We start from the raw sequence: 250374 nt of genomic DNA, 5'->3' as shown, positions 1-250374 counted from the left end.
TCCTCAGGCTTAGATGTAGTCTTTGCATCTTCCTTCCCTACCTGTCTGGTGGTGATTATAGTGCTTTCCTACCTTACAGGAGAGTTATATGAATTCATTACTAGGCATGTTCTGCCATTATATGGCAGGGGGTGGAATACTTGCCTGTTCTAATTGCAAGCTTCTCGTAACATTAGATAAAGTGTTTTTCCTTGCATAGATGGGGAGAAAAATTTTAGGCATTTCCTACCATTTTTTAGGCCTGCCTACTACCCTCTTTGTCTTACATGGCATAGAAATTCATTACTCCCATTATTTTCTTCATTCCTTCTCCTCAATTTGTAGAAGCAAGGGAACATAGATCATATTGGACAACTAAGTGAACAACTGTACTATGGTTAGTAAACTGAATACAAGTGCTTCAGAATACTTGAACTTTGGTATCAGCGGTACAAAAGAAGCCTGTAGGTTATTTTTCCCCACATACTGATTTTGAGCAATTAGAACCAACATCCAAAACAAAGAAGTCTATAGAAGTCATGATCTGTTCACAGAAGAGTCACTAACAGAAACAAGGGCAAAATGCGAATGATAAGTTTCCACAATTAATAGTTTGATCAGTACTAATTACATTACAGCATGCCAAACATATAGCAGCAGGTCTTGCCTGAACTAATAATTTGCCTTAATTTCATTATTATTCATTTTGTTCAAGCTGGCTGATATCTGTGTGGAGCAGCTTGGAAGAATTCAGTCATTTGCAGTCCTGTTATTACTGTTTTGTCTCTCCATGGTGCAGTATAATCAACCATGCGCAAGGTTATAGAGTAATCATCACCCGCCTAGTGCAGGATAGGTAATCTTCATACTGTGAGCTAAATTTTGGTGTCACTTGGTCTTCTGCATGTAGTTCTACTTTTTAACTGACTCCCCTTTACAAGTTAAATGTCAGCAAAAATCCTATACTGAACAAGGGTTGGTGGCATCTTAGTACGGTAATTTGGATTACAATGATATATTTTACCTTTGGTTGCCTACACTGGGAGACCGGGAGAAGGTTATTGTTGTGCCATTCTAACTAGCTTATCTGGTTGGTTGCCTTTAAATAAGATGCTTGCTTCGTATTTCAAATAGCAATTGTAAAAGCTATTTGTCTTTGTCTTTCCCTGCACTGGAGGTATCAGGAATGAGGAAGAGAAAATTTAAATCTTACAAAACAGGCTTTTGGTATCCTCTCGACCTTAAGGCTGAAGGTTGGATGGAATAAAAACTAGCAGCTTTTTTTTTTTTTTTTTTCAGTTGCTGTTTGCTGGCATTAGCCTGCTTATTCACTGGGGTGTTTTGCTAAATTATCAGTTTATCCATGTCAGAACATTGGCTTCCAACATCAGCTGGGTTTGAGGAACTGGCTGCTCACTGGAGATGCTTCAGAACTTTTAACAGCCTCATGATCATTACATGATGAAATACCAAAGGACTCGTGAAATAGCTCTGCTTGTAAGATGACACTGTACCTTCCTTTTTTCTGATCCTTAATGTCTTTTTGTATCGCTCTTCCTTCAAGACTGCTTCTTCTAATCTTTCCCATGTTAATCACTCCTCTACTTCCTCTGCACCATTTTACTCTATTTCCCTCCTGTTGTCATCATACTGACTGTAGTTCTTTAATATCTTTCCATTTGTCTTTTTTTTTTCCTATTTTTATTTCCTTTTCCCTGAATGTTCTTCTTCACCTGACTTCAGTTTAGGCCTTTCATTTCTGAACTTTTTTTTTTTTTTCATGATTTCTCCCTTTCATACCTTCCCATTCTGAGCTTTTTCTTCTCTGATGCAAATGAGGGATTCTTCATGTTTCTTCTTGTCAGCCTGCACTGAGGAAGGGATAGCAGCAGGTTCAGCCAGTTAGTCAAGCCAGGAAAGCTACAGGAGGCCCATTGTTGCCTGAAGCAGAGGGATGCATTTCACTTACTTTTCCCTGCAGTTGCATTAGAAGTGAAATTCATAGCTGAAGGGATGGTGCAAGCTGCTGGAAAAGTGGAAGAAGTACAACATGTGGAAGATTTCTCTGTATCTATATGAGGAACCACAGCTGCTTGGACGCTATTACTGGGCAGATTTGCATGCTGTGTTATCTATCTCTGTGCGCTTCTCTGATCAGGTGGGGGATGCACAGAACAACTCCTCTGCTCCACGTGCATTTCCCAAGGAAGGGGGGAAAACATCTGTGTTGAAAAGATTGTTGTTATAACAGACAAATTGTACTGCTTGGAGCAGCATAGGTGTTTGAATGCTTTCTATTACCAGTGGTTTTCTAGGGAAATGTCCCAAAGTACTGCTTTTAGTGGTAGTAACGTACAAACAGTAGAGGTCAAGGTAAGAACGCAAGGCTGGTGGACTGCTGGAAGAATACTATGATGGTCAAGTACAACACTGGAGAACAAAGCATATACACAAGAGGTCTGTTTACAGTCTAAAAAGGCATGTTTAGTTTTTGCCTGCTGAAAATGTTCTCCGTCAGTGGTATGAGAACACCCATGACCAGAAAGCTAAGATTTTATGTTAGTATTAGCTTGTCTGGGGCTTCATTTCCTACAAGGAAATATGATACACTGTTGTCTCCTGACCACAAATTTAACTGTATTATGTGGATCTGAACTTGTAATATACACACAGCCTACATATGGGACAATTCTACTGATACTTGAAAGATGTGATTGTGGAAATACAGATACTCTTTCTGTGTCAGTTGTAAAATGTATCTTGGATGCCTGCACACAAAACTATTACTAGAAAACCATAAATATATATTGGAAATTCTAGAAAAATGAATATTAATATTTTATTTAAAAACATAAAATAATGGTCTGTTTAGTGAAATTATGGATGAATACTTTTGTCTGGAAGAGGAAGAGAAACCAGCCATGAGGAAGTCATGTCAAACAGTGCCATTTGCTAGTCTTTGGCAAACATTTGGAAAGAGCCCTGATGATCACAGACAGAAGCCTCTTTCACAAGGCCTGATGGTCTTGCACTGAGGGTAGGATAGTCTCCCTCAGACTAACTCATCTGTAATCCATGCAAATAAATGATGTGTCTGTTGGACTGCCATCTTTACACAGCATCTGAGTTACATGATCTCCGTTTACAGGCTTCCTGTTAAGCACACTCTGTTTTGTCACTAATTCTGTTCTTCTGAAAAGTCTTTTGTGCCTTTGCGGTTATCAGGAGGTGAATGGATACAATGCTGCTAGAGCTACGAGAGGGACTGAGGCACTCTCATCCTCTGTGACTGCAACATGTGACATGGGGGCAAGTGGTAGTGAAAGTGCTAAAGATGTGCAGAACCTTCATGACTTGTTTTGGTAAATTTACATCTAAGGAGATGACAGACAGAGAGAAACAGCTTTTGAAGTCTCTCCATTGCAATTTTTCTTTTTCCTCATTGCATATTAGAATGGTAAATCCTTTGTCTTCATTAGCAACACTCTGAAGAAGATAATAGTTCAATATTCTAGTATTGAACCAGGGCAACGAGCCCCAGGAGTGTTGTTGGCAGGCAGATTTGTGGCAAAATAGGAGTACTTGTAAAGCTTCATCTTCAGATTGAGGCCAGGAGGGAGGACAGCAATTGACTGAGATTCAGCTAAGAAAAACGAAATAGTTTGTGAAATACTGAGGGAATTATTACTGTACACTTTCTTCCCTTACTAGCTGTTCACTCCAGTTTGTATGGGGACCTTAGTTCCAAAAATTCTACCAACACCTTTTCCAACATTCACTAGTTAGCATCCCATTGTCCTCAGTACTCCCAAGACATGTTTTCTAGGATGGGAACAGAAGAAGTTCTTCATGTAAGGCTCTTTCCATCCACAGTGCCTCCACCTGACTCTTTCACAAAGTCAGGGTCATTTTGGTCTCTCATCAGCACAGAAGACTAGGCAATGGCCTATATGATGGTGATTAACTAATGGCACCTACAGCCAAATATCAGGTCTATGAGCTGCTGAAGATGGGGATGAGGTAAGAGGATTTACTCTAGCAGCAACTGGTAGCATCTCCAGCTGGGTAAGAGAGGACTCTGCAGTAGGCACCAACTAGACATGAGCTGCCCTAGTGAAACACTTTTCATGTGTTTTAAACCAGCTCTGAAACTAAGTACTTAGGAACTCCCAATTATCTTTATGTTGATGAGTTGACATAATTATTTTTTTCATTCTTATCTAAAATCCTTATCATTCTTAGCTTATCTTGGTTGACAAGTGTGCTTTTCCTGTACCCCACTGAACAATATTTGCAGCTACAGAAGTATGACTAAAGTGAGATGTGCCTTGGAAACATAGATACCAAATTACACAGATACTTAGAGTGACAAGAACGAAAACTGGACACTAAAGAAATCCATGTTTACCCACATATGTCATTTTAATTACTTAAAACATTTATTTTTTAACAACCTTTTAAAGCAGCAGCATTTATTTTCTCTTACACATGGAGCAAAGTAGAAAAACTGAAAGAAAAAGCATTCTGTGACCTTTTTTAAACCATGTTATACTAAGTCCCTGTTCTGCTTACACATCTAAGCAAGTGCGGAACTTCAGACGCCATGAGTCATCCCATCCACCCCACTTTCTAGAGGTTATTCATGTGCACGAGCTTTGTCACATGCAGCCAGCTGCTACATTTTTGTGGTGGGACAGAGAGTGAAAAAGATCAATATTACACCAGGCCTGGAAGTACAGCTAATATGCATGTAAATATAAATATACATCATACTTCCTCATCACAGTTTCAACTGAAAATGTAGATGCTTTCCCCACTTTGCTGCAAAGTTTCAAAGTTATTACAGGAGAGGTGAAGATGCCCATTCCTTTCTCTAGTCCCATTCAAAGAGGCAAGCTTCTCTGACAAAGATTTTGAATGAACCTAATTACTGTATTTTGTGTTGGCCTCAGTGCTGTTCTGTGCCTTAAACAGACCATGAGCTCATGTAATGGAGCAGATCATATAATGACCAAAATAAATAATAGTTTCAGTCTAATTTATATGGAGATTATGATGTAATTTAAGTTGTAATTATGTGGCTTTCTTACAGCTGATTTATCTGCCAGTTGCCAAAATTCATGTTTGAACTGAGGTGTCTAAGAGGCCCCAGACCAATTTTAAGAGTTTTTTATAGATACGTAAAGTTTGATTTGTGCTACCCCTGTGCTACCCCCTGTGTCAATTTTCAAGATTCAGTGGCTGAAATGAGAGTCCAAACCTTTCCAGAAAAAGAAAGGCTTTTTTTCTTGACTTGGGACAGTAATTTTTCCCCCCCTCTAATTTATTATTGAGAAATGACTGAACAGGTCTTGCTGACAAGTTTTAGAGGTTTTGAGCCTGAGGCAGGCAGCTGGCATGGATAAAGTTTGCTTAAGTTTCAAGCAGGCTAAAGATTCCCAGCCTTCATTACTGGGAAAGCTAGTAGCTCCCGCTGCAGTACTGTAGTACTGTATCATCTTATCCCCACTGCTCCTCAATTCTACAGGTATTTGGACAATAGTTTATAGGTTTGGCACTGCTTTCAAACCTAAAAAAAAAAAAAAAAAGAAAAAAAAAAAAGAAAACAATGTCCTGTCTGTTTCCATAGTGGCATATTCTATCCATCTAAATGAGTATTGGTATTCTTTCTTTAGAAAGACCTTCAGGCTCCATGCATCTACATTAGCAAAATGTATTTTGCTAATCATATTAGCATTTTTTTTTTTATACTCAGTATTCTTTACAGGAAAGTGTGGAAATAACATATTGGGAATACAAATAGAGTGTGTGACTACTGTGACTGTGTGAGAATGAAGCTGGGTTTAATGCCCAAACACTTTACCTGTAATTGCAGACAAAACAGTCTGCACTTATTCCCTGAGAAAAGATCTTCTTTTCCTACTTTTTATTTTTTTGGGGGGGGCGGTGGTGGGGAGAGTGGTGATGTTGATTTGTATGTGTGTGCAGGTTTAGAGTCTTCTTGAAACCATTTTCTTTCTTGAGTGTGTACTCCATCGTGGTGCTTCAGTTCTTGACCTGCCCCTGGCTGTGCTTTATTTGCCAGATCCTTCCTGAGGAGCAGCACCAGTCAGTCAGGGGAGAGCTGGCAGCCAGGGAACAGGGGACTGAATGCTTTTGCCAGCTGGCTGATCAGCTGAGGGACAAAGACAATAGCTTATCTATGCTTGCTCTGGTCGGCTCCCAAGACATTCTTGTCCTTCAGACTGGCATGACTCTTGGGTCAGTGCCAATTTTCATCAATGTACTGAGTCTGTGTACATTTTGCTCCTTTTTGCTATAGATATTTCCATTTTTCCAGAATTTTACTTTCATTTGTGGTGATCATCTAAAACACCGCTGCCTATTTTCTTCATTGTTAGCAACAGACAGTTAAATATAAGTTACTGTCAGCTTGGTCTACCTAAGCTGCAGCATTATTTCCTTAACCTCTGCTTATTCTATGGACGCCTTATTGCCTACACATCTCTAAACCACCTGAACATAAAAAACAATAAAGCACTCACACTGGGCAGAAGTCCTGGCAACTGAATATCGGTGTTTACTGTTTATGATACAGTCTTTTGAAAGTTAGCTACAGGATTTTTTCAAAATATAATTGCACACTTATTCATACCTAAAACCTAGCCCAGGTTCATTGTTTTTTGCTTGTTTGGTTGTTTGTTTGTTTGGTGGTTTTTTTTTTTTCCAATCAGTTAAGCTCCATAGCTAGTGGGAGAGGTTAGCTAATTAAAATTTTCAATGAGCTCTACCCATATCAGATCAGGACCTTTGGAAATTTTTTGCAAGATGAGTAACAATCAAGGTGAACATTAGATGTAAATGTTGCTGATTCCCTGAGCAGCAATGAGCAAGGAAAAGGGCATCTGCTTTATTGTCTGCTATCAAGTTATACTAGATATTATTAATGAGTGATTACTATTTGCTAGTTTTCAAACTATTGCCAAGAGAGTAGATAAAACTGCCACTGAGTTACATATTTAGGTCTTAGGATTGCTCTTCCAACTGGACAACTTGGAGTGCAATTATAATCTTTACCTTGCTTTCCATCTCACCACGTTAACATAAGTTACGTAGCTAATCTCTCTACTTCCAAATACTTTGTTTCATGAGCACAGTCTGTTTATGTCAGAGATAATATTCTCAGCCTTTATACTTTATGTAATTCACAAACAATTAATTCAGCACAGACCTTACAGTCCCATCATGATGGTTCTCTTGCAGCCTGTGAACAAGCTTTGATTTGCTATAGTATTTCCACAGGCGTTTGTCTCTAAGCTTACTAGAGGTGCCTAATCACTGTTGATTAGAGGAAAGCAATTGCATTCTAGTCTAGGAATCTGGAAGATGGCAAGTATTTTCCTAGGGTTCTTTGGATGAGGGAAGAAGCTTTCATCCCAGAGTACTTCAGCTCAGCATAATCTATTTTCCTAGGGCAACTTAGAGATGCCAGAGAAATTTAAAAAGATAGCAAGTATGGTGAAATCCTAAAATTGGACCAAGCAACGCTGCAAGGAAATCTGGAATAAATGGGGTATATTCAATTACTGCCAATTTTCCAGAAATTAAAGAGAAGCACAGACAAAAGAGGGAGAAAGAAAGAGAAGACAATGTGCACATTTGTGCCTAATTTCAGAACCTTCAGTTTCAGAAAGTCATCATATCACGAAGAAAGCCCCCAAAAGCAAACTAGGCAAAACCACAGAAGAGTCACATTCAATTGTAGCAGGTTCACCATGAAAGTAGGAAGGCAACAAGAATTTCCTGTCAGATGATGGACTTCATCACAGATTTCTCAAAAAAAAAGTTATCACAATGTTTGCCTAGCCTTCAGTCCTAAGTCATCTTTCATTTCTAGGAAGGTACCATGGTGTGAAATGTCAAACCGACATCCCAGAGTATCAATTTGTGTTTTATTTCCAGCTGCTACTAACATGCTGCATAATGCTAGAAAAATCATTTGCTCTTCCTGGTCGAGGTTCCCCAACTACAAAATATGAATAATTATATTAACTTTTGAAAATCTGAGATGAAAACCTATCAATTAAAAATACTTTTGTAATTATTAGTCTGATGTGGCTGATGACTTAGAGTCCTTGGGTTCATATCTAAATTTGACAAAAGACAAGCAAAATGTTGTAGCCTAAAATGAAGTATTTCTACTGATTTTCTGTCAGTACCTATTTATCTTTCTTCAATTCCTCTTTTTATTCTTTTCTCCTATATTATCCCAGTAATTCTACTAAAGAAATTTATCTTCTCTGAATATCTTTTAAAGACAGTATATTAAGTTTACAAATCAGGCACTAGTCTGTCATTTAATTTATAGGAACAAAAAGTTCCTGACTACTTCAGGAAATTCTTAACTACTCCTACTACCACTGCAGTCTGCAGTTTATTCTCTGGTTTGTTTAATCTAACCCTCTAAGTACTGGTACCAATCTCAACAATGTTAAAGGTGTCTAACTGCTTTTGTCATAGCAGTAGTTCTTAAATATTAACCCGGTCTCAAACATCCACACAGCGAAAACCCACTCCTTTCCATGCTGCTGCAGCAATGTGTCTGTGATTTGCCTGTGACGGAGATACTAAGTTCATCACACACAGCTTTCAGATGATGGAGATTTTCTTCCTAACAACAGGCTGGCTCAGGTATCAGCTCTTCTGAGCTACTTTTGCAGTTTCTTGCCATAATAGCTGCAAAACAAACCACCAAAGAATCCAGTCCTTACCACTTAAGTAAGGAAACTCACTTAAAGAACAGAGAGAGTTTTGCAGATACAGAAGTTCCATTTAGAACTGAAGATGTTGATTTAAAATATCCCAAAGCTACAACTGACATTACTTCCTTTTGCTGGACCTAGCAAATGCTTTCTTTCTTACATGTGCTTATATGTCTGCTGCAGATCAGAGAGTTTTTCTTCCAGAATTGATTCTCAGATGTGTATGAAGTTTTAACAACTATAAACAGTCTTTTCAAATAGCAGCTTGTCACATGACACATCAAAGATACCAACCAAGGTTGTTGTTCTTCTTTTTCTTCTAAATGAAGACATTTATTCTGGCAGCCTCTTATAAACTACTTCAAAGAAGTCTTCTCAAGTCCTCATTTTTTCCAGTAGACCTAGTATTCTGCATCTTTCCTTCAGAAAAGTATCCAAGGTGTTTCAAATGTAAGGAGTTTGATCTAATAGTGATTTTGATTTTTGAAAATAATAATGCATTTCAAGACTCCTGATTTTGATTTCAATGATTCTTTAGTTTATATCTCTCAACTATTAAAGATCTATTTATGTATATATATGTATTATACATATATAATATTATGTATCATATGAAGATCTATTTATAGATAGATAGGGTTGAGGGCTGAAGCAAATGGAGTTTTTGAAACTACAAGACTGTCAGAAAGAGCCTCTGTCCAACACAGTACTTGAGATGTGCTTAGTGTCAATGTTTGAGTTGATGTAGGAAAGCTGAGATGATACTTGAGACTCATGCCACAAAGCTAACCTCTTTAAGTGCTTTATTAAATGACTGCTGAGAGAGCAAAGTTACCTGCGCAGGCTGGCCCCATGCAGCAATAGGAGTTTCTCCCATGCCACTTATCTGCTGGAAGGAAGAACCCATCATGCAGTGATCTCTTCACCTCTTTTTTTAATACGCCACCAACTGCTGCCCACTCTGCATAGTATGAATTCTAACCACGTGGTGTCACTTCAGTAGGTGGTTCTTGGTAGACATTTTTTTGCACAGTACAGGTGACTGAAACTACATTTTTACTTAATTAAGAAATAATTAAAAAAAAAGAAATCTACTTGAAAAGCCAAGCATTTGAAGTTATGAATTGCCAGAAATGAGGCTGTCCATCCAATGTCATTTGTTACCATATGTGTGCCTGTGCTTAATAACACAACCATATTCTTCCCCAGTTCCCAGCTTCATTGACTGTTGGTTCATGTAATTTAGTTCAGTTAAACTTGTTAAAGAATAAAGGTAAAATCTCCCAATGATAAACTCTGTATGATAAATGCATGAGGATTGTTCATTTTATGCTGAAATGCCTTACTCGCTGTGTCTACAGTGTGTATTTTTCAAAAGAATTTTGGGAAATGGACCCATTTCCTGGGCTTGTCTAGAATATCTATGTTCATGGCATAAAAGCTGAGACAATAATTAGCCCACCCTTCATCTTTTTGGAAGCAGATCATTGAGTTTGATGTGGTATACACCCCAGAGATTTTTCAGATGAGACTTCAAAACTTGAAACTAGATCATGTGTGCTTTGATTTGCAGGCATTTTGGGTGACTATAATGATCACATACAAGGGAACTGGCCTTTAGCGGAGGTTGGCAACACACTAGAACAAGTCTGTGTGAAAGACATAACAAGCAGTGAAGTCATCTGGACCTCCTCCCAGTTCATCATTGACTAATAGATCCATCTGCTATCTATCTCATACTATGCCCACTGTTCTTCCAAATAGTTCATGATGGTCAAAACTTGCAACTGAATTATTACAGAATTGGGTTCTGAATTTATGTGCTTCTTGTGCCATTACATACTGCTCAAAGTTTGGATGAGAACTCACCATCTCTACTTGCCTTAAGCTGTCACTGCATTACACCTGTGTTTCCCATTTTATATCTTCACTCCATAAGAACTCTGAACAGCTGTGAGAATGATCACCTGGAGGCTTCTGCTATCTGCTGCAGTGTTTTAAACAGCCCCAAAATGAAATAGTTAAATCGTTGGTTTTTAAGATCATGCAGCCCATGTATAAAGGCTGGAACTAGTGACTGTAGCATATGTGTGGCATATAATTAAACCTCTTTAATGACACCCACATTACTCTCAGTGGAGAAGCACCTCACAGCAGTGGAAATATTTGCAGTTACAAGGGGAAATTATTGCCATTGTAACTGCCAAGAACTTGCAGCCTACTTGCATGTAGAGAAGACACCGTGGAAGGCGCTTCTCCTATGCTATGAACTTCACAATCTGAACAAGGCCAGTGGACAAGTTGGACAGAATTATACAAGGCTTCTAACATAAAGCGCATTGCCTATTAATGTGGTTTGCTTTGTTTTGTATTTCACAAAGGAATAAAACCTCACTCCCTTAAGTGAATTGGGCTCATGGATATAACATTAAAGAGGGAGTTCTAAAGAGGAAATGTTCCCAAAGAATTCAAGGAGCATATTACTTGGAGAGAGATTGTACAAAAGGCATGGAAGCATTTAAAAAAATTTCCACACAGCATGACATGCTGCTAGGTTGTTATTCTGTGACGGTTCTCCCTATTTACAGTGAAAAAAAAATCCATTCTACAGCTAATGAACAAGACATGGTTGTCCTTTCTTTTTGCCTCTCCTTTCTGCTAGGAATGACTTGCAGGACTAGGAATGATTTCTGTTGTTGAATTACAAACCTTGCTTGATGTATTCTTGCTTGACAATTAGTTTCTTGAATTGTAGGGTTGCTGTAAAATGTAATGAGCGGACTGTGCAGATATGGAACTCCATGCCAGAGGACATAATTTCTTTCTGTAATCATTCATTTCTACTCTGCAAGCTTTTGCTTGTACACCATGTTTCTCAGCTTTGTCACCCTTAAATTAAAAGCAAGTCTGCAGGGACCTAGTTCTGTGTAATAATGATCTCAGTAAGATGAGTTTCAGAAGGTATAAGAAGTCTATAGAAAGTGTAAATCTTTCTCCAATTCCAGTTCTTCTCTAATCACAACTACTGACAAACTAGTCACACTTCCTTATTTCACTTGTTAGAAGATGTAGTTATTTGAATGAACAAATTACTCTCTCAGTGCTAAAGAGTGATAATACTTGTTCTTAATTTAAAACTGCTTACGCTACGATTTCCACCAAACAGTGTGGAACAGTAAGGATATCATTTCTAATTGCAGAGGCACAAATAGTTCCTCATATGGCTCAAGGTCCTTGTCCTCACAAGATATTTTTTTTTACCCTTTTGAAGTTCACCGCAGGACTGGCTTACGATAATTTTTCATTCACACTATCTCAATGTTTTCCAGTAATCTGACATCTCACTAGGACCAGATTTACAGAAGACTGAAACATCAATGACATATCTAATTATCATGTTATTATACCACATTGCCATTTCATTACCTGTATTCAAAGTTTATGTGCACATGTCCAACTGTTGAGTTGTAGTAAAGAGTGAGCAGAGCCATAACATTGTTAATTATTTTCCATATTAGAACTGCCAGGCAATAATTTTTCAAAAACAGATGAAAGCAAACTTGTGCCTAAGCGTTATGAAATGTGGGAAATTAGAGTGTATTTTCATTCTAGCAACTTATAGACCTCCTGGTTTTGTGATCTACTTTTCCCCCAAGAACAAAATTGTGTTCATGCAAAAAAATTTGTAACGGTAACCACGTATCAGTTTTCTCCCATCTTTCCTCCTGAAAGTATTATGGCAGTTTTTCTCTTTTTTAGATTGTTTTGAGATACCTTCCATTCAGAGTTCAGATTCTTTTTCCTACATATTGACAATGTTCACAAAGGGGTATCCCCACCCACATTAAAAAAAAAAGACACAACATCTCCAGATAGGAGGAAGATCCTGCTTTTATGATCAGCTGTAGCAAAACCAACACATTAACAAAACCATTAATACACAAGCCAAAACACATGTGTAACTTCCTATTGTACATCAGTCAAAAAGTCTTCCTTGTCCTTTGTTTTTTCACCATCACTGTTATGACTTTATTTGCACAGCAGTATTGTTTTTGAAGAAAAGGAGGATGCCACCGTTTCTGTTTGATTAATGAAGATCTTTTCTAAACTCTTTTTCTGCTTCCCTGACCTCCCTACAGTCCTTGCTATTAGCTAAAATGGGACAAGGATCTTCTGCTGGTGCAAGGTCATCCATTGCTGTGCTGAACAGTTCTCAACGTGGAAGTATTTGAACAAAGCATTTGACATCTTAATGGGATAAGTTCTAGTTTCACAGCAGTCAGATCAAATACTTGACAATTATTCTGAGAATGACTAATCAATTCTGGTTGCTGTTTTCACAGGCTGACTTAACTCTTCTTTTGTGAACTACCAAGGTTAAGGATTGATCTGAATCCTGTGGATGTGTCCAGACTAAACACTGCTCCTTTGGAGGCTAGGTCTAGTGTGAGCTGCACAGGGTAGCAGTGTCAGCTGGTGCTGCAAGAGTTATGTTGCCTCACTGGATGACACTTTGCAACCAGCCCCCCCTGGCAGATGTAACTGTACAGCAGGAAGCCAACTTTTGTTAGCTGCCCTTACATTGTCTGCGTAGCTGATGTAACCAGAGCAGCAGAGAAGCTGTTCAAGTATGCTAAGTCTCCATTCAGGGGTTTTGCAGAAAAAGCCTTGTTCACAATTCAAAATTTTTGGTATTGCTTCTCCCATCAAAATCTGGGTGTGTGAAACAATAAGGCCTGTCATGTCTAATCACATATTCACAAAGCATTGTTGGTATACATCAAGCCATCTGTTCTGAAAAGCTTTTTCTGCCTATATGTCAATTCAGAGCAAGACAAGGTTATGATTATCATTATGCATAGTATCATCCCAGTTCTCCCTAGTATGCTGACATCCACTTGTGACACGACTTCTCACAGTGATAATTGGTTACAGCAGCACAAGATCCTTGCCACACCATTCCCAAGTGATAAGGGATGTGCAAGATGAGCTGAACTGCCTCTGCCCTGCATGTCTGGAGGGGAGTTTTGAGGAGCCAAGGCAGCAGCCCCGAGGTAGCCTGTGGGAATGAGACAGGAACTGGACTCAGTGTGGCACTGGAGACAGGGACTCTGAGCCTCTGGAAGGCGTTTCTCAAGTGGGGCTGAGCCACGCAAAGATGAGAATCAGTGATCTAGACCAGGTCATTGCCTTTGTTCTTGGCTCTATTATTACTTAAACTTTGTGAATAAAATTGCATACCGCTTACTGTGGGAATAAATATTTGATTTTTTTCTTTATTTTTAAATTTCTCCTGGACTCAGAGAATGCAACAGAAGTATTTTGTGTAAAGAATAAGGAGGCACTTCAAAGCAAAACAGGAAGTTAAGACATGACAAGAAACAAGTACCAGATAAATGAATCTGAGAATGTCTGAAAGAGGGTAGTGGTTGAAAGGATTCAATGGAGATGCAGAGTATAATCTAAAACCTATGTAGCCAGTCTTTGCACTGAGCACTGACCTAAATAAGGTCTGGATCATGACCAAAGAGATAAACTGTGTATCAAGTCGCCCTCATCAAAAGTTTTTACACAGGCGTTTTGATCCACTTAGTGATTAAGGTCACCCAGCAACATCCTTTCCATTTCTGGAATGTATTTTACAACATACTGTGCATATCTTACTGAGAATTCACAAAACCCATTTTAGTCTACAGATGCTCAGGAAACTGCAGTGGACACCTTGAAGAACTGGATCTCGGATGCAGCCAACGAATGCACCACTTAATCGAGATGTTATTAGTCTTATCCTTTCTCATATTAGTAGAATAGTGTTCAAAAAGATATGGTGAAGTAGCAAATATCTCAGAGAAGGTCCAAAGAACATTTAAGAGCAGAACACAGCCCTGTGTTGTAACCGCAGGATGATCACAACAGTATTCAAGGCCAGGCAGCACTCATGTATCATTAGATGAGTGTCACATGTATATGCCTTCTGGTGCTTTTTAAACATTGCTGCTCTTATTTTTCTTAGAGGTTAACTGCTAAAGCTTGTAGGTGCAAATGACACTAAGAAATAGATTTCTTATCATTGGGAAGAATCTTAAAATTATGAAATAATAAAATCTTGCTCTAAGCACAATGAAGTCAATTTAGCATAGAAATATTCACATGCCATTGTGATTCCTGTATCTCTTAACCTAAGGGAATCACAGTTTAATAAAGTGAAGACTCCATGCAGTTTAATGAAAACCAATATGACAAAATCTAAACTACAGTATGAAAATAAGGTCAGCATAAAGTACTTTTAATCTGGTATGACTGACTCACAAGAGTAAAATGAAAGCTGTACTCAGCTTTAAACATACTGAGAACCTCTCTAAAAATACTTGATCCGAAGATCAAGTTTTAGGTTCTCATCATTCACGTAATTATTGGACAAGAGAAAGGCTGTTTGGTTCCAGTTCTGTGGTACTAGATTTATTGTTATATTAAGTTCAACAGCACTTGGAGGATGGGCATTCCACTGCCAAGTGAAATCCCTGAGCACAGTGACAGGGAGTCTCCACCAAAAAGACAAAGAGATAAAAAGGGTTATTTCATTTGATAGAAGATAAGCTGAACACCAGATGACATTACTTACAGAAAGTCAGCTATCAATAGGACAAACAGTGGGAAACTGGATTTTCAATTCACTTGCAGGTTGGACAAATTGAAAACTGTTTTCCCAAAAAATAATATAAAGATTCAAAACAGCATTTTGAGTATTCTGAACATTTAGAAAATTAAATAGAAGGAAATTTGGGAAAAAGACCTTTACATCAGAAAGTCAAACCATTTAACTATCAGAACGTTAAGAAAAGTACTAAGACTTAAAGAATTAAGAGTTTCTTGAAACAGATTACACAAAATGCTTTGGGTTTGGTATTTTTTAGTAATTATTTCTACTTGATTTTTTTTTTTCTTGGAACAAATAGCAAAATAGGTAAATCTGCATGTGTTTATAACATAGATATGTACCCAAATCAAATATTTCTGAAGAAAAGGCATGTTTATTTGTGAACAGGAGTTAACAGAGCTAGGAGCCGAATGCAGCACCAGTGCCATACTGACCCTGGAGTCCAAGGCTGTCTTACAACCCTGGCCTTTCAGCAGATTCTAAGACTTACATATATATATTACCTGGCACTTGATAATAGTAATTTTTAGATAGCACTGACTGAGAAGATATTCAAGAAAATAGTTTAGTTGTTAAACTAAATAGTTGAAACTGTAAGAAATCAATGAAACATGTCAGTTTTGATGAAACTTTCATGAGAAAATAGTTAAGCCTACCAGAGTTTTTCTGTTCAAAGTCAGGATAATATCACTGATGTATAATTGCCAGGGAGTAAGTATAGGCAATATAACAGAATAGAGATCCTCCTGATTCAGAGGAGAGCCTTAAATGAAGGTTTCCTGTGTTGCTTCTTATTGCAAGGGGAGTCATAGCCAAGGACACATCTGGAAATTGATGCATTATGTATAAAAAAAATGAAATAGCCAGCCACTTACTGATTAGAGAGTGGAAAGACAGCGGTTTCTCTAGCCATTGGTATTGGTCTCATGGTGTTACATTATGCAATGAATTTCAGCATGATATTCCTGTATGCTGAATTTCTCATCCAAATATCTTGTGGGGTCCATTTAGCATGAGAAGCATCTCTGGCAACGCTTTCTATGAGCAGCTCCTGACACTCACTCAAGGTGAGAGCCCAGAACACACTGCAGCATCCACATGTCTTTGGTCTTTACCTCTTGGAAAAGCAAGAGAAGCTAGAGTTATGCTACAGAAAGTAAAATACCACCAGCACTGCTCCTTCTCACTCAAAATTCCCACCTATTTATGCAGAAGGATATACATGTCTCCATGTCTTCTCTCTGGCCTCACCTGTTCATGTGATCAGGACAGGTTGCAGGTGGCTGTGCTTCCCAGGAAGACAAAGCACAGCTCAGGCTGGCCTCCTGTAAATAACACTGCTGTGTACCTACCTCCACCTACAATCACATTTACAGTCTTAAATTCACACTATCACACCTGGCACAGAAGCTGACTGCAATTAGTATTTGGGCTGAAAACTACATCACACTAAGAAGAAACACACTGAGTTAAAGGGCAGGGTAAAAACAGAGAGAGAGGATTCATTTTCTGCAAAATCCCCAGTGAGGGCTGTGCTGAGCATCCAAGCACAAGGGAAAGCAGGAGGATCTGAGAGCTGGTTGATGAAGGCTGGCAGCTGCAGTCACACCAGGCCCATGCATAGCCCATCCACTGCTGCTGGATGTTGCTGCTCTCAGCTGTGCCATCTCCTGTCCCTGCCCCATGTGATGGATAATCTGTCACTTATGCCAGGCTTTTGCTTTCTGCACCTGCCTCCCTCTTATCGACAGTATCTCCTGAGTACAGGAGCTTTGCATCAAGCTGGCCACAATTTTTTTTCAGGACTTCAACTTCTTGGCAAGCTTTGGAATCCTGTAGTGTCAACAAAACTAAATCCAAGTAACAGCTTTCGTAAACTGAAAGATTTACAGACTTTTAGGACAGTAGAGAGTATTTGCTCAACTAGCCTACTCCCCATGTAGCACAGGTTATAGCACCCATTCAGTACCAAGTCCAGTAACCAGTCTTGACTGATTCAGAAAGTTATCTGCTTTGCTCTTGGCATCAATCGATTCAGAAGTGTGGAAGAGCACTGAACCATGTACCTCCACTAAAAAGAGGAGAAAGTTTTAAACCAGAGAGGACTGAAAAATGCAGAGCTTGAGTAAGCATAATCTATAGCACTTCCAGCTGCCTGCCTGTCTTTTTTTTCTCCAGATGTCTGCTACTATCTAGGTCATTCTGGCACCCTTGAGCTTGAAAATGTTGTGAAATTTAAAGACTATTATTTTGAATTAAAATTATGCAAATGAGGTAAGGCATAGATAGTGCCTGAAACTAGGACCAGTGCCTGAAAAGAGCAGGCACTAAGCAAACCACCATCTGCACAGCCTGAAGAATAATAACACTGAAATGCTAATCTATCAACTGGTGTTGCTATCTGCTGTGGTTTCCAGCAAGCTTGCATTTAATTTCTCACTGCAGCTGATACCTATTGTCATGAATCCTCTAAAAAATGGCCAAATGGTTGAACAGAATTAAATTTCGGGTTTGTGCATGGCACTAAAAAGCACAGCAAACTCAAGAGCATCACGTCCCCATCACCATTCAAGTTCAGTCCTGAATTCAGTCTAACAGAAAATTTTGCATTTGTTTAGTTTGTCAATCTCAAACCAACATATTCCAAGAAATAAGGAACTCCATCAGCTGGTCTAGTGAGATTTTTTGTTATGAAAAAGAAATTAAGGAAGATGTAAACTCTACTATATTTCATATGAGAACTTCTAGGGATTTGAAGAAAATAAACTTTTTCAAAGAGAGGACACTGTAAATGAAATATTTTCACCTTGCTTTTCTTCTTTTCCTCTGCAAAGTAGTTTTCAACCAGCTCAAATTTTCTGTCTTGCAGGATCTGGCAAGGCTACAGTCTGTTGAATCTACTGTGAGAGTTTTTGAAAGTAATCTGCAATGTATTTTACTCTGCTCACCTTTAAATACTAGTTGCCCTGGCTTGTTTGGCATTTTTAAAACAGAGAGACAACTTTGTATGTCTGGGAAAAATTTCATCAAAAGCATTGTCCAGCATTGGAACAGGCTGCCCAGGGAAGTGGTTCAGTCACCATCCCTGGAAGTATTTAGAAGACATATAGATGCGGTGCTTAGGGACATGGGTTAGTGGTGGACTTGGCAGTGCTAGGTTAACGGTTGGACGTGATGATGTTAAAGATCTTTTCCAATATAAACAATTCTTATGATTTTGTGAATTGCTTCTTGACATTACTGAGCAGCAGCCGATCCTTCAGTAACATTTTCTTTTCTTTTAGCAGGACATTGATTTCAATAGGATCTGACTGGGGCTGAATTTGTGCACCTTGTTAACCTTCCTTCAGTGCTGCCCATGCTAAGAGTTCTTAGGGAGAGAAACTGGTGAGACCCTCCTGCATAAGGGGAAAGGGAGGATGTGGCCTACAAAGGGAAAAGTCGGGAGCTCCCCAGGTCAGAGCAGGTGAGGAAGCACCAGATTGTGGCATATGAATGAGACTATCTGGGATGCAGAGATCACACTGACCTCATTCACTGCCCAGGCATGGAAGATCCACCCATTATTTGCCCTAGAAATCTAGGCAGAGCTAAAACAGTCTGTACCATTAAACTGTCTGCACAGTCCTCTCTTGGCATGTTTTTTGGTGCATGCCTATGAGGAGTCTCCCAAGCAATTGCTGGGTGTTGGTCAAAGGCCAGCTTGGGCCAGGAGCCATCCACAGAGACAACTCAAGTATGACTACTCTGTGTCAGAGAGCAAGAGATTTTAGCCACAGGGTTTCAAGCTGTGCTGTGCCAGTACGCTTCAGGGACAGAGATTAGGTCTGATTTATTTTGTTTAGCATCCCTGTAGCCTACAGGGGCTGCATTCTACAGTAGCAAACATTGAGCTGGCAGGTGCAGAAGCCTGCCCCCCTTCCTGCTGAGCAGAAAGCGCCCATGTGCTGCATGCTGCGGCCTGACATTTGGACCTAACAACTGCGCTTGTCACATATGCTGCACGTTGTAGACAGTTTGACTGCAGCCACTGTACTCCAACACTGCTTCATGTGATGGTTGTGATGAATATTAAATAAATTTGAAAGGTTATATGGCACCGTGTACACTGAAAGCAAATTCCCTGAAATTGGTCAACCTTGCACACTTGGGAAGAAGGAAGACCCATCCCACATCATCTCAACCTTCCTGCCAGAGAGGCTCATCAGCCAGGAAAGCTCCATAATGCTGAGCTGCCTTCTCACCTGTGACAGGCTTTATGTTCACCCAAACTTTGGTGCGAATCTGAAAATTCAGCTTCCAAACTCAAGAAGAAATTGTCCTTTAGGGAAATATAGGTGGAAGAAATATCACTAAGAACATGATTAGCATGGGCAAACTTAGGCTGTGTGTTCCTCTAATAGGTAGGCTTATAAAAGCAGTTTGTGTGCAAAACTTAATGGTCTTTTTTCTATAAAAAATATTTTTTGTCATTTACCATGCTGTGCTCTTTAAATCATGTTTTAAATTATTTCTCTGCCTATGTTTGGATTCAGCTTTCAAAGAATACTGATACAATAAAAATTGTAGTTCAAAGGTCACTATTAATTGTATAATTTGGTCTGTGACATTTGGGTATTAATATTGCAATCTGCTGAACATTCAAATGTAGAATGGTAATAAATATTTTTTCTACTGAATGAGTTTTTTTGAGTTATTTAATCTAAATGACATCAATATTTTGAAAGTTCATTTTTTAGACTAAAAAGAGAATATATAACGTATTTCTCTCTACTGATTATGCAATCTGTAGACAGGTCATGTGATGTATGCCTCAGTATCTTACCATAAGGATCACGTGGCAATTTGGGAATACAACAAACAGTAGCTGGGGGTTCCAACAGTTCTAAGCTAATCTCCAAAAGCAATAAGATAATCCATCATTTTTATAATAGCCTCATGTTCAGTCTAGACTGGCCATTTATCTTGTTCTCAACAGGTGTTTTAGCTAATACCCTCTCAATAGTGTCATTATAAATCTCAATTTCCAAATATTTACACAAAGACCATAAACATCTTAGAAATCCTTATGTCTTGTAAATTTCACCTGAATTTTACCTTCTGCTAAATCCGTACAGCCTCTGTGACCTCTGCATCAGCAGTGGAATCATGTACATTCCAACCTGGGCTGCTGTAAAAAAAAAAAAAATACTGCTGCTGCAAATGGTGAGAGAGGCGCATCAGATGCCTCCTTTATTCTACAGAAAATGTGGAGAAAGGAAATCCTGGCATAGTGGGAAGATGCAGGTCTAGCTATGAGGCTTTGCCTGCAGAGGATAAAGTAAATTCAATGCATTCAAACTACAGCTTTTATCGGGCAGAGGCAGATGCAGATTAACAGCCAAAACTCTCTGAAAAAGAGAGTCCTATAGTTTCTTCATGGAAAGTGTTGGTAGCTCCTCAGTACTGAGGAATATTCCATGTGGACAATTTTAATTGTGCTGACAATTCATTTTCCTCAAACTGATCAAAATGCACAGTTCTGAGCAGTTTTACCTAGTGATACTCTGCTATGCGCGTTCAAGTTCCGGATATATGTATGAAATTTTACAATTAAACATTTTAATGGAGCAGTCAGCGGTCTATTTTGCCTGGAGGTATGGATCATTCTTTTGCTTCATTTAATTTTTTTAAGTCATGTTGTGTCTTATGGCACAACAAAGTGGTAAATTATCACAGTGATAGTAAGTGTTATCATTTCACAAACTGCTGTCAAACTTCCCTTGAATATGTTTTTCCACCACTCAGGGTTACAAAGTCATCAAAACAGGAAGCCTCATTTTCTATTTGTGTATACTTTAATCACAGACCTCGATCCAGCCTTCACCAGAAGAAACCCTGTGGGCAGTGTTAAGCTCACATTTCATTTTTTGTCTTCAGTCACTTGCCAATCCTGACAGAATTCCTCCAGTAAATCTCCCCATGATGATTTGCATAGAAAATCTACACCACTTAAGTATTTGAAATAATTTTAAGTTCTTGGGAAAAAAAAAAAAACCAACAGCTTAAAATAATCTGTTTCCTTCAGCTGTCATTCCACATGCAGCTGTTGAAATGTCCACTGTCTTCTGATAAAACATGCCTACCAATGCATTGATCTATCCGGGCTGGTTTTATCAGCATCCTCCTTCACAATAGTGACTGGGCTCAGCAGCGGAGGGGAGCTCAGACCTTGAGGCTCAACTCAGAATGCTGAACTGAATATTTGTTGAATAGTCACTGAATATTCAGAATATTGTTGGCTACTAACGATGTTCACCTGCAGGAAGATTATTCCTATATTAATCTTAACTATCACGTGCTAAAATTCAACCCTTTTCCTTATTTCTTCTTGGTCATTCTATGCAAAACATTTATCTAGTTAGCACAGGCTTCCTCCCTGCCTCCTCACAACTTGCAAGTGACTGAAGTGCACGGAGCTTTTAATCAGGAGGAAAAGATACTGTTTTATCAGTTCCAGGTCCCTCCTTCATTAAATCGATGTTCTCTCTCCTAGGTGCAAAAGACAGCCATTTAATGAACAAAAGGCAACGTGAAAGTAATGGCCAGGGCCACCTGGCCACTTGCCAAGCTGTGGGGCAGTTGCTTATTCTGGCCAAAGACTGATTTTGATTAGTTACCACAGTTACAGTTACACTTGTATCTAGCTTCATGCTTACCGAGAGAAGAACCATCTGAACCTTTAGACATTATCCCTTTGCCAAATGTTTACAGTATTCATCCCCTTTTTGGGAAAATAGGATTTGTCAGAGGTGTAGCAGTAAAACGGCACTGGAAACTAGATAGTGTTAAAAGCAACAGTTGCCTTCGGAACAAACTTGGCAAATAAATATTAATTAATAAATAAACTGAGGGCAATTTTCCAGAATTATTAAAATGAATTGCTGAAAAAATAGGCTTACTTGTGTTTGCAGTCCCCCTGTTACTGTGGGAGATGATGTGTTGCAGGGCATGTAGCGCCCAAATTCTGGAAAGCAGCTGTAAGTCTTGCGGGAAGCGATGTCTCCTGCACTGTGGCAGTAAGGCAGAAGATGTGCTTGGAGCTTGGATGTTTTACAAAGACTCACTCTGGCAAAGTTTCTGTGGACCTCAGATGCAAGGGCAAAGCAACAGTCATTGAGGGATTGCCATCTTGTCTGTTGCACACAAACAACACATGGCTGTGCCAGTTTGAATCATTTAATATCATCTGAATAGGTTTTTGGACATATATTGAATGTCTGTGTTCATGTGTGTGTATACAGATATTTTTATCTTACTGGAGACTTAATCCTTTGGCAGTCAACTCTGAAGTGCTCTGGAGTGCAGCCAAGATATTACTTTATGAAATCTTCTTGAAGTTCTTCTTTTTTGAACTATGAAAATACTTCATTTTTTTCACCTTAGATGATTTTTCATTTTTTTATATAAAAAGAATACTGCCAGCTTTTTCAGCCTTGCATTATATATCATATATGTATATAAATATATACATATCATTCAGCCCCAGATGAAAAGAGGTCTGGTGTTCAGTGTGTGTTGGCATCCTGTGGAGAGGCCATACTCAAGGACTCTTTATGGATGACTGGGGTCTCTGTGCATCATGATGGGATAATAAAGGACTTGCTGCTTAGTGATGTTATGAGACTATAGCATCTGATAAATGACCTTTTCATGGGGATTACTGAATGTGAATGATCCACCTGTGTCTCCCACTGACCCTGTAGACCAAATGGTGATTAGATGCACCAGTCAAAATAGATTCATAAAAGACACACTGGTTTTTTTCTTCCAATAATAGAAAGCTCACTTATTTTTGCAGCAATTATGAATTCTGTTTTAATGGAATCCAAAAAAGTGCCAGATGCCCTGTCTATAGGATAAAAGCTTGTATTTCAGGGAGAAAGGAAGCAGCATCTAAGCAAAAGATACAAGCACACATTTTGTTTCTTCCTGATTACCCCCAGTACTGCTTGCTGTACTCTTGCTAATTACATAAAATGATCCACCCTTTTTTCTTTCTGTTTTTTTTTTCTGTATTCTTTTTTCTTAAGTTCAGATGTGTAAAAGAAGGGAGAGTTGGAATATTTCTAAGCTGATGAAAGGTTTAATCAAAATATTTAAGAATCCTGACCTTTTTGTCTGTTATTTCAGTTAGATTGCTAAAGCTATAAGAAAATGTTCTAAGACAACCAGTTTTTACAGCATTTCTTCTTTTTTCTCCCTGTTTTTCTTCACTGAGATGCTTGGCTGTCTTAACAGACACAGGATATCTTCTATCCTATTTTTGAAGCATAAGAATATCTAAATTTTCTTTCTTTTCAGATTACAGATGGGAAGGGTTTTTTTGCTTGTCATGAAGCTCACTGAATTTTATTTTGGATGTGAGAAAAGAACAAGTTGGCAATACCAATTATTTGTCATTTTTAAGTGATTCATTAGGGACAATTATATCGTTACCTCTATCTGCATTAGGTAAGTAGTGGATCCTCACAAATAATGTGAATTATGTGCTAAAATGTTAAAGATTTTTGATATCCCCATAAATTTGTCTTTTATTTCACGCAAACAGAAACACCAGAAACCTGACAGTCCCTCTGTGGTTTCTCACCCCTACCATGCACGGAAGCTTACGCTCCCTTCCACAGAAAGTGGCTCATGAACCACCATGGCCACACTACACACACACGTAGTTAAACCAAAGGAGAAATGGATGTGCCATCAGGTGGAACAGGGCTGGATGTGCATGGCTGCCAGGTGTGTATATGCAAGGAGCTATGGGAAAGGAACTTTCTTAGTCTTTGCTGCATATTTTACATCCTTTGTTCTGTGTCTTGCGTATTATCTCTGAGCATGTGACACTATTCAAAGCTACTGCAGAATCCTCTTTGCTAAATTGATGAAAACTGGCCTTATAATGGGACAGAATATCAAAATTAGCACTGCCTGATAAAAGAAGTTGCCAGATTTCTTGGATGAACTATAGCATAAGCAAAATATGTGATTGGCTCTCATTTGATTAATCGTATTGCCAAGAAAAGCCCAAAATGACACCATTTATATTGTCAGATCATTCCCAGATGAATAACTTTTATTTCTTCTAAATAGCACACAGTCACAACAAATGTCAGGGGGTAATAAATGTACCTGGATTTCAACCAGACAGGCTGCTTGACAGTGGTTTAGAAGTGCAAGAAATATCCTACTGAACAGGAATAAGACCAGTGATTTCCTGTACTTCTGAGTTTGGCTGACGGTCTACCCCAGCGTAGCATGTGTTGCTGAGGACCGCTACCTCGGCATTGCCTTAAAGCTTTACAGCATCTCCTGCTGTAAGACTTCGCTTGCAGCTGCTTGAGATTTTGTTAAATTGTTTGGGCTGTGATTTTCCAACAGTTCAACCAATCTTAAATTTTAAATGGTAAAATTAAAGATTTCCTCATCAGTTAAAAAAAAAAAAAAAATACAACAGCTTCTTTAACAAGCACTGAAATTCACTCTGACTTTACTATGGGGGTCTTGCCTGCACTGTGTCTGCCAAGGGGGTACAAGGTACTGGGCATGGAGACCAGGACACTCTCCCCTGAACATTGTAAGGGGTCATCGGGGAAGCAGACACACCTGGGGCAGAGATCACTTCTTTCGGAGTGATGCAGTGGCCCCAGCACATGCTGCAAATTCACCGGCAAAACATCCCACCTCCCTGTAGCACTGGGCTACTGAGGGAGTGAGAACCCCTCATTGCCACTCAGGCACTGGAAGGACGATGCAATGAATCAACGTAGCCCAAACCACTAGCAGCAGCCACGAGGCTGTCACTGCTCTGCTGCTGAGTGCAATCTCCAGGCTGTGTTTCAGCTTGAAAAAGATGTTAATCTTGCCCACAGGAACAGTATTAACATGCACCATCTGCAAACTTAACCTCCTAACAAGCATAACCTTGTTTTTTTTCCCTTTGTATAGACATGTGAAGACAGCTTTTAAAGACAGGAGCAAACACCATTTTCCCATGGGCTACTTTTCTATTCAATAACAGGATGAACTTGTTTTAGGAATGAATCAGGTTCATGTGGTAAATGAAAATTGTGTGGTAAATGAAAATCATGTAGTAAATGAAGAGGGGGATTGAGAGAAGTCAGAAGACTTTTTTATGAGCTTGAAATATTAGACCTGATTTCCAGCTTTGGGCAGCCATATGTACTAACAAAGCTGTGATTTTATGTATGACTTCTATATAATATTATGATGTTATGTAAATTGAAGTAACTTGCCCAAACTGTGGACCCACAGTTAATGGTTTGACTCTTCTCTCTGTCTCGGTTTTATAAACTGCTTGGTGGGACTAGTAGTGTCCTCATATCACGTTGGAGAGTTATAAAATAAAATTCATTTGATTTATTTGAATGATGTTTAGTAAAGAAAGCTTGCTCACCTTCTCATCAGTGAAGAACAACAAAATATTGAGAAATCACTATCTGAGCACAGTCCATCCCCTGCACTGAAAGAGGGAGAGCTGTAAAAGGCAGATGGTCATGTAGTGACATAATTAAAGGCTTTGTCCTAAGGAATGGCTAAAAAGAAATCAGAACTACAGATGAATAAGCATGTCCTATTTCAGAATGCTAGACTGGGGGCTAGATGGTACCAAGCAACATTAGGGTAGCTTTTAATGTTCAAGATGAGTATCAATAACTAGTCATAGGTAGGAAGAGGAGAATCACTTCTTTTTCTCCTCAGTGCCACAGGCCCCCACTTGTGGTACAGGATCCTTTCCCTGGAGCAAGAGTTTGAAACATTTGTTCAGAAAGGCACCTAAATCCATTAGAAGTGAGATCATCAACCTGAATTTTATATATATGCTTAATAGCTGTAGCTGTCATTAACTTCAGGAGGATGAGAACTGAAACAGGCTTTTTTTCCTTTTTTTTTTTTTTTCTTTGAGTATCAAAATAAGAACTTGGTGCTCAGCTTTAGCAAAATATTTGAAAATGTTGGTGTTAGTATACAATGTGTCAGCCTCCTCACCTGCCAAATGAGGAGGACAGTGCCACATCCCACACAAACATACTACATTACAGACAGACTGGATCCACAACTATTTTATGCTCTGTAAAACTCTAGGAGAGGAGTGCTCATAAGCTTCCAGAAGCCAGCCTTTGAAGAGCCTACATGTCTTGCACCAGGCTGAATAATGATATAAATCTCAGAGACAGAAAGGGTTTGGGACTAAGCTGTTTAAGTGTGAACACAGTATTCTGTAAGATGCCATGGCATCAGTTTAAAAAATCTTGGAGGTACTTGTGAGAGAGAATGCAGTTAGTCAAGAGGTTTTGAATCTGTCCTGAGGAATTTTAGTGTTTCCATAGGCATGAGAAGGTAAATTACTGCCTCGTATGTTTTCCAACAAAAGTTACTGGCAATTAAAAAGTAGACTCATGTCTTAGTTATTGGATTATAGAATCACAGAATGGTCAGGGTTGGAAGGGACCTCTGGAGATCATCTAGTTCAACACCCTGCTAAAGCAGGTTCTCCTACAGGAGGTCACACAGGATCATGTCCAGGCAGGTTTGGAATGTCTCCAGAGGAGGAAACTCCACAAACTCTCTGGGCAGCCTGTGCCAGTGCTCTCTCGCCCTCAAAGTAAAGAAGTTCTTCCTCAGATTCAGATGGAAATTCCTGTGTTGCAGCTCGTGCCCTTTGCCCCTTGACCTGTTGCTGGGCACCACGGAAAAGAGCCTGGCCCATCCTCTTGACATCCACCCTTCAGAGATCTGTACGCATTGATAAGATCCCTCTCAGCCTTCTCTTCTCCAGGCTGAACAGGCCCAGCTCTCTCAGCCTTTCCTCACCAGGGAGATGCTCCAGCCCCCTCACCACCTCTGGACCCTCTGCTGGACCCTCTCCAGTAGCTCCCTGTCTCTCTTGAACTGGGCAGCCCAGCAGGGGACACAGCACTCCAGATGGGGCCTCACCGGGGCAGAGCAGAGGGGGAGGATCACCTCCCTCGGCCTGCTGGCCATGCTCCTCCTCACGCCCCCCAGGATCCCACTGGCCTTGGCCACCAGGGCACAGTGCTGGCTCGTGGGCAACTTGCTGTCCACCAGGGCTCCCAGGTCCTTCTCAGCAGACATTCAGACAGTAACTACTTTTTCTGCATGGCTTGAGGTCATTGTCAATGATGAAGACTGACCCCACAGTCATTAATGACTGGATATTGTCTTATAAATATCAGGCTTTCTGTCTAAGTGCACAGTCTCTCTTTTCCCCCAAGGAACCAGCTTTACACTATTTCCTTCTGTAGGGCAAATATGTTTCAGTCTTTTGTTGAAAAACACTGAATTACATATTTTGAGGAAAAGATACAGGACAAAGTGTAACTTCTTTATGGGTTTATGCAAGGCTTTCCTCTCAAAATAAAGGAAATAAATCAAACCTAGTCTTCCATTAAAGACTATTTTTCTTTGTCTGAACCTGGTTAAATTCATATTAGCCATTCACGGAAGTTATGAGTTGCCCGTAAGAGAGCTACTTTTGGAAAAGTTAGGAAAACTGGCCTGCCTGGATGATTAGTGTCAGGCATTAGCTCACTACATCAGGTGTTCAGCCTTAGTCAGGCAATGTGAAAAGCCTGCACACTGCATCTTTAAATGTAGTGATCTAGCAGAGCAGAAAACATGACTAAGGGCCTTAGGAAAAATGCTTATAATTGGAGAATCCTCTCCCTTTTCTTCTTGAGGTCAAGCAGTACATAACATGCCCATCAGCTGATGTGAGAGCTGTGGTACAATTACTATATATACCTGACAGTCTGCAGGAGGCTTATTTTTTGCAATACGGTAAACTAAATAATAAAATAAATATCTCAGTGCTTGAGTGGATCTTTCCTGGTAGGGAGTGATACAAGTTTCCTTTGAATTATTCTACAGATGCAGTGATACTTTCAAACATGGATTAAAGAAGAAAAAGATTTTTTTTGCCACAATGTCCTATAACTTTTATATTAGAAACTGGACTCTGATTCCTCTGTCCTGGTCACTTGACATTAATCATCTGTAGAGGAGTGAAGGCAGTGGGTTGATTGGCATTGATAACATGCAGCTGTGGCCTTGCCTCAGCGGCAGTGGGTTGATTGACATGGACGATGTGCAGCTGTAGCTTGTTCCATTAAGTGGTTAAATAGCCCTGAGGATTGGGGCAAAGGCAGTTTGATGGAGGAGGGGCAGTGTGATCTGATCTCTGGAGGATGGAGATACAGCACAGACAGTAGAATCTGACCTACGGTAAGAGTCTTGTTGCAGCCTGCTGGTTTGTTTGTGCTGCAATGATTGGTGCCCTGTGTGAGGCTGAGTTGAACTCCAACTACAACAACTAGTGCCCAAAGTAGCTGAGATGAGTGGGAGAACCTGTGACCCATAACAGATGCTGTGAGAGGTGAGCTGTTGCAACTAATCAATATAGGTGTATTGCAATATTTGTTGTCCATCTTAACTCAAATTGCAACTTTTGGTACCCAACATAGATGGGGACTAATTGATATGGGTGCAGAAGAAGAAAATTCTACGTTAACAATGCTTAGAGATACATTTGAAAAAAGTGTAAAGAATAACAAGAAGGCAATAAGAACTTTGCCAGGATGGTGCAAAGTAAATAATGTGCTAGTTATGCTGAAAAATGTCGGCAGTGTTCAGACATGGCAAAATGCTGGAAAACTTCCTTGAGGCTGCCTCAAGGGCTGATGAAATTGCAGCAACGTTGCTAACAACATGGAGATTAGTCTTAGATTTACTAGAACAATTAAATGTGGACAGGGAGATGAATTCTATATCTGCAATGCTTATGGATATAGTTTAAGAAACAGGTGTAAAATATGACAAAATGGCAATAAGAATTCTGCTAGTGTGGTCTAAAAAGTATGATTTGCCAGTTACAGTGAAAAAGGCTTTCAGCATTCAGACATGGCAAAGCATTGGAAAGGTACTTTTTGAGGCTGCCTCAAGGGGAGACAAAATTGCCACAGCTACATACCGTCAATGCCAATCAGCCCACTGCTTTCATTCCTCCACAATCATCCATGTGAAATTTGGGTGTTTGGGCACCACTTAAAATTTTTAAAAGACTTCAGATTTCCTTAAAAGAGCAGAAGATGGAGACATGCTTGGCATAGTGCTATTACACCAACATGACAAGGCCTCTTGTTTTTGATACCCTGGTAAGCATCACTCTTAGCCTTGAGCTGGACTGAGCCTAAAGCATTAGGAGGAGAATCTTGAAATAACTTGTAACTTTTTGGCTATTAAATTCAGTAGCCCACATGTCTCTTAAGTACGCTTTTAAGTATCAGGTCTTCTTGATGAGCTTCTGTTTTGCTTCTGTTGTCTTTTCCAGTGTGATGCACTGTCACAGAAGGTACGAACTCAAAGAAAATCCTCAGCTGCCGGGGATGTCTGGGCTTGGCCCATCGGGAACAAGACATGAAGGTCTAATGGACACAGTGCACTACTTCTCTCCAGCCCAGTCAGAACTCTGGGTTTTCATGATTTAGCCAGGATTTCATAGATCTCGGAGTGAAACAACTCATGGATGCCATTCATGCAGCCTCTCTGTTTCTATAACTGTGCTATATGAACAATACCCACACCATTAGGTATTAGCACTGTTGCGCTCTCTTCCCAGCCGGAACAGTGACAGCAGATGACACACTGGCTCCTGTGCCTTCAGGAGCAAGCATCAGTTCTGATGTCAGTTTGCATTTTGCTTAGAGGCCAAATGAAAATGCACCAGCGGAGACCCCTGGAGCAAGAAAACAAAACCACCAGAGTCCTGCCAACCCCTGCAGGCACCTTTCCCCAAGGAAGGAAAGAAACCACTGGGAAGAGCCAGGGCTGGAGCTCGGGAGGGCCTGGAGACAAAGAGAAGCTGAGGCTGGGTGAGCTGCAGGCTGTCCCCAACACCAGCCAGTCCTATGCTGACATAGACACACTGACCAGAGTCCTCAGAGGGGGATGGCAAGGGGTAACTGCCTGTCTTTGTATTTTTCAAAGCTCTTTGTCCCAAACTGGTCCCACACATCTTGGTTGTGTTGGTGAGCAGCACCTGTGGTCTCAAAGGGCCTGAGAGGATCCCATCTGCCCTGTCTGATCCCCAGGCTGTGTGCCAGCATGGGGTCTTGTCTCCACTGTGCATGGGGACCCTCCTGAGGGATGTGCCTGGCCTCCGCCAAGCAGCCTCCCTGGGCTACCTGCCTTTGGCACCGAGAAGCCTTTGCCCAGAAGAGTGTCTTTCATCCCTGTTTCTTCATTCAAACTGGCTTCTTTGTGTCACAGGTGGAAAGCTGTCTGTGACAGCAAGATGAGGAGCGAAGGTAAGGGAAAGTCTTAGCAACTGAGCTGGGAAATTGAGATCAAAAGGTAAATATGGCTGGCTGCAGTGTTTTCTGCCAGCTGCATGCTATTCATGCTGCTGCAAATAGAGGTGCTGAGGCTCCCAGCAGCCAGCAGAGCTGGAAGAGCTCTGAATGCAGAAGGAAAACACTACACGAATGTCTCAAAGCAGCTTGCTGTGCAAGGAAGCTTATTTATTCCCTGGGTCCTGATCTTGCTTTGGCACTGGGCGCTGTGCAGTCTGTCATGGGCAGGGTGGGCCTCACATTGAAGATGATGCCTATCTTGAAAATCAGCAATAAGAAGAAAAAGGCTTCAGAAGTTTTGTAAGTGGTGGCAGCAAGAAGTGAGGAAAGGTCTGTGCACAGCAGCCCTTGTAGATGATGATACCTCTCCCAAAAATTAAGAAGGAAAAAGGCTCTGAGTGTTTTGCAGGTGGTATTGAAGCTGACTGCTTAGTGTTATGCTGGAGCTGGTACTCAAAGCCTGGATCTTGCTGGGAAAATTAGTTCTTGTTAGACCTGATGGTATTTCTGCCCTCCTGGGTGTTAACTGTGCTATGGATTGTGGCTTTATTCGCTGAATTATACGGCTGCAGCACCTAAGTGAACCCCAGCTGATGTTTCTGAGTCTGGAAAAGAATAAGCAAGAGTGAATTGGCATTGAGATGGAGCTGGGAAAGAGAATAAAAGGACTATGGGATTTCTCATGCCTTTACACAACCCTCTCTTGTGTCCAGACCTGCAATGGAGGAAAGGCCTTTGAAAACTCAGACTGTATCTGAAGGATTTCTATGCTCAGTTTTCACTTGTGTCAATTGTAAGCTGGCACTCAGCTCCCTTATCCAACTTTGAAATACCCCATGGTAGATGAATGTCCCGAAGTTGCTAAATGAATCAATAGCTGAAATGGGGACAGAGCTCAGTGCCAGGCTGTAATGCACTGAGTTTTTCCCCCAACAGTGTGACTCCTGCCAGACTGTCCTATATGAGCACTGGGTCCATGAGTCTGTGCAGATCCTGCTGTTAGGGACAACAGGAGGGCAATGCTTTCTTATTCTGTGTGGTGGTTCACTTAAAAAAAACCACCAAAACCAAACATATTACCCAAGCACAAATGGCAAGGTGGAGGGCAGGACATGCAGAATAGCCACCTCTCAAAAAGGGAAATATTGCTCAGAAGGAAAATCTCTCAGCTCTGCTGGGGAATTGCAGCCTGACAGGGACTTCCACCCTGCAGAGCTGGTGCAAAGGTACAGCACCAAATGATAAGAATAATGAGCAGCAGCCGCAAAACCAGAAATAAGCCAAAGATCCTCACAACTGCAATACAGAGCTTTAGGTGGGAAATTAATCTTTAGGAAACTCAAAAGTTAATAGTACTGGACCAGCTTTGTGAGGAAAATGACATAATTCAGGCCTTAATGCTGATTCATACACATTTGGAATCTCAGCACTTGAAGGCTTCAGTTTCTAAATTAGCATTGCACAGATGCACAAGAAAATCCTTGCACAGTTAATAGTTGCTAGGTATTCCAGGCACTATTTTTAAGCAGAAAAAAACCCCACCCAAGCCAAACCCTGCCCCAAAACAATTGCCAAGGTAGCTGCCAGATTAAAATACAGTTGAACTGTTTTGCTTCAGTGTTCAAGCAACATGTGTATCATACATCGCAGGAAAACAAATTTGTTCTTACCTCCTTCCCCAAATAAAAAGACATCTATTTGTCAGTGCATTTCAAAGTCTAAAAGGCACATAGAAAACTCCTATACTGTAAGTTTCTGAAAACATTGCTGAGATTCAGCTTCATCAAAAGCCATCACTCTCAATGGCGGTATTTAATATTTTGCTTTGATAACTTTGTGGTTTGTCTATTTCAGTGTTAGCTTACAAGAGCAGCTAAAGAACGAAGGGCCAACACTTCAGGTCTGTCAAAATGCAAATCACAGAGGCTGACAGGACTTTGTGAGATCAGAGGCTCTAGCTGAAGTCTTTAGGGGTACACTGCTCCACAGCACTGTCCTACCTGCCTTTCTTGTAACAGAGGTAAAAGCACATTGTTCTCTCTCTCTTTCTCTTTCCCTGTATCATTAAGGACAGCAAAGGCTACAGTGAGCCCTCTGTACTGCACAGACCTCCCAGTGTCAGCAGCCCAGGAAGCAGCAGGTGTTACTCTTCTGCCTGTGCTCAGGGGCTGTACGAACACCACAGATGTTTGGCAGCACATGCTGCTGGGCATTCAGGAAAGCGATGGTTCATCACACCCTGGGATTAAGGCTGTAGGATTGACAGGTCTGCTTAGCCATAGTGGGGGAGACTGGTCTCACCTCAACCTTCATGCAGTCTGTTGGAGGGGAGCTGGGGAAATGGCTTTTGTTAAATTATTGACTTCTTTTGAGTCCCTCCACAGCACTGAAATCCCACATCTCTAGGTGGTGCTTGCAAGGAAAATAAACTCTTTGTGCATTGCAAAGACACTCTGTGTAAGGCAAATGGAGTCAGAGGGAGCTGAGCAGAGACTTTTTTACCCTGAGCCAGTCCCCCAGGCACACCGCCTCCCCAGCAAGGAGGTCTCGCAGATCCTGCTCCTGCTGCAGACTTAGAGCAGCACAGGGATGTAGGAGTCCCATACACCACACTGTGGTGGGTGGGGGGGTGGGGGATGGATCTCATGCCACCTACATATTGCATGGTGTGCAATAAATCAGTGGGTGGATTGAATGTCATAGATACATACCACTCCTAAACTCTTATCTGTCTGCACTGGTATCTGTGCCAGCTGCTTCTCCACCTACCTAGAGGCCTTTTGGTTATGGGAACCCACAACTCACAATGATATTTTACTTCTGTGGAGATGTATTGCTTACGCCCACCTTTGAAATCGAGTAGATACCAGATGCTCTTTCTTGGTACCAAACATGACCTGCTCTCCCAGGTGGAAAGCAGTCCCCTTTTCGGTGATTTACTAAGAACTGGAAGTTGAATTAGCAAGGCAAAGAACACCTTGCTTGTTTTTTGAGTTGGATAGGATTTACCCATAGCACTGGAAATGGAAACCAGTCATTCTGCTCTCATCTGCCATCTCTTGGAGCCTGCAGGATTTGTCAAAATGTGGGTCCAAGTCCAGATATAGGGCCTGCGGTAGGGCCACACACTTGGCTGTGTTACATTTCCTTATCTCCCTTCTTGCTAATATTCTTGTTGGGAATCTTACGTAGATAAAAATAGGCCTTGATATTCGCTACAGCGTCTGCTGCTTCTTCCCAGTGATTTGCAGACAGGTACTTGCCAAGTATCTAGTGAGTCATTTATTTGGGAAAAAAACCCCTACCACAACAATACAATCTGCAAAACCACGCTTTTCCCACTCCCTTGTAAGAAATATTTTTAACAGCCACTCAGACCTTGTGTAGAACAGCTATTAGCAATCTGCTTCTCTGTTTTTCCCTAAAGAGTGATGAATACAGCTCCAGGGGCCCAATTTCCATTGCCTTGTGCTTCTGATAGCCACTTACTCCATGCAAAGTGGATTCGACACACTAGCCTGGGTCTAGAGACCTGGCTTACTGAGCAGAGCTTGGGCAGATAGACATGGACTGGGCTGGTGGAGTTGCCAACCCTGTCCTCGGCAGGAGGTTGGAGACCAGTGCTCAAGTATGTGAAGCTGCTTTGTTGCTCTGTGGTCCTGGATCTGTCACCCATTTACCCAGTGTAAAGCTACTTCAGATGGGCTTTTTCAGCAGCTTGTGCAACACTGCCCAGGGTCCTCTGGAGGGGAGTAATTGCTGTGTTGTCCTGAGGATGCTTTTGTAATTGAGTTCACTTGAACAGCAGAACCTTTATGGAGACATAGATAGACTAGACTTCAACTAAAAAAGAGGGGGAAAAAAAAAGGGGGGGGGGGGGGGGGGGAGGAAAACCTCTACAAGCAAAGATACCAAACTTTTTTTTGGCACTTACCACTGAGTGCGGTGTCATTCTGTGTACTCCAGCAGTGCAGTAGTTGTAGGTGGACTGACCCCCTCAGAGAAGGGCTCTTGCAAGGCTATATCCAAACCAAGGAGCTACTAGAAACAAGCCTATTCACAAGTTTAAAAAGAAAAAAGGCTAGAGTTTCTACATCTAGTGCCACTTGGGTCTGAAAATCTCAGCAGCGCTTCAGTAGAAGCATTTATACTCCCATCTTACGGAACCCCAAGGTGAGGCATGCAGCAGTTCAGGAGTCACCAAAAAGTCAAAGTGTTTGTGAGTTATAGAGCAGGATTCAAGTACTTTGCTCTGTTCAGAGGCAGTCAAAGAAGGAGCACAAGGTGCTTGGGATGGATCATTGTCTACTGGTTATAGCTGTCAAGAAAGCATATTTGAATTTTTTGAGTTTCCCTGATGGGAGAAGGTGACATCTCAGTCAAACACATGGAGTATTTCCAGCAAAGGGTTGGTGTTTCCCCATGTCCTTGGGAAGCAAAATTTCCTGTCATTTGCCATTGAATTCTCTTTTACAATGTCAGCCTGAGTGCATACTTCCAGTGCTCCTGATTTTATTAGGAAGCCAAAAACCTGGGATTTGCTTTCCAAACAAAAATCCCCCAGTTCTCCACCATCTTACCTACATGCCACAATCTAATCAATACCTACCTCCATTTAGGCATCCTATCATTTCTCACACAATGCTGAAAGGCCCTGGAACAATTAATTACTAGGCATGACTATTTTCTGCTTAGGAGGCAAAAATTAACAATCTTGGCATTCTGTTTTTAAATAATAAATAGAAAATTTATTTTACAGCATTTTCAAGATCATTTTGACAAAAAGGCAGTTTTCATCAAGCATTTGACAGTCCAAAAGAAAGAACTTTTACAGGAAGCTTCATAGCTCATACAACTACATACACAAGGTGAGTTCTTGCTCTTTAGATATATTTACGTATGTGTATGTTTCCAGTTTTAACATTTACAAACTAAAAGCTAATATACTGAATTTCAAGAAAACTCCTACTCATAATTACATTGCAGTAATAAAATCAGTGCTTAATATGTTCAAAACAGACACATATGAAAACAATATAGTACCTTGCCACATTGCTGTCCCCCCATCAATATAGATCTGTTACATTTCTCTTTCTTATCTATCGCATTTCTTCAAAGATCAGCTTCCTAGTACTACCTCTGTGCTACTGAAGTGTTTTTGGAAATAGCACAACAAATCTTACACTAAGATTATATGAAGATAGAATTCATTGCCAGTGTAGTGATCAGCAAAGAAAATATGGCATTTTTCTCATTGCTTTAATGAGTAATCAGCATTAAAAAACCAGAAACAACAAAAAATTACCCCTAAAGGCCCCAAGCAGGCAAAAATCAACCAACAGACCCCCAGGTGTCTTTAGTTCATTATAGAGACATCAATCTATTGACAAAGACATAACTGTGTCTTTGGGCAAAGTCGTTTCATGCTTTCCACATTGCAAAGATAACAATTGGCCACTAGTCATACTGAAAGGAGCAAACATCGTGAAAAGAGGATGAGGAAAAAAGGCTCTATCTGGTTTTGAGCACCACCCAAACTTTCCAATACCACTACTACAAGTCAGACCAAAATGATGAGATTTGGATCTTCAGAGACTTGATGACTGGCAGCAGGACTTCTTAAAATTCAAGTGAGAAGAAAGAAAAAGAATAGAAATATGCTGAATTCAGAAAAACTGTGATAGAATATTCACAAGAAGCATGATTAAAATCAGGTTTTGCAACTACATTGATATGAAGAGATTCCTTAAAAATATCTTTGGAAATAAAGTATAGAACTGTGGGACAGATCCTCAGCTAAATTCAACAACACAATCAAAGTTCATAGCAGCTAAAATCCTGTCCCGTATATGTATAATACACACGTTTATAAATAGGGTAATAATAAATACAATTAAGTTCAAGCCACAGCAATTAGACCTGGACTTTGAACATGCCAGCCATTAGGGAGCTTTGGATTAGATGTATTTCTAAGTAACACGTGAAGGACAGAAGAAGAGGAATGAATGACAGAACTACAGCTGCCTAGAAGTGGTGTTTAAGATATAATATTGTATATTAAATAGAAGTAAAAGCATATGGAAAGAGCATGCAACTAAACATCACAAAGAGATTAAAAGAACCATCTATAACAAAACCTGGGAATTTATGCACACATTAAGCACTGATGAAATTTCTTGTCTGGACATGATTTTATTTTAAATTATCTGAAGCAACAAAATAGTTGAATTACTTTTCCTGTCTCACCTTTATACTGGCATGTGCAAGATTTCTAAAACAGACTTTTTTCTTTTTGTTTTTTTTCATTAACACACTTGCTGCAAACATGTAAAATAACAAATCTCAATACACTTGTTATTAATACCATATGTCTACTTCATAAAATATCTGCAAAACAAGGCACCCTATTATAAGGGTAACAATCTCAGCTTGTATATGAAAAAAAAATATGTTAGCACAGCATACAAACCTCCAAAGATCTATTGAGTATTTGTAACAATGTGATATAAAACATGATTTAAACATAAAAATATTCATAGTATAGAAGACAATCTTCCAGTGGTAGCTATAGGACATTACGCTTCACACATACCATACACACGCATACAGAAACACAAACGTACACTCACTCTCTTGCTTCGAGACTGACTATAACCCCCAGTACGGAATTGCCTTTCTTTCCGAGTAATAGTTGTTGCTCTAAGTATACAGCTATTTTCCAATGTATTTGATTCCAAAGTAACACAAAGGAATGATGTAGTCACATGGCAAGTATGTTGTATTATGAAAAGTTAGTCAATAAATATTGTTCTGCTACAGGAAATGTTGTGTAACAGTTCAGTCACATAGTTTGCAATCTTATACAAAAGGGCAGTTTATCTAAGTCCTTATAGTATTACAAGTACTACAGCAAGGGCTTTCTTCAGAAACCTCAAGTCCTAACTTGATAATATTTCTGGCTCTGTTCACCATCAGCGTTAAAACAGCCCAGATCCCCCAAAGAGCAGCCTAGAGTATGAAGAACAAATTGTTCAGACAAAAGTCAGTCAGAGCCATGTGCTTTCACATTATCTCAGCTCCTTTCCCCCAGACACATTATGCAGTTCTACCACCTATAGAAACCAGGAAAAAAATATTTATGCATATATGTCTCATATACAAATAGCTTCATTCCTCCTCACCACACTTCACCCTTCTAGCTCCTGGGTGTGTTGGTTCTGTAGCAGACAGCAGTCATGAGATGTACTAATGACTTCTCCAGGTGATACTTCCCAGAGTCCTTTTCAAGCATTGCCAAGAGAGGGTGTGACTAAGTGTAATTTTTTTTTTCCTGTTGTGTTTTTTTGCTATAGAAGTTGTCTCTTGGGTTTGTGCTTTGTTATGGTTTCCTATCTTTTTATCAAAGTACAATACTTTTGTTTTCAACAGCTAGAGAATTCTGAGCCCTCAGAATGGATTTTTTTTCTTTTTGTTTCCTTTTACTTTTTTAAGTGCAGGATGAAGCTTTTTCCCTGTCACATGTGACTTTGTTCTCTGCTCGCTCTCTCCCCAGCCCTGGGAGACTTGTCTCCCCAAGACCTCCCAGCAGGCAGCTGCCAAAGTCCTTCTTGCTTTGTCTCTTGCAGCATCTACAGAGTGGATGAGCTTTGTTTGTAATCCCTCAGGATGACAGAGGCATAGGTCACATCTGGGGGCGTGCAGAGCACTGACTCTGAGACGGGTGAGCTGGGCACAGAGCTGCCTGAAGCCACTGAATCCCGGAAAGGGGATGGGGGTGTCAGTGCCGGAGAGTCTTCCAGAGTCAGTTTGCTGGTCGATGGCTCCTCATCCTCCTCCTCTTCTGGGTTCTTTTCATAGACGTATCCCTGAATGAGCTTCAGCTTCTCGCTCTCCACTTCGTCAGCTGGGGGAGACAGGGGGTCCTCACTGAAGGCAGCTGCCTGGAAAGGTGGCAGGGGCGGCTGCTGTGGTGGGGGGGATTGGTAGGGGGGCTGCACACCATTCCCCGAGCTGGGTGCTGGGAGGATGGCATTGAAGTCAGGGATGCCAGTGGCAAGGTTGTTGACCACTCCTTGCAGCTGGTCCATGAGAGACCGTGGCTGCAGGGGCAGGGTCTTGGGGGGCTGCTCTGGCAAGAAGAGGGGTGTCTCTTCCACTGTGGTCTGCAGCGGGGGAGTCGTTGCGACCCGCCTGTGCACCACCATGGAGGGGCTGCTGGGCTGGTTGAGGTGAATAGGCTCTCGATCTTCCTCCTCCACCACATTGCACAGAGTCTTACTGCTGATGTCGGTAAAAGTCAGGCTCTTGCTTTGGCCGTGGTAGCTTTTAGTGAGGGGTTTGATCACCGCTGTCTGATTGCACCCTGTCTCCTGGCTCTTCACATGCACTGAGAGTCTGTGCCACATGTGTTCCCCCTTGGGACCTTGTCTTCCACCTGGTTCAGACCATGACACAGACTTTCCATTAGAACTATGAATAAAATAAAGATGAGTTTATTTGCATTTACATTACACAGATACAGGCAGTATAACAAACAAACCTACAGAAATACTGATTGCTTTGCTTCATTAAAAAGCACACCCCCCCCCTCCAGTTCTTCACGTCGTCCCAGAAATACTACAGAAGGAAACAACATTGTGCTTTAGCAGCAGCAACTATGCTAATTTTCATCCAAAGGCAATTACTCCCTGCTGGTTACCCACCCTACAGCCAGCCTGGAAAGCCTGGCCCGTGGGAAGGGCTCTGGGAGGGCTGGATGTTTTGAGGACTTTAGCTACGTCATTTTGTACCCAGGTTTGCTCACCCCACCTTGCAGGGGGGAAGAAAAAAAAGGGGAAAAAAGTCACAGGAAGAACTTTAGTTAAGTCTGATTTGCAGCTTATAGGAAACATTTCCAAACTGTTGGAAGAACAACCCACAGCCTTAGCTTTTGGCACTCTGGGTAGAGAGAGGAATTGTTACTAACCCCTCCTTCCCTTTTTATTCCCTGGCCCCATTTTGTACTAAGGAACAGATTAGCTATTACAGCAATGAAGGACTCCCTGGGCCTCCATCAGGTAGGAGGCAAATGCACATCTTCCTGAGTGACTATTATTTACAAACCAGGGTAAAATGCTGGGATTGAAAACAGTTGGTTTGTGTGGGTGGAGGAACAAGCAGCGACACGATCGTGGTGAGTTGAACCCTTTGACTTCACACACAGGCTGGATCCTATCAAAACGCTGGGCTGTTTGGCTGAGCGAGGACATGAGAGTCAGGCCTGTCCCTGAGGAACTGTAGGTTTTTTGCATTTCCCTGTGCTTTTGCTGGGAACAGCACTCAAAGCAGAGTGATAACTCATTAGCAGCTGGTGGGCCAGGAACCTGAATGGTGCTCAAAAGGACCAAGCAATGTTTACTTGCAGGTCAGGCAGTAGATATCATTTACAAATTATAATATACATCACCTGGGTGGAAACCAGAGATGGGGAAAAATTCGGAGATGATTTATGCGAAGCAGCCTTATCTCAGGTTTTCATCCCTCAGGGGGCAGAGGTAAACAAAGTGATTGCAGTGCAGGTGGGAGGCTGGCACAGCAGCATTGCCTCCTCCTACTGCACACACCAGGGGAGATGGCTTCCCTTACACACAGCCTGCAATATTGTTCTAAGTATTTTGCCTTCCCTTGCTCAGATTCCTGTGCTTCTCTTTTTCTTCAGGGAGTAAATAATTACCAGTTGAATTTTGTAAAAAAATATCGACTGTCATAGCTGGAAGAAACGGGTACAACACAGATAATGTATATCTGGCAAAACAGAGAAGAAATGTACATGACAACATGGCATGTTTCTGCTGAGCAGTAAATATTCCTGGAGAAAAAAAGAATTTGAGATGGATCCAAGCTGGGAAATTCATCTCCAACTCCAGACTCCAAACGCTGGACCTGTGACTCACCAACACTGTGGGAACTGGCTTGCAAGGACAGGCCAATATAAAAAAAATTCGTAATTCCCCACAGCACGTAGTTGGTAGGACCTGGAGCTGTTTGGACTTAGAGCTTTAACCTAGAGGGAAAAAAAGCCAAGTTTCCACCTGAAGAATGAAACCTCTGTGTTACAGTGATCAATGGAAAGATAAGAATGAAGGATTAGAAGCATTCCTGTTCTGATCAAAATGAGCTGTGATATGACATTTTTTTGAAGTGCTATAGAGATAAGCAAATGAATGTAACTGTTGGGTGTGAAAGATTTTTAAAGTAATGTTTTAACATACCAAGATCTACAAACTCTTCACACGGAAACACTTTCTGTCTGCTTTAACTTCAAAACAAGTCTCTTCTTGTAGAAAGGAAAAAAGTCAAGCGATCTCATATTGTATTTTGCTGATGCTATAGCTTACAAATCCTGCAAAGGGCTTTTCTGAAAAACACCCCCATGATGATTATCTGCTGTCTGTTATGCTAAGTCCACTTCTGCATCATTTACTTCTTCCTTCATATCTAGCTCTGGTGCGTCATCTCACTTTTGAATCCCTCCTCACACCATCTGTTTAGTCTCTATCTCATTTTGTTCCCAAGATTTTGTATTTTACATCAAAGGCAAGCACTGCTATTTTAAGGAACTCCCTTCCTCTGTCTTCAGGTCTTCCTCCTATTCAGCTCATTTTCCTCCCCCTCACTCTCAAATTCTGCTCTTCTGACTTCTTTCTTCTGTAGCACTCTCCATAATGTACTGAACTGAGCCCAGGTCAGCGGCCATACTTGCATCACACTGCACTGAGGCTGCACTACCCAAACGTGGACTGCAATATCCAAGTGTGAACTAACCACTTAATCAGGATTTGTCTGTTGCCAACTTGCTTTACAGGGAAAGCCGGTGCTGGTGAAGCACCTTGCCTCGGTTTGCCAGACCTTACTGCTCGTGACTCCGATGGCCTTGTGACAAACAGCTTTAGAGCGGCAGTGGCTCTCCATGTGGCAAATCTGGTGATTTCCACCAGAAATTCTCTCTTTTCTGTTACTGTTCTCCTCAGTCTCTTATTCCATCTCTTTTCCTCAACTGGATCTCCTTGCTGTGTCCACGCATCGTTAGCCTGTTAATGAGTCACATTTGAGACAGTCACAAGACTGTCATAGAAATACCTGGGGTCTGTCTTGCTGGATGACTGGTAGGGAGTCACACTGAGATTGACATACTCAGGCAGAATTAACAATTAACAGGTAAGAAAAACACTTGTTATGCTGGAACAAAGACCAGCCATCTTGGATAACATTAATCAACTCTTAGACAAAAAGTAAAGGTGGGGCTGGAGGAGTTCAGACCTGAACTGGGTCTCAGTGAGATAGGAGCTGACTCACTTGTGCAAAGCGGTGATGGCAATCCTGACTGCATTGGGATGCATGGTCACCATTCACTGATTGTCATCTTCTTTTTTGAAGGAAGCATCCGTGGGAGAAGGTGAAGATCAAAATAATCTGCCTGGTATAATGGGAGAAGCGATGATTTTTCCACGCCAAGGTAGGAAAGGGCACCGAGCCAGGTTACAGTTTGGGGTGTTGAAAAAGTGATGTTCAATTGCCCAGTGATGAGGTGGGACTAATTGCTGTTTTCTTGCTTTTATCAATAGGATGGTTACCCATTTCATGTCCATCATTAATTTATTTGCCTTACTAACTTTCTTTCTCCCTTATACAATTTCCCATAGGATGTAGACTTCACACTTACTGCCTAGAAGTGAATTCCTTGGAGTGCCAAGGGATCTTAAGGTTTGTAGTTGTGTATACCCAGCCAAGTACTGTTTCTTCATATAATACAACACGCCAAGTACTATTTCTTCAAATCCTTGCATCTAGCCTAAATGTTCAGACAAGTTCTTGGATATCCTATCAACACATAAGACGGGCTTGCTTTTACATTATAGGCAAGGACATACATTGAATTTAGCTGTTGTTTCTCAATTTTCAACACGGTTTTGTCTAGGGGTTTTGTATTTTGGGGGAATAGACATATTTTTTGTCTGAATTTTTATTAGTTCCATGAACAGATCTGTTGTTATTTTTGGTAATTCAAAGTGCTATTTTTAATATATGCATCGATCTTCACAATATACTCTCTGCATGACTCTGGGGCAGTCATTTTCAAATACTTTCAGGTGATGATTATGGACACTAAACAAGCTGGAAAACAACGTCAGTCTTTAACAGTTACTCATAGAAAGTCTTTAAAAAAACTAATGCACTCAGATCGGAGACTGTGATCCAAAATACCACTGCCCAGTTGTAGAACATGCCTACAGCGTGTTAGATAGCTCACTGTTCGTTGTTAAGTATCTCCAGCTGTCCAAAATCCTGCTCCTGCTTGTGGCTAGGGGTGCCTTAGACTCAAGTCCAGTCATAGGCCAAGAACAGAGTGCTGCTCCTGCCAGTGCTTGGAGGATCTGCCCTCGTTGGCTTTCTTGGAGCAATGTCGAGTCTCAGCACCCCATAACAGGCGGTTCCTCCCCAGCTGCAGGGTCCTAAAGATGCCTTACTTCAGATATTGGGTAGCAAAGGTTTCTTTACATCTTAGAGGCTGAATGCTCCTGAGGTAGAAGAAGATTGCCCCAGTGGTCTAAAGTAACTTAGTCTGTGCAACTCTTTGATCCTCTCACCAGTGAAGCTATAGCCTGAGACCCAGAGCACAGAAAATTCGATGAACTTTCAATCCTGTGTGCTTGAACCTTTGTCCTTTTTGCCTGGAACATTTCATGTGTAACAATCCCTAACTGATACCACATGAAATGGTTAAGCAGGGTGATGTATGCTCTGATGAGGTTAACTTTAGGAACCAAGGACGTATTGGGAAATGGCTTCTCATCTGTTGTAGTGCTTGTCACTGCTAGAATGAAACAGCTGGAGATGCAGTCAGTCAAAGAGCTTGAAAAAGAGCTCTTCCAGTTAAAAAGGAAGGGACATTCCTTGATTTGTTAGAGTTCATCCCCTGTTTCATCCAGTTAGGAAGCCAGAGTTGTGGTCTGTTATCTTCTTCAAGTGGCCATGAGCTAAGGGAGCATCTTAAGCTTGCTGAGATGAGGGATACAGTCAGTTGGGCCAGGTCTGGTGGTGTTAGAAAAGATTCAGAGCACAGTTTTATGATATAAGGGTAGGGGTTTTTTAAGCAGCAATGGCAATGAACCAGTGGAAGAGGTTATAGGTGAAGTGACATATATATTCTTTTTGTTTCATTGTCAGACTGATGCTTTGGCCAAAACTACCTCCTTGTAGTCACTACATTAACTGAAAAGCCACAGCCAGCAGAATGCATTGGGATAACCTAGCGGTCCCCTTGTACGAAGAGAAGATCTTAGGAATGAACGTTAAATGCAACCTGAGAAGGGCCTATCAAATTAAGTCAGCAAAAATTAGGTCCAAACCAAACCCTGAACTACCTTACCAGCAACCAGACAAGGTCAGTGTCAGGTACTGCCCAGTCAACAAGTGATGCTCCCACTTTCACAGAGTGGGGCAGATACTGGCCGCCTGACAGCTGTGCTCCAGAACACAGCACCCGCAGGGCTGTCCCTGTGCGCTTACGCAGGGCTGGCCAGCATTTGGAGACAGCAGGGAAGCAGAACAAAGGCAAGACCCCATCCAAAAGCTGTGTATTGGACAAAACATCTCTCAGCCCAAACAGCAGTTGCTGATGGATGCCCTCCTAGGGAAGCCAGCAAGGGAACTTCTGCCCTGTGCACAGAAAGGCAGTTAGCCATCCACAAGCTTTCTCTGACCCTGCAGTCATGCAAGAAGCAGTAACAATCCCAAGCTTGTCACTCTGTCCTGCTGCAGCCTCACTGCTCCCAGGTCTCAAGCTAAAAAGCTTAACATTTAAGGGTAGTACCTGCACTGCAGCACATTGCAGGTTCTTTGCTGGTATCCCCAAGGTCTCTTACACTATTTTCTCCATTTAGATAAGGCCACTGGGGCGTGAAATTTGATTAAGGGAGTGAACTGCTTTTAATCCAGGGTAGTGATATCTCCCTGTGCTAAACAGGACCCTCCTCTTGGAGCTGCAGCAGTCAGCCCTGCCACTCATTACAAGAACAAGCCATGCTGGTTAGCATGTTCCTACAAAACTAATTTTTGGAGCATTGCTTCTAGAGACTCATCTTTTTTACTAGGTTGAATTTATCTGTGGCTCACCGAAGGGTGAAGGAGCCATCGTCTACCACAGTCCCTATGGGGTGTATGCTCAGGTTTTTGCCTGATATTATCACCTAAAAGAAAAAAGGAATCACAAACCAATTTTAGCCTTTGTCCATTTACGCTGTAATCTATCTCAGTGATCAGAGGACCCTACAAAAGCTCTCACAGTGTGACTCCCTTGCTTTCTGTGGTGCTGTGTAATTAAAGCAAAATTTAACCTCTTGTGTTTCTGGAAATTTAAATTACTAACTTTTCCTTGTTGCTCCCCTCAGGGTTTTTTGTTGGGTTTTTTTTTAGGAACAAGTTGCCTTGGCCATGGGACACAATGTTCCACATAAATCAGAAAGCTGTTTTAAATGTATGATGGAAACTGCTAGACAAGATACAGGAAAACATATCACGCAGAACTGATGAGCACAAGCCCAAAGCCACCTTTCCAATCTCCTGTCTTGCCACTGGCTTATGTCAAGTAAATCTAGCCCGTTCATTTCCTTCATTAGTTACTGTGCTGCAGAGGTTAAGTATTGCTTTTATCTGAGCTACACACAGGCTTTCTATTTAAAACTGATTTTTTGCTGATTTTTTTTCTTTTTTTTAAATTGGAATATTATTATACAGTCTGTAATGTGGATGCAGTAGCTACGTCTAGCCTGAGTACCCTGTGACATGATCCCGGTTTCTATTCACAGGGTCCTGAGGTTGGGGTCAGACCCTTGGGGCAGTATCAGAGGGTGCCAGTGCCCTCCCTGCCCCTGGCTTTATGGCCTGGTCACCAGACAGGGAAAGCAGGAGGCAGGAGTGGGGTCACACACTTTACGCTTTTACTACCATGGAACCGGGTTGCCGCCAGGCTCATACCTGGTCCCAGGGGCAAGGAAGTACTCCCAAATCCAACAACTCGGATATAGTCAAATACCCCTAAATAAAGAGATTTATTCATTTTGGGACTTAACAATTACATATACGTGCACAGGTACTTTTGTACAACTGTAAATTGGGGGGTTGTGGTGGAGGGCAGCGTGAGAGAGATGCTCACTGCAATGTTTCAACATAGCTGAAGTCCTACAGCTTTAGCACGTATCACAGATCTTACTTACCCAGCTCAACAAAGGTGTGAGAATATTACACTGATAATGTGTATAAAGGGCTGACTACTAATTATAATTACTACACATAAATTTTTTGTCTCGTCTGAGATATAGAAGTAGTGAAAAAACTTTGGTTCACCACTGTGTTCACCAATTATTTTGAAAAAATGTCACATAGCTACAAACGTGTTGCTTGGAGAAAACAACTTATTGTAATAAATAATACAAAGTTCAGGATAAAAAACAGTTTGTCCCAAATAGCAAGTGAATTCTTCCAGTGTTCAAGAAATGAAGATCAGAAACCTGAAAATCAAAATGAAATTAAAAAGTGGTCTTACTAATGAATAGTTTTTGAATCTGTTGGTTGGGGGTTTTTTTGTTATTAATAAGTAAACCCCATCAAATATTCAGAATTAATACATCCTACTGAATCACTTTATAATTATTTTTCAGGATTTTAAAGTTTGTGCATGAAAAAAAGCAGGATGTGAGTCATCATAGATCCTCAGTATCAATGGAGAAGCACATTTGTGTTATCTGTAGATGTGTCTCGTGCTGCACATTCAAATAAATGTATATGACAGTGCAGCCAATGACCATATCTGAACTGAAGCATTTATTCAGGCAGGCTCAAAAGGGAGCACAGCTAAAAGAACCTGAAAACTGAAAATTACAATGTTTTGGGCAAAGGGACCTGGAAAGCTTAGGAACATGGGAAGAAAATGATAGAATGAAATTAATTTAGGAAAAGTGTAGGTGGGTGCAACTAAGACAGAATAGTCTTAGGACTGGAAGGCTGTGAAGATCAAAAGCCTTCAAAAAACATTGCATCAAAAGAAATACTATGGGGAAAGATCTAGAGCTGCTAGAGCTGCCGTTGAATGAAAAACACTAATTAATGAACTCTGAATATAATAAACCTGCAAAAATAGTCCAAGAATTTTGTGTTCCTCACTCAAAAGCACCACACCATGGTACGGAGATTGGGAGGTTTTTCCCATGAATGCAATTTAATAGTAATTAAGATGGTTGGCAGTTTTTCCTTGCTTTCTGTAATCCTCTATGGTTCTAATAGGAAATTATTTGGGGCACCATGTTTTTTACCAGAAGCATATTGACAAGCTGGAAGCTGTATACAGAACAGCAACAAAAAGCCCCCATTGGGGATAGAGAGGTAACTGTGAGAGAAAACTAAAATATCTGAATGTATTCAGTTTGACTTCAAACATCTGAAAGGCATTAGCACTGAAGCTGGAAAGTATTTCACATAGCATACAGATGCACAACTGAGAGCCCTAGATAAAATTACAAAAGAGACAAATTATACTGAAAATCCAGAATATTTCCCAGTCAATAGCTGTATCAGAGAAGGAATAAATTCCTAATGAACTGGTAAAAGCCCATTGATCTGGATACTTGCTGCCAAAAAGTGTACAGCCCTTGCAGGGGTACCAGTCAATGAGGTCTTTCTCCCACTCTAAATTGTCAGATTCTCTGGTATACTGGAGAATAAAATAAACTCCCAACATTTCAAACAGTGCTTGAAGAGCCGTCAGACTTGCCTTAAGATGCCCCCATTTTGAGTGCAAACTTAACCCAGTTGCCACAGGAAGCTTAGTCATGAGGCCCCTTGTTTGTATCAGACAGCTCTCCCTAATATGCTGCAGCAGATAAAGCAGCTAGTAAAGACTGCGGGTTTTCTGGGTGTATCTGAAAGTTTCCATGGTAACAAATGTGCAGCTTCAGAAGAAAAGAGCCCTGAAACCCAAAACTGATGTTTCTGAGTTTTTTAATATGATAATATTTTTTTATGATTCTATATTTTCAGGATTCTGCATTTTGGACCATCTCCAGGATCACACGGATGATGGAGATCAACATTAAGACAGTAACTGATGCTAAGTATTGTGTACATCAAAACACTAGAGAGTTTCAAGTCCCTAAATCTAATTGCTTGTAACTGGAAGGCAAGGAAAACCATAGCGCCCGTGGTGATTGCTGGCACGTTGGGGTAGCGAAGCAGGGCTTCCTCAGGAAAATCCGGACTCACACACTGCTGCAGTTCTGGTGACCGAGGCTCAGGCAGGAGGCCAGGGGGTGGCCATGGGCAGCTGAGGACACCACGGACACAAGCCTACTGCTCAGTCTGGGCTGCGTGGCCTCAGGAAGCGCGGGCAGTCGGCCGCTAGTGGAGGACATGCCCTTCCCCTGGCCACAGTGCAGCACTGCCCAGCCTCTGAAAGCACCAGCCCTGGCTGGAGGGAGAGGGAAGCCTGATGGGCAGGGACGGGCAAAGCCAAAATGGCAAGCTTCGTGCTCAGCAGGTCTGAAAAGCTCCACTGCTTTTTAAAGCCTTTCTTATCTGTATAGCTGCCACAAGTGTTTGAAGTCTCATTGACTGGTTGGAGTCCCACCAGAGGTGTTCCTCAGGAGCTCATGTGGGTAAGGATTTTTTTTTCCAAAATGAAAAAAAAATCCCAAGCTTTGTCATGCAAAAAGCAGGAGGTTCAGCCTTCCCTGTGCTCAGGAGTTTACAGCCTATGTACGTGCTTTTAAAGCATAATCTGTTGTTGCATTCGCCTTTGCTTCCTAATGGTATGCCTGTGTTGGACTCCCATTTCGTCATCAGTCTTTGCAGACATACAACTGGCAATCTGTGCCCTGGGAATCTGCAGCACTTGTTCCAGCTTGGAAAAGAAGGGCATATTGTTGTCGGACTGGAAGCTAATGTACAAAATGTTTGTACTGCTCCTCACACTGCCTTTGTAAAGTTTGTCTTTCAGGGTGGCAAATCTGGTTGCTGCACAGGCCCTGTAAAACCGTCACTGCTGCTCCAAATATATGATGCCTTGTATATATTTCTTCTGATCAGCAAATCAGAGGGGCAGATTCGATTGAATTAACATCATTTCTACCTGTCTACAAATAGCATAGACTGCCGGAGACATATACAGAGCTAGAATGCTTTGTCGCTGATTAGAAGAGCTGAACAGCATCTCTGGCAGTAAAGAGATGGGGCTGCTCAAAACGCTGTGTCAGCGGATCACAGGCAGCTTTCCACCTAGTCACTGCACAACCTTCCCTGGGGCAGGGAGCAGGACTGTTTCACATCTGCAGTTTATCAGATGGAAATGAGCATAAATCTATCCTGGAAGAAATGAGGCGAGGCTTTGCTGTTTCTGCAACAGCTAGCATGTTTTCTCCACTGGGTTTGTGTTTGCTCAGAGGGAGCAGTATTTGCACTTGTTTCTGAAGAGCTGGACTTTGCTATTGTTGGCTGAATGCAGAATATACAGAATCTGAATATCTTTCAAAAACGATAACAGAAAAATTTCTCTGCTGTTGTTTAAAGATACTTTAGGGTGACTGTTCCTAAGCCAGATTCTGCTGATTTTATTTACATGTGCCTGCTCATGATTTCCCTGTTCTGCGAGTCCTACCAAACCAGTGTTTTCTGTGTTCCCCCTGCTGGCTCTGCAGCAGCAGTTCACTAACAAGCACAGTTAGCAAGAGCTGTGCACAGCAAAGGTGTCTTGCCGTGAGACAGCCACTAGATTCTTGTTTAAAGCACGCAGGATAATGTCATCTCCATGCAAAACTGTAAAAAAGAAAAAAAATGTTGGCTAAATGGAAAAAGAAGATAAAATCAGTACAAAAAAAAAAAAGGATGTATTTGCAAAGTTGTAGGCATTTATAAATAAAATTGAAGGCTTAAAAAAAAGTAAAAGCTGCAAAAAAATTTTTCAGTGTCCTCGTCATCACATCTGGTCAATAAGATTAAGGCATTGTGCAAAACAGAGGACATAAGCATATTTCCCATCTTTACTGGCATGCACCACATTTGTCCCATCATTAGACATGATAAACCAATGAGAAAGAGAAAGCAAGGGGTAAAACCACTCTTTGTCATGCAGCTTCTCTTACACATTCACTGCAGTGTGGGATTTTTCAAAGCTGCACATGTGCCGACGGACACTGGCTGGTGGGCGAGAACTCTGGCTGCCTCTTCCTGAAGATTGAAAAGAAAAAGACACCCAGTGAGTGGTTATACACATGTGCACACATGGTGGCTATACCACTCAATAGGGTGCCTGTCCCTGACCTATGCCTAAGGGTCACTGTGGGCTTTCCCATCTTTTCTCTCTTGTCACCTCAACTTCCACATAGATTTCTGCTTGGCTCCAGCATGGTGCTCATTTCTTCTTCCTCTGCTGAGCCCTGATGCACTTCACATGCCAGATGGCAAGGGCTGCTGTGCATCTAGCTGTCAGAGGGACTTCTCCCCTGGTATTCTCTATGCAGGGTGGAATGGCGAAAAGGGGGCATCTGCCTTTTGCATCTTATTTACAACAAAAACATCACCAAAAGTTTTTGCTGGTGGAGTTCGTAATATATACTCAGCTCCTGCTTTTTCCTATGACTCTTATTCCCCTAATCTGCTTTTCTAAATGTTTCCCTTCTTTTATTTTTGAGCTTTAGCCAAATAGTCACTAGCTTTTATTATATATGATCACACTATATGTGCTTCTTTTTTTTCAAGGAAACATTGGCCTTGTTGAGGTAGACACAAAATGAATAATCTCCTAGGTGCTCTATCTGTAATGGTAATTCAAAAAGGAATTGCAGATTGCAGTTTTGGCCATTAATATAAGACAATTTCCACTTCATTTTTCTGCTCTTCCCTTACCCTGTCAAGCGAATGCAAACTCTCATTTGTCTTCCCCAGTATCAATAAAAATATATACACACACGCACGTGCTTTGACAAAAATCTCAGGTATTTTTGCACATGGAATGTATCAATGAATTTCTGCAAAAATAATTTTCATTGTATTGCAAATAAAACGCAAATCAAAATTCAGCATTTCTCCCCATCAAACAATCATAATGCATGCTTGCCAGACTTCTATTTACCTCAAAACAACGGATTCATGGAGGCTATGTGCGTGTACTACATACTCAGTACAGCTGCTCATGAGCCAAACAAGCCGCCATTCTCACCACATACTAAAGCACAGGAGCACAGCGTGATGTACACAGAATACATGCATACCCATTTTGGAGAGGTAGATGCCTTGAGATGACTTCTGAACTATTATGAATAAAACACAAATAAGACATACCGCTGAGCAATTTTGTAAACCTACTTACTTTGAAGTCTCTAGAATAATTAAATTCCTTAGCAGGTATAATGACATCTCTGAGATTTAACATTTTAAAGGTGATCATAATTAGGACCTTAGCTACCATGGTCTCTTCTAGAGCCTATTAAAGTTACAAAGATTATTAAGCTTCTGATTAAACAGAATTTCCAACATTTCTACAGACCCAGTTTTCTTCATCTGTTGACAAAATAAGAGCTTTCTACTTTCTGTGCTTGCTTTGCTAAAAGTCAGAAATTAATGGTTTATTCACTCAGAAGAGCTAATTTTACAAAACAAGTAACAACATGCAGTTGATTATCCGAGAGAAGAATCCAGTTCTAAATGTATTTCACACACACGCAGTGCTGTATGCACAATAGAGGGCACCCAGCCACAGCGAGCCTTGCTCAGGGACCCTGGGAAAGGGGAAACACCTTTGCTTCAGAGCCCTGCTCCAGACCTAGGTCCTCCTGAACCGACAGACTTTGCCAGCTATCGTCCCTCTGCTATGGCAGTTTGCTGTCGCTTCTGGCTTACTTTGTTACATCCCTTGTTTCCCCCCGAATTCCTTCTTATTCAGATATATCCCCGGAGTGAGGTCAGAGCATTTTGGTCTCCAGGCTTTGGGCATGTGTAGATCTTGTTATGAAATCGTCTTATGTGAAAGGAATAAAGAAGCCTGCTTTCTCAGGCAGTCCAAAATGCTTCCTAAGAAGTTCGAAATGCAGTGAACTTTTTCCTTTCTGTGGCTACAGTTGGGCTCCTCAGCCAAAATCAAACACAGATACTACATGTAATAGAGTATGCAACCCCCAAATGCCTCGCCAGGTTTGCATTCTGTGGGAGGCTGTTGTTAAAATGCTGCCAAACTCCATCAAAGAACCAGTCTGCCTTTTGGTCAAGGTCAAGGTCAATCTCCGTATGATGATCTACAGCACATACACTACAGGAATCAGCTCTAAATCTCAAGGTTTGTGCTTCAGCAGAATTTGGATTTGGATTTACAGTGAAATTTGGATTTATAGTGTTATGGGAAATGTAGTGCCTGTGTTGATTATACTTCAGTGAATTATTTTGCAATTATCAAATAATTGTCAACTGCATAAATAATAATGAATGCTTTTGAAGCATTCAGTTTGAAGTATCCTTGTAGACTTGCTTTGTCTTACTAGTAGTGTGTGTTAATACTGCAGAACCCTAATTCAGAATTAGTGCCCAGATATCTGTACCTCTCTTCTTTTTTTCTTCTGTTTTTAATTATGACAATGTACCCCTCCTCTTCCTCCCAGCCTTGCAGGAATTGATGGCATTTCAGATACGTTTCTCTGGTCACCAAAAAATTAGGTAGCCTTCCCATCTTTACAATATGAGGATTAATGGATCATTTTTGGGGCAGTCTTCTCAAAGGTAATTCCTGCTGAGTGGTTATTTGTATCCTGAGCCCAGAGGCAGGATGGATCTTCTGTGCATTTGAACAAGGACTTGGCATACCATCATGAAAGTGTCTGAACTGCTTTCTAATGAACCCCTGGGTGCAGTAACATGGACTCTGGCAGAGGAACCAGGGTGGCTGTTTAGAGGGTTTATGAAAGAAGTGGATTAATTGCTTTACGTCCTTTGAAGCAGAAAAATGCTTTCAGCCAGTCACTCAGAACAGAATAGGTAAAGGGCCTGTTGAAATCTGCAGAGAGGAGTATAAATGATCTGAGGGAAGAGTCACTCTTGCAACTTTATTTTCTGTTCAGTGTAAATGAATCATCCCACAAGGCAAACAGCTGTGTCAGGATTGTAGGAAAGTGTAAATTGCTATCTGTAATGTTTTATATCTGAACAGCTGTGAAACTAGAAACATTCACCTTCTGCTCTGGAATTACTCTCTCTGCTCAACCAGCCTCCCCAAACAGACACAAATTGAATGAATCTGGTGTCCAAGATAACTGAAGTGCAGGACAGTGTTGCCTATCATCTGAAGCCACAGTCAGAGATCCTCCACAATAGACATTGTCCAAGCTGTAAGAAAAGTTTTCACATTCCCCACAGTAAAAAATATACGGAAAAGTACATCCCCGGATTTTATACAATCTAATCTGAAAAAATTGATCAACAATAACATTAGGAAGAAAGCAAGGTGGGGAGGAAATTCAAGAGAAGGGATGATGGCATCATGATGATACTTACAGTGACAGCCTTGAATCATCCTGTAGTTTTTAAGAACTTGTGTATAGCCCCTAGCTTTAATACAGGAAGGGAGAAGCCTTGTGCCATGAGCCCTGTGGCACATTGCCATCACATCCTAGAATATATCCTGCTCCAGCATTCAGACTGACCTCCCTCTGCACTCCCAAAGAACAGCTCAGCAACAGCACAAACTTTCTAGCCTGCTTTTCACCTCCTCAACCCTCCAGCAGTCTGCAAGGTGACTGCGGAGGTAAGCACACTTTGTATGTAGAACCAGATTAGTAAAGTGCTCACCTAAACACACTCATCCTAAATCCTCTTGTCTCTCTAAATCTAGCACCTTCCTAGGCAGAAGCATGTTCATCTTTGTGATGTCTGTGTCCTTGAAAGGTCAGATTTTATGTGTGGTTGTCATGGTTAGATCAAAAGATATCTACATAAAAAGAAGTAAGTCCATGTCCTTTTCCTGTAGGAAGAGAAGCTGAATTTTCAATACCTTTTGTACAAGCCAGGATCTGATAGAAGTTTCCTGCAACAAATTTAATTAAGCCAATAGATGAAGTGGGGAAGATGGACAAGTTTTCAATATAAATTCATTTTTAAAACACAAGTCCTAAATTCCAGGATAAGTGATGGTTGGAAATAATTGCTCTGGGTGTTAACTTAATTATGCTAATCAATGCCACATTGATTTGTGGGCAGTTTTTGGAGAGAAAGAAATCATTAAAAGCTGTGGAGCAAAAAGCTCTGCAAGTAGGAGGGAGGTTATAGGGTCGTTCTCCCTTGCCAGGCAGTGAGACATACAGGTATCTATCACCTGTGAAGGAGTGAGGAGCAGGAGGAATTTCACAGAACACCCTCTCTGTCAAGGTGGGAGCATCTGCCAAAGAGGACATGGCCATGCCAAAGAAGGGTCATGGTCACCAAGGAGAACATAGTCCCAGTAGGATGCCCAGAAAGACCCAGCACTGAGCTGCACAGTGGAGACAGAGCTAAGGCTGCACTTCAGGTCACCCCAGGCCAGCAGGAGCCAGCTGTGTGCCCAGGGGAGCGCTCTAGCCCTCCTCAGCTGCTCCCTCCTGCTGTCCCACCCTCCCTTCTGTGCCAGCTCAACCCTTGGTGCAATTGTTCAACCAACTGGCAGGGAATGACAGGGACAACTAATCTGGGTCACAGTTAAGCCAGAAAAAGAAAGGAAAAAAAATATTATCAGTTCCCCGCTCCAGTTCACAGCATGGCCTTCCAGGCTCTTGTCCCTGCAGAAGTGATGGGACGGCATGGCGTAGAGGAAGGCTTTGGGTGTCATTTCTGGCTTAGGGAAGGTTAAAGCATTTGTGGATTTACGGGCTATGACAGCAGAAAGTAGCTGCAGGCAAATCTCTTGGCTGTCCCAGGATAGTGGCAGGAGAATTTTTTGAGATAATTTCTATAACCCTAAGGATTAAGAAATATGTATAGCCTTACGTTTGAGAGGATATGAGAAAGTAAAGGAGGAAGAACTGCTCACTGACGGGAGCACGGAGAAGTCCCAGGGCCACGCTTTGTACCCCACGGGAGCCTGTACTGCCCAGACACACAAGCTGCCACTGCCCACACACGTGAGCCCCCACTACGCACCCCCCCGAGCTCCCACCGCCCCCGGTGAGCCCAGGCAGCACGCCTGCGAGCTCCCGAGGGCCTTGCGGAGACACCCGGCTGCCCCTGCGTGCTCCCGCCATCAACCTGCCGCCCAGCCTCACAGCCCATGGCACGGCTCGGGGAGGTTAATGCTTCCCATCTGCTTGCTGGGCGTTGTTTGCAGTTGTTTGTGCTGCTGTGGCTGTGTTTTCAAGCGTAGCCCTTTGTCAGTCCTTGTCAAGGTAGATCATCCCTCCGTGGGGCCTTACACAGACTCTGGGATTTGCCTTTTTTCATTTGGTTGGTTGTTTCTTGGGTGTTTTGCTGATGGCTGTCTGGTTAGTTGACTGGAGTAATGTGGGATAAGTCTCAAATTCCAGATAATCCTTGATCTGGGAATGCAAAGCTTGCAAGCCAGCCAAAACAGGTGAACTGAACCATCTGAAATGATCTAGCTTGTGCCATGAAAACAAATGGCCAGAAGAGAATTATAACAAAACATTTCCCATGGAAGTAGAGGGGAAGACTAACAAAAGCTTTAAGAAAGCAACAAGAGCAGACATTCCGAACTTTAACACACTAAGGATGAGGGAAAATGGATAGTGCTGGGTAAAGAGAAGGATGTACTAGCTAAGAGATGGCTTGCAGATGGGCATTTAAACTGAACCTGTGATTCTCTGGGACCGATCAGACTGAAACTGCAAACACCAGCAAAGCATCTACTAGTGAGAAGCTGCTAAAATCAGATTGGGGGCACTTGTTTTGCTAGAGTTTAAGATCAGCTTTGACATCTCCTGCTGTGGTGCTGCAGCACAGCTGAGCTGATCTAATGATCTGCTGCTGAAATTGACAACTCTCACCCCCTGTTCCCTAAACCAGGGGCAGCAGGGACACCTTCTCTGGTGCTGATGTTAATGTTTCTATGACCTTGAGATCTGGCTCGAGAAGAATCCAGCAGATAATAATTCTTTTTTTTTTTCCCCCTCTCTGTAAGGTTAATTATACAGGGTGAAAGATCACATCCTGCATGCCACGGAAGAAGAACCACAGAGCAGAGAAGGGGAAACAGCTTAAGAAGAGATAACTAAAGCAGTAAGTTAGAAATGGTAAATTGTTTATAATGCTGTAATAATAAAACTGGAACTTTTTAGTTTTCAAGTGGGCTTTAAAGTGACAAATTGTGTGATTACTTCTAGCCTGCACAATTGTTTGCTGTTTACAGTGATGCCTTTCAACCTGTGCTTGTCAGGTGTGGGAGGCTGAATGCCAGAGTACATACATGCTCTGAAGAATTAGCTGACTTGTTATTTCAAAATTAAATAGTCTTTAACAACTTTAATATGAAGGCAGATGTTCCATTGCTAAAATATACTTTCCTTTTCAACCCATGCTTAAAGTGGTTTCTTGGAGTCCTTCGGCATAGCAGAGAACATAACTTCTGTAGCTGGCCATGCTTATTAGTGACTCTTTGACAGTGGATGGCTTCTGCATGGACATGAAACCTGTCATAGTCGGTTCTGCAGACTTCCAGACTTGGGCCTGGAAACCCCAAACAAAGATCTGGCAATGCTGATTTTACCCATTCAGAGTCCTGGTGGCACAGAACTAAGAACTGGGAGAACAATGTGATCAGATCTCTGCTCCAGGTGTGAATGCTTGTCAGTGCTTTTAGGAAAGATGGAAAACAGTATCAGAAGACAGGTGAAAAAAATTCAACCCATACTAGCTAAAAAAAAATCGAAGTCAAGCAGGAAGCAAAGATGGAGATTTGGAAATTCCTCACTCTTCCCTTTATAAACCCTTAAATCATCGTAGACCAAAAAAAAAAAAAAAAAAAAAAAAAGAGAGAGAAGAAAGAAAGTTGCTCCAGTGCAAACATCTGTGGGACAGGCATTTAGGAAAGACTACACCCAGATTTTGGACTGAGTAGTACACGAGAAGTTAGCCCCTGCTTTGCTGCACATCGTAACCAGCACCAGTCTCTGCATCTTCTTCTGCATTCTATGAAGTAATGTGAATAATAGAAAAATTAAGATGGCATTAAATGTTGTAGGAGGTAGTACAGGTGTTTGTGAATAAATGTGTCTGAGTTTGTGGGTATTTTAAGAAAAATGGGCTTCTGCAGGTGCCTGGCTAGTGTGCTGTGTCCTGTCCCTGTAATAACTGGAACTCAGGTGCTGCTGATGGTGAGACACAAAAGGTGTGCAGGCTGTGGTCTCACAAAGGCTGCTGCAGTTGGCAGTGGCTCATGCTGTTGAGGCATATGTAAGCTGAAACTGCTTGACTTTTGTTTCCAAAGTTTAGTAGAACTCCCATTGCCAAAAGTACTCCCAGCTCTGGGAGCACAAATAGTGGTGGGGAGCTACTGAGATACTGCTGTTAAGAAATTTTTTCAGATCTTTCCTTAGGATATGAAAGAGGTGTGGAGACAATTCCCAAATTAGTGACAATGTAAGTCAGGATGGTCAGGTCTCTGTGCCTTGGTGACAGCAGGCATCACCCTGACAAATTTGTTTTGAAACACTTTACTAATCAACTGACAGAGCAACGTGCAGGCTTCTTCCCACAGCAAACAAAACTTATATGCTAGTGTCATCCACCAAGGACTTTGAAGATATTTCTCTAATGAAACACAGAGCAATACTGGACTGAGACTAACCCTGTAAAATCAAGATAAACTCCTGCTCAGACAATTTAGTTTCTAGCAGGGTGGAAAACCATACATGTCTTCAGTCCTTTAACAGAGATGGACCATCTTCTCTCTCTGGGGGTGTGATTCACCTATGAATTACAAAGCCCTTCTAAAAATCAGGTGCTCTGTCAGCATATGTTCGCAGCATCTGCAGTTTGTCTTGCAGTGTTTTGTTTTGTGGGTCACCCCTGAGCAAAAGGGAGCACTCATCACAGGCAGGAGTAAGCTCGATGAACAAGCCAGAACATGAGATGCCTTTCTGAAAGAGGTGACATCCAAGGGTGCTGTCCTCTTTTGGGCTCTCATGTGCTTGTGTGTCCCTAAGCATTAAAGAGGATTAAATAAATTAGCAGTAACTTTGCACTGAATTGCTGGGATGAATCAAGAATATTTTTCAGACTACATCTTAATTTGAGGAAAAACCCAAACCCTTATATTAACTGTATATACGTATGTATAGTGCTTGTGCTGTTTTATAGCCTTATCCTTACACAGAGAATATCATATATCCATGTGATATCTTTCAGTACCCAAATTTTTGTTCACCTGTAAATTAGCTCAAAGATGTATGAAATTACATGGTGGCTCAGAGATCCCTGCAGAATAAACACTTGCAGAATACCCTGTGTGTTTATTCTAGCAAGTATTTATACATGAATTATCATGTGTTCATGAAATGTCACAGCTCTGTTTTCTTCTGCTGAGGGGAGGCGAATAACTGAGGCATAGTGCTGAATTATCACACCTTTGAGGATAGGAAGGAGGTAAAATGCATTCTTAAAAAAATCTTAAAGTAGCCTCTAGGAGACTTGTATTGTAGTTCTTTATTCCATTGACATTTTTAAATGCTAGATTAAATAAATAAATGCTATTATGCATTTAAAAATATTTCAGACTACCCCCGCCCCACCCCCCCCCACCCCCCAAACAGGGCTTGGTGTTTTTTTTTTTCTAAGTATGCGCCTAAGAGAGCTGGAGCTTGAGTTCTATATGTAATATAGGAAAATATCCAGGGGTTTAAGTATTTATCTGGATGCCAACTTCAACATTTATTTATTTACCTGATACTCTTAAAAGGAGAAAACTTCTTCTTTATTTTTCTCACAGAGAGAATTCTAACCAAAACAACATAAGATTACGGTGCTAAGCAGATGAACATCACTTGCTTATACCTACATGTGAACACAATTGTTTGTATCACTCACTGTTGAGTTGGTGTATTTTTGTAGCATCCTAACTGGATTGTAATGACTACATTTCAGAATAAAAATGCAATAAATAATATATACAAATACAAAATTACAAGGAAATGTAATAAGTGATCCAGTCAAGCAAGAAATTAAATTACAAGTGGTGTCCTTATTCCGGTGTTTTATGCCAAGAAAGATACTAGTCTTCCCCAGGATTTCTGTAGTACTGCCTTTGCTTCCCCTCAGTCAGGAAGCAGAGATTGTGATACATAACTGTAAAGCTCCCCTCTGATGTGATTGTGTATCTATGCATCGTTTTGTTTAGGTACTGACACTCATTACACAAAGCAACCTGGTGCTACAGCAGTGCCCATAAGCAAAACAACATTTTGTGATTCAGCATCTTGAGAGCAGCAAAACAAGAGAAGGAGCTGTAAAGCAAAGTTCTCCAGGAGTCCTTTGGTAAGAACCAGGCTGCACTCAGAGACCATTCCTTGGGTTTATGTCCTGTCAAAATTCCCTGGGAGAACAGAGTTGCGAACATCCATGAAAAAGAAAGTGGCAAAACTGCCCTGGACCGGGAACTCCTGAGAGGGAGGAAATTGCATAAAACCTTACACAACAGCCCTTTCCCCTAAAGGGACCATCCAAATAAAATGTGGCTCTGACTGGTGATGAAGAAACAGAGGTCTGGATGGGAGCCCAGGGTGCGGGTACTGTGCCCGGTAAACTCATTTGATATAGCCTGGATTTTGTCTGAGGGGGGCTTTATCTTCACTGCTTTTACTGGGAGGGTGCTGCTGAACTTCATTGCTTTTCTGATTTATTTCTCTCAAACATAGTCTTGAGCAGCCTCTGTTTGGTCACAGAAAGGAACCCAGATGGATAAGCCTAAACTGCCAGAACTCTTGGCTTGTACTTGATGACAAGTGTCCCAATCATATTGCATATGTGTCCCCACTCCTTCTCCTCAGCTTACCTCAGGAGTGACATGTGATTGGTTATGCATGTGCTGGGACTCCCTTTAGCCGGGATAATTTGCAAGGAAAACTTGCAGTGCCTAATGCAGCCTTGCCCCTTATTTCTCATTAGAAGGAAAAAGTAAATCCTCTGTCTCCAGACTGGTTATCTTGCACATATATACACAGATAGACAATTTGATATACACATTTGCCATGCCTGGTTTTTAAATAAATATGATTTTTAGCATTCATTTAAACAACTAGAGAGAATGTAAGTGTGATAGTGACATCTCAGAGTTATTTATCACCTATTCTGTGCTTTTTTGTTGCACAGGACAGAACTACATCATATCTATTAAAGCAAAAGCAAATTCAAGGCTACGGGGGACAATATTAGATATAATTACATAGCTCAGATTTAATGGACAACCCTGCAGCAGGGCTAGAAGAGATTGCTATTGGATTATTAAGTTTCAGACTCCTTTATTTGGTGTTCTTTCCAATTCTTTAACATCAACTGTAAGAGTCCCTTTGGAAACGCGTAGCTGTCTTCTGAGAGTTTTAAATACTCACTTAAATCAATATACTGACAAGGACTGAACAGCTTGACTGAGTTTGATAAATTTTCTTATTTGAAATTCACATCACATACATGAGATAACTGGGTAAGAGCTGTTACCTGTCACAGTGCTGTGTCCACAAAATCATTAATGGTTTAATCCCAGTAAATAGCCCAGCGAAGCCAGCAAACATACCAGCTGCTGAGAGAGAGATGTCTGGCATTAAAACCTTCAGCTATCCTTGTGAGCATACACAGTGCTCTCCCAAAAATGCACTGCACCCTCAGAAAAGGGCGAAGAACTACACTGCATACAGAAGCTAGGGAAACCCCAGGGAAGGATGTGATGGGGAGGCGAACCAGGCCAGACCAGGATGCCACCTGCTTTCCCTGTGGCACCAGGGAACCATGCCAGAGATGCCACATCTTCACCCACACTGCAAAGGAAGCAGACTCCTCCATGATATGCTCTGGGTGAGGTGCAAGGTCAGACCGAGCACCCTGTGGTTGTGGAGCCCTGTGCCCTGGCAGGGAGCTGGAAGCTGCACAGCCGCAAACCAGCACTGCGCCTTGCACCCCACGGTGCCACTGCTCTACAGAGTCAGCACCAAAATCAGAGCTGGACATCCACATCTTATTGCCAGGTTAATGGAGAGATCAAATATACAACAACAAAGAAATTATTTAAATAAATAACCTAACCTCACCTGTATCATTTTCCCTATTATCTTTTGGTTTTTTTCCTGTTAATCTTTGTATTTACCAGTTCCAGGAGCTTAAAACCTTTCTGCTGTTTCAAAACTCTCTTCTGTAATATGACTTTTCCCTCTGGGGTAAGCCTCAGCAGGATGGCTGTGCAGGCCCAGCATGCTTAAAGGCCTTCTTGAAAATGCCTTGAAATTTGACATTTTCTAAGTCTGTAACTGTAAAAATAAAGGGATGCCTTATTGTGTATGCAATACTACTGCAGGACACGAGAAATTTACCCACCACATCAATTTTCTAAATTGCAAAACAAGCCAGCCTACCATTTCCTAGTAGATTCAGCAGTTGTCTATACACTGGTTTGGAAATGCTGTAAGAAGATAAAACTACGCTAGACAGTAATCGGTATAACAAGCATTTGAAGATAATTCTTACATGGTGCTGGCTAGGTGACATAATTTACAACCAAAGACTTCTCAGGTTGGGCTTGTGTCCTAAGTGCAGGAGTTTGACAATATATTCTCTTTTATGGGAGAAGGTACAATGGTGACCAGTTATTATTAATCCTCCTTGCACTTTCCACTAAATCTTCTTGTTTCAGATCTTTTGATGCATTTCAGCCAGACAGAGTGAAATATTCTTTGTGCAGCTGTGCCAGGTTGAGATTAGTTTTGTTCAATTTCACACACTATAGCCTGCAGAAGTCAGGACAGAAGTCACTGTTTTACTTACGTGAAAAGTGGTCTCACATCTTATGTTCACACTTCTTTCCCCTCCCCCCTTGTCTCCATAGCCTCCTACTTAAAGGTGTCATATTGATTGCAGGGAGTAGTAACGCGACAGCAAGAAGATGGAATACTCCTGGGCATCTCTTCCTATGATGAGGCACCCAGGTTGGATCAAGTGAGCGGCTGTAAAAGATTTGCATTTGTGTGACTGCAACCGAACATGCTGAACATTTACTCCATTTCTGGAAGCTCCAACTCTTGCCATGTTGCATTGTGCATTTGCCTCCTCCCACCACCATGGAAAAACAGTGAAACAAAATGTCCTGCCTTCTGGACGTACTTGTGATGAGATTCCCCTCACTGTGTGTCTGTGGGAGGCTTTGGAAATGAAGGAGCTGAAGAGTCCAAAAGCCTTTGTGGACTGTGAGTCGCCAAGTGAAACGAGTCCCAGAAAAACAGTATGTCAGAACAGCTTGCTGAAGATGAATGGCAACTCAGCAAGTCAGCTTAAAATGAAAGAGTAACTTAAGAATACCTGGAGATAATTTTATAATTGGCAAGACAAAAAAAAGCAGATGGTTCCCTAAGCCTCGGTAAGGGAACAGACACATGTTACTAGAGGTAACTGAGAAACCTGATTCCCAGTTAAAAATCTGTATGTAGGGACCCAGCACAGAGGGAGAGAGGACAAAGAACAGGGAAGGATGAAGGAAGCAGGGAGAAGGTACTAGGAGATGTTGGGTTGCCTGACACTTTTTATTGGAATAAAAGAATTTTGAAAACTCCTTGGCTATAGGAAAGTAACAGCATAGACCTGCAGGTTGCAGGCCTGGCTTCAGCCTTCTTCGCATTGAGTAGGGTCCATTTGAAACAGTGGCTGGAGAAGGTGTTTCCTGAACCTTCCTCAAGATCAGCATCTTCAGTGTCACTGGTTATTTTTTCTGCGCATAGTACACAAGGGAGCACTGCTTCCTCAGGGAAGCGATCATACATGCACTGTACAGGAGTGCTGCTCTTCAAGCTGATTGACCCTTGTAGACCAAAGTAACATTTGTGGTCAAGAACAAGGCTAATGATCATGGCAAGATCTGCATCCGAAAGATACAATCTCACAGCTAAGGGAGAAAAAATAAGATTAAAAATTTTCTCCTAAAAATGCTGCTATGTCATCATCCTGTAACAGCCAGGATCTCGTAAAGTCATAAAGCATGAAACTAACAATAAATGTCCCCACAAAGCTTCAATAAAAACAGCAGATATCACTCTCTTTCCATATCTCCTGATGGAGCTGTTCCATTTTTTATACATAGTTAAATATTCATTTGACAAGAGGGAGAGACTGGCAGCAGTTTGGTACTGAAGGGATCACAAGGGATCTCTCAGACCCAGATTCAAGCTCTCTCACAGAAGAATACAAAGTATTTCTCTAGGGTTTGCATCAGGATTTTTTTTCTCTGTTCCAGGACACATTGCTGGTCAAGAACAGAAAGAAAGGAGGAGAATTGCCGTGGGACAATGCATAGTCCAGTTATAGAGCATTCATCTGGGAAGTGACAGAGATGCTCTTAACCTAAATGAGTGCCTTAACTAATTTAAGTGAAGACAAGTGTTACTAAACAATTTATTTTCATTGAAACTCTTTTGGTGATGCAGCTGGGACAGACATTTTTCAAGAGGACTTTCTGACCTCTATATTAGCACCAGACATAGCTGAAGGTTTTGAATTGACTAATAGATCCTATGTTAATAGATTTCCCTAGTTAATTCCTTTGTTCTACTTTAGGAAGGAGAAAGGAAGAGTGGCTTGGCTTGCTCTAGTCCCCAGGTTATGCTAGTTAAACTAACAGCACAACATTGCATATGAGTGCTTTATCCAGGCTTACATAAGTTTGACTTGCCCTTGTAAATGTAAACTAGTTTCCATACTTTAACTCTGTATGTGCACACAAATTTAATTTAGATGGATGCCACTTTTCTGTTTAGGAATTGGAATTCATTGGGTTAGCAGAGGAGAGGTTTGATACAGACAGAAAAAGAGATGAAAACTGAAAAGTAGAAAAAGAAAAACAATATAAAGAGAAGAGATAACAAGAAAATGGATGAAAAGTTGTAAGACAGCTGGAAAAGAAATCTTGAATGAAGCACTGCTAGCCACTTACACACAGAAAAATGTGGCCATAGGGAGGGACAATAACAGAATGAAGAAGCAGAGCAACATAATCAGGGATCTTAATTACTGAAAAAATAGCAAATAAAGCCCAGAATTTGAGGGGAAATGGAGAAAAAAAAAAAAAAAAAAAAGAAGACAACAATCTGCCTGCAGGCCGTTCCTGTGGGCATTGAGCACATTCAGTAGTTTCAAGTCCTGTTTCAGGCAGGACCTGACCACACACACTGGAGCTGTCTAGGAGCTTCAAAGGCTCTAGCAAATTCTGCTTTTTCCTTCTTAGCTTCCTTAGTGACACTTCTTTATTAATGTCAGCGCAATGTCCTCACAAGCCTTGCAATGGACTGTGCTTGAAGCTACAATATCCTCCAAAGCCCTGAAATTGTTTTTTGTGCTGTCGTGTGACTTTATTTCCAAAGCTGTGTGTTTGTATGCTACTCTGTTTTCAGTTCTTCATGTCCATGTACAGAGAGGAATGCTGTCCTTCTCCATCAGCAAGCCCAGCATGCCTCCACATCTGTGCTGGTTTAGGTGAAGAACTTAGCAGTTATTGCACAGAAGGTTTAGGTCAGAGGTTGGGATTTTGCTGTGTAAGAAGATCTGGAGGCTTGGCCTGAGATAAAAAAGCATATTAACTAGGTGTTGAACTTTTAGCTTAGAAGAGCATCTTAAAACTCTGTAGAACTTTTTTGCTTTATACCACTCACAGAGACTCAACAGAAAGGTCAAGAAAATCTTACTAAAATGATGCAATAAACAAATTCCTAAAAAGCTCATGTAAGCCCTGTTGTTGTTTTAGGGTGACAATGCTGAGGGGGAAGCTCAGTTTTTGAACAGGATGAAATATTTTCTCACGTTATGAACTGTATTCTAGGTATATTGCTTTTGGATCTTTAAGGTAATTTTTTTTTGGTGAAAGTAGAACAGTAAGCACAACAAAGAATTAGTTATTAAGTTTCTCATGATCTGAAATACTCAAGAGTCTTTGTTTCTGTCTGATATCATCTTAAAGATACCAACAGCATTAGCCAGAGACTACACTGCAGAGATACCACACTAGTTTCTTACAAACATGTAAGACCCCATCCAACTTCCAGAGAGTCAGAGGAAGGCGTATCAGGCTCCAGCTTCCTATTTGCATGGAATTCAATGTTTTGACCTACAGACATTTTTGGCCATCTCCCTGCATGGGGGCCTCCCAAGGGCTGCCTGCCATTCCCAGCTCCCTCTCTGCCTAGCTTAGGAGCTGGCAGTCTTATCATGGCCTCTGTGGCACACTGCGCTGTGTATTTGGGTTACTTACATCTCCGTTCCCTTCTCTTCTGACTCCCTGTCTGGCAACAAAATAAAAAGTATGGAAGTAGCATAAAGGCAAAATTGACCAGAGCATGGGTTTTCTGCAGTATTGCCTCCATCCTTAGCCCTTCCATCTCCACAACATATGAAAACAGTTCTTACACAAACCAACTGGAGTGACTCAGAGAAACTTACAGATCCCAAATAGTGGAAATTAACTGAATTTTAATTCTATCAGGAAGCTCAGAAATGTAGACTTCACTGGTTCATTATTATTCTGTAATTTTTTTTTAATTGGGACAAAAATAATCTAAGCTCATGTCTAGCCCTATGGTGCTTCTTTAAAGATTAAAAAGCAATAAGATAATGAAGAATGCAAATGTTCAGACAGCTGCTCACAGGAAAATGCTGTTTGAAGTAACAGTTCTCTCTCTCCCTCTGCTGCAGCTGGGTTGCTTATAATTATTAGCAAGGAAAATAACAGGTTCAATAGATGTAGATGCAAGTTCATTTTCGCCATCAGTTGACTTCTGCAGCTTTCACACCAACACTGGGTTTGAGAACATGGACAAGTTTACACTAACGATGATTAAGAGTATTGCTCATATTTCTGAATATTAAATAGAGCACAGGAATAGTATGAAGGGTGCTTTCGGATCACAATTATGAGGACTGTCACAAAACATTACCTTAAAAACTGATGTTCAATCCCCAACTTTCACGCACACATCCCAGCAGCCTTAGACAAGTACATGTGATTTACAACCACTCAGACATAGATTTCTGGTCCCCTTTCCCCAAAGGCTACAGTATCACCTCAGTTTGAACATAACGCAGAGTAAATGCACGTAGGTGCGTGAGATCCCCATCACATACACGGAGAGATGGGAGAAGCTGCAAATGGAGCTTGGTTACTCTGCCACTGCCTGACCTGCCCCAGAGGTAGAGGGAGTTGTGTACACGGCTGCCTTTAGAGCAGGAGAGAAAATGAGCAGCGACATGTCCATATCCATCTAAGGCTTAGATCTAAAAGATCGTTTCCATCTTTTCTGCTACACATGAGTTGAAAAACTGTTACATACCTTACTATCGAGCAGACTATGGTCAACCAAGAGAGGATGACAAAGAGAGGGACATATACAGATAGATGTGTACCTGCATTTAACCACTTACTTTGGATTTCCAGCCCCTGGCTTCTTTCTCCGGAATATGTTGAGGAAAGTGTTGGACTTGCAAGGTGCCTTGCCATCCCCGACATGCATACGCACCACGTCTGAGGTGGTGAAGGCACTGCGGACATTCCTCTCAGGCTTGGCTATGATGATGTACATCTTAGGAGTGAACATGCACCCCAGCGCCACTGTCACGCTCAGGCTCACTGCAAAACAGGTGGTGATGATCTTGTAGTTGCTGCCAAAATAGATAGGCACAAAGGCCAGCCAGATGATACAAGTGGTGTACATGGTGAATGCAATGTACTTGGCCTCATTGAAATTGGCAGGCACATTGCGAGTCTTGAAGGCATAGTACGTGCAGCTCATGATGAGGAGTCCATTGTAGCCCACAGGAGCCACGACGCCTAGGTTGCTGGTGTTGCAGATAAGGTAAACTTCCTTAATGCTGGGGTAGGAGAGGATGGGCATTGGGGGCTCCAGGATGATCAGCGTGATCACCAGTGTCAGCTGCACACTGATCAAAACGGAGGCGATGACTACTTGGGCCCATGCGCTCATGAAGCGTGGCTTGCGGGTACAGATCTTCTTTTTGCTGCCTGCCAAGATGCGTGCAATGCGGTTGGTTTTGGTCACAAGGGCAGAATAGCACATGGCAGAGGAGAGACCCACCAGAAGGCGCTGGAGGTAGCAGGATGTCGTGGTGGGTTTAGCTATAAGGGTGAAAGGGCAGACATAACCCAGAAAGATGCCAGCAAGGATAATGTAGCAGAGCTCCCGGCTGGAGGATTTGACAACAGGGGTGTCCCTGTAGAGCACAAAGATAAGGGTGACAAACATGGTGACCAGGATCCCCAGGCAGGAAAAGACCACAGCCACAATAGACTCTATATTGCTCCACTGGAGGTACTTTACAGGGATGGGTTCGCAGCCTGCAGTGTACAGAAAAGAAACAAGAGTGTTAGAAAGGTAGCTGCCTGAAGAAAGGTCTTTTTTTCTGGATCCCAATATAATTCAAACATCAGTTTATGCCTACATGCCATGGTTTATTGCAACCATCTTACAAAGGAGTGAACTGCAGCATGGAAAAGTTTGGATTAAACATGTTCAAAAAACAACCATCAGTTTTGTGTGTTGCAAACATTTGCTCATGACACTACAAAAAGAAATGAGATTTGGAAATTTTCTGAATATTTTTCTTGAGATGACAAGCCCAGCATATCAGAGACAGAGCTGGGAACAGAACCCAGAAAACTCAGCACCATCCCTTTATTTCAGAAGGGAAAGGATTGTTACAAATCAAAATAGTTAGCTTTTTGACCGACCTTATTTTAACCTATATCAAAACCACTATAACTTGAACCACGACATTTTTGTGAGGGTGATTTTATAAATAATATAAATTAATTAGAGATCTATGGGCAGAAAAATGACAATAAATCTGTGGGAAAATCACCTTGAGGGGGGGAATTAGAGAAAATTGGGTGCTAACAGAAGCGTAGTATTACAGAAAGCTTTTTAGGGTAAAATACAGCTATCACCTTCGGGATGGTTGGCGTGCACAGAATCTGCATCGCCACAGCTCCCTAAGCAACACACCCTGCCAGCTCAGCACATGCCGGTGGGAGTGATGGAGGGTGGAGCGGAGTGGAGACCCCACGGCCAGGCTCTGCTGTGCTCCCTGCAGGGGTGGGAACCTGATGGCACCCACAGCTGAAACTGCATAGCAGCTGTCACATGCAGAATCCATGAGATGTCCGTGGCTGAGCCAGCCATTGTGGCAGAATTACTTTCCTCAGATGAAATAATCTCATTATAATACCAACGCACACCTCCATCTCAAATTTACCTGCTTCCAAGGCACTACCACACCTCACTGGGCACGTGTTACCAGTTGGTAACAACAATATGTGTGACTAGAGTCACCCAAGCACCACCTAAATGTGCTGGAAATGGGTTAGTCCTGGACTGAAATAAGTCCAAAGGGGGAGGCGGGGGGGAATTGTTGCCTAAACCTCCAGATTACCCAACTCTGATTCAGTGTTCATAAAGTTAGGTCAAGCTGACTCACTCTCTAAAGTTGTTATGAAGGGACTTCTAATCAAGGTAGTCAGCCTTGGGGAGGATGAGAAACAAAGGACAGATAGTGAAAAGGACACCATTACCTAAGTTACACAGAAAGGAGCCTTCAAGTGAGGAAAGTTCTGGCTATGAGAAGAAACAGGATGATAAGGTGTTGCAATGCACTGACATCAACAGAAAATTAGATGAAAATGAGACAAATATAATTGTGGTAGTGAGATCATAACCTCCAGCTCAAATAGCCCCCCCAGAAGAGGGCAAAACCCCACTTGAGCAGCATGCGCAGTTAGCAGAGAACTTCAGCAGTGCTATCTGAGGATGCGTACTGAGTTGCATCAGAAGCGAAAAACTTGTAACCAATCCTGTGTATGAAAAATGAATATGCAATGGAGTATAAGTGGACAGATGAGGCGAGAAGTTAGGGAAGACTCCATCGTAACTTCTGGGATCAGTCGACGGGCTGAACCTGTCTGCTCCCCCATAGGGACACCTATTGTGTGCATGTTGAATAACTAACTCATGCTAACTGCTATTAGTGATTATAATTTAGTTGTATATAATTTCAAGCTTGTTTTTGCAGACAGTCCCTGTCACCGGTGATCACTAACCTTAATTTGTCATGATTTTATATTGATAAAGAGTGTTATTCCGTAACCTGTTACCGTTAGCCCTTTGCGGGCGCTAGCAGCTGCCAGCGGTGGGTAACACATTCAGGTAAAGCGGGAGGACCCGCTGAGGGTCCCCCTGATGCAGCTGGGGTGTTTCCCTGAACAAGGCAGTCGAGTTGCCCTCCGACCCAGCGGGACTGTTCAGTGAAGGGTCCCTGTAACGGGACGCTGACAGACTGGTCGGGCACAAGGGTCTCGGCTTTCCTGGGGCACTGTGAGACAGATCAGACACCCGGGGTTGAGAAGATTCCACCCCTCCCCCGCCTTCATGTGACAAAATCCAAAGTTGTAATGGAACTGCACCATAGACACTGTATGTTCTCAGTGTATTTCTGCTTTTCTTTTGCCCTTAACGTTACCTTATTCTTGTTTTATCAAACCCTCTGCTTATTGTTTTTCCTCTAAATAACGTAATTTAATTCTTATGGAAAAGCCAAGCCCATGAAATATGCATGCCTTCAAAAAATAACTGGAAAGAGTCTCTTTTATGACTGGTACAGATGTGCAAACATAGGAATCAGTTCAGATGGTACTTAACTGCTCTCTCCCACACTCAATTTAAAGGAGTCTCTGGCTACCTTCCTCACTGTGCTGAAGATGTAAATACCAGCAATAAACATTACCAAGAAGACAAAATCCTCTGTGTTAATAGGATGGTACAGTTGTGAAATTGAGTTACTGAAAACCTTCATTCTGAAATTTCCTAATTTCTGTTCTTGGCAGTGCCAAAATGCTTTTAGTGTGTTTCTGTATCCCAGGGTAAATATCCATGGCCTCTTCTAGTTCTTGTTTTTGTCCTCGTCCAGTTTCCCTTGGACTCAGATCACCTTTTGTGCCTTTTCTCGACCTTTCAGGTACCTTTCCTCCCAGTCCCTCACTGTCCCCATCTCAGTTCTCCTTCCTAGCCAGCCCCCTCTCCACCTAGATGTCTCCATCACTCACACTGCTGGTCCAGCTTGTCACTGCTGCCTGTCTGGGTTGTTGGATGCAGTTAAGAGCAGGGAAAAAGCAGCGTTGTCAGCAAGCTTGTGAAAGAGGCATTTTTTTCCTCTGTTTTGCTGCTAAATCTTAACAAGGGCCCTGATATTGTGATGAACAAAAGCCCCTTCCTCCTCAGTATGGAGTATATCTACAGAAACCAAGTTCTATGAATTAAAAGCTTCTGAGACCCACAGTTTACCTCAATTTGCATGCATTTTCCACAGGGTGACACACAATTACCAGCTGATACCTCTACCAAAATGTAAAGTCCTTCCTTCCAAATATAGAAGTAAGCAGAGGTATGGATTAGGGTTGAACAGTTTTACTGTAACCTCATTTTTAGAAATAGAAGAAAAAAAAAAGTTTTTTGTTGAAATTAAAAAAAAAAATCAGCCCGAGGCAAAGTCCTGACATGGAAAATTTCCACTCAAACTTTTAATGTCTGCCAATGTCATGTAAACTGAAAAAATGTCTTATAATTCTGTACTCCAAAGAGACAAATCTCTGAGTACCCTGCTGACTTAACTACAGGTAAAGCTGACTACTTAACTACAGGTAATGATGTTACAGCTGTCTGTAACATCAAACCCAACAGAAATGCTAGCATGTGCAACTGAAGGTCATATTTTGTAAAGGAAAGGAATTCTGTGCTCAAAGTGGTCTGTTCAAGATGCAGATAGGTGAGGAAACCTCTTCTTCCAACTGGCATTTTTATAATGAAATAAGAAGAAAAAGCTTTTTATTGGAAGTGAGAACCTCTGGCCATTGACTGCAGCAGCCCTGAGTGGAAGTTGGCTCTTTCTTTGGTTTAATAAAAGACTAAGAATCAGAATTTCCTGCTCATTGATTAATACATGCAGAGCTCTTCTTAAACAAGAAGCCAGTCTGTGGTTGCTGGAAGGGTTAAGTTTCAGCACAGGTTTTAAGCTTAGTAACTTCAAGCTTTACTCATATTATTCCATCTTAAACAATATTTTCAGAGCCTTAGCCCTGATTCAGCATGGTAGTTTAAGCTTTAAGCTTATTCTGTGTAAGGTCTTAGAAATCTGTTTCATTAAATTAGTGTAATTCCTGCGCACTAGCAAGCCCCAAGAGCCACATATGCTACAAACATTGTAAAAAGCTGCCTGCACTGCTTGTATCAGCAAACAGTTGTTGGTTGTCAGCGCCTGTGAAGGTGGGTCATTTCCCAGCTAGGAGAAAGTGGGCTAGGGAACCTTGTTGAGACTGGGGGAGGATACTCAGGAAATGGTGTACTTAGAGGCTGAAAAAAAAAATCCAACACAAAAATCCACAAAAAACCCAACAGCTAACCCACACTTCAAAAAAATCAGAGAATTAGTGGCAAAAGATTCACAGCTCAGTTTCTAGTAAAAAGCTATTTGTTAGGTTTCTTCTACTATTTCCCCTGTACTTTAACCATGAATCATTTCCTAGGGCAGAAGGCTAATTGATTTTTGTAATTATTTAAAAAAAATATATTCATACTGCAAGGCCAATAAGACAATCCAGGATGTTTTCTGAGGCCATTAACACATCCCAGGTAACTGATGGTCCCAAACTTTTATTATTCCTTTCATAATAACTCTATATAACTTCCTGTCCTACCCCATTTTATTGCTTATTTAAGATTATTTATGTAAATTGGGTTTACTAGCTTCACATTCATTCTTCTTATATTAGATTCTGATACTATAAAAGATATCTCTTCTTGGCACAAGGCCTTAAGATACTGGGTTTAGTGACTATTTGTCAGGTCAGATTTTTATCATCTGTGGTGAGAAATCCTTTGTGCCTGCTGACTCCACTTCACTGAACACATGTTTAGGGGAAGCAATCTATAAAAAATTTGTACATTTAAAAATAACATTAAAATGTCAGGAAAGGATTGCTGAGCAACAGAGACTGATTTCAAACAGAAAGAATGAGCACCTTGAAAAGCATGTCTTAGGAAACAGGTTAGTATGTGCTTCACATTTCTTAAAGGGACTAAGCATTTTAGAGCCTTCATCTGTGATGGAAAATGGGACTAAAACTGCATACATGTTTAACGTCAAATATTTAAGGAAAAGGGAAAAATTAGCTGAAACGTGAGATGTTAATGTCTGCGTCAATAGTATGGTGACTGTCAGGGTATGAACGCAACACACAAAGGCAAGCTATAAAAAAACATTTGATGGGAGAAATCCTGGCAAGAAAGGTAACTCCAGATTAAATGGTACCAATAGTGAATCCCACAAAATTCAGGAACCAGAGTTTATCTATAAATCTCCCTTTTCTAAAGGTTTGTATGGCATCAGCTTCTCTTCACAACTTTGTACTGCTATTCAAGTAAATGAATTGCAGGGGTTAAAAAAAGTTTTTTCCTGAATAAAACAGAATGAAGAAGCTGTGCAGGAGCAGATTGCCGTTTTGATGTTCTCTAGGAAATCAGTCAATGGCTACACTGTCATTTAGCTGATGCTACTGTGATTTTAGAACAGCAGCAGTCCAGTCTCCTTGCTGAGAAGAAACACAAATCAGCAGGTCATCTACTGATTTCATTAAAAGTTAATAGATTGTAACATGCCCCTGAGATTTCTTCCAGCACTGATGCTTTCCTCAGCTCCTTTCAGCAGTGCCTGTCATTTTGACATGCCCCCTTTTGAGCTGTTTTGGGCAGCTGATAGCACTGAACCATATTTGCTCAAGTGCACATTGATCTCTCACTATGTTCTTGTTCTGCCTTATTGATTAAAAAGAAGCCCCAGTTTTCTTCCCTGAACAGTAGATACAAACAATTCTGCAAAGCTCCAAGACTAACAGAACCCAGTTGTCTATAGATATCTCCTTTAAAATTAGCAGACACTGGTGTCCTAGGAGGTGAGAGCTGAATATGAGCTTTTCCAATGGTCAGGATATTTATGAAAGATGCTGTAGATTTTCTGGTGTCTAGTAATACAAGAGGTTTTTCCACAATCAGGGGCCTTACCAGGGTTTTTCAAGAATTCCTCTTCGTATAACCAACTTGTATGAAACTTGAAGGCACTGAATGATCATTGAGATTTCTGTACCCTGACAAATCTGTTTGAAGTAGGTTCAGTTGCACAGCAAGAGGTAAGGGGGGGTGTTGGGATGAGAGGTATGAGATATAGACAGATACACACCCATCTGGGACGTGGCTGTAGCTTATTTTCCATAGAAAACTAAGATAAACAATGGATCAAATTTCCCAGTTTATTGTGATTAATAATATATTTTTAGCTGAAGAAGTGGGCAGCCTTCCCTCTCTAAATCGTCTGAAAGCTCACCTCAGTTCAGTGGCTAGCTGAACAGTATGTCTTGGAAATATTTAATTAAGGTTTGAGTACTTCATCTATGTGTTAAATGCTGAAGCAACATCTAGTTCCCAGCCAGTCATGTTAAAGGACAAAGATGTGATAAATTGCCCATTTGATCTTCAGCTAGGTAGCCAGATGCCCTGCTGAATACTGTCAGCCAAGATTTGCAGATGCGGCATGGGGCAGAAGTTCCAGTAGCCTTCTACAGTGATGCAAAGCAACCCCCAAGGTCAGGGTGGTGTTTCTTAGTGCATTAAATCTATTTTCTTGGGGTAATGGTTACTGCAAAGCCCTGAGCAGTTGTGGAGGTTGACTCTGACAGGTACAAAATAGCAGAAAGATGTCACTCATCCAAAGCATATACACAGGGGAGACCACTTCTAGCTGTTTCCCTTTCTTCTGCCAGCCTTTCTTAGGATTTTGTTTACATTCCTCTTGCTTGCAGGTGCAGTAAGAATGATCTTTATACCGAACAAAAGTCTGGTAATCAGTTGTTGAATGGCCTCTGAAATCCCAGATAAAGTATTACTAATTGCATGGTAGAACAATCAGAAAGAGTATCAAGTCAATCTGACAAGGATGCACTGCGTTTTTGTGATAATCACTGCTAAAATTGCAGCAAATGCTGCTGAATTCATTAGCAGTCTTAACAGCTTTATCAGTGCTTATGCTAACTGAAGAGGAGGAACAGACAATGTCATTTCTTCGTAGAAATTGTGCCATCTTTATTGCCAGTGCTGTTGAACTGAGCCAAAAGATAAAACAGTTTATAATGTACCCTAAGCTGCATGGGGATGTGCGTTTAAATATTTGCCTTTAATATCTCTTCATACTGCCATCTTACTCTCCACCACACACCATTCTTCTTACACCACGTAAAATGGGAATGCATTTGGAGGGACACATCCCTACCTGTCAGGTCAGCATTTGGCCACCAGCCAAGCTCACAGGCTTTACATGTGAATTCATCCTGAACAAATTCATTCTCCTTGCAAGCAGTGCAAATCCAGCAGCAACTCACTTCTCCTTTCCTGATCACCTGTAATGCAAAATACATCCTCAGCTATGATCCTCTATAAGACAGCACAGACAACCAGCAAACAGATACCACCTGCATTGTTTAAAATATGACAGGATCCCTGTGTATGGCACATTTCAAACAACTAGAAAACATGAATCCTGATTCTGTACTACCCCTACATATTAAAGTTTGTGCTTAGGAATTCAAGGATAATCTCTGGGAGAATTCTATTTAATTTTGGGGGTAGCAAGTCTGAGTTAAAAGTACAAAACATTTTTTCTCTTTGGTACAGAGGCATGGTGAGTGTTATATTTTCAGTCAGGCTTGAGAAAAGGCTTAATCTGAGAGATGGTTCAGGTCAGGACAAGTAGCTCAGCCCACGCTTAATATCTGTTGCATACCAAAAACCATAAACAAAGTCAAAGGTTAGAACAAAGAGTGATTCATGCATAGATAGATATATAAATATACACACACAAGTGCACACAGACACATAAATACCAATTTACATGGAAGTCTCTTTGGAGCTCATTACACTAGTGTAAACAGAAATTCAAATAAGAGCAAATTAAAAAATATACTGCTTAAAAGATGTAATGGGTCCTAGTAGAAAATAAAACCAATATGCAGTGACCATATTGCTCTTTTGGAGAGAAATGTCCCTGAAAGCTGTATCTTTCTCTGCTGTGAAGCTGCTAAATTTAATGATCCAATGTTGAAAAGCTGGTTTTCTTGTCTTGATTCCTAGTTCCATTATGCTGAGGCTAAAAGAAAGATTAAGGATTTCTCCAGCTCATGGGGTTCCAACAAAGACTCTAGCTCTGTTTACCAGAAAGGAGGAATCAAGCCTTCTCTCCAGGATCTTCCTATCCATCTATATGCAGAGCTAAGTGTAGTAGTGAAACACAAAATATTTGTTTTATTGAATGCTGGCTTTGTGGGCTTTTCTTGTTAACATTTCCTCCTGCAGTCTGTGGAGAGATTCCAATAGACTTCAATGGCAGCCGAAGCTGGCATTTTGTATGCATGGTGTTTACATATACACACACATACACAAACTGCACAATCTCAAAAACAGGGAAGAGATGTTTTGGAGGGTAGTAAATAACGATAATGTTTCCCCTCCAAGACTGTTGGAATATGTCACTACTCCTTTGCCAAATCATCAATCACATTGCTTAGATTAGCAATATAGAATTAAAAAGCTGCAAGTGTGCTTATTACATGAAATTAGAAAGGAAGGTCTGCTCTAAGGTGATTTTACTGAATGGGCTTCTTGCCATTTTAAACTTACTGTATCCATACAATTTTGATACTGGTGAAACATGTCTTTATGTCATCCAGACATGGCAGGTGGCAAATTATTTGTAGCTTGGTACAAGTGCTACTGTTTGGTAAACACAGAGTGATTTCATTTGTGTTTCCATACCTCCTGTTGTGAACACGAGACACAAATAGGCATTTTTTCCCCTTTTTCTTGCAGGTGTTATTGCTGGAACAAAATACTGCATTCCCATGGGTCACGTTATTTTCAGGATCAGCCCCCAAGTGAATCACAGCCACTGAATGTTGTAGGCAATGACTAAATGAAAATTCTGTGCTTTCTCACATAAGGTGAAATTCAAATCCTGTCACACTAGAAGATTCTGCATCTCTACAAAGGGCAATTTTAGAAAACATAGGCCTGTATGTGGGATTGTAAGAGTAAGATGTAAATCTAGGAGTATTTCTATAATTTTGGCTTTCCTGAAGAAAAGGAAGTCCTACCCCTTGGCTTAAAAGAAGCTTGCTTGGGTTTAGGGAAAAAAACACTGATGATTCAATTTCTATAGCAGAAAGTTAGAGTCTGAGGCAAACCTTAATCTGGCCCTTCAAACAAGGCTCACTGCACACCGATCGGACCATCCCACTCTTATTCATCTGAATCCTGTAGTCATCGATGTTGAGCACTCCCTCATGCCAGGTCCCAATGAGGACATAGTCATAGCGGTTGGGCTCGATGTACTGCAGGTTCATGATGTCATACCTGCAAGTGAAAAAAAGAGAAGATGAGTCACTGTCCTACAACACGAAGGATAAAAAATTAATTTGACCTTTTCCTTTTGCCTCCATAAATATTCATATCAACCCTTAGGATTTGCGTACCTGTAGGATTTTCAGCAGAATCATGGGAAATGACAGCTCTGATTGCCACACCATTACCAATCAGCTGAACTGCTTACACAAAACTGTGGGTAAAAGGTTGTGTGTCCAGAAGAACCACACATCAAAGACAGCCAGCTCTGCTAAAGATGCACATGTACGCACTGGATGGATGGTGTGGTTTTTAGCCATTTTTCAAGATGCCTTAAACATTCACTTGGTGCCTACATACAGGCTGGTTGCAGTGTAGCTTCTGCTGGGAACTTGAAGTAATCAGTAGAAATGCTCAAACTAACTGAACCAGTATGCCATAAGTTAACTGTAAGCACTCGTTCAACTATTTCTATTACCCAGCCCAGTGAGACTGTCAGGAAAAATTTGCAGCTCGGGCACAAAATTTCCCTCCTCACCCCAGGCAACTAGGAGAGAACTTCCCAAGGCTAATGTAACGGAAGCATAAAACATTGCTACAATAAACAGCTTCCCTGCCTCCATCATTGCCTTTCATTTGTTGGACCTGGTGTGAGTGAATCCCTTACTGCTAGTTGTACTGTTCTCTCTTTAACCTACATAGTGTAGCTTGTGCAAAGCAGTGATTAACTGTGGTGATTTCTTAGTAGGAAATAAGCAAGAATGGGAGAAGTAATATTGGAGAGTGCACAGAGAAGAAGAACTACAAAAGAGGCTGGACCTACAGCCTGGCCTCTTCAGATGAGAAGGGGGGGTGGGGTGCTGTTTAAAAAAGGACAAGAGAAAGAGGGCTGAGAACCAGAAATCAGCACTGGAGCTAAAAATCACCTTCTGAGTGTTGAAAAGCATCTTCTGTTTGCCAGGCCTGGGAGTTACTGCCTTGTTTTTCTCAACTGGATTGTCTGCTTCTGGAGAAAAAAAATATCTTTTGTTTATAAGAACTGTTGCTAATCTGTATGTTCTTTAGGAATGAAAGGTAAGCAAACTATGAGCCATAAATAAAACTGGGATGCTTAGTTGTGGCCAAAGAGAGACATCCATTTATTTCTTTTCCATTCTGAGGTTCAAACATGCAAAATTTCAACCTCTGCACTTCACAGAGGAGAGAGGTGCTAGAATTACACTCTAGATGTCTGTCTGTCTTAACTGAGTCTTTGGAATTTCTCTAGTTAAAGGTAATTTAAAGAAGTGCACATTTACAGCTGTATTTAGACCTCAGTCTTGCCACTGACAATGTCAGTGCCATTGCAGAGCTCCGACGAATCACGTGGGAAAAGGGGCTCTTGCCATTGAATTCCGTGGAGCTCCTAGCAGGAGGCAGCTCTATTGATTCTTAATCAGCTATTAATTGAGGTGTTGCTTAGAAAAGGTGTAAATTTAAAATTCACTAGGAAACAGTTCCCTCTCATATCTCAGTCCTTATGAAGGGAGAATATAAAAAAAAAAAATGTTTTCAGGACTATGAAGAATCAGGATATCAAGAAGTAAAAAGAGCCTGGCACTTTATAATATAGACTCAACAGACAGGAGTAAAACTGAGCAGGAATGTACATGCCTCTTCCTAGAAAGAAGAACCTACTCGAATTTTAGTGTGACCTTGTATTAGACTGATACAAAGTAAGTTACTCTGGGCTGGAAAATGAATTCCGGAAGGGGAATAAAAGATTACTAAAACCTCACATTCCCTTAATGGAATTTTTGAGCCTGCACAGTTTTCATTTTTGCTAAAATATATTACAAGGTACAGAATGGCATTAATGCAATATCAATCAGGGGTTGGCAATTTCAGGGACGTGATTTTAGGTTGAAAGCCATTCTTATGTTTTCTTATAAGACTTTTCCCTTTTCTATCAGTTATCTGTCAAAGAATAAAGTATGCAGACTAAAAGCTTTTGCACAGTCTTGCATATGACAAGTTGTAGTACAACGTTTGCAGCTTTGATATGCGGCTTGAAATTTAAGTGGAAAAATGCAGTCTAACTCTAACTACACTTGGTACATGGAGATGTGCATAAGTTCTTCATCCTTTCCTTCTTGTTCTTAATAAAAAATAAATCTGCTTTGATTAAGGGCAAGTTCAGTGCTGGAATACCTCCCCCCATCCACTCATTCACATACGTACAACTGTAACAGTTCTGGTCTATGTCCAAGCTAAAAATTGTTATCCCAAAAGAAGTGGATTTGACAAAAGTTGTGAAGCTCTAAGAGAGTGAGGACCATGGAGGCAGCTGGATTTCACACATATAGGGCAGCATTTACAGAAGCCATGAAAACACTCTGCAGATAAGAAAATTAATTCTTCTTAACATAAGAGCAAGCTCTCTGGTATATTGGAAAATGATGTGACCAAATAGGTGGTGTCATATGAACAAGTTATTTGTGAGGTGAGCCAGAACATTAGCCAGCTGGCCACAGGCATATTGTTACTCCAATGAGTCTGAGACAGCTGAAGTTACCTTTTTCCATAGCCATAATACCAGACCAGCAGTGAGGTATGCTATACTGGAAGGCAGAATGGAAAACAGTAATGCTGAGCAAAGCACTGGGATGTAACTGGCCAAAACAACAACCCACGAAGCCATACTCCAAAACAACCACATAAATTGGACAAAAGGTTCCTTTATATACAAGTTTGAAGTCTTTGCTTTATGCATTTGATAATTTACTCAAAGCATTGGAGTTGATAGAATTGCCACGTCTGAAGCCAGGACAGCTACTGGAATTTTTGAACTAGACGGACTTATATAGGTCTGTGTCCAAGTCTAGTTAAGGTAAAGTGAAACACAGTGTTTCTGTTAGCTAATGAACCTCAGCATTTCTCCATATATCAGAGGTCCATTTCTCCTGCCCACTGTTACATATCTTTTTATGGTCAGAGCCCCACACAAATTTTTTGTCCTAGAGAGGTAAGTTTCTTCATACCTGCCATAAGCTAAAAGTAGGCAGTTACCCTAGAACAGACAAGAGCTCAAAATTATTTGCCCCTTGCATAGGCCCAGAGAAGGATGTGGTATTGACTACTGCATCCCTCACACCTTTTCCAGTCTTTCTGGAAATCTGAGTGATATGATTACTATTGAGAAAGGAAATGGGAAGTACTCAATGAAAGTAAGAAGTTCAGCAATTTTACCAGCATGTTCTTCATGACAGTATAGAGAGCACATACTGTTGATTTTGCAGAGCTACATCAATATCATTTTCCCCAGAGGTAGTGCAGTCAGTTAAGTGACTATATTTGTGCCCTTCTGATAAAGGTCTGCTTCACATTTCTGCATAAAAGCTCTTCAAAGAAAAGATTCTGCATAGAAGAAATAAACCTTCAAAAAATGCTTCAAGTTTTCTAATCTCATTTTGAAAAAAGCTTGAAACCATGAACTGAGCCTGGGACAGAAAAAGAGTTGTATCTAAACAAACGGTTAAGGTGTGATGAAGCTGTAGGGTGTTCAAAACAGGAAATTATGTGTCAGGCAAACATAACTACAGGCATCTGTACTCATGATGATAGTAACTAGGAGCTGGTGAGAGCCAATTGCTCAAAGAACCTCACAGATTTTGAAAATAAAGTATGAGGAAGGGTGCTGCCTTCTAAGAAGGAATATTGATTTATTCCATCTTGTGAAGTTGATTTGTTCATATGATATGGTAACATTGTATCACAAATCTTTTTACCTATTTGTGTGACATTCTTGCACTGGCACAGAAAAGCTAAAAAACCTAGGAAATTTCAGATCTGGTGATCTCTGCTGTGTTTAGGTGTTGTATGTGGTGTTTGTATTTTGCTGAGGTAGAAAAGCTCTTTTGAATATTGATACAATGGTATGGTCTGTTCACTCATCCACAAAGAAGTTTTCCACATGGAGCTGTGGGAACACTGGGGCTAATCTGAAGCTAAATGCAATATGCATGGGCATAAACTACTGCTGGCATACAAAGATCTGACAGACCATATAGATAGCGTTTCATATACACATCACCATTGTCTGATATGATATTGTCCCTGTCATAAATGCCACAGACTGATCCGATCCAAGGATTACAGCATGAATAACAAAAAGGTTAATTGAATTTTCTTGCCCAAACTTGCTAACTCCAGCTGCGAAAATATAAATGAGGAATAGCAACAACAAAGAAACCAAATCCCAAACTCACCTAAAATAACCCATCAAATTCTAAATAGGCCAGGGTATCAGGAGAAATGAACCTTCCTATAGAAGAAAATAATGGATAGAATAATTTCTGTCATTCTGACCTACTCAGAAAAATATCCTGATATAATCCCTCCTATATCTTCAGTTCAGGAACTGTTCATTCTAGTTCTATGCTTGGTACTTTTGATAGGTTTGGAAATGCTCTCAGGTGACAAGATAATAAGTAAGATTTGGGCTAAAACTGGAAAATTACACCTAAACATCAAAGCAAATAACTAACAGGCAGACAATGTAGCATATGCAAAGATGAAGTAATACTTTTATGGACATAAGTAGTGTGTAATAAAGTTACACTAAGCAGTAATTTCTCTGTCTTATCTAAATTATGTGTGCAAAGACTTGATTTATGTATTTGTGTCAGTAAGTATGTGTTGGGCTGTAACAGAACTACTTGCCTCTACTTTCAAAGTCTGACCTAGCTCATCTATATCTCTGACTAAAAAAATCTGAAGTATACAACGCTCCAGAAGACCAAACTGACCAGGTTTTTATTACTATTTAAATGTAACAAGTTGTTTAAATGTATATACTGTTTAAATATAACAAGAAATGCAAATAGAAAATGGTAAAAATGTTGGACAGTTCTGCTGATAAAGGTTAGTAATAGAGAAAAGAGCTGCTTTAAGGCCGCTCTGTCTTAGGAGTACTCTTTGAAGGCATATGCCAGACTGCAAACTTGTTTGTTCCAAAGCAGTCTCATTGTGCAGTGTTGGCATTCAGATGCATTTATGCAATAAGCCCAAAGATGGAGTGAGAGAGTCTTTTATAACACTTTAATCACTCAGCAGGAAAACTAACTTCAATGAAGTAACCTCTGAGTAGGTTTCAGTTAATAATGGAATTTGCACTTCAGCAGCTGAAATAAAGTTATTTATAAAGAAAAGAAAAGCACCAAAACCCAACAAACAAACTGAAAAATAAATCCTTCTGGGAGGTGTCACAGTTAAAGTTGTTGGATAGAGGCCACAGAACTAAATGAAGAGGAAAAAATTTCTGTCAGCTGGCTCCTGTAAGAGGAACAAAGGTGACGTCCAAGTCCACAAAGTTCCCGTTTCACATATTGCTCAGGTACATACTGTGTTTGCTAGCAAGGGATAGACAGTAGCAGTTACCACAGCTGGAATTTACCAGACCCCAAATGAGTGAAACACAGTATCTTCAGGGAAAAAAAAATATTAAAATTATCTATTTTTAAACTCTGGAACAGGAGATCTTATTTGGAGTGAAACAAGTTGAGAGAGCACACAGGAGTTCACCAAGCAGAACTAAATAGTTGCTGGCAAGGATTCAGCAGAGCTCCAGTTGGAAAAGGAAGTGCTCTACAGCTTTACCTTCACAACCTTATTAAGTAAATGCTTCATTAAATTCCAATCACTTGTATCAGGCTTTATACATATTAAGACCCTGGTGCGGAGTACCAGTGGTACGCACCAAAAGTCTGTGAGATACAAGGTTTGTCCTCTCCTGAAACACTAGAAATTTCACAGGCTCTGCTGTAGTTCCTGTCCCAGTACAAGCTGTAGCTATGCCTGTATTGTGTGTTACCAGTGTTACTTCTGGCTAATGGTAAGACTAACCCCAGTAACTCCATTTATGTCTCGCGGTATGCATGCTGTATGCTTTAGCAAAATGGCCAAAGAAATCTCCATCACCAAACCCAGCAACATTCCCCCTTCCCAACACATGGTTTAACTAGTTGAGGTGAAACATCTCTTTACCTTCCAGGGGCATCTCCCTTTTCATCAAACCAAACTTCTTCTCCAGAAACACCGATGAACGAGGATTTGAGAAGGAACTCCAAGAGCTTGCTGCCATCGATTGGCTTCATAGCATCACACAGCCCAACATGTCCAGGGCAAAGGGAATGATGCATATTTTGTAGCCCATGAGCCATAGCATATATAGCATTGATGACAAATCCCATTTTACTGTCCTGCACATAATTTTCTTCCAGGCTTTCATTGCCTACAATAGTAAGAAAAACAAGTGTTATAAACAAAGATGAAATAACGTGAAAATATGAAAAAGAACGAGACATAAAGAGGGATTTTCTTATTTCTCTTACAAAGCTTTAGAAGCATAAACAAGGTGCCAGCCAGGGATTTCAATTAAATAAAAAACCCAAACCCACACTTTCCCCCCCCCCCCCCCAGAAATCTTTAATTCATTGAAAGTGAAATGTCTCATGAGAAAGCACCATTTTAATCAAATTGTCAGCTAGAATTTGTTCTTTTCGAAATTTTGCTTGTCATTCCACAATGTTACGTATGCTAGGAAGGGATAAATTTCAGCTAGAACAATTTTTAATTTGCTTGTAAATTTGACTTTTTGTCACATTTGAAGATATTTTTTTAATCTCATATTTTTGAGGGCCAAGATAGCTATGTCCCTTTCAGTGTTAATAAGTAAACAACCTAAATGATCATCACTTCTGAAGCTATCAGAAATAATCATTTTAGCTAAAAGTAGTAGTAGATATGCCAATTTGGAATTGCTACAGAAAGTCAAACAAAGTTTATAGTACTAAAAGACATTTATGTAACTGCAGCAAGAGTAGACATTGAAGTCTCTGTCCCTTGATCAGAAAAAACGTGGCAGTGAAGGTTTTCCCCACATGTGGATTTCAGCTCTGATGGGCTGATGTGCAGGCACTGCCAGAGGGTGCCATTTGTGTCTGCATTTCACATCAGCCCCCGCTGGGTCCTGGGCCGTTTCCCCGCTTTCCGTCACGAGCTGCTGAGTGCTGTCAGCATTGACCCCGAGTCATAGCTGACCTGTGCTGCAGGGGTCCTGAGGGAGCTGCAAGCAAGAAACCTCCCTGTTTTGTTTCCTTCCCCCTGAGTCATTCTATCACAATATGCTCCAAACTGCAAGATGCTTTTATCTGTAGACCTCCCACGTTACTCGGTGTTTAACAGGCATTTGCAATCCACTCTCTGTTACTTTGTCTAAGTAACACCTTGTCTACACTGGGGAAGTAGGATGTGTGAGAGACTAGGTGTTAACTGACACTTCTCAAATCCAGGTTGGAGAAGATAGTTGTCATTTTAATATGAAGAAAAGAGGAAGATCTGTAAGTTCACTGGAACTTTCAAAAAATAGTTTCTTTCCTGAATGTAGATATGTTATGGCTTTCATATCAAATCATGAAGACCATCCTTACATTTATCTGTGGAAAAGGGTCTGATCTGGTAGTTCTCAGCTTGTTTACCCTACAACTCAGAAATGTCAGGTGGGGATCCATTAGGATAGCAGAGATTCCAAAGGCAGGGTTGTCTAGCTTCCTTTCTCTGGGTCTCTCTTGCACAGGACATTCATCACAACTGGGCAAGAAAATCTTGCCTCGGTACCTATTTTCCAGATGAGCTGAACATAGCACACAGTTGTGATGGTGAATTAAAAAAGCCTTGTGAAAAGAGCGTAATACGACTGAATGAGTTCATGTGCTCCTCTCACTGTCATACATTCACTATCAGCACCACCAAGCAAGGAGCAGCTGGAGAAATATTTCCCGGAGGCAATGTATCTGCCACTTTCTTTGCAGGAGAAGGTTCATAGGTCCCATGCAAATCACATGAAACCAATGACATTCAGACCCATGTTCAGAAACACCGAAAGAATAGAAATCTTCTGTGTAAGCTGACAATATTTACCTAGGGAAGCAGAGAGTATGCCAGTGCATGTACCCTCACTTATGTACTGCATATAGTACATATGGCATAGTCTAGACATCTGTTGCCTGAATATAATATGCTGTCTGAATATACTATCTCTAGGTGTGTTTTATCTGCTGCTTAGTCCCTTAGGATTAACAGACCATGAATTTATCACATATTCTCCTTTCCTATAGATAGAAAATGAATGTGTTGTCCATCCTTATGTGAAAGAAAGGCAGAAAGCCCCTGTGCCCAGTCCGGCAGTCCTCTCATGAAGCTTCTAGGCAGCAAGTCATGGACGAGATCACAAAATGACTGATAGTGCACAGCACGCACAATCAGCTGTTTTCTACCTAGGAGTTTATCTCAAATACCTCATTGATTTCTCAATTAGTTTAAAAAAAAAAAAAAAAAAAAAAAGGAACGCAAACATCAATGACACTTGCAGGAGATAATGATAGCATCCATACATGATTCCTGAGGCAAGCATTCATTTGGCTGCTGGAGGCAGAAAACTAAATGTAACAGAACTTGCCAATGTTTAAAAAGAGGCCATTGCCCTCAAGTATGTATTAACTCTGCAAAGTATGCATTTGGTTCCTCATATTTCAATACAATATGCATACCTCCAAAGAAAATGAATATTCAGTGGTGGAAGGATTTGCTTTTGACTAATTGTGAGTGAACATCTAGCTTACATTAAGGCTCCAAGCATATAGTCCCACACTGCAAAGGTGACTGCCTTAATATCACCTATAGAAATAATTGTACTATAATGGAAAACAATATATGAAGCATCATATGGTAATGAATTGTCTACAGATCAGCAATACCAACATCCCTATGTGTAAATAAGATATTTTCCAGTAAATCCAGCATAAGAAGTCATGCTTTACCCAAACTTAACTTCCCACAGTCAAAATCTATTTTATTTCATTTTCATCATTGTAAATTTTTGATATACCTATGCATTTGAGCTTGTAAAAATTCACTTATGCAATCAGTAAGAAATGTGTGGGGTTTTTTAAAACAAATGAAATCATGTAATTATGTTCAACCAGAGACAAAACAGAGGTAATCGATGTTCATTTAGGTTTTCATAGGACAGCTTGTCAAGAAATACAAGAACTAAACAATGTTTATTATGGGACTTCTCTGTGATATTGCATTTTTCCTCAGTAGGTCTTTGAAAGGGTCAAAGCAGAACTCTGGACTATGAAACTTGTTTTTACTTCCTTTCACATCCTTTGTGAAAAATAACATTGATCTACAAAGACTGATTTGAACACTAGGGCTTATTAAAATTAAAAATGGAAAAGTATTTTGTTAGCTTTTTTTTTGTTTTTGTTATTATTATTATTTTGAGGACCCTAGCTTGCACTAAGCAAAAAAAAAGAATAAATGTAAGCCACGTGAGTACTGGATTAATTGTAGTCACTCAAATTAGGTCATTACTTTTTTGAATGACCTTGAAGAATTCAGGTGTCCTAAATTTCATAGTTACATATTTTTGTATTGGATGCGATGCAAATCTTCCTTTAATAATTTCATTTTAACAGTTCATCAATAGTCTGGGTCATTTTTTTGTATCACAGTTTTGGTTTTAGTCTTTGTTTCTGTCAGTCAATCTAAAAGCTGAAAAAGGAGGAGGGTATACACACATATACTACTAAAACAAAAAATAAACAAACAAAAAAAATCCCCTAAGCACACCTTGTGGCTGCTCCCAACAGTGCTAAAAGTAGTACCTAAGTAGAGGGAGAGGAGAGAACAGACCAAAATGTCATGAAACCCACTGTGAGTCTTTCCTTTTACCATAATGTGCCTCACATCAAACTACTCTTGGCTTCAGCTAGGTACTTGGAAGGACCTGAATGTAAAGCAACCATCAATTTAATCTAGTGCCTTTGCTGTGAAGTTGATGTGGGATTAACAGTGTTCTTGAGAGCAGAGTGGGTACTTATGCAAATCCCAGTTGACAAACTCAAGTTAAGAAAAACTACACTATCAGAATTACAGCTAGAAATGAGTTAATTTTCCTGTATAAAGTAAAGGTAGGACAAGCCTATGTCAGTATAAAATAAGAAATAAAGCACAAAGAATTAGTCATTTGCAGTTCTCTAGAAAGACTAGGGCAAGAAGGAATTTAGGATGGAAAGAAATGTAAAAACATTTTGGTTGGGGAATCTGATCAATACCTAGCCAGTTGGTAAATTTTGAACAAACACACACATTTGATAAAGAACATAGTCTGTTCACAGATAACTCTTGATTAGAACAAAAAGCCAAAATCTGCTGAATAAAATTGTTGTAAATGATAATGTTTCATATGGAATAGGCAGATTTTATGGTTTGTTACTAACTGTCTTCTGCTGAATATTGGGGTCACATAAAAAGAGATTTTTTTGTCTTGGTCCAGTTAGCAACCATTATGAGAGCTATCATCTTTTCTGGTGGTCCTGACAGAGGTCTGAAGGTCTTAGAAATTGTATATACTGTCTTCTTTATTTGTAGCAGTCCTTCCAGGGATTGATATGCTTCACGGGTAGGCCATATGACGTTTTAGCTTTATTGAGAGTTACAACATGGTGTTGGTTACATTCAATATGAGTGCTCATTTAAGCAAAAAAATTGTTCTGGAAGCACAATTAGGGTTAATTTTCACTGGGAAGATGAAATAAAAGAAACCTCCCATACTTGGGTTGTGTGTATAACAACTTGCCAGGTGGCAGAGCAGGGGTTACGCCATGAACTGGTAGACAAGTACCCAGGCTTATAGCAAATATCCATATGCGTTGGAGAAGCCATGGAGGCAGATTTCTTATTCTCTCCTTCAGTTCCAACACACACCACCTTACCCACAGGATGGTTAAAAAATAGAACAGGCTTCCTAGAGAGGTGGTCAGTGCCCCAGGCCTGTCAGTGATTAAGAAGCATTTGGACAATGCTTTTAATAACATGCTTTAACTTTTGGTCAGCCCTGAAGTGGCGAGGCAGTTGGACTAGATGGCCATTGTAGCTCCCTTCAAACTGAACTGAATTTAAAAAAACTCAGCAAAACAAAAAATACCCTGACTCTGAGCAAACGTACTCAACTGGCTCTGTATGAGCTTGTGCAGAGATGAGCTAGTGACATAACATGTTCTTGGAAAACAATGGAAGGCACATATCTTGCAGTGTCTCATGTTAAAGAGGAGACCTGACAAACTCGGAACACAACAAATTTGTATCATACGGCCTTGCAAGGAGCAGGACAGAAGCCTGAACTGATCTGTCATTTCAAATCTGGGTCTCTAAAGATAAGAGCTAAAAATTATTCTGGAAACTAAATGACACATGAAAGATGATGAATTTTAGTAGAATTTTAGGATATTTGGCTTAGAAAAATTAGAGCAATTTTATTTGGATGCTTAACTACCTATGCTTTTATCTTTGGACACAGGAGAGAAAATTCAATTAATTTTACAGTTCTGTTTTATCACTGTTCCTCAAAATATTTTTTTCTTTCATTTTATTTAGAACCATAGAATTTTTTAGGTTGGAAAAGACCTTTAAGATCACCAATCCAACCATTAAACCAGGACTGCCAAGTCCACCACCAAACCATGTCCCTAAATGCCACATCTGCATGTATCTTAAATGCCTTCAGGGATGGTGACTCAAGCACTTCCTTGGGCAGCCAGTTCCAGTGCTTGACCAGCCTTTCAGTGAAGAAGTTTTTCCTAACATGCAGTTTAAACCCTCCTGTGCAACTTGAGGTTATTTCCTCTCATCCTATTCCTTGTTAGCTGGGAGAAGAGACTGACACCCACCTCACTACAAACCTCCTTTCAGGTACTTGTAGAGAGCTTCTGTCCTCCCTGAACCTCCTCTTGTCCAGGCTAAACACCCCCAGCTCCCTCAGCCGCTCCCCATCAGACTTGTGCTCCAGACCCTTCCCCAGCTCCGTTGCCCGTCTCTGGACACGCTCCAGCACCTCAGTGTCTGCCTTGCAGTGAGGGGCCTCCACCTGAACACAGGGTTCCAGGTGCGGCCTCACCGGTGCCGGGTACAGGGGGGTGATCACTGCCCTCGTCCTGCTGGCCACACTGCTTCTGACACCAGCCAGGACGCTGTTGGCTGCCTTGGCCACCTGGGTACACCGTTGGCTCATGCTCAGCTGGCTGTTGACCAGAAACCCCAGGTACCTTTCCACCAGGCAGCTTTCCAGCTGCTCTTCACCCAGCCTGTAGTGCCCCATGGGGTTGGTGTGACCCAAGTGCAGGACCTGGCACTTGTCCTTGTTGATCCTCATACAATTGGCCTCGGCCCATCAGCCCAGCCTGTCCAGATCCCCCTGCAGAGCCTTCCTGCCCTCAGGCAGATCAACATTCCCCCCAGCTTGGTGTCGTCTGCAAACTTACTGAGGGTGCGCTCGATCCCCTCATCCAGATTGTCAATAAAGATGTTAAACAGGAGTGGCCCCAGTACGGAGCCCTGGGGAACACCACTTGTGACTGGCCACCACATGGATGTAACTCCATTTACTGCCACCCTTCGGGCTTGGCCATTCAGCAAGCTTTTTACCCAGCGCAGAGTACAGCCATCCAAGCCATGAGCAGCCAGCTTCTCCAGGAGAATGCTGTGGCAGATGGTGTCAAGGCTTTACTTAGGTCCAGGTAGACAACACCCACAACCTTTCCCCCATCCACTAGGTGGGTCTTCTTGTCATGGAAGGAGGATCAGACTAGTCAAGCTGGACCTGCCTTTCATAAACCCTTGCTGGCTGGGCCTGATAACCTGGTTGTCCTGTACGTGCTGCGTGATGGCACTCGGTATGATCTGTTCCATAACCTTCCCTGGCACTGAGGACAGAACAGGCCTGCAGATCCCTGGATCCTCCTTCCTGCCCTTCTTGTTGATGGGTGTCACATTTGCTAACTTCCAGTCAACTGGTCTTCCCCACTTTGCCAGGACTGCTGACAAATGATGGAAAGTTGCTAATGGATTTATAGAAACATTTTTTACTGTTATGGCAGTAGCCAGATTAAGTTCTAGATGGGCTTTGGCCCTTCTAACTTTCTTCCTGTATAACTTCATGAAACCCTTGTAGTCCTCCTGAGTTGCGCTGCCCCTTCTTACAAAGATCATAAACTCTCCTTTTTTCCTGAGTTCCAGCCAAAGGTCTTTGTTCAGTCAGGCCAGTCTTCTTCCCCGCCAGTTCATCTTTTAGCACATAAGGACATTTAGTAATGCCTAATCCTATGAATAATCATGCCAAACAAAGATTCTATGAAATAATTTTTGCAAAGGATTTCATTTGTTTAAATTCATTTGCCCTTATTGCTTCAGATATTTTACAAATATTGCCTGTTCACTCCCTCCTACATTTATAACATCTCTTACCATTATCTCTCAACAAAGATAACAAAATTATTTAACAAATTTCACTTTAAGGCACTGCAAAATGAATCACACAGATTATAATGTCTCTCAGTGTAATTAATATAATGATAGTATGTTCAAAACCTGTGCACTAACTGGCTTTCTCTCTTCATATCACCTTAATAACAAGTGCACTCTGTTCATTAATATTGTATGGCTGAATGAAATCCTCACGTCTTGACAGTATAAAGAGGACTTTTGTTCATGTCGCTGTACTCATTTCCAAATGTAAATCACAGGAAACAATTCAGATTAGTAAAAGTCAGTTATTCTATATGAAAACATCGAAATACCCATCCATCTCTTTCAGCCCACAATCAAATATAGAGCTACAAGAAGTTCTGAAGTTGTGTTTTCAGAAGCAACTGCCTGTTTTCCAGGCAGTTCCAGCTGTAGCTGACTGTCTGTGCAGGAAAGGCCAGAACTGCTACCTGGTGACTAGAACAAGCAATTGTGGATCAGGGCTGCAGGCTTCACTTATTGTGGGCTGTCTCAATGACTTTGCTGTCTCTACATGCAAGGTAATGTGACAGCAAAAAATTTGTGGAAAAATTAATTAATTTTTTTGTGTGTTTTACCAAGCCAAAAGAGGGTCAGAAAAAAAGACGCTTTGCTTCAATCTCAATTAAAAAAATATTTCTAATTTTCATGAGACAGAATGATAGGCTGAAAAATTTTTCACAGACCATAATAAATGCTTCATTCAACCTACAATAAATAATCCCATTGTGGCAAATTATTTTTTATTGTATGGGTTCTGGACCCAGGAAACCAGTTATTACACTGTTTTCAAACAAAAACAGACCATATGTGTAATGGTTACCCTTCACTTCCTACTTTGATGTCTCTACATTTGCAGCAGGGATGCAAGTTCAAGAGGCAGCTAAATACAGTGAAAAAGAGGAGATAGGACATACAGGGAGGGCAGTAGAAGAGCTATTGAAAAGACACAAGATAAAAAAGGTAACTCAATTCCCATGGTATGTCAACTGTTTGTTTGCCTGGATGAAGCTCCACTACTTGTCAGGTAAGGGTGAGGAAGGATGTATTATTTAAGAAAAGGGATCTTTCCTTAACTGCCTCCTGAGCGTCATGTCACCAGTCTATAGAAAGCAATGTAGCAGTCCACAGAACTGCAAGTTGCTCTGCCCTTTGGCAAGAGGAGAGGAAGCGGAGCTTTAACTAGTGCAGCTAAAAGGAAGGAGTATCTTACAATATGTGTATTCTACTCCAGATTTCAAAACATGCTGATAAACATTTGACATCTTACAGTACTGTGTAAGATGTGAAGCAATAAATGGAGTTCATGGGGCTGCAGACTTCATTTTCAGGATGTCATTAAATCAGAAAGATTTCACTTCCATTCATCAAATGGGTTTTATTTCCCCAAGCAAAGAGATTCAATTCATGCAATTATATTTGATGTATTTTTCCCTGAAAAGCTAGGATACAATTACAGTTACCAGTTGAGAGACCCTGCTGTTTTCTTTTGGAGTATGGGGAAACCTGTGGGTCTCCCAGATACTACTGCTTTGTTACATCTGATGAGTGTTGCTTTTTAATTGGGATAAGTGTACTTCTATTCTTGTATAAAACTACAGAGAGAAGTGAAAGCTGTGCAAAAGCTGAACATTCAGCAGAAGCTCCTTCAAAAATTTGCTCTAGAATTCTCTAAGGCATTAGCAGGAAGCTGATTGCAGCAATATTTGTATGCAGTGGGTTATTTATTTTCACTAGCAATGTTGGTCAAATAACTAATGAACCTTCTTCTAGAACGAAGTTGATACTGAATTTAAAAGGGTTTGGGATTTTTTACTTACTTTTACGAACATATCTTTCACAGATGTCAACTCAATGGCTAAAGGAAACCAAAACATTAATTCAGCCATCAAAGGCACAGGTTCTTCTTAATTTCAGATGATTAATACCTAAACTTTAAAAGATTAGTCCCCTTTTTAGATATACTATACACCACCAGTGTCTTCAGTTTCCTTGTGTGTTTTTGTGAGGGTGCCACATTACTCTTTAGTGTTCAAAAAAGAAGTGTCTTCCTTTTGTCTCTCCTTGTGTGTCAGAAGCAGTGGGGAAATATTTTAATTAAATTTACTTTCTTGGTTCTCCGTATCATGTTATGTAAGCACATTAGGGCTGTAAGAGCTTAGTGTCAAAGTCTCTGGAATGAGGCTGGCATACACAAATACAACAGTGCCACAGTGGAGCTGAAATATTATGAGAAAAGACCGCACAAGCTGCTGACTCATTCATTAATCAGATGCAGGGGGAGTCTCAGAGTCGCTGCACTGGGCAGGAGAAAAGCGACTGAGCAGTCCTGGCAGCCCTACGCCAAGTCTGAATTTGCAGGTCCAGCCCATCCACCGCGCAATCTGAGAGCAAAACAAAAGGAAACCAATTCCTAACTGCTCCTGTATTTCCCCATCTGCAAGCTTTGCTTAGCAGACACAAGAGTCTGAGGCTTGCTTCCCATCCCTGCCCTTTCTGCCTCTCCCTGTGGACATTCAGACTCACACAACTATATGACTCAAGGAAAAGCAGATTTAAGATGTAAACACAAAGCGACAATGCACATAACTCATGCTCACTCTGTGGGAGATGACAAAGATGTGTTCAAATGTGCCTGTGCCCAAGAGAGCAGTGAGAGCTTTCTTTTTACCTCTCCTTTCTAGTGACCCAAAGGAGTGAAGCAGGGGATGAGGACTGTCCTTTCCCAAAGGCTGGCTGCAGCTTCAAGTGAATGCAAGGACTGGGCATGCCTGATGTCTGTACCTGACAGTGCTGGGGCAAGCAGGCGAAGCATGTCTGGGTGAAAGATTATATACGCACAAGCACTCCCAGCTGACGTGCAATGCTGCAGCCCCTCTCTGCCTTTGGAGAGAGGCTAGAGGGAAGCTGGAGACCTGTGCAGCAGCTGACAGCATGGTTTTGCCAACACTGCACCACTGGAGGGGCAGGGGAGTGCAAAACAGGCCTGTGGTTGAGAAGAAGTTCCTTTTCCCCTTCTCCATAAATCTGCATCACCTGCTCTGGTTCTTCTGTTGTCTAGCAGAGAAGAAAGAAAGACAGGAAGGACGGAAGGAAGGAAGAGAAATATGATGTCCTGCCTAAGGGCCATGCTAATAGCACAGCTGTCTGCACACCAGCCACCCCCAGAGAGGGCCGTCTCCTCCTTTCCTAGGCTGCCCCTGGCAAGGTGTAGCTTTCTACCATCACAGGTTTGCAATCTACGCAAATTGTCGCCATGCATTTATAATTCCTGTCAGTGAGAGCTGAGAGAAACTTATCATAGAGTTGAAAAGTTGCAAGAATACAGAAAGTGTCCGCAGAAAGTATTTATAACAACAAGAAAAAGAGCAGGAAACTGGTCAACAAGCAGAGGACTTCCTACAAGTTAATGCATATGGCACATGCTGTTAAATGCAGGCCTGGAGAGATCCACTTACAGCAGATGGCCTGACAGAAGCTCACCAGCCCAATAAAGCTTCCGTAAGGGGTGACAGTATGGCCTGAAGCCTCTGTGTTTCTTCCCACTGGGCTAAAATTCTTCATAAGGAATTTTACTTAAGAAAAATCCTAGGGTTTAAGGCCCTATGAGGATGATTTTCTGAAATTCTTTCTCCACTAAACAAGCCTGCAAGCGAGTATTTGAAACTTCTGTAGGCATCCACTGCAATAAGCTATTAAAGGTTTGGCAGGAAATTTTTGCATTGCTTCACTTTGTTCCTAGCTTTTAGTAGAATGATTGTGATGAAATATCTCTGCAGCGAAGGCTGTTTTTTAGTGAAATAGAAGCTGAAGGATATAGAGTATAGCTCAGTGCAGGGTGAAAAAACCCAGCCCCTTTCAAAACAAAAAGAAAGATCCACACACATGGTATCTGTATGTGTTCTTGCAGTGCGATCAGCTTGAGAAATACAATTCACAGAATGTCCAACAGTGAAGCTATATAACCAAAAATTGAAGAGAATATTAAGTTTTAAGGTTAATTATTACCTCATTTTGGCTATTATCTTAATTCCTGTCCTTTGGAATCAAAAGACTGGAAAAAAGCAGAGGAAAATAACTGTCCCTACTTGAGATGAATCAATTTCTGTATCTTTGACTCCCAGGAAAACACAGTTCAGTGTAAGCTGAAATGGTTTGAAAAGAAACATGAGTTTGGTTTTATGTGCCATTCTTTTCATGGCTGCATTCATGTGCCAAACTGGGACTATACTTACAACTGCCATAATACACATAAAATCATGAACATTCATTATTATGCACATTCTAATGAAGATGTTTTGAATTAAGTCCATCATCAAGTAAGCAAGCTGTAAGGATATTTAACCTACTTGATGATCATAAAAAAAAAATCAATATATGGCCCTTCTAGCGTATGTAAATGCATCTCCAAATAAAATACTGTGACCACCCATTGGAAGACTCATGGAACTGTCCAGGAATCTGGCATGGAATAACAGCAGCTTATTAGTACCTACAGTCAAATACCCAAGCATAATATTCAAGGCTTAAAACTAGAAATCAATAAAACTATGACTGTGATTCTGAACTTGGGGAATCCATCGTCGCATGTGGTTTGGGCTTAAAAAAATCTACTCCAATTCAAATAGGACATAACATTAAATGACAAGTTCATTCCAGAAATGGGCAACATAGAAGATAATCTGAAGTGATTCCAGTGCCTTTCTTAGAGACACAGAGTAATTATTATGAGAGCTTGACAAATAATTATTATGATTTATCTGTTTTTCTTAAAAGCTGGACTGTGTACAAACTGCCTGCAAATGACCGCAACATGTTCTATTATTTATTTGAAAATATTATTTAACTTCTGCAGCAAGATATTATTTCTCAGCTCCTATTTTAATTAGAAATGAATATTTCCTCTTATAAATAGAAATAAAATATGCCAGCTGATTTTTTCTTTTTTGTTGTTGTTGTTCCTTGATTGAGTGGTTTGTACATGCAATCAGCAAAGACACTGATTTCAAATCCGGATATAGCATTTGAAATCCATCTTATTAATTCATTAGCTGATTAAGTGTTACTGCTGACAAAGGAATCTGAATGGTCAATCTCAGCCTTTGCATTTAAAGGATGTAGGCAACAGCATAGTTATTTTAATGGAAAATTCACGAGCCCTGGGAATGGAAAGGAGGGCTTTTGCCCTGTCTTTTCCCAGTCAGAGGCCATATTCTGATCTGGCATCACAATCCCCCAGTCCCAATTTATTCTTTGACATTGATTCTTTCTGTTTTTTTAATTATTTTCTCTTCTTCTGTCCCCTGTCTTAGGAATACAACAGGGAATTCAATTTGTTACTGTGTGGCCTACAGCTTTTTTTGTCACTCGCAAGCCAACAATAAACTCTCTCTGAGCCTCTCTCTCAGATTCTGCAGGGTCCCAAAGTGCCCATGCTCCCAAAGCCCCAGGCACCATTTCAATGCAATTGGCTATTGTTGCAGAGACCTTGGATGTGCCTGCTTCTCTTGCTTTCTTTACAACTTTCCTCCAGTGCCATCCTGGATCCTAACAGTGTCTCTCTAAGGACAGAATTCCACACAGCCATTTTCTACATGACTTGAACTCATGTGGAGGAACAATTAAAAAGAAAGAAAATCCAACCTTTAGTGTTCTCCTCTCCCACAGTTATCCTTGCTGTCTTATTTGCACATTAAAGACATATTTAGAACTAATATTCTTAACAGATCTGGTATTTGGAAGAAGTCTAACAGATAATGAGCCGCTGGTACTTTTATTTGAGACAAAAATGAACACATTAAAATCAAGTTCATTTGCAAATTTAAAGAAATACTTGCAGATTTTTGTTATTTGGCTAGCTTTCATCATGCTTTTCACTCAATAATAACAATAATTTAATAATTTTATATTTTAATAATATATTATTAGTCATATAATAATATATTATTGCATGGTAATAATAACAATAATAGTGATAACAATAATAACAATAACAGTTAAGTCAGATACCCTTGCAGATACCCTATTATAACACACAATGACAGAAAAATGAAAAGCACATGAAACAGGACCGATCAAATTTCAAGTGTCATGCTTTTCATCTGAAGCCTGAGACTATCTGAAAGACAGAGACAGAACTCAGTAATTGTGCTGCAGCTTTCGGAACATTAACCACCTTAGATACTTAAATTAGGAACCTGAATACATATTTAGGCACCTAATTAATTGACTTGATTAATACCTGAACTTCTCTAGCTGCTGTTGACTTCCATGGGAATTATGGGAGATCAGTACTGTTAAAAATCAGGCCAATTTATCTAGGTCTCAGAGCATGCATTTCAGGAGCTTAATTTTGGGCATCTTCATCAAAAAGTGCTGGTTCAGAGTTGAAAATAAGCAACCTTCATATTAATCATAGAATGTATTACCACTGAACGGGGCAAAGAAGTTAACAGAAATCTAGTCTCAGCATAAGTTAAATATTCAGCACCAGCACAACACCCAAAACTATTAGTCAGGGTCTTTAGATTGGAGTGGGAAAATATGATGAAGATAATAAAATATACATACTAATTAAGCTATCCTTTCTGGAGATCTCTGCTTCTATCTGGCATGGAGACGGTAAATAGAACAAATCACATAAACTCTTTTCTGTCCATTGATCTAGACCTGTAAACATCTAAGTGCTAGCTCATGGTTGTCAGTGTATGGGCATGAGATCCTGAGGACTTCCAAGATATGTGTTAGTACCTCCTGTTAACATCAGAGCGAGAACTCCCCTCGTGACAGGGTACCAGCTCATGGCTGGCAGGCAGATCTAGCTGGCCTCACTGGTATTTTCCTGTCTTAAATTCCAGCATGAGTCTGAAGAATAGTCAGGAAAGATATCTAATATTTATCATGCTTTAAAACACTATTGATTTAAGATGGGTTTCAGAATTCTTGCATGACAACGTACCACCCAGCAGCCAGTACTACAGGTTCTCTTTTTCTTTTATTATTCTAAAAGAACAAAGCACATCTTCGTCACTTCTGTTCTTAATGTTAAGGTAGTATTAAGAACACCAGCATTAGCTGCCCAAGTATAAATCAATATGAACACCAACATGTCTTACCTCTGCAGAAATACAGCTCCCTCCAAATTTGTCCTTTGCCAGGTTTAGTGTTGGGTTTGCGTTATTGTTTTGTGTTGTTCTGTGTGTTTTTTTAAACAGACTGCATCCTCACACACAAAAACTTCTGTCTGAAGGGCTAGCTTCCTGGAACCACATGTTTGCATGCCAATGGGGTGGACTTCACACATGCTACGAAGCCTGGGGTCAAAGGCAGCTGCTGCCCCTGCTCTGCAGCTGAGGAGCAAAGCACCCTCTGCCACCACAACTCGTGCCTAGTTGGACTACGTTATCATTTAACAGAGCACACTCACCTTTTTTGGTTAAATCAAGTGCAGTTTTCAAGGACTGTTAGGAGGATCCAAACATTCCCTTGTAACCCTTGCAATGTGCAAGATGTTAATGGCAAATACACAGATCACAAAAATCCACTTTAAGTTCCCCTTAACTGGACATATGCCCAGAGCTGTGTTCAAGTACAGTATCACAGAAAAAATATCATTTTAAATCTAAGCTAAGATTAGAAGCTTCTGAATGACATCTGCATGAGAACAATGCATTGCTGATTAGCAGTGAACTAGAGCTAAGCAAATCAGAAGATAAAATAAGTGTCCTTAATCTTTATTCACACATTAAATTCAACAGAAAAACAGAAGCAGGATTCTTTCAGATCTGAAAGAATTTTAAAAGCATTTATTCTAGCATACCTCCTTTTTTCCTGGGTATAGCTAAATGTGACAATGCAGAAAAAAAGGGCTATGAAGCCCAGCCAAACCCAAATTACTGAAGTACTTGAGATCTAACAAGAAAATGGGCCCTTGTGATGTGAATTTTTAGATAAACTAATCCTGGAAAAACAGACAGAGTAAACTGGCCTTTGCAGAAAGTAGACAGCACACTGCATAGCATGATGTGCAAAGTACTATCGCTTTGAAGAGAACTGCCCTGATTTTCCATCCCTATAGAGCTGAGCCTGAATTCAGAGCTAAATTAAAGGTCTGAACTTGCAGGTTCCTCCAAAGCTGCATTCTATTACTTGAATTTCAACAATCTGAGCTGAAGGAAACCTTTGGAAATACTCTTGTCTTGCACCTTGCTGTGCTTCAGTGGCCCTCTCTGGCTCAGCCAGCAGCCCAGCCTAGCTGCAGTAGCTGGTTTCATTATTTTTCCCTAGTTCCCTCCACACTGCACTCTCCCAGACTTTCCAGTATGAGTGGGAAAACAGAAGTTTATTCTGGCAGCACTACTCTTTGGAGCACACGCCTTCTATCAGGTTATTCTCCCTATGGATACCAATACGGCTTATTCTGAGCAGGAAAGTTTGTGCTTTGTATGGTACAGTTTCACTACTCTGGCTCATAATTTATTGTTCTTTATACCACTGCTTGTCCAAGATCTATTAAAGGAACCCATTGATTTTTAGAACTCTATTTCTATTTTTCAGAAAATACTCTTGTGCACGAATGGCATCTCTCAGCTGCAGCTAGACATGTGTGAATGTGTGGGTTTGTGCCTACATGTTAACCTCTACTTGTATGTCCTTTGCACCTGTATTTGTGGGGTAATACTGCCAGTAATGACAACCCGTAAAACTGCAAGCTGAGTTTAAAAACTTTCCAGGTAAATGAAGGGAAGAAATGATCCAATAAAAGACCAGGAGGGCTGACAGAAGGCAGTTGGCCTTGTTTTCAGGTCAGTTACCTGTGTTATTTCATCTGGTTTACTTAATGGTTTGGTTAAATGCTTATATCTAGGCTAATTGTTCTGATGCGTGACCTGCACAAACTTTTGACTTCTAGGAACAAGTAAATTCATTTTAATTGTGTGCTTTTGTCCTCACCATGCTCCTGATACAAGTTCAAAGCACCTGTGACAGTCTGGGCAGTCAAGAGTGCCCCTGTCACTCTCCAGGCACAGGAGACAGGAGCTCCAAGGAGGCACAAGGGAGCATGATTCATGTGTCCTGTTCCCTTGCAGCACCATTGATTTACTCGCATAACAGGGAAGGCTGAATGTTACAAGCCTACCCAAGGATTGTTTTAATCCCAGAAGTGGAAAATCTGACTGTTAAAACCCACAATGGAAAATGTAGGTGTAAATTTTACGTTCAGAAAAAATTTCTCATATCCTGCTGTAATATGTATGTGTTCTGCAAACTGTCTTCTATGCTGTTTACCCACCTATATGTATACTGCTTCCTTCCTTTATTTGATGATGATTTAATTTTTTCATGGATCTCAAAAGAAGAAAAGTATTTATCGTTATTGTATTTTGATTGACAGCTTGGTTTTAAAGTATTTTTTGAAATATAAAATATTAGATAAATGTAGCTGCTTTCTTCCAAACACAGAAATAAGAAGCTAGAAGCAAATGAACAAAAGCCTGACTATAGATAATGTCTTCCTCAAATAATTCCTATGATTTATCACAGATAAGCATGTTATTAATCTTCCTCTTCTTTAAGTTTTAAAAGCTGTCTGTAACCTTGTCTGGGAAATAAAATGAGACTACAGCTCTCCTGTCTTGCTTGTTGTAAAAAAGCCATGACTAAAAAGTGTAGCAAACAGAGTCCTTTCAGACAAGTTGTCCCTAATAGGCTTTACTCTACGTGCCCATGACACTGAGATCAGTTTTGATCACTACTGTGAGAGATTCCTAGGATCTCCTGCCTCATACTGAGGACAAAGAGAATGACACAGAAATCAGCTCCTTCTCTACCACAGGGACATAAGTATATAACGAGAATCCAGAGCAGGGGTTAGGGAGGGCAATTCACAAGATACATAAGGTACAATACATCCTGAAGAAGTCATGTCATGTCAATAGCTTGGTTCCTTCTTCAAAAGCTTATAAATGTGTCTCCTGTACACTGCACAGGTAATTTACAAACAGTGACTGATCTTTCAGAGTGTGTGCTCAGGCTAATGTCTTATAATTAACTTTTCTGACCTACTGTAGTGAAAGTAGCTCCTACTGTAGGTGCTTCTGCTGATGCAAAGTCTCATGGGACAGGTGCTCCATGGGGGAGCCTTGCAGGTGTTGAGATTAAAGGAATGTTCTGAGAAACCTCTATGAGCACCTCTGACACAGCAGAATGAGCCCTAATAATGTCTGCTGGATCTAACTTGTCCAACTCAAAACATAACCTGAAAGACAGAAAACCACTCAGATCAACTGTCACTGGAAATGCATTCACCCTTTCAGCAAAGCGTAGAAAAAAGCAAGTACATGTCCTGGAGTGCTTTGTCCATTGACAGAAAATTAAGGCCCCATGTTATGTCAATCAAAACTAAGACTGATCTTGAGAAAAAAAAAAATTCATTAAGAGAGGCTCTGAACTACATTACTGGTAGACTGAATGTAGTCTGAAAGATGTATTAGCCAAATACAAAACTGTCTGAGGATGGGAACAGGTCAGCCATCAGCTTTTTTTCTTCCTACCTGGTGCAGTAAGTGCAATCAAGGAACACTTCACAGACATACAAACATGATAGTTGTGAGTAAAGGCTCCACAGATCTTCCAAAAAGATGTTACTATCCAATGTCAGAAACAACTCCACCCTCACCGAAACTAAGGATTTTGTCTATATCTGGATGAGATAAAAACTTTCTAACAAGTGGGTGATAATGGTGGCAAGCATTTAGAATGCTTTTCAGAGAAATTTTAATTAGAGGCAAACAAGTCAAGCTGGCTCCTGAAGCACCTTTTGAAATGACTGGATTTAGTAGCTTGGGTATAATGTCCCACAGACATAAATATACTAATCCTGTACTTGAGCTGGTATGTTCGTGTAACACTGCACCGTTCCTTGTGTGTGTGCCTGTGTGGGTCTCATACCTAAACCACCTCTGCACCATGCTCTACACCTCCTTCAGATTATGGCTATACTAAGAAAAGTCAACGATTCAAGGTCTTTACAGTGACAAAATAGTCTATTTTTCCTGTAATTTTTGTCTCAAGAAGTATGACTCTGCATTATTCATACCAAAGCATAAATGCCTTTTCTGCAATATTTAATCTTCCTCACAAGCTCTTTTCTGCTATGATTATTATGTTCTACCCAAGATTTGACATGCTATGAAGATTTACAGTAGACATTCAGAACTACTTAGGTGTGATGAAAGCTTATGTCCTCTTTCTGAGCGAGTCTACTGATGCAGAAAGAAGGAAAGAAAAAATACAACTTCTTGGTACCAAAGTTGACACAAGAATATGGTGGCTGTACAGGTCCTTATCAGGAATGAAAGCAAGCAGCATCCTGGTTTAGAACTGATAGCACAACTGGAGCATGTGATGACCTTCCCACTACCACCACTCTACTTTGCACTCATTAGGCTGCGTCTAAAATACCGCATACAGTTTGTGAACCCCCAATACAGAAAGACTGATAACCTGGAGCACATTCAGCAGGGGGCCATCAGGATGATCCGAAGCTCCAGTCCTTGTCCTTTGAGAACAGGCTGAAGGACTTGTGCTTGTTCATCTTGGACAAGAGATGGCTACAGGGGAACCTTACAACAGCCCCTCATACCTACAGGGTGGATATAGAGGAGAGAGAGAGACGTTCTTCATGGTGAAGCACGGTGAGAGGATAAGAGATGATGGGCATAACTTGAAACAAGAGAGGCTCAGAGTCGATAGGAGGTAAAACTTTTTCACATTCAAGTAGTGGAACATATTTCCCGGAGACACTGTGCCACCTTCATCCTTGGAGGTTTTCAAGGACCCAATGAATAAAAGTCCTGAGCAACCTAGTTCAAATTTGTAACTTAAACTGCTTTGAGCAGTGGGTTGGACTACAGTCTTCCTGAGCTACCATCCAGACAGAGTAATTCTGTAATGCTGGCTGCACTCAAACTGCTTGTAGTTCCCTTGGACAAAGACAGGCATTAGCAGATAAAGCAATCCTTGTGGCATGACCAAGGTATGAGTAAGCACCCTACAGGGACCTTGAACTGTGATCTCCTTTGGAACAAAAAAAGGTCTACATTTCTTTTTCTTGTCCGCCACAAACACATTCATAGAATCATAGAATCGTTTAGGTTGGAAAAGACCTTTAAGATCATCAAATCCAACTGTTAACCCAGGACTGCCAAGTCCACCATTAAACCATGTCCCTAAATGCCACACCTGCACATCTTTTAAATACCTCAGGGATGGTGATTCCACCATCTCCCAGGGCAGCCTGTTCCTATGCTTGACCAGCCTTTCAGTGAAGAAATTTTTCCTAGTATCCAGTCTAAACCTCCCCTGGCACAATCTGAGTCCATTTCCTCCTTTCAGGTACTTGTAGAGAGCTTCTGTCCTCCCTGAACCTCCTCTTGTCCAGGTTAGACACCCCCAGCTCCCTCAGCCGCTCCCCATCAGACTTGTGCTCCAGACCCTTCCCCAGCTCCGTTGCCCGTCTCTGGACACGCTCCAGCACCTCAGTGTCTGCCTTGCAGTGAGGGGCCCCAACCTGAACACAGGGTTCCAGGTGCGGCCTCACCGGTGCCGGGTACAGGGGGGCGATCACTGCCCTCGTCCTGCTGGCCACACTGCTTCTGACACCAGCCAGGACGCTGTTGGCCGCCTTGGCCACCTGGGCACACTGCTGGCTCATGCTCATGGCTGTCACCCAGCACCCCCAGGCCCTTTCCCACCAGGCCCTTTCCAGCCGCTCTGCCCCAGCCTGTAGCGCTGTGTGGGGCTGGTGTGACCCAAGTGCAGGACCCGGCACTAAGCCCTGTTGAACCTCATACAATTGGCCTCAGCCCATCCAGCCTGTCCAGATCCCCCTGCAGAGCCCTCCTGCTCTCAGGAAGATCAACGATCCCCTCCCCAGCTTGGTGTCATTTGCAAACTTACTGAGGGTGCACTCGATCCCCTCATCCAGACTGTCAATAAAGATGTTAAACAGAAATGGCCTCAATACTGAGCCCTGGGGAACACCACCTGTGACTGGCCACCACATGGATGTAACTCCATTCACCACCACCCTTTGGGCTCAGCTGTCCAGCCAGATTTTTACCCAGCGCAGAGTACAGCCATCCAAGCCATGAGCAGCCAGCTTCCCCAGGAGAATGTTGTGGCACTAAAGTCCAGGTAGACAATATCCACAGCCTTTCCCTCATCCACTAGATGGGTCATCTTGTTCTAGCAGATCAGGTTCTTTAGGCAGGACCTGCCTTTCATAAACCCTTGCTGGCTGGGCCTGATCCCCTGTTGTCCTGCATGTGCCACATGACAGCACTCAGGATGATCTATCTGCTCCATAACCTTCCCTGGCATATTAGAGGCCTGTAGCTCTCGAGGTGCTCCTTCCTGCCCTTCTTGTAGATGGGCATCACATTTGCTAACCTCCAGTCTTCTGGGACCTCCCCAGTTTGCCAGAATTGTTGATAAATGATGGAGAACAGCTTGGCGAGCTCCTCCATCAGCTCCCTCAGTACCCTCAGGGGGATCCCATCCTGCCCATAGACAGGTGCATGTCTAAGTGGGGCAGCAGTTCACTAACAGTTTCCTCCTGGACTGTGGGGGCTTCATTCTGCTCCTCCTCATCCCCGTTCTCCAGCACAGGGGGCTGAGTACCCAGAGGGAAGCTCGTCTTACTGTTAAAGACCGAGGCAAAGAAAGCATTAAGTACCTCAGCCTTTTCCTCATCCCTTGTGGCAATGTTCCCCGCCACATCCAATAAAGGATGAAGATTATCCTTGGCGCTCCTTTTGTTTCTAATGCATTTGTATAAACATTTTTTGTTATCTTTTATGGCAGCGGCCAGCCCAAGTTCTAGCTGGGCTTTCACATCTAATCTTCTCCTTGCATAACCTTGTGACATGCTTACAGTCCTCCAGAGCTGCCTGCCCCTTCTTCCAAAGGTGGTACACTCTCCTTTTTTCCCTGAATTCCAATCAAAGCTCTCTGTTCACTGAGAAATAATCCTTCTCCTCAAAGATCAATTGAATTGATGAATGAATCATGAATTGCCCACTTTGTTCCACTTCGCTCTGTTGAAAAATATCTGCACTGATTGCCTGCCAATGTATTTTTTTGTCCCAGCAGATGAACTGTTGTGAGCATAATCTGATGTTTGTATCAGTTCCATAACCAATTTCGTAACTGTCTCTTGTGGTGCAGAGGACTACTCATCCCACCCAGTTTACATAAGCTACAGAGATTGTATTATCTGCCAAGAGGTGAATAAGGCATTCTGTAAATGAGCAGTTAGACCTCCATAGGAGAGTTTGCACTGTACTGAGTTCTACATTTCTGCATAAGTCTAACTTGCATTTAATTCTGGCCTACGTAGACTCACCAAGTCCAACAGAGAAGTATTTGTCACTGTAGATTTGTCGGGAGAGAAACACTTTCATCCAGGCTGTTTCTATCAGATCAGGGAGGAAAAAAGATCCTACAGAACTGCTGGAAAGGTATCTGAACTCTGTTGCCGGACATACACAGTCTACCACCTAATCTTGCTGTCAGCATACAAGCTCTGTATGATCTCCAGAATGTGGAAAAGGCTGAATTGTCTGATGAACTGAGAGAAGTTGTGACTGTTGCTTGGGGCAGTGCCTGAGGTTGTCTGCTAAGGGAACTTAGCAGGTTCATCCTGAGTTAGGTAGCTTCTTAGTATCTCAAATTCAGAAACAGCTTTTTTTCTGTTAGTGTTAAAACAGCCTGCTCTGTTCTGACATTTCATCTGAAGGGCATGAAGGATGATGTGAAGTTCTGAAGCTCACGATGAGCCAGGGGTCCATGCAGAGTTGCAGGACATGCTTTGTTTCCTAAAGAGAGTAGCTACTACATGAAACACATTGAAAGTACTTTAGTGGCATGGACAGCTTAAGAACAGTTCTATACTGGAAGTGGTTTTGGCCTGCTTAGATAACAAGGAAAGTACAGGAGAATGATCATATACAAATACCTCTTTTCTACTGTGGTGCATTGAACTGGGCTGGCAGGCAGGCACCCACCAATCCACTCTCTCATTCCCTCTCCTCAGCTGGATGGGGGATAGAAAATAAAACTAAAAAATCATGGGTCAAGATAAATGCAGTGTAATGAAGAAAAGGCCATGCATGGAAGTGAAGGAGAACAGAAACATTTACTCTCTGCCTCCAACAGGGGTATGGCCAGGCACTTCCTGGAAAGTAGGGCCTCAGTATGTAGCAGTTTCTTCAGAAGAGAAATGCCCCCCACCCCCTCCTTCTTTTAGCTTTTATTGCTGAGCACATCATCATATGCTGTGGAAACTTTGGTCAGTTTGAGCCAGCTGTCCTGGTTATGTCCCCTCTCAACCTCTTGCCCACTCCCAGCCTTTGAGGGCAGGGAGAGGAGGGGGAGAGAGCCTCAGAGCTCTGCAAGTACTGCCCGGCAGTGGCTAACACACTGGTGTGTTTTCAACACTTTTTTAACTATAAATACAAAACACTGCACCATGAGGGCTGCTATGGAGAAAGTGAACTCAATCCGAGCCAGATCCAATACATCTACGTATAAGAAAATTTCTAGGCTTGAATCCTGTTGTGTTGAGGAAGAATATTTCCTACAGCAGAGAGAGAGAGAAGGGGGTGGGGGGAGTAGGGAGAGAGGCATTCCCTTATGAGAGGCATTTGTCTGTAACATTAGCAAAGAATGAGTCAAAAATAGCTCCCACTCATTTGGCTGCCACCCAAGTAGGAAAAGTTGCTTAATTTTTGCAAGAAAGGATGATCCAAAAGAGCAGTCGCTGCAAAACTCTCTATGATCTCCTTCTCTTCCCAAGAATTTGTGCTACTATGATATAGTCCTAGTACGTTCCCACAAACTATTCTGAAAATAAGGCCAAATGTTAGGCATCCCACAGACTTCACAGAGTAGAACGCACTTGGACGTGTTTCCTTCCAGTAGTGTTTAGACTAGGAAGACTTTTTTTCCCAAAAAATACTCATGTACATTCAGAGCTCAGTGTAACGTGAGAATTCCTGAAGGACAACATCTGGCTTCTCAGGGACTGAATGAGGGAATTCAAGCAGTAATTCCTGTCATCAGAGAAGGGGGATTTCTAGGAACTGGCTTTCCCTTGCTTTGTAGAGAGCCTGCAGTGCTAAGCTAGTGCTGACTCAACAGTAACAGGGTGTGAGAAATTGTGAATGCAGCTGCTGTAATTGCTTGAGGAGAAGTCCTTGCCTATCCATGAATGCTAAAAATTGAACTTTACATTCCAGTGGCAATTCTGAATAAATCATTCGGTAAAGTGATTAGGTTGTATATGAGCAAATTATATCGGGCAGGCAGTAATTGAAGATTCTCAAATACAAAATTTGTAGTTAATCTCCTTTTCACAATGGATTGGTCCAAGTATTCTGAATCTTTTAATAAGGTGGTTGGAGAACAGCACCACCTTTTCTTTTTTTGTTTCTGGCTGCTCCTAGGCAACCCACTGCTGGGTAGATACAAGTACACCTTAATCCCCTAAATATCACAAGTATTTTTGTACTTGGTTTTCTTTTTCATTAGGTAGCTTCCTGAGATGTTAACTTTCCAGACAGGAATGATGAACTTCAGCAGTCTACTGCCTTTGACTTAATTTCTGTCTATGCAAAATTCCACTTCTGGAACACAGAACAGATCAGGACCCAGAGACAGTCACAATGCATGCTAACAATGTGCATGGACTCCTGGGACCAGAGGGGACTTAGCTTTTCCCATAACGTGAGACCTTATGTATCTTGTTACAGGAATATTGATGGAATACTGTGAAGTAAGAGCGAAAGATCTTAGATGTAAAGGGGTTAGGGTGCTTGATACCATTATTCAATACTGATAATATTCCTGAAATGAAGCAGTAGTAGCAGCGGTAATTAAATCTGTAGTACCACAAAGAAGTCAGAACTTCATCTATTGATACTTTTAATGGATTTCAAATATTAGTGCTTATTATTTATTGAGCAGTATGGATTATCTCTTTCAAATTTGTGCATGGATCTACTTTGTGAAGGAGGGAAGAAGCAATTCTGACTTCCTGACTCCTTTTTCTTTCACAGAGAGTTTGTGAAAAGGCCTGTTTCCAAACCTGTGAGAGGCAAAGAAAGCAGTTTCTTGGCACTATCATAGTTAGACCTACTTGGAGAGAAAGGCTCCACTAGCAAGCTTTGAAGCTGTTAGTATTTGAAGTGACATTGTTAACCCTGAAGAAAGGTCAGATAAAGATACGTGTGCAGAAAGCTCTGGTGGTGCCAGACAGTCACCAGTCAGCTCTGTGCAGTTAAATAAAAATAAATACAATATTTTATTGCCCCCAGACTTACTGGGGACATGTAGGTCTCTTGATTCTCTAGGTATGCAATTATTGGGAATAGATATGTTGTGGTGATTCCCTTTGGTGATTTGAGATGTTTATGAACTTCTTAGTTGTGTGTGACAAGTCTGAGGGTTAGTGTTACCACCAAATCTAAGAGCTGACTGATTTTCGGCAAAGCCTAAAAAGTATTGTACATTTTGAGGCTTCATGCAAAAACTTAAAGCTTTTTAGAGGAAAGATGTCCGAGTGCCTGAACTGTGACTATTAACTGTCAGAATCTACCAATATAGACAAATGTTTTTATGTTTCATTAGTATTATCAGAATGTAGTGGTTCCTGTCTCTGATACCTTACACCTTGAGAAGCACAGAAGACCAAGGCAGGCATGTTACAGCACCTCTGCAGCACCCTCTCCAGTGTCTGGTGGCTTCAGCCTTAGAATGTCCTGAGCCAGTTTGGGGTGGGATTTTTTTTCCCCAAGAAACAGCCCTTATTGGTTATCTTCTGTGAATTTGTTTCACTGCCTTTTGGCTCAAGTTTAGTCTACAGCAACCACTGTCTGTAAACTGATCTGCACATTCTGTGCAGAAGTATCCCGTCTTGGCCATTTTGAACTTCACCACCTGGTATTTGCCTTTGATGCAGCAGATTAAGAATGACTGTGCTGGTTCAGACTGAAGTTTTTAGTTTCATAACCAAACAGAGGCTGGATAACAAATTACCTGTGTATACAACAGCTGCTGAGATTCTTCAAAATGAGACTTTTTTATAGAATATCAGCATGAAATCTATTTTTGTGAATAGAATGAACAAAAAAATTGCAATCTTAAGCTTCTTAAGAAACAAGGCTATGCACTTGCACTGTGCATCAGTCATTCACCTTCTCCTTAGTAATTTCTGCCCATGTGGGTTTATATTAACTCCTTTGCCTGAGTTGAAGCAGTCTCAAAACCAATTAAATATATATACCATAAATCAAGATTTTGGTAGAGTCCATAGTTAATGACTCCTTTGAGGAAAAAATATCAGTATAACCTCAACATTTATTTAGCCCGTCTGGCTTGCCATTAGCCCATCAGTACCCAGATGGTCCAGCCTGGCTACCAGTCAGTACATCAGGCCAATTTTGAGTCAATGACAGTATTTGATGATATGTCTCAGCTGTTAGTAAGAGAACCTGGGGGAAACAAAAGGTAATGTGGAAGCTGTTGTTCGGAAGTGTTACTGATGGAGAAGGGAAGAACCAGAAACACTATAGGAATTCAGCTCAGGGAGCACATGAAGACCAACTGAGATTACTGCTACAGGATCGAGGCGGTGCACAGGTAAAGAATAGGACAGAAATCCAGGGGAAGTCGAGCTTCATCAGTTTTGTTGCTAACGGACTAACTTCCTTACTATCAGAGTACACATTTTTTGACTAGAAATCAAAAATTTACTAACTACAAACAAAATATTTAAAAAATTATTCAGCAAGTATTTCCAGAAAAGTGATCACCTCTCTCACTCAAGTTCCTAATAAATTTAATCATAGTGAAATATTTAAATTATTTTCTTAGATTCTGCCATGGAAGAAAAAACTCATCTATGCAGAGATACACTTTTCTTGCTATGAGGTGAGCTTTACTTCTATTTGTAGGACAGTGTGTTTTTTTTATAAGTGCTCCATAGTGAAAACAAACTGTAAATGTTTTAATGGGTGAAGAAAAGTAAGGGCGAAACAGATGACTGGCCAATTTTAAGACTCATCAATTTTCCTTAGAATTTATTTTCTGCCGTAATATTTTCTATGAATTTCCTGATTATTATTCAGCTTATCAGAAAAAAATTGACTTTGAGGAAAGAAGTTTAAATCTGTTCCTGGTTTTGTTAAAACTTAATGGTTGCTTATTTTTTACAAACTATATTACAAACTTGGACACTTTTGGCAGCCTCAGCATAGCCATAAAACATGAAAAGGAACAAATCACTCTGTAACAGAGCAGATCTAAATTGAAAGGAGGCTGTGCAACCAGTGCCAGACATATTCCCACCAGAGCTGAGACTTATATACATACAATTTGGGGTTGGCATGTTTCACTGGTGATTTATACATTAAAAAAACCACAACAAACCAAACAAACAACAACAAAAAAAGAAACCCAAAGACATTTTTTTGCCAGAGCACAGGAAAATAGCTGACAAATTACCAGTGCAGTTCTTCTGGAAGTTGGGATTTTCTAGTGGGTGCCCCGGGATGCGACATTGAAATCTGTGCTGCCAGAACTCAGGAAACCAGGGGTTGCGGGTGTTGGTGTCCAGACGTAGCTTCAGATAGTAGTCATCAAATGCCAAGACCTCTGGAGACTGCAGTTTGATAGTGATGCCTCCATTTGCTTCAGGTTCGTAACCTTCAATAACTTCATCTCTGTCTGCCCAGCCGTCACTGAAAAGAGGGAAAAACCCGCTTATTACACAAAGACAGAAAGCTTGTTTTGATAAAGCAACCAGCTAAAAGCAGGCCAGCACCCTCAGAAACAAGTGATTAAGGGGGAATCTAAAAGTAAGTCTAAAATTCAGGCAGAGAGGGAAAGAAGAAAGCACAGTGATGGAGACTTGTAATGAGCAGTCTGACTGATTTCATGCAGAGTCCCCATTAACCCATCGGGAATGATGAGGATTTATACTTGTCCCTCTGGAAGGTGGTTTTGGGCATAGCTTCCGGTATGATGTCTTTATTACTGAAGAGATTCTGCCTTATTTAGGCTGTCCTGTAAGGGGTGGAAACTGAAAGGATTAATATCGATGGAAAGGAAACTGAGCCAGAATCCTGGGTGTTTTGCAGAAGAGATCTCAGCATGCACAGATCTTATAGCTAGAAGAGTAATTCAAATAAAACATAAAGTGAGAAATGCATTGTGTTGGAAGAGAATAGAATAAGAATACTTGATAAGGTTGGCCAAACTAAAAAGAAAACCACATGCTATTCTTGCACTGCATGGGATTTGTGATAACATGCTTTTTTTCCTCTCTTCTTTTTTTTTTTTTTAACAAACAATGGCTTTCTATTTTACTTCTCTGTTTATTCATGTAAAAGATACTTTCAAAAACCTGAAGATAAAACTCTTTCTCGACAACGTTATTTCATGTAAAGTCTATTTTTACAGGTTTGAACAAAGTCCATTGAGCTTAGCATCTGAGTTTTGGTTTAGTTCTTTTAACAAGAAGTCCATTGATTTAGTGTCATTCTCCAGTTCTTATTAGGGTCCCCAAAGAACAGGGCTATTACAGTCTAATTTAAGTGCAAATATACATTGGCCATTGCTTAATTTTAAGATGCTGGGCATGTCATGAGAGAAACAGATTATTCTGGCACCTCAGATCTAGCTCTATCCACTCAGAATCAGATCAGTGGCACTGCTGCTGTGAAAAGCAGACAGATGAAGCACTTTCAGTGGCAAAAAGCTCAAGAGGAAAAATGCAGCTAACCATGAAAAGAGAAGTCTCTGGTTCGCCCAAAAGAGTGAACTCCAGACAGACTGGAAGCAGGTCCTTGTTAGGAGTCTCTTACACACAGCCTTGAGAAGAGCATCGGAGTGCAGACCATACCAGCTGAGGGCATTTATGAGACACTCAGCATAGATGTGCCTGGGACTCCACAATCGAAAATTGACAAGATTTGAAGAAGCAAGCTCTGTCACAGTCCTAGTCAAACAGGTGCAAAGTGACTGTGCATTGGGCATGTGTGAGTCTTTGGTCCTCAGCCATCACACTAAGCAGCTGCATGGTTCTCTCACATTAGCTGCTGCATCTGTGCTGTAGGCACCTGGAAAAAAATGGCAGGTCTCCGTGAAAATACAAGAAAGCCCAGATACTGAATGCTTTCTATATGGGACACACAACCCAAGCCTCTGTTACAGGAAGCTATTTAAGACATGGGTCATCTGGCAGCCCACTGAGTGACTGATCAACAGATTCCTTTCAGCCTGTGCCTGGGGACTCACAAAGCTATACTTTAACACAGCACTACATGACACCTCTGAGCCAGGATTTCTTCTTTGTTTCCCCCTTTGCCAAGACCTTGCTGTAGAACTGCCCAAGTTTTCTGAGCTTACAACCCACTGACCAATATCTTCATATAGCCAATCAGCATGTGATACACGTGTATGCATGTTGCATCTCATACGTGGTATAAGAGTGGAGAGCAAGGGGAGGTGCAGGGAGTAGGTCACGAGAGGGAGGCAGTGATGGCTGAAGATACCTGCTGCGGAACAAGGGTGGGCATGATGTACTATCCCAAAGTGACTGTCTCTGCCAGGCTGAACCTGGCAGCATCTGCTGGGTCACTTCTTCCCACAGCCAGTGGTGCAGGTTACCCAGCTGCTGCCCTTGTACCAATATAGCTCAATGATAACTGTGTGGCACAGCCTTGGCCTGACAGCTGCACTTGAATTGCCACAGGAGTGCACAGAGTTCAAAAGCCTCGATTTGTCCATCCTGCTCCCTGCCCCACTGGACTGCCTTGAGTTTTGCAGAGGGCAAGAAGGCACAGCTCATCCTCTCTGCATCCCCCTGCTCCTCACTTGTCCATATGCTGAGGCCAGCGAGTAAAAAGTACCATGTACTACGCACCCCTGACTACCTCACACAACAGACCACGGTCTAAATAACCCTACAAAGGTAAAACCACAAAAGCAAACTTTCTAGATTTCACAGAATTCAAGCCACAAACTATCACCAGAGTGGAAAAAAAGACATAATATTTATTTCTTCTTATGTGGGGGAAAAACAAGCAAGAGGTTATTCTTATAGCATAAGTAATTGGGTCTTAATTGCATGATTACTTCAGTATTTGTCACAATGTTTATGGCTTGCAAACTGTAGACTCAAGCAGAAACATTAGTGAGTCAAAAAGACTAAGTAAATTGGGCCATTTTTTACAAGACTTTCTAGAAAGGAGGTAGTTTCTCTGCTGCTTGGATTCCTACCAGCCAAACATTAGAGTGATTTATTTCCCCTTCCCTGTAACTCTGGCTTGGAAATTTGCCACATTCACTCTGAAGGCAAAGCAGAGCAATTCTGCAAAGGCAAGAGAAAGTGTATTTCAAGTTCTTTGAGGGCAGCTGATGGAAAAGTTCCCCTAAATTGGAACACAGGTTGTCACCTAATGTTTCTTTGTCTCTTTTTGGCCCCAAATGTTTTTTGTTCTCTTCTAAGCTTCCTCAAATTGTTAAATCTACCTGGTAAGTTTTGTGTGCAGCAAATCGTGAAAAAAAGGCACCAGAATCAGAGGAAAAAGTTTGTATGTGTGGAAGTTCATATGGGAGCCTTGGTCTACTTTCAGCAATGTCAAGGAAGCAAAAAGGAGTCCTCTGGTCTCTTAGGGGACATCTGCCATCCTGGAAGCTGCAGGCTGGCTGTGCTAAAAGGTATCCTAAGGGGGCCGTGCAGCCCTACCAGCAGCCATGGGAGGACTATCAGAGACTAAGATACTGTTATAATTTCTGCCTATATTGCTTTTTGTTATTTATATATTAAAAAAGGGGGGGGGAGGTGAGAGGAGGAAAAGGATTCACTGGGAACTGTGCATCCTTAGTGCCATATAAATAAATGGATAGCGTTCCAGAAGACACTGTCAAAAAAAATTGACATTTGTAATGCTGGGCAACAGCACGATACTGAAGTCCAGATGACAGTATGCATGTCAGTGGCAGAATCACAAGACCAATAGCTGATTCAATGGCAAAATGAAGTCTCATTTAAAAACAGGCAGTGCATACTATTCTTTTGTTGTCAGAATTGAGTGCTTTCCACCTACTTTCCTTCTTTTATCCTGCTGAATAGCAAGTAGCACCATACATAGCACTTTTTGGGAAACCATCTTTCTGTGTCTTTACTGCAGATTTCAGGAGGTGACCCAATATCCATCACCCAAACTGCCTTCCCTGATGAGTGCCCACGAGTGTTTCGTGTAACAGTCTGGCCTTGAAACGTGCCAGGTATCTCGTGCAACAGTTGGTCTGAAGCTCTGTGAGGGGGTTGAAAGTGTGAAGTCACAGTGAGGGAGGGACAAGCGTGTAGGAGTCAAACCAGAAACCACTCTGTCTGCTCTTAGGAGAGAAAGAACTGCTTTTGTTACGGTTTCATAGTGAGTGTTTATAACAACCAGAATGGTCACTGATATCCTGCAAGCTACTCTCAGTCCAAGTACCAGTCTGGCAGCTGACATTCATGATGCCAAATCCCAGTTTCAGCATTCAATCACAAACAAAATCAGACAGAAAGGTAAAAAGCCCAGAGCTACCCAATCTAGCTTCAGAAGTCCTATTTCCCATTATCACAGGCCAAATCTGAAGAATCAAAGCTATTTTTGTTTTATCCAGTTTACTATTCTGTTAATTTGTGATAATGGATGTCTCCGAATTGTGGCTTAAGCATTTTAGCCTCCCTATATTTTGTGAACTACAGTCATATATATTCTTGTGATTGAAACACCAGGAGAAATGTAATGGATTTCCAATTTCCTCTCCTCTTCCAAACATGAACACTGTCAGCTGCTTTTCACAAGGGCTGATGAGACAACCAGCAATCAGGCTTTCTATTTTCATCTCCTCAGGACTTAACTCAAACTATGCTGCAGCAGCTCTGCTCTGCCTCCCAGAACAGCACACAGAATTACTTTTTCAGATGCTTTTTCCACATAGGCAAACATGCAAGAAGTAAACATGATATTTTTTTTATGAGGACTACCTGCCCTGTGATTATTGTGGTGGGAGGTAGCATCCTTGCAAAGGTAAAGAAAATGAAACACATTTGTCTGTCGTGAACACTGACTGGCAATTTGATCCCTGTACCCTTACAACGTTTGACCTGACTGACCAAAGCTGTGGAGGGCATCTGACTTGGACTCCTCTGTCTGGAGGGCTGCTTCATTGGCAGCTTTGTCAACTCCCTCTGCATTAGCTGAAGTAATGTTTTCTTAAGAAGTTTGCATTCATGATAAGATTTTTTTCTGCTGTATTGGCCAAGTCATAAACTATATAAAAGAAATTAAGAGCAAAAAGCCCTTTATAAATGCTCAATGAATTATTTTTTGCAATAATACTTTTGCCTACATCAGATATTATTGTCATTATAAAACCAAATAAATCTATTAATTATTTATTATTTTTTACAGGTTTTGTTTCTGCCCTAGTGGATACTTTTATCCACTTTGAAAACAATGTTACATGTCACTATACCTATGTAAATTGGGAACATTAGTTTCAAACTTTCATCCTTCACAGAGGTTCCCTGCAGATATCTCTCTCAGGCAGGGTAGCAGGGCACCAGGTAACCATAACTGTCACACAAAAGGATCAGTATCTATATTCTTGCCTTTCTCTCTTTTCCACAAAAGTAAAGCCCATCAATGTACTTTCCTTGACACATCAATATACATCCCTGCAAAGCATGTTTCTGAATGCCTTCTTACCATTGCTCCCAAGGCTGCCAGCTAGCCTGCTGTTATGTTAAACTTTAATAGATTTAAATACGAGGACAGAACCACTCAAAGAATTCAACATTCAGTGACGAGTCATGCCATTTTGTTATATGTCAGTGTCTTTATTTTTCAGGAGAGTTATATGGGGGGTTATATAAATAAAAGGCTGGACATTTTACTTGGAAATTGCTTTTTGCAAAACCATCTTTCTGTGTGGTGGTCAGACACTGCTTATTTAGAGGCATTTCAAAATGCTACAAACCCCAGGTAGTGATAAGCAGAGTTTAAATAAGTTATTTGTTTCTGATAAATGTCAATGTTCCGGATTTCAAGAGCTGGTCAGACCTGGAAGCCTGAAAATTCCGTTTTCTCTTTTTATAAAAGTCTTCTCTGACGCTGGAAAATCCAGCACAGATTCTCCTGCCTGAGTGCAGAAGTTGTGCAATTGTGAAGGCCTCCTGCCCGCTCTTCTGGCAGAATTGACAGAAACTCAGAGCTCAACATAGGGTCAACCTGGAAAGTACCAGTGTGAAATAATTTCATAGGCAGTTCCATCAAAACTGTCAGTGTTCCTATTTGGTATGAGCACAGGTGGCAGAATCAGTCCTGGAGTAATTTGCAGGCAGAACTGTGGCTGGCAGCTCAGTTGCCCTCCTCTGGGAGTAGACTTTTTAAAAAGTTTTTATTTTGCCAGCCTGATATATTGAAAAGAAAACACAATTATCTTATTGTGAAGGAGGATGGACCTATTCTCTGGCAATAAGGAACTCTACCAAAGATATTCAGTGTCTGTGCAATACACTCCTAAAACAAAAGGTGCCACGTAAAGAAAATTGAGACTGTCCAATACTCTCAAGTCAGCAACTAGCAAAGTGACCTCCTTAGGCTTATGCATTATCAGTCAACCCCAGTAGTCACCAATGTCAGCTGAAAGGTGCTGATCCATATTGTTAATGAGCATTATTTCAAATGTGGGAGACAAAAGGCCTTTTTTACACTAACTCGTTCAGCTGATTCACCAGTACTACAAACTTATATTGAAAGGTGAGAGAGCTTTCCTCATTGCCAAGCCATGAATTCTTAAAAAGCATAGTTTTACTTTTACACATCTGACAAGTCCTAGCAATCTTAGATTAGTCCTATGGCTACAGGTAAGCCTGTATCTCACTGCTGGCAAGACCAGGCTGAACGCCATGCTATAACCTGAGGCTTGCTGAGCACTGACCGGCCTCCTTAAAACCGGAAGAATCAAGTGCACTAAATTTTATCAGATGAAATTAAAAAAAAAAAAAAAACCAAAAGAAAACAAAGGTAATATAGGCCAGTAGTTTTGCTCCTGCAGGCATAGATGAAGGTGGGAGTCATCACCTTCCCAAGCTGCAGCAGGTAATACAAGGTACTGTGGGGTTTGTACTTGTTCCCTTTCCCCACAGCCTGTGCTGGGCTCAAATGTACCTTGAATTCCAACCTTTAGATTTCTCCTAGTTGTTGACCTTCATAGGTCGGTCCCGACTCAAATCCACTGAAAGCATCATGGGAATATCAGCCTTGCACACTGGAAGCAGGAAAAGAAAACCACTGAAGCTTCTCCTGGGAGGGCAACGGGAAGTAAAAGCGAGAGTGAATATTGCTGCCTTGACAGTCTCATGCACACAGACAAAAGAAGGTACAAGAGGAGCATTTAGTACCAGGCTGTGCAGTTACTGATTTCAGACTTATAACTCACAGAGTGCTACTATGCCACTGTGGATCACAAACCTACCATGGACTATAGATTGAAAAGCATGTCAAACCTAATCGGGGATGGGGCTGGACATCTCAAGATCACCAGTGTGACTCAGGAAAAGACCAGTATGATTTATCAATTAACCCTGCTCCCTTTGAGACTGCTACATGTATCCATCATGCTTTGAGCTCCAGTGTCCTACAGGAGGTGCTATTCAGAGAGAAATTGAAAGATGAAGTTTAAAAATAATTCCCAAGGCTGCTTTCTGCAAGCACTTTTTCATATTTCTTAGTAAATCTTCTGTTCTTGCCAGGTTCTGTTTCGTAACATTGCATACACAATTTTTCACTTCCCATCCATGATTACCAAAGGTGAGCAGTGACAGTAGCCCATTAGTACTTATAATTTACACAAGCAGAAGCTGCTGATAAAAGCTTCCAATTTTTATTTAGTGAATCACTGGCTTTTTTTGAATGAGTGACACTGTAAAGAATGTAAGTTGATAAATGATAGGTCATTATGTTTCAAATTATTATCATTCACTTTTGTGTCAGTTTCAGAGTTTTTGCACCATTCATTTAAAAAATGTAGATTATAACCTCATGGACCATGATGGATTGTATTTTGCAAATATGTATTTAGGAAGGTTTTAATTATTGTGTGCGGTGCATACATTTGCATGTAATTTACATAATGTAATTTAACTGCCTATCATGCAGGCATTATCTTTGGGAGTGTTTACTGTGAAGATTCTTGACATGTTTGGCATGTGCAGCTTTTTGTAAATGTAGTTGCTGCTTTTATGCAGGAAAGGTTTTACCATTCTCAAGGGTGCACAATGGTGCATATCTTGGAAAATCAGCAACCAGACATATATTCTCTAAGGCAATAACTGATTTTTCAAAAGGTGTACACATGCTTTCACCCCAGACTGACAAGCAGATTGAATCCTTGCTCTGCATACTTGAAATTCATGCAAGGCATTGTGAAAGCGCATTTTTTTCCAAAGGAAAGCACATGTGTATGGAGAGTATCCAATTTTAAACACACAAGTACGAAGCCTTTCACTTAGCACTGTGCTTCATATAAGGTGCTCCTAGGCTCCAATATGTGCAGCCAAATCCAAGATTTTTAATATCTTATTAATACACCCAAATCTGAAAATCGAGAACTTTACCTTTGCTACTCTGTACAAGTTCCTGGGGACTTTTTTTTCCCCTTGCTGCTGCTGTGCTACAAATTATGTGCAACACTTGGTTGAAGAATGAATATGGATATTAAGAGGTAGTTCCTGATATGGAGAACTCAACTGTAGTCCCTTTTCAGGGGGGATAGTTAGAAAGACACAATTTTGTTAAGACTTCCATTTTGCCTGAAAGTGCTGGAGACTGAGGTCTTTTCTGTGCAACCATGCAAAAGCATAAAGAAGAATAGAGTGCTTCCCACCTCCGCTCCAGCCAGCTGCAAACTACTTCAGCCTCTGGGCCAGATCTGAAGGACTGGCAAGTGAGATAGCATATGGAGGGAAAACAGGATGGAATTACATGGAAGGGTACAGGTGTGCTTACAGGAAAGAGAACAGGTTAACACATGGCCCTCTCTGCTCCATGTCACTTCAGCAGAGTTGCTGGATGTTTGCATGTGAATTTGTTGCACTTCCTAAAGGATTAGTTCAGAGATGTCTTCCTTAACCACAGACAGAAAAAGGAGAAGCACATTTCCTTTCTTCTCTCCTTGCTTTGTTTGTTGTGATACTGAGGAACATAAACATCTTAGAATCACATTCCTGTCTCCATTTTCACACAAACTGTGCTGAGCTCAAAAATACCTTGAAGTCCAACCTTTAGATTTCTTCAAGATGTTGACTTCTGTAGGATAGTCCAGAATTTTCCTTCAGTCATTTATAGCCTTATGTGACTCCTTCAAGCCATCCCTTACTGTAACCATCTCATATGATAATGCTTAAAAACAATATACACAGTTTATAGGCCTTTTTTCAATGGAAGTCAAATTTCAAACATACAGAGCTAAAGCAGATGTCGTACATCTTGCATCAGTTTGCTATTACTCGTGTGCATATATCCCATTTCCATACCTGTACAGGGCTTGTGGAATGCTATTTCTACACTGGTGCTTGAAAACTGAAGGTTTACACACACCTTTATGCAGGAACTGCTTATTGCTTTGATAGCCCCTCAATGAAACCGTGTCTGCAGAGGAGCTGATAGTCATAAATAAGAGCCTGCTATCCATTCCATTCCAAAGCATAGTAACATGGGCCTCAAAACATCAGATGGAATAAAATTAAAAACAAAAGGTCAAATATGATTAAACCTACAATAAAATCTCAAAACTTGTGATGCTATCAAAGCTAATATATATTAGAATAATATTTCCATAAACAGCTGTTTCCATTTCTACCAAAGCTATTTTAAATTTGGCCATATCTGCCATTCTTTTTCACTTTCTGTGGATACTTGAACATTCAGATTACTTGAATGTTTATGAATAAGAATTTCCACCCAAATATCTATAAATTCTTCATTTGAAATTATATATTGGTATGGAAAATATCCAATTCATACTATACTAGTGAGTCACCTAAGCACCTAAACCTTTCCAGTGAGAGAATCAAGTAATACTTGAAGGTTTTCATAGACTGAATAAAGTAAAATCATTAGACTTCAGCAACCTACTAACACAACCTTGCATTGTGTCTACAATGAATAGCTTATGAACCACTTGCAAACCAAGAAACCAATGAATAATTTGAAAAATGAATTCACCTCGAAATCAAGCCATCTTTTTACAAACAGTTGCTGAACTTTAAAATGGGCGTAATGCCTTGAATATTTTTTTAATAATCCACTATGTCCAGGTAATACTATGATACTTGACCCAAAGCAACTGTTACAGAACATTTGAAAAATACATAAAAGTATTATTTAATCTTCTGCATTTATAGCTGTCTTAACGTCATAAGTGTTATTTTCTATCTGTGTAGCTACGTGAAAAAAGAATTCTAAGTACAATTATCTGCCTGTCTAAACCAAACCCAGTTCAACATCGGTCAGCTAACCTCTACGCCTTAAGAGCATCTGCCTTATCAAGCAGAACTAAAATAGGACAGTAGCAGCCTTTTAGGCATTTAGTTGTCTGATATCCAACCCATATTAAATCAAAATATGTCCAGAATATAACTGGAAACTATTGGTCAGATGAACCACTGAAGTGCACCATCTTGTCTGAATGCTACTTATTAAAGACTAAATTGTAAGTTTATCATTCAGATTGTTCAAGTGTTACTACTCCTAGGTATCATGCTGGCATCACTGAGGATGCCAGATACTAATGCAAAGAAAAGGTGCACACAGGCTCCTGCTAGCATGCAGCAGCTGAATGGGATTACACTGCATCCTATAGTGACCCCTTTTTGTGGCATCTAGGGCATAGAATAGACATAGCAAGACGCATACATAAATTTAGTTTGTGTGCAGTGATACCTGCCTACCAGCCTGACTACCTAGGAATTAGAAAAATTACCTATTGAATCTTTTTCTTCTATTAAAAATGTGATTAATATGCAGACTTATATTGTTCTCCCAAACACTTGGATAAGTGGAGATTTTCCAAAGCAATAGGTTTTCTTATAAGTTATGTTAATCAGAAAGGTATATTTAAGATATTATAAAAAAGGATAAAACTCACTAATCTGTTATAAACATTAATAAAACTTGTGAAGTGAACAGATGTACATTTAGAAAAAGAGCAGAGTGATTTGCCAAAATCTTGCTCAGACTACTTGTTTTTTATAGGTACTTGAAACAGACTTAAAGTTGCAGAAGTAAAATAATGCCATATACTTTTACTATAGTCAATCCAACCTGTAACTAAGTAAATGTGGGCCTGAAATGAAAGGCCTCCACTCTTCAAAGCGTCTAAATTACTAAATTATCAAATGAATGCACAATATAATCAGATTCATTTCAAAATGGATGAAACAAAGAACTATTCTTTGTTAATTCTGTACTGGAGATTGAGGAGGCAGCTGATTTTCTTCTGGATCCCAAGTTTTACTTGAATTGGTACACTTCTTCCAGACAATAGGTATGAATAACTTTTCTGATATCAGATATTTTCCTGATGGAAATTCCTCTTAATACTCATCTTTCCCAAGAAAGGATGGAGGCTTTGCTTCTGGTGTAGATGCTATGCTTTTAACCTTTATTTGTGCAGTTATGGAATAACTTAGGTTGGAAGAGTTCCCTAAAGATCTTATAGATCAGTAAGCTACATGGTCTGTGCAATCTCCCTTCAAGCAATTTGGCTCATTCCTGTCATTGTCTTCAGGTCATTAGAGGAAGTACAAGTCATGTAACTAGGGAGTCAACAAATATGAAACTATAACTAGAGCTTTACACTTTTCTTTAGGAAGCCAAAAATTCTTCTATATTTTATAAATCTATTGACCCCAGAACAATCAAAGTGTTCCTAGGATCATATTTATTAATTAGTTGTGATGTCACAACTTACTAATGGAAACAGAAGTAAGCTTTTTAGAAATAAAACCTGATTTTTTTCCGGCTTTTGCACAAGGGCACAATTGTGAAAGAGTGTGTAAGCTGTCTTTTTTCTTACATGACACAGTGACAGAGAAGTATTTTCCTTTTCCATTCATGAATCCAGCCAGAAAAAGAGCAATAAGTATGTATTCACATAAAATAGACAATTGTCACTTTGCTTCATGTGGTAGCAGGAGATATGCAAAGAATGTATGAAAGGCACTGTGCAGAAACTTCCCTTGAATAGAACTGCTGCGTTTATGGGCAAGGAAAGGCGGAAAAGTAAAAGTCAAATAGCATCAGCTAAGGCCTGCTGTCAGGGTACCACACGGGCCAGCTGCCCCCTGAGGGCTGGGGAGCCAGGAGCCAAGCGGGAGCCCAGCGCAGGGCAGGTTAGAGCCTCCCCAGCCAGGGCTCAGTCCCACTGTGCCTGAGCCAGGCGAGCCAGGGAGACCCAGACATCGTGGCCAGGTTCAGTGAAGAGTTCAGGTCACTGGGCAGAACATCTGATGGCATTAATCAAAGAGCTGACTGATACCACAGCATAAGCATTCCTTCTGTTTTCAGCTTTTTTTTTTTTTTTTGAGTGATTTTAAAAATCTCTTAAATAGAGACAGGAAATACTGCTTGCTTAATGTTTCTATTCCACAACTACAGTTGCTATAGTCACCACAAACATGCAATACGTGTGCAGACAAAAGAGAGAATGACCTTCAAGACAACAAACTGGACCAATTGCCATTTTCTGATGATGAGAAAGAAAAGGAAATTCAAAGCCATGGAGAAGTTGACAAGTCCCCACTGTTATTTCATTTTGCTCTATGGTTGAATGGTATGTGAAAGGTTAAGAATCAACCTCAAAGAAAATAAATCTAGTATATCTCTATCAACCAAATCTGAAAGGAAGTTTCATGAGAACTGGAACACACAGTTATTTCTGGGGAAACATTCGAAACAAAAATACTGTATTCATCCATTGAAATACCAACAAAACCTACAGACCTCAAGGTAAGTCACATGCACATTAAACCAAACCCAAAACCCAAACAAAACCAAATAGTGGAAAAATTAAAGGAAAATGGCTTTTTTTGAATAAAAATACTGTTGTGGGACAAATGTAAGAACAGCGGTCTGAGTCTTTGAATAGTGTGGGTGCAAGGACTGTTGCTCACAAAAAGATAGGAGAGAAGCAGGAAGAAAAATTTATGTGGCCCTGTCCTCCTCATCAAAAACTCCATAGATTTTGTGTATTATGGCCTGCAAGCTGCAAGTAAAGGAAGACCGCGCAGTTGGTACTACCTCAGGAGAAATCTGGGAAGTGATTAAAAGTCAAACAGGCACAGCACTTTCAGCTGCTTCCTGCTGTCTTAGAAAGGTAAATCATTTGAGTTTTCCAGGCTATCTTTTACCTTCTATGGATGACTACCTGTGTTTAGTCTTCTACCTTTCTCTTTACATGATTCCTGGTGCATTACAACTCTCAATTTCCCACCCCACTGAGAACAAAAGCATGGGTAGGCTTAATGTACCCAAACAAAAGGAGTGGACACAGGGGACAGTCTTATAGTAGTCTGAGAATTCAGGAACCAGTTATTCTACTTGAAGCAGATTACTTATCCTTAGAGAATACTGTGGGATTGATTCTGAATCCTCTACCTGTGGTCTGGTAACATTTATCTGAGGGATACAACAGAGAAAAAAATATTGTTCAGCATTAGTAAATATTGGTCAGCTAGAGAAAGGAATACAAGGATAATATACAGGTCACTTTCATCATGGGTCATCACTTTTTCAGAAAGTCCATGTCAGGCAGAACACACAACTGTTGGGAAAGAATGTGGATGTGAAGATAGTTTGAGAGTTCTTAAGTAAGAAGAGTGTATAAATACCTAAACACAGATATATAAATACGTTGGTGATACCATAATTTTTGAGTGACATTATAACTAATGAAGAAGGAAAAGAAGAGAAGGAAAGTATAAAGTTACTATAGGACAGCCAATGCTACCTGAAATATAAATAGTTCATAATTAACACATATTAATCTTATTTCCAGTTGTAAGGAAGGAAAAATATTTAACTCAGTGCCCCATTTGACAACATTTATGAAACAATGCTTTTTTTGTTTAATTAGAAATAGCCATATATTTGTAAAATTTTTGAAGTTAACTTTACTCTGCAGTTGTTATTGGGGGAAAGAGGGAGGAGGTGGGAAAGCTGTGCAGGTATGAAACCTATGTATCATACATGTAGTAACCACAGATACAAGCTGAAGGGGAATTCACATGAGAGATGTACCCTATTTGCCGATCAGTTTTCATCCTGTGACACTCGCCAAGTCTCCTATGCAGTGATATAGGGCCACTTACTGTCTCCTGTATAGTGACTCCCACTATGGCTAAGCAACCCCTTGTCACCCCACCTTTTCCTCTTTACCATTTGCTTGTCTGTTACCTCCCCAGTTATTCTTCCTTTCTACACTCCATGACCCCCACCCTTTCACACTGTCTAACTCATTGGGACTTCATTCGATGAAAGCTTCTAGATATTGCCATGATTTAAACAACAGAGAAGCATTAAATTCCTTGCCAACTACATAAAGAAAAGGATATTTTTTATCAGCTACTATTATTTGTACTAGAGACAGTATTTCCATGTGCACAGCCAGCTATTGCACACTGGAAACTACATTTTAAACCCTACTGAAATACTACAAAGTAGAAGGATGCCACATCAGTTAAAAAGAATTAGGTGTGAAAGACTGGCATTGTATTAATGGGAAAGTTTTGGCAGAGGAAGAACAGAACTCTCCCTGGAAGACTGACCCAGTACAAAGAATGAGATCACGACAATATTTATTATTTTTTTTTTGGTGAATTAACATCAAGTTTAACTGTGTTACAAGGCAAATGAACTCCAAAATAATATAAATGCATGTTTGTGTTCTGAATAATATTTTTTTAGAGAAGTAAATATATCTGTTTAATAAAATTAGAACTTGATCCAGTATTGGTCAATGAGATGCTTGGACTGCCTAAAATGTAAGTGCTACAACATCATTACAGTTCCACCAGGAACTCAATTATGACTTGGAAACTATATTTTTGCACAGAGAATGGAAGGGAAACTAACCATGTCATGTTGATTGAACTGACATGTCACTCCCCAAAAAGACAGCCTTCTGTCATATTATAGTCATGTATATATGTACTATATTTGTGTGCTATGTAACACTGCCAGCCAAGAAAACAAGGAGGTAAGAAAGGATTTGAGGAGGGGGGGAAAGCAATGCATTTAGAATTAAAACAAATTAATATTTGCTACGTAAGTTTTTATTACCTTGGTGGGGAAGTCTCTATCTCAGGACTCAACATCAACAGGCATCAATGAATTTCAGCTTAGGACTTTGTTTTCTAATACCCAAAGAGAGGAGAAGCATGCCTTTGTTATGTGCTTGTCTAATCAATGGCCAGAAATAGCAAGGATTATTTTTCAGGGAAAGTTTGACAGAGAAGTGTCTGATGGGAATTGATTTAGTAAGATAACCTTTTAAAGTGGTATATTCAGGAAATCCTTAGAGAAGCACATACTGGTGTTAATTTGACAGCCTTCTCCATAGATATCTTTTTTCTCTTAAAAGAAAATAAAAAATATGAAGCACAATAGGAAAATACATCTGTTCCTTTTTTTTTTTTATGAGATCACAGGCTCTAATTAACCAGGTCTGTATTTTTGTATTGAAATGTAAGCTCATTTAAAGCCAAGGAGCCAATTCAACAATAATGGAAAGAGTTATTGCTGCTCCTTTCTGCTCTCTGACACCACCTTTACCACACCCCATCCCATCAACATAAATCAACCAATATTAGTCCACACTGGTCATTAGCTGCTTTGCAAAGAACTTTCCATCTCCTTATTTATTAAAAGCGAAAACAAAATCAAGAAAAATTACTCCTTTTTACTGCCTCAGAAAATGAGGTTTTGGAAAGCTACCTATTGTACAAAAGTAACTTCTGTGACTACGCTGATGCATAGTACTGAAAGACACAACGCTTCATTCTCAGAAGTGTTGCGGTGTTGAATTGCTTATTGTTGGCTCTTCACAGCTTATTCAAGTAGATATTTGATGAACACAGACTATAAAATTGCAAGACTTGTTTACAAATTAAGAAATATTACAACATACAACATTTTTAGAGACTTTTTAAGAGTCTTCATGGCTTATATATTTCATTCTTTGAAATCATGAGTTAAACAAGTATTTTATGTTAAATGGAAATGAAGATTCTTATATTGACACGTGCTTTCAGGAACTAGAACTGAACAGAAATGCAACATAATCTACAAATCACACACACAAAAAAAAAGCTGCTCTGGTCCTCCCACCAAGGACAGAGAAGCATACTTAACAAGCCAAGTGCAGACACAACACTAGGGCTCGGATGAAACCACACTCTTTCATTCCACAGTTTGCTTAAGTTAACTTCCCAGAAAATCTATTCACAAATAGCAGAAAATATTCATGCAAGATATACTTGCTGTTCTGTACTTCACTGACAATATAGACTCATTCAAAATCCATTTCAGCTTTATGTCTTCATAGTACAAAGGGCTTTAGATTGGTCCTACAGGTTCATCAGTTTTGCAGCCCAGAAAGACAGGAAAGCACCTTCTCCCTGGTGTGCTACTGTAGCCCTAATTATTCAACTTTTTAATGGCAACTCCTTTAAAGCATGTATCTGAAACAGCCACTCCTGTCCTAGCACTACAGAAAGATAACAGCTACCGACATCCCAAGAATACCTAGGATAAACTTATTTATTTTCCCAAGTAGAAAAGAAAAAAAAAGTATTTTCTTCTTCTTGGTTTAAAAAAAACCAAGAAACAAGAATACACCTGATATCTGACATCTAAAAAATACAAAGGAAAATAGAAGAAGGTGTGTCACAGCACTATCCAAACTATCACACTGCAACAAGGTCTTTCACCATCTCATACCAGCATACTCCTCATGCCAGTCCCTCTGCTGCCTTCTCCTCATCACCTCTTACCTCATCCAGAGCACACAGTCTCTCTTTTCTTACTTCTTCCTCCCCCTACTTCTCCCTCAGCTGCTCCCTCTTCATTGCCTCTCAACCACTTAACAGAACCAGCCACAGCTGCACCGTATCTACATCGGCCAACGGGCCGCCCCTGAAGCCAGCCCACAGCTGTGTATTATCAATGGTAATTAACCCAGCTTCATTCCTCTACAGAGGTGGAAATACTATTAGTGATTGGTTTTACTCTTCAAAACACTGGGACTTGCTCACTGCTGTATGATGGAAAGTTTATGCTAAAAATTTGTTGTTAAGTTTGAACCTCACATTTACATAGGAATACACTCAAAATTCTTCTCATCCCCCGCCTCTTTACAGGGACTTGTCAGAATTTTATACTCCCCTTAATGATCTCCCTTAGTATATTTTACATTATAAGTTATTTGCATGCAAAACATAAATTTGAATCTTTCTTTTTACCGCCTAACAGTTTACATTCTTGACATTATTTGCCTATTCATTTTTACATTTGATTTCTTTCTCTTTTATCAGCAGTCATATTTGCAATGTCCTTCAATACATTTAGGTGCCTGTGTGCTTTGTCTTCATTTCTATTGAGACAGATTTAAACAGTGGATAGTTTAGTAATTTTATTTTCTCTCTTTATTAATAAGTTTGCTAACTTCCTGCTATTTATTTTTTGTCATTGTAATAAGCTTCTCCAGTTTCTCCTAACATATCAGCTACCTCCTTCTGTATGTGTTGTAATTACCTTTCTTTGCATGTTGTTCTTGTTTGGCTTGCTGTCATATCCTTCCACTTGGCAGAAAACAAGAATGCTCAAATAGCCAGGCTGAACGAATCATATTCTTCATTATGCACAGCACTTTATTGATAAGTATTTCTTATATACACTTTGAAATAATTGCTCTTGTAATTCATATTGCAAGTTCCTAGGAGGAAAAAAACCTCTCTTTGGAATTTCAGTATTTAATTTGGAATAATGCAACTCAGAAGTAGCACTTCCAATACATATTCTAATTAATCTTCAGGCATATGTATAGTGCTTAGTACTTGAGGGGATGGGAATCCTGAGCATACAACAGTTGTAGCTTTAAGTAATTTTGTAAGTACATCCTCGGCCTTGAAAAGACATGATGATTTTTGTGTTGCTATTTCTGTATATGTTTTTCTATCTGTTTGAATATATATTTCTATGCATCTGTACTTAACAAAAAAATCTGAAAACTGGTTATATATTTACTGGAGCAATCTCTTTCAGAACAGCCCCTGTGCTCCCCAGCTACACAGAGATTTTGCCACTCAGCTCAGCTGTGCTCCTGTTAGCTTTTCCAGTGCCCGCCTTGGACTTGGCATGAAAAGTCACCAAGCCTCAACGAGTGCCAGCACACGTGCTGCTGTGCCTCCCCTATGTTCAAATGGATTTGTTCTTGCATGGGAGATGGAAAAAGGAACTATAGGATGTTACTTCTGGCAGTGTATCTCCAACACACAACATGCCCCAGCCAAAGCTACAACTTTAACCCTGCTCGGTTCTCATTGCCATCAATTCAAAATGTACATTAAACTCTTACCATGCATGCAGAGAGGTCTGGATTCATGGGGAAACAGATAGGGGAAGATGAAAAAAGGTCTGGGCTGAACTTCTATATCTGGGCAGTTTGGCACCCCTGGCTGAAGAGGTACTGCACATAGGAACTGGGAGATCACTGTCTCCAATGTTTGGGTTTTGTTAATCCAGCCCTCTTCTAGTGTTAAATGGCCTCAAAAAACTGACTTCGAATATTTTCTTTTCAGAACTTTGGTCACAGAGCTGAAAAACATTCATTAGGATAGTGCTGTGCTCAAGGGGAAGACCAGACCCTCTCACTCACAGCCCATTTCTGTTTCCTGAGAGAGACAGAAGCAAACTGTGGGGTTTTGTGGGGTTGTACCTGGCCTCTCGACAGCATACGGGCAGTGAAAGTCAGAGATGAGGAGAAGGGGAGAGAAGCTCAGTGGGTAGTGGAAGGGAAGATAGCCTTGGGCAAAGGGATTACCCAAATAAAGTCCATTCCTGTTTATCACACCTCTAGCTAAGCGTTTGTGCTCTTGTGCCTGTCCGGCTGTGGACAGCATACTTTCTTTATAAATGACAACAAAAAAAGAGTAGCTCTGGCTGTTCTGGCCTCTGTCGTGAGGCTGGCAAGGCATGTTAGACCCAAGTAAGCAGCAGCCATGTGTGGTAGCTACTGAAATGTTAGTAGGACACGCAAGCACAGGGCACTGGTTACATCAGAATGCTATGAACGTCCAGTGGCATCTCCAGCTCTGATGAGGTTAGCTTCTAGGCAGACGTGTGTGTAGCAGAGGGCTAAATCAGTGGAACTCAAATATATTATAGCTTGGTTTACAGTGTCTTGTCAGTGTGTCTTTTGGCACACATGTTGGTTTATCTGGTATGGCTTTTGTCTGAGTTGTTCTTAAGTGTGTGGTGCCAAGGCTTTCCTGTGACATTTCCAGTCCTGCTCCTCTTCACATTGGCATGTGCTCCCATGGTCTGGGTAAGTAACTTTGAAGGTGCTTGTAGGGACTCTATAACAGGAAAACATCTGTGGGCCAGTTTGGAACATCAGAATATGAAGGCAACTCCAAACAACTGAATCAGAAACCAAAACACATAGTGGGAAGCCCAGTAGATTTGAGAGCTTATATTAGTAAGCTAAAGTAAGGGACTGTATGGTCCTGAATTGAAAGTAAAAATTAAACTGATTCAATTATTAAAATCAGTGGGAACAAATATTTTGGCCCAAAGTCAATTTTTAATGTAAAACATGCTTCAGCCAGCATGAGATGCAGAGGATGTATGTCCTGAAAGAGCCCAGAAAGGGTAATGCAGAGGACCAGCTGTCCATAATGGTAGTACACTGGCCATAGATTCTGTTCATTTAGAAATCTGTAAGCCAGAAATAGACAGAAACTCCAAAAGAAACTCAACCATTTAGTTAACAAGTGATGAGAATGATTAGAAAACGCCACTGAATATCTACTACTAATAATACTGAAATAAAATCTACATTACTGTTTCTGTTTAGATCTAAGAGAACTAAATAAATTGTTAATTTTGTTTTTCCATTAAATGAAACATGTTAATCTTTAACTAATTTCAATTCATATCTGTTTTGCTCTTATAAATCTCCCCAAATAAGAGACAAGTTCAAGGCAAGCCACTTTAAATGCACTGCACAGGATGTAATACTTTCACAGGCTTCCTTTGGCTTAAAATATGCTCCTAAGAATTTTCACTAAGTGTTACATATTACTTGAAGGAACTGAATCTATTCAAATGTATATTAATGATGTTCTGACGTGAGAAAACAGCAGCAGAACATCACCAAAGACTATAAAGTACATTTGATAGGACTATGAAATTGGACCCAAATTATGCAACAAATGTAAAGCTTCAGGCTCCAGAAAATGTTTGAAAGAAAGGCTAAAGATGATACAAAGAAGGCAGTCAACACCAAGCTATTCCAGACTTCAAAGATCAAAAGACAAAGAAGTGTGCAAAGTGGGAGGGATGGTAAAATCCGTAGGAAAATTTGTGACAAATTTGACAATCAACAAGCAGTTGAACATTTTTGAAGAAGAGTATGCAATGGTACTCAAGCTTGGACAGAGACTTTCAAACCTTACAGGGTTAATAAAGTTCCTACCTGCAAGTATTTTGATACCAATATAAAGACCAGGGCATTTTCAGATGCTTTGGAAAATAGCTGAAGGATGGGATGCTTACAGAATAGGCTGAATACCAGGCACTTAGCAAATCAGAATGTCCCTGTGCATTACTGGGAGGAAGAGGGTAGATGAAAGAAGTTTTATGTATTCGCTTATGGAAAATTCGCAACAGCAGAAACTAGTCACATAACATTTTTGCCCACAGCAAAGGTGGCACTGGTTAAATGTAACTGCAAAGTAAGGTGGGCTTTTTCAGTTGCAGTTACAATATTTGAAAATATAGCATACACCAGGAAACATACTGATAGAGACACTCTCAAGGTGAATTCTCAAAAATAATGGACTATCATTGCACAAGGGAATAGTAACAAAAATTTTGTTTCAGAAACTATACTGTTCGATTATTATTTGTGTTACCATAAGGCTACATGGAGAAATTTGTATAAAATTTTTTCAAGGGAAGAATTAAATCTGTATTTGCCAGACGTGTCCTAGAACTTGTTATATCTGATCATGGTCTACGACCCAATAGGCAGAACTGTTGCAGCAGAGAATTATGGATTTCAACATGTCATATATCAAGTTCCAAACATCCTAAACTGGACGGTCTGGTGGAAAATGACATGGAGAGAGATAAACTCTAGAAGACATGTATGCTTACTGCTGATCAATGTGTGAGCACCATCTGTAGAATGGGTCTATCACTAACTGAAATTTTGTTTAACACAAAAATCAAGATCAGACTTCCTAGTTAATCAGAAACACAACAAAAGACCAAACTGATTCCGAATGATACCGTCAAAGTATGACAGCTGTTCTAGGGCAGTAAAGTTTTGATAGCCTGGACATGCAGACTGTATGCATGATGGCATTTGATGGATGCAAGGATGCAGTTACCCAGGAAACTACTTTTTTCATCTTATACAAACTTAGGAACATACTTTTATAGGAACTTGAAGCCATTACAGTGTTCTGGGGGTAAAAAAAAAAAAAATGGAGGGGGAGGAATAGTTGACAGAAACTGCTTTTCTCTGAAAGCTAACTGGAAGCAGTATTGTACACAGAGCTGCTAGAAGAATGCGGAGTGGTGGAAAAATGGGTCACAGTCTGAATTGCTCTTAGAAGACCAACAAGAATATGTAGAGCACTACTAAAATAGTTTAATGTTTTTCGTATGACCCCTGTAAAAGAAAATTTAGGGTGAGATCAGTTTCTGTTTCTAAAAAAAAAATAAATGAAACATGAGGAATTTATGTACTGGCCCTTTGAGAGTAAAACAACAAAGAACAAAGTGTATGGCCTGAGACCATTAAATCAAAACAATGAGTTCTGAGCAGAAAGCTTGTTAGAGTCAGAAGACTGCAAATCTGAATCCCTCTATACTGGAGATAGTGAAATTTCATAGGAAAGAGTAACTGGTAATGGAGAGGTGACAAAGAAAAGTTTCATCAATTATCAGCTGTCTTTTAATTGCCAGCTGCCAGCTGAGCCTGATTTAACCCTGTAAGTGCTTCTTTTCTTTGGTCCAGCACAAAGAGAAAGTTTAAACACTCCCACATGACTTTTCTTTGGGAGGAAGCAAATGAGCTATGTTCACACAACATTGAAAATGGGAGAGATGGTTTAAGAACCCATTTCTTGCTGCTTCCCAGTGATTCGTCACTCCATGCCTGCTGAGTAGTGTACTTGGCTTCTGTCTTATGAATATCACACATCTAAACACCGACAGTGAAGATGCTTGCCAGCATGGGCCAAATACATAATATAAGCACAGAATTTTGCATGCAGCTACAGCTGCAGAGCCACTTAGACCTTGGTTTCAAGTACATGTCTTTCTCCCCAGCAGCTAGAACAGTTGCAGACATATCAGTAATCTCCCCAGCACCAGTGTACAGCAAAGCTTCATCGGGTACCTGAACCAAGCCACACTGATGTGACATTATTGGCAGGGATCAGGCAGCTGTGGAAATGTGAAACTGTTTGGATTCAAACAATTCTGCAGTAATAATACATTCAGTTCTCTTTCAAAAATGCTGGGAGATGAAAAATTCACATGAACTATGCAACAATTTTAACTCTGTAGCCAACATTTAAGCTGAATTCTCACCTTGCTGAGACTAGAGTCACTGAGGAGCACCTGAAACTACTGGAGTTACAGAACATTTGTAGGTATCAGGACTTATATCTACCTACAAAATTTGATTTATTTTAACTCTAGACTACCAGAAGATCCTTGAGACAAAGGTGAAACAATATACCAGGATGGTATTAGTCCCTAGCATTCTGCTGCACGCAGCGTTAACTTGCTGTCTAGTCTGCCTCTGCTCAGGGCAGCCCAGAGCCAAGGGGTAGCCCAGTGGAGTAAATCAGTATTCAGAGACACCAAACAGACACAGGGAAGGATTATGATGGCTACTCTTAGTGTGGTCTTTGGGCCTGATCAGGCATTTAGAACTCCTTTCTTTCTCATAAGCGTGATATTTCCTTTGTGGAGAATATATGCTTAGGTTGTCTAGGGGATGCTGTGTTAATGCAAATATGTGTAGAAGAGCAGAGATACAATCATACTATCTTAAGAAAATGTCTATCCCCACCCTGAGGAACTACATCAGTTCTTGAAACAGAAAAGAGAAAAACAGATGATAAAACCAGCAAGACCACAGAATATGGAAGTGTGTGTAATCTTAAAAAGCCAAGAGAAGAACCGGGCCATTGTTACTTGCGGCTTCATGAAAAATAGCAGCCAGGCATACAAAAAGGGAGAGAGGGAGAAAAAGCTTTATTGGGCAGTGTCAGGATGATTAAATGTCAAAAAACCATCCAGTCTTCATAAAAGATCAGTGATAAAAACACCACCTCATGGAGGTTGAAAATATCCTTACAGGAATAAGTGTCCCACTTTTCTGAATGTGACCTGTAGGATGAATTACTAAAATCTTAATGTAGGAAGCTGAAGATTAGAAAGGCAGCATTTAGCTGTAAGTGAGTGTGTACTGGACTAAGGATCTTAAAATACATGACTGAGGAAAGTCACAGAATAAGTCATAATCCATTTAATAAGCTTTAGATGTGAAAGGACAGCATCAACAGGTAGAATTTCTATAATGTGATGCTATATTTAAAGATAGATGACATATACAACAAATTACAAGAAAGTAACTCTTACATCATTTTTGTTCCCTTATGAAATAGAATTCAAAGATAGTTTGGCCCATTTAAAAAGATCCAATAAAGGCTGTAGCAGCATATAAAAGGCAGCAAATGAAAAAAAGACAAGCCTGGCAGTGGGTTAAAATCAAATTAATTTAATATCATGAACTCATGAGTCATTCCAAGGCTATAGTTCCAGAATTTTCATAGATGGGCATATTTCTTCTACTCCTAGATTTTATTTTCCTCTAGAGTCAGCTCCTCTAGTCAGCTAATACTCGGCCCCATCCCCTTCTTCAGCGGGATCTTCCAAAGCCTGTAGAGTTTGTTCCTGAAAGAGCTTGCCTAAGTGGATCCACTTCTGCTGCTTTTCAAGGGACAGTGCTAACTTCACTGTCTCAGAGGTGTCTATGTTGCTATCATAAAACCAAAATTGCTTCTTGGAGGCTGGCAGAAGTTTGAAAAGACTTACTAAAATCCTAATTACTGTGCTAAGGAAGCAGAGACTCACACTTTTAACCTGAAGAAGATCACAGATTATATCCAATTGATGACAAAACCTGGAATTAAGGAATTTAAGCCACAGTTACATTATGTCTCCTCAGCAGGAATTCTAGAGGAAGGAAGATAAAACACACTCTCTGAGAGGAGAGAAAATTGCAATCTGTAATGGTGTACTGTGCCCTGCCCAGTCCCAGGAAGCATTACGTTAGGTTATGAAATGCTGCATAAGTACTTAATCCAGCCACTGAAATGTGAAATTGATCAGCAAGTGTGCCTGAGGGGAAGGGCTTCCTAACAGAAACATTAAACCACTCTGGAGTAAGTACTGAATGTGTGCATGTTACCAGTTATGTGTGTTTAGCTAAATGAATTTAAAACACATAGAGCACCCACACATTTTTTTCCAAGATGCTGGGGCACCATATGATTATTCATTTATTCATCTTTAAACGGAACTGAATTCCCAGAAAGCAAATGTGTGAGATCATGCTAGAGACGGCTTTTGTGTTCCTTCCATTCCCTCCCTTCATTTATTCCAGGATACACTCTCACATTGGACCTTTTCCTGAAAAGCTGTAGTAACCACTTTGCTGAGTGATGAAAGGAATCACTATGAGTTTCAAGACTGCACTGATTTTTAGTCAAAGATAAAGCCCTGTCTGACAGCCCCAAGGACCAAGCAGAACAGAGCTGATATACATAGCGGGTCACTACAGTCCCTGGGAGTTACATGATAAACAACAACCACTGCAAACAATAGCAACAACAGAGTTTGAACATTTCATTATACAAGTATTTCCTTGCATTAAAGTATTTCCTTGAAATAATGCAAACCTTGCAATCCAGGTCTAAAAATCTTATCAGAGGAAACTGAACTTTCCAGAACCTATTACTATAAACTTGATTGCAAATATAGCAACAGGAGTGCCTTTTTCTGACATGTTCAGATTATAAACAGAATTGCAGAGACATGCAAATAATGCATCAGTTAAACTTAATAACCATTTCCAACTTGAGAAGGACAAAGATGTGTAACAGATATTTAAGCTGAACTGTTTTACCAATGCCTACTCAAAAATGAATAACCAACACATCTTCTAACTTGATTTTTTAGAAAAAACAGCTCTCCAGATCTAAGATGCTAACACACCATAGCTGAGAATCAGTTATTTCTGAAAAAAACCCACCCAAATCATAAATCAAGCATCAGCAGGTCTAGGGTGATGAAAACCAGTCAACTATTCGAAGCACAACTACTAGAGGCCTGTTTCTAGTATTAGTAAGCTTTTAAGGTCAATATGAGGTTTTATATGAAGCCAAGGTAAAGATTTTAAAACAGTGCTAATGTGTTAAGACAGTCAAGTGCTGCTAATACTATCACTTTGTGAACAGGGTTTTGTAAACATGATCACAAAGACCCTGTAAAGACAAAATTGCCTGGATCTAACCTTTAAAAATCAGAGGTGTTAACTGACTCAGTATCATTTTTAACAACCAGGGATCTCGCTTTGCAGCTCTTCATATCATAGAGAATAGTAAAACAGAACTGGTAGATCCAAGGTTAGCAATATATGATTAGACTAGTAACATGTGAAGAGGAGATCATTCATAGAGGGAAATGCTAGAGGAAAAGCCTCACATACCTTTAGAGATGAGTAATGTTATTTCTGTTGTAATGTTATAAAACTATGGGACACCCATAGCCTAACACAATGGAAGCTCACCATCCGAATCCATCATAATAAAACCTTGATGTGAAAGAGCTAGAGAAATTGTGATATTAATGTTATTTTTAGTACTGCATAGCTGAATCTCATAGCATCATACGGACACAAAGGAGAAGGACATACCAAAATCCAATCTTCTTGGCAAGCTGCAAAGTAGAGCAGGGATCTCAGAACCTGAGACGCATCCAACCTATTTCAAGCCCATGAAACACAAAGGATGCAAATAAACCATAATAACACTGTTAATAACCAATATAAAAATAATGGTCTACAACCAGATCAAAACATGCCACCTACAAGCTGTGAAAAAGAAGTAATTTTTCATCACATTAAGTACTGAGTGAAAGAAGAATCCAAAGAAAAGCTATCTTGTCCTTTTCATACCATAAAGATGTATTTTCAATGTACAGAAAAAAAGTCCCACATCTTTTATGCTTAACGTCATTTGATGCTCTTTTTTTGTCTTTGATGGTCATTTCAATAAAGGTTTATGAAAATAATCTTCCCTGTTCAGTATGCTTGGAGTATATGTGCCTGGGGATTTCACGAAATGGGGGGGGTGGGGGGTGGGGTGTGTGTGTGGGGGGTGGGGGTGGGGGTGTTTGTGTGTCTGTGTGTGTGTGTCTGTGTGTGTTTGTGTGTGTGTGTGTCTGTGTGTGTGTGTGTGTGTGTATACACAGTAAGCTAGTATGTATGAAGATAGCTAATGAGTGGAATATGGAAGTGTAACATTTGCTGTATTCATCAGGCTGTAATCACAGCAAAGTCCTTGTGATTATACACTTCAAAGGGCTTCCTGTCCGCACCTCCTAACGATTTCACCAGATCACATGTGCATCAGTATTCAGATTAGGAACCGCGCTCTACTTGACCTATTCGGGCTCCCATTTCTGACAGTTCTCTCCGAAAGGCCAAGTTCATTTTCTCTCTGAATCAGTCACCGATAATCTTCCCCAGTCAACAAGGTCTCCTTTTGAGCAGCCTTAAATTAAAAACCTGGCAAACTATCCAGATAAGGAAACTGAATAAAAATTCTTAAATAAACCAACCCATCCAGACTTAACATAAGAAAACCCTACTAAATTGGCCACCACGGAAGAATAGAGATTGCTTGAATTATCTCACACTTTTTAATCTAACTGGTAAGGGCTTCCAGCAAATATTTTTGCACAGTTAGCACATCCCAAACTTTTACTGAAATTTGAGCTGATACCTATAAATTACTAAAATTGCCTGTAACTTCCTAGGGTTAGATTTTATTTACAGTAATTTATAACTTGGAAAAGTACCTGTGTGGATGGAAATTCTCTTTGCCTGCTGTTTACTTCAGGGTCTCTTTTTTTTATTTATATTTTTTTTGAATGTCACCCAGAACAATTTTGTAATTTCTACTGTAATGGCTGCAGAAAAAGATAGTTTCGCCTTTGAAAAAATCTCTGATGACCTTCTTTTGCAAAGCTCTTGCAAAGCCCACCTTGAAATTTGTGAGGGCATACAAAATATTTATTAGGCAGTTGTCTGAAAATTCATCTGTAGTCAATGCTCATGAAGTCTCACAAGTGGGTGGAGGCCAGGGGAGGGCTTTTGTCCAACTCAAGACAGGGACAGCTCAGAGGTCAGACCAGGCTGAAGCCCACAGTAAGGGTAACTGCTGGAATTGCAGTTGGAGTGCAGAGATCAAACAGAAGACCTCTCTGGCAACTTGAAAGGCTCCTTAGTCCCAACAGTCACTTCCAAAAGTGTCATTGATATTTACCTAGATGGTATTTCTGCTTCCAGGGTTTGCTGGTGTAGATAACTAAGAACTACATCCCGTTCTACCAGGGAAAGAATTTCTAAAGGAACAGAAAAAGCAAGACATCAGGTAATAAGTTACAAGTTCTTGAACACATCACTGCCCCTTTCATGGTATACTACTCAAACCCTGCTCTGAAGACAGAATGGTGACTTTTCCAATGGTTAGACATAGGCAACAAAATGCATTTTTCAGTTGTGTCTAAACCTTTAAAACAGGTCATCCCTCCCCTTCCAGTTCTCAGATTTTGCAGGATGCCAAGAAGACATAAATTCTTATGTGAGGTCAACTTACAATGCTGTCTAAAACCAAATGTTTTGTTTCAGTTTTAGGTTGATGTTTTTTTAACCTTTTCCTTCTAACCTGGACCAATTTTTAAACACAAATTCCTCTCAGATATAAAAGATAAAAGCTTCATTTGGAAGAAACTTGAATTAAAATAAAACAGCCTTTCATGGAGAAAACATTTCAGTTAGAAAAGACAAACATATTTACTTTTATATCTTCAAAGCAAATATTATCTAATGGTGTTCATCAAACCTTCATAAATTTCTATATAAATCTATACATATCAGCTTCAGTATTAAAAAAAAAAGAAATCTTCCAACATTACTCATGCATTTTTTCATTTGCGTAGCTACAGAATATGAAGAATTTCTTAACAATTAATTTACCTTCACAACACCCTTGCAAGATGGGGGGGGGGAGTAGTTTTTACTTCTTAATAGAAGCTGAACTGAGACATAACAGAGAGTAAGACAGTAAGTACAGACTAATTGAGATGTCCAGTAAGGACACCTAAAACCCAATCTTTCTGACTACCTAGAATATTTTGAATCCTTTAAAAATCTGTTCTGCATGTGTTTTCCATTGATTTTAATACAACTGATTGTATTCAGCACTTTTGCAAATCACACTCCAAGGCGTCAAAGCTAGGCCACCTGCTAAAACCTTATTCTAAATTACTTGGTCAGCATCACACAGAAATACGATGGAAATGTGATATTGTGACAAAGATAGGGAATTTTTTTAATACTTTATCATAAATGTCTTTGGATTTCAACAAATGTCAATGTTTTTCATTCAAATCATTGAACTGTCTTAAGCGACAGACTCCCTTTCCTTGTCCTATTGTCCTCTGCTTTGTTTACTACATCTGTGATATTTCAGTATTCCCTGAGGCAGTTATTCCAAACAGCAGTTGCCTTCTGACACAGCCTTGCCCATACCCAAGGGAGATCTGTAGCATGTGCTGAGTAAGCAGCATCTTACGGAGAGAACCTTGTGGTTAAGTAAATAAACAGTGCTTCACTGCATTCTTAACTTCCAAGTCATTTACTTCATAACTTTAGGAATAAAGTCTTGTAGTAGTTCTGTGTGTGCGTGTGTGTGCACATGCGCATCATGGATGTCATCTTCTTCCAGTTATTTCTGTTCTTTTTAAGAGAGTATTTCCCATCAACCCCTTGTAATGGAATATAATAAGCTGTGTGTTATCTCCTCAGGAGAAACCATATCAGGCAAGAAATAAACAAAGGATTTGAACACAGCTTTGATGATTCGTGCATCTTTCTATTCCCGCACAGTTACGTTCCAGATCCTTTTCATGCTTTCATTATTTTTACACTAAGAAGTAAGGACCCTCATTACAAGAAATCAGGCCAAGTATATGCAGGTCAGCATAAATAAGTATATGACACTGAATATGCAGATTTTGTCCCATATTCCATGGGGAATCCATTTGATCTGTAAATATAATGATTTGGTAAACAACATGAGTTTTGACAGTTCAGAAAATTAAAATGGAAAGCTCATGTACTATGAAAATCAGGATAAAATAATATTCTCTTTTCTTTGCGCAAGTTTTTGTATGAATGAAATGCCTCCAGAGGTGCTAACAGGTACTGATGTGCTTGGGGAAGGTATAGGTCGTATTTAATCCCTACCTTGATGGACAGCATCTGCCCACTGGTTAGCAAGGAGCAGGTGTTGGGTTTGGTTTTGCTTTGTTTTTGTTATTCACTGGGCAGACAGATTGCTCCATGCTAGCATTATTAACTAAGTATTCTTATGTGGAAGTGCATTAATTTGGTCTTATGTAACATGTTGTCATAGGTTGCCTCCAAAGACTCTTTCCAATCTTTAATGTACTGCGTGCCTCCAGTCAAATGTTCCCTATAGGAAGACATGTCCTACCTAAATGAGGGTTCTCTTGGTGTCTAGTAGTGCCCTCTGTGCTTCATGTTGCTGAAATAAAACCCCTTATCTGCCATTATGAAGCGAATGTTTATTGCTCTTTGTTATCTAAGGGCATCTGCTATTCTCAGCTCTAATCATTTTTTATTTCTTTGCTCATACCATAATACACCTTCAAAACTCTCAACACTACCGTGTGGAAGAAAAGTTCAGTGCTGACTGCCACGGATGAGAAAGAGTAAGCTTGGAAAATAAAAGTGAAATGAAATGGGAAAACAGTGCTATGCAAAAGTAAAATGCAGGTCTTAAGCTCAGGAGATTTAGTTTCATGTTCTGAGTTAGACATTAAAATTCTCAGAGAAGCTCTTCTTATTTTTTCCTGAAAATCTACTCAGTTTAGGAAAATGCTGGTTATCCATGTGAGAAATACAGAGAAAAGAAATTATTGCTTAGGGTACAGCAATTAGGAAACAAATAGTGTTGGGGTTTATTTGTTTCCTTCTTTTGACTTCTTTTTCATTGTTGAATCTTGAATCTCATTAAAAAGTTAACTATTTTCTTCAAAGTGCAGTAAGGAACAAAGAAGAAACACCATTTCCATCCTTTACACAGGCTACAGTCTTGTTTATCAGCTTAGAGTTGATAATGAGATAGGGGCCCATCTCATTTCGAACAGATCTGACTACCATGGACGGTAATGAGCAGATTCTTCTTTTAATAGTATGTATACATGGGAACAGTCCATGAGATTAGGAAGTTTGCTTTCAGGTTTTTCTATGCAGTGTCTGCCGATGCCTTACCACCATTTTCTGCTGCTTTGTTTGTCCTTAATGAGTAATTACTTTTTATGAATGAGTAACTTTTAGTAAATGACTGCAAAATAGATATTATGCTTAAGCCAATAAATTTGCATGGTAATTTTTCAAACTCATAACAAATAATTAATAAGTAGCAATGTCCAGAAATATTTTTCAGTTTTTCTGTATTGACTGCTACAGGCTGTTCACCTGACTTTGTTGCTATGTACTTCCACCTCCTCAGCAGAAATTTAAAGCTGCTGGTCTTGACTCAGTAATATTGTGAGAAGAAAATCAAATTCCAGATGCTTTCATCAATACAGAGCTATTTAAGGAAGGGATCCAACAGGAAATTACAGCTGATAAATAAACACCTTTGACATACTGCTTATGGCTATGAAAAAGAAACTGATTCTCGCATGAGATGTGTAAGTGAAATCATTAAAAAACCCACAGAATTTATTGCTTTTTTTCCCTGTTTGTTATCAACCAAAGTTAAAAACATCCGAGCACATTCCACATGCTAAATGGTGACTATGTCAGCCTGCAGGCATGGTAATCAGCTTCAGAATTTCTTTAACTTTTTCCTAAGCAAAAATATTGACACTATCTGACAGTACATTTAATACCTAACAGTGACAATATGCTTTTTTTTTTTTTTTTAAATTTCAGGAAACATTTGAAGCAGATAAAAGTCAGGGAAGGATACGATTATCAGGCTAAAATGCTTATGTACCACTCAGAACAGAGCTTAAGATATTTTTCTCACATTGACTTTTTCTTATGTAATGGCCACAGACCACTCTTGCTAACAAGAGCAACAAAATCCAGTAATTTGAATAGCCTATTGTCTAGCAAAAAGGATTCCTCCTATGTTTATAATTCAGTCTGCACAGGGATGGATTTTCAAAATAACATTTGGAAAGTAAAGAGAAATTAAGCTATTGTACTGCCATTAAAACCAGCAGGAGTCAAAGAACTAATACATTGGGCACTACTTTGAAATAGACGGGGTGAGAATAAATTGACTGGGCAGTACTGGTATTTGGCAAAGGATCTGGATTTCAAAGTTATTTAGACAGCATGAGTTCTCACAACACTAAATTACAGTCGGTAAAATCAGAGATCATCCAGTGCAATAGCCATCCCACAAAATTAGCTTTCAGGATGATCCCCAGCATATGAACCCTTTCTACTGTGACTTGCACTCGCCACGCAGCAGTCAAATGACTAAAACATGTAGCACTGTTACAGCCTCTGCAGTGATCTTAGTGAGCCAGAATCAATTTATCAAATGGGATAAGTGTACAGAATTATCTGCCTGATGAAAATGATTTCTGGATATTACCAGTACAGAGAGATACTTATTGCTAGTTATTCCTTTCTTTATCTGGGGAAAGAATAAATCAAAAGTGAAGTCCCAGGAACCATTACAGAGTGATTTCCAAGGAGGACTCACCCCTGCAAACTTTTGTTACATGAAAAACTGGAAATTACTTTTTGTGCATGAGAGAGAGAAGGTGCAGCATCTGCTTCTGGTTGAATTTGGACATGTCGAAAACTGAGATGGTCCTACAGTTATAAGGAGATTGCTTCTCCCTTGGAACAATTTAATTGTATATCTTGGCAAACACTATAATGCATGAAGGATATACAACAGTGAGCAATAATGAAGCTCTAGAACACCTACAAAATACATTTTGCCTAAGGTTTGAAAGTTCTATATACCAAAAAATTAATAATGCATCTTGGTGAAGTTCTGCCATATAAGGAGAATAATTATGTCCAGTCTTTGTGGCCTGCCTCACAAAGAACTTAGTCTTCCTATTATCTGTTTTAATGCATTAATCATAGAAATGCTGGAATATATGAAATATGTGGGTTAAATAGCCATTCTCTAGACTTTTCTTATGGAGAGAAAATTAGATATCTCTCTTGGACAGATGTTCTTCCCTGATTTATACAAGTCGTGAAGTTTAAAATTGACAAGTAACAACCCATATTTGAGGAAATATTAACTGGACAGTAACAGCTAAACAGGAGTAAATGCTAAAGAGCATGAATATTTGGAACCCAATTCAGAGTCCACATGAGTTTTTCTATTGATTTAAGAGAGGTCTGGATCAGTCTGAAAAACCAGAAGCAGCCTAGGACTAATGAATGGAAAGTGATATTCAGATTACACAGTCGTCGGTAAAGCGCACGGAATGGAGTAAAAGAAATCAATACCAAGGAGAGCTGGAAAGGAAGGTAAAAAAATAATAATCCACCGATAACTATAGTTTAAAAAGTAGATTATTTAGATCACATTCCCTCTTTTAGCAACTGTTGAATGCAAAAATAAAAGCTAAATACTAAAACCAGAAAGAGACCTCTGCTGAGTGATGGTATGCCACAGCTGGGGCTGGTATCCTGCCCTACACCAACAAACTTAAGTTGGGAAACATTAGCATATGTGTGTATTTCTAAGGAACTTTGTTGCAGAATTTGATTCAAGTATAGTTATTTATTACTACAGAAAATTTTAAACACGTTGCCAACCATGAATATTAAAACATCTTTGCATTTAACGGAGGAGTTTTGAAAATGATTACTTGTCATTTCTAATATTGGTCTAATCCTACAAAAAAACTCCACATTGCCAGACCTTTATGGCCCTGGAGAGACTCACTGATTTTAGTGGTTTCTCAACAGGCTTCCTGAATAGATCCCTATTACATTACAAGTTCAGGTCTGTGCTCAGCAGAATATTTAAGAGTACACTTAAATCCATACTTACTCATCAGAGTACTCAACTTTAGGCATGTACTCAAGCCCCTCCAGAATCAATATAACTTAAATGCTTTACTATGGGTAGATATTTCTGTTGGGACACTGGCTGTACATGCCAGCGCGTATCATTTCTCCTCTGTAGCTAGGATTATGGAATATTTATTGTGACTCATACTACTATGAAATTGTTGGATTTGCTTAAAAAATTGTCAGATTATATTTGGCCTAATACATTTATATTTTTACATTCCAAAAAGTTTGCTGGAAACGTAAGTCTAATACACGATTTCTGTGATGTTTTTCACAGTACTTCGGTATGATGAGGTTTGCTATTGCATTGCTGAGTTGCTAGAAACAAATGAAAAGATGATCCATCTGTTTTCACTGTCCACTTTAAAAGAAACACGAGCTCTCAAAATTTATGCAGAGAAATGTACAGGGAAATAACTAAAAAACTGGAAAAAATTAAACCAAGATTTTTAAAATCTGATTCTATAGTGCCTTACTCTGGTTTTAAACTACAGTAACTGTTCTGAGAACAGAATACCCAGGGCTGAAAATAAGTACAATTAGGACTCTTAATTTGAAAGCATTTCCTATGACTAGCTAAATACTGAATTACAAAAAGGTGAAAGTTCTCATTTTAATTTTTTACATGAGAACTTTTGAAAAGGTTGCTAGAGAAAAGTTACCCACAGAATGTCTTCAAAATAAGATATGTGCCTCCAAATCTAGAGGCTGAAAGAAGACATCATTATTTCAGTTGGTAAGGGAAGTGCAAGATACACAAAATACCACAAAATTTATTTTGAGGTTTATATATTTTTAATGCAATTTGTTTGCAGCCAGAGGATAAGGATGCTGCATCAATTTCTGAAATAGAAAGACCTTTGGAAAGACAGATTAAAAAATATGAGAACTTTTCAAAACAAATAGTCCACAAACCACTAAAAATTAAGGAGTCTTTGTGTTTAATATGATAACTTGAATAAAACTGCAGCACAAAGTAAAACAACTGTCCTTTCTTCAGAATAAATGTCAAAAATAGTTATACTCCTTTATGTAACCAGGTAGCTGAGGTCTCTACAAAAATCCAATCAGATAGCTGATGTCTCTATAAAGATCAGTTGCATCAGTCACAGCACAAATCAAAGGCCAGTTGCATCTCTTTTCATACTAAAAACTTCCCAGTGAAACAGATTCCTAAAATCTGTGTCAGCATTTCATGTCTTTTTTGGTGCATCACTTTTCTTCCACAGAAAGAGCAGAGCCAGGAGGCAGTGATCAGCTGGAGAAGGTAAAGTGTGTCCTGTTTTTGCATAGGCAGAAAAATAGTATCTCTTTCTTGGCGGCGTAGAGAGTACAGTGGGCTGTGGCACAGCCACGTGTGGTCTTGTCTTATGTTAGATTCAGTTTCATTGTAGCGTAGGGTTGAATAATTTGACTTCATGAGTTAGGCCTGCCTGGCAGGTAGCGTTCTTATTTTGACACAAGCGAACGTTTGTTCTGTAACACTTCATCTAGAATTGTTATCATTTTGTTTGGGTTTTGATGGTACATCAGTTGCAGTAGTAGTTGCTGTAGTAAATAATGCTCAGAACTACAAGCTGCCTGATACTGCTACAACACCCAAACGTAGTATTTAGAACAGCTGAAACTGATAGAAAAAAACCCAAACAAACGAAAAAAGAAACATTTTTAAACAGCTAAGGCCCATAACTAGTTAAAACATATTTGAAGTTATCTTCTCATGTCTCCTGCTTGTGGTGTAACAAACTGGTGTGATAGTCACATCTCAGTGAGGCACAAGGGGTCTTACAATAAGCACTTACCAGCAGCCAGAAGGAAACGCCACCAGCATCTCATCATGTGTTGCTGTGTGGGTATCTGCGATTGCTTTTTCCCCTTCCACAGAACAGATGGGTAACTTTGCGTGAAATGTGTGCAAATTATTGTTGTAATGTTGAAAAAACTTTTAATTTTTTTTTTTTTTTTTTAGGTTAGTAGATTGCATTTATACATTAGGACAGGCACTTCAATGTTTGCAAAACAAGGAACAGTATGCAGACTGCAAAGCACACAGTCCCTGTGATTACCCTCTTAACCCCTGCAAGCTTAAACAGAGTTAATTATCAGCTTTGCAGTCTGCAGGTATAGCTGAAAAGTCATTAAGAGAACAGATTTTCTAGCCAATATTATACTCACAGCAGAGGGAAAAACCTTAGTTTACCTTAAATAACATTAACAGTAAAAGCGAAGCAGTTCAAATTTCAGGCTCTGTGTTCTCCATAGCTGTATCTGGATGTTTAGAAGCACCACTGAGGGCAACAGGAAAACAGGAATGGCAGCCTTATCAAAACTGTAGAAAACCTAACTGGGATAAAATCAGTCATAGTGACTGAAAAAGTACATAAGAACATTTGATTTAACCCTCAGAAAGACAGACAAAGCTCAATATCCACAGGCTATTTTTAACATAAAACTGGCAACACTGAAAAATCTTTTAAAAAATGAACCCCAAAACTACTTGATTTTGAGCTTTCTGTGAATGCATTTTTATAGAACACTTAGTGTTATAGATACAGAAGAAATATGTTTTAAAAAACCTTATAGTAATCGATTTGTCTTAACTATATGACCTAAATTCCCAGAGACCTTTTTTTATTATTTTTCCTAACTGTTGGTATAACACATAGGAAGAAACAATTGATAGAAGAAATTCTGAGAGGCTGTCTGAACTTTCAGACCTTTGCATTAGCAAAGGTATAGTTGTTAAAGGTGCCATTCAACGGTTTCTAACAAACTAATCACTGAGTTGTCCTCTTCACCAGTGTGTTGTGCTACATAAGGTTGACCAAGCACTGGCACAGGTTGCCCAGGGAGGGCCTGGAGTCTTCATCTTTGAAGATACTCAAAAGTCATCTAGACACTGTCCTGAGCAACCAGCTCTAGGTGACCTTGCTTGAGCAGAGGGGTTGGATCAGATGACCTCCAGACCTCCCTTCCAACCTTATCCACTCTGATTCTGTGCTAACTCTGAATTTATTGTCTTTCCTATTCCCCTCTTTAACTGTGAATATTACACTAAACTTTCCTGAAAAGTTCTTTGACAAAAAACTATACAGTACAAATTCAGTCTTTGTTTACCATTTCATGTCCTCCTACAGACACTCTGAGGAATGTGGGACTCAGTCTCTTAAATTGTTTTTGTACTGCTAACACAGGAGGCATGCTAGCACAGTGCTTTCTGGATGCTCCAAGGGATCTTGCAAACAAACCGCCATGTGAACTCAAATATTTTATCAGACTCACATCTGGATCCATCCCCATTGTTATTTGTCATGTGCAGGAGAAGTCATTTGGAGAAGGCATCAATGACAGTCTTGAGGGCTTTGTGCAAAATGCAGTTCACCTTGAAGCGATAGCAAAAACAACAATCTTCATGCCTCTTGACAGGAACACAAGGAGGCACCAAGACAGCAATGTGCTTTTAGATCTTGTATTTTACATACAAAAACCTGTCTCAAAAGAAAGAAGGGCAATGAGCTACATCCATCTGGTCCTTCTGGCCTAAGGTGTTGTTAGTCTTAAAATATGCCAAATAGAGGCTGCGAGCCCCCCAGCTTCAATGCTGAGCCACATGGCAAAAGCAGCCCAGTGAAGGACTGAAATCTGTGCAGTTCTGTGTGACTTCCTCTTGTGGAAAAGAAAGCAAAGGGGACTGATAATAAAATGAAATTAAGAAAGGATACATTCAACAAATAATACTACTGACATCAACAGAGAACACTCAGCAGCTAAAGGAAACAAGACCCTTTTAGTCCTTTCCAATCTTTGTATTTCTTTGTCTTTTTTCTGGTAGTTTGAAGATTCAAGGCCTTGAAAACCATCACCTTTGGATAGCTCACTGCTAAATCAGCCCAGAATAGCTAAGAACTTGCCAGGAACTGTGATAAACTCCCTCCCAACTGAAATGTACTTCTAGGATGCAATAGACAGTTTTAGTCGTACACAAAAGCACTGTAAGCAGTTTAAAAGAGAAAACAAAGGAAAATTACACTCAATGACAAAATTCCAAAGGCATATGATATAGTTACACAAAATGTGATTCACGTAGAGCGTTCAAAGGAGACTCTATTCGCTCTGCACAGACTTATTCCATTCTGCATGGAATAGCACAGAAATGGTAGATTGGAGCATAAATCTGAGACACTTAAAGCTCCAACTGAACTCCAAGATCCTGGAAAACCCTTAAGCTCCAGGGCTCAGGTGAATGTCCTGCTTGTATCCAGCTCTGTAATGGTAGCAAGACCTAGGATGGACCTTCACAGCTATCCTTAGTACTCGGTGCTTCTGTTCCGCCCTTCAGAAAAGCAAACTCACACATACTAACATTTGTCACTCATATTCTAATGTCTCTGTGATGCAGAGTTGAATCACCACAATTACAAAGACCGGACACAAGAATTTTGTGTGTATGCGCATCTACCTTGACAATTTCTGTGTTGGAGTCCATGGATTCACTGGCAATGCCATAGGTGGACACTTTTCTCACATTATTCACACCTCATCTATTCGTATTTCCATCTAGAATGCCACTAAAAAATTTCACATGCCAAAAACCATGCAAAACAGTGGAAGAAGCAGTTCCCAACCATGGGTGGTCCCAGCCAGCTCTGTCGTAGCACCCTAGAGCATGCAAGGTGCTTAGATTGGCTGTGGGGGGGGGAAAATGTGTGACCCAGAGATACAATCTCAAACACTGAGGGCTGCTTGGAGTCTACAAGCACTTACACCACCCAGGAGGAGTCGTGATTCACAGCATTTCTTGGGGATTGGTATGCAACTTTTATCTTCTGTGTGTTTGACTGGAAAAACATCAACAGTTTTGCTGCTTCCACTCTCAAACTTGTGGTAAACAAGTGAATTTAGGAAGAAAAAAATAACCCTCCTTCACTGACCTGAACATGTTGTTCCACAACACTAACAGGTTGCTCCACTTCGAATATCACTGTAAAAGAAGCACTCTGTGGTACCAAAAATGTGTTGAGCACTAGAATGGCTGGTCTTCTGCATGCCTGTTATTTCAACTTGATTTTATTTTGGGGGCTGGAAGGGGGAGGGTTCATTGCTGCTCAGAGCTTAGTGCAAATGCAGCAGCCCACCAAAACTGTAAACGTAGGTTGCTTGGCAACTGCTTTTAAACAGTGTTATTTGCTCTCAAAGAGACAAGCTGTTATTTCTTGCCTTTTAAAACAAAAATGTAAAGGAAGAAAAAATTGAGAATAAGAAAAAAAAGGGGGGAGGGGAAGGTAATTACTTCACCAGCTAATAGTGTAAATGGCTCCATTATATGCACACAGTGGTGATGTGCAAGGTCTTCCTTGTTACCACCATATGATTTCCGACAAAGAACCTGCAGCAAAGTTGTTTTCTACAAGAGGTGCAGTCAAGTGGAACTGACATCTAGTATCAATTCAGAATAATAAATTACATGCAAGACAATGTATCTCACAGGGGAAAAAAAAGACCTGTTAGAGATCAAGGTTAACCAGCTCAAAATTTTCTTTTTTAAAAGTGCTTGCCAGCAGCCACTTCAGGAATAGCTGTAACTCCCCCCATGCATACCCCCATCCAGCTGTTTAATCCCAGCTTAGAGGAGACTGTGAAGGGGCAGTGTGCTCAGCACCGCTAGAACATTCAGCCCACAGACTTCACAGTGCAGCTGCAGAGCAGAATTAGGCCATCCTGATCCCAAGTGTCCCCTGGGCATGTGGCATATTGCAGACCCAGCACAGGACTCTCAACAGCAGCATTACAAGAGACAGGATCCCTGAGGTCCCCAAGGAGGACATCCCTCCATCTGGAAAGCTTTCACACCTTCTCACACATCCTTTGTATCCACTCCTTATTTACACATCTGTTTCTATATGATAAAAAATTTCCCAAGGGTTAGCAGAGTATAAAGCATTTTCTCTCCTTCCCTTCTCCAAGCATTGCTGCAGAGATGGCCCTAACCCTGCCAAAACAGACACAAACAATATGCAAGTAATGCACTCAAAGGAGCAGCAGCTACCAGTTGTACAGCAAATCCCAGTATCCACCTGTGCTGTCTGTCTCAAGCCAGTCTGATAATAGCAGTTGCAGTTCCTAGCTTGATTTAAAGTGCAGTAGGTGGTTAATTCTGTTTTCTGGCTTCTCATTAAAATAACCAAAAGACTGTATATGGGGCTTGGCATATGTGGTATTCTAGAAATAGAGGAAAGATACTAAAATGCAAGCTTATTTTAAAATACTTCTATTAAAATGATCTTTCATCTCTATTCATTTTTAGCCATATTTGGCCTTTTCCATAAATATTAATTCCTTAGAGGTCATATTAAAACATTACTTGTTGCTGGATCTTCTTACTAAAAGCAAAATGTTGGATGCAGAAGAGGACTTACAAAGATGCCTGTATATGATTAGAACACTTACTTGCCATAGGAAAACTTAGATTCTGAATGTCACCCTTCCCAAATCAGAGATGGAATCTGAAGTGGTGGTGTTTAGGATGCTGCCATGCACAGAAAGAAATTTCATTAGCGTGCTAGTTGTTTATTCTTTTGCTTTTTTTTTAACTCACACTGTTTATAACGTTCAGCTGAACACTACAAGTAAATGCTCACTGAGTAAACAAGATTTGCTGTAAAGCCTGGTAATCATGGCTGGACATTAGGCTCCCTTCATATTATGATTTTTTTAGTTATTTATACAAAGTGAAACAATCTCAGCAGGAGAGGGTGAGAGGCTAGGCCATTCCATTGCCTGTAGGACACAACTTCCAGGTTTTTACACCACCAGATTTCATCCCCAACAGAAGCAAAATGCCCCGGTAGAACAGTGGAGAACTTTATATCCTTCCTCTAGCATGTGTAGAAGCAGTCTGCTTAACCCTAGGTGACAGATCTGATGACTGTATCATAAGCAATCTTATCAGTTCATCCTAGCTAGTTTTGTACATGGTATCTAACTCCCCAAACACTTTATTCAATGTGAAATTATAAAAGAAATTTAGCTCACCAAACTTAAATCAAAGCTAAATTAATTCTGGGTTGACTGAAACTGCTCTTCCCTATGTATTACTCACTGCTTATAGTTTGCTGAACCCTAGAGGAGGCTGGTAGTGGTACATGGTACGTTTATGGTTTGCACCTACCACCGTCTCTATTTGGATAGCTGAAAAATGAATTGTAAGTCACTGGTGTCAGTGTTTTGTAGTACTACTGTTGTAACTGCACCTTCTTGACCATTTATTAGGAACCCCAATGACTGGTTTGTGGAGATTGAACTTCTTTCTTGGTGGCAAAAAACATTGTGGAACAACTAGGTTTGAAAAGACCCTGCTATTGCATCATACTTGCATCAAGGCTGTATTGCTGCTGGACAATTTGTGAAACCAGAATCTTTGTCCTATCCCTTATGCTTAGATCATGCCCAACAAAATGTCACCTGAAACTGAAGCCCAGAAAAACAAACTAGCAATGACTGCTCAGGACAACGATGTCACATGTCCATAGGTTCCACCACTTCCATCTGCCTCCCTTTTCCTCCTTAGCAAGTATATGACATCTTAAATCTGCCTTAACTGAACTCTGCTTAGTTTGGTTTTGCTCAGACAATGAGTGTTATGTTGCATCATAGCAACACTAATACCAGCTATTATTTCGCTGTGCAAAAAGACAAGATAGCTTGCAGAAAGCAGGTATGCTGAAGGAACAGTAAAGTTATTCAAATAACATATTTGAAAATTTGTTTGGTATGTGCAGTTTGGGTTGCAACTTGTCATGACAAAATGTGTGGTTTATAAAACACACACACTTATCTCTCTTGGAGGAAAATCTATGCAGGACAGAGGTCTAATTCACACTACAGAGACTAACATTTCAAAGGAAAGCACATAAGGTACAGATATGTCCTCAACTGGCTGTCAACTCGATGATATATATGTGTATGTATATTTTGTCCGAGCAAGAGTCAGCTATCTGAATGTCTGCAGAACAAATAGAAAGGAGGAGAATTGCTGATAAAAATTAATTTGTATGTTTTAGTAAACACAGTAGAAAGCTTTAAAATTGCAGGCTAAGCTCTTAAATACTAGCAAGAAGATACAATATGAAGCAGTTTAATGTTCTTCTAATACTGAAAGATGACTAGAGGTCAAGAGTAATCAGGTTTCTGTTAAGAATACCCTGCAGACGGTGGAAGCTCCCAGGTCAAAAAACAACAATGACTAGCTCACCTAGTGTTCTGAAAGATTGTCACTTGAAAACACTGTATGGCTAGCATTATCAGGTTTTATTTAATCTACCTGGAAAGCTTGGTGCACAGTGAATTTCAATATCTGCTATCTGGCAAAAAGAAAAAAAAAAAAAAAAGAAAAAAAATGGAGACATAGGTATAAGTCAATACAGAGGCCAAGACTCATCAATTAGGCCTGAGTACTTTGCAGCATCAAGTATACCAATTGTGTTGCACCAGAGAAAATCTGTATTCATGTGATGGACCTGTATCTTTTTCAAGTCCAAAGCTGATCCACTGCAGCACAGGTCACTTTGGCTGCATGTAGATTTATCTTTTGGGGTTTTTTCAATTAATTTTCCCATGTAAGTATGCAATTCTAATCATAATGTTCTAAACATTTTGCAGTTTCTTTGATTGTTACCTAAACAGTGCCTGATTCCCATGTGTTATAGTCTTAAACCATATTTTGAGATTACATTCTAGGATAAAATCTCCTTCTGCAGAGGGGAACTGAGGTGCACTCACCTCAGAAAATGGGTTATGTGAAATGTTTTTCCTGATCTAGTTCCAACAGTAAAAGAAACATATTTTCTGATATACATTGAAAACAGTTCTTAAATGAATGGCCCTAGGAATTAGTCTTCACATTTTGTATCAAAAATATAAAGCATATGCCCAAACACCCCTGTCAAAAAGAAACTCACAGAAAACATGTAATTTTATTCCAGAAGGGTGGGATATTTCCTTTTTTTGGGCTTGTCATTCAGATTTTTTTCCCATAACTCTCTGCATATGTTTCATGTGACTGTAAGAGTTAACAGCAAAGGTAGATGCACAGAGTTATACAGCTGTGATCAAACACAACTTTGCCATCACCCCACCAGTGAGATCCAGCAGTAGTACCACTAGAAAAGCTTTTTATAGCCACTGTTAATAGTGCAGATTTTGTAACCATCTCAGCCAATTTTTAATTTGTTGGGGTATTTTGTAAGGACTTAATGATCATACCACTTAATGATTTACCATTAGTAAAATGTAGTGGCACATACGCATCAGATGGGCAACTGAGCAGCTGGCTGGCTGCCAGGCCTCTAAACACAGCAGTGGTGAAGTTGCAGGAACATCTCAATTCAATTTTGTCTTAATCTAAAGCAATATGCAAGGGAGGTGCATGAGGGACTGTGATGGAAGCAATGAAATGCTTTTCCTTCTGTGCAAATCATAACTGACTCTGGTAAAGGCAGCAATGTTTCATCAGTGTGTCCTAGTGTCAGTCAATTAGGTATCAGGCACCTTATCCCCCAGACATGTTTTTTCCCCATAAAACTGTCAATATTAGGAAAAGTGTGCAGCGGTTACTTTTTCAGAGAGCAGTTTATATTTCAGACTCCAATTATTGCCAGAATTATCTTGAAGAAGTTAGAGCTTTTTCCCAGAGCTAGAATTAGAGTACATATGCATCTCTTTAGATTGTTCAGCCCTTTATCGCACATGTGCATTACGATAAGGGCCAGATTCAAAGCACTGATAGTGGTCATTCAAATTCTGTACTGCAAAGGAAAAGAAAAAAGGAAAGAAAACATCATCTGAATTATTTTGATTTCTAAAGTTAGTCTCTGTATGTCATCAAGAGATATGTAAACCTCTCTGTTAGGCAGCTGAAGGCTCCTTGGTGCATCCTGAGCCAGTAGACCAGGAATGGACAAGCTGGTCTTCTCAGTGGGCACCTGCTTCAGGCCTCTTCAGACAGGCAGGAGGCACTTGAGTGGCAGAATCTGATCAAGCAGGGGCATCATTCAACTTTGCCCACTAACCTGCTGGTAAAGCTGTTCACACAGGCAGTGACAGAAACCTGGGTTCATGTTCTTTCTCAGTCTAAGAGATACAAAAGGCCCATATTCCTTCTCAGGTGTGTATCAAGCCATGGGTGAAACCATCAGGCACTCACAATTTCAGCAGCCTCAGATAGACTCAAGTCTGGAAAAGAAGCTAAAAAGCAGAGCATGCAGTGGCATCCATTTCTGTAGCATGCAATCAGGCTACAAGGTGAGGGGAAAGACTTCTAGATTTCATTCACTGTTTCCTTGATTGCTTATGCATTTTACATTACTTTTTTTTTTAATGAAGAATGAAACAAACCAGGAAATCCTTTAGTCAGCACTGAACTTTCCAATTGCATATTCACTAAAGCAGAGCAAGAAAATCTCTCAATACTACGAGATTTCAGGCACATTTTTAGGAGGTGGAAAATGTGTCTGGATGTAAGATTTTTTTTAGTCTCAGAACCAATTCAACAAATACAAAATAGTAGTCAGTTGAACCTATGTAATAGGGGTGTAAACTTTTTAGGAGGTGGAAAATGTGTCTGGATGTAAGATTTTTTTTAGTCTCAGAACCAATTCAACAAATACAAAATAGTAGTCAGTTGAACCTATGTAACAGAGGTGTAAACTTTTTTTTTTTCATTCTCATTGGGCAGTGTTTATGTTTGCTTAAAAACTGCAGTTACATCTCAAGTGACATCACCAATCAATATTTGGAGCTTCCATAGTTCTAAGGATTGCTGCTTAACTGTGGCAGTAAAATTATGAAATACCATCTTTGATATTAAAATCTGATCTCAATATGTACCACATCAACTCCAAAACATTTATGTTTTTACAAAATTATTAATTACCTGAAGCTAACCTAGCCGTCTTACAATAGGAGGCACACCTATTAGCACATTCCATACTACTTCAGCAATTCCATCTGAGGCTTAAATAAAGAGCTTGTGTTTTGATACTGTGTTTTGACATTTGTATAACATTCAGACTTAACATCAGAGATTTTTTAGGGAAGTACCATCCCTGACTTTAAAGTGGCAGTTGAAGTTGTTCTTTCCATTAACAGCCTATACTGAACATAGATTTGTACTTCAGTTTAGGTAAAAGATAGTAACTAGCATTATCTGTTGATAATGGAAAAATACATGTGCAAAAAACCCCATGCTTGAGTCAACACAATGCAGGAGTTATGATCTAAAGTAGGTATGATTTCAAAATACTGGCAATCGTTTCCTGCTAGTATCAAAATCCTTTGATTTGCAGGTTAAAGGCAGGGAAAAAGGCTGACTGAAGCCTGAGGTGATTAGACCCTTTGAAATGGAGCCAGGCCTCTTATGCTTGTCTTGAAAATATAAGTTGAAAATATAAGTCTAAAGCTGTTTCCAGCCTCCCAGGCTACCGTTTCATCAGATCACAGAAAGATGCTGGCATGGCAGCACTGCCTCCGCAATGGAGGGGACTTCTAACTGCTGGACCAGACTGGGTAACATCCCTGAAAGGGTGTTTCCCTCATTTCTGTCTCTTTTGTGGATGCCTGTTGTTTTCTGCAGTCCTCCTTTCCAGTGAGAAACTTTCACCAGTTTTCTAGCATGAAACAAGCTACATGAAACCTCTCCAAGCCTTCTCATAGTAAAGTGGACAACAGTAAGATTGAGCGAAAGCACCTAGATTAGGAAAGTACTTTTAAAGAAATTTAAATCAAAATTAAATACTTGGCAAAGCACAGGCCTTTGATGAACCTGAAGCATCTGTCACAGTTGCTGCTCATTTTCTATTCTGGCCTGGAATAAAGGGTTGCTGAGGTGCTCAGAGAAACAGAGCTTCTCTTTCAGATCCCCACTGTAAAGCTATTTGCTAGAAATGGTGTTAGGTGATAGAACAAAAGGACAGCACTGGCTTCTCTTAACTGCATGTGTTGCCTTTTCAGGATGAGCCATTCAAGACAATTCTGCTTCTGCTTCTCTTTTCAAGGATTTCTCCTGTTGACAGGAGCATTTACATGAGAATACAGAACAGGCACTGACTGACACTGTGTTGAGGCTCATATAACTATCAAATTATGTTAGATTAGAATAAATGTCATTGACATACAGGAACATAACACACTCAGTAAAGCTTCTGCACGAACAAATGTGAATATTTACTGAAAACTATTTAAAGATAGTATAACAGCCTGTTCAAAATTAGTGATTTTTGTTTTGTTTTGTTTGTATATTGTAGAGAAAGGGAAACTATCATTTATTTAAACTATTGTTACAGGTGACATCTGATCAGTTTTGTCCCATCTCACATTTCTAATGGAGTTTTGAGAATATGCGATAAAAATAGATTCCAGAGATGAGGGTGATATTTCTCACTCTGTGTTGTTATATCCTGTAAACAAATATGCCTATGCATATGGACATTATGATATGAGTGAAACTTAAAAATAATGGATCAACTAATAATAATAATCTCGATATATTTTGCTGGGGTTTTTTTTACTATTTATCGTCAAGATGTTGTAGGGCTGAATCACAAACCTGTAAGATATACAGAAATGATCTGCAAATCTCACAGCAACAGACAATTCCTATTTCTGGCCGGGCGGAGAGTGGTATGTAAAATTCAGGAAGCAGTGAGAGGAAGACTTGTCCAATATTTTGCATGGATATAAAAGGAACTGGAACAATACACATACAGCCTACCGACTAGAAAAGATTTGATCCAAAGATGGTGGCTGAGATGCTTACAGAGGGTGGAGAGACAGATACTGATACTCCTCTTTGCTTGGGAAGGTGGATGACGTCACTCAGCAAATGACAAAATAAAATGTTTTCCAGCTAAAAATGAAGATTTGTTTGAGATTACAGAGATATAAATTTGGGTCCAAACATTCATGAATTGATACAGAACACTATCATAACACAAAGGATGGAATGAGAGCTGCTGCCCTCATTGAGTGAACCTCAACCAACTCAGGGAATGGATACGTATATTGGTAAGATAATGTAATGTAAAAAGAGTGTGGAAAGTGCCATTTACTGAGAGAGACAGTGTTAAATGCAGAATGGAACAACCTTCTGGTTCTGTGGAAAATGGTAGAAAGCCCACAACTCTTTAATAACAAGAAAAACTGAGTAGAAGTTGTAGATAAATGATGTGTCAAATATGGAAATATAAAGAGCAGTGCAGGTATGAAGGGATAAAACTCAAATTACAAAAAAATGTTAAGGAACAAAAAGATGATACAGGTCCATTTGAATGAAGATTAAGACCATTATTTAAACACCAAAGGAGAACAAATACATTATGCAGCACCTAATACTTTTCTGACCTCTGTCTTCAGTAAAGGATTAATCAGTACTGACCACAACTTTAACAGAAGGAAACAAGAAAAGTTGGTAAGCAGGAAAGAGTAGCTTCTGGAACTGTAAGATAAATGATGGGTATCTCTGTTACAAGGTGTGATGACATTTACTCTTGAGTACAAAGGAATGGATGGAGGCTGTCCCTGCACTGTTAACTCTTGCCTTGAAAACCCTGTGAAACAACATGGGAAGTCTCAGGGGACTCAAAAGGGACGAACACAGCACCTATTTTGAAAAGGAGCAGGAAAAGGGGGAATTTGGGGTATTACACAACGTTCAAACTGATTTGTAACCCCAAAAAACACTTGAACAAATTATTAAATGACCCATTTATAATCACAAAGAGATAATCAAGTGATCAGAATCGATTGCATATTTCTTAGGAACAAAAGTTCTTAACCAATTCAATTTCCTACTTTTTCAGGTTAGATATATTAGTGGATTAGAGTGAAAAATTGCGTGTAAGATATATTCACTTTAATTAGGCTTTTGGCAGTTTCCTGCATCAGACTTATCTATGCGAATTGCAAAATATAGTCCAGTTAATGTTATCATACAAACTATGTAAAATTAATTCAAACAGTAATTAGTGTTTCTGCTGTGAAGGGATCCAAATATGTTTGTTGAGAATTCTGTGATATTCTTATTATTATTATTTATTTTAATTTAGATTGGAAAAGAGAAAATAGGTCAGTAAATAGTTTATGGCTATCCTAAATTGAGAAGGATTGCACACACACTGGAAAATAGAATCAGAATCCAAAGAAACCTTGAAAAAATAAAAATCAACTTACAAACAACAAACTGGAAATAGTGTCCCTGAGGAGAAATCAAAAGTCAAATAAATAACTGGGGGGAAAATGTATTGCAAAGAGATCTGGTTAATATTAAATGAATAACAAACTGAAAATGAGTCCACAGTATTAAATGATAGAATAAAACTTCCTGGGACATATTAATTGACATGTTGTGTGCAAGACACCACAAATAATTACTGCAGTCTCCTTGCTACTTCTGAAGCTTGTACCAAAGTACTCATCCAGTCATGACTATAATGTTAAGAAGTGCCAAAACCTGTAGCATTCCAGGGCAGAGCAAGAGGAATGATGACCTATGAGTAAATGTTAAAGGTAATTGTTTACTTAATATCTCAAAAACTAAGGGTTAGGGACACATTAGCGATGTCTTGTGTGTAAAATCTGCTAGTTAAAGCATAGCATAGAATTTTGTTCCATATCCAGAAGAGTAAGGAGAAGTAGTCAGCTTATTTTCTGTGGTATAGGTTAGGTACTAGGAAAATCCTTTTAAATAATGTCTTGCAAAAAAATATGGAGCAAGTAAGTAATGGAATTCCACTGGAGGTTTCTAAGCACCATCAGATAAAAATACGTCAGAGATCATTAACTTTGTAAGTGCAAGAGAAAGGACTGCATGGTCCCTCTTAGCCATTTCAGCTGTTTTAAGGATAAGATTTCTTTTGCCATTTTGCCTTTCTGCTTCTTGCATAGGCTAGTGTGATGAAATGCATGAATAAATATGAATAAATAATCCTGTAATTTTTTGCAGACAGGGATTCATTCTGGGCTCAGTTATGATGAATGTAACATCCCTGAAATGAAGGAGTGGCCAACATTTTCGTTGTGAAAAGGAAACAAAAATGACACAGTTCTAATAGTGACTTCTAATTCCTTAATCCAGAAATTTACAATTCAGAAGCTCTTAAAAGTAGTAAGTAAAAAAATTGTTGTAGCCTTTTAATCTCTTCCCTTATGACTAGTAAGACTGTAAGGTGAAGGAACATAATTGTGCAACAGGTTCAGCTGGAAATAGCAAACAAGAAAATTAATTTCAATTTGGGTTTACTTCATTTTGAAAAGAGTGAAGGCTCAACTACATAGGTTATTCAGCATTCCCTAAAATTGCTCTGCCACAGATTTACCAACTGTATTTAAGTTCTTAAATATCAAGCAACTTTATGGAAGATTAGTGATGATTTTTAGAATGATTCAATCAATGAATTTCAATAAGTTTATAATTATATATTTTAATATATGTTCAGAGGTCACTGCATTTTAATATTTTGACATTTTTAGAACAACATATGGCTGTGGTTAACTTTCATTTTGCAGTTTTTATAGAAATCAGTCTTACTACATATTACACAAACATTCAGGAAATGTTTACAGAACTGGAAATTGTAACATACTCCACCTTTCAAAACTTCCTTTCTTCTGGTAAAGACATCTGAGCTTCAATGCTAGAAATACTATTATGAGTTAAAATCCGATGAAAATATTTTAGAGGTTAGAGTTCTGAGACTAACAGAACTTATACAAGCATTGTAGCGTTAAATATAATAGAATTCAGGGCACAGAGTTATAGAGCAATGTTGCTACTTTGATTGTCTCACATGAAGTCAACAAGGTTTTTTTCCCCTCATTTTTCTGGGTTTTTTTGAGGTTTTTTGTTTCTTTGTTTTGTGGTGTTTGTTTTTTTTTTTTAAATCAGGGTGCTCCATGGCTCATTTTTTGCTGTTCCTTTGATTGAATTCTCAGGGATTGCCCAAAGAATATTGTGAAACCGTTTACTGAGCACAATGTAAGAAGGACCGAGTTCTGCATTAGTCAAGAAATGGTGTTAAGCATCATATCCACTAACAACCCTGGAGAGAAGGTCAAGAACTTGGTAATGAAAATTGAAAATGTTACAAACTGGGAAAATTCTGCATACTAGTGAAGACAGAAAAATAATACAAACTGAACTAGAGTTATTAAAACATGAATAGGAAACAACAGTGCAAAATTAAGTTGGTAATCTATTTAGAGAAGAAAAAAGGGTTTTAAAAGCATACAACATTCCAAAACTTAACACCAATTTCTAACTAGAGAGATCAGGAAAGAAGCAGCAGAGGTGAAACTGGAAATGCAGTACAAGTCCACCACAAAGCCCACCATTACCAGTGGGAATTTCAACATTGAGTATAACAAGCTTGTCACAACCAACAAATCAGTGGATTAATGCACTTTATATGGAAGGATGTCACCGTTTCAGAGCAGCCAGAAAACTGAAGTGTATCCTACTTCAGCTCTAATTAGATCCATCCCCAGATCCCTGGCATTTAACCTTATCACCACCACAAAGACTGAAGAACTGGAGAACAATGGGGAGAACTAGAGAGGTGGAGGAAAACCAAAAGACCTATACTGGATTAATTATGAGAAAAGAGTAATTGCATAGGAACATCTAGACTAAGAGATAGCTATAGTCATGTGGAAAGGCTCAAGAACAAATCAAATATATAAATATAAAATACACTAAATGTGGTGATATCAAGCAGTGGAAAGGAACCAGCAAAAAGCAAGTTTGGGATGTGTACCATGAGCATCTGACATTTCAATAAATTTGGCTGTGGAACAGCTCAAGAGAAATGGTAGAAACCAGCAATCCCATTGCTTGCAGTACTTCAAGGTTTGGCAAATGCAGAAAATGTGCTGTGAGGAATACTTCCTTGCACTAGCAGGAAGAGAGACTGCATGATTTATGGAAATTTTTCAGCTCTAAATTCTATGATAAAATATATAGCCCCTGAAAGTACAATAAAGCTATACCATTCTCTGATGAATATGCCCTAACCTTTAAAAAGGTAACTGCCTTTTAAACTTACAGTGGACCTTATAAGCTTTTTTTCTCTTAGGAGGACATTTAGCCATGCTTTTTATGAGGTATAAAATTACTGGATTAATGGAAGGAATGTCATATAAATAACTATTAAGGAAGTATTTCATGACCTCCATTTCTTAGTCACCAGAAGGAAAGCAACTTCTTACAACTAATGGTAATACAAGCTGCTTTGAAAATCTAAAGTGCTAGATGACATTCAAAGTATTATTATTGCCTGATCTGTGTTGGTAGCAATCAAATGTGAAGAGAATCCATAGATCCCAGCCCATTGAAATGTATGAAAACAATACTGATTTATATTTGACATTTCCTAGGCCTGGTGAGCACCTTAATTCTCCTTGAAGTGGACTGGAGGGAGAAATTATCTCAGCACCTTCAGGAGCTCCATGCAACTTACCAGCAGAATCTGGCTGCTTTGAGAAATACTGATGCTTAGCCTGTGAGTAAGCAAAGAGAGAAAAATATCCAAAATACAAATAGTTTTCCCAAATAAAATGTTTCATAGCTATTATTATGTTTCATATAGTTGTTATCATACTTTGGATAGCTTTTTGCATTATTGGGTTTGGGTTTTTGAAACGCCCTTGATCCTTACTTCTCTTGTCCAGTTATAAACATGGAAGATGCATATTGCCTTTTCACACCTTTCTCTGTATCCAAATAATGTTTGTCCTCATTTCTACTACAAACTGTTCCAGAATGCTGTAAACTGTAAGCTTTCACTTTATATAATTAATCATTCTAAAACAAGAGAAATTCTAGAATAAATAGGAATTAAAGTGATCTCACTGGTAGTTATGAGTTACCAGAAGCATAATTATTAGGGATTTTTTGACTTTGGAATGTATGGGAAATGTAATGAAAAGCCATGCACATTAACTTTCCGTGACAGATGACTTTAGATCTTTACTAAAGAGCAGACTAAGAAAGTGTACCGGGGTGGGTGGGTGTGTGTGTGGGTGTGTGTGTGTGACACGACACGGATGGACGGACACAACAACAACAACCAAAACCCAAAACTTTAGGCAATACAGTCCACAAGAATACAGTAGCATAGCAATATTGCTGAAGTGTTTTAACCCAAATTCCTGAAATACTTACTCGCTGAAGCAAACATAGGCAGAATCATTGCCAATTTACCAACTCTGCTCCAAGTTAAGAGAACAACATCATATCCACCTGCACACACACAAAATTCTGGCACAGATCAACAAGTCCAATCTCTGGATGATCTGTTTGTCTTCAGAGTGGGGCAGATCTGTGAGGTGTTCACTGTGTCAATGAAAATTTCCAAGTAAGCACAGAAAACTTACATAATTTGAATTTTTGCTCTGACTCATAAAACCTTTAAACTGGGATTTCTAGTATAACATGCCTCTCAAAGAGACTCAGGGGCTTATCCTGATAGAAATCAGCAGTGAGGGAGAACATATATCAGTATCTGCCCTGACATCCAATGGAGACAAATGCATAAAGCATCTGCTAAAAGACAGACAATAGCTTTAGCTGAAACTGTAAAACCAATGCAATTTATGCTTTGGCTATCTAATAATGAAGACATGACAAGCTTCATCCTGAAGCTCACTGTTCTCCTAACAGCTGGCTCTGATACTTAGCCAAAAAAAAATTTTGTTTAACTTGCTGAAGCAATTATGAGGACCAAATTAAAATGTCAGTACTAGGAATAATATGTCTCTTACCTATTTTCAGCTTAAGGTAAGAGCAAGTGTAACGGATTTCATCTAGGGACAACACCCAGTTTAAAATAACAACTATGTGAAAGGAGGTAGAAGACATGAGATGTAATGAATGAAACTAATGACATTCCTTTCAGAGGTTTGGTCAGAGACATGCTGTAAGCAGCAGTTGTTGTGACTTTGAAAAACTACGGCAAGGTTACCATTCAGATTTTGAAGACAAAAGGTGCCTAGTACTTCAACAGTTCTTTGCTGTCCCAGTCCCTGATCATGTTCATTTTCAACTCTCCCCTTTATTTTGCTGCTCACACAACATTCCTAAGAATTCAATTCACAGCTGCTCAGAGTTCAAGTCCTGATCCAACTGCTGCTTAACTTTTTCTTTGCCCTTCTCAATCAAAACTGTACAACAAAACCTTACTAGTCAGTTCATTCAATCATGTTAGACCCAGTTTCTCTACTGCTTCTGCAGGCAATTTTTTCCAACTGTCCCTTGTCATATCAGCTAGCTTTTCCCCCTCCAACAGATTCAGTACCCTGCTTTTCTACAGCCTATTCTTTGCTTTTCTCCCCAAGGCTCACTCCTTCTGCAAGTATGCTATCTGTGCCATTTGTGTGTTCACAAAAGCCCATCTACAGCTTGACAAGCACACAGAACAAATCACAGCTTTCTCAGAACACAGGAAAAAAGACAGCTCTCTCACTATGCCAGATAAGCAAACTGTAATTTTAAAGATATCACATCTTTTCTGTTCTAGAATTAACATCTCTATTCTTCTGGTTAACTCCTATATTATAGCATTTTCTTCTTTTTTAAGGCCTTTACATCAAAATCACATCATTATATTTGCACTTTGCCATTTCTGCTTGTATTCTCTCCCCCAGATTAACACAACAATGAGAATGCTGAGGTAGCCATAAAGAAAAAGTTCTAAATCACAATGTTAGGGTGTAGGGGGCAGTAGCTGTTGCACTCAATATTAAGAGAAAGAAATCAAGGCAGGACTAGATCAGGCAGCTAGGGAGCCAAGGCAGAACTAGAGAAAGACACTGAAAAGCCAAGCTGGAGAAAACTGCTGACTTACACCTCGGAGTAGAACAGAAGCAAAGAGCTGTGGAGATGAGGTAAGTGCAAAACAAAGACTGACAGCAGGAATAAAGAAAAAGCAACATCAGGAAGTTAAGGCAAAAAATGGGAGCAAGGAAGAAGGAAGAGTGGGCAGTGGTCCATGTAAAGCCTATGTACCACCTTGCATCACAGCTTGTCCAAAGTTCCTTCTCTGGGAGAACCAACAGAAATACAAAAAGACGAATAAGGAGCTCACATTTGTCCTTCCCCACCATGAAAGAAACCAGAGTTCTTTGAATGACAGAGACAGAAGGTCTTTCCAAATAGGAGCTGCGTATCTCTTTGAATATTTACAGTCACCAAGCAGGCTAAGAGTACTACTGATTAATTAGAAAATCACTTTTCTACAAATGGCAAACAAAGGGCAGATCTGAAAGATTCAAGCAGACTTTGATCATAAACACCACAATTTTTTTTATTAGATTTATGGAAAGAGCTGAGAAAAAGATGGTAATTTTTATGATACAGGAGAAGTATAGGCATACAGCAATGAACAACTCCTACTAGAAGGACCGAAACTTTGTCTTAGTCTCTGCTTAAAAACGGAGGCCTGGAGATATCCAGCCCAGTGGAAATCATATCAGAGAGCAAGATACAACTAACTATGGGACCCATAATTCAGGGGCAGAAGGAAGTATTCCTACTAGAACACCTACTGGAGGTGTTATATAGCTCTTCTATAAAACTCAGCAGAAAAATATTAAATCATCTTGATAATAAATTAATAGAGCATAATAAACATTGACCTAAATTTTGACTGACTTTGCACTCATCCATTGATTTATGGCGAATAATAAAAAGAAAAAGATAGTTCCACCTTTCATAAAAAAAACACCTCCTTCCAAAATTTGGAGATAAACCAAGTCCTTTCAAGGGTAGCTGGCAGACAAGAATATCAAGCAGCAACTCTTTTATCCAGCGCTGGGCTTGCACATCATTCAGAGAGCTCCAGTCTACAGAGGCAGCCAGGTGCTGGTATGCCAGTGACTCAGTTTGAGGAATTATTTTCAGCAGAAGAAGTACAAATATCTCCCAGAATTTACATCTAGCACCACAGAAAGTTTTCCAAGTTGACTAGAAACACAAAAAATATTTTCAGTAATTATTTACATTGTACGTGCTTGAAAAGAACGGAGTTTGACAACAAAGACATTTCCCCCTCTTTCAAATTATTGCATATGGTTACTATTTTGACCAGTCAGGTATGAGTCTTTTTCTTCTTTGGAGTTGTTGAAGAAAGTGGCAACATTATTCATACTAGCAGTTAGATGACTCATTCTTTATTTGTATCCAGCATTTGCAATAAGGTGATATGCATTTTAGCTGGTTGTTGAGTGATGACATCATTACTGGCCCACTGCAGTTGCTATAGAAACACAACTGGATTTTTCACAGACCAGGCAACAGAAATGCTTCAGAGATCTGTTTGTTTCTAGTTTTGATAAATGTCTTGTCAGTCCAAAGCGTAAACTCCTAATACCTTTTACCTTCTGGAGAACAGAAGTACCAGAGTCAGTTATCTATATCCTAAGAAGAGTGGATTTGGTAAGATCACTACTAAATGATGATTTTTTTCTTACAGTTCAACCCATATAAGCAGAACATGATGCTTTAGGGAAGAACTTACTCTTGTATGTGAAGTGAGCAGAGTACTCTTCTGGTAGGCATCCTCACACTGGCTTAGATGAGGAAGTCCAAGTCATGGGTTTTACATCTCTCATTTGCATTTATGTTTAGACATTATCAGCTGCACGTATACTTTCCCATTGCTTACGAAACCAAAATAAACCCCCAAGCTAACAAGTGAGCATTCAGATGGACATATTCCTGTTTAAATCTCGTGTGAAAGGGAAAATACTTCAAGGAACTTTACAAATTTAACTCTGCCACTACACTCTGAATTTCTGTAAAGCTCACATTACATATTCACTGGGGTTATACTCCCTGAGTATGCCATATTTTTTGAGTATGCAACATTTGATATTTGCAGTTCAGGAGAGAAGACACAATAAAGAAACTGCAAGACCTTAGCTGGCCCCTTTGAAGATACATTCATAAATGAAAGCACCCTTTTATGCTTTTTTGGTTTGATATAGAAATTGTCATCATAGCTGTGAGAGAAGGCAATCATACAGAGGATTTCAGAATTTGGTTTTCAGCTCTGTAGGTTTGAAACTTGGAAACACAAAAGTTCCCTGTGAACAAATATTTTGAAAATTTCTCTTTGGAGGGAAATAACGTTATACAAAATTAACTGTTTCATTTGTGTTTCCTATTTTGTAGTAAATAGTTATTTATTTAGTTGTTTTGAAAAGAGAAACTAAGACTCCAAGATTTCATAAAAGGTCTAAAAGTGTCATTTCACCAATGTCTCTCCAAAATTTTTTCAGAAACACTTTCAATAAAACCAATGCAACTTAAATTCCACACATTGCACTGGATACTACACAAACTCAAAATAGATATACTGATTGTGATTCAGTCTCACAGTATGAATTTATGTGTGTATGTGGAGGTATGTTTATTTATATGCCTATATGTGAGCTAGGTGTCAAAGTTCCCATTACAGTCAAAGAAAATTTAACCAAATGCAGGCAACAGAGACTAGACAGGGGTTCAGATGGCCAGGCAGCATGTGTCTGCTTTAGGGAGACTAGACTGGTTTTTAGGTTGTGTTGACTTGCTCTCCAGTAACTATAGTGGGATATTGGTCATACGATATATACATAGACACCTAAACTGAGACACTCCAGTTTAGAAGTCTTAATTTGTAGATACATCTCAACCATATATCTGAAAAATAGGGTTTAATCATTCTGTATTAAAATAACATAATAAAGGGTGCAGTTTTAAAGGCAGTAGGAGCAAACATAGGTGTTATGCTTGGGTATTATTCCTACCTTACACAGTAATGCATTATGTTTTTATCTGAAAAAGCAAAACTTGGATTTGAGTATACAAAACTGCAGGTGAGTGCTCATACAGAAAACTCTAAAAGGGCCTTGGTGTGGCCTCCTACAAAGGAGTGATCTCATTATCAGAGGTGGCTTTACCGAGCAAAGTGCCTAACTTGACTGTGCTCTTAAACAAATTTTTGTCATGCATTGAGTGAGCTACTGGAGAGACTTCCCATCCTTGCACGCCCCTCTAACAGCTCTAACCACATTAGTTCTACCTTACGTATATTCATTTGCATCCACAGCTTAATTCAGTTTGAAAAGGAACAACAGCAGAAAATCAAGCACTATACATTTCAAACTTTTACACTGTGACAATATTCAAACTCACTATTTTCCTAGAACAAATGTTAAACAGATTTTCCAAGTGCAAATTTATTTTCTGAGAAAGAAAAGAGTTCCAGTGCAGACTCTGGTTTTCATCTGTTCCAGAAATGGATCCTAAACCCACAGGAAACATTTTGTAATTACAAGCAACCAACCTAGCACATCTGCACTATCTTTATTTAGCTCAGAAATGTCGAAAGGAAAGGCTACATCTCCTTCTGTGTTACCAGGTTTAAACACTTGAGTTTGAGACTGAACAAGCAGCACCACATTTCTTTAATCACTGAGCTACTAGTAACCAGCTTATCAGTATTTTCAACAGTATGATTTGCATGCATGTGTAGTAGTCCTTAATGGTTTATTAAGGACTACCAAGCTTTAAGCCATTCTGCCAAATGAATTAGGTAATTATTTCCCTTGTTTAAGGGGATTATATATGAATTTTTATTCAAGTAAATGCAAAGAAAAAAGTATCCTATATTCTATTGATTATAATGTGTTATTCATGTACAACTACATGAATGTTTCTGCTGAAGTCATCGTGCCAACTTCAGTAATGAAGTGTTCAGCTAGATGAGTAAGAGAGAGACTGTGTAATTTAATTTTCTTTCTTTTACATTAATACAAGCAAAGCCTGTTGGTTAATATTCTATCAGACTTTCCTATAATGAATATTAAAAATATAAGCACTTTTGGTTAGACACAAAGGTGAGAAATGTTGTCAAACAGAAAACACTTTTGGAAAATCTAAGTGCCTACCAAAGAAGGATTTAGAGAAAATGCCAACTCATATGTGATTGCAGTGATGTCATCCCTGTGTATCCATGCATTTACTATGGCAGTTAAGCAACGCAACCTCCAAAAAAAAAATAGCACAGAATGGCTTAGCAGAGCACAGTGAAAAATAATTCATTCTCCCCTCAAAATCTTTTTGCAAAACACGCTTCCTCTACAGTTTAATTAAAATCATGCAAATCCCAATATTTCCTTTTTTTTATTATTTGTTCACATGATTTATTTAACAGTGAAATCTTTTATTTATACAGGGTATATGCAGGTAATTTATTTATAACCGAGGTTATTTAACTGAACCAGCAGTGATTTGTGCATGAGATCACCTGTGTCTATTGAGAGGTCAACTGTAGTCACCTGGATCCCACCCAAATGCAATGAATCTTTGAGCTGTGACCTTAAACATGGCACTTAGCTTTTCATTTTAAAAAGAGGGTTCAGATGCAGAGGGCATCATCAGTTATATCATATTCACCATAGCTGTGTGTTGCCCATTTGTTGTTTCCAAGTTACAGATTTGTTAATTAACCCATCACTTACACTAAAGATTTTGTTATTAGCAAAAGGAACACCCCTTATATGCAAACCCAAGAATTTGTTGTCAGTTTAATTAGTGTTAACAACCTCATCCGTTATTTTTAATCTAGTTACAATGATACTAAAATGTTATTACATACATATTATAGTGTAAAATGTAGTATAATATATTACATATAAATATACAATTTAAGTTATATATAGCCAAAATTCCATGCTGTCTTTGATGTTTTGCCCACCTTCTTAAGGCAGAGGGTGAGGGGTCACAGGGGATGGGAGGAAAGAGGAGTTGTCAGTGTCCAGAGAACTTTTCTAGGAAGACAGTGATGCTGATGGTTTCTCCCTCCTCAGAATAATTTTTACATTTGCTAACATGTTCTAATCCTTGTTGTTTCTTCATTGGTCAGCAAGTCCACATTACAAGTAAATTCACTGTATTTTATCTATTTTTCCTACTGTTCTTTGTTCTCTTTGTTATGACTGAAACAAGTTTTACTGAGCTCACAAGGTTGCATTCCTCTGCTGGCCCTGGGGAGTTGCTTATAGTGTACCATACCGTATGGACAAGTGTCAATCTATGCCTGTGCTTATAAGACCTCTGCTTCACCCCCTTCATTTACTGCTCTGTGCTGCAGTTTATTCTAGACCTACAGGTAGTTCATTGCACACATAATAAGCACTTTTTATTATCTACTAGTTGCAGAAATAACAATAAGCATCACAACCGCACATAGAGAGCTAAACAAAAGCTAAAAGAGGTAGCTAATAGTCACCTCGTTATTAGATAACTGGGGCCGCAAGCGGAAATAAATCTCCAGAAAGGCCAAGACAAAGCCTAGCAGAAAGCCTGTGGCCTGTTCCAAGCAATAACACCACCAAATTTACTGGGCTACCGGGTTACGTATGGCATCAGAAAGGACAAAGATAAACTTAGCTGTCGGTTTCTAGGATAGAAAAAATTCAGCAACAGATTTCCATAGCAAAAGCAGATCTGGAATCTGTCTCTGAACACCGTATGTGAAATAAAGCTGACAGAATAACGTGCTTGAAGTTAAGTCTACTGAGGCTGAGTTATGCATCCATGTAAAATCAAAGAAATGAGGTAAGAGTCATGCCAGCTTACCGACATACACACAAGGATATATTTATGTGCTTAATTGTCTATATTATACTTCAGAGTATCAAGCTGCACATGCATAACTTTTACAAGCACACACCAGTCTTTCCCTAACCCTTTCTAGTCCACCTGCTCAGGTGAACAATCCAACAGACCAAATCACGAAGGAAATGTCTAAAAAAGGATTTTGAACCCTGGCTTCAGAAATCTCAAAGACAACTTGATATTTTAATCTTCTGTTTGGTCCTATATAGTCATTACAAACCAAACCAATTCATTTCTCCACAAGATACCACTTGAATAATATAAAATTTTTCATTCTATAATGTGACAGGTAAGATCTACAATTTTTCATGCACGACTTCTTATCTTGATTACTATATGTTGCTGACACCATCATGTGATGACTTCTGTATATGAGTACTTCCTTCCTCCTTTTTGCATCACCTTTGATCTGCATTTTCATTGTTTACATATAAATTTTTAAAACAAGTCCATACTAGGCTAGGTCTGTGATTAAAATATTTATGAATGTTGCATAGGTGTCATGGGAACTAAAAAGGGAAACTGTGATTTGTATATTCACCAGGTTGCTAAGCAAAGAAGCATCTTTTCCATTACAGCCTGCATGATTGCAGGAAAGCTTTAAGGAAGATGCAATCCCTATAAAAAGGAAACCCACACGTTTTCAAGTAAGAATAACTTATTCAAAGTTAGATGAAAATTTTCTGTTTAAATGCAGGGGAAGTCTGGTTTAAAAAAAAAAAAAAAAGTGTCCACTGCCAAAGGCTCTAACTTATTATGTTAAATTGTTCCTTACTTTATTCATACTATGTGAAAGAATCAGTTTATTTCACATCATGGTATTTCCTTTATAATACAGGTTTTCAGACTAGGTGATTTTATGAAAAGTGTATAAGAAACCAAAAATACTGAAAGGAAAGTCGTTCACATCCAAGACAGTCATGTCTAGCATATTTGAAGTTTGAGATTGTCGATATGGCAACAAAAAACATTCATAGTTCAAACATAGAATTGATAGTGTAGGATATATTGTGTATTCTCACAACTGCGTGTGTTCACATTCAAAAAAACATTTTGAACCCTCTGTTATTTGATTAGTTTTAAAGGAAGATGGTCCTTGGTATATATTTTCCAACCAAATGGATCTAATAAAATGCTTCCAAGAAATGTCTGTAAATGATTATAATTTCCTCAAAAGCAGTGAGAAAAAAATCATAGTTTTCTGACCAGTCTCACATGATTTAAGTTGCTCATGTCTGTGAACAGAATTTGTATATTGTTTTTGTTTCTCTATTTGACACAGTTTCTGAAATTTCACTACAGGGGATTCTGACATTAAAGTAACAAATTATCAGATACAACACTAAGAGGGATATCTTGTAGGTGTAAATACGTAATTTTAAGTATCAAACGAAAATGGTATTTAAGAAAAGCAGCCCTCACCTTGAATTAGCGTTAGTTATAGCCTGACATGCAAATTCCTTTTGTTATGATAAAGCAAAAGGTTCATCTAGATGCTCTCTCAGATACATGACACACCAGAGAGTCGTCTCCTTTGTATTGCATGCATCTATCTAACTTACTCATCATGTCTTCAACATGCTGAACTACAAGATGTCAAAAATGTTATCAAGGTATCATTTAGCCCTCTCACACTGCAGCACACTGAGCTCTTTATTGCTTATAGCTGTACCAAGAGCACATACTGACAGATGCTTAGGAAGTTGTGCTCATTTTCACCATACAAAATTAAAAAGCACATCTCTCTAACACGCTCCACGTGACGATTTTAGCCAACAACACCCATCAGTCCTGAGCAGAGGGCATCCAGCACCCCCCTTGGCTGAAACTATACTGTGCCATTTTTAAGAGTAGTCCAAAAGGCTGGTGCCATCTTGGCACTATCATGGTGGTCACTACTAGCATGGTGGTCACTATCTTTTCTTCTTGATGCATGAGAGCAGTTATAAGCATGAAATACAAAATCCAGTTCTACTGAGAAAGAGCATGACCAGATGATTAAATCTGTGAGGTGCATCTATCAGATCCTGGTATGCTGGTAAAATGAATCCCAAAATTGTCATCTACCCTCTTTACAGAGGCAACTGGACACCCCAGTGTTGCTCCTAACACATGCTGGTCAAGCTACTCTTTGAAAGAATTATCAGTGCCATGAAAGGTAACCCCATGTTCATCACACATTACTATTCACCATCCTGCTCATTTTTGTTCAATGTAAAGATATCTTTCTTCATTGATTTGTTACTAAAGCACATTAGATCAAGCAGTCAATGTGAATTTGCTTTGTAGCCTACTCTAATAATGGAAACACTCCAAGAAAACTGGTAAAAGATGTAGTTTGTGGTACTTGGCAAGACAAAACAGTACATGACTGCAATGCATCTTCAGAGAAAACAAAAAAATCAACAACATGCATTTCACCAGCTTTCAGGATTCATTAGCTCAAAGGAACTTAACTCCAATTTCTCTACAGGTTCAGTATAACAGTGTGTGTATGTGTGTGTGTGTGTGCATGAGCAGCAAGTTCTCTGGTAGATTCTGCTTTAAGCATCAGCTGACACTACACCCTGCAATTTAGCCAAATCCTTAACTAGAATTCTCTGACACAAGACCTCTTGCTTTAACCTTATTATGCCATAGTGGGTAGATACCATTTCTGAGCCGTCAGCAAATCTCATTTATTGTGGCCAAGGTCATATTTTCTATTTTGAACCAAATCATCCATCTGTCACCTCACTTTGGCCAAGGCTGCTACTGTATTTGACTTCACTTTCTGTTAGCCTGTATGTCCAGCAGTGAATCCCCTTCAGATTTAACAGGCCTTACTAAGTTCCTTAAATACTATCTGTAAAAAGAAATATCCACCTTTTTTTTAAGAGTTAAAAGTGTTTCCAATTGAGATCAGTATCCACTTTCTTAGGTGCAAATATTGAAAGCTGAAGGAATAGTAAACTCAATTTTCAATGCTAATTGCCTTACATTAAAGAACAATATAACTTTTATCTTTTCTTATATTCTTATTACACCAGAATTCACTGCATTTTTCAGATCATACACTAATGAACTCTTTTCCTAATGGGTATTCAGTACTACATCATTTACACCAATTTATTTCAGTAACAAACTAATTCCAGAAGCAGCACAATTAACAAAGCACTGATTCCTTGTCTAGTTGGTTTCCGCATTTCTACATAGCACCCCCAAAGAATAACCACTAAGACTCACTAGCCCCTTCTTTTCTTTCAACTCGGACTCAACAGAAGTACCTCTGGCCCGATCCATGCTGACCACCTGGTCAGGGTGCTTGGTGAACTGGGAGGCAGAAGAGGTAATTAGCTCTCAGTAAGCTAAAGGACACTGCTTTGGGCTTTCTCCTCTGCTGATTATGGTATGACTGCTAGGAAGAACTTTAATCCTGAAGAACTTTACTTGTCTTTGAAATTGGCCAAGCAGCCTATTCTAGGTTGCTTGGTAGGCAAGCAGATGGCCTGATCATATAGGCCAGGGGTCCTCAAACTTTTTAACCAGGGGGCCGGCACGCGGATGAGGTGGCAGGAGGTCATCTGCGGCTGCTTGGTTCCCCCCCACAACCCCCGGCGGGGGGGGGGGGGCGGGGGGGGGGGGGCGGGGCGGGGGGGGGGGGGTCTGTAAATACCGGGGGCCGGATTGAGGACCCTGGGGGGGCTGTATCCAGCCTGCAGGCCGTAGTCTGAGGACCCCTGATGTAGGGTGTTTTTTCCTGTAAAGGCTATGGTGAGAATGAATTTCAGCTGAATGCATTCCCTTCACATTCATTTTTAGAACTAAAATTTTAATAACTAAGTATTCAGATGCTCATCTGTTCGAATTTTTGCTAGCAGAAAGTGTGGTTGTCCATAAAGTAAAAGTTATACTACATTATTAAAGAATGTACTCAGGAGTTTTGTGGGGTTTTTTTTTTCCCCGTGAAGGGGAACTGTGTGATAAGTTTAAGAGCATTCCAGCAAGACTGTGAAATAAGAACTTCAGCAAGCTTAAAAACGCAATCATTCTTGCTATTGAAATGTCCCAGATTCTTAAGCTTCCCCAAGACAGAGTCAACTGCTAATATTATTGTTATTCTTATTATTATTATTACTACTACTACTATTCTTATGTTTTTTTAAGGACAAATGGGTGCTACGTGTCTGTTTTCCTATTTGCATCTTTCACCATTATCCAGAATTGTAACCTTTTAAAAAGTTATTTTACATAATATTTCTTATTTCTGACTGATGGTACATTTCTTGCTAATACCACGTCTTTACTTCAATTCAGAACCAAGTTTTATATATGTATTTTGTCCTCTCTCCCCATTTTTTCCTTTGATGACAAAGAGTTTTTTTTAATTTAAAAAAACATACAACTGGGAAAACCTTAAATGTTGATGTAAGAGACAACGCAATAGTGCTTTCAAATAACTTCTTTTTCAAAACATCAATATCCATAAGAACTGGATAGTTTATGGAGCTGATGATGAGATGTGAATAATTCTATGAGTATGCAGGTTCAGCCTCAGCAATGCAAGCAGAAACTTATTGAGTAGATCACCATACAATAAGTCTGTCATTGAATGTTCATTGACGTGTATCCAGTTCCTCAGGAAACAAAAGCAGTGCCATTGGAACACAAATGTAGTTGGTATATCATTTGGTATCACTGTTCAGGAGGCCAAAGAAAGTTGTCCTCTTTCATTAGGAGCATTATATTGTTGGGTGTTGCACTACATCTGTTTGGTCCATAAAGGACATAGATTTCTGCCATTTTCCCTCTAGTATACTATGTGAAAAATAACTTCACTTTTTTTCCTAAAATAATTTTAAAACTGGTTAATATATTCCAGTTAGATAGCACACATTTATCCCCTGTGATCTTCTTTATATAACTAAAGTATCGTTTGACTTTCAGCATGTTTTTACTTCATGACAGCTGAGGGAAATATATATACGCAATCAATATTCCTAGGTAACACCTGAATATACAGAGATTTTATCTACAACACAACAGCAAAACATTAACACTTTTATCTCACAACCCTCCTACAGAGAAACAAAGACAAGAAGGCATTACCATGCCCATTTCAAGGACTGCAAAAAGACCAGGCATTTGCAGGAGTGGTTCGCTCAGGTCCACAAAGTAGAAACAATAATCATAAATCAGCATTTTCTTCCTATCAAGCTTTAGCTAAAGATGACAATCTCCCTTCTCTAAGCTGAAAACAACATATAGTCCCCAGACTGCAGTCAGAAAAATTAGTCCAGGAGAAATAGCAAGACAATGCTAAAACCTCTGAGGAGAAATAGGCCAACAATGTAGCCCGTAGCCTGATACAGCTAGAGTCGTTGAAGGTTATTGCTTCAAAAGGTGCTGGAAAAAAACAAAGAACAGGTGTTCGTGCTGATGGGAATAAGAATGAAATCCAACACTTGTTTCTGTCCTCTTAGTAACCCTTACTCCATGATTTTTGGTGTCCAGTCTTAATGACCCTAAATCTTCTGAAAGTCGACTGTGCTAGAAATGTCAAGCAGTGATTCAAAAAACATTCACTATTACTGCGGTAGCAGCTGACCACAAACATAGAATTCATGATCCAGACTGTTTGTCACAGGACTCGGTCTTATCTGAAATAATAGAAAATATTTGCCATAGTCTTTTAACCTTTTAAGCAAGTAAAAGCCACAGAGTGTGAACATACTCCAATAAACAGTCTCTAAGGTATGTGTATGCTGATGTATCAAAAGGTTTAAAAAACGTCATTTGATTGCATGTGTTCTCCATCACATATGTAAGCACTCTACACTTCCATAAATTAAATGCTTGTCAGACTGCAAGGCATGAAGATTCTTTTTTAGAAAGCAAACATACATTTAGCCAGCCCTGATCATTGCTAGTAGCTGTTCTGAATTCTGGTCAGCAAAGCATGGTAAATAGTCCTTCCCTTGCCATAACCTACCATGATAACAACTCTACATCTGTATCCCTAGCACAATGCTGCAGCCCCTCCCTCACCACACACAGTGACACACCAAATACATTCTCTGGGCTCAGCAAGCCTTGCATCAGGTCCTGCTTCTACATGATGGCCTGGTGAAAGGGAAAGTTAGGGAACAACTGATGTGGAATAATTGCAACGGCAGAAGAAATGGATAGTTATCTAAACTGCTGTGCTTGAGACTCTGACAGGCCCACTCCATTATTAGAACATGCTAATTAGTATATGCTCTCTGATTTTCTCTCTGCTACTCTTCTTGACATGTTAAAAAAGAAGTTGGAAATAGGTGTTAATTCACCTTATAAATTAACACGTACACAATGGGGAAGCGTTGTTTGACTATTTTCTGTTTGACTAACTTTATAATACTTAAAAATACAAACCCTGGCCTCATAGCTACATGAACTTATCGGCCAGTAAGAATCTTGCCTCAAACATCACAGTCAGAATGCGTTGATCAGGGGGTTTCATTTTGATGCAACTATGGAGAGTGTCAGCTAATAATCAAGAAAGTGCTTAGGAAGATTTTCTTACTGGCACTGAATTCCAACAGAGATGGGAGGTGTCTGAGGAGAGACAAAGCAAGAAGAAAGAAGATGGAAGAAAGGAAATTCTTGCTGAACAGTGGATCAGAAGCCCCAAGATAAGCACACAGAGAAACCTCTATCTCTAGGGATGCCGAGCAGTTCTGAAAATCTCTCCTGCACAGCTAAAATCCCCACCAGCATGACACTGGTTAAATGGAAAGAGAAGGAAGGAGAAATTATGGCTTTCCTTCTCGAAGTATAAGAGAATTATTCAGAAGCATTTGTGAGCCAGCCATACACGCCTACCAAATGTATCTTTTTGCTCCAGCGGTGCATCAAAGGGGACTGTGCATTGAACCCTGCAGAGAATCCCAACGTGGGACAAAGGAAAACTTGCCTGAGGGATGTGGGACCTGGGCAGGCCTACCTTGGCCAACAACACCTAACCCACTTATATTTAAAATTATATCATCAGATTTTATGCAAATGGATGCCTGAAATATATGACTGTAAACAAAGAGTGTTCCTATACAAAAAAAAAAAAAAAAAAAGAAAAAGCAAATGTTCAGTATTTTCCAGATTTTGATTGGTGAATTTGTAACATTGGGGGACCCTTTGGAAACAGTTGCTGCTAACTACAGAGACTTGATGACACTGATAATATGCTGTCTTTGCTGTAAATATCACCCTTTGTTCCTCAAAATACAGGGCTGCTATTTACACGTTCGTTGCAGCCAAGGTTCAGTTTCTCCTGTAGGTCAGAGTGGAAGATTACTTAATTACATACTTTTATGATGAAAATCACTGCTTCACATCTGCCTTTGTATCAAAATATGTCTGCCTTTCATCCAACTATATTAATTGCATCAAGTACGCATAGTCTGTATGCTGTTATAAATGAAAAGTAGATCATCTAATTTTCCAATACAAACAATAGATTCAGGAAATTAGTCATATTTTAAATTGAAAAGTTAGGACACTATTCTGTTTAATAATTTGCAATGTGTATTGATACCACAGTGGATTGTCAATGTGAAGCCAAATTACTTTTCCATAACCACAAATATGAAACCAGTCCTTAACTTTGATATAGGTAAAAACCTAATTCATAAATCTAGGTCCTGTTGTCTCTCTAAAATAGCCCCAAGATTAGTTCTGACATTCATTCCCTTTGAGAAACTTCAAATAGTAAATTTTAGTAGCTGTATAAAGTGTCTAACAGTTTTCCAAGTAAAAAAAAAAAAATTAATTGGAGGAAAGTTTATTACACCACAGCAGTGACAAGTTCTCTCTCTGCAGGCTTGCAAGCTTCAGGAGCACTCTAGCTTTTAACATACGTCAGCTGTTCTATGCCAGTCAACAGAAACCACAAACCAGAAAGGAATGCAGAGGTATCAAAGCAGCTGTCCAAGGCTCCAGATATGCAGCAAGCTCTCAAGACATCCTCCTCTTGAGCTTCTGTGAGGACAGAAAAACCTCCAACACTGTTGGCCCTAGCTATGAACCACATCTTCCTGAATCACTGCCCTTCGGCTGGTAGTCCCCACCCTAACGGTGCCAAGAAAAACTCACTGGATACAACTTCAGGTTCTGCTTTCCTTATGAGTCCCCATCTTCAATGTTTTTCAGGGATTTTCATGTACAACTTCATCTCCTAGAGACTATTGTGTCTTTCGAAACAAAATAATCCCATCTCACAACTAAATGTAAAGTTATCCAGAACAAAATATTTCAACATCACAAGCCTACCTAATGTTTTTTTAGCAGTAAAGAGCTTGTGTGCTACTTCTAACAGAAAAGGTATGTAAATAATATAAGCACATCTTTCCCAGCAAAAGGAATACTTTATTTTGTGAAGGGCCATGAAAATGCAGATAATATGAAGTATAAGACTGGAGAAATCACAAGGAAGCACATGCTAAATGGCCACCTCACTTCTGAAGGTTTGGCAGGGTAGTCTATTGACACAAATTTATCTGCTGGCTAACAAATACAGACATGCTCTTCTCCTCTCAAACCATCATCAGCTTTTTTTGGCCACAAGACATACTCTGGAAATGATAAAAGAAACTGGGAAAGTTTAATGAACTTACCTTTAAAAAAAATTAATTCTTAAAGAATGAGACAAAAAAGGTTTTAAATAAAACCTTAAACACAGCACAGAGTGAGTAAATAAAGAACAATGAGATACAACAGCCTCTTATGACAAGGAGATCATGTATTTCAGCACTATGAAATATGTGGTTATACAGACAATATAAGACAAAGATCAGACTAAAATCAAATTCTGTCTTGAAAATCACAAATAGATGGTTTACCTATTACAAAGAAATATTACCTCGATTACCTGAATTCAGATAAAAAATTACAAAAAAAATCCTAATGCACCCATAGACAGGGACCAAGGCACAAATGCAAGTTCAAAGCCTGAGGAATGCTGTTTTCAGAGACCTCTTAATATTTGATTACTGATATAAAATTGTGACACTCTCCTCCATGACTACTGCATAGCACCAATAATTGGTTATCCTTGAATACATAAATTAACAAACATGTCTATACCTAATGTCATTTTATTCTGTACAATACTTACAAATACATCTACTGGCTTTTTGATCAAGCTGATTTCCTGATGTTTGTGGCTGGCAAGTCAGCTTATTTCTTGTTCCTGAATCTTCTTCCCTTCTGTGTTTTCCAGTCATCTTAATTAGCATGATTAAAGCCAAGCTAAAGATATATTAGCTATAACTTTACTCATTCTTTGCTACTCTACTAAATGTTATCCTGTGCTGCTTCTTAAACTATAATATGATCTTATTGCTTTCATTTTATACTAGTAATAACCTATTTAGTAGTCCAGAATATAAAGCTAATTATAAGTGTGTACTTTTCATAATGACCACACAATCCTTAAGTACCTTCACCTTTCTAAGTCCTTTCAAGGAATCAACATTAAACCCAAAATCATGTGTGTTCTCTATAATGTTTAAGTTCATCAGTATAAAAGCCTTGCATTTTCCTGTGACAGCAACCAGGTGGACACTTACCAAATTATTTTTTTTTTTTTAAATCTTTAAGCCTATGCTTAAGAGTATTGCTGAACAGAAGCAACAGCATCTCTTTGACCGTGCAAAGTCAAGTCAAGTTACTGAGGAACAGCCCTTTTCTTCACTCCTACTGCATTTAAAATTGGTTAATAGTGGATTCTACATGAGACACCATGGAGTTCACAGTGAGTGGCTTCTCTGCAAATGGTTGGTGCCAAAACAAACAGATTTTTTTAAACCTGGGACCAATCTGCTTCTTTTGTTTTCTAGACATCTATTTTGTGGTAGCTATGGCAAGCAGCTGAGTGATTTCCTCTGTTCCCAAAGGAGTTCCATTTCTATGGATGGTCACCACTTTTCTATGTTATGCAGCTAGAGGTTTGGAGTGTGAATTCACCATTAGATGTGGGGATAACAGTAAACAAACTAACCAGCCAGCCATGTTAACATGTTGTCAAAAATGAGGGACAGTATCAATTTAAATTCATTACTTATTGTAAAGATCTGGTAATGGGAAAATTTTTACCTTTTCTTATCATACTTCAAGTACAATGGCTGTCAAGACATAAATGTTAAACATCCGAATAATCATTAAAAACCAGGGCCTAATTCAAGTTCAGATTTAAGAACAATTTTTTTGCCAGAATCAAGATTTTTTAAATATTTCCAATGTCACTGGTCTCTCCACTGCCCAGAATAGTATCTCTCAGCATTTTATTGTAATTTAAAAAAAAAATAATAAAAAAAAATTATGTACAAGGTGGTTTGAAATGACTAGGAATGGAATCAGTTTTCATTTAAAGGAACTATGATTCAAAATTCAGTTAATGCCTTCAAAGGGTCAAAGACTCTGCACAACTTGTTTCTTAGTACCAGAACCACCAGGAAAGAAGTGCTCGATACCCTATTTCATGCCAGACACAGTCTGAATTCATTTAAACATCACTAGGATAAGACAGCAAGAAATATACCAACAGGAACACTAGCTTTGCCTGTCAACGATCTCCACAGGTGTTTGTACTGCAGTGGCTGCTACCATCTCAGAACTGAACTGTGAATCAATGGGCAAGTTTAGGTTTGCAGAGTACAGGTTCGGTGAACTGGATTTTGTGGAGTGAAGCTAGGGAGGAAAAAAACCCTGTTTCTTTCTTTCTCTCTGTATAAATTTCAATTAAAAAAATTTCAAACCTCCCAATCTGATGCTGGAATTAGAAGTCTGAATTTCTCTTGCATGACTTTGGATATGTGTTGCCCCTGTAGCCAGTGGAGCAGGGAGACAGAGATGTGGACAGACAGGTGCCTTAGGAGGGTAACAAAGCCATCTGCAGAGAGCCGAGGGTGACTGCTTTCCTTGCTCAGGTACTGCAGGAAGATCCTAACCCCTAACGGGAGGACTGTGAGCCTGAACAACCTTCCCTCTGGTTCTCTCCTCCTCTTGCTGATAAAGCATTGTATATATCATGGATCTTTTCTGCTGTGGTGCATATTTGCAGCTACTTGCTAAGAACTTGTTTGTTTAGAGAGTGCTCATTCTCTGATCTCCTTATGCATATATTTTTAAGAGTATTGATGGGAGAAGCCAGCACTTCAGTCACATACCTTATACTCTACATCCTAAGGCCAGCCTTGGACAGAAGCTATTTTACACAGAACTGTCCATGCTATTACAGGAGACTCCCATTTGCCATTTTGGCCAAAGCATTTGCCATAGTTTTGAGCCCAAATACTTCAGATCTCTTGTAGATAACTTTGTTAAAGATCACCAAGTTCCTTAAGGATAAAGACAAAGCTGACCTTGAGTAAGGATTTTGAATCCAGGTCACTATTCTATGGGGAGCCAATGCAAACAGATGATGGATTTGATGGGCTCACGGTATCCCATACTGCTGAGAAAGCATGTCACGGTGTACCATGCTCCTAAGGACTTGAGTCTATATAATTATTATATTGTGTTTGTGTAGTTCACAGAGGAAAAAAAAAATTAGGTTTGTATTTCTATCATTATACATGAGAACAGGATGGAATCTCAGACTACTGAAAATGGTGGGAGGTTTTGATTTGTGGAGTCACTATCAGCAGGGATTTCAAAAGCATTACTAAAACTACAAAGAAATGGATGAATAATACATCTGCTGGAAATTAAATATGTGGGGACATCAAAATTATTCACCGATTTGGAAAGCATGGAGGGTTAAATATTATGACAATTTATTTTGACATTCTCTAGAAGAAATATTTCAATATTTTCAAAATAGGAACATTCTGAATTTCTATTTTGAAATAGCATATTTGTTTTGAAATTGATACAACATAGCTCTGGATTTAACAAAAATGTTTCAGGTTGGCAAAGAATACATTTTTTCTTCCTGCTAAGGAAAGAAAACAAACTATTAAAGTCATTAAAAGTTGTTTCAACTTGTTACAAGCATTGCCTCCAGAATGTTTAGTTCATCCACCAAACTTTCAAATAGATGACAAAATGTATCATTCCTACAGCTCTTTAAAATAAGAGGGGAAAAAAACTGGAGATACATACCTTTCAAAGACCCTGGTTATGAAGTTTGTTTTTCCTGGCCTACAACTCATTCCAGCATAAACGGACTTCCTATGTTGTAAACCCAAGATAAGCAGATAGATATCACCTAGAGCACTGTACAGCTGTTTCTCCCTCTGTATTTGCCCCTATCATTTAGCTCCCCATACACTCCATAACGGTCAATAGACCCTGGCTCCTTCAAGAGAGATGTAAATCACTACCTACCTCAGGGGGGATTTCAGTTACACAGCAAGGCTCCTTCTGCTTTTCAGTCTGAAAATTTGTGGCAGTTTCATTCAAGTGATTCACAGAGCCTTATATTAAGTTACATACAACATGGAATAATTCAGTCACTACAACAGTTAATGTCTTATTTTTATGTTAAATTCAATTTATTCTTACTATGTCTCAACTATTTCAGCTTTCACTGTGCTGCAGGCATATACATTAGCAATGTATGAAGTTTATTTTAGAGGCTGCCAGGAGCACAGAGCTGGAGAATCTGGACAGGTAAGGGGCAGGTACATGAAACTCTGCTTGCCTGGGGACACAAAATGTGATTTGGGATTAACAGGAACAGTAAATTTGAATTTGGAAAAATACCTGGCAATGAAACAGCAACTCTTAGACTATAAAGCCTAGTTCTGCAGTGGGAACTGCAATCTCAGTCACAGATTACATTGAGCACTGAATATTACAAGTGGCTCACAAAAATAGTTTTTTCTAATCCAAAGACTCCAGCTTAAGTAAAACTTAAGTTTTTAAAAGATGAAGTGCTAGATCCTGTGCTACAACTTTCATTGGATCAAGCCAGGAAAAGAAGGAGCACAATTTGAAGTAAGCCTCCATCCCTTTGCAGTGACTGTCTACTTGTACTCAGCACTGATGAGACTACACTCCAAATACTGTGTTCAGCTTTGAGCCCTTCAATTCAAAAGAGACATTGGGGTGCTGGGGCACATCCAGAGAAGGGCGACAGAGCTGGTGAAATGTCTCGAGCACAAGTCTTATGAGAAGCAGCTGAGGGAACTGGGGTTGTTTAGTCCGGAAAAGAGAATACTCAGGGGGAACCTTATCACTCTCTACAACTAACTGAAAAGAGGTTGTAGGCAGGTGGGGTGGTCTCTTCTCTCAGATAAAAGTGACAGAAGAAGAAATGGCCTCAAATTATGCTGGGAGGTATTAGATTGGATATTAGGAAAAATTTATTCACTGAAAGGGTGCTCAAGCATTGGAACAGGATGCCCAGGGAAGTGGTGGAATCACCATGTTTAAAAAATGTGTAGATGTGATGCTTAGGGACATGGTTTAGTGGTGGACTTGGCAGTCCTGGGTTAATGGTTAAACTTGATGATCTTAAAGTCCTTTTCCAACCTAAATGATGCTATGATTCTATCTGGTTTTGGAGCTCTGTCAGAGAGACTGAAGCTTTACTCAGTGTGCCCATACATTCTGAAAGAATGACGCTTTGATACAGACACTTTCCCCTCCAGGCTCCCAGCCAGCTTCTTTCCATGATCATCAAGACAAGTAGCACAGCTGTTCATGCTGATCCTGAACACCTCCACTTAAGCAGTGAGGCCATGGCCCCCATACAATATCAAAATTCAGCTTTAGTAAGTGCGTATAATTTATGCTAGCACTGCAGCAAGCCTCTTTTTAAAACAGAAAAAAAAAAAATCCCCTCTTCTGCTTGGTGTTTGGTCTTTCCTTTACATTCTTTCCTAAGTAATTTTTGTTTGGTTTTAAAATACTATTACTGTTTGCATGAGTTGCAGTGCTGGCCAGCAAAACCAGTTATGAGCCAAGGTCCTCCCTTTGTGTATTGCATTGCACATCCTTAAAAGATTTTCCCTTCCCCAAAGCATTTGTAGTCTGCAAAACCTTAAAAACGTGCATTTAGTTAGAAAGACACATGAGGACAAACATGATGGTACGTCTAACATAAATGATGAAAATGAATCCAGGTAGACTCCTGTTCCCTCTTCCATTAGGAAGACTTGATTCAATTAAAAGCCAGCAAATGTAAATCACACAGAATATATCCTTTTATATTCAGACTAATGTGTGGAACTGACAGACGCTGCTGAGGTTTTGTTGAAGTAAATAGCTTAGGAAGCTTTAAACAAGAATCAGACATTAACAAACAAGCACAACATCTGTAATTTCCACACCAAGGATGAAAATTACAAGGAATGTCAATCATCTGGCTTGAAACTAATCAGCCAGTCAGCATATCAGAAAATATGTTTCTTCACAGAGAAGAAAAAATATTGAAGTAAAAGATCTTAATTTGAAACACAAGCACTGGATGTTCAGCACTGACAGAAACACAAATCCTACAACACGTGGACATTTTTCTGTTTTAACAGGTAAGCACTTTGTATCAGAAAGTTATTCTCATTTCACATTCACTTCAACAGCACTGTTTTCCAAAGGATTATTCATGCTTCACAGCACCATGAAAACAGAATTCAGCCCTTGGTATTTTGCTGGAAAGCTTCAGTATCAACAGAAGCGTTCTTGTATTGAATCCTGATGGGCTAGCAGCCCACCACTTTCTCCGGTCTGGAGTCATGATTCTGCTTCCATTCAATTTGTGCAATTTATAGAGACTCAGCTTGTTTCATGTTTCTTAACACATCTCAATTTGGGTCAGAAAAAAAGTAATAATTGCCTGAAACCAAAGCTATCACTCACCATCTCTCTCTCTCTCTTTTTTTTTTTTTTTTTTTTTTTTACATACAGACTCTTGTAAATCATTCTCTCCCACTTCCCCATTCTACTTGCCCTCTTCCTACAATCTATGTTTTTCTTTCTCACATTTTAGTACCACCTCTTCTCCTTTCTTAGCCTTTTACCTTTGCTGCTTCTTAATTCTGCCTGCATCTCTTTACAACTGCAACTCTTACCCTGCTGGAGCAGCAGGTTGTACAATTACTTAAGTTTTCCCATCTAAGAAGTTTTCCCACTAATATAATGGTAAACAGAAAAAAAGAAATCAGTTATACTTGGACAACAGAGCTCTCAAGAGACATTATTGCACTCTATCATCCTCTATTTCTATTCTCATGCTTACTAGAGAGACGGTGGCAGGTTTCTTGTGAAGACTTTAAACTCTCCATTCCCATTCTGGGTTCATTTGACATACATTGTAATCACACTGCTGAGAAAAATTCATTTGAAATGCATGCAGGTTAACACATCTAATTTTGTACTCTAGGTGTTCCGCTGTAAATTAGTCTGGGCACTGACCATAGCAGTGGTACTACAGTGTCTGGTTTGTTTGCTTACACCAGGTTACCTCTTGTGAGTCTTCACATATACTTAGTTTGCAGCTCTGAAAATGATCAACTGCTAGCCTTAGAAGCTGGAACACCTGCCCAGTTTTTCACTTTATATCATTGCCAGTCGTCAGAATTTAGTTTTCAGGTTCAAGTCAATTACCCTTACAGTACTTGAGGTCTGTAAATGCAATAGTGGTTAATATGGTAACAAATGCTTCATACTGTATTTTTTAATGGCAATAGTGATGCAAATTCCCATTAAGAACAGATGAAAACAATAAAAGGGCCAGTCTTACATAACTGCATAGCTACTTTTGAGGTGAGGGGGGTCTTCTTTTTCTTGACTGTTATCGCACATCCACACACAAAAAAAAGAGGATATATCATTCCTGAATTTTTATGTTTATTTAATAATGGCTTTGAGTGAGACTTGCAAAAAAGGGTGTAAATCTGCCTAACATAATAGGAGCAACCAGATAAGGCAGAAAAGTTCCCTATTCCTCAAGTTTCTCTGTAATACGAGTAGGATTTTCAAGAGCATGTTTTACTTATCTCCATTTCTGATTCAGAAAATGCTAAAATTCCTCCTGACTTCACAGAAATGAAATTATGTAAACAGTGAGGCATTTTTACTACAAAAATTAAAAGCTGCATAATGGTAGCAGGTGCTGAAGAGCTCAATATATTGATTGGCAAGAAAGTCTTGAGACTGAGGTAAACAGGGACAGGAAGACCAAGAAAGGATGGTTGGAGATGCGGGAAACAAAATGGTGCATGCAAAGAACAACTAAAGAATGCAAATAATATATAACAACAAGGAGGCAGGTAAAATCGAATATTCTGAGATGTATTAGAAGAACAGTAGAGAAAATTTGGATATTTCTTATTAGAAATAACAACTTACAATGATTCAACCTCCTGTGAGAAATCAGCAGAACCCGTAACAGGAGTCACATTCAGGTTGTCATTTCTGCATACAGAAGTGCTTAAATTTGACCTGTTATGCAGCTTTCCTAATCTTCATGTTAACATGGAAGAGCTGATAGTCAGTCTCTTCTTAGCAATGCCTTCTTTGGACTGAAACCAAAGAATTCAGTCTTACTCTGTAAAGCAGAAAAAAATAATACATTCTATTTCTACTATACTAAACAGCAGAAGTGTATTTTTCTTTTTAATTCTGATTTGCATTGCATCCTTCCAGTCTTTGATGAAAAGAGGGACAGGAGGAAAAAATTTAAACTTTTTCCCCACAGAATGAATAAATATAGCCAAATCACCAGCATGGAAAATAACTGTATGAGCCCTAGGTACCAAAGCTTACCCACAAATAGCTCATAGTGAATAATGCATATGGTTTAAAGTCAGTTAAAATAAGTGCCAGGTCACTTATCAGGCAGCAATGAATTTGCAGGGCTTTGATACAAAATTCTTTTTTTGACTCTCCCTCTCTGAGGTACAAGTAACTGAAATAAGATGCAGACATTTAATGCCTGAAGTGAAATGTGGGCAAGAGCTGGCCAGTTCTGCAATCTTTCAGTCCTGCATCAAAACAGACTAATGGCGCTGAAGAGGCAATAGTGACATGAAAAAGCCAGCTTTGACTTTGTGAGATGAGTTCTTGACATCATGTCAGGACCTAAAGCACTACTATCCCTCAGAAATGGAAAGGATTTGCCTTGGCTGAAAATTTCAGCAGAAAACAACAGACTAAGGATCTAACACCATGGGCCATTTGCTTTGATTCCAGTTTAATTTCAGCTTCAGAAACATTATGCATTTGGCTGTCAGATTACAACCTTTGCATGACCTAAAACTTCTACACTGTATGTTCATACAGATGCTTCAGGGCTAGCCTCCCTTCATATGAATTCAGCTCCTCAGACTGCTAAATATTGGGCACATACTCCAGCCTTGGAAAAGTACCAGAGGTTCTGCAGCAAAGCCATTATGTTGAAGGCATTTATGAAAGGAAAGGGAAAAACTACTGAAAATCAGATAGTATATGGTCTTTCCCCACAAGACTGTACCCTGCTCTTTATTTTACCTTCTCTGGTCAATGAGCCAAAAGCTTAAACAAGCAGTAAATTTCTGCACTGAAAATGCAGCCAGATGATTATGCACAGAAGCTCTAAAGCTCTTCAGTCACTGCTTTCCGGCATTCAGTAGAAAGTTGTTTAAATTACAACCTAAATTATTTTTTCCTTGATGTGCTTGTCCCTGTCAAAACGTGTTGTTTGTATGAACACAGCTCAGGTAATTCTGATTACCTTCAGTCAATAACTTGCCCCTAATGGCAAATTTTCTAGTGATCCAAGGACTGGAACTGTTAACAGTCTATATATATGTCTATACTGGAGCAGGAAAAACAAATTTTATACTAAGACTTGGCAGGAAACATGAAAATAATTATCCTTTAGTAATAAAAAAATGAACAAGTATTTCAGGGAAGGTTCACCCTTCATTCTGTTTTTCTTGAAAAAAAACCACAGGTGATTCATTTGCTGTTTAGAATTAAGAAGTTAAACCTGAAGAAAAACATTGAGCTTTATAATTTGAGGGAGGGGTTAGCTCATGGTATTACTTGAACTGTATTAAATTACATTTCTATTTGAGCACTGAAAAGCACTAGAAGTAAACTGCAGGAATTCCCAAGTTGACAGTATTAGGGTTTATTTTAACTGTTGTCAGTAGAAACATAAACTGCTTTGTTTCCTAACCATTGATAAAAAATCCCAGCCTCACACAGACATGCCTGAAAAAGTCTGGCCGTAAGTAAATTATACAAAGACCCTTAAAGTAGTACCATTCAATATGATCCATTCACATAAAAGCACAGTATATCCTTCCAGTGAGCAGCAGCCATCCAGCTACTGGTTGCTACAGAGGCATGATAAAACCTATACCCCCTAATAAATAAACCATCAACAACACATAACACCATGTTATTCGTAATTCATTGGTTCTAACGTCCATATTAATTCACAGCCAACAAGCAGACATTGAAATTGGCAATGGATCCTATTACCAACCTTGATAATGTTCAGGAAATAGGCTGATGTTGCCAGGTGGGACTATCTTCATTGACAAGATTTTGCTTAACTGCCATATTCAGTTAGACTTCGAAAGTATTCTAACATTGATCATGAATGATTTCAGCATTTCATGGAATCTACCTGAATTTTAATCCAGGAATTTGAATCCAAACCTAGCTAAACCTCTGATTACATCTAAATACCTATTTAAATACAGAATCTTCCACTAACTTGGAGTGTCAACAGCAACAGACTCATTAGTAACAGTCATTCTGAGCATCTTTGGCTGTGGAGGTACCAGACAGATAAGTCTTCTTCCTGCTGTAAACAGCATGAAAGGTAAACTTTTTTTCTGCTTAAATTACTATCTTCCTATTTGTCAGCATGCCACTTGTGTTGTCATCTTTACTTTAGGCTTTTGAACCACTATGAGTTTTATCAGTCAGACTACCCTCCCAAAACAACCAGCACATCATATACTAGTGGTTTGGGTTCTATCGTATCCATTTGGCAATGCTGGATTACCACCAGTTCTCTTAACACCACATTTCCATTCATAGTAAACTGTAGTAACATAGCAAGTAACACTATCATGAGCAACACTGTGTGATATCTACTATTTTTGCCAAATTTACAAAGCCTAAACCTATGCTAGATAATCTAGGCTAGCACAAGACAGGGTTTTTTTCCCCACTGACAGCATAGCTTTGGCTCTTACTGATTTCTTTGTAATCTGTTACGTACTTAAAAATAGCTAATCATATTTTCTGGAAATGGAGTTAAACACATTGGCCCTGCAAAGCACTTCAGCTCCTTTGGGAGAATGTGGACATTTCTCATTGATTTTTCATAAACATGGGGCAGCCCCTGTGTAAATAAAGACACTGTGCACTGGAGAAAGCATCTTTCTTTCAGCTAGTCTAACTTAAAAAAATAGCAACATCCTTTGATGGTCATCTTTTTTATAAAAAACATCCCAATATAACAGCAGAATATTCTCAGTCAATTTGTAGGTTATGTATGAGCCACTGGCACCAGGGACTTGTCTGGGAGGAAAAGGCACACAGTCTCTTTAGCCAGATATAGAAGGCAGCATTTGTGATACTCTGTGTTATTGATATTTGTCATGTCAGAACTGAATGTAAAAGAAAGAGAAATACCTGTCATCATACTGTTGTCAGTGCAACTTATGTCATCTCTGGTAGGTTAGCCTTGGTCAGCAGCCAAATGCCCACCCAGCTGCTTACCAGCTACCCCCACCCAACAAGAGAGAGGTACAAAGTAGAATGAAAAATCTCATGGGTCAAAACAAAGACAGAGAGATTGCTTAACAGTTACCATGACAGGCAGAAGAGACTCAACTTGGGGTAAAATAATTCAATATATTGCCAATTAAAATAGATTTGGATAGTGAGAAACAGAGATACAAATTAAAACACCACTTTTTTCCAGAGGTCTACTTCCTTGGAAATTTACAAGGTCATCCCTGAAGAGATATCTTGCCTTCATGCCTGACAGAGGCCACCTCCAGAGGTTTTGGATTATTGCCTTTCCAATTTCTTTGTCTATTCCCTGATCCCTAGCAAGTTACCCCAGCTTCTGAGTTTCCTCATGTTTTAATTCCTGACTGTCAGCCTCAGTATCCCAGCATCCGAGCAACAAGGCAGCCATCCATTTTGCCTGGCTGGCAGACACAATCTTTCTGCATATCTCAAAGTTCCCTCAGGGACCAGGTGATTTCTGCCTCACTATAAAGTGACTTCTGTCATCTCCTTCTCCTGTTTCTTTGATGAAGGACCAGCTTCCTGATCAGACTCTTCCTCCTCCCTTATTAATCCATGTTATGAACCTGTCAATTTCTCCTTCCAGTTTTTCTTTATGAGTACTGGGTTGATGTAGATAGGGTTTGGGTCCCTGTCTTAACCACCGTGTCCACAGATGCAGAGGCCCTCCTTTGCTCTGATGGAGCTGAACAGGGCTCAGTGTCCCAGTCACAGTGCTAGGAACTGATGGGTCTCATGCAGGTAGGCAAGGCACTCTTCTGTCAAGTCGTGCACCAAAATTTGATGGGATTACATGCTTGTTCACGTATAAAATCCCAGGCTTTGGAGGATGATAACTGCCCTAAGCACCTACCCAAATCCTCCCACACACCCTGCCACCCAGGGATTGACTGCGTCAGGGCACATGTCTTAGACACTCACTGGCAAGTTGTTTACTCTTTACACCTGGATGAAATCTGGTTCCACATATCCAACAATGTCAGATAATGGGACCAAACAACTTACACTGACAGTGCCTTCTCAATATTTTTGAAGGTGTGAAGTTAAATGCCAAACCCACAAATATTGTCTTGTGAAGGGAGGGCAGTCAGGAAAAATTTTGTCACACTATGCATCCTGAAAACTCTGTCACCCTGCATTAAAAGGGTTTTATTAAAGAAGAACTGACTTGCCCTCTGTCATGCGCTGAGTTCACAGCAAAGAACCCAACCATATCTTCACTGCCAAGTGTCCAAACTTTCAGGAGAATTCACCCTACCAACTCTTAAAATTTATAGTTCTACAATAGCCTATAGAGCAATATTAATGGAGATCATAAAACATTGGGAAGCCTACGGAAGTAAAACAGTACATAGCCTATTACCAAGTGTTATATTGAAAAATGGCATCTGCACTAATACTTCCTTCCTAGTTTACACAAACCATTGTGTGTAGGAGTTTGAGAGATCATCAAATTGCAAAACAGCATTTTCATTTCCAACTATTTATCTAACATGTCTGTTCTCCAATGATCTCAGAGTAACTCTTAATATTGGGGATTTCATTTGTATCTTTTATTTGCTTTGCATTACCCACACAGATGCTAGAAAGTCAGTTACATGCCTTGCCTTGATGCATCATCCCAGGGGATATATAGGAGATTCATCCACCTTGCCAGATTCTCACAAAACCTAATTGATGCTTATTAAGTAACGTAAAACCTGGTGGCCTGCATATACATGATTAGACACATGATGTTGAGCATCTTTCTACATAATCTCTTCACATTAAAACTAATTTCTGCTAAAAGAGCTATAACCTCAATTGCCGCAAGAGTACAGTTTATTTTATTACCATAACTTTTGCCTTTGGTTATTCCAGTACTATTCCAATCACTGGTTTTATACAAAGCCATGATCAGTTTTTGCCTTCTCCTTTCGCTTTGATTATCAGCCACTTTTTAAAGCTTTATCATCTTTAATTTCATAGTTTAATACATTTTACCACTAAACTCTCCACTACATTTGGACACTGATCAATTTCAGAACATCTGCAGTTCTCCCTCAGGTTGTAACCTCTTCTCCCATCCTGTCTTAATCCCAGCTTCCCTCCAGATTCAGAAATAGGAATTCCCTTTCTTTTTGCTAATACAACAGACTCCCACCTCCAGTAGCAAAGGGGACTGAACTTCTAGTTTGATCTCCAGTCTGAATTTGGGAACACTTGCTTAGATAAAGCACAAATAGTGTCTTAACTCCATGCCTGAGAAGAGTCAGCACATCCCGGAAAAGTCCCCAGTGTCCGATGACCCAGTTCTGGCTCAATGTGACCCCCTATAATTCCCAGATTAAGCTGAAGTCAAATAGAGTTCCCAGCACTCTTTCCGATACCTTGAATTTAGTTAAGCTAAGCCTTTCCTGTCTCCTTTGATCAATAGAAATATTGAAGATGCAGCAGGAGGATGCTATTTAGCCAGGTGTCCCTTTGTAAAGGCTTCCTCTTTACAATGAGTCAGAGCAGAGTATGGGGTTGATACAGTTTGGCTGATAATAAATTTGTGGGTAAATTAAAGGCTTTGTTTAGCTCATAATTGCAAAAAAAGTCTTGATTTCACATTTACTTCCACTTTCCGTCAATTAAAAGAATGTTCTTAAAAGGCTTTGGGGTTTTTGTTTAGGTGGGTACTTGAATAAAAAAGAATAAACAGCATGTCAGAGCAATGTTAATATGCGCCTTGGTTCCTGTTTGTATATAGATGACCAAATTCATCGCACTGCAGTTCCTCTGCAACTTATTTACTCACAAGTTTGCTAGATTTGCCATTTTTTAAAATCACTTAATTAGGACAATTCAAAGAAAACCTCTTTTCTTTTAGTTCTGTAAGCACATATGAAAGATGTGCAAGCCCTATGATACTTTTTATTTCAACCAGCTGTTGGACACAATCCAGACTATGCAAAACAATAGCCAGCCTGGTTTATGATTGGAACAGCCCACCTAGCCCTAAAAAAGGAGCCTCCCATACTCTTATCAGCATAAAAGAAGGGTATGTGAAAACCTACCTGAAAAATGCATTGTGATTTCCAAAGAAATTCCATTATTAGCATTTAATAGGTGAGAATTTCTGACAAAAGGCTCAGAGCAATGCTGCTGGGCAGATTCTGAGACAAATAATTGAACTAAATAGAGCAGTATAATGCTTGATAAAGGCTTGTAGTCAAAATTATAAGCTGAAATGTTCCACACGTCCATTGAGTAGGGGATTAAGTAAATAGTTTAATAGGAAACTAAAGTTTGTACCAAAGTACCTCATTTTGGTGCTTAATGAAAGAGACTGATTTCCTTTGGCTCTCTGTTATGGACAGTGTCAAGAGGGAGCACCAAAATCAGGTGAACAATAAGATATCACTACAGAATGACAACAATACATGAAGACAGCGTTACCTAAAGCCGCAGGGCATTTACAAAAAGACCAGGGATGCTGTCACCCAGACTAATTTTATTATAGTTAGTTTCCTCTATTCGCTGATAAAACATACTTAAAACATGTCAGTACTGAAACATTCCATTATTCATTTCAAATTATGTGTATTGAATGATGCAGATGAAAAACGCATGCACAAATCTAGAATACCATTCTCAATACCACCTTGCTCTCTGTTTCATTTTAATGCTGATGGTTTTCAAAACGTGCTATATCTTATCTACACACACTTGTAGAGATACAGTCTCTGCTCCAAACAGACTGCAATGAAAGACTGCAACAAAAATAAACAATGAAAGGAGAACCATTGATTGCTTTCAGATGATTGCTTAGGCCAGATTAGCTGTCTGACTTAAAAAAATCATAATTCTGGGTTTTGAGGAGCAATATAGTCAAGGAAAGACCAATATTATAGCACAGGGCAAAAGGAGAGCATCTCAGTTAATGACAATGACAGATACAAAGACTTTAAGGAAAGAAAGGGACAAAAAGAAGTCTGAAAGATCAGAATGACAACAGAACAAAAAGCAACAGAAGCTAAATAGGTATGGAGACAACTGTCAAAAGCCTTAAAGGAACGGTGTTTAAACAATAAATAAGAAAGAAACAAAGAGTAACTAGAAGGATTAAGAAAGACATTATTAACCTAACAGACAAGACAGAAAATGTCAGTCCTTATCATTTGAACAAGATTCATTGAAATGGAAAATGAGACAAAGACATTGCAAAAATCAAGGTGAAAGTCAAAGAAGCCTCAAAATAAGAATTATCACAAAAATATAAATGTAGATAGACTACGTGTGATAGAACTAAAATTACTATATTTCAGTGAATATCTACAAAGAAAAACTCTAGAAGGAAAAAAGTAACCATTTTCTTTTTGATAAAGGTAGCCTTTGCCTGTCCAATACAAGCCTGCACTATTACTCTGGTTAATATAAAAACACACATACATACTGACTTGACCATAAGCAAGTTCAACACTTTAAAAAACAAACAAGTCTGTGTAATATCAGTGCCCTAGCTTTCAACAGCAAAGATCAGAACAAAGTATACAACTGAGAATTACAGGTTGTAATCATAAGACTGGAAAAAAGTTCCAGTAATCAAAACCACACAATAATTTGGGGTTTCAAATTATCAGGAGACATGTTTAGTGAAACACATGAAATGCTGTCTTGTGTCACACTTCCAGACACATTCTGAAACCAGAATTCTTCTCTCCCTATTTTGGTTCTAAAATCTGTGTATGAAACGCTCCCTTAAAGTGTGCAAAAGCACAAAAGCACTAATATCATGTATCCATATAAAAGAATTAGTAGTTAACAGCAAAAGTTACCACCACTAATTAAGCTGGCATACGTCGCCATATCACATTCCAGAGATCTGCTTTACCATCTTGCTATTTATTTTGATTCATTAGACAAGTAAATATGGTAATTACAGGTAGCCTGAGTTGCATGGCTCTGAAATGAAAGGACCTCCTGCAGGACGAGAGGGAAAGGACAGGCAGAGAAATGACACCCAGAGCCTTACCTTCCAATTAGCAGGAACTCCCCAAGCACTCCCAGGCGCCTCATGGCAATGAGGATCCCCCTCACTGTCATCCCCTCGCAGAAGCAAACCACCACTCTAGCCTTGGGTAACCTTTCTCGCAGCTTGCGGAGCAGGCGGTCAAAGCTCTTTTCCCCAGCGTTGCTGTAGATCTTGTCAGAGTGAGCAATGCAGAGACCCTCTTGGGCAGCCAGCTCTTTGAAGGCTTCCATTCCACTTTCTCCATAATTTCCTGTTAAAAAAAACCCAAACAAACAACTTATATTATATCATGCATTTATAAGTAAAGGGTCTGTGATGGGAAAGGATCGTTTTCCTAAAAAAAATAATAAAAAAAAAAAATCAACTAGTATTAGCAGAAAGAAGAGCAAAGGAGATCCACCAAAGTAAACAGAGTTCAGTGGAGCAACAGCAACAAGCTGCCTGTTTATCAGTAGGTCTTAACTGACCTGGAGACTGCAAGTTTCTTTTCTTACATTGATTTACCAGTGAATATTGAAGGCAAACAATGGATAAGTAGAGACGGGGACAGAAACAGCTCAGACAGTAAGAATAAAGTTTTATTAACATTTCTATGGAAAAAATCACAGTTGTCCTAATCATGGAATACGGTCACAAAAAGAGAAAAAAGGATTTTATTGCAAGCCATTCTGTCCCACATGTGGTCCACTCTCATAAAAGTGAATGAAAGATGGATGAAAATGTAAAACACATTGATCTGTTAGCATTTTGAAAGCCACTTGCACTAATAGGACTGACCTTCATGACACTTAAAATTTAGGCTTGATGTTTCTCTTCAAATAGGGGACTTGCTATCTGTAAGAACTTCAGAAATAACTCTTCCTAATCTAGAAATATTTGAACTTTTGTGGCCCAGACAATATCAAAGCTGATTCTCAAATTCTCTTCACATTTCTATTTATAAGTTTAGGAAGCCAAATAAACAGCTTTACAAAACTCAGACTGCCTTCATCTATGGAGACAGGTGAAATCTCAAGTTTTCTTTGAATATTTCATGCCTGCCATGAGCACAGGATTAATGATGAACATCAATCAGGCAAGAGGAGCAGATGGATTGCAAAAAAACATCTATTAACATCAACAAGAAATGGTTCAAAAAGAAAAGCATTCATTTTATGCTATCCACATCCATAATGATTACTTAATTTATTGAGGGAGTAGCATCAGATATGCTGAACACTTCTAGACCCAAACATTTCTAAGCAAGGGATGACTGAAGAGGTCCACCTTCCCCCTTTGTAGCTATAGTTTGAAATAGCAAATTGCAAAGAGGAACACTTCTGAATCAGCCTAACTTCCTCCACAAAAAAATCACAACTACTCAAAAGGTGTAGCCACCAGAGAGAAAATTCAGCAAGAGGCAGTTCAGGCATTCTTTATAAATCCAGTAGAAATAAGTGCATTTTCCAGAAGTGTGGATCATTTCCTGCAGATCAGACACATTATGCAGACACACTATGGCAGTCATAGTCATACTAGGACACAGCTAAACGTGCCAGATGTAGTGTCAAACAAAAAACACAAGTTCCCCAGCCTTTTACACTGAACTAGTTTCTCTCAAAATTGCAGCACAGCAGAATGGCCTCTTTTCCAGTCTGTGACTCAATGCCTGATACAGCAACCAGGTCAGTCTGCTTTTTTGTCTGAGCCAGGCATACTCCAGAGCAGCAACAGAGCAATGCCTTGGCCCTGCATGGCTGCGGGGAGGGGATAAGAGAGGAAGATCTGTGCCTAGTGGGAGCACACCAGCAAGCAGCCCCCAGCATGGGCTCAGAACTGCAGCCCCATCCCAAGACCCTGTACTTGGGTAAATGGAGTGGGTAAATTGTACCGTGTTTGTTTTAAGCTGAGAATGACACATGTGGAGATATTTCCATGTATTTATAGGCCATAACCTGCAGTCACCAAGGGATTTACCCCAGGACCTGAGGCTGGGCAGTTTGAGCTGTAGTGCTTTTATGACTTGGCTCAAGTCCCAGACTGAGGCAGGACAGCCTCATCACTGACTTGCCATTAGCAAGCACCTTATGCTTTGGAAGGAAATTAGGATATATTTCCCAACTTCATGTGGAACTTTGCACAACGCAGACTCATTTGAAACCAGTAGAATCATTCTTAAAGTCTTACCTAAGGTGAGCCAGGGGACTAAACTGAATCTTTTTAGATATTTAGGCAATGCATATTAGAAAACAAATGTAGTAAGTTTCCTACCTAGATATTAAGGTGGGGCAGCATTTTCTCATACATCAGTACAGCACTAACTCTGCTGTAATTCAAGTTAATGATTTCAAGAAATGAAAAATTAAATCCACTTGGAATGATTTTTCTCAGCTTTAATTTTGATGGAGTAACAATTATCTCAAACGTAGTCACATCTGTACTGACAGTACAACAGCCTACCAAAATACAAGCTATGAGGAAGTAAGACTGTTGTCTACAAATTCAGTAAGTGCGATAGCCTAGAAGGCAGAAAGCTAATGAATATCAAAAGCAACATCGACACAAGATGAAATAAGCAAAAGAGAAGGCAGAAACAATCTGAAGCTGAAAAGGAAAGATTTCTAACCCTTATATGAAAGCAGTGAAACAGCTTTCCAATAGCAGCACAAAAAAAGAAATATGATGTTAGACTGCAGCTTGCTCAGCTCGCAAGAGCATTATGTAATGTAGATGTCTGCAACAGCCAGAGATGAGACTTGATGACCCAGGAGGTCTTCTCAGAGTCCATTTGCCATGCTCCCAATGCAAGGCAGCACACTGCACACCTTCCCCCTTCAGGGGAAAGGATCAGGCAGAAAATGAACATGTGACAGCTGTTAGATACATTGTTCAATGTACCCAGCTACCAAGGTACGCACAATGTAAGGGCATATATAGAATAGAAAGCACTAATTAATTCTGTGCAACAGCCAAGAACACATCCATCTGTACCAGCTTGGTGTGTACATCCACTTTCAATCCACACATATGCAATAGCTGAGAGGGCAAAAGTGTAATGAAAAAAATCTGCATGAGATGGTAGGCAGTGAAAAGTTCCAACAGGGCCATGGGCTGAGGACCACTTTTCTTTAGAAAAAGCCATTGAAGAAAAGTTGCAATCTTATCTGCAACTGCCTTTTGCTACCAGGATCAACTGGGAAAAGCAAAAGTATTTGTTATTCTGAGGCTACAGACAACTGATTGTCATTCTGACCTGTACCCAAAATTACATGAGCCAGTAACATACTTTGAGCCCAACAATACCTTGCTAATTTAAAACAATTTTTTTTCTCTTCTTTTTAGCTCTGTTCAACTTGTACCCTAATCAGAGAGCCAGATGTTTTCCTTATATGCTTCTAGCACAGCCTGTACAGCAGCATAAAAGTAAATTCTAACCCTATCATGGCTCCAGTTTTACTAAGAGGATTTTCATGACACTTTTCTCTCAGTGCCAAAGACAGCTTTGCTTTGCCACTCTAAAAATCCTTGATAAGGCCTTCCTGAGAGGATCCACATATCTGAAGATGCTGGTGAGAGCTACATGTAGTGGGAATTATTCTCATTCATTGCATTCCATGTATTAAATATCTTTATAAAAACATTAACATCCTGTAGTAAAAATCAAAGATGTTCTCTTGATGAACAGAAGACAGACAAAAGAAGAAATTACTAAAAATTTAGCCTCACAAATTGTTCCTGTGAGTCAGCAAGTATTACATTTGTGCCACAGCTACACTGGAATTAACACTACTCGCTTGTACTAACACTTGAGCAGTGTGGGGAGCAGAACCCATGAGCTCCATCTAAAAGGTTTATGTTCTCCTTTTTATTGTAGCTTTTTGGCAAATTTATCCCCATTCTCTTTGTCAAGAGAATAATCTATTTTTCATTTATGAAATGGAGCAGAAATGTAGCCTCAGCAATGAGGTGCTTATGAGAATCCCGGAGACTGCCTTCTTAAGGGAAGCACAGATTAGCTGTGTGGGTCTTCCCAAGCCGTATGACGGAAAGTGGTGTGTTTTCAGGGGGCTTATAACAACAACAGTGTGTCCTGCATAAATCAATGTCCATTTTCATTCAAGGACAGGGATTATTTGTGGGGCAGCATAAGGAAATATGAATCGTTATTTGTGCTGCAGAGAACATCCCCTTGAAATATACGTGGGGGGAGGGGGTGTGTGTCATGCTGAAGAGGAAGACTAAGACTGTTCCCTCTCACTCTGCTTTTAGGCAATAGGAAATATCAACTCCTTGTTTAGGGACTCCTTCAGAGACACACCTACAAAAACAACAACAAAAACCCAGAGCAGAGGATCGTGCCTGGAAGAATGTTCCAACACACTTAAATAACAAAAGTCAGGGAGCAAGAGATACTTCACCTACCTAGGCCATGAGCAATACCCTCAGGTGAGGTCACCTATTCCTTGCCATTAGGGGCTCATTTGCTGCATTTATTCCTCTAAACAGCAGCAGTAACCACAATCTAGCTGAAAAGTGAACACGCAAAAAACACCGTATACCCTGCAAACACACAGTGCAGGAAGTGCACCAGCAAGAAAACCACAAAATCTACCTTCACTGCAGGGTACTACAGAAGCAAGTCATGTTGCAGGAAGGTCCTTCTTCTCACAAATAACAAATGAGAAACTTCCCTGTCTTCCTCTTTCCTCTCTCAACATCGTGATTTCTTTGTTCACCTCTCCCAGATACATTGCTGGAGGTATGAAGTTTGTTTCACTGTTCAGTATTGATTGACTATAAAACATCTAGTTTCCTCAGCTCATTAACTACTTTTTGGCAGAGAAAAAATAAGAGGAGAACAAGAGCACTGCATGACATAACAGCAAGGAATAACTATTCAAGAGCTTCTCTACTGCAAAACCAGATTATTTGGGATGAGCAGAGCAAGTACATGATTTGATTATTAAGGTACTTCCAGATATGTTGCAATAACTCATCTGTAAAAACTAGTGATAATTTTAAATATGACAGTAACTGTACAGTTGTCAAATGCAAGTCTGGGAAAACTGGAAGGTTTTGGACCACTGAACAGATAAAAAAATAAAAAAATTAAAAAAAATAAAATAAAAAAAGGCAAATAAAGAGTGCCAGTTTTCTCTCCTACAGCATCCTATGTTTCCCTATGCCACAAAAGGCAACTTTGAATAGGGTGAGTTAATAAGAAAATTATTCATTTATCTCATTTTAATACCTTTCTTATCAGTTGAACCATATTAAATAATCATATGCATACTCTTATTTCATTGCAAACTAAAATTAAGAACATCAAACATCAGATTTAATCTAGTATGTTAGTAACAGGTTGGGAGCACATACATAATCAGCTAATGTGTCTCAGATGACAAGCTGTCACTTTCTACACTGTAATACTTCAACCACTTACATCCCTTTGTCCATACCTTTGATTGAGAGAGTTAAAAATAAAAGACAAAGGCCACGTTTATTCCCTAAATGTAGCAGACCAACAAAAAACGAAAAGTTGTAGAAATGGATCTGCCCCTGTGTGTTATTTTTGTATATCCTGAACATAAATACTACACTCATAGAAAGCAGCTCTGGTGCCGCACAACTTCCAGGACCATTGAACTGACACCGTCCCTCCTCTGCCAGAATTCTCTGTCACTGTGGAAAGGGCAAAGATCAAACACTCCCATGTTTCCCCAGAATATCTTTTTCAAGACTAAAATCACAGTGATGTCAGGAGGGGCTGCATTTTACCACTTATCTGTTATTCCATATAGGATTTGTGTTTCCTTCCCTCTTCACTTAATGCTGACTTTACCACCTAAGGCCCTTTACCACACAGTTTCTTCTCAGAGTTCAGATAGCTTTCCTAACATAATTTTCTTTCTTCACTGAGTGTATCTCACTTCAGGTGTTTTTAAGGGGCAACTTCAAAGCAGGAGAGTTAGGCTATGAAAGCACTTCACAAACCTTAAAGAACTGGCCACTTTACTAGAAGAATACTGCATGGACATGGGCTCCAGTTCTGTTATCAGGCAGGACAAAACAGTGGAGAAAATACCAAAAGAAAAAACTTCACTAAACCTAAAATCCCAGTCTAACTGCAAAGCTTAAATGGAAAACTTTACATCTTACTTAATTCTAAGTAGTTTGCAGATAAATAAGGGGGGAAATGCTTTACAAAGAATGTTAAAGTAGCTATTTTAATTTCTCTAAGTACAGTGGTTTTAAAGAAGAGAGGAACAAGTCCTAGCAACGTTAACCACTAAGGACAGTTTAATATAGGTTGAATGTCACAGATACTCACTACAGGTACTCCTCTCCTAAAGACCAGCTGGACTGTCCACTGCTCTCGATTGCTCAGAGCAGGTCCAGCCACCCAGCTCCTCAGTTCTAAAGTTGCATTTAACCTGCTATGACTTGTAGGGATCACAGATCTTACCACCACCAGCTTGCCTCCCAGGCCAGCTCATGGCTCGGTGGAAGTCAGCATTTCCCTTGCATTTCTCTTGACATTACTGGACAGACTGCATTGGGTGGAGGTCTCACTGTCCTTTAATTGCAGAGAAACTCATTAGAAATTGAAATAGCACTGTAAACACTATGTCTTCTTCCAAACTACCTTAGCAAAGTTTTCTGTGTTTACCAGAGATTTCCAAGCAACTGCACTCTAGCCTTACAAAAGCCAGAAGGATGCATTAATGAACTGAGTCATCTTTGGTATATTACAGACCTCCGCCATCTGTGCTTACAGCCTATTTTCTCCAGAAGTTAAGGCCCCTCTAGAAATGCAGAAAGTGAGCTGGTGAGACCAGACTAGCCTTTTCATTTTCTGAGGTCAAGTAAAACTGCATACAAAGGCAAAAATAGAAACAGAAGATGAAAGAGTGAGTTTAGATAATTGTTACAGCCATTAAACAATACAATGCTCCTACCATAATCCAGCTTTTCAAAGAACCATAGAATGCTAGGGGTTGGAAGGAGACCTTAAAGACCATCTAGTTTCAACCCCCTGCCATGGGCAGGAACACCTTCCACTAGACCAGGTCGCTCAAAGCCCCATCCAGCCTGGCCTTGAGCACTTCCAGGGATGGGGCATCCACAGCTTCTCTGGGCAACCTGTTCCAGTGCCTCACCACCCTCACAGTAGAGAATTTCTTACTAATAGCCAATCTAAATCTACCCTCTTTCAGTTTAAAGCCATGGGCCCTTGTCCTATCACCACATGCCCTTGTGAAAAGTTCCTCTCCAGCTCTTTTCCAAAGAAATGAAACTGTATTTCAAATAAGAAAATCCACATGATTTTATTAAATGTTAGATTACTTTTTGCCATTAACTACAAAGTATAGGCATTTTGCCAACAGCTCACCATAGCGATGTATTGTCTCAGTGAAGAAGACCCAAATGAAAATAAAACTGCTACTGACTGAAGTGGTTATATTTAAGTCTTCATCCTGAATGAGGCAGGTGCATCATCTTGAACAACTAATTGATATTCTTGTCAGAAATACAAGCACAGGTGAAGTCAGTCCTGAAGTAATGAGAGTATTAGTGCTAAATGACACTTTCCTAATAAAAGAAATGCTAAAATGTGGTCTTATGTCAACTTTTTTTCTAAATGTATTCAAAGAGTACATCCAGTGCTTATTTATTATATGTCTAACAAAGAGCTTTAGAATTCTATATGCTAAAGAAACTATTTCAGCTCCAACCCTAGCTGATATACAGTACTTGTTAACAAATTTACTTGCTGAACTTAGTCTTTCTGTTCATTACTTATCAGTATGGAGTTTCATTACTTATCAGTATGGAGTTTCTAGTTCTATTCATAATGGATTAAAAACAATCTAGTGATGCCTAACATCACTGTTAGTTAGTTCTGTTTATTGGTTGAACAAAAGGTCAGAGATTTTTTTTATGTTTCTTGATGAGGTTAGAGAAAGTAAAGAAGAATATGTTTTCAACACTCTTGTATGAATAATATTTTTTTTTTATGTTTGCTGTGCATGTTACTGTCAGTAAAATCATTTACAAAAACAGTTATAGAAAGAATACCCAGAAGGGACATCAAAGTAGAAGAACAATATTCTTTTTTTTTTCCTTCTAATATGAGCAGACATATGGGAATTAACTATATGCTCAGTTCTGCTCATGCTTTGGCAGTTATGCAATTAGATTAGCTTACATTTCAAGCACAAGACTGAGCAATCAAAAATCATGCACACAAGTACCCTACTACAAATGAAGGTTTGAACATAATGGAATGAATGGAAATTTAAGAACATATTTCTACAGGTTATCTGGTTTCTGAACCTGAGGGCAAAGAGCAATCAGTTTCTGACTTTTCCCTAAAATTCTGAGAATTAAAAATGGCTATTTTATTTTTGTGAACCAATATACTCACAAATCATATATTTGCATGGGCTGGGACTTAAGAGGGCCAAACATCATGAGATACTTCATAGTGTTATCAAGACCAGGAACGCTTCCTGATAACCTACATTATCAATGGCTTTAGGGGGTATCTGGAAAGTATGTTAGAAATTAGATTACTTTTTGAAGTGTATTTTCTACTTATTTTCTCATTAAGAGAAGTTAGTGTTTGGACCTATTCCCACTGAAGTCCTTGAATTCAGCAGCTAACTATAAAATGTTTATTAATTCTTAAGAGGGCAAAACAAATTATTGAATTTCATTCCTTACTGTCTGTTAACACACATTTTTGAAACAAATATCCAAAAAGCTACTGACCTGAACTATAACCCCAGAGCTAAATATTCATGGCCTTTAGGGCAATTTTGGCTTACATATGGTGTTTAGACACCAATACTTTTTATGTGAGCTACAGCTCTAGACGTGAATTATATCAGGTTTGGAATAACATCTAAGTAATAAATCTTAGTCTTCTGTCTAAAAAAACATACCTAATCATAGCTTATCCGTCACCAGTGAATCTGTTCATCTAAATGGAATAAACTGCTGGGTTTTGTTGCAAATTAGAAGATAGACTTTTTGATGTATGCTTTATCAAATCCCTGGATATTTTAAATCTTATTATTCAGAAGAAAATTACATGATTTCAGAAAGAATTGTGTTTTCATTTATGTTTAAGAAAGACAGTCGCTGCTTTACCTTATGTGTCTATTAAAGATTCTGATAAAAATAAATGTAATTTCCTAATGTTATCTGAACTGCCTACCCTCACTTACAGCCTACTTTTGATTTTTACTATTATGACCAATCATCTGTAATCAATTATGTCATCACAGCTGGAAGAAACACAGAATAACATATTAAACAATTCTGCCTCTTGGACTGATACAAGAAAGAAAGAAAGCCAGAAAGGTATAGATGTTGAGTCTGAAAGCTAGAGATAAGAAGCAAACACACATTTTTAACAATTTAAGAACAGGGCCTAGAAAAAGAGAACTGGAATGCATAAGCAAAAATAAAATGTATCTAAACAAAAGTCTTTCATTTTTACACAATCAACATTTTCAAAAAATTGAATTTAACTTTATAAGTATTTTTTCAGTAACACCCCCCACTCCAAAAAACCATTTAGACAAAATATTTCCTATCGCCCCTAAACTGAAGTCTCAGTTCTGCACACACTGTCACAGATGGTGGCTTGAATACTCATAGTGATGCTTTAAAGACTTAGAGCAGAAAAGTTAAACAGCACAAGTGTTTGTAGGATTTGAGACTGACAGGAATAAATTCAAAACAAAACAAACAAAAAAATCAAATCCTAATTTTGGATGGTTCATGCTGACATTCCCAATTGAGTTCATAACCTCAAGGATTAACATGATATAAATGCTTGAATTACACAGTGTTAAAAGGCGTATGTGATGCTGATTGGTGAAAAGTTTGAAATACCTTTCCTCACAGGCTATCATAGTATCTGCAGATGAAAAGGTGGCTTAATGCTGAGAATCCAGGCAGAGCTAGTACAGGAAATGAGTGTAAAAACTGGATTAGCACAAGCAGAGAGCAAATTATTAGGTTACTTTGCATAGCTCGTACTGAGGTAATGTAATAAAAGAGTGAACTTTAGAAGGGCAGACTTGTGAGATAGATAAATATTGCCTAAATGCAAGTAGGACAAAGTGATAAGCCCAAAAACTTAAGATATTGGAGAGCACTTAAAAACACTGCTTGTGAATTAAAAGCAAAATGAAGAATTCATTTTCTCTTCTCTGAATTGCCATGAAGCTACAGAAGCACAGGCTGGGACTGAGCATAGGTATTGAGTTAGCCAAGCCCCAAAACAACAAAACTGTCACAGCTGTTCCAAAACTATTTCACAAAACAGATAACAGCCGTTATCTGCCCCCATGAGTCAGGAGCAACCGACTCCATCCACCAGCGCGTTGCACGCCAGCCGAGAAGGGCATTGGTCCTGTGTCCATACAGCTTTGCCGGGCTGCACCTCAGGGGTGATGCCTCAGGCAGCCCCCGTGTGTGTTCCCCCGCACCAGCACCCGCAGCCAGGAGCGCTCCCAGGCTCTCTGGGCCGAGCCAGGAAGGCCGGGGGGGCAAGAGGCCCTTTTATTTCTCTGGACATGGTTCCTCATGCACCGTGCCTCCTTGGGGAGATCTATGCAACACTGCTACCCAGACCTGTAAAACGGCTCGTTGGAGGGAGAAGAGAAGGACCCTTTGCTGGGTTAAGAAACAAGAAAAGACAATTCATGGAGAAAGACTAAAAGATTGGGGGTTTTTCCCCAGACATCACAGTTTTGTCACATCATGCTCACAGCTCTGTTGGCTTACAGATAGCTCCTGAGGAAAATGACATCTGGGTACTCACAAGTTGTGTGGTCATCCTGAAGGTCCCAGCAGTCTCCTGTCCCCAACTCTGAACCCGAGCATGTCATCCCAGCACGGCTTCAGCTGCTCAGTCCTCAAGAAACCCTGCTGGGGAGACGTGCTGGGGGAAGGGAACAGCCCTCAGCCAAAGGCCCAAGGAATAACCACAGCCCTCTGCAAGCGCCAGGGAAGACGGGCACAGCCATGCTTGCTCCCAACCACCTCATCTTCTTCCAAATTGGACCTGTGAGTGCCAAAACACTCAGAGAAACCGGGCACCAGTGAAAGGGGGCAAGCAGAGGGGGCGGCGGTGACAGGCCCTGCAGACTGGGCAGAGCGGGGCTGCAGGCCTCGCCAGGCAGGAGCTGGTGCCCCGGCAGCTGGGCTGCCCTCGCTCCCAGGGCTGGCGGCAGGGCCGGCGTCTCTGCCAGGCCCTGTCCGGTGTATTCACATGGGAACTCGGCGGAAAGGAGGGGAGAGGGAGAGCAGGGGGAGGTGGGGGACCCCAGATGGGGGGTGGGAAATGGGAGAAGAAGCTGAGGCAGTGCCTGTGATAAGCTCATCCACATACAGCAGCTACTGAGGGCAAGACAGCTATGCTTCTGCAGTTTGCTGCGTACAAGCTCTCCAGGAACATTATAATTAACTGCTGCCAAAGCAGGCTGTGAGATGGCAGACTGCGAGGCAGATTTGGGTGGCCTACCAGCCTCAGCTTTGGCACTTTGCTGGCAGCATAGAAGCAAGGTTTTCAGCCTCGACAGCAGCCAAAGGGCAGCATCAATGTGGCTGGCTCTGATCTCACAGCTGTGGGAGCCAGAAAAAATCCATCAGCAGCTGTGCAGAAGTGATCTTGGTGAAAACAGGGGCTCCTCAGCCAGCCTGTGCGGTTGCTACAGCACTGTGAGACAGAATAGCCCCCCATGCCAGGGCTTTTGATGAGGGTCTCCATCACGCGTTTAGAGAAGCAATGGTGCTTTTCAGGGTGTTCTAGATTTCTGCCTTGATTGAATCAATAAAAAACTACATGGATGCCTCTTGATCTTGTGACAGCGAGTGTGGTAGATCTGAACTGCACACTAAAATACTCCATGTATTGCTCTCCAGCAACATGTTCTACTTTTGACAGAGTATAGCAGTTCAAAAGATGTACTTCTACAACTGGGAGTGTTGGAAAATCAGTCCCTGAAGTCCTGACTGAGCACCATGGGGGTATGATCCAAAAGCACAAGACACTACAAATCCTGTTTTGGTATTGTATAACCTAACATCAATAACATGCCTCTGGTACAAAATAACATAATGTTCTGTGACAAGATGTAAGCAACACAGAGTGAGAAGATGCTGAATCCTTCAGACACGTTGAATGTTTTCAGGCCAGATATCGACTGCTTCTTGTATCTAATCCAAATACAATCAACCGAATTGGTGCTGATACCAAAACATGTGAGATCAAAAATAAACAAATTTTCAGTTTCTAATTACACCAGACAATTTAATTTCTTTCTTTCCCTCTCTCTCTTTCTTTTTTTTTCAGATGGGCTGAAAATTTCATTATTTCTTTTAATTAATTTAATTGCCGTTAATCTTCAGAAGAACAAATAGGTATTAAGCATAGGTGTTAAGCTGCCCAAGTGTTAAAAGGACAACATAAAACAGTGAGGCTATTTATGACACCAAGCTCTTAAAAGGTTCATAAAAGTGTTAAACAGCTGGGCAGGAGAAATGGGCTTTCTTAGAGAAAAAAAAAAACAGCAGTGCAGAAGTCGCTGCAAAGTCTGTATACCACATAAACTCTTTCTCTCTCCAGCAAAGCATTTCTGCACTTAAGTGAAACCTAGTAGTCCTTTTCACAAGTCCCACATAATCTCCATAGTAAGCAAGAGATTTAAGTTAGATTTTATGATTGTTAGTACATAATCATTATTTCACCAAGGGAACATAGAACACCTTGACGCTTCCATTCTGTTGTAGGAATAAATTAACAATTCTTCTTAAGACACAACTAAGAGATAAGCCGGTCACATACCACTTTGGATGGTACTGATATGTCCCTTTTATTAATTTTAAATGTTTTCTTTCTCAGCACTATTTTTCATGCAACTGAACAGTTTGCTTGTATGGTTTGCATGCACTTGCCTATCTGAGAAGTTGATCATGATGCAGTGATCCTAGAGGGTACCTTTAAGTAAATGACATTTGCCTTAGATTAAACAAGTGATACTTTTGTACATGACCATATACAGAAGCAAACGCACAGCTGCTTGGAAAAGGGAAGTTCAGGGCATCTGTGAGTCTGCACTACATGAAAGCAGAGATGCTCAGGGACTGGGCAAATCCCACTTACATGCTAAAGGAATTAGACAGTGCAGAAAGTGTTTAGCAGTTTCATTAACAGCAGGATTTCTGTTTCTAAAATGCTGCTATACTTTTCACCATCCATGTGTTCAATAAATAGTGAACAGTGGTTTTATTTAAAATATGGCCTGAATGCAATTTTTTTCTCTATCTCCTTTGAAAATATTAGAAGCCTCCGAAGGTAATATTGAAATTAGCTGCTGCTCATTTCCTTTGGTGCTGTCAGGATCCTGCTCAAGACTTCCTGGTTGCACAGACAAAACATTGATGGGAAGGGAGGGAGAAAAGACTGCTAGTGATAAATAAAATCATGTAAAGACTGTTGTCACAGATTTCAGCATACTTCCTTTATGGATTCAGTTCAAATCCCCTAGCTTGCTTACCCAGAGGAATAAGGAGATAAGAAGCTCCCTCATGTATGCAAAATGCACAGCTTCCATGAACAATGCAAAGTAAATCATTCCAAGCCGTTACTCCCCCAGATGGACAGAGAGTGAAAGGTGCTCACCAAGGACTGTCTGGCCCTGACTATTCTGCAAATGCAAAGGCCTCTCTTCCACTGTCACTGCAGCCCCACACATGGGAGGGTGGTTGTGGTTCTGGTGCATCTGGGAGGTTGAGTACAAATGCAGAAATCTGCTCTTGAAATGTCAGCCTGATGACAGGAATTACTGGTCCAACTGTGACCAAGCTCATTCCTGCAAAATCTTTAGCAACAAAGAACCTCAAAATCATAGACAAAATTTGTATGAACATATACAGCTTTTGGACATTTGCTAGATGGTTTGGTGGTTAGATGTTTTTTATGTGTATGAGATTTTGTGTCTGAGATTAATTTTATTCTTAAAAACATATCCCACATTGCTATGGCATTTTCAAAGGAACTACAATCTTATCACATACATCAGTCCATGTTTTAATATACTCAGAAAAGCATATGGTTATGCATATTAACATACTATGAGGAGATGCTTTAGGCAGACCTAAATTTTCAGCTTTGTTAACTTGGCTATCCATATGCTCTTTGAAAGCATGCTAAACTGACACAGTGAGGGCCAAAATCTACTGTTTAGAGGATGCAGATTTCAATGATTGAATCAGGAGTTGCATGCATACACAAGTGCAAAAATAGGCACTTGTGGCTTATATTTTTGACATTTTTTAAAATGTTGTTGCAACTTGATACAGAGAAAGGCCAAGAGATGAAAGTTGTGTAAGTCTGGAGATTTTAATAAACGTCAGCAATACTTGTCTTCTAACTTTTGCCTTTCTTGGTTCCAGCATTCCGCTATATACTCTTTGAGCGCTTGGACAAGGAGGCTGTGTTGCCAGAATAGTTACAAAGGGGCCATGTCTAAAAGCAAAGATGTGTAGTTGACAAGGCATGCTCATAGGCTTCTCAGAGCCTTGGAGGTAAACTGATTATCTCTTCTGAGATAAAATAATTTTTAGAAAACACAGTGTATGGAGTAGGAAAACCCAAAACCAGTTTAAAACCCCCAGAAATTGTTACTGAACTCTGGAGGACCATCAAATACATCTTATTAGTAAGTGAAGCAACCAAGGCTAGATTACCAAGGAATCAGAAAAGACAAAGCGCCCAGCAAGAAATTTTCGAAGTTTGCTAAAATGAAAAGTATATCATTGTATTCTTTTTTCTGACCCCTGAAAAGGGGTTATTTTGGCTGATGGTTACTGATATAGTACTTTTGTATAAGGTTTTCCATTTTTAGCTAGTTTGCCTGCCCTAATCTTAGGTCGGTGCTTTTTGAGAAATTCAACCTCTTATTAACTTACACCCAAATTTTTAAATGGTTCCCCTTTTAAAAAGAGCCTGAAATTATCTGGACTGAATTTCTATTTATTTTATTTTTAAAAAAACAGAGGCTCAAGCAAATGATTGCTGAAAAAATTGAGAGTTGCAGGCTTCTACAATGCCTCTGAGAATTCTTAAAATATAGAACGGCAATATTTCCAAACTTATTGCGTCTTCCTTAGCTTACAAAGGGGGCCTATCAAACCAATAAGACATGCTAAAAATGAAATGAAGAGATTAGAAAGCAAACAAAAGAGAATCTGATAAAAAATTTAAATTGCTAGACTCTGCTAGAGATAAATTTAACTTCTTGTTTAAAGATCATATTTAAAGACAGTATTTTTAAGACATTGTCTGGCAATTAACTGCAATTATTTAAAAAGGAAAAACAGGCCAACTATTTACTAAACTAATATACAGGAACCTTTTGAAATAATTTATTGCATAGTGGTCTGCAGCCAAAGGAACCATAACTGATGATTTTTTTGTGCTCTCTGTTCACTGCTCCCTGAGATTATTCATTGTTCAGTTGTGGGCAAAAAAACCACACTCAGAAAGACAACTGAGTAGCTAGGTTCTCAGTGGCACTGGGACCAAGTTTGGTGGCATACTGCTATATACCTGCCCAGGGAGCACCACCTTTCTTCACAGAAGCATTCATTGACCTCTTAACTAGTGCAATGGCTTTGTGTCTTTTTGCCATGTACTTCTTGCTAAAAGTAGTTCTGGTTGATGCTTTCCTTGGAATCACTTTCACTCGGTGAGTGTTAGAGAGGCCTCATCGTAACATCTAAAGAAAAGTTCAGGAACAGCAGGACCTTTGTTGGGACTTAAATCCTGTTGTGACTACTTCACTCGGCACTTCTCAGTCGCACATTAGAGTCTATCTCAATAACTAGCAAAGAAACATTATGACTAATAATTATATCTGGAATACATTGCTGAAATACCTCTGCAATATCTTGTCGGAACATGACTGCCAGCCTTGTTTTCAACCCTATATCCCAAAGAAAACCATAACTGAAGTTTTACAAGAAAGTAACTTGCAAGAGTTCCCCGCTTAGCACTCCATTCTCTCTTAAATCTCATCAACAGTTATAACAAAATAATGTTGCATTTCCAATGAAAAAAAAAACCTCCAACTTGGGAGAGAAAAGGCTGTTAAAAAAGTCATGCTTTAAAATGCCTCCTCACACATTGCCTGGGAAAAGAGTTCGGACGCTATTTTCCCTTGGCAATGTTGATCAGGTAATTACTTCATTTTCCTTACAATCTAAGAAGCTAATGTTTTTTTTGGTTTTGTGGGTAGATATCTGCCTATAACAAAAAATATTGATGATCAAAGATAAATGGATTTAAGAGATTAAAGAAGTCCAAATCTGAATTATCTACTACATTAACATCATAGTGCTAGGAAAAAAAAAACTTGAAACATCACTTCCTGTATTGCATCCACTTTAGTCACATTTTGTTATAGATGTCAATTCTGTCAGATTATCATCTGTCAAAATGAATTAGTTGGAAATGTAGTACTTCACTTTTAATGAAGAATAAGATTGTAATGGCATTTCAATTTCCCTTCCTCCTCTTGTTAGCACTTGATAAATGCTCTCTCACAAGCACTGCTGCTCTTCTGACATGATGCCTGCACTCTAATCTAACAAATCTAAAGGAAGTCAAAAGCAGAAAGCTTTTAAGTTTTCTTAACATTTCTTGACATCTCTGCAAGATATTTTCATCTTGATGACTTAAATTTGAGTGGATTTGTTGTTTTTTCCTCCCTCCTAAATAATGTTGTATTTTGAGTGGATATCCATATTAGCACAGATAATTGAACACAAAACCATATGTCAACAAAAAACATCTGAAGCACTTCTGTATGTTCATGTACGCAGATACAAGAGGGGGATGAACTATTTTCTCTCTTACCTATGGGGTGCTGTGAAAAAATTTTATTTAATCACAAATGACTGGTTTTCTTTCTTTTCTTTTAGAGTGGAGATCTGTCAATACACTACAATGGGAATAGACATTTCCCCGAGATATCTGCTGTACTTACAGTCCTTGAGAAACAAAATATGGCTTTCTTCAATGCAAAACACAACTGTAGGCACAGCTAAAAGCACAACAATGACTCAAGTGCCCCAAATGTTGACTGGGCAATCCTTCTGAGCAACACCATCAGAGATTTGCCATCTTTTGAACACACACAGAAACAGCCATCTGCTACACGGGGAGCTCTGTCACTGGAGCTGGCTCAAAAGTTTGTCAAAATCGTGAGCAGAAGGGAGGAGGGGCCCTGGGATGAAAATGTGTGAAAGTCTGCTAAAGTGAAAGGTATATCATTGTATTCTTTTTTCTGACCCCTGAAAAGGGGTTATTTTGGCTGATGGTTACTGATATAGTACTTTTGTATAAGGATTTCCACTTTTAGCTAGTTTACCTGCCCTAATCTCAGGTCGGTGCTTTTTGAGAAATTCAACCTCTTATTAACTTACACCCAAATTTTTAAATGGTTCCCCTTTTAAAAAGAGCCTGAAATTATCTGGACTGAATTTCTATTTATTTTATTTTTAAAAAAACAGAGGCTCAAGCAAATGATTGCTGAAAAAATTGAGAGTTGCAGGCTTCTACAATGCCTCTGAGAATTCTTAAAATATAGAACGGCAATGTTAATCATTAAATGTTAAAAAAAAGGATTTTTTTCAGCTGGGTGAAAGCACTGGAGCAGCAGCTTGATTGCTCCTGGCTGTTCTGGACATATGGAGGCTGGGAGCCCTGACCTCCTCAACCTCAGGAGTTGTCACTACCAGAGCAGCAGCAGCAGCTACTGCCTCATATGTCATCTCTTGCCCTTAATGACACCAAGCAGCCCTGCCTGCCAGACTAAGCAGAGACAAACTGGGCAGCAGAGCTGTGCCTTCCTCTGCCTCTCCCAGTAAGTCCCCCCAGCCACATTCTTTGCTTAGATATGAACTGGCCTTCCTGTCTTGGAAAAAAGGAAATTATGCCATTTGGCTAGTTTGTGGTATGTGAGTTCAAAAGGTAACAAAGAAACACTGGAAGCTGGGAACTTCAGAAAAGAAAAAAAAAAGAAAAAAAAGAAAAGAAAAAGAAAGAAAAAGAAAAAGAAAAAGAAAAAGAAAAAGAAAAAGAAAAAGAAAAAGAAAAAGAAGAAAAAAGAAAAAGAAAAAGAAAAAGAAGAAAAAAGAAAAAGAGAAGAGAAAGGAAAGGAAAGGAAAGGAAAGGAAAAGGAAAGGAAAGGAAAGGAAAAGGAAAGGAAAGGAAAGGAAAGGAAAGGAAAGGAAAGGAAAGGAAAGGAAAGGAAAGGAAAGGAAAGGAAAGGAAAGGAAAGGAAAGGAAAGGAAAGGAAAGGAAAGGAAAGGAAAGGAAAGGAAAGGAAACGAAACGAAACGAAAGGAAAGGAAAGGAAACGAAACGAAAGGAAAGGAAACGAAAGGAAAGGAAACGAAAGGAAAGGAAACGAAAGGAAAGGAAACGAAAGGAAAGGAAACGAAAGGAAAGGAAACGGAAAAAATAAAAAGAAAAGAAAAGAAAAGAAAAGAAAAGAAAAGAAAAGAAAAGAAAAGAAAAGAAAAGAAAAGAAAAGAAAAGAAAAGAAAAGAAAAGAAAAGAAAAGAAAAGAAAAGAAAAGAAAAGAAAAGAAAAGAAAAGAAAAGAAAAGAAAAGAAAAGAAAAGAAAAGAAAAGAAAAGAAAAGAAAAGAAAAAAGAAAAGAAAAGAAAAAAGAAAAAAGAAAAGCAGATACAATGAATAATGATGATGGATTAGTGCTGGAAGGGATTCTGCAGAACAAAAAGAAGCATTTAATAAGTTTTTATGTTCTGTATTTTGGGAAAGAGACAGATAATGTATACATACCAGAAGATGATGACGGTTTTGATGGTGATGATGAATGGTAATTTCCCTTCCCAACTCAGAAGGAAATCAAGTGGCAGCTCCAAAAGGTAGGCATTTTAAAATGGATGTGTTCAGATAACTTCTGGCAGAAGTTGCTGACGAGCTCTCTGAACTACTAGAAATGATTTTCAATGGCTGTCCGAAGTTGTAACACACCAGAGGACTGCAACAAAGGCAGCGTTGTGCAATACTTCAAAAGGACAAGTGAGTTGACCTGAATAATTACAGGTCTGCCAGCCTGACATTCATTTTGGACAAAATAGCTCAGGAGCTGACATGGAACTGGAGTAGGAAAAAAATTAAGGGAGTGGGGCAAGGTAACATGTGCCAATCATTATGTGTATGTAGAAACTAGATCTTTCAAATTTAGTTATCCAAAATATCTTTTATCAATGGATTTACAAACTTGGTTATTAAAACTAATAATGTCAATGCAATACAGTTAGATTTCCACGGGACATCTACCTCATTTTGCATGACATTTTGGTTATGAATCTGGAATGATAAGAATCAGTATTGCATACATAAAATAGATTAAAATCTGGCTGGTAGGTTTCAACATATACTTGCAGTGAAGGAACACTCATTAAATGGGGGTCTCTTTATTGTGTCCCGTAAGGATCTGTTCTTAGATTTTACTAGTTAACATTAATCAGTGACCTGGAAAAACAAAAATACAAAAGCATTACCAATGACATTTGCAAATGACAGAAAGATTGGGAGACAAGTTACTAATGCAGTATGATCTACATAATTCAGTAAACTGGGCATAGAGAAAAAAATATGCAGTTAAAGACACATATATTTAAACCCTCAGGAGCTAAAAATGTTACACATACAGGATCTTGGACTCCATCATGGCATGCAATTACTGGCTTAAGGATTATAATAGACAAGCACTGAAGGTAATGCTGTGGCTAAAAAAACAAAAGCATTGGGTTTTAGTTATCTAAATAAGTGTGATACTGTACTAACAGAAGGATCATACTACCTTAATTCTGTTTCACAACCTTATGACTACTTCTGCAGTAATATCCAGTACTACAAGATACTGGAAAACTGGTGAAATTTCAAAGTGTAACCCTCAAGATCATGAAAGACAGGAAGATGTAACTTAAAGTGAGTTATCCAAGGGCTCAATCTCCTTCTCATATCAATTCCTGCTCCCCTTCCTTCCCCCCGCCCCCTTCCCGCAAAGCAGCAAGCAAAAGCAGAGCATTAAGAAGCTGTTAATTGTAGAAGGAATTAAATTCTAGAATAACATGGCAAGAGAACTGTTGGTATTTAGGAACTTACCAGGGTGGATCTTAAAATGGGTTAAATGTACACATACAGTTATACAATGTGGGGAGTCCATGAAGAAGATGCTTATAGGGTTCTGGAATTTTGAGTTGGACTGTATCTTGGGAAACTTCTGCTCAGGTGGCACCCACCGAAGCTGAACCTCTGCCTCTCCTCTGCATTTCTAAATATGTTTCCTATTTCAAAACAGTTGAAGTTCTCATAAACTCACAGGTCCTATACCACTTGAGAATATATTTTAAATGAAGCAACATTCAAACTTAAGTGTAGCAATTGTCATTTATCTGTAAGATGTCCCTATAACTTGTCAGCATGCTTGGTCATACAGTTATCCAGGTTACTTAAGCATGAAACATTCAACCTGGGAACTGTCCATTAGAGAGCTCTGGGCTGTAAATCTAGATTAAATAATAATACACTTCAAAGTATTTGAGGAACTACAGTTTGAAATGCTAATGCCATTATCTCTACTGTGTTAGCTGTGAAAGCTTCAGCATGCCAACATTACAAACGCAACAAGGCCTCTGCAGACACAAAGTTCCAGTCAGGCAGTTCAGCATTTAAAGCACTTATCAGCGAAGTGGGCAATATGGCTTCAATTTTGGCATGAGAGGATAAGAAAATAAATCTTTTACACAGGAGAGTGACTTAATCACGGAAATACAGTGTTTCTTGAGCTGGACTCTACTGGATCTGGCTGCAATGCAGTTAACTTTCTTCATACCAGCCTGTATGGGGCTGTGCTTTGGATTTGTGGGTAAAACAGTGTTGGTAACACACCAGTGTTTTGGGTATTGCTGAGCAGTGCCCACACAGCACCAAACCTTTCTCTTTTTCCTACTCTGCTCCCTCCTTGCCCCACAGCGAGTAGGCTTGGGATGGGCAAGAGACTGGATGGGGACCCAACAAGGACAGCTGACCCAAACTGGCCAGGGATTACTCCATACTATATGACAATGTGCTCAGCAATAAAAACTGAAGTAGAAGGAGGGTCTGGGCTTCCAAGAAGGCTGTTGTTTGGAGACTGACTGGATGTAGGTCTGTCTGTCAGATGTGGTAAGCAATTTCCTTTGTTTCACTTGGTTTTTTCCCCTCTTCCTGCATCTATTTATCTCAACGTACAAGTTTTCTTACTCTTGTTCTATTTTCTCTCCGCGTCCAATTGGTATGGAGTGGGGAGAGTGAGAAAGTGACTGTGTGGGTGGCTGGCTGTTGGCCAGGGTCAACCCACCACTTGGAACAATGAACACATAAAATGTCCTTGCAAAATACAGCAGTGTAACATTTGACAATAATACTTCACAAAATGGTATTCCCATCTGCTCAGAGGAAAAGTTGATTGAGACTCTCTTCCAGTTAGTATGATCAATGAGATAACATGTAAAATAAGAATGACCGTCATGTTTCCCTCCTTGGCACTTATTAAGAGTGTCTCAGAATAAATTTTTTTTAAAATGTTAAAGTAATTTATTTGCAGTTGTCCAAAGCACTTTTTCCCGCAATAAATATAAGAATGAATCACCTACAGCTAAGCTGTAGCCAATCACCATTTCAAGGGTGAGTTAGGACTAAGGTAAAATGTCCTTTTTTTTTTGTTTGTTTTCTTCATGTAACTGTGAAACATATTTGGATCCTTCTTATCTACTGGATCTATTCCTAATTAGCAGTGAAGCAGAACTCCTTGACAGATGCAGAACTTAAATGCTCTGAATAAAATCAAAGTTGCCGAAATTAAGGGTGAAACATCTGTGCTTGCAGGTGTGCATCATCCCCACCCTCTTGTTCACTAAAATGTATGCCTTTGCTTATTGGTGCTCCTGATTACAGTATGAAGAACATCCTTTTCCTTTTATTCTAAATAACAATGGCCTTCGTCACCACAAAGATAATTAGTAGCAGTATAAAGCAAATTTTCCCTGAGACTGAAATTCAAATGTACGTTACCATGAAGCAATTCTTCATAAAGATTTACATTTTTAGAATATATCTCTGGAATCTTTCTACAAAAAAATAATAAGATATACAGGTTTTCTCTCAGCTCTCCTGTTTTATAAGCTTCTTTCCTCATAATTGTGTACATTTTCCTCATATGCATGTACATTTGCATTGAAATGGTGTAGTAATTATACCCAAAACTTCTTCCTATGGAAATCAGCGGCCAATCTTCCACTGACATCAATGGAATCAGGTTGAAAGTGAATTCTATTTTTACATTAAAATAACTTACAATAATAAAAAGCTAATTATAATCTAACTGTAATGACTACAAAGCCTTTTTCAAATTCTCTGCCTGTCTGAAAACTCAGGTTGCAGGTCAGCTCAGACAGATTATTTTTTTTTTTTCCGTTTAAAGAAAATGTACTTCCCAGTGACTGAGGACATGTTCATCAATTCTGTATGGTCCAGAGATGCTTACACCTGTCTGTTCAAATTACTGAAATATGGTGGCTTATGGTAAAAACATGAAAAACACAGTACTGAAGAAGAGTGATTTGGCAATAAGCGTGTGCTTTTCCAGAAGACAATACCTTCTGAAAACAATTAATAGTCAATTGAGATTTTAAAAGCTGTTCTAGGTATTCATATAGATTCTGGGATACAGGCCTGGGAGAGAAAGCTGCAGGAAAGACTAGAAGAACTTGGTACAGAAAGGTACAGGCTGTGATTATTAGGGGGTGGAATGATGAGACCCAGAGTTAGAGGCAGAGCCAGTTAGAAGATTCTTATAGGATGTTTCCTCCTTTGAAAGGTGCTGGTTCAGTGAAATCAAATGATTCTACAAGAATCTTTTCATTTCAACAAATTTCCCCCCAAAATAAGGCAGCCAAGTCCTGTTTTGTGGCAGCTCCCGGACACCTTCTGTGTTCTGCTGGCTATTAAGCAATGGAACATACATAGTGCTTATTCTGGATGTGAGCTTCATTTTGTAATTTTTTTTTAATTATCTGTTTTACGAAATATTGTGTATTCTGAAATTTAAGTTAGTATTTGCTAGACACTAGACAATTTAAGATAGCTTCCTTGGAAGTTAAAATTTTATACTAGTATGAGGAGGCTGGCAACAGCAAAAAACCAGCAGATTTTTACATGAGAAGTCTTTGTGTGGTGGAGACGCAGAAATAGTTCCTTTCTTTTTCTGCTTTGTGTGTTATTTTCCTGCATGTATTATGATAAAAGTTGCATGAGCTTGTGAATTTAAGCACATACAAATCAACACTCTACAAGTGTTCATTAAAAATGAGAGGAAAGAAATCCACGTGACATTTACCCTAGTGTAATCTAGCAATCTAGTGTTTCTAGCAAATGAGTAATAAAAGCAAAACAAATAAAATATTTAAAAAATAATCCTAACTCTTACATGGGCAAATACAATGAAGTTTCAGCATTCATTTAGCTGCCTACTTACCTAGATCTTCTATTTACAAAATTGGAAGAGAGCCAAGCTAGTCAGTTATTTTAGCACTCTAAATTGAGAAAGACAGTGGTAACTAACTTTCACCTGTCCATTCAAAGCAGCATATCCAAAATCCTGCCCTTTTTCTCCAGTGGACTGCAGCCTTTCTTTAGTCAACCTACTCACCGGTTTTCATAATCCTCTGATATGTACAGTTCTAAGGCCGTTTGGTTTCCTCTAGCCTAACCCACTGCACAGACCTTTACAAGGCTTATAAATGTTAGTTTTATCAGTAGAAAGCCTGTCTTTAGTGACAGATAAGCATATCGTGCCTAATCTTGTAAGGCACTGGACACTGCTGTGATGTGAGCGATCCCTAGAAACTGTCATGTAAGTGTATGGTTAATTCTTGTCCTCCATAATTCAAGTGTAAAGTTAAGCTAGTGCTCGCATGCCTTTTGGGATCAAGCAAGAGTATTCTGCACCTTAAAGGATCTTTCCATAGAGTAAGATGCATGACTAAATTTCAGTCAATAGCTTCCATTGACTTCATTAAAGCCGAATCATAGTTCTGAGTGTAAATACAGATGTATTGCCAGAATTTTAAAGAGCATTTTATTATTCATATGTCCTCAGGATATGAACTATAAAAAGCAGTGATGTGACTTTGGGTATCTGTGGTACCAGCACATTTCTGCTTCACACTTCACAGGCAACACCACAGCTATAACAAGAGTGGAATACATTATTTCACATATATTTGGACTCAGTAGAAAAGGCACAAGTAGGTGTGACAAGGACAATGAGTTTTCAAACATGACTATAAATTGTCTTGTAAAAGTACATTAAGATGTTCATTGCATGAAAGGATAGCATCTATAACATGCTGGTTGTGTTCTGAAACAACCAGAAAATATCAATGGACATATTTTCTCTGTTAAAAATAAAATGAATATTCACAAAATTCATCACTGAATTCATTTCTAGAAAAACTGTTGGGTAAAAATGTTAATTATGCTAGCTACCAACTTCTTGTTTTCTTTGTAGTGTTTTCTTATTTATTTATTTTACATGGGCTGTCAAATGAATTATATCACTCTAGGTGCAAAGTCGTATTCTAGTTAAGGAGACCATACTAAAGTGTCACTGCATCCTTTTAGAAAACTTGTTGTTTTCTTCAGTCATAGGGGCCAACATTTATGTCAGAAGTAAGAGAGTAAGTACAGTATAAAATCCGCATGAAACTAAAAATTTCCCCCAAGCAAACATAAATAGTATGAACTAAAGGGCTCTAATGGTAATCTGGTAAAAATGTGTTAACAAGCACCAGCTGCTGGTAAGGGAACAAATACTGACTTAAAATAATGCATGTAAACTGCACCAGCGGACTGACTTTGACTGAGAGGATTATTTCATCCCGTTTCTCTTCCTCTACAATCAGTATCAACATTTTCCAAGGCAGTTGAGCAGATGAATGAACCCATGAATATTAAGATACTCTTTAAACATTTTTTCCTGCCTGTTTACATAACCAAAACCATGCATTAATGACTAAGATTTAATGCCAGAAAGAAGCGTCAGCTCTTTGTATCTGACCACCTGTATAATGCCAGCCCATACATTCAGATCCCACTGTGCTGTATCCAGTGACTTGCATTTTGGATAAAACTGTGCTGCAACATCTGCAGCACATTTTGATTAGACAACAGAAAAAGGCTGAAAACATATCACTTTCCTCAGTATTTGTCCCACTGGTTAATCACCATCACAAGTAAAAATGTTTGTCTTCTTTCTAATCAGAATTTGTTGGCTTACCAGCTGTTGGTTCTTGTTATGCATTTAACCATTAGGATACAGAGCCCTGTACTGCCTGCTGGTTTTGTTTGCTTGGAGGAAATGAAACATTTTTTGATAAATTAAGCTGTATCTCTTTTTGACAAACCAGGTAGACAAAGCTGGCTTAGATTCCTGCTAGAAGGTAATTTTTTTTCAGTCCTCAAATAATTTAGACTTTTATCCTTACCTCTTTTCAACATTTTAACTTTTTTTTTTTAATGTTGACAACAGAACTGAACAAAGAATAGCAAAATTAATACTAATAATCCTTAGATTGAGGTAAAGTTCCTCAAGGAACACATTAAGCATGAAAGGATGACATTAGCTTTTTGTATTTTGGGTTGGGTTTTTTTGATGCAGCTCCTCTATAACCATATAATAAATTTAGGACTTCTTTCAGGGACACAGTTCTCCTATGTAAATTGCACATGTGCTTTATTCCTGTATTTATGGCTGACATTTGACTGTATTAGCATGCATTTTCTTAGACTGGGCCTAGCTTGCCAGGAGATCCGAACCTTCCCTTTTCTCCCTATTAATTGCCATTTCAAAAATCTGCATATCTTGTCAGCCATTATGCTTTGTATATCATTGACGAAGACAATGAGGCATTAGACATTTTGTCAAGTTCTGTGCAATGCAGTAGATATAATCTCATTTGATGGTCACTCTTCACTTGCTGAGGTCAGTGTGCTGAGTTTTAATTTATATGATACCTATTTCCTGACATTGCACAGTGCTTTTTAAACAAAAATAACCCATAATACTAATTCAGTGACTTACAGAAATCCAAGTTGTTTTGTCTGCACTGTTATCTATAGCTACCAAGTTCGCATTTTCATCAGGGCATAAAATCAAGTTTGTTTGAGAAGACTTATTTTCTGTAGAGTCACACTGATTGGTTTTAATTTAATTACAATTTTTTGTTATCTGAATCCTATATCATCTTCTTATTTTGCTGGGGATTGCTCTCTTGGTAGCCAAAGCTGTCTGGCATAGCTCATTCGTCTTTTGTGTTTGGATTTTTGGCATAACTCAACACTGTCCATTTTTGGCTGTTCCATATTATATTGAAATCAATATTAATTGCCTCACTCAACTTCTTAACATTGGTTTTGCACATTACTGTCCTTATACTGCAGACTCAGAGTTTTGCTACACCCTCATCCTACCCTTTTGCAGGATGTCAACACTGGAGGACAGCGTTGCAAGGGTGGTTAGGGGTATGTGTTTAATAGAATATTGGCCATTGCTTTCTGAGGTCAGTGACAATTCCAGAAGGAGCTCCGGGAAAACCTGCCTGTTATTCTTGTGTGTAATTTCCCCTGCAGGTTGGCACTGCGTGGGGAGGAGGAGGAATTCTGTCTCTGCGTGACTGGCACTGGCACCTTGTCACTTAGTATGCATTGACCAAGCTGTGAGATGTTGGAGCTCTGGTCAGCCTTAACAGTGGACAAAGAATGGTCTGAGCCGGGCAGGTATCCCTGTGAAAGAGGAAGGCTAACCCTATTTCCAAGGGAATGCAGTGACACCTGAGGGCCACAACTGTAGTGACTTGAGGGGGAAGGAAACAGGAAAGGCCCAAGTGATACCCAGGCTGCTGGGGCTGCTGCCTGGCTCATTTCCCCTTCTCAAAGTCTTGAACATTTTTGTTCCAGCAAAGCAGCTGTCCCAGCTCAGCACTTTGCTTCATATAGCTGTAGAGTTTTTAGAACGATCCTGAATATGAGCTTAGCCTTGTAGGGAGGTTCGGTCTGGCAAATAAGGGCATCCTCCTAGAGAATGGTGTTGGCCCACAGCTGTAGAAGTGGGTTTTAATTTTCCAGTCTCTCAATTCATCCTACCAGTTTTAGCAATGCTGACAATATATCGTGCCTTTCCAGTAGTGTCAATATTAAGTTTCACATATTTGCTGCTCAGGAAGACACTGAGGTGTATACATGTGGAGCTTGCAGTCAGAGAAATACATTTTTACCAGGAGGATCACCACCTTTCAATACCCAGCACTGTGATCTACATGCCAAATTTCCATTTGCTAAAGCCTCTCCAGAGCACCATGTGGGTAAGAAAGGCTTATATAAATAAGCATGAAAGGTTTTCTTACTTCCTGACAATTAATTACAAATATATCTTTTATATTCTATTCCACATAGGAGAAGACATTCAATGTTCAGTGGAGCCTGGCCAGACATTTTAGAAAGTATTTATGAACACTTGTTCAGATTTTAAATAGCTGTCACTTCAGCAATATTCATGCCTCGTTCTTTTTGCTGTTTGCCAGGATTACTTTTCTTTGAATAAATGTTTGGAAAATTACTAGCGCAAATCTATCTATCCAGAGATGAGTAAGGATGAAAGTTGCTGGTCAAACAATCGAAAATGGTGACCACATGTAAGAAAATGAAAGTTTGCTACTCACACAGTTTGCAAAGAGAAACAAGAGTTAAATTCACTAAGGAATTCGTATGGGAAGAAATGAAGCAGATTCACCTTCTTCTAGTTGGAAAGAAAAAAATATGTATATGAATATCCTCTAATATTGTGCAAATCCAACAAACACAGTTTGCCTTCACACAGTTCTACACTACGTTCGATTAACTGTGGGATCCTTCTAGCTGTAGGATTCACAAGCCCTGTGGATTTTTAGCACTTTCTGAGAAATGTCAGCTCCACAACCTGAAAAGATAACATCTGATGGCCTTGCTGTGCCCCATTCAGGTTCCACTGGACTCCACAGAGGACCACTAACTAATTTCAATGATCATTGGATCAAGAGCCTTACAGCTACACTTGCTCTCTGCACCCAAGTGGGACATGACCTCCTCCGTTTTGTCTACCAGAACTGCCAAATGCTTATTCTTACAACATTCCTACCACATTTCAAACGGACTTATACATCATTGCTGTCTGTTACTATAATTCAAATATACTTAAAGAAATTAATTTGTTTAAAAACATTCAAGAGAGAATACAAATGGAAATTGTTCAAACAGAGGACAGTGCATTGTATAACAAACAATTACTTTTCAGTAAAATTAAATATCTCACACTGGTTTTTAGGCAGTGGCATGTCACAAGAGGAAAGAACAGCTTGTGATGCACAGTACTTTTCATTAAAAAGCACCCCACGTGTCACAAAATGCTGTTAACCACCCTGGCACTGTATGTAGTATGGCCAGACTGTAGGTTAGATAATGGAAAATTAAAGCAAATCTTACACACTGTGTATTGATTCTTTTTCATGTGTGTTACTCATCTGCTCATTGAATTCAGAAAAGGAGCAGCAACTCTTGGTTTAGTCTTGAGCAGTATACAAGGCCTTATTAAAACCTAACTATCCAAAAACCAGTCTGTAATTGTGACTGTAGTTTAGTCATATCTGGACAGAAAAAAGCTGCATGTGAAATAAAAAGTCAGTAACAGCAATATTAATTTAAAACAAAATAAGTTCTATAAAAATGATACAGCTAATTTCAAGGACATTAAAAGAAACAGCCAAAAAAGTGGCATACTAACAAATTACATGAAGACTACTGAGAAGTATATGACAGGCTGAAAGCTAAAGCTCCAAAAGAATCAAAAAAGCCAGCATAAAAAAGAAGAAAAGTAGATTTTCTAAAGCTATTAAAATAAAACAAAAAAAAAACCAAAATAAAATAAATATAATAAAAATAAAACAAATACTTTAAAAAGTCTAAGTTGTATCCTAATGAAGGAAAGAGAGCAGAGTATACCTTGACAAATGAAATACAAAACCAGAATAAAACAAGATGAAACAATTTTGAGACATAAAGGCATAGAATCTAATAACCCACCAAATATTCCAGAGACTTGCCTGATATTCAGTGATGACGAGTTATATAAAAAGAGCACTCAGGGAAGATAAAACCATAACAGAAAAATTAAATTAATTCTTTGAATCTGCACTGCCTGCAAAGGTGGATAGGATGGGTCTCATACCAAGGTCATTCCTTATGTAGGATAAGACTGAACTGTTGTCTCAGAGTGTCAATAGAATGTATTGTAGAACAAATCCATAACACGGACTTTAACAAATCACCAATACCAGCTAATTTTCTGTTGTGGTACTTTAGCACCAGTTAAACTGGCCTTAGTACCAAAACAGATGGAACTTGTAAAGTGGAAAAAGTAATTTTATTTCTTCACATACCACTTTTCATTTTTTAACAGATTTTATAGAGACTACAGAGGCACAGACAGTAACCCAATGGACAACAGACACGATATTTCTGCAGACTTAAGATACTACTGCACAAAGCTAATTGGTAGGAACCATAACAAGAACAGTATTAATGCACAAATAAATAAATATGCCATATTAGAGAAGAATGAACATAGCTTTTTCAGAGAAAATACATACCTCGGAAGTTCATTCATCTTTTTTGTTGGAGCAGATGACCATATGAATGATACAATCACTACAGAGTACTTTGAATTTAGATAAAGCTTTTGATGAATTCTCTTATTAAAGGCTCTGAGAGAAACAGGAGTAATATGTGATAAGACAGAAAGTCCTGGATTAATAATTGGCTAACTGATAGGGGCCGAAGTGTAGAAAATTAATTTTATGTTAATAAATTAAAAGTAACACACATGAGGAAAACTATGTGTATAATGGCCTCTGAAGTTGGCTTTACCATTTAAGAAAAAGGTTTTGTGGTAATATTTTCTGGCAGCATCCATTTAGCATGGTGATAGCTAAAAAGGTAAAGGACTACTGGAAGTTTACTAGGAAAGGTCTGAGAGAAATACTGAAATTGCTACTTCACAAGTGAGTTTAACCCCCACTGACTACTGAATATAGCTCTGCTTCCATACATTTCATATCGGAATTAGAAATACAGGATAACAATCAGGATCAAGAAATGATGAGAAGTTTTTTTCATGAACGTATGAAGATAATGCAGTCATCAAGGAACAGTTTTAAGTAAATAATAGGAAACACTTGTTCACACAACATACAATTAAGTTATAGAATTCATTGTTATGTTACTATGGAGACTGAAGAATAAATAGATAGAAAAAGGGACTGGAAAAATTCACAAAGGAAAGGTCTATTGGCAGCCAGTAGCCCTAGTATTTGGGAAGCTGCTACATACTCTTGCATCTTTTAATATTCAGCCCACTGCGGAAGGACCAGTACAACAGTTCTAAAATTCTTAATTTTTTATTTCCTTTCCTCAGCCAGAGACGAAGTTTATTTTTCACATAAAACAATTACTACAAAAAGCCTTTATATATGCACCATTCTTAGGCATACCTCTTACACACCATTTGTGGTGTGAGGTATTCTAATTGAGATAGGGGGTTAAAAAATGGCCCTTATCCTGTATGTGTTTCTCCCCTGGTAAAGAATTCAGTAAACTCGGTTGACTCCAGTGACTTTATCCCACTCCAGTGTCCCTGACCAGCCACTGGCGGGCACTCCTTCATACCGGCCAGGAACTGGGGCCGCAGCCCAACAAGCAGCAACAGCTACGATAGCTTCAAAGATCACAGGACTCCTGCCACCTCTCTCAACAGCCAACTTTGTGTTGCATTGATAGGCCAACCAGACGTAGAAATTGTTCTTTAAGCTGTACATTCATAGTAATAATAATAACAGCAATATTAGTGTTTGGGAAAAGATCCGGTCTGAAAAGTTAGCCAGCAAAACTCATGGCATTCATTTGTTGCACACGTCTCTCCACCTATCTCTGGTGATATCCTTTAGCATCTCTTAGATACCTATAGGTGAAAGAATGGTTTCTTTAGGTGAAATGCTATTGTAGTTCATGCCCAGTCAGTTTCTGGCCCTCCCGTTCAGACTGCCAGCGCAGCTGTTAATTACTGCCATCTGTGATAGTGGCTTATGCTGTGAACACCTGCCACCCAGAAAATATACTGAAGTCTCTGCTTTGCTTAGCGTGGGTCAGTGAGCACCAGTTAGTAATGACTTTGATGGGTATTTTTTCTGGGTTGCATGTGGCAGATGCAGTGCTTCTGGTCTCCCAGTACCGTTACCAGCTCACTGATGCATCAGATCCCTGAAGAATCTCTCTCAATGAGTGACACTACTTCTAGTTATATGGTTTCACTTTACATAGCTTTTGGTTTTCTGTCTGAGAAACCTAAGGACAAGCAAGTTCATATTATGAACCATATGTTCAAAGGAATATTGTAGAGGCATTTTCACATAGCTTTTTGAGAAAGCCAAGATCATTTAACATTTTCAAAACAGTCTTCAGTGAGACAAGAATCCTGCAGGAGTTTACAACGATGGTGGGACACACAAATCTGAGAGCAAGGGCATAATGCAGAAAAAATAGAAGTAAAGCACAAATGCACCCATGGTTGCTGACTGATAAATATGAACTCTAGCAATATTGCTGAGAAGACAGGCACAGAAGTTCAATGAGTCTTTTGAGTTGATTTAACTCATGCAGCTGCCAGTTGTGCAGTTGAAAAGCTATATTATTTGTGAATTTAGGAGTACTGCAAAGCAATATATTTTCGAGAAGGAATTTCTCTTGACCTCTATGGTGTTTTTCACGCTCAATAATTTTGCTGACATCAATCATTGTGAATGATTCTTCCAGCACCTTCTAATAAATACAATTAATACATCCAATGAAGGGAATATTTGAGTCCCTACCTGTTTTCAAATTAATTTCTGTCCTCCTTGGGACATATCTCTCTCCTTTTTTCCCTGTCATAAAGCCTCTGAAGATGGTTAGTGAGGCCAGTTAAATCGAGAAAAAAATAGATTGGAATATGCATTTGTGAACACACATCTCAGGCACAATTCACAACACTTCATGAGGTTAACTTTTAAGAGCGTTTTTGTAACTGTTGGTAACTATAGAAATTTTTGCAAACTCTGAAATGTCAAACATCTGAACTGGAGTTGCTGTTCTCTATTGCCTGACCATAGCTTTTATCAGAAAGTATCAATCATTGAGTGACACCATGGAATTAGTAATATAACATTGTTAGAAACAGCTGTAGGAATATCTTGTGAGAAATGGAAGACAATTGTATGAAAATGATTCCTCTAAGCTATTTGATGGATATCTCCCCACTTATCTTTAAACAGAAGTGTTGTCTTCTAGCATGTCTGAAGCTACTTTACTGAGTTCTACTGGAAGAACTTATTTCCTCTGAAATTTGCAATGAAGTACAAGATTCACTCCCTTCCCTCATCTTTCCAACGTATATAACCGTGCTTATGAATTTCCTGTACATTACTACAATGGAAAGTGTGTGGCAGTCAGGTTATCAAAAATAATTGTGAAGATAATACACCTTCCATCTACTTTGATCTGAAAGTCTTTACAGTTGTGCCATCTGCTTCATCATAGTTCATTTCAAGCCTTATACTTCAGAAAAAGAAACAGCCTGGCAATACAAATCTGACAAAATTGATCAAGACCAGAAACATCTCTGTGCTCTCTAAAACAAATCTATAAACAATCAAAATTTGGTGCAATTAACTTAATCATTCGATTTCCAAAGTTGCTTTTACAAAGTCTGCATGTCAATCTGTTGGAGTGGAAATTTTCTTTATACAGGGGTATTTCTACACTAAAGTGCAAGAACGGTCCACGAATCGCAAATGGCACTCAAATGGATCTATTCTGCATGTTCAAATTTCATTTTCACAGAATCGAAAATCTCACATACCTGTTGTAAGGCTAATTGTATGCAATGATTTAAATTAAAAGCCAGGCATAGCATCAAGTATTTCCATTTGCATATTCAGAATTGATATATCGCCCTCTCTCCTGCTTCATGTATAAGAGGAACCACGGAAAGTGAGGGATTTGGTGTAGACTCAGTGCTGTTCACTAGCCAGGGTGCAGGTGTTTTGTGGGTTTTGGAACTTGGTGTAACATACAGCAGCCTCACAGCGGCTCTGCATTTTCTGGAGACAACACTACTAACTTCTGTGCCTTCAGCATCAAAACAGCAAGAGGTGGTGCCCGCCATCTCTTGCCTTGTTCTACAGGCAGCTCAGTGGCTCTTCTCCAGCAAGGAAGAAAGCGTCCCCGGTAATTCCTCATAGTTTTACCAAATAACCAGTTGCTGCGTGGTAAGTTAAGAATAATACCTGGCTATGAGGTTATCTCACTGAAGACCAGAATATCTCACTTGGAAAGTAACCCTTTCATCAAGACAGCTCCGTCTGTCCTTATCATGCTTGGGATTGTGCCTGACTTAACACATGTGCTTTTGATGCCTTTGATTTCCATAGGAAGCCTTGGCTCAGAGTTAGGCATCCACTTATGTGCATTTCCAGATAAGAACGACATCCAAGCCTAAGAGCTGAGATGTACACATGCCAAGAACTCCAACACTGAATTACCTTTGAAGAATCCTTAAAAAGCTAATAGCCTTGAAAATGTCTTGCAGCTACTACACAGTCACACAGCCTTCTGCCGGCAGATGCACCGATTTCTCACATCGTTTAATGACTGCTGCCCACTCTGGAAAAAATACACTCTTGTGATGTACAACTATCCTCAACTGAGATACGTAATAAAATAACCAAACATAGTAACTTGCCTTTCTGTGTTCTTTAATGTGGAGCTTTATGTGTCAATTTTAATCTAAAAGGAGCAACGTGCTATGTGGGCCTTTGAAAACAGACTTTATTCACTAACTGAGAAGTTTCCATCCAAGTGCAATGTTTATACTTCTTATTAAACGAATGTGCAAAAAACCCTAAGAGGTATGGCATACCTACATGCAACTTCATGTACTAGTGTGCAGAGGTTTTATAGAGTAAAATGCCGTCACCAGTAGTTAACACTAATCATATTAACACAGGAAGAATAAACTTTCCTGTCTAAAACAGAGTAGGATATTGGGGACTACTTAAAGACATCATGCTACATGGGTGACTATTTTCATTCTCATGGTATGCATAGGCTTCACGTTAAGGAACATGGGCATCAAATTTTGTGGTATTTATTTCTGATTTTCATTAAAGATACAATCGTGTAGACTGGTATTGTTTGGGGCATTCCAATAACTCTAACTAAAGTATAGAAGCAGAGGAAAAGTAAGCAGAGGAGTTGGATGGTTCAGACTGTTTGAGAAAAGGCTCATCACCTCTAGGCTATCTGCGACCCTTCCCTGGGCCAGTGTAAACTGAGGAGCATGGCTGGCTGACACAGGTAGCCCGTCAGCTCAGTGGTCTCTTTGCATCCCCTTGTGGTTGGGTGGCTGCAAGAGCTGAGGATTGTCCATCCCCATGAGAATGAGGGGTCTGGTAGCAACTAAGAAGCTTTTTGCTCTCAAGAGGTGACCAGATTGGATCTGGAGTCCTTAGAAGGTGAAACAATTCTTCAGAGTGTGAAGCTGTGCATTTCCTAGAAACATGCACTTTCCTTACAGTCCTTGCTGAAGTGATTCTCCAACCCATGATACCCTAGAATTCCTCCTAGCACATTTTGCAGCCCACCACAGAGAGAGCGTAGAGGCCTATGAGTAAGTGTGGAGGAGGAATGTTTCTAACTACACTTTATCCCTGTATTTCCAAACATAGCATGGATAGAGCAGCTCCTGTTCACGCAGACTGTTATTCAGAGTGGCTTTGTGTTGTCTGTGAAGAACAGTCCCACCTTTAATGAACCAGCAAGCAGATCTCTCACAGTGAATGCATGTGATTTGAAACAACAGAAATGTAACAATTTACACCAAATTTCATGAATACTAATTTCACTTTAAATTAAAAAAAAAAAAAAAAAGTCTCTGGAATCCACCCAGTAGCACTTGGGATGGGGTTAATAACTTGTCTTTCTGGAAAGAAACACAGAACTTGAAGCTTGCTACGTATTTCCAGTGGAATCTGTAGCTTGAATATAACAACAAAGGTATGGCAGGTACAGATTAATAGTAATTAAGAAAGCAAATATGAATCTCAAACTGCATAAGCTGCAAAATCCTTGTGACGTTTCCTAAGAGGAGTCTGTTGCCTGGTGGGGTAGAACTGATCCACTATTTTCAAAAGTATCACTTCAAAGTCTAGAAAAATGTCTTGCAACAAGCATTTTTCATCAGTCAGTAATGTAGTCATACAATAGATATTTAATTAAAATTTCTCAAAAGCAATGACTGAAATTACTATGTATAACGATCTTTTTAAAATGAATGAACAAATAACCTTCATAAGCTGCTGTCTTTTCCAAAAGAGGCAAGTCCCACTAATGTTAATGTGAGTTGCATCTACAGAGGGAGGGAGGGAGGGAGCAGGTCCCTTAAGGCAGCTCCTCAGGCACTGTGAGTTAGCATAGCTCCCCGAAGTGCCTCGAAGGGAGAGGTGGCGATTTACATCAAGAATTTGCCCCTTTCATGTTTATTTTTCACACTGGCCTTCCACAAGATCTAATCAAATCTGTCAGCAATACAGGATCTTAATAGCTCGTGTCCAACTCTTGCTAGCAGTTCGTTTTCTCATGTGAACAGGGCATAAATGAACTGGAAATGTCAGGTCATTGCTTCCTCCTCTTACCCCTCTCCCCCCCAGACTGCAGCACTTTCATGTTTTAGGTGTCCAGTTTTATCCAATTCACCTTTGAATGTTTTACATGAAGCTCTCCCTAGAGATTCTTTTATTTATTCATCACAATATACGTTCTTACCTCTTTTTACTTAGTCATCTCTGTGAGAATTAAAGGAGTGGAGTCAGCTCAGTAACCAGAGGGAATCATAAATCAAATCCGTACAAAAGATACGGTCAGATAAACAGAAGAGCTACAAAACTCTAGCAATAATGTGGCCAGCTTTGCAATTTTGTACTTAAAAATCCCATTTTCAGGATCATAACTGGACTATAAGAATGTCACAATAATATATCACAAGAGTTTGCTTTCCATCAAATGCAATTACTTCTGTAATTTTTGTTGATCACCTAGCCTGGGTAGGAAAAAAAAAACAAAACCAACCAAACAAACCCTAAAAACTCTCCTTTTTAAAATACCCTCACTTTTGATATTTTCTTTTGATATTTAAAATTAACAAACCCTGCTGACTACGAACAGATTGTACAGAAAAGAATGTTTTTTTACTGTTCAAGCTGCATGGAAGCGTGCTTGCCCGTACCCGCAGCCAGACTAGCCACGGCTCCTTCCTTCCCACGGGACTGGCTCTGCAGGGGCTACCTGGACTGCAGCGGGGCTACTACATTTTGCTAAACTTGCGGCGATGGCAGCGACCGAGCGTGCGAGCGGGACCTGGGGGCCGGGGAGCCGGGGGGTCGGGAAGCCGGGGCGCCCCCCGGCTCCCCGGCCCCCCAGCATGCTCACAGCTGTTAACTTGTCGTTTTGGGGTTGTTTTTTTTTAGAAATACAGGAACCGCTCTGCCTGTGAACGGGGACGGGACCTTCGGGGAGGCGCCTGATTCCCTGCGGGCTTCCGTGCGCTGCTGGCACCCCTCCCGCAGCCGCGGCCACCGGGGTCGGGGGGGCTCCTCCGCGCCGAGGGAAACAGTGTCCGTGTCCCCCCCCCACCCCGCGACTCTGCCCCGTTCAGCTCACGGCTCCCCCGGGTGGCAGCGTCCCGGGGAAGCACCGGCGCGTTCTTGCGGAGCCCCCGCGGAGGGCGCAGCGCCCGGGGCCGCGGGGGAGGCGGTGTGGGGGCGGGTGGAGCGGGGGGCGCAGCGGGCTGCCCCATACCCCATACCCACCTTCCGTGTGCACGGCGGAGACGTAGGTCCAGTTGTAACGCTTGACGATGTCGAGCATGGCCCTGGCTTGCAGCGTGTCGGAGGGGACCACCCTGAGGAAGTATTTGTAGAGCGTTTTGTCGCTCAGGTCGATGCTGGTGGCGGAGTAAGCGATCTGGGGGATGTCGAAGAGCTGGAGCAGATTTTGAACTTGGATAGCGACCGAGCTGGAGCCGGGGCCGATGACCCCCGCGATGGGCTTTTTCACTCTGCTCTGGGGCTGGGGCTGCGAGTCGGAAACGCAGCGGGTGCCTCCGTCCCTGTCATCCCTGATGGAGATGAGGGAGTCCCGTATGAACTCGATGCTCTGCTCCAGGGCCACCGAGGAGTGCCAGCAGGAGTCTCGGATCTCGCTGCCCAGGGTGATGTTCGGTAGCAGGACCGGGTCGGCGTTAATTTTATCCAAAGTGTGAAACATGGCTTCGACTCTCTGGATGCCGTATTGCTCCCGGATTTCCCCGCACTTCCTCTCGGGCACTTTCTCAGCCGGCGGCTGGTGATGGACAGAGAAGAGGGCCCCGATGATGACATCCCCGTCCATCCGAGCCACCGACCGCTGCGAGGAGGCTGCGGAGAGAAGCACCTTCCGCCCGGCGCTCCTGGGCAGCACGTCCATCTCCAGGAGCAGAGCAGGGAAAAAGACCAGCAGCACGCCAAACATTTTGTTGCACGATGTCATCCAAACCCAGGTCACGAATTTCATGGGCTCCTCTTGCCTGCACATGGTTTAAGGACATGTAGGAAATGGCACCCGCTTCCCCCCGCCAGCGCCCGGGTTGCTCCAAATACCATCACAGCGAAGTCTTACAGCATCGCTCTCGGAGGTGCCAAGGCAGCCGTCATCCTAGTGACTTTTAACCTGGTGGCATAGAAACAGGGGATCAAACAGGCTAATCGGGAAATCGATGTCAAACCAGAGCTCGATAAAGCAACCCCGCACAGTTCGAGATGACTGCTTTCGCAAATGCCCGGGGCAATTTGCTTCGGTAAGCCTCTCGAAAGGAAAATTCAAGAGGGATTACGATATGTACTTATTTGCCTCGACGTACGATCATGCGCACTCACGTATGTTAGGTTTATATGACCCTTTTCGTGTCCGCTTTTCAAGCTGAGGCGGCTGTTCCCCGCAGCCGCAGCCGGCGCACACCCTCCCCGCTGCCCCCGGGAAGTTTGGAAAGTTTCGGGAAGGGAGGTGGCTCACCGGAGAAGCGTCCTAGCCCAGTCCCAGCCGCCCCAGCCCCGCAGGCCAGCTTACAGGCGCGTTTTCTCGCGTTCTGACTACCTGAAGGCATCTTTCTCAGCTCAGGAATTTCCTTTCCCAGTACAGAAAGGAGGTGAAAAGCGAGAGCGAGCGAGCCGGCGCCGGGAAATGTCATTTAAAGGTCAGCGAAGAGGGGAAGAAAGGAACCACTTTACCGCCTAGATTAACTTTTCCGTGTGTAGGGGGCAAAACTGTAATGCAGCCAGGGACACGCACATGCAAGCGGGGGAAAATACATATTAGTTACTAAGGCAACCGCGGGCAAAGTCCTGATGTGCCTTACCGGCACGCCTGCCTTGCGTGCAGGCTCCGGGCGGGCAGAGGCGGCGAGACCCGCGGCTGGGCTTGGAGGCTTGAAACGCCGCGGTGGGAAGGGGGCGGGCGGAGCGGCTGCCGCCGCCGCCACCGCCGCTGCCGGCCGGGGACCGGGGAGCGCGGCCGGGCCGGCCCAGGTCCCTGTTGCACGGCGGCGCCGTCAGCACCCGGGACAGCGCCCGGGACAGCGCCCGGGACAGCGCCGCCGGCCCGCGTCCCGTTGTCCCCCTGCCCCACCGTCCCGCGGTCCCGGTGCCCCAGTGCCCCGCCGTCCCGGCGCCCCAGTGTCCCGCTGTCCCGGCACCCCGCTGTCCCGCTGTCCCAGTGTCCCGCCACCGCCGGCTCGGCCGCCCGCCAGCACCGCCGGGCGCTTCCCCCTAACTTCTGCCCTCCGCCCGGCGCCGCCGCCGCCGTTTCCCCCACGCACGGACACGGGCACCGACACCCCGAGGCGCGGCGGCCGGCCGCCGCTCCCCCGCCCTCCCCGGCGGCGGCAGGGGTGCCGGGCCCGGGCCCGCGGCGGGCAGCGGCGCGGCGGGGAGGGCGATGCCCGAGCAGAGCCGCCGTCCTGGCCGCGCGTCCGCACACGCCGGCGGGCAGCGTCCGCAGCGGGCGGCTGCGGAGCCCGGCCCCGAGCGCCGTCCGCCTGCCCCGCCGGAGCCCCGGCCGCCCCGCGGTCCGTTCGGAGGGCTTCCCCTGAGACGTACCTGGCGGGGGGCGGCAGCGGCTGCCTGCCTGCTCGGAGCCGGCATTGGCGGCTCTCCGGCCGCCCCGAGCTGGCGCGCTGGCGGCGGGGCGACGGCTGTGGGCTGGGCGCTGGTGCCCTCTGTCTTCAGCACCGCTCCACCGCAAGGAAAAAAACAGGTCATCCCGGGCTCATCCATTATCTCATACTGAAGGATCAGTCATTTTCTCCCCTCCTTAATTTCTTCGGCTATTGTTTTGTAAGCGAGGAAGGACGCATCACCCGGAGCACGCTGCGGCTGCAGGGGAGGTGTCTGCTCTCACTCACCTCCCGCGGCTCCTAATTCATTATCTTCTCGCCACAATTAGCAAGAGCGAGAGCGAAAGCAAGAGACTGCTGCTCGAAGGGACTCGGACCACGCTCGGGAAATCCGAGATTGTGAAATGTGCCGGTCTGCCTCACGGGCAGGGTTTCGCTATTAAAAATAAATATTTATATTGGGGGGGGCGGGGGGGGGAGATGCCTGCAAAAAGATAAATCACCTGTAAGGATAAAGGCATTGAGATTACACTTTTCAGGTCAAGATGAATCTAAATGAAGCACGTGAGAGGCATGTCAGATTAAAATAATACCAGATTGAATAATCATAATTCAGACGACCTGCTTGCATCCCTATCACAGGTCTCGGGTGTTTTACTTGGCTGTATGAAAGTTAAAGTTAGATTACCTCCCCGCTGGGAACTCTATAGATATTTGCCCTACTTTTGAAAGAAAGAGGCAAGGACAAACATTTAACTATTGCTCATTCAGAGAAGGGTTTGCAGTGAATGCTGCCTCAGGGATGTCTTCTCCATGTGTCAATATTTGTGCTTTTTTTAACTGTCACACAACTAGTTATTCACCTGCTTTGTGTGTTTATCCATGAGGCATATTCATTATGGAAGACCCAGCCCAGGGGTTTGCAGGTGGCCACTTTCCCTGCAGGTCTTGTTTCCCAAAGAGGGAGCCTGGGACATAGGGGCTGCCTGTCCCCTGCCTCGGGGCATGAAGTCCCCAGGACGCTGCAGAGCCAGCCTAGGGCATCAGAGCCAGGACCAGGCCTTGAGGGACATCCCAAAGTGCAGGTAAAGGGGCAACAAAATTCCCCTTCATCCATGTTTTAATAATTAATCTTTAGTCTCTGCCCTTGACACAACAAACCTGCAACATGCCAGCAAATTATTCCAATGGTGGAGTGAAAGGTTTGCTCCGCTGGCTGTGGCAGGGGAAGTGTTTGCAAATGCTCCCATTGCTTCTTCCCAACGTCTAACGTACTGTAGCCTTCACCCCCTCCAACCTGGCTCTCACAAAGACAGAAGGTCTTTCTGCTGAGGCTCGTGGATGGCTGTCACACAGAGCTGCTCTCCCTCCTGCGATGGTCTGAGCTTTGCTGAGACTGGAGGGCCCGGTCACCAGGTCCTGATGCCCAGCCACAGTCTCAACTGCCGCCTCTCAAACCCCAGCAGCAGCAGGTGGGAACTGGCAGATTTCTGGGGCTCATGAGGAAACACCTGGGATATCAGGAGGATTTAAGGAAGGCTAGGGAAAGAGGGCACTGGGACTGCAGCGGTGTCAATCTTCCCTAGTGATCATGGAGATAACAGAGGCTTCCCTCATGGGAAAGTAGCACCATGTACCCCTCCTGTCCTCATTCCCCCAAAGAGGCCAGAGTCTCCCACTGCCTTCTGCCCCGTCTCCTACACATTCTGATCCTGTCTCAGCCCACAAGTCTAACATTTCTCCCCTCAGAAACAGCCCATGGCACCAGTCCTACTGCCTTCCCAAATTTCTTAACATATGGTACCTTTATCATCTGGTAACCATCCTTGGGGCGCTACACGGGATTGCATTTTTTGCAGAGATACAAGCTGCTGTCAGAAAAGCAGAGTATCAGGACAAGAAGAGAGCAGGGGCTGCAGCTGGCTTGTAAGCAATGTTTGCTTTCCACAGGAAATTACCTTGTGTTGAATATTTTTGCTTTCTGAAACGGAGGAAAAGTGAACAATTTTCAGTCTCCCATGTAACACAATTTAAAAATCACTTAGAAGTTGATTGAAATATTCTATTTTGATAGCATCAAATGTGTTTTGTTCTGTTTTCCTTTTAAACATTTTATACAGTGTAGGAAAGTGTATCATTATTTTTACTTCAGATGAAATCAATCTTCAGCTTAAAATGGAACTTCTGTTCCAGTATTTCTTCAAAACATTTTTTTTTCTGAAACAGGCATACTCCTATTAAATGTTTCTGTCTCACCAAAATGACCTCTTTCAACAGAAAATTTTGTGCTGGAAAAGTTCTGGTCAGCTGTAATGCGAAAGGCCAGTGTATTGTAGAAAATGGTTTGAAAGAGGGGTGGTTTGGAATACCAAAGACTGAAGCTTGGAAACCTGGTTTGCTCAGACCCCACTCTTGGTTTTCCAGACATGGCTCCTTCCTCTTCTACTTCCTACCATGACAGAAAAGTCAGATTGACTTCCTCGTCATGCAGAGTCTTCAGCTAAATTATTGGAGAGATTTAAAGCTACTCCACAAGGATCAATGCCACTAAAATTATACAGTTTTATTCTGCCTTGGAAACAAGTAGAAAGCTCATGTGTTCCCACCTGAAGTCAGTTAAAACATATACCAGCTACTTGATAAATTGTCTATAGTCCTTTCTGTTCTGCTCACTCAGATGCTATCCTTCATGATTTGCAAAAGCCACCTACTATATAAAAACAGTGTGCATGCAAAACATGCATAGGTAGACCTCTATAGTAGATACCAAATTGTTTACTCATGAACAAGGATTTAGAGGCATCTCATCATCTAGCAGGCTTGTTCAGCTGAAACAGGGAATTTAATCTTCCTAATATATTCAATATTTTTTCTTTTCTCTCAGCAAAGCAAATGTTTCTCATAGGTTTTCATTTAAAATGTGTACCAGCTACATCACTGTCACCGTCTTTCTTATATTTAGGCTCTTAAGTCACCCTATCTCTTAAGAAACAAAGCAACAGCATTTTTAACAGTTTTGATTACTTACACTTGCTGCATCTGCTAAGAAATGAACATTAATGGATCGATGTCAGTATATATGGAGCTTCATAAAGATCTGATTGCTCAGCTGTTCCCTGTACTAGTAGATCCATTAAAATTAAATAGGATTAACCCATGAAATTTAGGCCTCATTTCTGCGATACTTAGAAACTAGTAATAACTTCTACATGAACCTCTGATTATATGGGGTTACTCTCCTCTGCTCTTTTTTTTTTTTTTTTTTTTTTTTAACAGGCATAGACACCCCTTGACCCCAACAATCCCCAGAAATTTGAAAGCTTCCATTGCTCGTCATCAAACACCCTCTCATCCCCTGCCTCAAGTCACAGTATCTTGAGCACGTTTTACAGGCTTAGATTTCACATCCTTTTAAAATAACAAAAATACCTCCTCAGAGATTTAGTCAGGAGGGAAGTGTCTGCCTGGTTATGATTTCAAATGTCTTTCAAATAAATGTGAGATCCAAATCAATGCAAAATTCAACATTCAGGGATGTCTTGTAAATTTTTGACACTCTCTAAGGATTAAAGACTCCATGAAGTGATGAATAGACTAGATTTATTCAGACGTTCAGCAGTCTCCATCTCTGGCTAGCAGAGCTGTTAATAAGCTAAGATTAATTCTTTCTACACTTTAAAATAAGTAAATGATTGGTTTTACAACACCATATTAAAAACTCTCAGCAGAAGTGCTTCATGCTGACTGTTAAGGAGACAGACTGGAGAAGCGTGCTCCAGAAGAGAAAGGGCCTGGCCTCTCCTCAAGGGAAACTCATCTCACAAATGGTTTCTTTGCCACAAACCAATGCTGTCCAAGAAATGACACACAACAGTCAAAAGTGCCTGGTTTGCCTTCATTACCGAAAGGGCACATATCTCAAAGCGTGGAGATTTCCTAGGCACTCGCTCTTGCAAAACCCAGTGACAAATCTTGGTGCTCTAATGGCTATGGAGATGCTCCCAAAGAGTGACCAAGAAGTCAGCTGGATGTCTCCTTTGCTAAAGAGCAGGACTATTCGGCCCTGGATAATGTTTCAAACCATTCCTGTATTTATTTATTTCTGAACAGCAAAAATGTACTTAGGGTGCCCTCTAGGCCAAAACACTACACAAGATTTACAACATGCTCTCGCACACACCAATTCTATCAGCTTGATTAATTTTGATAAAACTCTATTGCTCTGAAATCCTCTGATTTCCCTGAAATCATCCCCTAAGAAAACACCTGGGTGAACAGCTAAATCTGTGCTGGGACTTCCATACCAAAAAGCTTATGCAACATCAGGACAAAGAGAAAAGTGCATTTCAAAGTCAAAGGTCCACAATTTCTGAGCTTCAGATTCTCCATTTAAATGCCACAGAATTCTAATTTAATTTTGTAATATCAGTGTGAATCACTCTGGCTGAAGTCGCCAGACAGGGACTTATGTAAGTGTTAAGAGAAAGATGATATCTTGGATATATGGGATTTAATACAGATTAACTACATAGGTCTACTTAGTTAGATTGTAACTAACAAACAGGACAAGGAATTTAACCAGAAGTCACCGTACCCTATGGAGAAAGATTGGGTAGTCTGTAGGAAATACAGCAACTAAAGCATTCGCTGACCAGAATTTTCTAGTGATTTTCAAGGACAGCTCTGTGTAAAACCATCTGCAGGAATCCAGTCTGGTACCACAGAAAACTGGTAACACCTACATAGGGAAAGGAAGCCCTTGCTGTACAGATGAAGGAAAGGTGCTCCTGCTCCCTCCTGCCATCTAGGCTTTCAGGCTGGAGCTGTGGGTCGGTAAGCCCTTACGCTGCAAATTTCAGTTACAAAATGAATAAGCAACTTGGTAAGATCGAAAATTTACTCTCAGGCCATACTACGAAACAACACATCTGCACTGTTCAGAGGGAAAACTGCAAGTTCCTAGTAATTTCTGAAATTTCTGCAATGGCTACAGTTATGACTGAAGAAATCCACTCTGTATTTACTGTCTCCTTCATTTCACCACATATCCCCTTTCTAGATATTTTGTAAAACAAAAACATGACAAAAAAGTCATATTAAAAATCACAAATGTCAGAGACAGAAAAGTCTAGCAGCCTTTCTAAAATGGGAGCATTTTATAGACAACTAAAGAATCAATGAAGGTTTTACAAATAGTTTAGCAATCAAACCACACGTAACAAATATCTGACACATTTTAAAGAACCTTTCCAATGCTCAAATAAAAAGCCCAAATTAATGGATCAAAAGTGTAACTTATGCTGAATACTCCAGAACATTACTTTTCCCATTTACAGTCTACTGCTGTTTATGTGACACTGTATACAAGATACTTTACCAGCTTCCATACATATCTATTTTTGAAGTCTGCAATAACAAATACAGAATGGGAGAATGGAATAACTTAAAGATTAGTAGGATTTTGTGGTGATATTTAATGGAAATGATGTAATTTTCTACCCTGTATCTTCTTTATGCATCACATTTGTTCAGGGTGGATGGAAAGGATGCCTTAAAATCACTGCCATCAGACTCGTTGGCTTTTATTCACTTTGCTCTTACTATACATGGGTGTAAATGAAATCAGAGGCGTCAGCTAGGGGAACTTCAGCCCTATTGTTCTCATTTCACAATCATTATTTTCATTATTTTTGTAAATGTAGGTAACGTGACAGAATAGCACATTACGAGGTTACTCAATAAAATAATGGAAGCTGCATGTTTTAGAATCATAGAATCGTTTAGGTTGGAAAATGCCTTTAAGATCATCGAGTCCAACCATTAACCTAGCCCTGCCAAGTCCACCACTAAACCATGTCTCTAAACACCACATCTACATGTCTTTTAAACACCTCCAGGGATGGTGACCCAACCATTTCCCTGGGCAGCTTGTTCCAATGCTTGACAGCCCTTTCGGTAAAGCAATTTTTCTGAATATCCAATCTAAACCTCCCCTAGGGCAACTCGAGGCTGTTTTCTCTTGCCATCCCATCATGTTTCCAAGGTGGCAACTATGTCATAGTTTCCCTGCTGCACAATGGCTTCCAGCTGCTCCTGTTTGTTGCCCATGCTGTGTGCTTTGGTGTAGATGCACTTCAGTTGGGCTATAGATCCCGCCACCTTTTTGGGGGAAGAAGCCCTAATTCCTACATGACTATTTTCAGGCACTTCTGTGGTTTCTATCAATAACCCTTGCTTCTTTGTTTTCTCATGGATCTCCATCCCCTGACTTCCACTGAGACAGCAGACGGAAGGACCTTGCTAGCACAGCATCCCTCAAACATCAGAGTGCTGCCTGCAGGATTGTCACTAGCAAGCCTGGTTTTATCTCTTTCCCCCTTCAAAAGTAGTTTAAAGCTCTTCCAGTGAGCACTGCTAACTCCTGTGCAAAGACCCTTTTCCCCCTTTGAAACAGTTGACCCTCACCTGTTGCCAGCAGGCCCGCTGATGTGTAAACCAACCCATAGACAAAAACCCCAAAATTCTGCTGGTGACCCCAGGCTCAGAGCCAGGTATTGACCTACTGGCTCTTGCTGCTTCTTCCCTCATCATTCCCTGCAACTGGAAGGATTGAGGAGAACACTGCTTGTGCTCCCTGATCCCTTAACCAGTCATCCCAAGGCCCTGAAGTCTCTCTTGATTGCCCTTGGACTTCCTGTTGCAACTTCATTACTGTCGACCTGACCCATCAGTAACGGGTAACAATCTGAGGGCTGTAGGAAGCTTTCTCTTCACGTCTTTATCCCAGGTCCTAGGGAGGCAGCAGACTTCCCTAAGTAGTGGGTCTGGTCTGCATATTGGGCCTTCTGCTCCCTTCAGAAGGGAGCCTCCTATGGCAGTAACCTGTCTTTTTTTTTTCTTTATGGAAGCAGTTTTGATGCAGGGCATAGGCCAATTTAACCTTTTAAAGGCATTTAGAAGAAAAGACATCTCAAAGTGGATCTGTGGTTTGAGATATGTTGAGCTGCAGAGATGCACATGAGTGAATTTGAAGGGATTGAAGTGCCATGGCTTTGCCCTCTTTCAGATTGCATTGGTCTTGCCTCAATTATATAGTGTATAAGCAACATGGAGTGAACAAAGTGAGTGAATGGGTGCATAGACTGAAGGAAAACTGGTTTAGATTCATACCATGCTGAGTGAAAGACAAAGGTATCGGCAATGCTCTGCCTCCTGTAAACAGCCACAGAAAAATACCCAACACTGAAAAAGGGAAAGGAAGCAGATAAGTATTTTTGTAACGCTTACACATTTATACCTGTCAATTTTACACACTTTTTGTAATTTGGTCTGAACCCAATGGTTCATTCAAGGAATCTTGACATAAAATACTAGGTAATACTGTATTTCTTTCTAATACACAGCTACTACTTCAAGCAAGACAAACAGAAGAAAAATCTGATGCTGAGAAACAGCATGAGAATATGGTGTACAAACTTCACTCCTCCAACTATTTGTAAACTGTTTGCTGCATTTGCTTAAAACTTGATACACAAAAGCACCACACCTACAAAATGAGAGGTTAGTTCAGAGCATTTGAAAAATTAGTTATCACTAAGTGCTTGCAAATGTTCTTCTGTACTATAATAAAAACAATATTGGAGAACCTTCTTTTTCTGTGATTCCAGAAAAAAGGAAGTACTTCTTTTGTTTATAGTCATTGTGAGGAATTACCTTGATAACAGAATTTGTACACACACTTCACCATTTTGACTTTCTATCCGGGCAAAGCATTTCTGGAAGTATTTCATTACTTCAGGATCTATTAGAAGCCCTGTTAAACTCTCTTTCCTCTCACTGCCCTGACAGTATGCTGCTGTGGTTTTGGTGACACAGTGATGCTTTCTCCCTGTGATTTCCTTCTGGTGAAGTGGCTGCACTGTCTCACTGGCCCACTGCCATTTCAGGGATGCCAAGACCTTGATCTTCGCCTGGGGTGCCTGGCTCCTCAGCCACTAGCTATAGCTGGCTGGTCCTTAGCCTGTTTCAAATCCCCGTTCCTCCAGAATAAGACTTTCCTACTCTTGTCCAGCTATGTAACTTAACACCGGATCTATTACAAAAATTGCCTTTATTAAGGCAGGAAAACAAACATCAAGCATAACACCACCACTGCTGATGAAATGGCTGAGGCAGCTGATCCAGCAGCTTGCATTCATTGACTGTGAATGCTGGTCCTCAGTAAGTATATTCAAATGCTTTATATCTTGCATTTCCATCAGCTATTTGCCTTTAGCCACCCATTCTCTAACTACGAAATTCTTCATTTTTATCTCCAGTCCTCTTATGATTAATGGTTCACATTTGGTTCATGCGTTAGGTCACAGAGCTTCAAACATCACACTTGGATGTTTGCTCTCCTGCATATCTTCTTTATATGCTGGTATAAATTTTTTGGCCTTTGTTGAGCAAAACAGAGTTATAAGACACTAACAGATTCTGAGTTTCTATAAACATTGGAGTAACAATGTTTTGAAGTACCAAACCCTCTCATAAGCTTTGAATTGGACATTAAGAAAAAGGATGCGCCTAAAATCATTAGTGTCTGAAAATCTCAATTATTATCTGTAGCCCTGGGGCTGAACAGAAAGTGATCAAAAAGAAAGGCCAGAAGCAGTGAACAAAACCCAAGACTCACATAGTTTTAATTAAAGAACACTCTTATCTTGGTTTTCTAAGGAAATAAAGCCAGTGTATTTACTGTGCCTACTGCCTCCACAGCCTGAAAAAAAATACCAAAACCGATTCAGTCTGCAACTGTCACAAAAAAAAAAAATCACTGAAACCTGAAAAAAGTCTCAAAGATAAGCGCTGGGGCAGCTGTAGAACAGGGTGTCTCTGCCCTGGGGAGGTACAACCCAGTACTCAAAGAGGTGATTTTCAGAAGTGGAGGATGTTGTGATCATTAGGCAGCCTGATTACCTGATTACTAGGGCTGGGTAGGAAAGTGGGGTCCTCATGGAACCACTAATGCCTTCATGTATGTAAATCGTGTGTATAGATTATTAATTGTAACTCACAAGGTGATTCTTCAAACTTGATTAGACGTGAACGGATGAAGGGACAGGAAGAATATATAGCTGAAGCGCTGTGTTGTCATACTGTAAAGTGCACAGGTAATCAACACTTGCTTCACTAAATTAAGAAGACTTACTTGAAAAAAAATTCTAAATAGCGGTTAGTTATGTTTAGGGAATACCTGCATATTCATGATGATGAGTTTAAAACAAAGTGTCCTTGTGGATTTCAAATTATATGTACAACCCTTCTGTGTAAGCACATATTAATTTCATGGCATAGCCTTTTATTTTTATTCTAGAGGGCATTTTTTATAGTTTTTATAGCACATACTTGTTTTTGTTTTCGTTTTTGTTTTTGTTTTCCTTTTTCTTGGCAACAGCTTCTAAACAGACTCTTTTTCATCATCATTGCACTTTTTCTTCAGCTGTAAAACATGAGTCCCCAATAAATTACCCCAAACCAGCTCGATTGATTTGACAGCTGCTGTCACTACAGTAATAAGCAGCTATTGATTTCCATGTCTTTGTTTAAATTCAACCAACACTTGCTAGTTCTGCATATAAACATCTTAATTCCTATTGTGTTTCTGATTTCTAAATTGTACCTGAACTTAGTTTATCTTCTTTTCCTTGTGTTCAGATCTCAGGAAACTGTTTTTTTCAAATCTATTATTAGATCTCTCAGCCTAATTAAACATCTTATGTCCTACCCGGCTTTTATGTTTCTTCACATTCCAATCACTCTCAACAGAGGAAGCAAATCTGCACATCATTCTTTCTTCTTACTCTCCTTTACCAGACAATGTAGTATGCTCCACTCAAATGATTTATACAACATTTTCAACCTATTTTCTCAATCATCCTGAAATTTGACTGTTCACTAAAATCTACATGAAAAGTCTTCCCCATTTGCTTTCATTTTGTGGCTATATGCAAACAGACTGATGACACATGTATAGAGTCACAGAATCACAGAACCGTCAGGGTTGGAAGGGACCCATGGAGATCATCTAGTCCAGCCCCCTGCTAAAGCAGATATAATCCCAAACAGTAATTGGACATATGCTTAAGTCCACTCTCATTTAACAGAGCTTTTAAGTTTGTGCCCTCAGTTTTCTTTTTAGAAATTGAGGAGCAGGCCGAGAAGGGGAATTCAGGGATATTTGGTGAGAAGGCTGCCTTCAGCTTTAGGTGTCTAGTTCATTTTAAATTTTGTTTATTCCTTTCTAAAGCTGTAAAAGCCTCATGAATAAATAAATGAATAAATAAATAAATAATAAGAAGGTCTGTTCAGTAAGCATTCAGAGGAACCACTGTTTTATGGAGGGAGCACCACACATGTTTTCCATGCATCACAGGTATGCCTTCTACCCATGCACATACTTCCTAGTTCAAGATCCCCACAGCTGAGGAGAGAGACATGCTGCCTTATTTGTTGCTGCAAGGAAGACCTGATGCTGCAAGACCAGAGCTCACATCAGCTCCTTGAGGTTGCAGGGTACATATGAGAGTCTGGAAGAGCTCCAAGGAGTGTTAGAAAAGAGTCTCCTAACATTTCACTGTTGTAAATTGTACTTTTTAGGATGCTGAGATTAAATTGTCTTATCTCTTCGCCCATTTTAACTCTCTTGGTTGGAGATACGAAATGTGGGTGAGAGGAAGCTGTTATTCAGTTTGATGCTATTTTAAATTTTATAGTGTAGATAATGTATTCAGAAACCTTTTCTTTGAAGGTATTCTGCATTCAATGCTGTTAAAAATGTGTCACATCTTTATATAGTCTGCAGGATAATTTTGATTAGATGCAGTTCTTACTCTGTGGACAGAAGCGTATAATGCCTACAATTATTATGGTAATTGCATATCAGAAGTTGGCTAATCACAAGAAAGCTATTTGTTTAGTACATAATACTTTAAGGCTATGAGATAAGGAACTGTCTGCATTTGAAGAATAAATGATAAAGACCACTTTAGAGCAGATTGTCCTTTATGCTCCTTTTTTTTACACATATCTTAATGATCACTCAAATTTAAGTTATTGTGCTCCAAACAACACTAACTTCACCAAAATTCCTCAGAAACGCAAGGCACAAGTGGGGAAAACAGCAGCTTGGCTCCTCAGGGAACCACCTTCCTTGTGCAGAGGTTGATGTGGAAGGAGTGTTTTGCCTGGGAAAGCTGGCACCAAAAAGTCAACATCAAACTCTCATCAGACAAACGAAACCCAAGCCTGAACAATTTTGGTTGGGCCCAATCAGGCAGAACTGGAAAATGTGGCTGCCTGGGCAGGACCTTCCTAGGAAAGCTCTTAAGTCACAAGAAGCTGGGACAAAAAGTCTGTGAAGGTTTACGTGGTGCAGACACTACCCGTTTTTTCCCTGCTCGAACAATGGTGTTTATTTGGCTTAAGGAGCAAAATTTTGAAACACCACCATCAGGTACAGATAATTCTTTTGGAGTTACCAGGGTAGCAAAGCAAAAGAAAACTTGGCATTCAGGGTTAAACCACTTTTGGTGGATAACTTATAAATAACAGCAAGTTATTCAGCTGGTTTTCTGAAAATAACCTGGCCTTTCTTGTGTTATCAGCAATGTCTTGTCTTCAGGTCTTCTGACACCACACTCATTAACACTGACGTGTGCCGCGAGCTGGACTGACTGCGGGGCAGCAGCGAGCACAGGAAGCTCGTCTGACCGTTCTCTCTCCGTAGAACCCCACCAGCAGCTGCACATAGCACTGCCACATTTCTGCTCATTGGGGTTAAAACTGGATATTGTGGGTATTTCCCACCAGGTTTATCTTTTCTGGAAGGCTTCCTGACAAATGCTGTTTCCAAGTACAGGAGAAAGGAAAAACAATCCATGGCCTGTGGTAGAAGCATCCTTGTTGCTCTCCTTGCAGCACAGATGTCATAGGGCTCCCCGGGGGCCAGTGGCAGCGGGGACCCCCATGAGGGTCCATCGGGGCAGGGCCTGGCAGCCAGGCCTGTCCCACCACCCCAGCTGGGAATGGGACAGAGCCAGGGGCAGAGAGCCAGGGGGGTGGCCAGGCAGAGACAGCTAGGGCTGGTGCTGCTCCTAGGGCCTTGACAGAAATACACTGACTTATGCTTTGGGCAGGAGCCAGAACTGTTGCAATTTGTGATAAGCCATAAACAAGATGCTTATCAAGCCAGAATACAAGCATTCCTTGTTTTGCTGAGGTCTCCACACACAACATTGTAGTATTGTTATTTATATCCTATAACATCTTTAATCATTTATCACTTTCCATCTGTGCTGCAGACCCAGGACTTCATCTATTAGGAACATCTGCAGGTCCATAAACATCCTAGGAGAATTTTTTTTGCTACATTTTTGTATTCTGTCCCTACTGCCCAGAGAAACAAACTGAAGATAATGAAAACTAATACTTTGTTGGAAAAAGCGGAAAATATTTATTTTGCTCTGACCCTGTTACTTTCTGTCACAATCATTTTTCAAATAAAAGCCTATTCTCACATCTCTTGGCATCTCCCCATTACCTCCTCAATTAAAAAGGTTTATTTTTGCTCAAGCAGGGTTGTGAGGTATAGTATTTCATTGTTTTATTGGGTGACAAGGTGTTTGGTTTTTTTTCCCTTGAGACTGCTCAGTGATGCACAGTCATTTCTGCTGACTCATTTCCCCGGCCAGAGAAGGTAGATGCTACCAACCCCAGCTAAGAAGTACTAACAGTCCTGTGGTACACAGATGGGTCACCATGCAGGAAAATGCTTTATAATGAAACAAGTCCAAAAGAAAACTCCTCAGAGCACTGAAAGTAGCAAGGAGATCATGTTGAAGCATGGTTTATTATTGAAATTTGTGTGCAAACTTCGTAATTGTAGTGCTACGTAACAGATTATTCGTCTACCCTAGTGAGAGTACAGCAGACACAGAATTATTTGTTGTTACTGTTTTACAGCTAGAACACAATCCATGTAGCTAGGTTCAGTTGGATGGGGAGTAATGAAAAGATAATCTACAGATATTGGAGATTAAAGAAAAATATTAAAATTCAATTACAGGTTTCTGTAATTGGAAAAGGTGACTATGTATAGAAGTACCAAAATAAAGTACATCAATTGCTTGCGCCCCTTGCACCCCTTGTGTTGGTTATAAGCCACAAACCAGAGCTGCTCATTTACACGGGCTGTTCCATCAGTTCCACTAGGTTGGGGTCCCTGTGGTACCATGTAGTAGAACAAAACCAAACACACATTTGGGGGCCCAAACCAAGTTCTCATTGCTTTTTGCTCATTGCATTTCTAAGTGTTAGGCCAAAGAGATGCAAAAACATAGTTTGATTAGCAAGTGTAGGTGTATATATATTATTGGAAGTACAATGACATTTATATCCAGAGAAAATACTCTCTCATTAGTTGCTGCCTTAGTGAGTTAATGCCCCAGGCCAAAGTAAAAGGTCAGCTCAGGGATGCTTCAGGCGCCCTTCTACTAGAGAGTTGGTCCAGTGCCCCACATGGCAGGGGGTCTAGAGGATCCTGGTCTCTTAACATCTCTCACTGTACAGCAGTATGAGCCTCATACTATCACACTCAGGCCTCTCTTGTTCCAGATTTACTGTGCTTTTCAGAGAAAAGTTATAAGGGACCAGATCCCATTGCATTAGCAGAACAAAGCAGCCGGTTCAGCTGCCCAGCCGAGAGCTGCCTCACTGTAATTCCCTCGTGGCATAGTGCCGCATAGTATCTAACTACCTCATATACTGCAGATAGAAATATACCTACGTCTTCTACCAGGAACATTGTCTGGCGCTAACATCCAGATAAGCACTGGGTAGTTTGCTGACAGCTTTGTGATATCTGCTCGGCTGTTTTATGCCCTGTGCAGTCCGTGATTCAGCACTGCCTGCTCCCTCAGCTCAGAATCAGAACAAATGCTGGGCGGTGTGGAGTATACATCCTACCCCCGTGTAAAATCAGGTGCTTTTTCTGAGTCAGTGTAATAATCCAAGTGGGCTCGAAGGTGAATTTTGGACAGATAATTAAATATAACACTCCTCTAAAGAGCATGATTATAAAACTCTTTTATAAAATTATAAAAATTAAAAAAAAGCCATGAAGCTACATCAATCTTTATGAACTAATTCTAACATCAAACCTTGTTAAACTTGAAGAAAACATCTGCGGAGGCAGATTTTAATCTGTGTTAAATAAATACATTGGTTTGTGACTTCAGTACTGCAGATCTTTCTGTACTTCTAATTTTACAGATCAAGGAAATAACATCCCTGTCGAAGTTCATATTTTCTTTGTCAGAATACGCAAAGACTGCTTCTCACTTCTTTATGAGGAAAGTGGCCAAAATAAAATTCTTCCAGAAGGCTGCGCATTTTTGTTTCAGTTTCCATTTGAGTTACCTTTTTATGTATAATCCAGACCACAGATAAGAATTTTGCATGAAGGCATTCTGATTGGCTTAATTTTTATATTAGAGAGTTAGCTATGAATTCAAACCTTCTCTTGCCAGAGTGTGAAAATAAAGATTTTTCACTGCCAAGAAATTTATCTCTAATAGATGCTCTCTGAAATATGTCTCTGTTGTGAGTGTCCTTCAGCTCTTCTCCAAACCAGTGCCACATATTATGCTATAAACATCTATATTTTGAGCCTAAATTTCCGAATGATTTTACTGATTTTATAATAAACATTTTATTTACTCAATTTCAGTTTTATTAGAGGGCTTGCTTTTTCTCAGGAACTGCTAACTTTTCCTTTACATATTTTTGTTATGTAAAAAAAAAAAAAGGCTCATAAAAGCAATATTAAAGCAATAAAACCACCTTATTTAGGTATATATTTAAATAACTCCAAGAACTGGATTCCAAATCCTACATAGTAACTCTAGACGATGTCCTAGATGCAATGACATGGTTATTTTTTTTTTTCCTGCTCTATATTTAGATAGTCTTTTTAACCGTCCTTTTCTCTTGGAAAAAGGGAGATGGGCTTAAGTCCCACCAGTACTGATCAGCTGCTACTGTCAGTCCTGAGGTCAGGTGTATCACCTGGTTTTCACAAAACCAGCACGTAGCTCAGCTGAGTGGCAGATGGACAAGGGTGTATAAGAATTATGCATACACGTGAGCTGAGACAGATGGCCTGAAGAGTCGTATTCCATGGGGTGCAGATAGATTCCTCCAGGAGATGCTGTGTTAAGAGGCAGAAAGGTACAAGTGATACACTGAACTTCGCTATTTTGAAAAAACAGAACTGAAGCCCTGAAAAAGTGAAAAAGGAGAGGCTTGCCATCCCGTGGCTCCATGGTATTGCTCCCTGCATGCTGAGGAGTTAGCCTACTGGCTTACATGATTGCTTCTGGCACACAAAAGTACTCTGCTCTTTGTAGCTCTCTGAAAAGTATTTAAATCTTCTACTCTTTTGCCTGAAGCAGGATTATGCACTGTGGATGGCAGCAATTATATGGTAACACTTTAGAAGTCCCACTAATATAACTAAATTATTTTAAACCACTAAACACTAAGGAAGCTGGGTAGAGTTGAGGTTATGAACATGATTTCCTACCAGGGCACAGAATACTGACCACAAGTTTATAAATCTGGAATAGACTGAAGCCATATTGTCTCCATAGGGATCCATCTTTTCATTTCTATCATATGGTGAGATAATATCTATATGATATGATATGATTATCTGTAGAACTCAAAAGATTTTTCCTACTAGTTAACTAACCAATTAACACAGTAAGTGGGTTTCTACCTAGGTTGCTGAGGTGCACAGATGCTCAGTTAGCTCTCCAGCATAAAGTACAATCATTTTAGTGCAGGGAATATAGTCTGTCTGCCCTCAGTTTTATTCTTTTTCTGCAACTGTTCACATTTCCTACCACCAGAACCAATGTGGAGACAAATACAAATTTTATTTTCTTTAGAAAATCTTTGCTTGCCTTTGCAACCAAAATATTGGTGGAAAGGACTCTAAAATATCACATGGACTAACACACTGTTTTCTCTTCTCTATCGTCCCTCAAAAAAGAAACCTTTTGCAAAGTAGCATGCCTCCTGCTTCTATTTGCATACTTTTTCCAGGATTTAAAGGTTGTTACTGAGAGCAAAGGGGCATTTTTATCCATAGGCAAAGGAGGCTATGTTCTCAAGTGTGGTTACAAAAACCACACAGTCTCATTTTATGTCATATTCTCTTCTCTTTACACTGTTCCTTTCTATTTCATTAAATTAAATGGCAATTATCTTCCTTCATGCATTCAAGTTCTTTAGAACAGGAGGGAAATTACCAGGTACTAATCACTAGAATCCCTAGTCATTAGTTGCTGAATAGAAATGGGCATTCTTCCACCTGCTCTTGACCCTTCTTTCAAAATACACCTCGTTTATCCTGAGGATTGAAGAAAATATTTCCTACAGAATGGGAGTGAGAGAAAAAGAGAGGCTCAGACAGAAATCATTACCCAGAAAAGACACCTTCTTGGTGCCATTGTATTTTCCCCTCTTCTGAATGCAGAAAAGTTCCTTTCTTGCTTACTAATTTTTATGACATCCAGATAAGAAAATAAAGCTCACTTTCACAAGTGCTTTAGACTAAAAATCTTAAAAAACCACCATCACTACCAAAGATGGCACAAATCCAAACCCTGAGAGGAAATCCTTAAATAGAAGACATGCATAATAAAGAAATACATAAGTTAACTGAAAGAACAGGACTTACTAGGAGATTCACAGCCCTTAGACTGTGAACCAAGTTTGCTGAAGCATGGATTGTTATCTGCTATTTCTATATGAATTCTTGAAGTGTATACTGTTGGAGCAGTTTCTAATAATGGGTGAGTGATTTGACTACCATCTGTCTTGTGTTTTTCTTTCATTCTTTTCCTGCAGGAGAATATGTGATGTAATGTTTCAGTTCAGTCATTTTTGTCTGTTCTTTTTTATGCTGCCATATAGTTGTATTGGAGAAGTCTGAATCAAAGAAGTGCTTTTTGAGCTCTTAGTGGAAAAGGGGCAATGTTTTCATGGTCATCAGTTCCCAGGGAAGCTAGGGTAAGGGCTAGGTAAGAATATTACTGCCAGAACATTACCTCTGTAATGTGTTTTTCAGTTTGAAGGAGATCAGGAAAATTTCTCTGGATGATTCATCTGCTACTGGATTCAGAAGTGGATGGAGCCTGTGCCGAAAGTTTAGCGTTCCTTCAGAAATTTGGAATATTCACTCTTACAAAGAGCTTTTGGGGAGCTCACAGTTCTGAACTGGAAAACTGTGAGTTGTTGTCAGGATAGATCCATCACATTTAAGCAGGGTTTACAGATTATGATGAAGTAGGATACCACAATGTTCCTTGCTAACTTTATTGCTAGTTGTGGATCCCAGGACATTAATAAAGCTGTTTCAAATTACTAACAGATCAGACTTGACAGCAATTATGGATCCCTATAGGAAACCTTTCAGGCTACACCTGTAGCCTCCATCAGGCACACCAGTGGATACAGGCTAGTTCCTGGGCAAGTGGCACAGCCTATATTGTACCTAAGGCTTGGGAGCAGCTTTTCCCTCAAGTGGCACAGCTGATATT

At 40.0% G+C, this 250374-nt stretch overlaps 1 protein-coding gene and 1 long non-coding RNA gene across 3 annotated transcripts; one reads left to right on the top strand and one right to left on the bottom strand.

The window, feature by feature from the left end:
- Positions 1 to 28761: 28761 nt before the first annotated feature.
- LOC130151834 (uncharacterized) lies at positions 28762 to 49940 on the top strand. The gene is made up of 4 exons (XR_008822739.1): positions 28762 to 28849; positions 35584 to 35692; positions 42240 to 42318; positions 47898 to 49940. It is a non-coding gene; the product is annotated as an uncharacterized LOC130151834 (long non-coding RNA).
- Positions 35552 to 231259, bottom strand: GRM1 (glutamate metabotropic receptor 1). 2 transcript variants are annotated; one of them, XM_056344585.1, is made up of 9 exons: positions 230388 to 231259; positions 193258 to 193507; positions 109517 to 109752; positions 82589 to 82835; positions 76408 to 76576; positions 74442 to 74568; positions 66480 to 67410; positions 49994 to 50078; positions 39185 to 39293 (listed from the first exon to the last, which is right to left on the bottom strand). In XM_056344585.1, the coding sequence occupies exons 1-8, from the start codon at positions 231148 to 231150 to the stop codon at positions 50018 to 50020; spliced, it is 2784 nt and encodes a 927-aa protein (XP_056200560.1). In that variant the 5' UTR covers positions 231151 to 231259; the 3' UTR covers positions 39185 to 39293; positions 49994 to 50017. The 2 variants fall into 2 exon arrangements, with proteins under 2 accessions (XP_056200559.1, XP_056200560.1); XM_056344584.1 differs by lacking the exon at positions 49994 to 50078 and having other exon boundaries at positions 35552 to 39293.
- Positions 231260 to 250374: the final 19115 nt, after the last annotated feature.

The sequence above is a fragment of the Falco biarmicus genome, chromosome 6 (genome assembly GCF_023638135.1).
Source record: "Falco biarmicus isolate bFalBia1 chromosome 6, bFalBia1.pri, whole genome shotgun sequence".
Classification (NCBI taxonomy): domain Eukaryota; kingdom Metazoa; phylum Chordata; class Aves; order Falconiformes; family Falconidae; genus Falco; species Falco biarmicus.
Note: the sequence above shows the minus strand (reverse complement) of the source record. Positions and strands in the feature narration are given on the sequence as shown.

Coding starts and splice junctions, on each gene's coding strand:
- GRM1 (XM_056344584.1), bottom strand. CDS start 231,150: ATGTGCAGGCAAGAGGAGCCCATGAAATTCGTGACCTGGGTTTGGATG. Junction 74,569..76,407: donor GTTTGAAGGGCCAGATTAAG/GTTTGCCTCAGA, acceptor TTTGCATTACAG/GTGATCAGGAAAGGAGAAGT. Junction 67,411..74,441: donor GCCAAATGCTGACCTGACAG/GTAGGGATGTGT, acceptor TGTACACTGCAG/GCTGCGAACCCATCCCTGTA.